The sequence below is a fragment of the Camelina sativa genome, chromosome 5 (assembly GCF_030686135.1).
Source record: "Camelina sativa cultivar CO46 ecotype springtype chromosome 5, ASM3068613v1".
NCBI classification, from domain to species: domain Eukaryota; kingdom Viridiplantae; phylum Streptophyta; class Magnoliopsida; order Brassicales; family Brassicaceae; genus Camelina; species Camelina sativa.
Window position 1 is genome coordinate 33,853,693 of NC_141884.1, and position 257,656 is coordinate 34,111,348.

A 257,656-nucleotide genomic window follows, 5' to 3' on the forward strand; every position below is an offset into this window, starting at 1 on the left:
ATACAGATAATGTATGGAATGAATCGGCTTCAGGTATGGAGAATATTGCTACAAAATATTTTGAGGACCTTTTTAGGAATTCAGATGCTCAAGGTGTGTCAGAGATGTTACAGGAGGTTACCCCTTTAATATCGGATACTATGAATAGAGATCTAATTCGGGATATTTCTGAAGCCGAAGTTCGGAAAGCTCTGTTTGCTATGCACCCGGAGAAGACACCAGGACCTGATGGTATGACGGCCTTGTTTTTTCAACGATTCTGGTCTTCCTTAAAAGGGGATTTAGTGGCTCTAGTCAGAGAGTTTTTCCGTTCAGGACGTTTTGACCCGTGTTTAAATGAGACGAATATTTGTCTTATTCCTAAAGTTGATCGTCCGCAGCGGATGGCGGAGTTTAGGCCGATAAGTCTTTGTAATGTGAGCTATAAAATTATTTCTAAGATCCTGTGTTTTCGGCTTAAGCGGTTTCTCCCATCTTTGGTTTCCGAAACTCAGTCGGCTTTTGTTTCGGGTCGTTTAATAACGGATAATATATTGGTTGCGCAGGAGATGTTTCATGGGTTAAATACTAATAATAGGTGCAAGTCGGAATTTCTGGCTTTCAAAACGGATATGAGTAAGGCTTATGACCGTGTAGAATGGGCTTTTTTAGAGGCAGTCATGGTTAAGTTAGGGTTTGATCGGAATTGGATCTCTTGGATCATGTGGTGTGTATCTTCGGTGTCGTATCAAGTTCTTCTTAATGGTCAACCCCGGGGTTTTATTAAACCACAGCGGGGTCTTCGTCAGGGGGACCCGTTGTCACCGTACTTGTTTATACTCTGTACAGAGGTTCTGATAGCGAATATCAAAAAGGCAGAACGGGAGAAAAAGGTAACGGGTATCACAATCGCCCGGGATAGTCCTACCATTTCGCATTTGTTGTTTGCTGATGACAGTCTTTTCTTCTGTAAAGCAGAGGCGACAGAATGTCAGACGGTCATGGAAATTATCAGGAATTACGGCAAAGCCTCAGGACAAGAGGTTAATTTAGAGAAATCATCTATAATGTTTGGCAAGAAGGTTCCTACTGAGATAAGGGATCAGTTGAAGTCAGTTATTGGTATTACTAAAGAGGGAGGTATGGGATCTTATTTGGGCATTCCTGAAAGCCTCCAGGGTTCAAAAAATAAGGTTTTTGGATATGTCAAGGATCGATTGGATGATCGTGTCAATGGTTGGAATGCAAAGCTTTTATCAAAAGGTGGTAAGGAGATTATGATTAAATCGGTGGCTTTGGCACTTCCCACGCATGTGATGTCCTGCTACAAATTGCCGCAAGAGTTGACATCTAAATTAACGAGTGCTATTTCCACTTTTTGGTGGAAATCCAACGATAAGGCTCATGGTTTACATTGGGTGGCTTGGGATAAACTATGTAAGGATAAGTGTGATGGGGGTCTAGGTTTCAGAGCCTTGGAACAATTTAATGATGCTATGTTAGCAAAACAGTATTGGCGTTTAATTCAACACCCGACGTCATTAATGGCGAGGGTTTTGAAAGGCCGATATTTTAGCAATAAACACCCGCTTATGGCCAAAAAACCTTCTAATCCCTCCTTTGCCTGGAGGAGTATTTTTTCAACGAAAGATTTAGTGGAATATGGAGCGCGATGGGCGGTAGGTTCGGGTAGTTCTATTTCGGTTTGGAGAGATCCATGGATTCCGGATATTAGACCACGTCCTGCCAATGGTCGGGGACGACTCTGGTTACCGAGCTTGATGGTGAACCACTTAATTAATCCTGTCACGAAGGATTGGCACTTGCCTACTCTAGAAGAGTTTCTGGATCCGGGGGATATACCGATTATTCGGCGTATGTCGGTCAGTAAGGTCCAGCAACGGGATCGGTTAGTATGGCATTTTACCAAGTCAGGGAAGTATACGGTTAAATCAGGTTATAGATTAGCCAGAGAACTGATGACGGAAGTCGAATACGGACCAACATGTATGGCCCTCAGGGCCCAGGTGTGGAAGCTGGATGTTCCCCCAAAGGTCCAACATTTTTTCTGGCAGATTGCGTCGGGCACCCTCCCAGTGCTCGAACGACTTGCGTATAGGGGTATCCGGTGTGATACACTCTGCAAACGGTGTGGGGCTGCACCAGAAACTATCAATCATGCTCTCTTTGAGTGCCCTCGCTCGCTCGATGTTTGGGAGTTGTCCCTAGTTTCGTTAGTCCCCGATGGCTTTCCATTTGCTTCAATTTATGCAAATTTAGACTTTATTTTTTGGCGGGCAGCCTCTCAGTCGGGGGATTCGGATGTAGCTAATCGTCTTCCTTGGATACTTTGGACATTATGGAAAGATAGGAATAAAAAAGTTTTTCAGGGGTTACAGGCCGAGCCGACGGAAATTCTACACCAGGCGAATAATGATAAATTACTATGGGAAGAAGCAAAATCCTATTCGGATAGGTATTTGCATACTACGCCTCTGGTGGAGGATAGGGGAGCGTTTCCTCGATGTCAGATTGATGGTTCTTGGAAAGGGTCAGATGCTATGCAGGGTCTAGGATGGTGGTGTTGTAGTGATGATGATGCGACTCTCCTTTTGGGAGCACGGAGTCAGAGATGCGGTCCTACATCCTTACATGCAGAGCTACAAGCCTTGATTTGGGCTATGGAGTCACTCTTGGCGGCTGGAGTTGGATGTCAAAGCTTTGAGACAGACTGTGCAGAATTGGTGGCGATGGTGCAGACGCCTGACGATTGGCCATCTTTTTCGAACCTGTTAGAGGAGTTTCTTGTGCTCAGACCATGCTTTTCCTCGTTCTCCCTGATCAGGATCTCTAGAGAGCTCAATGTAAGGGCAGATTGTCTAGCCCGTTCTTCAAGATTGCTTTCCTCTGAAATTTCCTTTGTAAACTCTTTTCCTCCGGTTTGGGCAACCTATCTTGGAGTTATTTTTTAATTTGATTAATGTTTGGTTGGAAAAAAAAAAAAAAAAAAAAGAAGTTTTTATTTCCCCAAAAGGTCTATTGACTTTGGGAAAACTTAGGGAAGTCTTTCATAGTCAACTTAAGCAATTGGATGAAATAAGCTCTTTGTCTTTGTAAAAATGATACCTTGACTTCGTATACTCCTCTCCTCCCAACACAAACCAAACCTAGAAGACATACTGTAAACAGTTCTCAAACAAATCATGTACTATCTCCCCACTTCTTGTCTGGTCTTGTTCTTCCTCTTCTTTTTATTCCACCCTCTTCCTTGTGTTCTAAGTAAAGAAGACCTTGGGTGGTGTGAGGCTCTGTTCCAATATGGTAATCTCACTGCTGGGTTCCCCTTCTGGGGTGGGAATCGTCCCAAATCTTGCGGTCATCCCTTGCTGGAGCTTCACTGCCTCAAAAACATCACCTCTCTAAGCATCTCGAACCATGAGTACAACGTTTTTCATATAGATCAAACATATAATACCCTTAGACTTGCTAGAACAGACCATCTAGGTTCTTTTTGTTCGGCTGGATTCAATACCACAACCTTCCCCCGCGAGATCTTTAAGCTTTTCCCAACATATAAGAGCCTCACTGTCTTATACCATTGTGATCCTAAGCTATCTTACCGCTCAAGTTATACATGTCCAGATCTAGGTCTTTTCTCAATGTCCCAAAGCCTTGATTACAAGTACTCCTGCCAAGATAGTTTCATAGTTAACGTTCCAACGAGTTTTGTTCCCGAGGAGAAAGAGTTAAATTTGACCAATTTGGAAAGTGCTCTACGAGAAGGGTTTGAGATGAAGCTGGTGATCAATGAGATACCATGTCAAGAATGTTCATCCACTCATGGAATCTGTGGTTACAGCAGTACCACACAGATTTGCTGCAACGTAACCTCACCATCTGGTGGAGTTAGTTGCCTACCACAACCTCAACCTAGTGGTAAGTTTTTAACATAATCCTTCTTCACTATTTACCTATTGAGTGTAGTTCAAGAAATAAAACAGAGCAGTTCCCAAAATCTAGCTATCTCTGTTTTCAAGAAAACCTCTGTCCTAAAAATCATAGGATGGTCTTTGTGATCCCATTTTTTGTTCTACTTTTCAGCTGATGAGCTTAGGCGACGTTGCAGTGAAAGGTTTAGCTGCGGAAATCTGCGAGATCTCTACTACCCCTTTTGGATACCTGGCAGAGAATACTGTGGTCACCCTGACTTCAAACTCGACTGTAGAGGAGAATTGGCAGAGCTTAATATCGCCTCAGTGAAGTTCAGAATCTTAAATATGAGCTATGACTCTTCTATCATAAGGCTAGCCAGATCAGATTATATCGGCGATCTTTGTCCCTCAAACCCACTAAATGAGCCACTCATCGAAAATGTCCTTCCCTTCAGTGCTGACACAGAGCTGCTAACATTATATTACGAATGCCAACTAAACTCATCTGTTATTTCTACTACTAGCTTCATTGGAGAGTTTGTCTGTGATGGCGGAAGAAGCTACTATGTAACGAGAAACCTCTCGTCACCTTTACTTGACAGGTTTCGAGGCGTTTTAAACAACTTAAGGGGAATGTGCAAAAAAAAAGTCAGTGTTCCTGCATCTGGACCAGCGTTAAACACCCTTCAGAGAAGTCCAAATTCAAATAATCTCAAGATGGCTCTTGAACAAGGTTTCGAGCTTGAAGTTAACTCGAATTGTTCCATGTGTGTATTTTCCGGCGGTTCTTGTGTATATAATCAGAACTCAAGCGTGTTTGTTTGCTATTGTAAAAATGGACCTCAAGACTACCAATGCGATGATTTTTCATTGAATGGTAAGTTATCTTCAACCTATAGTTTCAAAGCTCTGTCTTAAACTCCAACTGACTTTGTTTCTGGTTGTTGTAGGACCCATGTTTCGGTTGTTCCGGTATCCAATAGGTGCTTAACTCTTTCTTGGTGTGACTGATTTTATTATATTTAAGTCAATGTTTGTTTCGTTTCAAAATGTATTTATATATATGCTGATAAAATTTTCCTTTTCAATTGTTCTACAGTTTTTTTGATCATTGGCCTTCTCATAGGTAAGTTTGGTGCCCAGAGATATTCCAAATTGCTTCGGTCAAAAAGAGTTACTAATCAAAGATTTCCTCTGTTTTTTTCTTTTGTTACAGTTTTGTGTACAGTAGTAGGAATAATTGCATGCCTGGTGTTATTGTGTCCGTGTTGCAAAGTCCAAATATTCAGAAAAATAAAAACGTCAGATGATCGGAGACAAGAGAAGCTAAAGGCTCTAATTCCACTGAAACATTATACTTACGCGCAAGTGAAGAAAATTACAAAGTCATTTGCTGAAGTGATTGGGAGAGGCGGATTTGGAATTGTTTATAAAGGAACCCTTTGTGATGGTCGTATGGTTGCGGTGAAAGTTTTGAAAGAATCAAAGGGTAATAATAGTGAAGACTTCATCAATGAAGTTTCTAGCATGAGCCAAACATCTCATGTTAACATTGTTTCCCTTCTTGGATTCTGCTCTGAAGGTTCAAGAAGAGCAATTATATATGAGTTTTTGGAGAATGGGTCGTTGGATAAGTTCATATCGGAAAAAGCGTTAATGACTTTGGATTTAACGACATTGTATGAGATCGCGCTAGGAGTAGCTCGTGGTCTAGAATATTTGCATTATGGCTGTAAAACAAGGATTGTGCATTTCGACATTAAACCTCAGAATGTGCTGTTGGATGATAATCCTTCCCCCAAAGTTTCTGATTTCGGACTTGCTAAACTGTGTGAGAAGAAGGAGAGCATCTTGTCAATGGTAGAAACAAGAGGTACAATAGGATACATTGCACCAGAGATGATCTCTCGAGCTTACGGGAGTGTTTCTCACAAGTCTGATGTGTATAGCTATGGGATGTTGGTCTTTGAAATGATGGGTGCAAGGAAGAAAGAAAGATTTGGTCACACCTCTGCCTCTAATGCAAGCTCCATGTACTTTCCAGAATGGATCTATAAGGATCTTGAAAAGGCAGACAATAAGGATCTTGATAAGGGAGACATTGGAAAGTATATCGAGGTTGGAATCGGCAACGAAGAAGAGGAGCTAGCAAAGAAGATGACATTGGTGGGTTTGTGGTGTATTCAGTCTTCCCCATCAAACCGTCCACCGATGAATAGAGTAGTAGAGATGATGGAAGGAAGCTTGGATACTCTTGAAGTGCCACCTAGACCTGTTTTGCAGCAAATTCCTACAGTACCTCTTATTGAATCTTCTTGGAACTCAGAGGAAAGTTCAAGCCCCTGGGAGATTGATGATAGAAATATATTGTTGTGAAGGTCATATATACTTTACAGAAGAGATCTATACAGTTGTGTCTGTAAATGTTAGAAGTCACAAGTTAAGCCAATTCAAAAAGAGTGTTTTTCTAACAATCCTAGGATGGTCAAAATACAAAACGAAAATGAGTCACAGAAACATAAACAAAAATGTATGACAAGAAGCAAGGAAGAATAAGCGAAACCGAAAACGATTCTAAGCATGAACAAATGAAACAGTCTTGGGAATGTAATATCAATCAAAAAGATAAAAGTCCTAAGGATGGAGTAATTGATGTTGATGGAGTATCCTAGTCTACAGAGTGTTTAACATACCACAAGCAAATTATCCATAAACAATGAACATCACAACCTAGCTAATCCAATCTCTTGGCAAAAGCTACTCAGACTCAACCACTTCCATACCTAGCTCTCGCTAGAGGAACATGGTCGAGCAGGCAAGACAAACAAGTTCATTCACGTAAACAAACATCCTAGACAACTAATCTCTTAGGCTAGGAACGTAAGTCTCTGGCACTAGTTGGTCAGACATTTCATCAAACACCTTTTGGGTGTGAAAATGTCTCGAACATAGTCCCAATTGATCAGAGAGAAACTAGTATTTCTCACTCTAGTCCAGAAGGGAATCATGCAATCAACGCTTAAACACTCTACATCCTAAGATCCTCCACCAAATCTATCCCATCCTCAAGAACTAACACACTACTCAGATCCGAAAATCATCATCAACAATACAAATTCAGAAAACATTGAAACAAGCATTCTTAGATAGGTAAAAATGAGATGAACAACTTTGCAGAAGAAATCAAATACAAAAACTCAATTTATTAAAAGATATCTGGATACAAAGTCTCAGAACAGTTTTGGAGGCTAGGTGAAACCTTCAGAACAAAATGCGATAAAAGATAAAATGATGTCCGCCAAGACTTAACAAAACGTATTTATAGTAAAAACATGTAAATCCCTAAAACTTAAAACGACAAGATGAAGAGTCGGTTTGGGAATCTCCTGAAGCGTGTAAGACGGAACGTCTTCCTGACATGTGCGAACGATTAATGGCTCAAGTGGGTGATGGTGTTGGCTCGAGTGGAAGGGGGTCGAGTCGACGGGCAGCGGCTCGAGCTGGAGGGTCGAGTCGACGGGTGGCGACTCGAGCTGGAGGGTCGAGTCGACGGGTGGCGACTCGAGCTGGATGTATACGCTTCCACTAAAACGATGATAAAGTTTGAACCACACCTTAGATTGGCTTGAAATAAACGGAATTGGAAAGATGACTCAAATCTCTACAACTTTGATGAAGACGTCAAAAGCTAAATCCCACTCGGGTGGAATGACTCAAACGAGGTGTCTCGAGTGGAGTGACTCAAACGACTAAAGTGGTGCGACTCGAACGACGTCTTGGATGATGGCTCGAACGACGACTCGAACGGCGACTCAAACGACGCCTTAGAGGATGGCTCGAACGGCGACTCGAACGAAGCCTTGGAGGATGGCTCGAACGGCTACTCAAACAGCGACTCGAACGACGATGCTGAGCGATGTGTTCCCAACGTATCCTAGATACCTGAAATACTCCAAAATGCACAATGTATGCAAGAATGATGCAAGACTACCTAGACATACAAAGTGTATAGAAAAGACTAGAAAATGTTGCAAAACAATCGGTTGTCCTAGCTAAATGCACGATAAATATATGCTAAAGGGAGGCAAAATATAGACATATCAACTCCCCAAACTTATTATTTCCTTGCCCTTAAGCAAACAATCAAGAATAGAGTATGGAAGAGATGTGTGAAGATGGGGTCTCAGAACCTAAAACATGCTAAATAAAATAGTTAGAATCAAGGTCCTTGTTTTTAGTTCTATGATGCATGGTGAAGGAACTCTATATATTTTTTTTCCTACACATGCAATCCTATCAATTATTCCCTTTAACATTCATTAATAGAGAACCGTGAATCGAGCTAAGCAATGTCGTTGAACTCATTTGGCTAGGGTAAAAGGTTAGAGACTTAGATGGTCTCCTTCTCAAGTGGTTTCATCAATTCAGAACAAGGTTCTCTCACAAAAAGGAGTTGAGCTTAAGAGAAGGCTAAAGGTTGAAATAAACTGGTATATACAAGAGCAGCGCCCTGTCTACCCAAAGAACATTCCAAACCGAAGTTGGTTCTACCCTTCATCACAAACGTTGTCTCAAACCCATTCTTTCATTCTTTACACTTGGTCTTAGGAGGAGTTCACTTCTTATCATTCTAGCGGATTGGGAAATCTTTATTATCAGTAAGGTTCTTTTTCTTTCCTTCTAAGGAATCTAGACATCTTAAATATTTTACTTTCTTTTCTTTGTCTAATGTTTTCGTTTTATGCCCAGAACCAATAACTCATTATTTTGCTCAACCCAAATCCTTTACTAGACTTGTAAACCTTGAAAACATATCCCCCTCCTAAAGACTTTCTACCCTTTACTTTCTTTTTACACTTCACTTTTCTGCACAAATCCATACCCAATACCCAAAATCGAGTTCTCACCTAGTCCTACTAGTCCGGATAACGCGAACTAGAACTACACAGAATCCTACTCTTGTCGGTTAGAACCTAACACTTTCTAACAAGCTCAACTCGGAAAAAGGCCTGACACTCAGGAATACAATTGGCTTGAAAGAACGGTTGGTTAAGGGTGTGGGGAACTGTTCCAAAGATGGGAATCAACTACTTGGATTGAAAAGGGTGGTAAAAATGTGAAAGACAATCCAAGTATGTATATGGTATCCATGAGTTCAACTTCAATGCATAACAGGATAATTGCAAGTCAGGATTAGGTTCAGGTAGATAGTGAATGATATCAATTCAAAACATGCTTCAATCTTAAATTTACAAGTTCAATCAACAAGCATCAAAGAATTAAGAACAAGGGCCTTGATCCTATCCTATTGAATCCAACATGCTAACAAGGTTACAATCATCATCAACCCCTATGCTAAATGCAACATTCCTAAATGAACAACACTAGACTCAATCCTAATATGCAAATGCAAACTACATGAACATTCTGTTTTTGTGAAAATTTTTATGGCTTTTCTATGCAAATAGATGAATGTAGACTCAATCATGATATGATGCAAAAATTTGAAATAAAAATCACAGAAAGCATCATCAGAAACATCATCTCAAACCCTTCCCCAAACTTAAATTACACAGCCCCTGTGTAAGAAAAATTTGAAGTAGGATTTGAGAATCATAATAGAAACAAATGCAAGGATGATATGGTATATACAAAGGAAATGTTGGAGTACCTCAGTAGTAGAAGAAGGAGTCGGTGCTCGCGACGGCGGATCGAGTGAGATGATGGTTGATTCCGAGAGCAGCTCCGCTTCGTCGTCGATCGAGTAGGGGTACTGGTTGGTTCCGGGAGCAGCTCCGCTTTGTCGTCGATCGAGTGGGGGTACTGGTTGGTTCCGAGAGCAGCTCTGCTTCATCGTCGATTGAGTGGGGGTGAGGTCGAGTCGTCGGAAAGAGTTTCACGAGAGCTCCTCTTCTATTGCTTCATTCTATGTCTGCAAAACCCAACACTCTGCTATTTGTATTTTTTTCTTTTTCCACTTTAGTTGGCCATACTCCCTTTTGTGGGTTCCTGAACAGGAGAAAATGAAAACAAAAATTAAAAACACAAGATCCTAAATTGTATTTACAGAGATACCTTTGGGACTTCCTCCCAAGTGAGCTTGTTTAAAGTCCCTAGCTTGACTTTTCAGCTTTTTAGGCTTTTGGGGGTTCATAGAGGAGCACAGAAGACCCCTCTGGTTGGACTTGATCAGCTAAATATTTCTTGACTCTCCGACCATTTACAGTGAATTCACTACCATCCTTGTTCAGAAGAGTGATGGCTCCGAATGGCAGAACTTCCTTGACGTCAAAAGGCCTAGACCACCTAGACTTAAGCTTCCCAGGAAATAACTTAAGTTTAGAGTTGAAAAGCAGAACCTGATCTCCAGCCTTGAGCTCCTTGACAACAATTTTCTTATCATGAAAATTCTTGGTTCTCTCTTTGTAAATCTTTGAGCTCTCATAAGCATCAAGTCTGATTTCTTCCAATTCATGTAGGTCGAGAGTCCTCTTAGCCTGAGCTGTATCAATATCCAACTTCAGCAACTTGATAGCCCAAAGCGCCTTGTACTCAACCTCTACAGGGAGATGACATGCTTTACCATATATCAACTGAAATTGTGTTCTTCCTATTGACGTTTTGAAAGCCGTCCTATACGCCCAGAGAGTCTCGTCGAACTTGACAGACCAATCTTTCTTCGAAACCCGAACAATCCTTGACAAGATACCCTTGATATGCTTATTCGAGACTTCAACCTGTCCGCTAGTCTGAAGGTGATACACGGTAGACACCTTGTGCTTGACCCCATACTTCTTCAGCATACCTTCAAACACCTTGTTGACGAAGTGAGTTCCACCATCACTGATCACTGCTCTGGGTATCCCATACCTTGGAAAGATTATACTCTTGAACAACTTCAAAACGACCTTGTGAGCATTGGTATGACTGGCAATGGCTTCAACCCACTTAGAAACATAATCAACTGCCACCAGAATATAGACATTACCATTTGATGGGGGGGGGGGGGGTTGAAAGGTCCCATGAAGTCTATCCCCCAAACGTTAAATATCTCTACTTCCAGGATCGGATTCTGGGGCATCTCGTTCCTCCTTGTGATGTTGCCCATTCTTTGACAAGCATCACACATAGTGATGAAACTGTGAGCGTCCTTGAACAAGGTTGGCCACCAGAGACCTGCTTGAAAAACCTTCTGAGCTGTCTTGAGCGTGGCAAAGTGACCTCCATAGGTGGAGCCATGATAGTGCTCAAGCACTCCCTGTACTTCCCCTTCTGCTATGCATCTTTTGAACAGACCGTTAGAACCTCTCTTGTATAGATAGGGTTCATCCCTGAAGTAGTGATTGACCTCTCTGAAAAACTTCTTCTTCCTGTAGGGATCCATGTCATCAGGAACTTTTCCACAGACCTTGTAATTCACGAAATCAGCATACAATGGTGCAATATCCGAAGTGATCGCCATACAGTTGATTTTTAGGTTCTCAACCCCGGTGTCATGCATCTGCTCGCAAACCTGGGCGACCAGAAGTTGTTCCTCAGGCATTGAGTCACCTATTGGAATAGTATCTTCAGTCCTCATCCTTGACAAGTGGTCTGCAACTCCATTTTCTATTCCTTTCTTGTCAACTATCTCCATGTCAAACTCCTGAAGAAGCATGATCCATCTCAACAGTCTCGGTTTGGTATCCTTCTTCGAGTAGATGTGTCTCAAAGCAGCATGATCGGTATACACAATGACCTTCAAACCCACAAGATAACTCCTGAATTTTTCGAATGCAAACACAACTGCTAGGAGTTCCTTCTCTGTGGTAGCATACCTTCCCTGAGTCTCGTCCAAGGTGCGACTCGCGTAGTAGATGACATGAAGCTTCTTGTCAATACGCTGTCCCAGAACAGCTCCAACTGCAAAGTCTGAAGCGTCACACATAATCTCAAACGGATGATCCCAATTCGGAGCTTGAACTGTGGGTGCCGAAACCAAGGCCTCCTTGATCTTGCTGAAAGCTTCCAAGCACGCTGCATCAAATTCGAACTCAACTTCCTTGCACATCAACCTTGTCAAAGGTCTTGCAATTTTTGAGAAGTCCTTAATGAATCTCCTGTAAAACCCAGCATGTCCCAGAAAACTTCTGATGTCCTTCACTTTCTTAGGCGGTTGAAGTTGAACCATGACCTCAATCTTACCTTTGTCAACCTCAATTCATTTCTCAGAAATCTTGTGTCCGAGAACGATACCTTCTTCAACCATGAAGTGGCATTTCTCCCAGTTCAGCACCAGGTTCGTCTCCTCACATCGCGTCAATATCCTGCATAGATTCAACAAACAGGAGGAGAAAGTGGAACCGTATACAGAGAAGTCGTCCATAAACACTTCCACTGACTCCTCAATTAAATCCGAGAAAATTGAAGTCATGCACCTCTTAAAGGTGGCAGGAGCATTGCACAAACCAAATAGCATGCGTCTATAGGCAAAAGTGCCATAGGGACAAGTAAAAGTTGTCTTTTCCTGATCATTTGGGTGGATAGGGATTTGGAAGAATCCAATATACCCATCAAGGAAACAGTAATAAGGATGACTAGCTAGTCTTTCCAACATTTGATCAATGAAAGGTAGAGGAAAATACTCCTTCCTAGAAACAGCATTCAACTTCATATAATCAATGCACATCCTATGTCCTGTGATGGTCCTAGTTGGGATTAGCTCATTTTTTTCATTTTTGATGACAGTGATTCCTCCTTTTTTAGGTACACAGTGCACTGGAGATACCCAAGTACTATCAGAGATAGGATAGATAACTCCAACATCAAGTAGTTTTCGGATTTCTTTCTTAACTACCTCTTTCAGATTAGGGTTCAATCTTCTTTGGGGTTCAATACTAGCATAAGACTCATTTTCAAGATTGATCCTATGTGTGCAAAGACTAGGTGAGATTCCTTTGATATCATCTAAACAATAACCTATAGCCTTTCTAAACTTTTTTAGCTCAGTTACTAGCAACCCCAATTCATCATCACTCAACCTAGCATTCACTATGACAGGATAAGTAGAATTGGTTCCCAGAAAAACGTACCTGAGCCCGGAAGGAAGAGTTTTGAGTTCTACCTTTGGAGCTTTCAGTTCCGACCAGTCGTCAGCATGGGAGTCTGGAATGATCGCGGTCGAGTGAGAGGGGTGCGACTCGATCGATCGGGACATCGGTGTCTCAAGTCGGGTCTTGACGTCGGTCGAGTGGGAGATATCACGTTCTAAACTCTCTGTCTCAACTGCAGATTTTTGTAATCTGTTTCTTTGTGGGAATCTAGCAGATTTTTGTAACAAGTGGTCTCCCCATGCAGGAACCCTTCTTCTCCACCCTTGGTCAAAGCAGTCTTGAGATGATCCTCCTCAGCTAGTTCCTCCAACAACTCATCAGCCAATTTATCCATCTCTTCAATGTAGAAGACTTGTCCTCCTATCGTTGGCTTCTTCAAGGTATCCTTGATGTCAAACTTCATAGTGAAGTCGTCGCCCAGATTGATGTCAATCTTGCCATTTCTGACATCAATGATGGCTCCAGCAGTCGCTAGGAACGGTCTTCCTAAGATCAGAGGATCTTTTGGTTCTTCATCCATCTCCAGAACCACAAAGTCGGTTGGCACTTCCACATCTCTGATCCTGACAGATAAGTCCTCTAAGATACCATGTGGAAGTCTCACTGATCTATCTGCAAGGATGAGGGAGATGTCGCATCCCTTAAACCTTGTGAAACCCAACCTCTTAGCCATAGAGAATGGCATCAGATTCACTGAAGCGCCAAGATCACATAAGCACCTCTCAAAAGACATAGGTCCAATGGAGCAGGGTAGAGTGAATGATCCAGGATTTTTGAGCTTCTTGGGTACAACCTTCTTCTGGATGATTTCACTGCACTCAAGACTCAGTACCACCATGCCTTGAACCTCTTTTGATCTCTCCATTACTAGGTCCTTGAGAAATTTCTGGTAGTGAGGAAGAAGTGCGAATGCATCTAGCAATGGCATCTTCAACTCAATCTCCTTGACTTGTTGTTCGAACATAGCTTTGTATTTCTCAGTAAGTTGCTTCTTAAAACTCACCGGAAATGGTAGAGGAGGCTTGTACGGTGGAGGTATGAATCTCGCGGGTTTGTCATCAGGAACAACGGGTTCCTTAACAGCTTCAGGTTCGGACTGCTTCACTGGCTCGATTGGATCTTTGACTGCCACAATGGGGTTCTCCATCTGAACATCATCCTGAACAAAATCCTCCCCATCTAATCCCTCACTGACCCCAGTGACGTCTGGAACTCCTTGCCTGGGAGGCAATGTTTCCCCACTTCGTAGCGTAATGGCATTGGCAAACTCCTTGGGGTTCTGAACAGCCTTTCTTGGGAATTGGCCAGGCTTTGGGGCAGAAGTAGAAGCGGATTGGCCTTCCATGTACCTTATCATCGAATTCAGAGCTTTGAATTTGACGTTCAGATCATTGTAGGAGCATTCCATCCTCTGACTAAGGTCAGCGAACTTCTTTGTAGTATCCATGGAACCGCTAGCTTGGCCCTGAAGAAGTTGTTGCATCATCTGCTTCATTTCTTGATCTGGGGTTGGAGTAGGCTGAACTGGTTAAGGGTGGAATCCTGAAGGTGGTCCTGAGGGAGCTTGGTAACCCTGCTGGAACTGTTGTTTTGGAGCAAATCCGGATTGTAAGGCACAAAAGGTTTTTGTTGACCTTGCTGTTGTTGTTGAGGCGGGTACACCTGATCTTGTGGATTAGCAACATTGGTACTTTGGTAAGACAAATTGGGGTTCGTCTTGTAGGGGGTGTAACCTTTGTTGTATCCACCCTGATTCTGAACATAGCTGATCTCCTCAGTCTGCTCGCCCTCTCCATCTGGAACTTGGAAAGGGTCATCCTCAGATACAAAGTGGACGCTCCTCTGCTGGCTTAACAAGATACAGTCAAGCTTCTCATTGACATTCTTGAGGTCTTTCTTATACTTCTCCTCAGACCCAACGTCGCAGCGAACTGTGCAGTCATAGTCCTCATTGTAGTTGCCGTCTGACTGGGCGAGATTCTCATCCAATTGCCATCCTTCATCAACGTCTTTGTTCAAGAAATTACCGTTAGAAGCAGTGTCAAGCAGCATGCGGATTTTTGGAAGTACACCACGGTATAGAGTGCTTAGCAACGACTCGTTGCTGAAACCATGGTGTGGACACTGGCTATGGTAACCCTTGAAACGCTCCCATGCTTCACAGAATGATTCTGAGCTCTTTTGAGTGAAGCTGGAAATCTCATTCCTGAGACGTGCTGTTCTGGAGTTTGAGAAAAACTTGACCAAGAATGCTTTCTTGCAACCATCCCAGGTGGTGATTGATCCCTTGGAAAGGTTTTTCTCCCATTGATGAGCCTTGTCTCCCAGGGAGAAAGGGAAGAGGCACAACTTGTAACCATCCTCACTCACGCCGTTGATCTTGGTGAAACTGCAAAGACGGTCGAACTCGTCCAAGTGGTCGAGTGGATCCTCCATAGGCAACTCGTGAAACTTGTTTCCTTAGATCATGGTGATCAGACCACTTTTGATCTCGAAGTTGTTGTTCTGCACGGCGGGAGGGACGATTCCAGCATGCTGAGTATGAGTGTTTGGTGCATCCCCAACAGCAATGTTTTGCGGTCCTGAATGTGGTTCATTCTGTTGTTCCATAGTGACTGGTACGGGATGATCAGTGGGAGTACGAGTTTGTCGTGGGCGTTGTAACCGATTGATTTCGTCGATAACAAGAAGGAGATTCTGAAGCCCTCTTGATCTGGTGTGCATGCAAGGTTGCAATCAACAGGTACCTGAGATGCAAAACAAACAAGCAGACAACCAAAGCAAGTCAATACCCAGAATGATAAGTGTAACAGAACTTAATCTTGCAAAACTTGAAATCTGAAATGTAGCAAAACGAATCCCAAATGGCAACGGCGCTAAATTGATACTAGGATTTTTGTGTGTCTCCTAGTAGGTTCAATTAACCTTATGTAGTTGTAGTACTTAAGGTGTCAATCCAAATGGGATGATGCTAGTCACTCAAGATTCAATAAAGAAGTCACAAGTTAAGCCAATTCAAAAAGAGTGTTTTCCTAACAATCCTAGGATGATCAAAATACAAAACGGAAATGAATCACAGAAACAGAAATGAAAATGTATGACAAGAAGCAAGCAAGAATAAGCGTAACTGAAAAAGATTCTAAGCATGAACAAATGAAACAGTCTCAGGAATGTAATATCAATCAAAAAGATAAAAGTCCTAAGGATGGGAGTAATTGATGTCGGTGGAGTATCCTAGTCTACAGAGTGTTTAACATACCACAAGCAAACTATCCCTAAACAATGAACATCACAACCTAGCTAATCAAATCTCTTGGCAAAAGCTACTCGGACTCAACCACTTCCATTCCTAGCTCTCGCTAGAGGAACATGGTCAAGCAGGCAAGACAAATAAGTTCATTCACATCAGCAAACATCCTAGACAACTAATCTCTTAGGCTAGGAACGTAAGTCTCTGGCTCTAGTTGGTCAGACATTTCATCAAACACCTTTTGGGTGTGGAAATGTCTCGAACCTAGTCCCAATTGGTCAGAGAGAAACTAGTATTTCTTACTCTAGTCCAGAAGGGAATCATGCAATCAACGCTTAAACACTCTACATCCTAAGATCCTCCACCTAATCTATCCCATCCTCAAGAACTAACACACTACTCAGATCCGAAAATCATCATCAACAATACAAATTCAGAAAACATTGAAACAAGCATTCTTAGATAGGTAAAAATGAGATGAACAACTTTGCAGAAGAAATCAAATGCAAAAACTCAATGTATTAAAAGATATCTAGAAACAAAGTCTCAGAACAGTTTTGGAGGCTAGGTGACCTTCAGAACAAAATGCGATAAAAGATAAGATGATGTCCGCCAAGACTTAACAAAACGTATTTATAGTAAAAACATGTAAATCCCTAAAACTTAAAACGACAAGATGAAGAGTCAGTTTCGGAATCTCCTGAAGCGTGTAAGACAGAACGTCTTCCTGACATGTGCGAACGAGTAGTGGCTCGAGTGGGTGATGGTGTTGGCTCGAGCGGAGGGGGGTCGAGTCGACGGGCAGCGGCTCGAGCTGGAGGGTCGAGTCGACGGGTGGCGACTCGAGCTGGAGGGTCGAGTCGACGGGTGGCGACTAGAGTTGGATGTATACGCTTCAACTAAAACAATGATAATTTTTGAACCACACCTCAGATTGGCTTGAAATAAACGGCATTGGAAAGATGACTCAATTCTCTACACATTTGATGAAGACGTCAAAAGCTAAATCCCACTCGGGTGGAAGGAATCGAACGAGGTGTCTCGAGTGGAGTGACTCAAATGACTAGAGTAGTGCGACTCGAACGACGTCTTGGAGGATGGCTCAAATGACAACTTGAACGGCAACTCGAACGACGCCTTGGAGGATGGCTCGAATGGCGACCTGAACGACGCTTTGGAGGATGGCTCGAACGGCGACTCGAACGGCGACTCGAACGACGATGTTGAGCGATGTGTTCCCAACGTCTCCTAGATACCTGAAATACTCTAAAATGCACAATGTATGCAAGGATGATGCAAGAACTACCTAGACATGCAAAGTTGTCCTAGCTAAATGCACAATAAATATATGCTAAAGGGAGAGAAAATATAGACATATCAATTAAATAATCATGTCAAGAAGCTGGAGAATCAAGTTATTTAGACTGCTGGGTCTGTTAAAAGACAAGAGGAACTTCTTTCTAGAAGAACAGAGTCGAACCCCAAGCATGCTTGTAATGCAATTTTGGTGAAGGAAGAAGACAATGATACTATGGTTGCAGAGCTTGCATCGACTGATATACAGATTCATCGACCGACACAATCACCACCAAGCATTGATCGATGCACCATCAGCATCGATCGACACACCCCACAAACAGCTCCGGTTTCTCTTCGAGTTCCAGCATCTGATTCAGAGCAAGCTTATAAACCGAAGGTTCCTTTTCCTAAGCCGAGGAGATCCAAACAGGAGATTGAAGAAGCTAGATGCAAGGATTTGATGGACAAAGTAATGATTGAGATGCCTTTCTCCTGGGATTAAGCGGTATGCCAAGAGAATGGTCACCAATGGTTTGAGTCTGAGGAAGGAGCACTGCTTACAAAGGATGTCAGCTCAACTCTGTTGAAGCAGCCTCCACAGAGGAAGAAGGATAAGAAGCAGGAGGTGGTTGTCTCTAAGGAAGTAAGTGTAGTGATTCAGAGTAGGATTGGAGAGAAGTTACCAGATCCTGGAAGTTTTGTGTTAGATTGCTCTATCTCCACAGGAAGGTTTCCTCACTCACTTTGTGATATTGACTCTAGTATTAACTTGATGCCCCATTCTGTTGCTGTGAGACTTGGGATGACAGATTTCAAATCAACTAAGAACTCTCTTATCTTAGCTGATCGATCTAGAAGGATTCCTGAAGGTGTCTTGGAAGATATTTCGATTCAGATTGGAGATTGCATGATTCCTACTGACTTTGTGGTGTTGAAGTATGGCAAAGAGCCTAGTGATCCTCTCATTTTAGGACGCTCTTTCTTGGCTACAGCTGGTGCCATCATTGATGTTAAGAAGGGACACATAGCTCTGAATATAGATGATTTGGTTATGAAATTTGAGATGGACAAGCTGAGAAGGGTTCCCACTATTGATGGTCAGACATTTTCTGTGAAAATTGCTTCTGATGATGATATGCTCATAGAACTTCATTAAGACATTACTGTTGGGTATGACAAAGAGTTGCAGACTGTTGAGAAAGTGAGTAAGCAAGCTGTTAAGCTTGAAGATTGGAGTGGAGATCATCTAATCAGTACTAGAGACCATGATGAGGTTATGATACATGACAAGTTTCTGGTAGATGATGTTTTTGTAATGGAAACACGGATTGCTGAGGAAAGCTGCAGAATCGTTAATGAAACACGAGTTGCAGGCAATGCAGCTGTTGCATCGCTCGACACACCTTCCAGAATCGGCTCAGACTTGTCCAAAACCGAAGATTCTCGAGTTGATTCCTTAGCTGCAAGTCCTAGACCAATTATAAAGCTGAAATCTCACCATTCCACAGTCCATAACCCACAGGTAAGGCCAAGGTATGCATGTCCTTCTCCTAAACCTTCTCCTATCATCAATAAGAATTTAAAAGGTACAAACACAGTTTTGCAGTTAACCAAGCCACGAGATTATCGTAGAACGCTTGTTTCTTCTGTTGATGATTTTGTAGGACTTAAAAGAAAGCCAACCATACCTCAGTCCCGCCCTGGTCATGTTCCTCACATCCTTGGCAGATCTTATGCACATACTGCCTACACACCCCCTTAGATGAAGAGGACATTCTCTCGGAAGCATTCACTGCCATGTTCTGATCCACCGGATGCCTGAGATCCGACACAGTCAAGCTAATGACTGAAAACAAGCACTTAGTAGGAGGCAACCCACTGGTAGGTTTTTCTTTTTCCTTTTTCTTTTGAATTATTTTGGCAGTTACTAACTACGTTTTTGTTTTTGAGCGTCAATCCAAAAAAAAATGGTTTTATTGAGTCAAAATTTTGTTGGGAACTATGATTTTTGTTTTTAGTGTACTGCCTTGCTTGATTAATGCTGCAGATTGAATGTACAAATCCGACTAATGAAAAATCCAATGGCTGACCAGTGAACCAGAGACATCCGAATTTCCAATAGAATCCATAAAAGCTTGAGGTAATTTCTTTACTTTTTTTTTATCTCATCAAGGAGATTGATGTTCATAGAGCTTGACTCCTTGTTCATACCTGACAAGTAAGGTTACAAAAGAAAATGGTACTCCTCTCCCTTATTCATGTTAAAACAAAAAAAAATCCTGAGAGCTTTGTTAAAAAAAGAAAAGAATAAAAGATGAGATGATTTTGATCAGTTTAGAGAGGTAGGTAAATTACATGTGACCTCATTATTCTACTCTTGAGTCAAATGATCATACAAAGCTTGGAAGCGAGGGGTAAGTAAATTACCGATGATTCCATTATTCGCCTACAACTTTGAGAAAAAAAAAAAACAAAGCAAAGCTCTAAGGAAGATAAAATAGAATAAGTCTGGGGGAGAGAAAGAGTACCACATGTGGTAAAAGATATGTCTTGCTTGTTATAGTATTGTACGGGAATGAGTCTAGAAGGTTCTTGATATTGATCAAATTAATGAGACCCACCGATGAAGGCTTAATGGAGGAAGTAGTGGAATTTGGTTGGAATTTGGGATGCTATGAAAGTCAACGGAGAAGTACATGGTGGTTCGATTTGGATTTATGTGACAACCCGTCCCGCAGACCCCACTAGCCCCCCGCTAGCTGCCCCAACGGACCATCCGTGGACCCTGCTAGCCTCCCGCTAGCCGTCCCAACAGACTCCAAGATGGCCCTGCAGGGCATCGATCCTAACTCATCACTGTGGATATCCAAATCCACCAATAGGTTATTGGTGCGCCAGACGAGCCTCGAACCCTGGTCCTCACCCTTTAACAACCTTCCCACAAGACAAGTTGCCACCAATTGATCTGCAGGTGAATTTTTGATGGGAAACTTTTTTGTAAATTTTTTTTTGGCGGAAAAATTTTTGGTGGGAAACTTTTTTGTCAAATTTTCTTGTGGGAAATTTTTTTCGAAAATATATATTGCCATAAATTTTAACATTTTATAAATATTTTCTTTACCATGTTCAAATATTTCACGGGTAAAATGTATTTTTACACGAATACGTTGATTTTGAAATTTCATTAATTTTTCATAATGTTTTTTTTGTAATAATCCGTCATTTATAGAAAATATTAACAAACCGAGTAACTCAAATGATTTAAACAGCCTAATCAAAAATATTAAATTAATAAATTAGATTATCTACAGAAATTTTTTTTTTGTCGCCGCCAGAGAGCTCAGGACACTTTTTAGCAAAATACCTCTTAATTGTTTTAATTAATTACTTCTCTATGTCATTGTATTTATTTTTAAAACAATTAACAGAATAATAATTAGATATGTTATCATTTCTCACACAAATTTAATAGTAAGGCAAAATTTCACTAAAATTTACTTACAAATATATAAGCCAAAATTATATTAATTTCTTAAAATTAATATAAATATTGATTTCTTGAAATCAATATAAGTAAAATATTCTAAAAGGGCTATAAAACATATCAATTAATATAAAGTTAATAAAAATAAAGAAAATATAATTTATTAACAAAATGATATTTTTATGTTAATATTATTATCATAATAATTTAAATAACTATATTTCATTAGTTATTATAATTGATTATAAAAAGAATTATATTACCCCTGAATTATCTCCAACTCATTGAAAGAAACTTAATTCCCAATAAATATAGATGTATATATATTCATAAATAAATATGAAAATGACAACAAAATAGGGGATATCATGATGTGTGATTATTATATATATCTAAATATGTAAACTAATTAATCTCAACATTTAGTGTGATTATTTATTAAAAATGGAAATATTGATAACTGAATAGGAATATATGTTCTAATTGTATATTCATCTATGTGCTATTAAAAAGGAATGAGACAATAACCGTTATCATTATAAATAAACTTAGTAACCAAAAAAATCATAATATATTTAAAATAAGTGATTAGTAGATTATGCAAAATTGTTATAGTTACTCGATAAATCATAAATATAAATTTGATTTTTAAAACACACAAAAATATATATTGCCATAAATTTTAACATTTTATAAATATTTTCTTTACCATGTTCAAATATTTCACGGGTAAAATGTATTTTTACACGAATACGTTGATTTTGGAATTTCATTTATTTTTCATAATGTTTTTTTGTAATAATCCGTCATTTATAGAAAATATTAACAAACCGACTAACTCAAATGATTTAAACAGCCTAATCAAAAATATTAAATTAATAAATTAGATTATCTACAGAAAATTTAGTTTAGAATCCGGTTGTTACTAACATATAATAAAATTAAATAATTAAATTATAGAGTAATTTAGTATATGTTGTTATGGTTACATAAGAAACATGCAAAATTATTGTGATTAAAAGATAAAACATAAGAAGATATGAATTTGATTTTTAAACCACACAAGACATATTGCAATAAATAGTAACATTTTATCAATATTTTCTCTACCATAAAACCTCATACACATTCAAAGATTTCACGGATAAAACGTATTTTTTATACGAAAAATACAGTTTTAAGTAAATAAATAAAAAACTTTAGTTACATATTATGTTTGATACAAACAGATATTGATTCTAAGATAATAATTTTACTTATAATAATTTTCTTTAAATCGATTTATCTTGCACATAGTGCGGGTTGTTACCTGTTACATAATTATTAGACCACATAAAGTTACGTTGAATATGATAATATTAAACTCACAAGAAATATTACTATAAATAGGAATAGAGACGTCCATGAATTATCACTACACTCATCACAAACCAAAGCATCAAACAAGAGAAGAAGAGTGAGAAAAAAAAAAGAGAGACACTATGACTACCACACCAGATTGGATCATGATTGGAGGAGATGGTCCTGAGAGTTACAACCAACAGTCTTCGTATCAGGTTTTAATACATATATTTTGTATTCCTTTGTTAGCTAGGTTCTGTATTCCTAACTCATAAGATGTATGTATTTAACCGTCTCCTCTATATACAGAGAGCGTTGTTGGAAGCGGCAAAGGACAAGATGACCGAGGCAATCTAAGCCAACCTCAGCCTCGATTTGATATCCAATCGGTTCAATGTAGCAGACTTTGGTTGTGCGAGTGGACCTAACACTTTTGTGGCAGTCCAAAATATAATAGATGCGGTAGAAGAAATGTACCAAAGAGAAACCGGACAAAGCCCGGTGGATAACATCGAGTTTCAAGTCTTGTTCAACGACTTTACCCTCAATGATTTCAACACTCTCTTCAAGACACTTCCTCCAGGGAGAAGATACTATAGCGCCGGAGTTCCTGGTTCCTTCTTCGACCGTGTTCTCCCTAAGGAGAGTTTCCACATTGGAGTCATGAGTTACGCCTTCCATTTCACCTCCAAGATTCCCAAAGGGATCATTGACCGTGACTCTTCCTTATGGAACAAAGACATGCAGTGCACCGGGTTTAACCAAGCTGTCAAGAAAGCGTATCTTGACCAATACTCTATCGACACCAAGAAACTATTGGATGTTAGAGCTGAAGAGCTCGTTCCTGGGGGTTTGATGTTGCTTTTAGGTTCGTGTCTAAGAGACGGAGTTAAGATGTCCGAGACACCTAAAGGAACAGTAATGGATTTTATCGGAGAATTTCTTAGTGATCTTGCTAAACAGGTAGAGATAACATAGTTTTATCTTCAAAGTATTACCTACAATTACAAAAGTACTTAACTAACTTATCTTCTTCTCTTTTTGGTTTAAAAAAGGGTGTGACCGAGCAAGAAAAGGTGGACACTTTCAGAACCTCAATTTACTTTGCGGAACAAGGCGAGATAAGGCAAATCATTGAGGAGAATGGGAAGTTCACAATCGAGGCCCTTTAGACCCCAAGATATTGGCCATCTCCTTCAAAGCCTTTTATGGAGCGTTCATTACCGCACATTTTGGGACCAAGATCATGAGGAAAGCTTTTAAGCTTGTCGAGGTCAAGGCGCGCGAACAGATGTCTCGTCTCCAGAATTGCAAACCTGGAATGCATTACCTCATCGTGCTTCGCAAGAACTGATCTGTGATCTAAATATATTAATATACTAATGCGTTTTACTCCATTGTTACTTCATCTTGTTCAAAACAACGTCATTTTAATCGAATAAAAATAAACAAATAATGTCACATACTAGGCTCTAACCCGCAAAATCTAAGCCCCCATTAACATTTCATTTACCACTCGGACATATAGATTTATTGTAATATTGTAATATATCTTCTTTAACCACTCTTTTTTTTTAGTCAAAGCAACAAGACAAACCGTAGAATCGTAGCTGAAGATCTGATCGATTTTGGGAATTAGGTGTAAGATGGTCTGGTAAACGTCGAGTGTTGGGAAGATCTTCTCTACAGTTTTTTTTGGATTTCTCTATGGTTAATGAGAAGATGAAGAGGTTCAACGCGCTCTGTACCGTAATCACAACTGTTTCATCTCCCATCTTCAAAAGCTGTAAATAACAAATCATAAAAATTAGGGTTTTACTCAATTTATAGGTTCAATTATTGGGTTTTGGTCAACTTAAACATCACAACAAATCTCGAATCTATTCTTCTACAAATTGGGTGGATATATACTCAATTCGGATCCAATTTTAGCAAGATCTATAAAAATATTGGAGGAAATAAAGAAGCTTTTGATTGAATTTGGAGAAAGAGAGAGAGAGAAGAGGATATAATAAATCTTTGTTCATTAAAATATAATAGATTTGTGTGTCCGAGTGGTTACAGAAAAGTTTTTAGAGTGTTTGACTTTGCATGTGACCTTATTTTTTACTTTTGTTTGAATGACTAAAACGATGTCGTTCTGATGCACACGTGGATTCCACGTCAGATTGACTTAACGGAAACTAAATAGAGTTAAGCAAAAAACATGTTTTGGTATGCTAAGGTACAAAAATTGAAGTTAAGGTTTGAAATTCAAATTATTTAAAAGTTAATGTATTTGGAAACTAAATAGAGTTAAGCAAAAAACATGTTTTGGTATGCTAAGGTACAAAAATTGAAGTTAAGGTTTGAAATTCAAATTATTTAAAAGTTAATGTATTTTTAAGCACAGTGGATAGTTTGATGTATGAATTGAACATAGTGTAGTTGTGCAGGTATGAAAAAACCGTTTTTTATGTTGCTTGTGACTTGCGTTGATGGATTTTGAGTCAACCAAATTCTTGGCTCATCCTAGTAAATACAATTAATATATCAAGAACATGTACAATCAAACCACAAGTAAATCCATACAAAATATAATCTCACATTTAATTCATAATATCGGTAACAACAAAGCTAACTAACCAAAACACTAACAAAGAATATTATTAAAAAGATGGAAACTAACCGCACACCTTTTAGCCTCCTCAATTACAAAATTTTCATCAGATTTCTTGCAAGTCTCAATGAAGAATTCTGCTCTGCATGGTGTTTTTTCAGATCACATCTAAAATCATCAAACAATGTTAGTTCCTACTGTTTACACATACGATACAATCACATGCACCATTTATTTTTCAAGATGAAAGGGTGACCAAGACGAAGAAAACAACTAACTAACACTTACATAACAAGTAGTTAAAAGCAGAAGAGAACTCAAGAAACATATAGCAAACAACTGACATATCCAAATTAGTTAAACAATACAATTAATGATTGGTTACTCACAATTTCACTTATTTTCCTACACTACAAGAAAACCTGCGTTTAGAGACTACCACTTGTGACTCTTTTTTCAGTCGCAAAAAATAGCGATCACTTAGCGATTCATTTAAGACTGTTTCCCGACCAAAGTTACGGTAGAAGAAAAACAGTCACACATTTACGACGAACAATATATAGTCGCAAAAACATTGCAATTTGAGACTGTTCAGTGACAGTAATTTATCAAAAACAAAGAGTCACAAATTAGCAACTATTTTGCAACGTATACTAGAGTCACAAGTTTATTTATCGATAACTTGTTACGAATTTGCAACTCCTATTTTTGTGACAAAGTTGCTACCGCATGTGCGACAACTTTGCAACTACTTTTGCAACTGTTAAGTGTCTAACACCTGAATTATATACTGTTTTGAGACTCTTTAGCAACTCTTGATTTTTTGAATTTGAAATTTCACATTAGAGAAATGTTAACATGATTCTATACACATTTCCACTTTAAATTGATCAATATCAGTCATATAAACTTTGTCAAAGCTTTCCATTTTAGTATTTAGAGACAAAAATTTCATAATATCTAAATCATTCTAGAGAGTTATATGTTATTTCATAAGATGGTTTGTAATTGTATGAAAATTTCAAAACAAAGATATAAAAACAATATTTTAAGCTCATAAACTATTTCATATACTCTATAAGAAAATCATGAGTCTATATTGTTAATTGATATCAATAGAACTGGTCAACAATTATAGATTCCAAAAATTTGTATTGTGGCTAAAGTCTGAGAGTCACAATAGAGTAACAATTTGCGACTAACTTGTTACTAACTTTGCGACTCTTGTTTTTTTGCGACTATCTTGGTACGGTGTTGCAACGATTTTGCTACTCCTCTGTGACCATTGTGTTACTCTATTTGATAGTTTTCTAATTTTTAGTATTTTTTGCCAAGGTTTAGGCGCGTAATATCCCCCCCCCCCATATTTTTAGTATGTGTCTCTTTTGCGACTGCTTTGCGACTCCTCTTCGTTAATTACTTGGCAAAGAATCCATTTAGGGTTTCTTTATCTCTTTCTAATTTTTGACCATGTGTCGAAAACCTCTCAAATCTCTCTTCTTCTCCTCTCGAATCTCTCCTCTCAAATAGCTCAAATCTCTCCTCTTTCTCTACTATCTCTTATGGCTGGTAATAGAAAGCCGAGTAGGGGTCACAGAGGCAGATCTGTTGGAGGTGTTAGGGTTTACAATGGTGCGATTACAGGGGAACCCAGTTATGGCACAGGTAATTGGGCCTCCAATGGTGCGACTTCACGTGGAGGACACAACCATCGCCTCCATCGAAGTGGTGACGGAACGTCATCTCACTCCTCGAATCCATCAAGCCCTTAGTCTGTGACTAATTCAAATAGAATTATGCCGTCCCAGTTTCCGCTGAGAACACAACCATCGCTTCCTGCTTCTCAACCACCGCCTCCTGCTTCTCAACCACCGGTTCATGTTCCTCCACTCATACCAGAATAAACCATACCTAAATATGGAAGAGGATTACGACGAAGAAAACCCTAATCTCAATCCTTCCGAAGAAGAAACCCTAATCCTAATCCAGCCCAACAAGACTACCAAGATTTGTTAGATGTTATGCTAGCTCTTCCAGGCTGACAACATCTACCAGTTCTGTCTGTCAAACCCAGTCCCGGCGTTGAGACTCTATGATAATTTCTCTTTGCTCTTTGTGTTAGGTTGATAATGATTGTTACATCCGCTTAGTGGTACGTTGAGATTGATTGTTTTGTTGATTAATTTTTTGGTTGTGTTTGATTGTTTGGTTGAGACTAATTGTGTTTGATTGTTTGGTTGAGACTAATACTCTGTTTTTGTTTGATTAAGTTTAGTGAAGGACTGCTTTGTTTGATTAAGTTTTCTTTACTTTGTTTGCTTAGTTGTCTTTAAGTTACATCCGCTTATTGTTACAAAGTTCTTATATAGACTAATACTCTGTTTTTGTTTTGTGACAGGGTTAACAGGCACAAAGGAAAAATTTCTCGGGTGATTGCTAGAATATTTACCGGGAAATTTGATGGTCCTTACTACAGTTGGGAGGTTACTCCTACACCCATTCAAGAGAGATATTTTAGGACATTTGCGGTAATGTCTTATAGCATTCAAAGTTTTATTATCTCTCATAACTGACTTAGTATCATTATTAACTTAATTCAATTGTAATATGTAGCGGAACTTCTATTGGGATACTAGGATTACTGAGCTTGTTAGAGAGGGGTTCTTAAAGATAGCCAAGAAACGAATGAAAGACATTGTTAGTCAAGCTAAAAGCAGTGGTAAACCATCTGTTTGTATTTGTGGAGAACTGTGGGCTGAGATGTGTGGTCATTGGAACGAACCTGATGTAATGGAAAGGAGTTCAAATGCTTCACAGTGCAGAAACTCCGATCGTGGTGGTCTTGGATACCACAATCACCTTGCCGGTCAGAAATCATATGTGCAAATTCATCAAGAAATGGTAATTTAGCATTGCTTCCATGATTTTAACACCTTAAACACCTTGCTTCCATGATTTTAACACCCTAAACATCTTGCTTCCATGATTTTAACATTTTACAATTTTTTTGTAGGAGGAAGAATTGGGCCGTCCGATATCATTTGGCGAAATGTTCATGAAGACACATACTCGAGCTGACGGATCGTTTGTTGATCAAAAAGCTAAACAAGTAGCTGAGACTTATGAGAAAACATTAGAGAAGAGACTGTGTGAAGTGGACGATGATGGTCCAGAAAATTCAGGGAATTCTTCTAATCGTTCAACTCATCGTACTCTTAACATTGATGTAAAGAATGAAATCTTTCTTAAGGTAACTCCTTAGTTTCTTTATTTTGATGAGTGTGTATGATTATTCTTAAAGTAACTCCTTAGTTTCTATATTTTGATGAAAAGAATGAGTATTTTGATTTCTTAATCCGCATGGTTTCTTTATTTGTTGAGCATTTTGGTTTCTTAATACTTGTTTCTAGCCTTGACTAACGAAATGCTTTTGTTTTTCTTTGTCTTAGTGTACTCAAACAGATGAGAAGGGAAACCTTTTTGGCCTTGGATCTCTTTTTCAGACATTTAGGAAAGGGAAAAGGAAAGAAAGTTATGCAAAATCTTCTCCATCAACACCAACACTTCTCGAGGTTCAAGAACAACTTCGCCGCAAGATAGCTCATCTAGATGCTGAGAATGCCCGACGTGATAAGGAGCATCAAGAATCTCAAATGAAGACCGATGACCTTCTCATCTACATGAAAGAGAAAGATCCAGTATTTGCAACTTTTATGGCTTCCTTGCGACCAACTGTACCAGCAACAACACCAGCAACCGCACCTGAAGACTCCACACCTGAATACATCATACCACCAGTCACCGTGTCAGGTACTCACCAGCCACCGCGTTAGACACAACACCAGCCACCACATCTCCACTTATTCCAAGTTCTAAACATTGTCTTTTCTAAAAAAACATGAATTGCTTGTTTGATTTTACTACTTATTTTGCTTTAGGACGATCTTTTTGGTTAATACAATCATTATGCTAATCTTTTTGTTTAATGAATGATTATGATATCTTTCTTAATGATTTGGTTTTCAATTTAAATTTATTGTGATTTATTCCAAATTTGATAGATAAAACAGGTTTATTATATGCCAAAATGTCACCAAATTGCGACCAAATTTATTATATGTGAAACTATCAGATTAATGGCAAAATGGTTAGTAATATATGAGGACTACTTTGCGACAATAGCTAAGGAGTCTTAAAATGGTCACACAATTTAATCACTAACTTGCGACTGACTTGTAACTATGTTCATGACCGAAGGTTCCTAATATAAAGAGTCTGTAAAGAATCGTTTATTGGTGACTATATAACGGCATCATAACTTAATCGTAAATTTGCGACCATTTTGAGACACGTAAATTTTGCTACCATTTTTTAGCGACCATCTGAAATAGTCGTTTATTTGTCGTAAAGTAGGTGTTTGCGACTCTTTAGCGACTATTATTGGAGTTGCTAAACACAGTTTTCCTCGTAGTGTTAGCAAAACTCTTTCTCGCACATAAATGAGGCATAGTATGGGTGCTTCGGCTTTCGATGTTTCAATCTCTGTTGATAAAAATGTTACTTTAAGCTATAAAAGAAGTTTTAAAATATAAATAATCAGTATAAAAACTATACCCTCCACTTATCTGTGAACCTCATGCAAACAAAGTCACGCCATTGGTCTTCAGGTATATCACTGGGACGATTCTCCAATGTTTCAGCTCGATCATTTCGTTTATAATCTCTCCAAAGACGCAATTTTAAATATTTGCACCTGTTTCCTAGTACACCAATCACATAATCCTTTCTTGTCTCAGGATCATCAAACCAAAACTTGTTCTACAAAAATTACGAGAAGTTCTTGGTTAGCTATACTTCAAATGTTTAAACAAAAATAATCCTAAAATTTTATCAAACAAAAAAAGAAATTTACAAAATGAAAGTGTATACTTCCCCAGCCTGTTCTTTTCTGTAAGGACCGAACAAATCTCCCATCACTGTAGTTAATGGGTAACAAGTTCACATCAGTACTCAACTGACCTAACCATAATCCAAGTAAGCCTCCAGAATCTTCATCAGGTTGACCGCTATCTTCATCGAAGTGAACAATCTCTTTACGATCTTGTAACTTCCAAACATCTTTGGTTGTCAGCATTTGGTCTTCTATGTTGTCATCATCATCTATTTGATAACAAGTAGAACCCATACGTTAAATTTTTATTTACATTTGATATACGTAGTAATTTAGTGAAATTCCCTATTAATTTATAAAGAATCTAACCAGGTTAAAACCTCATCCAAAGAGATATACTATAGTCTGTACTCTATGAAATAAATTCGAAATTCAGTCTCTTTTTAAATGTCAACACGATAACTGGCTCACATCTTAGATCGTGGAGTTTAATACCATATCAAAATGAAAAACTTGAGAGTCATTTTTTACAAAATTTATGAATATAACTAAGTACTATATTTGGAGTTACCTATCAATTCAGTTTTCCATTTGTAACTATTGCATTCCTGAGCAAGTTGCGGAGGAGAACTGTAAACCCTCTCCAAGTACTGCAAATATTCTGGTGCTTGTGTCTCTGATTTTGTGAAATGCACTGAATCACTCATCCTGAAAAAAATAAAGAAACATATAAGTAACTGATGGAAAGAAAAGGTTCATAATGTGAAAGTTCTCTTCCCTTTCAATCTCATCACAAAAGAATCAGTAAATTAAAAACACAAGTGTATTGTAGTAGTTACCTGTTTGCAGTTGGATTTCAGAATTTTTTCTCTCCTTCTCCCAGTAAGCTGTAGAAACCTTAGTGAAAATAATTTTCTGAACAAATCATGACCAACTAATAAGTCCTCCGATTCCTGCTTTAGAAGACCCAAAAAAATTCATAGCGGGAATATGAATAGATTAGGGAAAAGATTAATGTTTTTCAAAAAAAAAAGGGATTTCGTCATTAATCATTATATATATGTTTGTTTAAACAGCATACACAGTTGAAAATATCCAATGTAAATGAATAAATAAAATTTATTGTAGGAACCAAAATATATTTAAGTAATTGATATAAGTTGAAACGGAAAAAATATGATGAACGTGGCCGCATCTGTGGGGATTATGCGCTCGAAAACACACTCATCTGGGCAGCTGTTATGTGTGTTTGTGACACTACAGCTCTGAAATTTATTCAAAGCATAGGACAATTGAATAATTTATTGATATAAAATGCATAAAAATTGGAGGCTGCAAGATTTTTTTAAGGATAAGAGGAGTTGCAGACAGGTTAATGAGGGTGGTGACGAGGAGATGACAGTTTTCTCCCTCACTAGAGTAAACTGGAAATTATGATATCTGTTTAAGGATATAGAACTGAATCTACCAATTAAACTTTATATAACGTTATCGTCACCATAGTATATGTCTACAGAATTAAAATTGGAAAACTGCACATTTAGTACTCCAACCAGACCCCATGAGGTACTAAAAATAAACTTCACCACTGTACTAAAGGAATTTTTTTTTTTTGTTAAATGATGTCCTTAAATTGTTCATATAATTTTGATGCCTAAAGCATCTGCTTATTGGACTTTAGCCCCGGGCCGGTTCTGTATCTACTTGTGATGAAACTTCTTATATAAATATTTAAATAAATTACATTACATGTTTGTTTGACAAAAAAAAAAAAAAAAATTACATTACATGTCTATGAGTAACCAATTTTCGTTAATATGTATCAGTTGACGACTAAGTGGCATCAAATATGTATCAGTTTTAAAAATTGAAACTATGTTCACATCGTTTTTCTATTGATGTTAAAAAGTAAATGATTACATCAGTTTTATGTAAGTGAGGTTAATGTTGGAAGTTGATCATTTGCTCAATAAGGAACAAGAGATATTGGAGGAAGAAAGTGCTGAGGTGATTAGGAGAAGAGAGATCCACAATCAGATGTAGAGGGAGAAAGAAGAAGAAGAGGGGATCGTGTAGAAGACAAAAGAAGAAGACGAAGAAGAAGAAGGGTCACGACGAAGAAACAAAGTTGTGTTTATGTAATAAGAAAAACAAGTAAAAAGACTATTGGACCATAAACCTAATTAAGGCTTTAAGTGTATTATGGGCTTCTGTTTTGGGTTTGAGAAACAAGTAGGTTAAGATAAATAAGTGTAATATAAATATACTTATGTGGTTGTAAGGATAAGATAAGATAAGGAAGTAAGAAGTAAAAGTAAAAGTGGCTGCTTCTAGATCTATTTCAAACAGTTAAATCAGCCGCTGCTTACCTAAATTATTTTAAACGACACTAAATGTAACATCCACGAACCAAACTGTGGGTTATTGGAATCAGTGTCGATCGACACCAGTAATTTTTGGTTCAACATGATTGATTTAAATCGTCGAATTCGAGTGGTTTAGTTTAATGGAATCCTAAACCGGGGTATTTATCTGAGAAGTCGACCTCAGGGTTTCGGAAAGGCCACTTTTAGCCATTCTAGAGAGAAAAGGGAGAAGAGAGTGTCTTCTCGGGAGATCTTGGAGATTCTTGATTTGTTTGGTGAGATATGTTCCTGTGGAGTGGAGATCTGGTGCTAGGAACGACGTAGAACCCTTCCAAGGTGTTGGATTCGTTGTTGTGGGTCAGAAATTTCCAACAAAGAAGTGAGTGAATGACCATGGCTGATCTAAGCCTGAGATCTCTTTTGTTTTGCTTGTTTTGTGTTGTTGTGGTGTATTCCTTGTTTGTTTTGGATGCTATAGGGTTCCTATAGTTTCATGTGGCCTTTGGGCAAGTTTTGGGACGGATTGGAGGTGGTTAACGGAGATTCGACGATCAGCTTCAAGCAGAACGTGTCTGCGGAATCGGTGTCGATCGAAACCAGGTGTGTGTCGGTCGACACCAAGTAGGTGTGTCGATCGACACTTAGGGTCAGTGTCGGTCGACACCAGCAGTCAGTGTCGGTCGACACCAACTTGTCTGACGCATGCTTCCCTGGTTTGTTGTGTTGTTTGTGTTGCTTCACATTGGAATCTCAGTTGCTTGTGTGTATAGCCTAGTAGATAGGAGGATTGACTCACTAAGTATTTATGATAATACTTACGCATCTCAACTGTTGTTTGTGGTGTGCAGGTATGTGGTGTGGAATCATGGCGATGAGGAGGAGGATGATCTAGGATCTCGTTTGTGTGTTGATGGTTATGTATGGTTATGTTATTGGAACCTTGGATAGAGTTATGCTAGGTTGTTGGATAGAATGGTTTGGAATGTTATTGTGTTTATGTTATATATTTGAGATGATTAATGCTTTATGTTCCGCTGTGCATGTTGTTGGGTTGTTGGTTAATTAAGTAGTATGGAATGCTTAATTATATATTTAAAAAAAAAATGTGTCGGGTTGTTTCAGTTTGGTATCAGAGCCATTACGGTTCTAGGGCAGGTTGATGGATGGTCTAGAGTGGTTTAGGAATTTAATTGGTTGAATTATTTTCCTGTTGGGTGATGCGTGATGTTGTGTGATGGAATTGATTATGAGTAGTTAGTCAATTTGCATGTGGTATGGAGTCCTAGTATCATCCTCTTCGAGCCTTCAATGAGATTCCACGGTAAGTTGTTTTATGTGTTGTTAGCTGTGTACTGTTTTTAGCTTCTGTGCGGAAAGTGCAGTTGGCTATTGACAAGGTTTTGGAAAGTAGTGGATCACGGCAGTATCGGGAAATACCGTTGACAGTGATTTGTGAAAGTTGATGTGTTGGAAATGGATTTCCGAGAATTTAAGTTGGAGACTTACTTCGTCTAGGGTGGCTGGAGTGCCACTGTTTAGCAAGTTAGTAATTCGCATGCTGGTCAGATGGGGGTCTGAGGGTGTGGCCGGTGTGCTTACTGGTGTTGCTGGAAGTCCAACGGGTGTTGTGAGTGTGGCAACAGGTTTTGCTTAGACTGAGATGACCGTATTGCGGGTTTACTGAAAATGTTGCTGGGGAGGATTTAATAAGATGATTAGTTCTTATGGAATCTTGATGTGTAATGGGTTAAGGGATTATGCGATTCTGGAAATGAAAAGTTTTCATAAATAGAAAGTTTCTAAAAATGGAAAGTTTTATGAGAGTTAGAGCTTTGCTATTTTTGGAAAGTGCGGTTGCAAGGAAATAGGAAAATCTATGAATAGTTAGAACTTTTCTATTTTTGGAAAGGGCATGTGGAATGCCCGGAGTGGCAGGAATGCTTAGAGGATGACCTGAAGAGTGGTCACAGTTGAGATGATCAGTTCTCAAAGATTTTTGTTTGGTGATGTCACGGTGCTAAGAGAATATGCAGGTTCTAAAAATGGAAAGTCTATGAATAGTTAAAACTTATTTTTGGGAAGTGGGTGGATAAACAGCTTTAGTGGCAGGGATGTTTTAGAGTTGGCCTGAAGAGTGGTCATGGGGGTGGTGATATTCCAGTGAGGGAATATGGTGGTTGGTAGGACATTGCGATGTATTATGCAAACCACGGGAGGTAGTTCCGGTTGGGAGATGCTTATAGACGTTATGACTTGTTTGCTCATGACGAGATGAGTAGTTCTCCGGAGGAGATGATTAGTTCTCCAGAGGAGATGATTAGTTCTCCTGAGGGGTGATTGCTCGAGTATTTACCCGATACACTTAACTGCAAGGCAGTATATGTTGGGTCGAATCCACAAGGACCAATGGTACACTAAAGATTTGCGAGACTTGTAAATAGCTAAAGCGAACGAATGCTTGTTTGTTTGGTTTCAGAAATTGTAAATAAAAATGCAATAAATAAAACGATTTAACTTATGGGATTAAGATATTGGGCTATAGGGTATTTCAGAGATCAATGATCAATGGGGAAATGAAACAAGGAATTTAATAGTTAAGAACCATTCTAGAACATGAACACAAGATTTGACTAACCCTCTTTCAAGGTATTAATCACTAAAATTGACTACTCAATTACTAAACTTTCATTTGTAATCTCCTAATCAAATTATCATTATCAAACAAGTTCACTAAGTTCACAATATCCCCTAACATCAACTTTCGCAGGTTAGAGAAATATTGCTCAATTCGTATTGGTTCAGGCATTCTATTGAACACTTGTGATGCATAGAAAAACCTAAAATCTAGAACAAGGTGATCAGTCCTATTCTAGCATTAAGAGCATATGAAACAAAAAACCACAAAGAAAATAGAATTCTCAAGCAACAATTAAACCATTAAATCATTTGATACCCTACTTAGAACCCTAAAACCCAAGTAGGTGATTACTCACACATATTGAAAGCAACAACACAAAGATATGAAGAAGACATAATTAAATTGATGAAATAAAATGAGGAAAGAGTTTAGAAATCTTCTTCAAATTGTCAAAGAGGATAAATATCTAATCTCCAGAAATGTCTAATCTCCAGGTGCAGAAAAACTCAGAAAAAAATAGAATATATCCTACTAATTAGGTTTTTGGGGGTATATCTACCCCTATTAAAAGAAAAAATGAGAATAGAAAAATTTAGAAAAAGGAAATAAGTGTTTGGATTGTAATCAAAATGACAACAGACTTGTCTAGACTTCAGTAGACTTGCGCATAAATTTCACCAGACTTCACCAGAATTGTGTACAAACTTCACTAGACTTGTCTACAAACTTCACCAGACCTCTCTACACTTCTCCAGACTTGTCTACAGACTTCACTAGACTTCTCCAGACTTCATGATTCAGTTCAACTTGGAGATGTCCAAAAGTCACTTCCTGCTTCTTTATTCCAGTTAAGCTCGAATCCAACCAAAAGACTCCAAATCTAGCACATTGTCTTCACACCTAATCACAACTCAAGAAAAGACCAAAAAAGATACAAAAGACGGACAAAGATGCGACAAATGACTCAAAACGAATACTAAATAAAGGACAAAAGACATCAAAAACACAATACATCAAGGGGATGATTAGTTCCCCTGATGCACCACATGTTTTAGGGTTGCGACCCTGAGAGCGGCAGAGGAGATGATTAGTTCTCCTAGAGGATGATTAGTTCCTCGGTAAGGATGAGTAGTTCCCTTGGTACCGAGATCTCGAGGGTGACGATCCGAGAGTGAGACGGTATGGCTTGAGGACGATGGTTTGAGAGTGCAGGCGGTGCAGTTTGAAGGTTGCAACCTCATAATGGATGAGTGAGGGATCAAACAATGTCGAGGACGTGGTTATAATCATAGCGACTGGATGTAAACCTCGGAGGTCGGGAGTGATCTCGGGTTTTGGGTTATGCTGACCAGTGGGGTCAGGGTTATGTGGACCGTTGGGCCACGTGGATTTGCAGACTGTTGGAGTACTTGCACGGAATGCCTTGGTTGACGGTGTTCCGTCCGGTCGGAGGATGTGCGGGCTGTAGTGACGGTTGCACGGAGGTCCTTGGCGGATAGACTGTGTTGCGGGATTCGAGGACAAATCGTTGTTGGTGGGGGAGAATTGTAACATCCGTAAACCAAATTGTGGGTTTTGGGGATGGGTGTCGATCGACACCAGCAATTTCTGGTTTGACCTGATTGATTTTTAAAATCGTCGAATTTAAGCGGTTTGGTTTAAGTGGAATCCCAAATCGGGGTATTCATATGAGAAGTCGACCTCTAGGTTTCGGGAATGCCACTTTTAGCCGTTCGAGAGAGAAAAGGGAGAAGAGAGTATGTTCTTAGGAGATTTTGGAGATTCTTGGTTTGTTTGGTGAGATTTGTCCCTGTGGAGTAGAGATCTGGTGCTAGGAATGAAGTAGAAGCCTTCTAAGATGTTAGATTAGTTGCTGTGGGTCAGAAACTTCCTGCAAAGAGGTGAGTGCATGACCATGGCAGATCTAAGCCTGAGATCTCTTTTGATTGCTTGTTTTGTGTTGTTGTGGTGTTTTCCTTGTTTGTTTTGGATGCTATAGGGTTCCTATAGTTTCCTGTGGCCTTTGGGCAAGTTTTGGGACGGATTGGAGGTGGTTAGAAACGGAGATTAGACGATCGGCTTCAAGCAGAATATGTGTGTGGAGTCTGTGTCGATCGACACTAGGTGAGTGTCGGTCGACACCAAGTAGGTGTGTCGATCGACACTTAGGGTCAGTGTGGGTCGACACCAACTTGTTTGACGCTTGTTTCTCTGGTTTGTTGTGTTGTTTGTGTTGCTTCACATTTGAATCTCAGTTGCTTGTGTCTATAGCCTAGTAGATGAGAGGATTGCCTCACTAAGTATTTATGATAATACTTACGCATCACAATTGTTGTTTGTGGTGTGCAGGTATGTGGCATGGAATCATGACGATGAGGAAGAGGATGATCTAGGGTCTCGTTTGTGTGTTTATGGTTATGTATGGTTCTGTTATTGTAACCTTTGATAGAGTTATGCTAGGTTGTTGGATAGAATAGTTTGGAATGTTATTGTGTTGATGTTATATATTTGAGATGATTAATGCTTTATGTTTTCGGCTATGTATGTTGTTGGGTTGTTGGGTTGTTGGTTTAAGTAATATGGGATGCTTAATTATATATTTAAAAAAAACTGGGTTGGGTTGTTTTACTAAACCACATATAACAATCACTTTTTATTAAGTGATTCAAAATGAAGTCGTTTAAATTTTTGACATAATCATATATATATAAAAGTAAGGTTTTGGTCTCTCCTTACTGGTTGATTTTCATTTAATACTTTCTATTTTTTTTTTGCTTTCTAATTTTTTAATTGCTTTAAATAATATTTAAGACCCAATTAACACAATACATTTATTTCATACATTAAAATAAAATTATAACTGAAAATTTTTTTTGCATTAATCATATTCCACCACTCAATTTTATTCAAACACAATAAATAATATTTGTAACTCCAATAATTCTAAATGTAACCTCCGTCAATTCTTATCATATAAATAAGCATTGTCTCATTCTCTCATGTTAATATTTTTTACTTTCTCATTTTCACATTCTCTCATTCTCTTCCACTTCTCTCATTCTCTTCCACAATATCTCAAATCATTTTTTTTTTATGTTTTCAATTTCTTATTTTTGTTGTATGGGTTACAAAAAACTAAATGAAATATCATAGTAAAATTTTAATGCTAAATTTTAATTTTAGATACTATATATATATTTTACATTGTTTTATATTTAAAGATTCATCTCCATTATCTAATTTGGATTATCATCTTATAAGTACTCATTCTCTCCTCTCTCACCAATATCAAATGTTGTTATATCTAATATGTGTTGTAAGATTTTGATTCTATATTTTAATTTAGAAAGTATTATATATAATTAACATTGTTTTAAATTTTTCTATAATTAAAATATTTCTTTTATATTTCTTGTCTTTCTAATCTGTTCATATTTATTTTTAAAACTTCCATAGCTGAATTTCAATTCACATATGTTGGTTTTAACAAAAAAATCAAGTTTATTTGAGAATCTGTTTTAAAAAGTTTATCTTCATTATCTATTTTAGATTAGCATCTTATTTTTCATACTCATACAATATTCACCACACAATAAGGTCATGTTGAAAAGATCCATCTCTAATTCTCTATTATGTAATTTAGATATCTCACATATTCATATATCATTTTTAATAATTTAGAATGATCAATATAATTATCCATTTATAAAGTCTATTTTATTTTGTAAAGTCTATTTTGTTTTGTGATCCAATAGATAAATATGTAAAGATCAATATAATATTTATATTATTTAAGATTTGAGGTTTTTGAAAACAAAAAGAACTTAATTATAAATAAAAAATTCTTGATTTAAGCAAAATGAAAAAAATGATTCCAAAAAGAAATCATGTTTAACTGGAAGTGAAATATATAAAATAATATAATTATTAAAATACCATTTAACTAAATCCTCTAAAGATGAAACCATTAGTATGAAATCTAGCACTATAAATTAAATTGATGAGTGAAAACCAAAAGGATTGAAGTTAGTCTTGGGGTTTTAAAAAATCTTTAGATTGAACTTCATATATATTTTTTAAAAAACTAATTTAGTTTGTCACTTCAAAAGTAATATTTTCAATTTGGAATATTATGTGTGAGTGTTGAGTTTATATCAACAAAATAATCAAAAACTGTAAGTTTAAATTTTGATTGAGCCACTTGGTATTCCTTATCTTTTAAGTCAAAAATAAATTAAAATATTTATTTATAATTAACCCACTTTTAAAGGCATTTAACTCCGTTTAACTCTACATTTAACTCAAATGTAACTCCTATCCAATAATTTTACATTCATTCCTCCAACTAATATATTTCTCTTTCAAGAAAAAATATTTTTGGTAAAATTTTAATATTTTTAATTATTTTAATTGCTTTAAACTTTGAAATGAGGAATATTCTATATACAATAATTTTATACATAGTTATTAACTTTTTGATAATTTTATTTTATTCAATTTTACTATACTACAGTCTTGTGTTTACAATGTCATTAAGAAAAATCTTTAAATCAATGTTTAACCTCTATAAAACATGGTCATAAACATAGATTCTCTCATATTAGGAAAATGTTTAAATTTCTATATTATTATTTATATTAATATAATTAATCAATTTGTAATATTTTTTTGTAGTATTGGCTAATTTTTGATTTATAGAAAAGTTTATGTATTTTAAATTTTGTATAATAAATAACCATACCAAAAAAATGTTGATAGGAGTGTTATTTTGAGAAATTTCTATAAATTTTTTTGAGATTCATACAGTAGTATAATTCTTTCAAGATTATACATTAGTAAAATAATATTTTAGTTTAAGAAATATAATCAAAACTATTATGCATACAACCACGCATTGCGTAGACTAATTACCTAGTATTAGTGATAGTAGAAGATAGTCCTGGGCAGATTAACCGAACCTAATGGACTGAACCGAAACTGAACCAAAATTTCAGTTTTGAGTTCGGTTAGAGGACAATAACCGAATGGATAGTGTTTCAGGTATCCATATATATCGGTTAGTAACCGAACCGATATCCATTCGGTTATCCAAATATACCCGAATAAAACCAAAATCATATTAAAACTGTTATTTACAGGATTCAAACCGAAGACCTATCGGCCTTTAAGGAGCAAATGCAACCACTGTACCACCAAGATATTTTAATAAGTCAATGCATTTTGTAGTTAATAAGGTAATAACATTAAAAATAAAAAACTGAAACCAGAACTGAACCGATATCATATAAATTTAAACAAAAATATTAAAATATATTATATAACCAAAATATCCAAAAGATATTAGATATATTTGTCAAAAAAATTTCACATTTTTGTTCAAATTGAACAATTTTTTTTAAAATAATTATGTTATTGCAGATATCCGCAACCTAACCAAAAATAACCAAAACTGAACCGAATCCGAACCGAAATAGTAAATTTAATTGAATGTATCCTAAACTCCTATATCTAAAATATCCAGAACTTAATGGATATATCCAGAACTTAATGGATATATCCAGAATCGAACCGAATACCCGAACACCCAAGACTAGTAGAAAACTCTTTTCCTGAAGCGGTACACCAATGAAACAAAAATACCTGATAGTAAACAACGATGTGACAGAGAAAATGTTTGATTAGCCAATTTGTAGTATAATATATAATCTGTTGGCAATGAGAATCAATATCATAATCTCTGGGCAGCAAACTAACCTATGAGACACAAGAGCGACACACCCACTGTGGAAACATTAAATAAGTAAATTTTGGTAGCATAGAACCAAAGTAAATCATTGATACAAAAAATCATAAGGAAAAAAGGTAACTCAGAGAAGAATGATTAAGTACCTAGTATCCAACGAATAGATACGTCTGCATCAATCAAATGGCACGAAAAGAAAAAAAAAAGTCAACTAGAGCTGAATACAGAACTTTGGAAACAAAAACGAGAAGATTATTTTTTGTTGGTAAAATGATCCAATTAAAGAAACTTACTCTTAGTCGAACCGCATGATAGGCTATAGGGGTCTTTACAATAGCAGAGGAACGCACGTGAGGTCTGATTATATCCACAAGTACCCTCAGCGTCTATGAACATTGAATAATCCAAATATATTTATAGAAATTTTGTAAATATATAGACACCAACTAAAATCCAAATTCAAACATACCTTTTGGTGGATGACATTTAACTCCTGATGTTAAGATTTCGTTGAAGCCATGACATTTACCATGAGAGGATAAACATTCTTGACACGCATTCTCATTGATCACTACCTTCACCTCAAACCCTTTTTTTAAAACACTTTCCAAATTGGTCACATTCAACTCTTTCTCTTTTGTAACGAAACTTGTAGGAACCATCAAGGTGAAACTGGAACGGCAGTTCTCAGGTTTTATACCAGGGTTTTCAGACACTGAGATCGGACCTATATCAGGACATGTATAGCTAGAAAGGCTAGGAGGCAAAGAGGAACATTGGTAGAATACGGTGATGGTCTTGTAGGTCGGTGAAAGCTCGAAAGTTTCGGGAGGTAAGGTTGTGTTGGTGAATACAGAGGAGCAAAAAGAACCTAGAAGGTCTTGTTTAGCAAGTGTAAGAGTATTAGATGTCTGATCTAAATGAAGAACAGAGTATTTTTGGTTTGAGATGAATAGAGAGGTGATGTTGTTTTTGTTGCAGTGAAGTTGCAACAATGGGTGACCGCAATCTTTGCGACGGTTCTCTCCCGAGAAGGGGAACCCAGCGGTGATGTTACCACACTGAAACGGAGTCTCACACCAGCCAAGTCGTTGATTACTTGAAGCACAAGGAAGAGGGTGAATTGAGGAGAAGATGAAGAATATGATCAGACAAAAAGTGGGAAGATGGTACATGATTTGTTTGGTTTATGAACAATATGTCTTGGTAGTTTGATTTGTGTTGAGAGAAGCAGAGAAAATGTATTAATGAGGTAGAGAGAGTTAAGCAGCCTCAGGACCATGTCAAGTGGGGAGAGTGGCCTGAGGACCATATCAAGTGGGGGGACATAAGCATAGACTAGGGTCACATGTCACGTTTATTTTTTTGTTTTCTTCTCTATGTTATTTTTTTTTTTTAAATATCTCTCTTAGCATTGTTATCATTCTTTATTTAAAGAAATTGCGGATACCTCGGCAATGGCGGATCCAGAAACGTATTTAACATAGGGCACAAAATAAAAATAAGATAATTAATTAAAATATAATAACAATAATATTAAAAACTCCAAAACCAAAATACAAAATGTTAAAAAATTGTCATAACAAAAACATATTAAGAAGTCGAGTTAATTAAAAAAAAAGGCATTAATAAGCCAATACCCTTCCAGACAAGATATTCTCGAAGTAGTCTTCGTAAATAGGCACTCAATCCGGGCAAAATTACCTAAGAACCCTTCATCCATATGACATCATCTTTTCACCTGTTCATTATTCTCCCTTTTTCGACGAGTTTGAAACTGAAATTGGGAATTTACTGTTAGAGGAAATATCACAAACAATATTTGGGTTCCCTATTTACTATCCATTAGGATTTAGTTTTCTCCTTTTAAATCTGCTTTTTGTATAGTCCATTAAATATTTGAGAGAGAAGCCGCTCAACCACCACGGAGAAGCCACCGGAAAACCTTCGAGAGAGAAGCTGCTCTAAAAACCGTCGGCCACTAATCTCTACGCCATCCAGACCCAAACACAACCACTCTTCAGACAGCTCTACGAGCCACCGTCGCCGTCTTCATCTGCCGTCTTCTAATGCCTGTGATTATGGAGATAACACGCTAGAGGAACCTTGCCATAAATCAGAAAGTTACCACTGTTTCAGTCCCTCTCCTCTCGTCATATCAATTTGACAACATTGAGCTTCCAGATTACCTCGCTCCCCTGACGTCATCACCAAGCGCGTGAATAACAATCCATCGTTTACACCCAGGGCAAATTGGTCAGGAACAAGAACCTTAACACCAACCCTAATGCCTTTCACTGTATGGATCCCTAAATCCGAATCTCTCACCCAAAAAATGCCTGTTTTTACAAATTTCCCTAAGAAGTCCTAAAAACTATTTTACGATATTCCATATCTTGAAATCTTTTTATCACTACTTCATTTGTCACTTTATCTATGTACTCTTTTTCAATAAAATAAATTATACAATCATTTAAAAAATTGATCACTCATTCGGTTTCGTAAGGTAGTCTTCACAATATTCATCGCAGAAAAGCATCTCTTGATTGTAGCAGTGGCAACATGTAAAATCAAAACCAACTTCAAAAGTCGATAAATAAGAGGATGCGAAAGATGTTTTTTGTCCCCATCATCACACGTGCAAGATCTCCAAGACTCTCCAAATCAGCAAACCTTTTATCTTCACGGATATTGTCGATGTAAATACCAAGTTGATGCTCAAGAGATATCCACTCCATAGAACAAAAATCTTCTGGATAAAACTCAGATAATCTCACAAATTTCGATTGGTCAAACTCTTGGAATGAACCAAAAGGGCTCAAAGACGCAGTGCAACCAAGCAATTCAGTGTTTATCTTGTCAAAACGATCATTAAACTCTTAAATTTGCATATCCAATAGAGTGTAAAAACATTCCACCTGATTATGATGCAAGTTTGTTATGTTGGTTCTTCTTCTTGGCTTCTTTGGATCAACAAATAATTCTTCCATGATGATCAACTCAGTTTTATGACTCTCACAAAAAGAATTAACTTTTTCAAACACATAACACATCCATTATCCCTGAGATTGTACAATTGTTGCTTGGTAGATTTCACCAGAGACATAGCATTCAAAATGTCTTGATCTTTCCCTTGAAGAGCCACCGATAAAGTACTTGTGATCCCGAGAAGAAGTAACATCAACTGTAGGTAGAACACAAAATCAAAGGTGTGCAAATATTTGATGAGACCATGATATGTCTATATTTTGTCTCCCTTTAGCATATATTTATCGTGCATTTAGCTAGGACAACTGATTGTTTTGCAACATTTTCTAGCCTTTTCTATACATTTTGCATGTCTAGGTAGTTCTTGAATCATCCTTGCATACATTGTGCATTTTGGAGTATTTCAGGTATCTAGGGGACGTTGGAAACACATCACTCAGCATCGTCGTTCGAGTCGCCGTTCGAGCCATCCTCCAAGGCATCGTTCGAGTCGTCGTTCGAGCCATCCTCCAAAGCATCGTTCGAGTCGCCGTTCGAGTCGTCGTTCGAGCCATCCTTCAAGATGTTGTTCGAGTCGCACCACTCTAGTCGTTTGAGTCACTCCACTCGAGACACCTCATTCGAGTCGTTCCACCCGAGTGGGATTTAGCTTTCGACGTCTTCATCAAAGTTGTAGAGAATTGAATCATCTTTCCAATGCCGTTTATTTCAAGCCAATATGAGGTGTGTTTCAAACGTTATCATCGTTTTAGTGGAAGCATATACATCTAGCTCGAGTCGCCACCCGTCGACTCGACCCCCCTCCACTCGAGCCAACACCATTACCCACTCGAGCCACTACTCGTTCGCACATGTCAGGAAGACGTTCCGTCTTACATGCTTCAGGAGATTCCCAAACCGACTCTTCATCTTGTCGTTTTAAGTTTTAGGGATTTACATGTTTTTACTATAAATACGTTTTGTTAAGTCTTGGCGGACATCATCTTATCTTTTATCGCATTTTGTTCTGAAGGTTTCACCTAGCCTCCAAAACCGTTCTGAGACTTTGTATCCAGATATCTTTTAATACATTGAGTTTTTGCATTTGATTTCTTCTGCAAAGTTGTTCATCTCATTTTTACCTATCAAAGAATGCTTGTTTCAATGTTTTCTGAGTTTGTATGGTTGATGATGATTTTCGGATCTGAGTAGTGTGTTAGTTCTTGAGGATGGGAGAGATTAGGTGGAGGATCTTAGGATGTAGAGTGTTTAAGGGTTGATTGCATGATTTCCTTCTGGACTAGAGTAAGAAATACTAGTTTCTCTCTGATCAATTGGGACTAGGTTCGAGACATTTCCACACCCAAAAGGTGTTTGATGAAATGTCTGACCAACTAGTGCCACAGACTTACGTTCCTAGCCTAAGAGATTAGTTGTCTAGGATGTTTGTTGACGTGAATGAACTTGTTTGTCTTGCCTGCTCGACCATGTTCCTCTAGCGAGAGCTAGGTATGGAAGTGGTTGAGTCTGAGTAGCTTTTGCCAAGAGATTGGATTAGCTAGGTTGTGATGTTCATTGTTTAGGGATAGTAAGACATGTCAAAATGGGTCAAAATTAATGGATTAACTCAAACCAAACCAATCCAAAAACTTATTGAGTTGATAATTTGAGTATTAATGGGTTAATGAGTTAAATTGGTTTATGAGTTTAGTGGATTGAGTTGAAATGGATTGGATTAAAATGAGTTTATGGGTTAACTCAAACCAAACCATTGAATTAATTTTGAATACCTTCTTTCCAAAATATCTTCTTCTTCTTCTTCTTTCGATTTCGCTCTCTCTCCCACTTCTTCTTCGATCTGTTCATATTTATTGGTTTAGTAGTTATATTTTTACGTAGTTGTCTGAGTTTTTATGGGTTCTAGCTGTGATTTGATTAACCGACCTCATGCTCTTATGATTCTACACGACATAATTGGCTAATTCCAGGTCGTTGATGAAAACCTTCCTTTTCTTCAAAGTGTATGCTTAGATTCTCTGTTTTTGTTTGTCAGATTGTGATTAACGGTTCTTTAACAAAAAAGATTGTGATTAACGGTTATGATGAGTATTGATCTTCAAATCGATTTCATTAGATCAATTTGGTGTCTGATGAGATTATGTGAACTGGGTTTGTTTCGGTCAGGTGTTTACAAATCGGTTATGACTTAAGATGTTGTTGAGTTAAGACTTTTTGAGTAATGAGTTTTGATGAGTGATTGAGTATGGATCTTAAGATTTCTAGATTATTATTGTTTAAAATTTCTGGTTTTCAAAATTTGAATAATTGGAGACATATATCATGTTTATCATAAACAGTTTATGTATAAAAAAATACACAAGCTTTGATGATTTTATAAAATTACACAAGGTCTAAATTTCTGATTATGATATAAATGGATCAACTCATTTAACCCATTAATCCATTAAACTAAATGAGTTGTGGGTTAATCCAAACCATTTGTTTAATGAGTTGAATTGACTCATTATCCATTAAAACTAAATCTTTATGGTTATGGGTTGGTTTGGGTTAGTTTACCCAACTTGACATCCCTAGGGATAGTTTGCTTGTGGTATGTTAAACACTCTGTAGACTAGGATACTCCACCGACATCAATTACTCCCATCCTTAGGACTTTTATCTTTTTGATTGATATTACATTCCCGAGACTGTTTCATTTGTTCATGCTTAGAATCGTTTTCGGTTTCGCTTATTTTTGCTTGCTTCTTGTCATACATTTTCGTTTCTGTTTCTGTGACTCATTTCCGTTTTGTATTTTGACCATCCTAAGATTGTTAGAAAAACACTCTTGTTGAATTGGCTTAACTTGTGACTTCTTGATTGCATCTTGAGTGACTAGCATCATCCCATTTAGAGGTGTCAAGCGGGCTCCATGCCCGCGGGCCTAGCCCAAATAGTACCTCTGCGGGGCGGGTATGGACACTAAATATTAGGCCCATTAAAAAGCGGGCCTTGCGGGCCTAGCCCAAGCGGATTGCAGGTTATAGCGGGTTATGTCCGCGGGTAGGCGGGTCGGCCCGCGGTTTTCAATTATTAAATAAAAATAAATATTTAATATAGATATATAACTATTTTTATATTATTTTAAACATATATCTTTTAAAATTATGTGACAATACAAATAAATTTAATATAAAAAAATTAAAACATCTATAAATAATTAATATAAACATTAATTTTATTTAAAATTATTTTTAAAATTATAATTTATTAATTTTATTTTATTTTGATAATATATTATTTAGGCCCGCGGGCTGGCCTGTTAACCCGCTGGGCTTAGCGGGGCGGGCTTGGACATAACTTTTATGTCCGCGGGCTTAGCAGGCCGGCCCGTCGCGGTCCAAAAAATTGAAACTGCCCGCCGCAAACGGCTCAGATGGACGCGGGCCAGCCCGTTTGACACCTCTAATCCCATTTGAATTGACACCTTAAGTACTACAATTACATAAGGTTAATTGAACCTACTAGGAGACACACAAAAATCCTAGTATCGGCCATTAGCTTGACATCTTTTTATACCATCACTCCCTTCGCTTTGGACATACTCCAATACTTTCACAATAGAAGGGAATTAAAATGAGAACCCCATCGAGTATTACCAGGTCTCTGAAGTGAAAGCTCCTGATTCAGTCCCTTTCATGTCTTAATTTCACCTTGACTAATTCCTTCTTTGATGATCCTTCGTTGGTCTTCTCGAACCATATCTTTCCTCTTACAAGAGGCTCCAACCACATTTAACAAGACCGAAATCAAGGAATATAATGAAAGTATCTTAAAACAAATTTTATTCTTAATTTTGGAAAAAGTGAAACTAAGAACTTCTTAAGAAACTTTAATATTTCATAGGTCCATTGAAGGTCGTTAAATTTGAGGTTCTTAAAAATATTTTTTGATTGTAATTGTAAATTATTATGGTATTTTGTTTAAATTTAACACATTTATACTTTTAATAACTTTAAAATATTGCATTCAATAAATGACAAAAACAAACAAAAAGAGTTGAGTGTAGTATACAAGCCGATACAAGAACTCAGACAAAACACAAATTTGTAAACAGACAGAGAACTATATTCATCGAGGGATATATAGACATAAGAACAAAAAGAGAATAACCTGTTTGAGAGAATTGGGCAAAGAGTGACTTGAGCTTTGGTACTACGCTCACCAGAAGGCCTTGAAGGCCTTGAAGCACAAGATCAGTAACTGCGGCTCCGTAGTGACCAAGAACAGCAAGAGACATACCAGTTACGTTCAGCATCTGAACTTTCACTTTCGTCAAGTACGAACCAGCTTGGGCCAAAAGGAAGGCAACACCTTGATAACAAAGACATCTCCACAAAACGCATGAAACTCACATAACATAGAGAAAGCAATCAGACCATACCATAACACAAGTAACAACAAAAACAGAGAGACAACCATTGATCACAGACCATAACACATAAACACAAACATTGATAACTGATCACAGACCATAACCATCAATCTCATAAACATTAGAACAAAACAAAAACACTGATAATTGATCACAGACCATAATGCAAACCCATAACCGCTTTGAAAGAACATAACACAAACTTGATCATTGATAACAGAAGATAACACAAACTGATTCAAGCTTTTAGAAGAACATAAATACAAACATTGATCAAGAACAGAAACACAGTATCTCTATTTCAATATATCTACCATCTGTTGCAAGTTTTCTAATTAATCTCACAAAAAAACAGAGAAAAAAATGGATCAATATCAATCAAACTAATTTTACTAATATCAATTCCCAAATCATAAAACCCTAAATTTGCTAAACATCAAATCCTAATTCAAAAGACATCAATATAACCCTAAATTAACACGATCTACACTTCGAACTTCAGAGTGATACGTACCATGGGAACAAAATTAGAGCATCCTTGAACCAAACACAGAGAATTGGTTAACTTCCCGATTTGGGGAACCAGAAAACGTCGATGGTCACCGGCGTCGCTGGAATGATGATAGCGACAGATCCAAAACTCATTTCCGACTCATATTGTCTCTCAATTCGACGGATCGAATCTTCAGCATAGATTTCACGTTTTTGAGAAACGGAGAAACGAAGAAGAAAGAGGGGAAAAAAATAACTGTTTTTTTTTTGGTTAATTAGTCCAATTAATCATAAACCGACACATAAACGATTCTTAACAATCCCAGAGTCACTAAGCTTAGGATCGATTGTTAAGTTTATTATGTATTTTGATTTAATTTTAATAGTTTTATTGTTAAGATATTTGGTAACATACTCTTAAGATTCCTCAATGGAGATACTCTAAGAAGTAAGAATAGTCAATAGACTTAGTCTCTAGTGGTGTCACATATCAAATTTATTATTATTATTATTATTATTATTATTGTTATTATTATTATTATTATTTCTCTATGATATTTTATTGAAACGTCTCTCTTAGCATTGTGATAGTTCATAATTGTTTAGTTAAGGAAATGGCGGGAAAACTATATAGTAAAATTTCTATAAATTAATAAATATTATAAATTAACAAAATTGTCTCATTCCAAATTAAGTCGGAATAATAATTAGTAAAATTTAATAAAAATAATAAAATAATAATTTTTTGAAATCTTAAACATATGGTCTTATTAATATCATAAATTAATAATCATACAAAATTACATATATATATATATATATTGATATCTAATATGTATGCTTTAAAAAAATTGAATTTTATTCGAGAACTTATTTCTATAAAATAATTATTATATATTATTTTTAAACTATAATGTTATAAAAAAAACTCTATAACATGACATAAAAATGAAACGATCGTACTCGGATTCCCAATCCCCGCATAGAATCTACAGGATCTCACCGGAACCCTATAATTCCGACGAGACAACCGGCGTAGAAATCGCTCCTTACAAAAACTTCCACAAATACACCAAACATCACCTCATCTAGTTACTGAGTCGCACAACCAACCACCCCTAGTGACCAAGTAACAAGAGAGGTGGGCTGGAATATTTGATTCCGTCCAGCCACAGACAACACTTCCCCACAAATATTCCAATTCACTATCAACTCCTCTAGTGTCAAACAGCACCTCCAACTAGTGTCAAACGTCACCCATCGCACCACTTGCGAACCAACACACATAGTGTCGATCGACACTCTCCTAGTGTCGGTCGACACCGACGCCCACGACATCACTTCCGTCGATATCCCCTCACTCAATCCTAACTCCAGCTGTTCTCCTATGACCCACACACACAACAACAGCTGGTATCGACCGACACCACCTTTCTGTAGCTCGACACCCCAACCTTACCACAAAACCATATATGCCATACCACAATAGAGACACTTGAACAAAACACAAACCAACCGTCTATTTCACAAACCCACATTTGGATATGAAGCTTATAGCATCACGAATCTCCTCACCAAATATCAGCCAAATCGGACTTCGTTTCATCCTCCAAACGTTGCTCTAAAGTAGTCATCCCGGACCAGTTCTCGATGTTTGTCCGTAGGTGTTGGTGTCGAGGGACACCAACCCAGAAATCATGAACAGAGCCTCCGTTCAAGCTTTCTTTCGCGACAAACCCCTAAACCTTCAAAACCATTGATTCTCTAATCAAATAAACACCAAAACAACACGACTTACCTGGATAATAGCTAGGAGAGGGCCTCTTTCTCTATCTCGATCCACAACCAAGTAATCACATCCTTCTCCACACATATATAGATGATGGATCTCCATTCTCCTTCTCTTAACCCTCCTCAAGGCTCTCTTTGCTCTCAGCATTAAATTCACCACCTTTCTCCTTCTCTCCCAGAAGCGACGAAACCAACCCCGAAGAAAAGAGGCTGTCGAGTCTTTAAATCCAAACCAAACCAAATTAACTGCAGGAGTTAGATGTCATCCACCAAAAGGTAACTTTCATATCCAAATCCAAACCAAATTAAACCGAGTGATTTCAAAACAGACCGAACAACCAGCAATTTAGTGGTGTCGACTGATACTATCATTGGTGTCGATAGACACCCATTCTAAATTGGGTTCGGGATGTTACAAAAAAGTAACTAATTTTTTTCTAAAAAACTCAATTTCTAAATGTGCATCATTTCATTTTGATAGTTTTATAAGCTAATAAAATACGATAATTTAAATTCTTATTGATAAATTTAAATTTATGTATATCATGTGTGTAAGTGAATTTATCTATATTATTTGTAATATATTTTAAATATTTTCTTTTTAATATTAAAATTTTAATTCTAAAACCATAAAGTTTATAAAATTCAAAAATCTAATCTTAATTTTGTAAAATTGTCTAAATTTCATACTTTATAAGAATTTAAACAATTAAAAGAAAAATCTATAAATTTATAATTATTGTTAATTTATACAATAAAATGATAAATATTAACTTATAAATTAATAAAATGAAATGGTCCCAATATTATTAATTTATAGAGATTTTATTGTATATTGCAAGAATTATGATACTGTATTAATTATGCAAAACTTCTATGTGGTTAATAAGCTCTCAGCAAGGTTCAAACTGCAAATGATTATGGGAACACTATTATGCACTGTGCATGAATCATGAATTCATGATGTCGTATACAAAGGGGGTATTCTCAAAAATGCCCCTTTTTCCATACCCCTTTTTAAAAATAGCCCTTCAGATCATTTTTAAAACTACCCCTCTTTATATATAAAATGACCAAATTACCTTTTTTAAGTAACAGCAAGAATGTACAGTCATCAAAATCGAAAATATTTTCCCGCTAAAAAAATTTCCCGCCAAAATCAAAAAATCTTTTCGCCAAAAAAAAATTTTTCCGCCAAAATCGAAAATTTTTTCCGCCAAAAATATTGAAATTTATGCCTTTTAAAAACATTGTAAATGCTTTTAAAAAACTTTTAAAAGCGTTTACAAGGTTTTTAAAAGATTTTTAAACACATTGTAAACGCTTTTAAAAACCTTGTAAATGCTTTTAAAAAGCTTTTAAAAGCTTTAAAAGCATTTACAAGGTGTTTAAAAACCTTTTAAAACCCTTTTAAAAATCTTATAAAAACTTTTACAAGGTTTTTAAAAATATTGTAAAAGTGTTTACAATGTGTTTAAAAACCTTTTAAAAATCTTTTTAAAAACCATTTGAAAACTTTTTAAAAACATTTTAAAAACCTTTTAAAAACCTTGTAAAAATCTTGTAAAAGCGTTTACAAGTTGTTTAAAAAACATTTTAAAACTCTTTAAAAGATCTTGTAAAAGACTTTACAAGGTGTTTATAAGGCTTTTATAAGGTAGAAACTTTATAAAACTTTTTAAAAACCTTGTAAATTTTTTTTGGCGGGAAATTTTTTTTTGTCGAAAATTTTTATCAAACTTTTTTGACAAAAAAAATTTTGGTGGGAAAATTTTTTCGAAAAATTTTTGGCGGGAAAATATGTCGGAAATTTTTTGACGGAAAAATTTTGTTTTTCTTTTTATTGAATAAAATAATTTTCATATAAGGGTAAAATAATCATTAAAAATTAAAGGAGGGCAAAAAAAATAGCCAGAAAAGAGGGTATTTTTGAAAAGAGGTATATCAAAAGAGTTATTTTTAACAAATTCTCTATATAAAGTAAGGTACATCTAAGTGTTTTGAAACTGAGAGAATATTTGAAGAAAACCGAGAATTAATTGTCGCTTTTCCGGATGTCAAATTTTTCCAATTTGCTAGTTTGAGAGTATTCAAAAGAAAGAGTACAATCATTAATGAATTATTTAGGAAACCCAAAAAGCCTGTAGTATATTTTTCTCGAACTTAATATTTAGTTTAGTGTACTTTTTGAATAAAATTTAAAGATTTTTGGGTAACATTTTTTATATGAATAAAAATTAATTTGAGTTAATATATGTGGAACACAAAAACGAAATACAAAAGTAAAATTCTGCGGCATAGTAAATTTTGTGAGTTGAACAGCTGCTTAGTTTTGCGTTCGTTTAACACCAATGAAACTAATTTCTTCAAGTTTGGATCTCCAAGTCTGAATCTTTTTGAGCCAAATGTATATGTCTACATACCAATGTTGATTCTTTTACCAATTAGTAAATTGGCCAACTCTTGGCAATATCCTTTAAAGATAACACATCTATATGCCTATGTTCAGCAAAGTCCAGTCTTTAAAAAAAAAAAATCTATAATGGGGCCTTTTGCAAAATCCAGAAAAATCTAAAATCCCTTAATAATTTTTTTTTTTCTAAAAGAAATTAGGCCTTCTTATTTTAAGATTGTTTCCAGCATTTATAATGGACCCATGTCATTTGCCTATCTTGCCAGGCAGAAACAGGCCAGCAATGTTACATCGTTTCAATTAACTTTTTTTTTTTGTCAAACTGCTTGAATTAACTTTGGCATCACTTCCTAATGCATTTTATACTATTTTGAAAGTTTTATTATTCACAAGTTTATGAACTTAACATAGTTTATAAGCTTACGTTTATCGGGTTAACTTAAAAGTTTCAAATTTGTTAGTCTAAATAACAATAGAAAAAATCAATTGGTGGCCAATATTTTAAAGATTTCTACCCAAATATCTAGAAGTTGATTCCTAGAAAATGCATTTTCGTAGCAGATTAAAAGTGCAATGCCAATCAAAAGTTCCAAAGTGTCGTAGGTGTATGTAACATTCCATTTTCAAGAAATATGATAGTACATGCAGAAGATCTTAAAAGAATTTGGTCATTTATGTCGTTAAATTACACTTATCATTTTGATCAACTATACCAAAAAACAATTATAGTTAAGCGTGGTTGAATTGGAGTAATTTCAAAATGGTTGATATTCTAAAAACTAATTATAAAAACTGCGTGAGTGTGGACAAAACACGACAAAAAAACGGATAGATGTAAAAATAGTAAATAAGTCTATAAAATTTTTCGGATTAACCGAACCGACCGTCAAATAAAAATAAACCAACATATCAAAAAAGAATGTAGGGTTTATAAAAAAAAAGATGACGGTCGAAACATTACAGTATGTAGAGTAGTCCGTCATGGTCTCAAAAGTTAAGGATAAGATTATTCATCGTTGGTATGGTGAAGGTTTGTGAGTAAAAGATCCGAGCGTGTGAACAAAGAGAAATCTAAGTGTGATGGAGAACAAAGAAAAATCTAAGTGTGATGGAGAAAGTTGCACGTCATGGAAGTGTTCATGATCTTATTTATCATAATTGCACATGTTGCATTTAAGTCCGAAAAATCGACAAAGGAAAAACCAGAAATAATTTTTTTTTTTCTCATTATCCATCTATATCTTCTTTAGATAGGTTTGGTCAAATATTTTTATAATAACTAAAATTTATTATACTCTTAATTATGGAATAAAAAAATGGAATCTAACTAAAACCCTTTAATTGAAATTATCGACCATTAATAAAAAAATTAACATCAAATCCAAGTATCATTTGGTATAAATTAAAAATTAGAAAATATGAGATTATAAATTGACACGAAGGTATTTAAATTACATAAAAGATATATTACTGAGAAAGTTACAACAAAAAAATGTTTTTAATAAGAAAATTGGAAATAAAAAGGTTATTTTTCTTAAATTTTTGCAATTGACTCATTTTCTAGTTTTTCGTAAAATCTTCAACGAATAATCTTGGATTCAAAAGAAGATAAAAGTGTTCTACTAAATGCGTTAAACCAATAATTAAATTATTTTTTATCTACGTATTCTATATTTCTATGACTAAATTTGTTAACTATTCCTAAATTACCTTTACATGAGGATCCTCATAACATCACAGATATATATATATATATATATATATATATATATATATATATATATATATATTTTGTATTTTTGGATGGATAAAATATGATCTACAAAGTTATAAATACACATTATGGATTTAAAATATGTATTCTATACATTGTGCAAGTCTTACAAAATTTAGATAATGTACTCTCACTGTACATGTTTTATGAAATTTAGTAGTTTATTTATGTTCTACGGGTATTAGAATACTAATGTCTTCAAAATTTAGAATACATATTCTATTGATATCCTATATATTCTACAAAAAATAGATAAAAATCTGTGGAATTTAGAATTTTTTTTTATTTTTTTTTGGCAAAGGGGTTTTTTTTTTCATTAAAAACTATAGATCAGATACAAGATTGCGAAGAGAGGATTTTGCAAGGGCGTCGGCCTCTTGGTTATTCCATTCCCCTTTGGAATAAACTTAAAGGAAATTTTTCTGAATTTAGATAATAGAGTCAGGATATCATGAAGAATCCCGTGGAGCTCCGTCGATGGTTGCTCCTAATTGATGGCTTCGATTACCTGTATGGAATCTGAAGCGATTGAGAGGTTTGTGATCCATAAGACGAGGGCTTGTTGGAGTGCTTTATAGATCACTATTGCTTCCGCCGTAAGCGGTGATCTGATATTAAGGTCCGCGTCAACTCCTTTGTGGCGGTATCCTGCGCCTCGATTGGCGATTACCCACCCATACCCGCTGCTTTGTGTTCCGCTTGCCACGCCGCATCCGTACAGCATGTGTCTCCTTGCTCTGTCTCACCGATCTGTCTGGCTGAACTCGCCTTTCGTTTTTGTTCGATTGGGGGCACTTCTTGTGCTACATGCCATTCCCGGGCCATGGTAATAGCACGTACAAGTGTATTCGTCGCGGTTTCTGATTGATTGTTGAAGATTTTTTGGTTGTGGGCTACCCAAATTGCCCAAAGAATCCATGGCATTAAGGGGCCTTCAGATATTCCACTTGGCGGTAAGCAAGTCAGGAGGTTGGAAGTCTCCAGACCTGATCTAATATTGGGTATTTGATCTCCTGAGAAGATGCTTTTGAAGGGTGCCAGATTCCATATATGACCAGCAAAGTTACAGTGGAAATAAAGGTGGAGGAAAGTTTTGATACCTCCGCAGAAAGGACAATTTGCTGTGGAGTTTATTCCTCTTGATCTAAGTAAGTCCCCCACTGATAATGCTCCTCTCATTAATTTCCAAAGAAAGAATTTGATTTTCGGTGAGCTTTTCGTATTCCAGTTTTCCTTTGTCCATTTGAACTCTCGGGTTTCTGCTGGGATTGACTCCTCTTCTAAACTTGCTTCAGGTTTTAAGCCTTCATAGTAAATCGACTTGACAGTGTATACGCCTGTTTTTGTAGGAAGCCAAGCATAGGAATCTTCTGCCCCCATGGAGCTGATTTTAATCTGCAGGATTTCCTCTTCCAATTCTGGTAAAGTTTGTAATTTTCTCCCTATCCCAATCTCGGGTTGCAGGGGAAATAAGCTGATCAACCATAAGTAAATGGCTAGTTTCAGGTGGGGGTCCCATAGGTTGTTGGGGTGAGCTGATTGAAAACAAGGATCATGCCAGATACTTGTTGTTCTCCCATTACTTATTACTTTTCCCATCTTGATCTTTAAGAGGTCAAAATTTCTTTTTAAAAATGGAAATTAAATCTTAAAATAGTGAAATTTAAATAGGCATTTTAGACACTCGTTTTCCATGTCTAGATAAAAGCAATAGACAATTTTAAATTATGTAAAATATCAACAGTCATGAAAACTAACGATACACAATATTACACATGACAAAACTAAGCCATCAATGACATTACCAAGTCAACTATTTTAAACTACTAGGACTCGGACCTCCGCGATATTGCGAGGGAAGTATTTTAGAAAAAAAATAATATTAAATTTAAAATTATACATTATGAAATTATTTGAATATAATAGAATACTTTGAATACATAAACTGTTACTAAAAACACAACCATCAAAATGAAAATTATAACAAAAAATTTTATGTAGAATAGACCCAACTTTGCAAAACATATTTTTTAAAGTATTATAAATATAAGATATTTTTATGAAAAATTAAAGTAAAGAGTAGAATTAAAAAAATCATTATGACAAAATGATCCTAACTGAGAATATTGAACTAATGGTTGTAATGAGTAAATGTAATTTTTTATTAAATAACTATAATTAAAAATATATTTAATAATGAGTGAAATTGTATCAACGAAAAATTAAAATTAAAACACATAACTCTTAAAAACAAAATAAAATTAATTTTAAATATTAAAATAGTTTTTTAACAAAAATATACGATAAATAGACTCAACCGTAAATTTTATATTAAGTTTTATTAAATTTATATATTACTATAATCATTTCTAAAATTTTAGTTAGATTATAGAATAACATTGAATATTAGATACTAATATTCAAATGATTTAGATTCAACATAAAACAAAAAAATTGTTTCAACAAACAATGATTTGTTAGTTATTGATGAAGAGACAAATATATAGAGAGTTCAAAAGATATGACTATTTAAAGAGACACACCTATTAGACCGAAAAGTTGTGATAAAAAATATGAATAAAATATAGTGAAAAGATACAACTCTACAATTAACAAATGCAACTGTTTGAGTTTAAAAAAAGAAAAAACCAAATTTTTTCAAAAAGTACTACTACGAGTCGCAACTGTTGTTCTTATTTATTCAGATTGTTATTATTATTTTTAAATATTAAAATATATTTTTTAACGAAAAGGTACGATAACACAAAACTGTAAATTCTATATTAATTTGTATTAAATTTCTCTATTGCTATAATCATTTCTAAACTTTTAGTTAGATTATATAATAACGTTGAATATTAGATATTAACATTCAATTATTTAGATTCAACATAAAATAGAAATTTTGTTTCAACGAACTTGTTAGTTAGTGATGAAGAGACAAATATAAAGAGAGTTCAAAAAGCATGACTATTTAAATATACACACCTATTAGAATGAAAAGTTGTGATGAAAAAATATAAATAAAATATAGTGAAAAGACACAACTCTACAATGAACAAATACAACCGTTTGAATTTAAAAGAAAAACAATTTTTTTACGAAAAGGTACTATGAAATATCACAACTGTTGTGTCTACATTTGATTGTACCTACAAATTCATATAAACTGCTTTTAAATAGAAGGCATCTTTATTACCATATTCAAAAGTCAAATCCAAAAGCTCACTATATAATCTATCTTTTTTTTTTGTCATCAGATAGAACCAAGAAAATAGAGTTTTAACAAAAGCAGAAAAGAAAGCAAAAAGAAAGGCAAAAACTACAACCAACTATAACGCCTCACTTCTCACTTGATCATGAAGCCAAGAAGGCCCTCCAAGTGAAATGTAAGACTTAAACTGACCATCCTTTGTGACACTCGATGCAATTGCCATCGCAACCTTGTTGGCAGAACTCGTAACTGAATAGCATCTCCACGAAGAGAACTTAGACAAGGTCAGTAGAATCTCAGTTAAGACCAAATGGAACCGTGGCCACCCTGTGGGGTTGTTAATAGCCTCAACAGCCAATGCATTATCCATGACAAACTCCACTTTAGGTATCTGCAAGATCAAAAGCGCCTCTATTGCCCACAAAAAGGTGCGTAGTACCGCAAGAAAACGTGATTCAGAGGCCGTCAGGGCATGCCTAGCATGGTATAAAACCTGGCCGTGGTGGTCTCGCACTATATAATCTATCTAACTCTTAGAAAAAAACTCTAGGTATTTTCATTAAATTTTTATATATAAAATTAACTAAAAGTTGGAAATTAGATTCATCATTCCAAAAATCTTTTGTTAAATCAAGAATTAGAGGAATTTCTTTACTTTTAAAAGAATGAATGCTAGAGAATAAATTAGAGAGCTGTAAAAACCGTTGAGATTGAAATATTTTTATTATTTTGTGTCATGACAAAAAAAATAAAAGCAGTTCAAATAGACAAATATATATAGATTTTAAAAGATACTAATATTCGAATATACACAACTCTACAATGAACAGTTGCAACTTTACAAAAAAACCATTACAATAAACAATCGCAACTTTTTATAAAACACACAATTTATTTTTTCTACAGATTTTTTTGGAAAATTATCCAAAAAGTACGATTGAAAAACACAACATTTGGTGGCATTTATTCGGATTGCTATTATATATAGATTAGTTTTCAAATTAAAGTATTAGTTTTCAAATTCACACGGTACAAGGAGAGTGATCCAAGCTTGGCAACAGAGCAAAAGACAAAAATTCAGGTATTATTAAAACAGGTAATTTGTACGGTAGCAAAACGTAGGTTCGTAAAGAAAACGTCATTCGAATTGGAGCAAACCATCACACATTTATTCTTATTGATGACCCATCCAACAATAAACTAAAGTTGAATGAAGAATCAAAGAAACAAGAGTTTTAACAAGAGTTTTAACAAGAGTTTTACTACAAATCAACAATCCAACTCATGCAAGGAAATCCAGAATTTTACCAGACGCTTAGGTTATAAAACTGAAATCGAATGGGGGGGGGGGGGGGAGAGAGATATATTGAACAATAATATAAAAATTTATATTCTTGAAAGCTCTACTTTTGTGAACAAGAGAATCATAGAAGAAGAAAAAAACTTTGCTTTTGGAGTTATCTACGGCAACAAAAAATATAATGAGAAAGTGAATAAATGTTGTATTTTTCCCTATATATTCTCCAAACTGTTTGAGAAATAGATCAAAATTGTTTTGGTAAATTTTAATAGTTTTGTAACATTTTTAAAATACGAGAATATAATGGGATTTTAATTATATAAAAGTATATATGACCAAACATAAATATAGAATGCTGACAATAATTTAATTATTTATCATTTCTTTTCAATTTCTCCTTTTTTTTTACGCGTATTTGATTAAAAAACGAGAAGGATAGTCCAAGTACAGAGAAAACCAATGACAACAACATGAACAAAATACAAAACAGAACAAACCATTAACGGACTATGTTCCCATGCCTCACCGTTCTTGCTACTTACACGTTTTTGTTTTTCTTCTTTTTGGTGTTTCAAGTGCATGCCTCCTATACCTCACACAAAGAGCAACAAGTCTGGTCCTACTGTGAATTTTTCAAACAAAGAGTTGGGAAAACTTGAGCGTGAGAACAGAAAAGCAGCCAAATCTCTGAAGATGGTTAATCCGATCATTCTGATGCGTGAGGAGGCTGGTGTTTTGAGGGATCAAGAGGGCCACTTGCACAATGAGCTTGGCCAAAAGCTTGATGTAGAGGGCAATGTGATTGCCGAACCTGTTGTCAACGAGCAGGCTGTCGTGAATCAGCAAGCTGGTGTCGTTGATGAGAGATATATTGAACAATAATATAAAAATTTATATTCTTGAAAGCTCTACTTTTGTGAACAAGAGAATCATAGAAGAAGAAAAAAACTTTGCTTTTGGAGTTATCTACGGCAACAAAAAATATAATGAGAAAGTGAATAAATGTTGTATTTTTCCCTATATATTCTCCAAACTGTTTGAGAAATAGATCAAAATTGTTTTGGTAAATTTTAATAGTTTTGTAACATTTTTAAAATACGAGAATATAATGGGATTTTAATTATATAAAAGTATATATGACCAAACATAAATATAGAATGCTGACAATAATTTAATTATTTATCATTTCTTTTCAATTTCTCCTTTTTTTTTACGCGTATTTGATTAAAAAACGAGAAGGATAGTCCAAGTACAGAGAAAACCAATGACAACAACATGAACAAAATACAAAACAGAACAAACCATTAACGGACTATGTTCCCATGCCTCACCGTTCTTGCTACTTACACGTTTTTGTTTTTCTTCTTTTTGGTGTTTCAAGTGCATGCCTCCTATACCTCACACAAAGAGCAACAAGTCTGGTCCTACTGTGAATTTTTCAAACAAAGAGTTGGGAAAACTTGAGCGTGAGAACAGAAAAGCAGCCAAATCTCTGAAGATGGTTAATCCGATCATTCTGATGCGTGAGGAGGCTGGTGTTTTGAGGGATCAAGAGGGCCACTTGCACAATGAGCTTGGCCAAAAGCTTGATGTAGAGGGCAATGTGATTGCCGAACCTGTTGTCAACGAGCAGGCTGTCGTGAATCAGCAAGCTGGTGTCGTTGATGAGAGATATATTGAACAATAATATAAAAATTTATATTCTTGAAAGCTCTACTTTTGTGAATAAGAGAATCATAGAAGAAGAAAAAAACTTTGCTTTTGGAGTTATCTACGGCAACAAAAAATATAATGAGAAAGTGAATAAATGTTGTATTTTTCCCTATATATTCTCCAAACTGTTTGAGAAATAGATCAAAATTGTTTTGGTAAATTTTAATAGTTTTGTAACATTTTTAAAATACGAGAATATAATGGGATTTTAATTATATAAAAGTATATATGACCAAACATAAATATAGAATGCTGACAATAATTTAATTATTTATCATTTCTTTTCAATTTCTCCTTTTTTTTTACGCGTATTTGATTAAAAAACGAGAAGGATAGTCCAAGTACAGAGAAAACCAATGACAACAACATGAACAAAATACAAAACAGAACAAACCATTAACGGACTATGTTCCCATGCCTCACCGTTCTTGCTACTTACACGTTTTTGTTTTTCTTCTTTTTGGTGTTTCAAGTGCATGCCTCCTATACCTCACACAAAGAGCAACAAGTCTGGTCCTACTGTGAATTTTTCAAACAAAGAGTTGGGAAAACTTGAGCGTGAGAACAGAAAAGCAGCCAAATCTCTGAAGATGGTTAATCCGATCATTCTGATGCGTGAGGAGGCTGGTGTTTTGAGGGATCAAGAGGGCCACTTGCACAATGAGCTTGGCCAAAAGCTTGATGTAGAGGGCAATGTGATTGCCGAACCTGTTGTCAACGAGCAGGCTGTCGTGAATCAGCAAGCTGGTGTCGTTGATGAGCCAAACCTTGGTGTCGATCGACACTAACCAGGTGGTATTGATCGACACCAACCAGCAGCAGACGTACGTGGAACTGTCAACCACGTACAGAACCTAGTTCGAAGATAGGATCAAACCGGGATCTGATCAGGACCATTGCTGACTACAACCGGGCTGATCTGGTGTATGAGAACCGGTCTGCTATTGTTCCTCCTCCATTCCAAAGGAATGATTTTGAGTTAAAACCTGCGTACTTTCAACTAGTTGGGCAGAGACATTTCTCTGCTTTGCCCAATGAGAAGCCCTTGGACCACATTGAGCATTTTGAGGATCTTGTGACTAGTATCAAAGCTAATGGGGTGACTGAGGACTACATCTTCTGCAAACTCTTCCCCTACTCACTTGCAGGAAAGGCATCTCAGTGGTTGAAGCAGTTGCCAGCTGGATCATTGACAAGTTGGTGTGATGTCAAGGTGGCTTTCCTCAACTATTTCTATGATGATGTAATGTCAGATGAGTTGAGAATCAAGCTGTCTTCTTCAAGCAAAGACCAGATGAAGCTTTCAAGGCAGCTTGGGTGAGATTCAAGGCTTACCAAAGGGACTCTCCACACCATGGTTTCTCAAAGGTTCAATTGCTAAGTATCTTCTTTAGAGGGTGTGACTGGGAGTATCAGTTGGCTTTAAATGCTGCAAGTCATTGGAATTTCAAGACAAGACTTCCAGAAGATGCTGAATGTTTGATTGAGAATTTAGCTGCTAGCAATAGTACTAAGAGAGCAGATGCTGAAAGGAAAAGACTACATGGAGGATATGATTCAAACCAGTTAGCTTCTGTTAATGCTAAGTTGGATTCGGTGCATAATCTCCTTGTGGGTAAGAAATCTGTTCATTTTGCTGCTGAAGTTGAGACATATGAGCCAAAACCTGATCAAGGAAATCATGAGGAAGAGGAGGTGAACTATGTCTATGGGAACCAAGGACAGCGGTTTGGAAATCAGCAAGGTAGTAGACCTTACAGTGGAAACAGCCAGCGCAATAACTTTCAGGGCAACTCTTCTGGTTTCACACCCAAACCTGAATATCAGAAGCAGCAACAAAACAGTGGATACACAAGGACTTATGGCAACAATTCATATCAGTCCCCACCTCCTAAGTCAGCTGAGACTAGTAAGATGGAAGCTATGCTTGAGCAGCTTTTGCAAGGTCTGGAACAATTGACAGTAACTTTTAATGGGAAGCTGGATAATGTCTATACAGAGCTTAATGGCAAGTTTGAAGCTTTGAACATTCATGTCAAGAAGCTGGAGAATCAGGTTGCGAAGACTGCTGGGTCTGTGAAAAGGCAAGAAGGTTATCTCACTTCAAGAATTGAATCAAATCCTAAACATTCTTGCAATGCAGTCACATTGAGAAGTGGCAAACAACTCCATTCTATATCCCAGAAGAATCAAACTGATGATCTACAGGAGCTGATTGATATAGAAGAAGAAGAAGATGTTTCTGCTGAGCCAGTATCGACCGATACACAGGAGCATCGGTCGATACCAAAGTCACCCGAAGTCGCGAGCAAAACACAAAACGATGGTGTCGATCGACACCAACAAGGTGGCATCGATCGACACCCTTCATGGACTGAACCTAAACTCGTGAAATCTCCTACTCCAATTGCAGAAAGAGTCTACATACCTAAGGTTCCACTCCCCAAGAATCCAAGGAAGTCTAAACAAGAGCTAGATGATGTTAAATGCAAGGCCATGATGGATAAGCTTATTATTGAGTTGCCTTTGGTTGATGCTGTTAAGAATTCTCCAATGCTTAGGAGATATGTCAAGAGGATGGTTACCAAGGATTTTAATGCTGAGCAAGGAGTTATGATGATATCAGCCCAAGTCAGTGCCATCATTCAGAACAAGATCCCAGAAAAACTTCCTGATCCAGGGAGCTTTGTTCTTGATTGCACTATCTTCACTGACAGATTTGCTAGATCTTTGTGTTATCTTGGTTCTAGTGTCAACCTCATGCCAAGATCAGTAGCACTCAGCCTGGGAATGACAGATTTCCAGCCTACTAAGCTCACTCTCATCCTTGCTGACCGATCTGTTCGTATTCCAGATGGTGTTCTTGAAGATGTTCCAATTAAGATTGGTGAATGCTTGATACGTACTGATTTTGTGGTATTAAAGTATGAAGAGGAACCCAAGGACCCTCTTATTCTGGGAAGATCATTCTTAGCCACTGCTGGAGCTATAATTGATGTCAAGAAGGGTCAAATTAGTCTCAATATTGGTGATCTACAAATGCGTTTTGACATGGACAAGCTAGTTAAGAGGCCAGCCATTGATGGACAGACATTCTATGTAGACACATTGTCTAATCTGGCTGAAGAGATATTCCAGGAGCTGCATCCTGAGGATCCATTAGAGAGAGCATTGGTTGCTTCTGCTGAAGAAGCTGAGCATCTAGATGACATTGCTGCTGGGTATGTCAAACTGCTTGATGCTAATGAACAAGTGAAGAAGCTGGTTGCTAAAGAGGAATTGGTTAGTACTTCTTCACAAGCTGCAACGGTTTCTGATTGGAGTCTTGAAAAAGCTCCAAAGCTTGATCTCAAGCCACTTCCTGCAGGTTTAAGGTATGCATTTCTAGGTGAGAACTCTTCTTATCATGTTATTGTTAGTGCTTCCTTGAACAATGCAGAGCTCACTTTACTGCTAAGCAAGCTGCGCAAGTTTTGCAAAGCTCTTGGCTATTCTCTTGATGATATTACAGGAATCTCTCCAGACTTGTGTATGCATAGGATTCATCTTGAGGAAGGAGCTAAGACATCCATTGAGCATCAGAGGAGACTGAACCCGAATTTGCAAGATGTTGTCAAGAAGGAGATCATGAAGCTGCTGAATGCTGGGATCATCTATCTGATATCTGACTGCAATTGGGTTAGTCCGGTACATGTTGTTCCTAAGAAGAGTGGAGTCACAGTGGTGAACTATGACAAGAATGAGCTGATCCCTACAAGGACAATTACTGGTCATCGGATGTGCATAGACTATAGGAAGTTGATTGCCTCAACAAGGAAAGATCACTTCCCACTTTCTTTCATTGACCAGATGTTGGAGAGGTTAGTTAATCATCCATACTACTGCTTTTTGGATGGTTACTCAGGCTTTTTCCAGATTCCTATTCATCCTGATGACCAAGAGAAGACCACTTTCACTTGTCCCTATGGTACCTTCTCTTACCGCAGAATGACCTTTGGTCTCTGTAATGCTCCTGCAACATTTCAAAGATGCATGATGTCTATCTTCACTGATATGATTGAAGATTATATGGAGGTTTTCATGGATGATTTTTCAGTTTATGGATCCTCATTCAAAAGCTGTTTGGATAATCTCTGTAAGGTGCTAGCAAGGTGTGAAGAGAAACATATGGTGCTTAATTGGGAAAAATGTCATTTTATGGTTAGAGATGGCATAGTGCTTGGCCACAGGGTTTCAGAAGCTGGAATAGAAGTTGACCCCGCTAAGATAGAGGTGATGACGGGTCTTCAACTACCAGAGAATGTGAAGGAAGTGAGGAGCTTTCTTGGGCATGCAGAGTTCTATAGGCGTTTTATCAAGGATTTCAGCAAGATAGCAATACCACTTTCTGCTTTGTTGTGCAAAGATGTCAAGTTTGAATTTACTGATGAATGCCGCATAGTCTTTGAGAGGATCAAGCAGGAGCTTGTGAGTGCACCTATTGTTCAGCCACCAGATTGGGATCTTCCATTTGAAGTAATGTGTGATGCTAGTGACTTTGCAGTAGGAGCAATGCTGGGACAAAGAAAAGATAAGAAGCTTCATGCAATCTACTATGCAAGCAGGACACTTGATGAGGCACAAAGAAATTATGCAACAACAGAGAAGGAGTTGTTGGCTGTGGTGTTTGCTTTTGAGAAGTTTAGGTCTTATCTGGTTGGTTCAAAAGTCATTGTTCATACTGATCATGCTGCATTAAGGTACTTGATGCAGAAGAAGGATGCTAAGCCTAGACTTTTGAGATGGATTCTTCTTCTACAAGAGTTTGACATTGAAGTAAGGGATAAGAAGGGGATAGAGAATGGTGTTGCTGATCACTTGTCCAGGATTAGGATTGATGATGATGTCCCAATTCGTGATTGTCTACCTGAGGAGCATGTATACCTTGTTGAAACTGGGTTTCGGACTGATGACTTGAAGGATTTGTCTTCGGATGCATGTGGTGTTGATCGACACCATACTAGCATCGATCAACACCCTTTGTTTCCCTAAACAGATTGGTCGAATGATGGAGATTTAGCAGCTGTGGCTAGCTCCAATCAACCTTGGTATGCTGATATTCCCAATTATCTTGCTGCAGAGGTAGAACCAGACAAATTTGGCTATCATAAGAAGAGGTTCTTGAGAGAGCTAAGGAGATATTATTGGGATGAGCCTTATTTGTATAAGCATTGCAGTGATGGTGTTTATAGAAGATGTCTAGCTGAGACAGAGGTTCATGATGTTCTATTTCACTACCATGGATCAGATTATGCTGGACATTTTGCTACTTTCAAGACAGTGTCTAAGGTTCTACAAGCTGGGTTTTGGTGGCCAACAATGTTCAAGGATGTTAATGAGTTTGTCTCTAGATGTGATGCTTGTCAACGGAAAGGTCAGATTAGTAAGAGGGATGAGATGCCACAAAACTTTATCCTTGAGGTTGAAGTTTTTGATTGCTGGGGCATTGACTTTATGAGACCATTCCCTTCCTCTTACAAGAATCAATACATCTTAGTGGCTGTTGACTATGTCTCCAAGTGGGTTGAAGCAATTGCAAGTCCAAAGAATGATTCTGTTGTAGTTCTTATGCTGTTTAAGACCATTATCTTTCCACGGTTTGGAGTTCCTAGAATTTTCATCAGTGATGGAGGTAAGCACTTTATCAATAAAGTGTTTGAGAAGCTGCTGAAAAAGTATGGTGTTCAACATAGAGCGGCTAGTCCATATCATCCTCAGACCAGTGGACAAGTTGAGGTCTCCAACAGGTAGATTAAAGAAATTCTAGAGAAAATAGTGGGTGTTACAAGGAAAGATCGGGCTATGAAACTTGATGATTCACTTTGGGCATATAGAACTACTTATAAAACACCACTTGGCACCACTTCTTTCCATTTGCTTTATGGGAAAGCATGTCATCTACCAGTGGAGTTAGAGCACAAAGCAGTCTGGACAGTTAAGTTGATGAATTTTGATGCCAAGACAACATCAGAGAGAAGGTTAGTGCAGTTGAATGAATTGGATGAGCTGAGATTTCATGCATTTGAGAATTCCAAGCTGTACAAGGAGAGGACCAAGGCTTATCATGATAAGAAGATCATCTCCAGACAATTTGAGCCTAATGACCAGGTACTCCTTTACAACTCTCGCTTGAAGTTGTTTCCTGGAAAGCTGCGTTCCCGCTGGTCTGGTCCTTTTACTGTTCAAGAGATTAGACCATATGGAGCTATTGTGCTGTTGAACTCCAAAGGAGAGAAATTTACTGTTAATGGCCAAAGGGTGAAACACTATTGGGCGAAAGCTGAGATACCAGACGGACACATTGTGCGTTTGGATGATGCACCCTCTGCCTATTCCGCTGCCAAGTCAAGCTAATGACTTAAAACAAGCGCTGAGTGGGAGGCAACCCACTGGTAGGAATTGATTATTTTGAATTTTTGCTTTTTAGGATCACTAACATATTAATTTTTGGTTTTGAGTTTTCATTGTTTCAGGAAAAACATTTAAAAAAAAAAATGATGGAAAAAGTTTCGATTATCATTGATTAGAGCTAGCATCGACCGATACCACATAAATGGGCATCGGTCGACACTATTATGGACCAGAGACGAGAAAACGGGCCATCGGGTTTGATTTGCTGGGTTTCAAGCTTACTGGGCTTTGAATGAAGTTGGGCCGGACCAAATAAAAGCAGCATCGATCGATACCACTTAATGGACATCGGTCGGCACCGTTATAACCGCGGCACTCCCGACTTAAACCCTCGAGCCGTCCATCTTCTTCTTTATTTCTCAAACCCGACGAGATTCTTCAAGACACCATAACTCTCTCGATACAGCTCCGTTTTGAGTGATTCAAAGCTCTAATCCACTCGATTTTCTCTCCTCTACCTGGATCCAGGTCAATTTTGGCTTTTGGAGTGATGGTATCCAATAAGAAGGCTCGAACCAACGACGGCGAAGCTTCCTCTTCAACTCGCCCACCTCGCCAATCCAGCCGCCGTCCGCCTCCGTCAGCTCCGGCGAATGCTCCTCAGCCTCCACGACGTCCGACGACAGCATCGACCACTTTACCTGACCTCTCTCTTCCATCTCCCATCCAATCTCGGTTCCCATGGCCAAAAGAAGAGCATCAACAAATTCCAACTGAGAGAGAATGGCCCAAAACCAAGCTTGCTGAGCTTGGAAAGCCTGAATTCATCAATAGGCCAGTGGGTGTGTGGGGAGATTATGAGACAATGCTCTACAATGCATGGCTGGAAGTTGAGATTGAGCCTACAAGGTTTGTTGATCTTGCTATTCTTCGTAGGATGGGAATTTATGATGAGGTCTTGGCTGTGCTTGATAAAATGAGTTTAGGACCCATCTGTACTAGGCAGTGTTATTTGTATCCGGACCTAGTGCGACAATTCATGGCAACTGTTAGGGTTACTTATCATAATGTGCAGGCACCAGATGCGTTTGGGGGTGGGTTGCATTTCTTCATTAACGGAGTGCCTTATGATATCAGTTTTGCTCATCTTTGTGATGTATTTGGTTGGGTCCGTTGGTATCAAAAAGTTGCTTTGCCCAAGCATTATGAGGATCTCTCTCCTTTGTGGTCTTACATAGGACTTGTGTGGATAATTCCAAGAAGATGTTTCCATCAGAGGTCCGCCATCCTGTACTCAGATATGTCCTTATAGCTGTTGCTACCATTTTTCAGTGTAAGATGGAGCCTAACAAGATGAGAGCAGCAGAGCTATACTTTTTGAGTTGTGGTGTTGGCAGCTTGATTCCTTCTATGTCTATTGATGAGCGTCGCGACCCTATGCACCTCAACTTTGGAGCTGTTTTTGCACACTACTTGGTTGATCTGCAGACCAAGCCATTTCTGGGTACTAGCACTAAGAAAGAGGCTGTGGGGAGCCTTATTACTGCCATTCTTCAGTTCAAGAGAGTCCCTTTGGATGGTTACAGTGTTTTCACTAAGAGACGTCTTATTGATGAGCAGTATTTGAGGAGTGCACATTGGTTGAAACCGGGTTTGGTGTGGAGGTTTGTTGATGACACAGAAGAGCACTTTGTTCCCCTTCCTCGACCTGATCTTACTACCATTGGTAGTGATCCTGAGCAGCTACGTTTTCTCCCTTCTGCAGATGATTATGTTACTTTTGCTCCTTCCCGTCGCCATCGCACTCCACGGACTGCTTCTGCTGCTGCAGCAGCTCCTAACCCTGCTGGGGGTTTTGAGTTTGGTTCTTCTTCTGCGACCGTGACATTTGAGTTTCCAGAGCCACCGCAGGATCCTGCTATTATGGACCAGGGCGCTCATCAGACTTATGTGGTTTCTGCTTTGCGTGCCATCTGGAATGGCATGGCTCGACTTTCTCAGTGTGGCTGCATTCGTCCTACCAGGCGTACTAGGCGCAGGTCCCCTTTGCCATCTTCACCATCTACTGATCCTGTTTCTGATGATGATGCTGATGATGATGGTGATGACGATGTTTCTGCTGAATTTTAGCTTCTGATCATGGTTTTCTTTTTCTTTTTCTCTTTTTAGGATTGAGTCATTTTTATTCTTGCTTTGAGTCAGTTTGTGTTTGAAATTTCTTTGAAATTTGTTTGAAATTTGTTTGAACTTATGAACTATCTATCTATCATGTTGCTTTTAACCTGTGTTTGTGTTTAAGTGCTTCTTAACAGAATTAACATCAAAGGATTGATCCAACAACACATGAACACAACTAACTGCAACTAACAAGGAGATTCGGCCAAGAATTCACCATTCGCCGAGGGTGTCGATCGATGCCGCCTTGAATGGTGTCGGTTGACACCGATGGTAACCCGAGACTCTGTTCATTTTTCATTACAATTTTTCAACAGATTGTTGTTTTTTTAACTTTTCCCTTACTTGATAACACTGGGGACAATGTTGTTTAAGTATGGGGGAGGTTAGTACTAACTACTAACTTTGTTTTTGTTTTATTGTGTCAAAACCCTATTTTTGTTTTTATTGAGTCAAATTTTTCAAAAATTTTCTGTTTGGAATTATGATCTCTAACTAATGGTTTTTGTTCTTTGGCTAACACTCTAATGATTCTTGACTAAGCTTGACCTCAGAACTGAAGTGTGGAAAAGACTATGTGATATATCACGGTTTTTACGGTTTTTAACCATGATATAAGTGTGCTTTTTGAGTCTTTTGATTTGTTTCTAGGTTGTTTTAGAGTCTTTACAGGTTATCTAGGATTTTGGCACGGATGGAGCAATATGGAACAATTTGGATCATTTTGGAGCATTTTACCGAAGGAAATCAAGTTGGAGTCGGATCAGAGTCAGAGCATCGATCGACACCACCTAAAAGGGCATCGATCGACACTCATGTTTACCCGACGAGAGAACAAGAAATTGGAAGTTTTACAAATTTACCCGAAGTCTTCTATAATTGCAACATAAGCCCCTGGACGTGTTTTAGGATGTATATATATTGTTTTTGGGTTTTAGAAACCCTTAAGTTATCTTCTAGCAGTTTTTGAGAGAAAGGAATATTAAGAGCTTTTGGGAGAGATAGATCTGAATTCTTTGTAGAGAGAAGATTTCTTGAACTCCCTCTTTTACTTTTCAATATCTATTAAATGTTATTCAGAATTATGATTTGTTCTTTATTTAACATGTCTGAGTAATTTGCTTGTTAGGTTTAGGGTTTTTCATAGGGTTTTTATGATTTATTAGATCTGTGATTTTTAGGGTTCTTAATCTTTTATGATCTTCATCCTTGGTTGTTCTTCACAATAATTCTTGATTGATCACCTAGAATTGTTATCTTAGGGAAATAAATTGATATGAGAATATAATTGTTTTCCTGATTAAACCATTGATGAACAGAATTGTTTCTTACAAAGAGATTTGAATTAATAATTCTCTGAACTTATCTAAACATGTTCTTAAAGCTGATTTTTAACTTGGAATTTTACAAAGAGATTTGGATTTTATGGTTTTAAATTTAGATATTATTTGTAGTGAGAACTGATTTAATTTACCAAAAGTTTAGAGTTCTAGATCTGATCTTTATTGCTTGAATCTTAATTATTTATTTGATTTAATAATTCATAATTTCCTGAGAAATTCCCTAGGCTTAACTCTTTTGATTTTCTGAATTTACAACACTTTCATTTAAATATTTGCATTGCTATTATTTTAATTCAATTTAACTTGTTTAGCGTAATTTACAAAACTCTATAATCTATTGTGTTTGATCTTGAGTCTTTGTGGATTTGACCCCTAAGTACTGCAGTGATCTCTTGTTTGAGAGAGTAGCTCTAGGGATTAATTTGAGCCTACCAAATTTTGGCGCCGTTGCCGGGGACTCTCTGATATACCATTAGATTTGAGTTTTTAATTTCGTATAAACTTTTCTTTTTATTTTCTACTTACACGTTTTTGTTTTTCTTCTCTTTGGTGTTTCAGGTGCATGCCTCCTAGACCTCACACAAGGAGCAACAAATCTGGTCCTACTGTGAATCTTTCAAACCAAGAGTTGGGAAAACTTGAACGTGAGAACAGAAAAGCAGCCAAATCTCTGAAGATGGTTAATCCGATCATTCTGATGTGTGATGAGGCTGGTGTTTTGAGGGATCAAGAGGCCCACTTGCGCAATGAGCAGGGCCAAAAGCTTGATGCAGAAGGAACATGATTGCTGAACCTGTTGTCAACGAGCACGCTATCGTGAACCAGCAAGCTGGTGTCGTTGATGATCCGAATCTTGGTGTCGATCGACACCAACCAGATGGCATCGATCGACACCCACCTGCTGCAGACGGACGTGGAGCTGCCAACCACGTACAGAACCCAGTTTGAAGACAGGAGCAGAACCGGGATCTGATTAGGACCATTGCTGACTACAACCGAGCTGATTTAGTGTATGAGAACCGGTCCGCTATTGCTCCTCCTCCATATCAGAGGAACGATTTTGAGTTGAAACCTGTGTACTTTCAACTAGTTGGGCAGAGACCTTTCTCTGCTTTCCCAATGAGAAGCCCTTAGACCATATTGAGGATTTTGAGGATCTGGTGACTAGCATCAAGGCTAATGGGGTGACTGAGGACTACATCTTCTGCAAACTCTTCCCTTACTCACTTGCAGGAGAGGCATCTCAGTGGTTGAAACAGCTGCCTGCTGGATCATTGACAAGTTGGCGTGATGTCAATGTGGCCTTCCTCAACTACTTCTATGATGATGCAATGTCAGATGAGTTGAGAATCAAACTGTCTTCTTTCAAGCAAAGACCAGATAAAGCTTTCAAAGCAGCTTGGGTGAGATTCAAGGCTTACCAAAGAGACTGTCCACACCATGGTTTCTCCAAGGTTCAACTACTAAGTATCTTCTTCAGAGGGTGTGACTGGGAGTATCAGTTGGCTTTAGATGCTGCAAGTCATGGGAATTTCAAGACAAGATTGCCAGTAGATGCTGAATTGTTGATTGAGAACTTAGCTGCTAGCAATAGTACTAAGAGAGCAGATGCTGAAAGGAAGAGATTAGATGGAGGATATGACTCAAACTAGTTAGCTTCTGTTAATGCTAAGCTGGATTCAGTGCATAGTCTCCTTGTGGGTAAGAAATCTGTTTATTTTGCTGCTGAGGTTGAGACATATGAGCCAGAACCTGATCAAGGAAATCATGAAGAAGAAGAGGTGAACTATATCTATGGGAATCAAGGACAACGGTTTGGAAATCAGCAAGGTAGCAGGCCTTACAGCGGAAACAGCCAGCGCAGTAACTTTCAGGGCAACTCTTCTGGTTTCACACCCAAACCTGAATATCAAAAGCAGCAACAAAACAGTGGATTCACAAGGACTTATGGCAACAATTCATATCAATCTCCACCTCCTAAGTCAGCTGAAACTAGTAAGATGGAAGCTATGCTTGAGCAGCTTTTGCAAGGTCAAGAGCAAATGATAGTGACTTTCAATGGGAAGCTGGATAATGTCTACACTGATCTTAATGGGAAGTTTGAAGCTTTGAACATCCATGTCAAGATGCTGGAAAGTCAGGTTGTGCAGACTGTTGGGTCTGTAAAAAGGCAAGAAGGTTATCTCCCTTCAAGAACTGAATCAAATCCTAAACATTTTTGCAATGCAGTGACTTTGAGAAGTGGCAAACAACTCCATCCTATACCCCAGAAGAATCAAACTGATGATCTACAGGAGTTGATTGATATAGACGATGAAGAGGATGTTTCTGCTGAGCCAGTATCGACCGACACACATGGGCATCGGTCGGCACCCAAATCATGCGAAGTTTCGGACAAAATCCCAGAACAAAGCATCGATCAACACCAACCAGGTGGCATCGATCGACGCCAACCACAGATAGAAACTCCGAATGTGAAATCTCCTGTTCCAGTTGCAGAAAGAGTCTACACACCTAAGGTTCCATTTCCCAAGAATCCAAGGAAGTCTAATAAAGACCTAGATGATGCTAAGTGCAAAGCCATGATGGATAAGCTTATTCTTGAGTTGCCTTTGGTTGATGCTGTTAAGACTTCTCCAATGCTTAGGAGATATGTCAAGAGGATGGTAATCAAGGATTTTAATGCTGAGCAAGGAGTTATGATGATATCAGCCCAAGTCAGTGCCATCATTCAGAACAAGATCCCAGAAAAACTTCCTGATCGAGGGAGTTTTGTTCTTGATTGCACTATCTTCACTGACAGATTTGCTAGATCTTTGTGTGATCTTGGTTCTAGTGTCAACCTCATGCCAAGATCAGTAGCACTCAGCCTGGGAATGACAGACTTCCAGCCTACTAAGCTCACTCTCATCTTTGCTGACCGGTCCGTTCGTATTCCAGATGGTGTTCTTGAAGATGTTCCAATTAAGATTGGTGAATGCTTGATACCTACTGATTTTGTGGTGTTAAAGTATGAGGAGGAACCCAAGGACCCTCTTATTCTGGAAAGATCATTTTTAGCCACTGCTGGAGCTATAATTGATCTCAATATTGGTGATTTACAAATGCGCTTTGACATGGAGAAGCTGGTTAAGAGGCCAACCATTGATGGCCAGACATTCTATGTAGACACATTGTCTAATCTGGCTGAAGAGATATTCCAGGAGCTGCATCCTGAGGATCCATTAGAGAGAGCATTGGTTTCTTCTGCTGAAGAAGCTGAGCATCTAGATGACATTGCTGCTGGGTATGTCAAACTGTTTGATGCTAATGAACAAGTGAAGAAGCTGGTTGCACAAGAGGAATTGGTTAGTACTTCTTCACAAGCTGCAAAGGTTTCTGATTGGAGTCTTGAAAAAGCTCCAAAGCTTGATCTCAAGCCACTTCCTGCAGGTTTAAGGTATGCATTTCTAGGTGAGAACTCTTCTTATCCTGTTATTGTTAGTGCTTCCTTAAACAATGCAGAGCTCACTTTATTGCTAAGCAAGCTGCGCAAGTTTCGTAAGGCTCTTGGCTATTCTCTTGATGATATTGCAGGAATCTCTCCAGACTTGTGTTTGCATAGAATTCATCTTGAGGAAGGAGCTAAGACATCTATTGAGCATCACAGGAGGCTGAATCCGAATTTGCAAGATGTTGTCCAGAAGGAGATCATGAAGCTGCTAAATGCTGGGATCATCTATCCAATATCTGACAGCAATTGGGTTAGTCCGGTACATGTTGTTCCTAAGAAGGATGGAGTCACAGTGGTAAAGAATGACAAGAATGAGCTGATCCCTACAAGGACAATTACTGGTCATAGAATGTGCATAGACTACAGGAAGCTGAATGCTGCAACAAGGAAAGATCACTTCCCACTTCCTTTCATTGACCAGATGTTGGAGAAGTTAGCTAATCATCCATACTACTGCTTTTTGGATGGTTACTCAGGCTTTTTCCAGATTCCTATTCATCCTGATGACCAAGAGAAGACCACTTTCACTTGTCCCTATGGTACCTTCGCATACCGCAGAATGCCTTTTGGTCTCTGTAATGCTCCTGCAACATTTCAGAGATGCATGATGTCAATCTTCACTGATATGATTGAAGATTATATGGACGTGTTCATAGATGATTTTTCAGTTTATGGATCTTCATTCAAAAGCTGTTTGGATAATCTCTGTAAGGTGCTAGCAAGGTGTGAAGAGAAGCATTTGGTGCTTAACTGGGAAAAATGTCATTTTATGGTTAGAGATGGCATAGTACTTGGCCACAGGGTTTCAGAAGCTGGAATAGAAGTTGACCGCGCTAAGATAGAGGTGATGACCAGTCTTCAACTACCAGAGAATGTGAAGGCAGTGAGGAGCTTTCTTGGACATGCAGGGTTCTATAGGCGTTTTATCAAAGACTTCAGCAAGATAGCAAGACCACTTTCTACTTTGTTGTGCAAAGATGTCAAGTTTGAATTCACTGATGAATGTCGCATAGCCTTTGAGAGGATTAAGCAGGAGCTTGTGAGTGCACCTATTGTTCAGCCACCAGATTGGGATATTCCTTTTGAAGTAATGTGTGATGCTAGTGACTTTGCAGTGGGAGCAGTGCTGGGACAAAGAAAATATAAGAAGTTTCATGTAATCTACTATGCAAGCAGGACACTTGATGAGGCACAAAGAAATTATGCAACAACAGAGAAAGAGTTGTTGGCTGTGATGTTTGCTTTTGAGAAGTTTAGATCTTATCTGGTTTGTTCAAAAGTCATTGTTCATACTGATCATGCTGCATTAAGGTACTTAATGCAGAAGAAGGATGCTAAGCCTAGACTTTTGAGATGGATTCTTCTTCTACAAGAGTTTGACATTGAAGTGAGGGATAAGAAGGGAATAGAGAATGGTGTTGTTGATCACTTATCCAGGATTAGGATTGATGATGATGTCCCAATTCGTGATTGTCTACCTGAAGAGCATGTTTATTTTGTTGATATTGGGTTTCGGACTGAAGAATCGAAGGTTTTGTCTTCGGATGCGTATGGTATCGATCTACACCAACTAGGTTGCATCGATCGACACCCTTTAAATCCCAAATCAGATTGGTCAAATGATGGAGATTTAGCTGCTGTGGCTAGCTCCAATCAACCCTGGTATGCTGATATTGCCAATTATCTTGCTGCAGAGGTGGAACCGGACAAATTCACAGGCTATCATAAGAAGAGGTTCTTGAGAGAGCTAATGAGATATTATTGGGATGAGCCTTATTTGTATAAGCATTGCAGTGATGGTGTTTACAGAAGATGTCTAGCTGAGACAGAAGTTCCTAATGTTCTTTTTCACTGTCATGGATCAGATTATGCTGGACACTTTGCTACTTTCAAGACAGTGTCTAAGGTTCTACAAGCTGGGTTTTGGTGGCCAACAATGTTCAAGGATGCTAATGAGTTTGTCTCTAGATGTGATGCTTGTCAGTGGAAAGGTCAGATTAGTAAGAGGCATGAGATGCCTCAAAACTTTATCCTTGAGGTTGAAGTTTTTGATTGCTGGGGCATTGACTTTATGGGACTATTCCCATCTTCTTACAAGAATCAATACATCTTAGTGGCTGTTGACTATGTCTCCAAGTGGGTTGAAGCAATTGCAAGTCCAACGAATGATTTTGCTGTGGTTCTTAAGCTGTTTAAGACCATTATCTTTCCGCGGTTTGGAGTTCCTAGAATTGTCATCCGTGATGGAGGTAAGCACTTTATCAATAAAGTGTTTGAGAAGCTACTGAAAAAGTATGGTGTTGAACATAGAGTGGCTAGTCAATATCATCCTCAGACCAGTGGACAAGTTGAGGTTTCCAATAGGCAGATTAAGGAGATTCTAGAGAAAACAGTGGGTGTTACAAGGAAAGATTGGGCTATGAAGCTTGATGATGCACTTTGGGCATATAGAACTGCTTATAAGTCACCACTTGGCACAACTCCTTTCCATCTGCTTTATGGGAAAGCCTGTCATCTACCAGTGGAGTTAGAGCACAAAGCAGCCTAGACAGTTAAGTTGATGAATTTTGATGCCAAGACAGCTTCAGAGAGAAGGTTAGTGCAGTTGAATGAGTTGGATGAGCTGAGATTTCATGCATTTGAGAATTCCAAGCTGTACAAGGAGAGGACCAAGGCTTATCATGATAAGAATATCATCTCCAGACAATTTGAGCCAAATGACCAGGTTCTCCTTTACAATTCCCGCTTGAAACTGTTTTCTGGAAAGCTGCGTTCCCGCTTGTCTGGTCCTTTTACTGTTCAAGAAGTCATACCATATGGAGCTATTGTGTTGTTGAACACCAAAGGAGAGAAATTCACTGTTAATGGCCAAAGGGTGAAACACTATTGGTCGAAAGCTGAGATACCAGACGGACACATTGTGCGTTTGGATGATGCACCCTCTGCCTAATGGGCTGCCAAGTCAAGCTAATGACTTAAAACAAGCGCTGAGTGGGAGGCAACCCACTGGTAGTATTTAATTATTTTTGAATTTTTGCTTTTAGGATTACTAACATATTGATTTTTGGTTTTGAGTTTTCATTGTTTAGGAAAAGTTTTGATTATCATTGATCAGAGCTAACATCGACCGATACCATGTAAATGGGCATCGGTCGACACTATTGTGGACAGAGACGAGAAAATTGGCCAATCGGGTTTGATTTTGATGGGTTTTACGCTTACTGGGCTTGGAAGACAATGGGCCGGGTCCGACAGAAGGAGAATCGATCGATGCTGCCTTGGATGGGCATCGGTCGATACCACTTAATCCCGAGAAAGGATGATTAAAATCGCGAGACTTCGTCTTCTTCCTCCATTCAACCCAAAATCGATTAAACCCTAGAATCCTCATAACTCTCTCGATACAGCTCCGTTTTGAGTGATTCAAAGCTCTAATCCACTCGATTTTCTCTCCTCTACCTGGATCTAGTGTCAATTTCGTGTTTTGGAGTGATGGAATCCAACAAGAGGACTCGAAAACACGACGGCGAAGCTTCCTCTTCAACTCGACGACCTCGTCAATCCGGCCGCTGTTCGCCTCCGCCAGCTCCGGCGAGCCTTCCCCAGCCTCCACGACGTTCGACGACGGTCCCCACCATCTTACCTGACCCCTCTCTTCCATCTCCCATTCCATCAAGGTTCCCATGGCCAAAAGAAGAAGGTCAACCAATTCCAACTGAGAGAGAATGGCCTAAACACAAGCTTCCTGAGCTTAGCAAGCCTGAATTTATCAATAGACCAGTGGGTGTTTGGGGAGATTATGAGACAATACTCTACAATGCATGGTTGGGAGTTGAGATTGAGCCTACAAGGTTTGTTGATCCTGTTATTCTTCATAGGTTAGGAATTCATGATGAGGTCTTGGCTTTGCTTGATAAAATGGATTTGGGAACTATCTGTACTAGACAGTATGATTTGTATCCGGATTTAGTGCGACAATTCATGGCATCTGTTAGGATCACTTATGAGAATGAGCAGGCACCAATGGCAAGAGACGGTCAATTGCATTTCTTCATTAACGGAATGCCTCATAGTATCACTTTTGCTCATATTTGTGATGTATTTCGTTGGACCCGTTTTTATTAGAAGGTTGCTTTGCCCAAGCACTATGAGGATCTCTCTCTTTTGTGGTCTTACATAGGACTTGGTGTGTACAATTCCAAGAAGATGCTTCAATCAGAGGTCCGCCATCCTGTACTCAGATATGTCCTTAGAGCTGTTGCTACCACTTTTCAGTGTAAGATGGAGCCTAACAAGATGAGAGCTGCAGAGTTTTACTTTTTGAGTTGTGGTGTTGGCAACATGATTCCTTCTATGTCTATTGGTGAGCGTCGTGATCCTATGAACCTTAACTTTGGAGCTGTTTTTGCACACTACTTGGTTGATCTGCAGACCAAGCCGTTTCTGGGTACTAGCGCTAAGAAAGAGGCTGTGGGGAGCCTTATTACTGCCATTCTTTAGTTCAAGAAAATTCCTACTGATGGTTATAGTGTTGTCACTAAGAGACAGCTTATGGATGAGCAGTATTTGAGGAGTGCACACTGGCTGAAACTGGGTTTGTTGTGGAGGTTTATTGATGACACAGGAGAGCACTTTGTTCGCCTTCCACGACCTGATCTTACCACCATTGGTAGTGATCATGAGCAGTTGCGTTTTCACCCTTCTGTTCATGATTACGTTGCTTTTGCTCCTTCTCGTCGCCATCGCACTCCGCAGACTACTATTGATGCTGCAGCTGCTCCTAACCCTGCTGGGGGTTTTGAGTTTGGTTCTTCTTCTGGGACCGCAACATTTGAGTTTCCAGAGCCACAGCAGGATCCCGCCACTATGGACCAGGGAGCTCATCAGACTTATGTGGTTTCTGCTTTGCGTGCCATCTGGAATGACATGGCTCGACTTTCCTAGTGTGGCTGCATTCGTCCTACCAGGCGTACTAGGCGCAGGTCCCCTTCGCCATCTTCACCATCTGCTGATCCTGTTTCTGATGAGGATGCTGAGGATGCTAACGATACTGATGATGGTGATGATGATGTTTCTGTTACATTCTAGCTTCTGATCATGGTTTTTCTTTATCTTTTTTCCTTTTTAGGATTGAGTCATTTTTATTTTTGCTTTGAGTCAGTTTGTGTTTGAAATTTGTTTGAACTTATGAACTATTTATCTATCATGTTGCTTTTAACTTGTTTTTGCGTTTGAGTGCTTCTTAACAGAATTAACATCAATGGATTGATCCAACTACACATGAACACAACTAACTGCAACTAACAAGGAGATTCGGCCAAATTCACCATTCGCCGAAAGCGTTGATCGATGCTGCCTTGAATGGGTAACCCGAGAATCTGTTCAATTTATCATTCAACTTTTCAACACAGTTTTTGTTTTTTGACTTTTCCCTTGCTTGATAACACTGGGGACAGTGTTGTTTAAGTCTGGGGGAGGTTAGTACTAACTACTTACTTGGTTTTTGTGTCTTGTGTAAAAACTGTATTTTTGTTTTTATTGAGTCAAATTTTTCAAACATTTCTGTTGAATTATGATCTCTAACTGATGGTTCTTGTTCTTTGGCTAACACTCTAATGATTCTTGACTAAGCTTGACCTCAGAACTGAAGTGTGGAAAGACTATGAGCTGTATCAACAATCCTGAAAGCCCTTATTCAAAGGATATCTAGTTCAACCAGTGCTGTCTCAACTTTTATCAGGATTTTAACCGGACTTAATCTCTTACTTTGGGGTTGGAAATCAGTGGACTAGACTTCTTCTTCAGGCCATACAAGACAGTGCAATTTTTCAAAGTATGTCTCCCCTCTCTCTTCCCTTCAGTGCTAAAAAAAAAGAAAAAAATCAGAAAAAAAAGAAAGAATAAAAGATGAGATGATTTTGATCGGTTTAGAGAGGTAGGTAAATTACGAGTGACCTCATTATTCTACTCTTGAGTCAAAATGATCACACAAAGCTTGGAAGCGAGGGGTAGGTAAATTACCGATGACCCCGGTATTCGCTTACACCTTTGCTAAAAAAAGAATAAGAAAAGAAGAAAATTGGAAGTGAGAAAAGGGAGAAGAAATGAGATGTAAGAAGAATGTCTTGGCTTGAAGGGAGTCCATATGCCACTGTTCGATACACCAAGGTAAGAACTCACCTGTACTTGCTTTAATTTATGTAATGAGATGGCAATGGTGAGACTAGAGATTCCAGAGGATTGTGGGATTTGAGTAAGGAATGTTGATGCTTTTTAATTGACAAAGTATATGAAGTAAGTTCTTGAGAGTCAAGGCGATGAAGAGTGCGAAGATCAGTTACCAGCAGTTGAGTGAATTCTATGTTGTCAAACCTCTTTCACAGTTCTAAGTTTCTGTTTTGCTTGAGGGCAAGCAAAGGCTAAGTCTGGGGGAGTTGATATATCATGGTTTTTAGGGTTTTTAACCATGATATAAGTGTGCTTTTTGAGTCTTTTGATTTGTTTCTAGGTTGTTTTTGAGTCTTTAAAGGTTATCTAGGATTTTGGCACGGATGGAGCAATATGGAACAATTTGGATCATTTTGGAGCATTTTACCGAAGGAAATCAAGTTGGAGTCGGATCAGAGTCAGAGCATCGATCGACACCACCTAAAAGGGCATCGATCGACACTCATGTTTACCCGACGAGAGAACAAGAAATTGGAAGTTTTACAAATTTGCCCGAAGTCTTCTATAATTGCAACATAAGCCCCTGGACGTGTTTTAGGATGTATATATATTGTTTTTGGGTTTTAGAAACCCTTAAGTTATCTTCTAGCAGTTTTTGAGAGAAAGGAATATTGAGAGCTTTTGGGAGAGATAGATCTGAATTCTTTGTAGAGAGAAGATTTCTTGAACTCCCTCTTTTACTTTTCAATATCTATTGCATGTTATTCAGAATTATGATTTGTTCTTTATTTAACATGTCTGATTAATTTGCTTGTTAGGTTTAGAGTTTTTCATAGGGTTTTTATGGTTTATTAGATCTGTGATTTTTAGGGTACTTAATCTTTTATGATCTTCATCCTTGGTTGTTCTTCACAATAATTCTTGATTGATCACCTAGAATTGTTATCTTAGGGAAATAAATTGATATGGGAATATAATTGTTTTCCTGATTAAACCATTGATGAACATAATTGTTTCTTACAAAGAGATTTGAATTAATAATTCTGTGAACTTATCTAAACCTGTTCTTAAAGCTGATTTTTAACTTGGAATTTTACAAAGAGATTTGGATTTTCTGGTTTTAAATTTAGATATTATTTGCAGTGAGAACTGATTTAATTTAACAAAAGTTTAGAGTTCTAGATCTGATCTTTATTGCTTGAACCTTAATTATTTATTTGATTTAATATTTCATAATTTCATGAGAAATTCCCTAGGCTTAACTCTTTTGATTTTCTGAATTTACAACACTTTCATTTAAATATTTGCATTGCTTTTATTTTAATTCAATTTAACTTGTTTAGCATAATTTACAAAACTCTATAATCTATTGTGTTTGATCTTGAGTCTCTGTGAATTCGACCCCTAAGTACTGCAGTGATCTCTTGTTTGAGAGAGTAGCTCTAGGGATTAATTTGAGCCTATCACTATGAGCTGTATCAACAATCCTGAAAACCCTTATTCAAAGGATATCTAGTTCAACCAACGTTGTCTCAACTTTTATCAGGATTTTAACCGGATTTAATCTCTTACTTTGGAGGTGGAAAACAGTGGACTAGACTTCTTCTTCAGGCCATACAAGACAGTGCAATTTTTCAAAGTATGTCTCTCCTCTCTCTTCCCTTCAGTGCTTAGAAAAAAAAAAGAGAATAAATGATGAGATGATTTTGATCAGTTTAGAGAGGTAGGTAAATTACCAATGACCTCATTATTCTACTCTTGAGTCAGATGATCACACAAAGCTTGGAAGTGAGGGGTAGGTAAATTACCGATGACCACGGTATTCGCTTACACCTTTGATTTTTGAATAAGAAAAGAAAAAAATTGGAAGTGAGAAAAGGGAGAGGAAAGGAGATGTAAGAAGAATGTCTTGGCCTGAAGAGAGTCCATATGCCACTGTTTGATACACCAAGGTAAGAACTCGCCTGTACTTGCTTTAATTTATGTAAAGAGATGACAATGGTGAGACTAGAGATTCCAGAGGATTGTGGGATTTGAGTAAGGAATGTTGATGCTTTTCAATTGACAAAGTATAAGAAGTAAGTTCTTGAGTCAGGTAAATGAAGAGTGTGAATAAAGAATCATCATGCAGTTGAGTGAGTTCCCTGTTTTCAAACCTCTTTCACAGGTCTAAGTTTCTGTTTTGCTTGAGGGCAAGCAAAGGCTAAGTCTGGGGGAGTTGATATATCATGGTTTTTACGGTTTATAACCATGATATAAGTGTGCTTTTTGAGTCTTATGATTTGTTTCTAGGTTTTTTTTGAGTCTTTACAGGTTATCTAGGAATTTGGCACGGATGGAGCAATGTGGAGCAATTTGGATCATTTGGGAGCATTTTACCGAAGGAAACCAACTTGGAGTCGGATCAGAGTGATGGTGTCGATCGACACCACTTAAATGGGCATCGACCGACACTCCTGCTTACCCGACGAAAGAACAAGATTTGGAAGTTTTACAAATTTGCCCAAAGTCTTCTCTAATTGCAACATAAGTCCCTGGACGTGTTTTAGGATGTATATATAGTATTTTTAGGTTTTTACAAATCATTAAGTTATTTTCTAGCAAGTTTTATTTTTCTGCAATCCTGTGAGATTTGGAGAGCTTTTGGGAGAGAGAGGGATCTGCTTTGTAGAGAAGAATTCTTGAACTCCTTCTTACTCTTTTTAATTTCAATTGCTTATTATTCAGAAAGATGTTTTGTTCTTAATTGATTATGTCTGAGTAGTTTGCTTGTTAGGTTTAGGGTTTTTCACAGGGATTTTATGAATTTTTAGATTTGTTTATTTAGGATTCAATATCTTTCTAGATCTTCATCATAGGTTGTTCTTCATTATTAATCCTTGATTGGCCATCTAGAATTAATAACCTAGGAAAATAAATTGATATGAGAATATAATTGATTTTCCTGATCAAACCTTTTCATGAGCAAAATTATTTTCTGCAAAAAGATTTGATTTAGTGATTTTGTGAACAATCTAAACTTGTTTTTAAAGCTGATTTATTACCTAAAATTTTGGAAAGAGATTTGGATTTTCTGGTTTTAAATTTAGATAATATTTGGAGTGAGAACTGATTTGTTTTACAAAAGTGTTTAGAGTTCTAGATCTGTTCTTAATTGCTTGAATCCTATTTATTTCCTGATTTAATAATCTGTAATTTCTTGAGAAATTCCCTAGGCCTAGCTTTTTGATCATCTGAATTTACACAGCTTTTATTTAATATTTTGAATTGTTTATTTTAAATTCAAATTATTCTGTTTAGCATAATCATAAAACTCTACAATTTATTGTGTAAGTCTTGAGTCTCCGTGGAATTCGACCCCTAAGTACTGCAGTGATCTCTTAATTTGAGAGAGTAGCTCTAGGGTTTAATTTGAGCATATCATTACCGTCTCTACAAATCACCACATGATCTTTTCCTGTGTTTTGTCCTCACTCGCACAGTTCCGACAGTCAATTCCCGGAAGGTCACCCGTCCTGAGACTACTCCAGCTCAAGCACGCTTAACTCTGAAGTTCTCTCAGAACCCTTGACCGAAAAGATAAATGCACTTTTTTGATATAAATGGCCAAATCAGTTCTTTTAAACCTCTCCGCAAGTCTCTGAAACCGGGGTGTCACATTATGGATCAAAACCCATACATTCTCTCAGACCCAAAACCAAAAATTATATGTTCCCGTCCCAAGCCTCACTCGAACCAGCAATCTCTACACTTTTGCCAGAGATCTTTAACGGTTGAGCTATTAACTCTTGGTCATTTAACAACATTTAAATTTGGATATTTCATGACCATTACGTAGGATGAAGACTATCATCACAACTATAAATTAACAACTTTTTCTATCCAACTTTTATCGAATCATTAGCTTTCTCTCTTCATTTTCCTTTGTAATTCAGCTCGGTCGAGTATCTTCCACAAAAAGACATTATCAGAACTATTAATGATTATAGTTGGGGAAACCATCAGAACGTGATCAATAGTATCCTATATCTATACCGTGCAATGAAAGTTTTGAAGTTTAGACAGGTCAAATCTGAAAAATGTGCATGGTTTGAGTTTTAACGTACGAAGTGAAGTGATCCAACCGTTTCATTTTTATATAAATGTCGAAAGTAAATGACACTCTTCACTCTACGCCTTAATACGTAGAGCGAAGTAATAAAAAGTACTTCTTCAATTTGATCAAATTAAAAAAGAAAAAAGTACTTCGTCGTATGTGCCGCTATACATACATCATACATGTGATAAAATAAAATAAATACAGAGGTAAAATTTCTAATTTCCTGCCGTGATTTGGTTTAGTATAATTCTTTCAAAAATAAGGTTGTGACTTGTGAGTTTTTCAAAATCTGTTCGATGACTTTAGTGCATGACAACACGATTAACCGATTTAAGACAAGACAAGAAAAGTAATGATACCAAATTTGTCGTACGTGCACATGGCTGTTCTGCTGCAATTTTTCTTATTTTGGGGACTCAATATATTCTTGTAATGCTTTGAGTTCGATGATTAGTAGTACTAAGTACATACTAGTATTAATGATTATGGTTATGATGGTACTCATCATTACTGTTGTATTAATTGATTGGCATGGGAATAGCCAAATGCTTTGAAGTTTGAATAGTCCATGTGATGAAACTCCCTTGCTTGGGCTGCGTTATCTATTACTATTGCTTCTAATTATTATTAGAATAACTATATGGAGTAACTAAATTATATCGAAGTCGATAATTTTACGCTTAAGAAACTGTTATGGCACCCTTTAAAACAAGTTAAAATTATCCTGCATAGATTTTTTTTCAATCTCGTCTGAAACCACAATCTCACACTTTTTTCTTCTAAAATTTGCAATTTTTTTTGATATATTAGACCTTTTTGTAATTTTATATACATAATTTATTATATTGTTCTATTCTACGTACGTGTGTATTCATTGTTCAAAAGACTTTTTATCCCGCCTCTTCTCTCACCTCCAAGTTTCACTCTTTCTTTAAATGATAGCGGACTATCAAAAATCTCCACTTGCATATCCGTCTCCTTCTTTGTAATTCAAACCGGACGACTTCTTGGCAGTGGCGGCGATGATAGGACGAGATGAAGATCCGGTCGGAACAATGAGCGGGAGAGTGAGTTTGGCCTCGACCAGTCGCCGGAGTTCGGTAGGAGCTTCCAAAAGCTTTAGAGATGTTTTTGTATCTCAGGGGGACGAGGTGTTTGGGAAGAGCGAACGACGTGAGGAAGATGACGTTGAACTCCGGTGGGCCGCGATTGAGCGATTGCCAACCTTTGATCGGCTACGTAAAGGCATGTTGCCACAAACGACGGTCAATGGTGAGATTGAGGTGGAGGATGTTGACCTCATGAGGCTCGGACCTAAGGAGAAGAAACAACTTATGGAAATGATTTTGAGTGTTGTTGAAGAAGACAATGAAAAGTTTCTACGTGGATTGAGAGAAAGAATAGACAGGTACGTATGATAACAAAAAATAACAAAAAAGTTAGACAAACCTTTTATTTATAATTTTTTGGCTACAAAAAATATAACTAAAAAATTAGACAAACCTTTTATTTATAATTTTTTGGCTGAAAAATTTGGATTTTTTTTTGTCGAAAACAGAGTTGGAATCCAGGTTCCGAAAATTGAAGTGAGGTATGAGAATCTTTCAGTGGAAGGAGATGTGTGTAGTGCTAGTAGAGCGCTTCCAACTCTCTTCAACGTCACCTTAAATACAATGGAGGTTCGACTTGTTTTATATCCATTGGGTTGTGTTGTTTTGTTTTTGTTGAGAAAATAAGATCTAAGTTTCACTAATAAGATCTCTCAACTTCCGAGGTCCAAATTGAATTATGAAACTTATGATGTTATTTTCAAGCTCTTATTTATATGAAAAATGATGTTATTTAAAATTCTTCGGTTTTAATTTATGTATTTAGAGCATTCTAGGATTCTTCCACTTCATTCCATCTAAAAAGAAGAAGATTCAGATACTTAAAGACATCAGTGGCATTATCAAACCATCAAGGTAACAAAACCAAAGTGTGAATGTCTTTCTTTGCTATATTTGAGTTTGAGATACAGTAGTATTGTTGAACATTTCCAGGATGGCCTTATTACTTGGTCCACCAAGTTCAGGGAAAACAACTTTGTTACAAGCTTTGGCTGGGAAGCTCGATGATATCCTCCAGGTTTGTACCTAGAACTCCTGACTGAGATGAACCTTTCCGATTCTTATTATCGTCTAACCTGGAAATGGCAAACAGATGTCCGGAAGGATAACTTATTGCGGTCATGAGTTCCACGAGTTTGTTCCTCAAAAGACGTGTGCCTACATTAGTCAACATGACCTTCACTTTGGGGAAATGACGGTGAGAGAGACACTGGATTTTTCGGGACGATGTCTAGGTGTTGGGACACGGTACCAGTTGATGGCTGAGCTCTCAAGGAGGGAGAGAGAAGAGGGAATAAAGCCAGACCCCAAAATTGATGCATTTATGAAATCTATTGCGATATCAGGGCAAGAAACTAGTTTGGTTACAGATTATGTACTTAAGGTACTTTACTTGTGCTTTCTATAACAAAGTGAATGAAATATATTTTGAGCTTATAACTGGTTATTGTCACTTGACAGATACTTGGTCTAGACATATGTGCTGACATACTTGTCGGAGACGTAATGAGACGAGGTGTTTCTGGTGGACAGCGAAAGCGTCTAACAACAGGTAAAACTTTAATTATAATTACAAACGTTCACATTGATATATTCTTGATTCAGTACAGTAACATCGTAGACGTGTTCATAAAATTGGATGACACTTAATCTTAATTGAGCAGGAGAAATGTTGGTAGGACCGGCAAAAGCTCTTTTCATGGATGAAATATCAACAGGATTGGACAGTTCAACAACATTCCAAATCTGCAAGTTCATGAGGCAACTAGTACATATATCGGATGTCACAATGATTATTTCACTTCTACAACCTGCACCAGAGACTTTTGAGCTTTTCGACGACATTATCTTACTCTCCGAGGGACAAATTGTCTACCAGGGCTCACGGGACAACGTTCTTGAGTTCTTTGAGTACATGGGTTTCCAATGTCCTGAAAGGAAAGGGGTTGCAGATTTCTTGCAAGAAGTTACATCTAAGAAGGACCAAGAACAATATTGGAACAGGAAAGAACAACCTTACAGCTATGTCTCCGTGAGTGATTTCTCAAGCGGTTTTAACTCTTTTCACACCGGGCAACAACTCACTTCAGAATTCAGGGTTCCCTATGATAAAGCTAAAACCCATTCTGCTGCACTAGTCACACAAAAGTATGGTATATCAAACTGGGAGCTATTCAAAGCATGCTTTGATAGAGAATGGCTACTTATGAAACGCAACTCATTTGTGTACGTGTTTAAGACTGTCCAGATAACCATCATGTCTTTGATTACCATGACGGTCTATCTCAGGACAGAAATGCATGTAGGCACGGTGCGAGATGGTCAAAATTTTTACGGTGCTCTTTTTTTCAGCTTGGTTAATGTAATGTTTAATGGACTAGCTGAACTAGCATTTACTGTGATGAGGCTCCCAGTTTTTTACAAGCAGAGGGACTTCTTGTTCTATCCTCCATGGGCTTTCGCCTTACCAGCTTGGCTTCTAAAGATTCCCTTATCTCTTATCGAATCAGGAATATGGATCGGTCTTACATATTATACCATTGGTTTTGCTCCTTCTGCTGCAAGGTACATTAATTAGATTTTGCTTCTAGTGATCATGAAGATCACTAAAGAACTTTTCTTTATATGCTTCTTATTTTCATTTTCTTGAACTAACCAAACTTTGCAATTAGGTTTTTTCGGCAGTTGTTGGCATACTTCTGTGTGAATCAGATGGCTCTTTCTTTATTTAGATTCCTTGGAGCCATTGGAAGAACAGAAGTAATCTCTAACTCAATCGCGACCTTCACATTGCTAATTGTATTTACTCTTGGAGGCTTCATTATTGCTAAAGGTATTGACCCCATTATATACTCCAAAGATTTAAAAAGAAAAAAATTAGTAAAATATTTGGAAGCATACGTTAAACATGTCCCATAACTTATGATGGACCATATAAAATATGCTTGAGCTATATAATCAAACTAGTCCCATTTCCTAATGAGGTAGTGTCTTTTAGTATCATTTTGCGGAAACTGTCTATGAGATTATGAAGTGAAAACATGATTTATATACTTTGATTCACAGATGATATCCAGCCGTGGATGACTTGGGCCTATTATTTGTCCCCTATGATGTATGGACAAACCGCTATTGTTATGAATGAATTTCTTGATGAGCGATGGAGCAGTGTAAGATTTTACAAAATCCTTCTCTTGTTGACTACTCTTTGCCAATTTTGATTAAAAAATCTGTTCTGTTACATGATGCAGCCAAACTATGATACAAGCATTAACGCGAAAACTGTTGGAGAGGTCCTACTTAAGAGCCGGGGCTTCTTCACGGAGCCGTATTGGTTTTGGATCAGTATTGTGGCGCTACTTGGGTTTTCTTTGTTGTTCAATCTCTTTTATATACTAGCCTTGATGTATTTGAACCGTAAGTGCTCTTATTTATAGTTTTCAGGTTATTTTAGTCTTTGGAATAGAATCATTTATCTAGCTGACATGGTCTTGAAATAAATAATATCTTCAGCTCTTGGTAACTCCAAAGCTACAGTTGAGGAAGAAGTTAAAGACAAACAAAAAGGAACAGAAGGTGATCTTTGCCTTCTTTAATTTTCAGCTTCTTTTTTCGATTATTCTGTCTGCTTCAGACTAGATTATGTTTCTTGTTTCTTCTTACTATACTGAGAAATTGCAGGTTCTGTAATGGAACTCAACAATAGTTCTTCAAGTCATGGTCCAAAGAGAGGAATGGTTTTACCTTTCCAACCGCTTTCTCTAGCATTCAACAATGTGAACTACTACGTGGATATGCCTGCAGTAAGTAACTGTGTCTCATAGAATTTAGATATCACAAGTTACGTTACAAATGCGCCTTAAGTTTCATTGGTTTTTCCTTATTGCATGCAGGAAATGAAGGCTCAAGGAGTTGACAGCGATCGACTTCAATTACTAAGAGACGTTGGTGGAGCTTTCAGGCCAGGCATATTGACAGCATTGGTCGGTGTTAGTGGTGCAGGTAAGACAACATTAATGGATGTCTTGGCTGGTAGGAAAACAGGTGGCTACATCGAAGGGAGTATTAGCATATCTGGTTATCGTAAGAACCAAGAAACATTTGCTCGAGTCAGCGGTTACTGTGAACAAAATGATATCCATTCTCCAAATGTTACTGTTTATGAATCCCTCATCTATTCAGCTTGGCTTCGTCTTTCAGCTGATATAGATGCCAAAACACGAGAGGTAAGTATATTACTATACATAAAATTTCACTGTTTTCTCATAATCACTCGCAAGGCTTAATTAATAACCAAGTAAGCTTTTTTTTTTTTTTGCTAATTATTGTGATTGATAGATGTTTGTTGAAGAAGTGATGGAGCTGGTTGAGCTCAAACCCATTAGAAACTGTATAGTTGGCCTTCCTGGAGTTGATGGCCTTTCAACTGAACAGAGGAAAAGGCTTACTATTGCAGTTGAATTGGTAGCTAACCCGTCTATAATCTTCATGGACGAGCCAACTTCTGGTCTTGATGCAAGAGCTGCCGCCATTGTTATGCGTACTGTTAGGAATACCGTAGATACAGGGAGAACTGTTGTTTGTACAATTCACCAGCCTCGCATCGACATTTTTGAATCCTTCGATGAGGTTTGCCTCCAAAAATATCCACTTTTTGTCCAAGAAACATAATAATTTTAACAAATAATCTTTGGTTAATGTAGCTTCTGTTGATGAAAAGAGGAGGCCAAGTTATATATGCTGGAAGTTTAGGGCATCACTCACATAAACTTGTTGAATACTTTGAGGTGAATGAAAAAAAAAAAAAATTACATATCTTGATCGTAGATATATATCATTGAAGTAACTGTATCGAGAACATTACTTGCAGGCTATTGAAGGGGTTCCAAAGATTGAAAACGGATACAATCCCGCAACGTGGATGCTTGACGTTACAACTCCTTCAATGGAGTCACAAATGAGATTGGACTTTTCTCAAATATTCGCCAACTCCTCTCTTTATCGGTATGTTCAAGAAAAATGCTACTAGTAAACAAGAGTATTACACTGTATTTTTATATATAAACTCTTATGCTTACCTCAGGAGAAATCAAGAACTCATCAAAGAGCTCAGTACACCACCACATGGATCAAAGGATCTCTACTTCCGAACCAAGTATGCGCAACCGTTTTCTACTCAAACCAAAGCTTGCTTCTGGAAACAGTACTGGTCCTATTGGAGACATCCTCACTACAATGCTATCCGGTTTCTCATGACAGTAGTCATTGGTGTTTTGTTTGGTCAAATTTTCTGGCAAATAGGAACAAAAATGTAAGACTTCTTTTTTCTTTCCTTTTCTCTATTACATTATTAAATCATCATTTTATCGAAACGTGACGTATTCATCCAAAAAAAACAAAACCAAAACAGAGAGAACGAACAAGACTTGAATAATTTCTTTGGAGCCATGTACGCTGCTGTATTGTTTCTTGGTGCCACCAACGCTGCAACAGTCCAACCCGCAATTGCCATTGAGCGAACGGTGTTTTACCGCGAAAAAGCAGCTGGAATGTACTCTGCCATTCCCTATGCAATATCACAGGTTAAAATAGTTATAATACTTTTCTTCAATATAGTTTGACAACAATCAGAAATCAAACCAAAATGAATTTTAAAATGGTGTAGGTAGCAGTGGAGATCATGTACAACACGATACAAACCGGAGTTTACACGCTAATCCTTTACTCAATGATCGGATGTGATTGGACTGTGACCAAATTCTTGTGGTTCTACTACTATATGTTGACAAGCTTCATCTACTTTACGCTATACGGTATGATGCTTATGGCCTTGACACCAAACTATCAGATTGCTGGAATCTGCATGTCCTTCTTCCTTAGTCTCTGGAATCTCTTCTCCGGTTTCCTCATCCCCAGACCGGTAAATTAATTAAGCAACTTACATTTGATAATATCAACAAAAAAATTTTAAGAGTTTAAAGTTTTTGTTTGGATTAATATGTAGCAAATACCATTATGGTGGAGATGGTACTACTGGGCAACACCTGTGGCTTGGACATTGTACGGACTCATCACATCTCAAGTAGGAGACAAGGATTCAGTGGTGCACATCACTGGAATAGGAGACATAGATCTCAAAATATTGCTCAAAGAAGGATTCGGGTTCGAACATGACTTCTTACCAGTTGTTGCCGTAGTCCACATCGCCTGGATTCTGCTCTTTGTCTTTGTTTTCGCCTATGGTATTAAGTTCCTCAACTTCCAAAGAAGATAAAGACCTTAAAAAGAATAGTGTTGAAAATTATGAACTTAAAACAAAAAGAAAGCCTAGTCTGGTTACGTGATAGCTAAGTCAATGTTGAATATAAACAATGTATTTCGCTGTTTTCATGCTTAATAGTTTCCAAGGAGGGTTTCTTTATTTATGCAACAATCATGGATCATACTTTCGTGTAAAACGAAATATCTTCTGAGAAGACTGATACCAAAAGTACTACATCAGCTCTGTTACAAAGAATAAAAAGAGAGAATTGTAACTCACTTTCTTATCAGATTCCTGTTCTGCAAACTATTCTAAAGAATACATGGATTTACATTCCCTAGATTACTCTGCAGCTTCTTATCTTCCATGACATTCAACAAGAAGGTTATATATTATCAGTTCTCAAGAATTCCGGTGTAGGAGTAGAAAACATATATAGAAGGTTTTTCTCAACTTTTGCTAAGAAGATGACACTTGGCCTATTATCTATCTAACACCTGTACATTTTTGTTGTTTGGACCTAATTAACTAAATTCATTTATACTTTGGACCTAATTCACTAAAACCCCATAAAACAAAAAAAATTAAAAACTCTTAACATTTCCTTCTTCCCTTCTTCAATTAGACTCTTCTAATCTAAACCCACCATTTATCAGTTTGTGGTTTCATCCTAGGAACAATCTGATTATAGGTTATTTTGACATTATAAAAATATGTTTCAATCTTATGTAGATTCACGGCAAGAACGGATTCTAAATTATGTAAAAAAATTATTTATGGGTTTCAATCTTATAAATGATTCATAAGCAAGAAAGGAATCTAAATTATGTTAGATTGTAGATGTTTACGTGTTCTCAAAATTCTCTTATAAATTCATAAATTTTTGAGTCAAATTTTAATTTCTGAGTATCCATTACTGGGTTTAGTTTCTGGAGTTTAATCCTATATATTCTAATGGTGGGATGTTTTATGTAAGTAATTTGATAATTGTTTACTTATTTATTCCCCATTAGATATTACCAATTTGTTTTCCATAATATTAGAATTCAATCAGTTTTCCATAAAATTAAATTTGAGTCCCTAATTGCTCTCATTTTAAGAGATTTTTTCAGTTATGATTATTTAATTTCAGTCATTAGGTTCCTATGAAGAATTATATTATTTTTATATATTTTCCATTTTTCAATAGGTATTCTTGAATAATTTTAAATATTTTTTTGCAGGTTATCATGTTTATTGTTTGCATTAAAAATACATCAGAAAAATATAATGTTAGAATGTTTGACAAATTTACTTATTCATTAGAGTGTTTATGTATGTATTTCCTAATCTCCATGGACCGGTCCGGCAATTTTGGATGACCTATGCCAATTTGTTTTTAAGAAACCATTTTCATTATCGTAATAAAATAATAAGAATAGTAATATAAAAAATTATTTTCATAAGATAGTTTCTAAGTCCATGAACCGAAATATGTTCGTTTTGCTTGCTCACATTTTTTTGTCTTTTCAATGTTTTCATATTCATTTAAATATTTATACAAATTGGATATATCTACATGAAAATATATGTTTTCTTATATAAAAATTGAACTTATAAAAAAAATCTAATAATAACTGAACTTATAATTTTGTTTTTTTCTACATAAAAGAAAAAAAAAACTTTTGGTCTAAAGTATGCTCCAAAAAATTTGATGTCATAATGCTTGGCTTCATTTTCTTACCCTATGGGTTGGGCCTCGGTCCGGGCCTTGAACCATATTTTATATTTACTCTAGGGTTGTCGTGTTTGTTGGTTATATTAATACTACATCATGAAAAAATGAACTATCATGATTTAATATGTTCAACATCACTACAAGATATATGCGTATTTTTAGCACACGAAAAAATGCTATCATTTCGTTTCGATAGCGATTTAGTAAATGTTGTCTTTGTCGGTGCCATCTTAGAGGGTGCACATACAATAGCATTTTTTCCTTTGCTATTATTTGTCTCTCTATAATAGTGCATTATTATCGCTATATTAACATTATTAGTAGCATTTTAATTTTGCTATATTATAATTAAAAGTGTATAAAGTAGACTAAAACTTCCTCTTATAAGACGATGCATATGAGTCTCTCCATTGTAAATTTAGTTTGTGATGTTACTATCATATGCTTAAAAAATCATGTTGTTAAGATTGTGATGTCTTTTTATATCATAGCATGATATGAGTTGCATTTTTCTATATTAACTAATTTGACTTCTATAGTTGTGACTTGTGAGTAATATATGCTAATTGTATATTGGTATCATTTTTTAGGAATCTTAGTATCAAATAGCTTTAGATTAACCATCTAAAAAATAAAAGATCAACAAACATTCTCATAACATTTTCCACTTTCACATATAATATTTTACTTCCTAAGACACTTTCTTATTATGACATTTGATATTATAATATTCTGTGGTTTTTCTTCTAAGTAGCTACGAGAAAATAAATATTTGTTTAATTCAATTTCATTTATGATAAAGCTAAAAAGACAGATCTAAAAAATCATTTCCGCGATGGAACAAAACTATTGCATTTTTATACTACACCAAAACTTAGAGTAATTTTTTATAACTTTATTTACTTGGATTCATTTTGTTTCGATAGCGATTTAGTAAATGTTGTCTTTGTCGGTGCCATCTTAGAGGGTGCACATACAATAGCATTTTTTCCTTTGCTATTATTTGTCTCTCTATAATAGTGCATTATTATCGCTATATTAACATTATTAGTAGCATTTTAATTTTGCTATATTATAATTAAAAGTGTATAAAGTAGACTAAAACTTCTTCTTATAAGACGATGCATATGAGTCTCTCCATTGTAAATTTAGTTTGTGATGTTACTATCATATGCTTAAAAAATCATGTTGTTAAGATTGTGATGTCTTTTTATATCATAGTATGATATGAGTTGCATTTTTCTATATTAATTAATTTGACTTCTATAGTTGTGACTTGTGAGTAATATATGCTAATTGTATATTGGTATCATTTTTTAGGAATCTTAGTATCAAATAGCTTTAGATTAACCATCTAAAAAATAAAAGATCAACAAACATTCTCATAACATTTTCCACTTTCACATATAATATTTTACTTCCTAAGACACTTTCTTATTATGACATTTGATATTATAATATTATGTGGTTTTTCTTCTAAGTAGCTACGAGAAAATAAATATTTGTTTTATTCAATTGCATTTATGATAAAGCTAAAAAGACAGATCTAAAAAATCATTTCGGCGATGGAACAAAACTATTGCATTTTTATACTACACCAAAACTTAGGGTAATTTTTTATAACTTTATTTACTTGGATTCATTTTGTTTCGATAGCGATTTAGTAAATGTTGTCTTTGTCGGTGCCATCTTAGAGGGTGCACATACAATAGAATTTTTTCCTTTGCTATTATTTGTCTCTCTATAATAGTGCATTATTATCGCTATATTAAGATTATTAGTAGCATTTTAATTTTGCTATATTATAATTAAAAGTGTATAAAGTAGACTAAAACTTCTTCTTATAAGATGATGCATATGAGTCTCTCCATTGTAAATTTAGTTTGTGATGTTACTATCATATGCTTAAAAAATCATGTTGTTAAGATTGTGATGTCTTTTTATATCATAGCATGATATGAGTTGCATTTTTCTATATTAATTAATTTGACTTCTATAGTTGTGACTTGTGAGTAATATATGCTAATTGTATATTGGTATCATTTTTTAGGAATCTTAGTATCAAATAGCTTTAGATTAACCATCTAAAAAATAAAAGATCAACAAACATTCTCATAACATTTTCCACTTTCACATATAATATTTTACTTCCTAAGACACTTTCTTATTATGACATTTGATATTATAATATTCTGTGGTTTTTTTTTCTAAGTAGCTACGAGAAAATAAATATTTGTTTTATTCAATTGCATTTATGATAAAGCTAAAAAGACAGATCTAAAAAATCATTTCGGCGATGGAACAAAACTATTGCATTTTTATACTACACCAAAACTTAGAGTAATTTTTTATAACTTTATTTACTTGGATTCATTTTCATTATTAAAATTTCGTAAAAACAATTTTAATTTGTATTAGAATGTATAAAGAATAAATTATATTGAGGGATGTGATTGAATTTTTTACCTCACCAAAAATTAGCTGGTAAAATATATATATTAAGTTCATTGTTGTTTACCTAAATTTCATATTTAGATTGTATTCATGTAAGTTATTTTCCAAAATTTTCATGTTTTTGTAGATGTCAGTGGTAATATAATTTGTGCAAACGCAAGAAAGAAAATAAAAAGATGGAGAATGCTTAATATGTCTTGAAAGTCTAAAGGGAGAAAAAACCATAAACACACTACTATGTAATCAAAAATTTCTCTACATGTTGAAATACTCTAATACTACATATAAAAGAAAAATTTAAGTAACACTAAACAAAAGAACCCAACAAATATTGAAATGATCAGTATGTTTTAAAAATCATTAAAATAACAATTGCTGACTAAACAAATAAAAGAACTATAATATCCAAATTACTAAAATTCAAAAAAAATGTAAGGTAAATCCGTGCGTAGCACGGAATGACTTCTAGTATATATATATCTTATATAATAAGGGAAGGTTTTCTCCAACTTCTTCTAAAAACATGACACCTGGCTAACTATATATCTGACACTTGTACTCATATGTTTTAAAAAAAAACCATCCATTTTCCTTCCAACTCTGGGCCCAAACCAATAACTTAAAATTCAAACCCAAATTCAACCTTCCACCTCAGATCAGTGACAACGCTTCAAACCGCAGTCGACAAAAGGTCCGTCAGTGTTTACCTCTCTAACAGGTTCATGTTTATCTCTCTAACAAGTTCGTTTCTAAATCCAATTGGGTCTCCTCATTGCTTACGCATCATTCCCAGTAAATCTCTAATTCACCATCATCTCGGTGTTCTCCTTGTGCTTTTATTTACAATTCTCCTAAACTTTGGTGTATTTGGTAAAAATCTCCCGTGCACCATAAAATTCTAATCCATTACAGACCCACCACCTATTTCAATCGTATGTAACATTAATTTGTATGCATCAACGTTTTCAAAAAGTTTGAAATCGAGTTTCTAAATTTTGTTTAAATAAATGTGTTAAGTTCCGAACCATACATATTTTTGAATTTATTTTTCAAAAATTTGCTAAGATCCTCCCCATAAATTAGAATAATATGAAGCATTACTACCATTGGAATATTGGTATTGCTTACTACAATCTTTAAGGATATCTCAGAATCCCATTATAAGAAAATCCTGCTTTTCCTTCTTACGTTTTGCTCTGTTTGATAACGTAATAAAAATAACAAACGCCTATGATTTTATGGTCATTAACATTTGATTATAATCCCTGATTTCTCTCCCTAAAACATTGCATTAAGTTTCTTTTTAAATAACAACATTTCACGACAGCAACCTTCTCTGTTACACCATGGGCAAAACTAAATTATAATAACAACATTTTTAATATACTTTATTTTATTTATATCTTATATGGTGTATAGTTTGCTTTTAAAAAAAAAATCACATTGTTACAAAATATATTTCTTCGAAATTTTTAGTTTTAACATATAATATATTTCCAAATGAAAGCATATACCATATAACTTAAAAAATACTAATAAAACCAATTAAAACAAAAAAAGTTTTCATACTTTTAAAGTAAACATTGAAACCAAGTTCATTTATGATAGACTACTTTCAAAATATAATAAGGGAAGGTTTTCTCCAACTTCTTCTAAAAACATGACACCTGGCTAACTATATATCTGACACTTGTACTCATATGTTTTAAAAAAAAACCATCCATTTTCCTTCCAACTCTGGGCCCAAACCAATAACTTAAAATTCAAACCCAAATTCAACCTTCCACCTCAGATCAGTGACAACGCTTCAAACCGCAGTCGACAAAAGGTCCGTCAGTGTTTACCTCTCTAACAGGTTCATGTTTATCTCTCTAACAAGTTCGTTTCTAAATCCAATTGGGTCTCCTCATTGCTTACGCATCATTCCCAGTAAATCTCTAATTCACCATCATCTCGGTGTTCTCCTTGTGCTTTTATTTACAATTCTCCTAAACTTTGGTGTATTTGGTAAAAATCTCCCGTGCACCATAAAATTCTAATCCATTACAGACCCACCACCTATTTCAATCGTATGTAACATTAATTTGTATGCATCAACGTTTTCAAAAAGTTTGAAATCGAGTTTCTAAATTTTGTTTAAATAAATGTGTTAAGTTCCGAACCATACATATTTTTGAATTTATTTTTCAAAAATTTGCTAAGATCCTCCCCATAAATTAGAATAATATGAAGCATTACTACCATTGGAATATTGGTATTGCTTACTACAATCTTTAAGGATATCTCAGAATCCCATTATAAGAAAATCCTGCTTTTCCTTCTTACGTTTTGCTCTGTTTGATAACGTAATAAAAATAACAAACGCCTATGATTTTATGGTCATTAACATTTGATTATAATCCCTGATTTCTCTCCCTAAAACATTGCATTAAGTTTCTTTTTAAATAACAACATTTCACGACAGCAACCTTCTCTGTTACACCATGGGCAAAACTAAATTATAATAACAACATTTTTAATATACTTTATTTTATTTATATCTTATATGGTGTATAGTTTGCTTTTAAAAAAAAAATCACATTGTTACAAAATATATTTCTTCGAAATTTTTAGTTTTAACATATAATATATTTCCAAATGAAAGCATATACCATATAACTTAAAAAATACTAATAAAACCAATTAAAACAAAAAAAGTTTTCATACTTTTAAAGTAAACATTGAAACCAAGTTCATTTATGATAGACTACTTTTAAAATATAGAATATGTACTAATAATTTTTAAAAAATACATTGTATACAATAATCATATATATTGTATTAAAAACAAAACTCAGATAAAAATAAAACTACTGATCAAACCAATTAAAACAAAAAAGTTTTCATACTTTTAATGTAAAATTTAAACCAAGCTAATTTATAATAAAATAATTTAAAAATATAGAATATATACTACTATATTTAAAAATTCACATTGTATTCAATAATCATATATATTATATTAAAGACAAAACTCAGATAAAATTAAATTGTATTTAATATTGCATAAGTTACCATTTGACTATTTTTAAAACGTATGTACTAAAAGAAAAGAAAAATAGCATAATGGTATCATAACATAACCTTTAGTTTTAACATATAATATATTTCCTAATGGAAGAAGCATATACAATATAATCTAAAAATAAAACTACTGATCAAACCAATTAAAACAAAAAAAAAAGTTTTTATACTTTTAAAATAAAAATTGAAGCCAAATTAATTTATGACAGACTAATTTAAAAATATAAAATATGTTCTAATATATTTAAAAAATCACGTTGTATCCAATAATCATATATATTATATTAAAGACAAAACTCAGATAAAATTAAATTATATCTAATATTCTATAAGTTACAGTTTGACTGTTTTTAAAACGTTTGTACTAAAAGAAAGTTAAAATAACATAATTGATTAATCACCCCATGAAATAATAGAAAACAATAGTTTCACAAAATAATTTAATGGTATTATAGTATTTATTTTAAAATGATTAGAAAATAGAGATAATATATTGAATCTAAAAAAACATTAAATTTGACACACTTTTCTTTTCATAAATTTTATTCAAAATTTAATGCGAGATATAGTATAAGATATTTCATAAATTTTTATGACATGAGCCATATTTTAATATGCATTATTCCAATTTTTTATGTTAAGGGTGATTACAAGATTAGAGAGTAAACATTGGAGCATATGATAAATCCTTGGTGATTCTTCTGTTACCTTGTAAAACATATTGTCTAGATTCATAATTTCATTACTATAGTACAAAATTCAGGTTTTAGAAGTTTAGTTTATTGATTGGATGAATTTGAGCTGGTCTGATTCTTTTCTCGCAAATATCTTATTTTAAAATCATCAAAATCTGATGAAAAAGTCAACATATATATATTATAAGTTTAAATATAGTTAATTAAAAAAAACATTTAGATGTAAGTTAAAATAATTTAGAAATGTAGTTATGTCAGAAAGATAATTGGAATGTATATATTGTTGATATCAATTTTTCTAATTGTGTATTCCCTTCCATCTACACTAATTGACATGTTGGAGAGTTCATTTTTTGACAATTAAAAGAACATAATGAATAAGAATAGAGACAAGGACTGAAAAATAACCCATCATCATAGAAGTATAACACATTTTAAGCATTCATATAGAGTCTCTAATTCACAAGATATTTGTTAGGAGGCACCGAAGAAAATCAAACCGTAGCAACATATTGTGGAGTCGAAAAGAAAATCAAATATTAAGATTGAGTTAAAAAAATATAAAGTTGTAAAACCACTCGCAAAAAGATAAATATTTATCAATTATTTTTCTTTAATGAATGTGAAAGAGATGTTCTTTTTCTTTACGGTTGAGACTAAAACATAAATTTTTTAATTTATTTTCATGGTTACTGAGTTTCGCTAATAATTTTGTGATTATAGAGATCTAGCATTTCATATAAGTCTTGATCACATCCATATATTACAGTTTTGGAAAAGATGTAGGGAAATATAAGATTTATCTTGTAATATTTGTAAACAATTTTCAATACTCAAGTTTCGTTTCGAATATCTGATATATGATCTATACACAAACCTCATGTATGTTAAGACTATCTCCAATATATTTTACTATAAAATAGAGCATAGTTTTTTCAATGTATCAATCTATTTTATACTAAAAAATGGAGTGTAAAAAATTAAAGCTGCATACAGAGTAATCCCACCATTTACTCTATTTTAGAATAAGATATATAGTAGGGTTAGAGCAAATGTTACGCTATAACAGAGTATTGACTTCAACATAGAGTGGTGTTGGATATGCTCTAAGAACCTAACAATTTATCACAAATTAATAAAATTCAAAACAACAAAACTTTGAAGGATTTAATTACTTCAATCAAAAAAGTTTCCTATATGTTTTGTTTATTTTATTTTGCATCCAAACATTAAGAACCATATATAAAGGAATAAATATTAAACAATTTTTTTTTAAAAATCATATAAAAACAGACATTTCAAAAATATATTTATAAATTTAAAATATATCATAATTAATAAAAATAAGATTAGATATATCTCACGCATCGCGCGAGCCTATTTCTAGTATATATATATACTAGAAGTCATTCCGTGCTACGCACGGATTTAGCTTACATTGTTTTTGAATTTTAGTAATTTGGATATTATAGTTCTTTTATTTGTTTACTCAGCAATTGTTATTTTAATGATTTTTAAAATATACTGATCATTTCAATATTTTTTGGGTTCTTTTGTTTAGTGTTACTTAAATTTTCCTTTTATATGTAGTATTAGAGTATTTCAACATGTAGAGAAATTTTTGATTACATAGTAGTGTGTTTATGGTTTTTTCTCCCTTTAGACTTTCAAGACATATTAAGCATTCTCCATCTTTTTATTTTCTTTCTTGCGTTTGCACAAATTATATTACCACTGACATCTACAAAAACATGAAAATTTTGGAAAATAACTTACATGAATACAATCTAAATATGAAATTTAGGTAAACAACAATGAACTTAATAAATATATTTTACCAGCTAATTTTTGGTGAGGTAAAAAATGCAATCACATCCCTCAATATAATTTATTCTTTATACATTCTAATACAAATTAAAATTTTTTTACGAAATTTTAATAATGAAAATGAATCCAAGTAAATAAAGTTATAAAAAATTACTCTAAGTTTTGGTGTAGTATAAAAATGCAATAGTTTTGTTCCATCGCCGAAATGATTGTTTAGATCTGTCTTTTTAGCTTTTATCATAAATGCAATTGAATAAAACAAATATTTATTTTCTCGTAGGTACTTAGAAGAAAAACCGCATAATATTATAATATCACTGTCATAATAAAAAAGTGTCTTAGGAAGTAAAATATTATATGTGAAAGTGGAAAATGTTATGAGAATATTTGTTGATCTTTTATTTTTAAGATGGTTAATCTAAAGCTATTTGATACTAAGATTCCTAAAAAATGATACCAATATACAATTAGCATATATTACTCACAAGTCACAACTATAGAAGTCAAATTAATTAATATAGAAAAATGCAACTCATATCATGCTATGATATAAAAAGACATCACAATCTTAACAACATGATTTTTTTAAGCATATGATAGTAACATCACAAACTAAATTTACAATGGAGAGACTCATATGCATCGTCTTATAAGAAGAAGTTTTAGTCTACTTTATACACTGTTAATTATAATATAGCAAATTTAAAATGCTACTAATAATCTTAATATAGCGATAATAATGCACTATTATAGAGAGACAAATAATAGCAAAGGAAAAAATGATATTGTATGGACTTAGAAACTATCTTATGAAAATAATTTTTTATACTACTATTCTTATTATTTTATATACGATAACAAAAATGGTTTCTTGAAAACAAATTGACATAGGTCATCCAAAATTACCGGACCGGTCCATGGAGATTAGGAAATACATACATAAACACTCTAAAGAATAAGTAAATTTGTCAAACATTCTCACATTATATTTTTCTGATGCATTTTTAATGCAAACAATAAACATGATAAGCTGCAAAAAAATATTTAAAATTATTCAAGAGTACCTATTGAAATATGGAAAAATAAATAAAAATAATATAATTCTTCATAGGAACCTAATGACTGAAATTAAATAATCATGACTGAAAAAATCTCTTAAAATGAGAGCAATTAGGGACTCAAATTTAATTTTATGGAAAACTGATTGAATTATAATATTATGAAAACAAATTGGTAATATCTAATGGGGAATAAATAAGTAAGCAATTATCAAATTACTTACATAAAACATCCCACCATTAGATTATATAGGATTAAACTCCAGAAACTAAACCCAGTAATGGATACTCAGAAATTAAAATTTGACTCAAAAATTTATGAATTTATAAGAGAAATTTGAGAATACGTAAACATCTACAATCTAACATAATTTAGATTCCTTTCTTGCTTATGAATTATTTATAAGATGGAAACCCATAAATAATTTTTTTACATAATTTAGAATCCATTCTTGCTGTGAATCATACATAAGATTGAAACATATTTTTATAATGTCAAAATAACCTGTAATCAGATTGTTCCTAGGATGAAACCACAAACTGATAAATGGTGGGTTTAGATTGGAAGGATCTAGTTGAATAAGGGAAGAAGGAAATGTTATGAGTTTTTTTTTTTTTTTTTATGGGCTTTTAGTGAATTAGGTCCAAAGTATAAATGAATTTAGTTAGGTCCAAACAACAAAAATGTATAGGTGTTAGATAGATAATAGGGTAAGTGTCATTTTCTTAGCAAAAGTTGAGAAAAACCTTCTCATATTATATAAGATATATTTTCTGTAGAGGAAAATATAATTTTAAACCATATTTATAAACGTAGTATAGTGACACACATATAGATTCCAAAGCAATTTCAGGGAAATAAATCATGGAGTCTTTTTTTTTTACGTTAATTAGTAAATTGTGGAATTAAATCTTCAAGCGACTATACTATACTAGCTCCTATCTAGCTCCTTAATTTGTCTGTATTCATTTTTCTTAAGCTGACCAAAGAGAATTTTGGAAACTGGAAGAGTCATCATTTAATAAGTCAAAGACTTAGCTTGACACTTCTAATTATATATCAAACGTTTTAGCTTCTCCTCAAACCAAATTATGCGTTTAGATATATGGATGTATGAACAAGAAACGACATTCAGGTCATGGAGTGTCATGGAGACAAAAATCAGGGGGTTTATGTATTAATGTATTCATGCTTCCATTGCTATCTCCTAAATACCTGCAACTGCAACATATTTTTTCCTCTATTCTTATTTCCTACTATCTCCCGAGAATTGAGAGATTTAACTCTAAACGCTAGATGATAGAGCCTTGAGAAAATATAATATAAGTTGCATGCTTTGTATTTTGGTGGTACAACTGACCAAAGCATTTACAAAACATGTTATTCGCAGATGAAACTTAAATCTTGATCTCATGTTGGGTGTAACACTTCGAGCAGTTTGTAAAACTGTATAATTAACATAAATATACCCTAGTTAATATGCAATGTCGACAGTGTACGACAATTCATAGATAAATATTTTGTTGCTTTTCTGCTCTGATAGGTTCCAAGGACGTTTATCTTGTTTATCATACTTCTGTGTACACCGATATTTCCTCGGAAAGCGTAGACGAATCTTGAAGAGGTTCTGCCGGAAAATGCAAAACAGGCTTAGGAGGGACTTCAAGAGCATCCAAGGTTCCCTCCATCATCTCCACAACTCTGTTCATTGATCTTGAGTAAAGTCAATAACCCAAAGCACACTCAACCACGATCTAGTGGTGTCGTCGTAGCACTTCAGGGTCGAATCCACAGAGACCAAACGATACACTATGAAATTATATAGACCGAGTATAGCTAAAGCAAAGAGGAAGTTTGATTTGCAAGTAACAGAATTAAAACAGAAAATAAATAAGAGCTTGTAAATTTAAGAGAAAGTATTGGGCGCAGGGAATCAATCAAGGGTTACGATCACGAAATTGGGTGATGGATTGGGATAGCTTTAGGAACCGCTCTTGAACTCAAATCTCAAATATAAAACTAACCTACTGTCGCAGCATTAGTTTTCTATGCAAGGAATTGAATGAATCCTAAACCGTCGTTTGAATCTAAACAATCCTAGCAAGCAATAGGTTCAAGTTTGATTTGTTCACAAGGTGCCCCAACTTCAACTGTCGTTGGCTGAGGATCACCTTGCTCACCTATGTTCTTTCAAGTAATTCAACAACACTTTTGATGCCTAGATGGATTGAACCTAAGATCATAAACTAGGTAGCTAATCTAGTTTAAGCAATAAGAACAACAATAGATGAAGAACACAACAGATCAATCCCAAATCTAACAACCTAAATCAATGAATCATAAAGCCCCCTTTGAAACCCGAAACCCAACAGTAAGACTACTCAGACATCGAACAGAAACAATTACAAATCAAATATGAAGAAAACATGTTTGAATTGCAATAAGAGATAATAGGGTTCAGAATTCTTCTCCAAAGGGTTAGAAAGGATAAGAGGTCTTCTCCCAAGCTTACAAGTGCTCAAAAACGGCGTAGAGTAAAAGTTATCTCCCTAGGGGTCGAGCCCCGTGGTTAAATAGTAAAATAAATCCCTAAAAAGTCGGTTTAAAACAAATAAGGAAAAGTTGCGTCGGGGACGGGAATGGTCGATCTCGAAAGGATCAGTCGATCCGGAACGTTTTTCTGCTCTCATTCCATCTGCTTACTAGCCCGAATCAGTCTTCAACCAATTAGCTCCAGATGCATGTTTTCATCCCCAAAACGCTCAGATTCCTTCCAAAGTCACCTAGAACCTGTAAAGACTCACAAAAGACTAAAAAGACTCTAAAAGCACACTTGGACCTAGGAAAAGACTCAAAACAATCCTAAAAACTACAATTAAAACCCTATAAAATACAGACACATCAATTCCCCCGGACTTGAATCTTTGCTTGTCCTCAAGCAAGAACGGACAGAAACTCAAGAACAGAGAAAAGGTTTGAAAGTGGAAACTCACATATTCTTGGGAACTTCTTCTTTGCACTCTTCATCACATCAAACTGAGAACTACTTTTTGTACTCTGCCCATGATTAGGATCAACACTCCCTACTCTGAACTCCACAGCCTTAGAGAACCTTCAGTCTCCCCATCGTTGTCTCTCTACATCAGATTAGTAAAATAGGTGCAGTCTTAAAAAGGGAGTATCGATCATCGAACTGTTGACTCCTTCAACCTCTTATCACCTAAGACCTCCTCTTATGCTCCCTTTCCTCTCTCTTTTCTCACTTCCAAAGGATTGATTTCTCCCTAATTTTCTAGGGTATCATTTTATTTTTTTTATCAATCCTTTGCTCTTTTCTTGCGGACAGGTTTCCATGAGTTCCGAAAGATGCACGGGTTTACGCACAACCCTCGGTTCACTTCTTTTATTACCTATATCCTCTTCTTCTTATATTTTTCTTTTCTCTTTTTTTTTATTGAGTACTGAAGGGAAGAGAGAGGGGGTGCATACTTTGTGAGGAGATGCACGTCTTGTAAGGCTTGAAGGGAGGAGTCTTGTCCGATGTATACCAAACCCCAAGGTAAGAAATTAAATCCGGTTAAGTCTTGTTAAAGCTAGAGACAACTTCTGGTTCAACTTAGTGTTCTCCTTGGCGAGTGTCTTTTGGGGCGTGTTGAGACTGCTCATGTTCATTCCAAGCTTCATTCCAAATTAGAGGTACAAAAGCAATCATAAGAGTGTTAGTTCAAAGCAAAAGTTTCCTAGAAATGATCATAGTTTCCCAACTTTTTTCGTTTTTTTTTTAGACACGACAAACTGACTCAAATAAAAGAAAAATCAAAAGAAACAACCAAAGAAAACGTCATTAGTAACTAGGAGATATTCCTCCCCCGGACTTACTTCACACCGTCCCGGTGTGAAAGCAATTCTAAGAGAAAGAAACCTCCGACAAGAAAAGCAAAAGATAAAAAAAAGAAAAAAATCCTAGAAAAGAAAACAGAGTAACCCGGAAAGAGGTAGCTACTGGTCATACTACTGAGATGGTGAGGACGTCGCGGAATGGTCAGACCCAAGTGGTTCAGTAGCTGCATCCTCCTCATCTTCGGTATCATTGTGAGCTGCAGGGGGTGGTGCGAAACAGGATGGTGCGAGGCTTTGGAGCCAAGTAGCCAATCGAGTGAGCAACATGTTGTTCTTCCGCTGAGTGTCGTAGACCCATCTCTCAAACTCGGTGCGAGCTGGCTCCTTAGGTGATGCAGCAGTAAACTGGCTCACATCAAACGGAGGAAACGGTGGAAGCGGATGAGACGGCTGCGAAGAGGTAGATGCGCTGGCGGGTTGTGGGCGGCTACGGGAACGGAGGGCTGCAGGCTCACGCTCCTCTCCCAAAAGAACATCGTCAATATCAGCAAGGATTTCAACAGGAGGATCAAAATCGATGTTCTGAGCCTTGCGGAGTGAAGTATGAAAGGGCATAGGGATCAGCATGTAACGAAGTTGACCGGTCTTGGTCTGGTAGCGGTAACAGAAGTTATGACGCACCAAAATTTCACTAGTAAACATGTACTTGAGGTCAAGCAACTTCCGCTGGGACACCTTAGCGTGCGGTGGTAAAACAACACCGCAATACTCAATGATAGGGGTCACCAAACTGCCGATAAGAACTCTCTTGTTCTTAGCATGAGCCATGCTCCTCCGAACCTGCTCAAACTCCTTCGAAAGCAGGAATCCAAAGTTGACATCATGAGTTTGCTGATAAAGGGGTGAATCCGGAGTGTGAAGGAACCTGCGAAGACCATGGAAAAACATCCACAACTCAGGCAGCTGCAATGTGCTAGTCTCAGCCCTAGCATAGATTGTGTTACTTAGGAACTTCGCCGTGATTCGGAGGACAGGGTTGCGGATGCGAGACTGTCTTGCGCTTCGAGAAGCATATTGCCCAGCAGCAATAAGCTTCCAAAGTTCTGTCCTACTGTCAAGCTTCTCCATCGTGCATAATGTGTTTCTGGGGAAACCGAAGATGTCACATAGATCAAACATGGAGATGACATAGTGTTGCCTGAGGAGGAAGAAGCTGATCGAACACTGCTCGGCCATCATATCAGAACCACCCGGCGAATCGACTTGCACAGTGGCGAGGAATTCTCGTGCGAGCCGATCATGCAAGTCCCATGCTTGCTCAGCGAAAGTACCAAAGCCCATATTTTTCACCAACTCGTCAAAATCAGATAGCATACCCATCTTCTCAAAGAGCTCCCGATCGACAAAACGAGTTGGTTCCATCTTGCATTGTCCAAGTAGCTTCAGACCCTTAGTATCCTCATCGCGCCAAACTCTCGTCGGCGGTTCTGCGGAAGGAGTGGCAGTCTCCTTACCGCTACGGCTTCGTTTAGGCATTGTCGTGTGTGAATGATTGAGACAAAAAGTGGGTTGGGTAAATGATGAAAAATCAAGTTGAAGAAACCCAAAATTCGAATCAAACAAGAGAGGATTTGAGAGGAGAGGGAAATTGAGTTTGTGGACGGCGAGGGAAGAAGGAAGAAGAAAAGAAATTAGATTTTATGGGGTGTGAACACGAAGCCGGTTTAACCCGGTTCAATTTAAGTTCATAAACCCGAAAACCAATTTTCTTCCTTCCTTCTTTTGCAAACCCCCCCCCTTTTTTTTTATCGTCCCTCGATTTTACTTACCTGGAACGGGGATCGGTCAGTCCAGAAGTGGATTAGCCGATCCTGACCACCACAGAACTTTCTTTGAAAAGGGTTTCGCATATTCTGCGTTTAGAACCTGTTCCTGAAAACCAAACTCACTACCAAACGTGATTCTCGAATGACTCTGTAAAGAATACAAAAAAATAGCAAATTTCCTAAGAAAAGAAAAACAAAACTAAAAAGAGAAGGGTAAGCAAATGCAAACCCTTTGGGTTGCCTCCCATTAGCGCTTGTTTATAGTCTCGAGCCTGACTTTACTTGTTGCTTAAGCATCTTGTGGTTCCGCCAGAGGGAGGGAAGTCTCAATTGGGTCATACTCCGCTAGGTACGGTTTAAGACGCTGGCCATTGACAGTGAATTCTTTGCCCTCTTGGTCCCAAAGTACAACAGCACCATAAGGCATGACCTCCTTGATTCGAAAAGGTCCGGACCAACGGGAACGCAGCTTCCCAGGAAATATCTTCAGCCTTGAGTTGAAAAGAAGGACCAAATCGTTCGCAGCAAAATCCCTGGGGATAATCTTCTTGTCGTGTAAGGCCTTGGTCCTTTCCTTGTATATCTTGGTGTTCTCATAAGCACCCATGCGGATCTTATCAAGCTCATTCAGCTGAATAAGGCGTCTTTCTGCGGCGGTCTTGACGTTGAAGTTCATCTGCTTGGTCGCCCATAAGGAATGATACTCAAACTCGACAGGCAAGTGACATGATTTCCCATAAACAAGCCGAAAAGGGGTAGTGCCGATGGGTGTTTTGTAAGCAGTCCGATATGCCCATAATGCTTCATCGAGTTTCAAGGACCAATCCTTTCTGGTTGAGTTGACTGTTTTCTCCAAGATTCTCTTGATTTCTCGATTAGAAATCTCGACTTGTCCACTGGTCTGTGGGTGGTAAGGGGTAGAGACCTTGTGTGTCACGCCATGTTTTCGCAAAAGGGTTGCAAAAAGCTTGTTGATAAAGTGAGTGCCCCCATCGCTTATTACCACTCTAGGAACACCAAATCGTGGAAAAATTATGTGCTTGAACATCTTGAGAACCACCTTCGAATCATTAGTAGGGCTTGCGACAGCTTCAACCCATTTGGAAACGTAATCCACTGCAACAAGTATGTAGAGATTGCCATAAGAGGGTGGAAAAGGCCCCATGAAGTCGATTCCCCAACAATCGAACACCTCGATTTCCAAGATAAAGTTTTGTGGCATCTCGTTCCGTTTGCTGATGTTCCCACGTCGTTGGCAAGAGTCGCAGCGGGAGATAAAGTCGTGTGCATCACGGAATAAAGTAGGCCACCAGAGGCCTGCTTGAAGCACTTTTGTCGCGGTTTTGAAGGTTGCAAAGTGTCCCGCGTAGGTTGAACCGTGGCAGTGAAAAAGAATTCCTTGTACCTCTGATTCTGGAACACATCTCCTGTAGAGGCCATCAGTACAATGTTTGTAGAGAAAGGGCTCATCCCAGAAGTAGCGTTGCACATCTCTAAGGAACTTTTTCTTAGCATACCCATTGAAGTTTGGAGGTTCTTCTGCAGCACACAAATAGTTTGCGATATCGGCATACCATGGCGAATCATTAACTGTTTGTTGAAGTACCTTAACATCGGCTTTCTCCTTGTAGCAGTCGAGGAAGGCCGCAACCACATACACATTCTCCTCAGGTAGTCGGTCATCTATGGGGATTTCTTCATCGATTCTTAACCTAGAAAGGTGGTCTGCAACCCCATTCTCAACCCCCTTCTTATCTCTTATCTCAAGATCGAACTCCTGCAGTAGTAGTATCCATCGCAGCAGTCTCGGTTTAGCATCTTTCTTAGTTAACAAGTAGCGCAATGCGGCGTGATCTGTGTGCACAATAACCTTGGATCCAACCAGATAGGATCTGAATTTCTCAAAAGCAAAGACTATGGCGAGTAATTCCTTTTCTGTTGTGGCGTACTTGGTTTGCGCTCCATCAAGTGTCCTGCTAGCGTAATAAACAACATGCAACTTACCATCCTTACGTTGTCCCAGGACTGCTCCCACAGCAAAATCACTTGCATCGCACATAACTTCGAATGGCAGATCCCAATCGGGTGGTTGTACTATTGGAGCCGAGATCAGTGCTTGTTTGATTGTTAGGAAAGCCTCCAAACAATCTGCAGTAAACTCAAAAGGGATGTCCTTGCACAGCAGCTGGGTGAGTGGTCTGGCAATCTTGGAGAAATCTTTTATGAACCTTCGATAAAACCCCGCGTGGCCAAGGAAACTGCGTATGTCTTTAACGGTTTTTGGAGGTTGTAGACTGGACATGACCTCTATCTTGGCTTTGTCGACTTCTATCCCTCTCTCAGAAATTCGATGGCCAAGAACAATCCCATTGGTGACCATGAAATGGCATTTTTCCCAATTCAGCACAAGGTGTTTATCCACACAGCGTTCAAGCACTTTGCACAAATTGGATAAACAGGAGGAGAAGGATGAGCCATACACCGAAAAATCATCCATAAAGACTTCCATAATTTCCTCAATCAAGTCGGAGAAGATTGACATCATGCAGCGCTGGAAGGTGGCGGGGGCATTGCACAACCCAAAAGGCATTCGTCGGTAAGCGAATGTGCCATATGGACAAGTGAAAGTGGTCTTCTCCTGATTATCCGGGTGAATCGGAATTTGGAAGAAACCAGAGTAACCGTCCAAGAAGCAGTAGTAAGGGTGGTTCGCTAGACGCTCAAGCATTTGGTCAATGAATGGAAGAGGGAAGTGGTCCTTCCTTGTGGCTGCATTGAGTTTGCGGTAGTCGATACACATGCGATGCCCTGTTACTGTCCTGGTGGGAATCAACTCGTTTTTCTCGTTTGCAACTACTGTCACCCCTCCTTTCTTTGGCACTACATGGACTGGGCTCACCCAAGTGCTGTCAGAGATTGGGAAAATAACTCCGGCTCCCAACAGTTTGAGGATCTCTTTCTTCACCACTTCCTTGAGGTTCGGATTCAGCCTCCTTTGGTGTTCAATGGAAGATTTAGATGGATCTTCGAGGTGAATCCGATGTGAGCATAACTCCGGTGATATACCTGAAATGTCATCTAGGGAATAGCCCAAAGCCTTCCTATATTTTCTTAACTCGCAGAGCAAAAGTGCGGTTTCAACATTGTTTAGGTTAGAGTTAATGATAACTGGGTATGTGGAATTAGGTCCGAGATACGCGTACCTTAGCCCTTCTGGGAGTGGCTTTAAGTCCAACTTTGGAGCTTTGAGTTCACTCCAATCCTCCTGATTTGATTTTGTCCCAGGGCAAAGTTCGGGATCAGCTGATCTGTCGCTCGGAATGGTCAATCCGTCGTCTTTATCGGATGCTTCCACAGGAGAAGTTGGATCGGTCAGTCCACTTTCGGGATCAGTCAGTCCAGGTTGCAGATTGATGAATAGAACCTCATGTTTTAGGATTGCTGCAGCATCGAGTGTTCTGGCCAAGTTCTCAGTCTCCTCAGAGAGATATCCCAGCTCTGGTGCCGTCTTGGTGAGTGCTACAGCCAGATGATCACTTGTACACACTTCATCATAGATCTCATCAGCTATTTCGCCTATTGTGTCAACCCAGAAGGTTTGACCGTCAATCGTAGGTTTCTTAGCTGCTTTCTCCAAGTTGAATCTCAAAATCAGATCATCCATGTGTAGATCAATCTTCCCTTCCTTGACGTTTATCATCGCACCGGCCGTGGCCAAGAAAGGTCTTCCAAGTAGGATCGGTTCTTGGGATTCCTCGTCAAGCTTAAGAACTATGAAATCAGTAGGGATGTAGCAGTTCCCAATTTGCACTGGTAGGTTTTCCAGCACTCCTTCTGGGCGTCGAGTGGAACGATCAGCTAGTACAAGAGTGACTTGGGTCGGTTTGAAGGTGTAGAGGCCAAGTCGCGTCGCAACGCTGAGTGGCATCAGGCTCACACTTGCTCCTAGATCGCATAGGCATTTGCTGAACTTGAGGTCTCCTATCGTGCAAGGCAAGGTAAATGGTCCAGGATCCCCACACTTTTCAGGCATTCGATTTTGGAGCATAGAACTACACTCTTGTGTGAGGTACATCACTCCTTTCTCCAGACTGAGCTTGTCGGTTAGAATTTCTTTCATATACTTCTTAAGAGATGGAACCATCCTTACTGCTTCGATGAAAGGGAGTCTAACCTGAAGCTCTCCTACCACTGATTTCAGCTTCTCATATTCTCGCTCCTGAATTTTTGACTTGCGGCGAGTAGGGAAAGGTAGCCTGGGTGCATAGGGTTGTTGGGATATGCTGGGTTGCTCTTTTTTCGGTAATCGTTGAATCTTGTATCGCAGCATCTTCGGGGGTGTTGTTGAGAACGGTGTCAGGGTTGTTTTCTTGATTTCGAATTTCGGATCGGCTGGTCCCGACATTGGATCGGTCATTCCCTGCTCTCCGTTGCGGTTCAGGAAGCTCTTTTCCGCTTCGAAGGGTGATGACATTTACATATTCCTTCGGATTAGCCTCGTTCTTCACTGGAAGTGTCCCTGGAGGCGCCTTGACCCTTGCTGCGGACTGTGCCACCTGATTCTCCAACACTCTCATGTGAGAATTCAAGGACTCGATCCTCCCATTTAGCTCAAAGTACATACTGTCCATCTTGCCAGTCACGTCAGTAGCGTTTTTCTTCTGGTTCTCCATCAGAGCATGCATCATTTGTTCCAGTTTGCTCTCCTGCGAGACTGCTGCCTGCGGTGCGACTGGTTGATACCCTTGAGCGAAGTTGTTGACTTGAGGTTTTTGTTGGAAATTCGACCCTCCAAATCCTGTCCCCTTGTTCTGGAAGCCCTGTGCAACGTTGCTCTGCTGAGGACGCGGTGGGTAGACCTGATCCTGAGGATTCTCGACATTATTGCTCCTGTAGGACAGATTAGGGTGGTTCCTAAAATTTTGGTTAAAACCTCGATTTTGGAAGTTTCCTTGTCCTCCTATATAGTTCACCTCCTCCGCAAATTCTTGGTATGTCTCAGCTCCGAAGTCTGCATACCCCCCAGTTTGTTCCTCACACGAGTTAACACCTTGGTGATCCCTTTTCAGTAGGAGATTTACCTTCGCTGTGAGGTCTTTAATGGCATCAGTATCGACAGAATTTACCCTAACTGTACGGTCATAGTCTGTGCCGTGATTGCTGTTGCTGGCTGCGAGGTTTTCTATCAGTGCATTGGCTTCGTTTGCAGTGTTGGTAGAGAAATCTCCCTTGCTGGCCGTATCTAAAGCCATCTGGTACTTTTGTTCAATTCCCCCATAGAAGATGTTCATTAAATTCTCTTGTGTGTATCCATGATGGGGACAGTCTCGGAGATACTCCTTGAACCTTTCCCATGCTTCACAGAACGACTCCATGCCTCCTTGCGAGAATGTAGTGATCTTGCTTCGCAGTTTGGCTGATCGTGACTTGGTGTAGAAGTGATTCAGGAAGGCTGCTCTACATTGCGCCCAAGTGGTGAGTGATCCAGCATCTAAAAGGTTCAGCCACCTAAGTGCTTTATCCGCCAAGGAAAACTGGAACAGAGTCAGCATCAGATAGTCGTATGGTACACCATTGGACCTCGTCGTACTGGTCAGTCTTTCGAAAGCTTCAATGTGATCAAGAGGGCTCTCCGATGGCAACCCGTGGAAAACGCGGTTCTGAACCAGATTGATTAGACTATGCTTAATCTCATAGTCTTGCCTAGCAGGAGCGGGAGGTTGAATCGCTGATCGATTCGCAAACAGCCTGTTCTGGGCATCTTCATCCCTCAAGGTGGCTGGTCTCGCTGGTGGGTTTGGCACAACATGCTCTTGCTGGGTCTGCCTCTGCTGTTGTTGGACGATACCAAGCTGCGGGTTGGGTGGATTAACCCCTGTGTTTTCTCCGTCAGCCATAGAATTGGTCTGTGCTTTCGCTTTCCGGTTCTCGCGTTCGAGCTGTGCTAATTCCTTGTTCCCTAGTATGCGTAGATCAGTTTTCTTGCTGCTCCTTGTATGCATACACCTGAAACCAAGAAATAAAATTGCAAGAACTCGTTAGTAACTAAAAATAGAGAAACCTTAGACTAAACGTGAATCTAAAATTTCAAAGGCAACGTTTTGGTCCCCGGCAACGGCGCCAAATTGATCTTGAGTAAAGTCAATAACCCAAAGCACACTCAACCACGATCTAGTGGTGTCGTCGTAGCACTTCAGGGTCGAATCCACAGAGACCAAACGATACACTATGAAATTATATAGACCGAGTATAGCTAAAGCAAAGAGGAAGTTTGATTTGCAAGTAACAGAATTAAAACAGAAAATAAATAAGAGCTTGTAAATTTAAGAGAAAGTATTGGGCGCAGGGAATCAATCAAGGGTTAAGATCACGAAATTGGGTGATGGATTGGGATAGCTTTAGGAACCGCTCTTGAACTCAAATCTCAAATATAAAACTAACCTACTGTCGCAGCATTAGTTTTCTATGCAAGGAATTGAATGAATCCTAAACCGTCGTTTGAATCTAAACAATCCTAGCAAGCAATAGGTTCAAGTTTGATTTGTTCACAAGGTGCCCCAACTTCAACTGTCGTTGGCTGAGGATCACCTTGCTCACCTATGTTCTTTCAAGTAATTCAACAACACTTTTGATGCCTAGATGGATTGAACCTAAGATCATAAACTAGGTAGCTAATCTAGTTTAAGCAATAAGAACAACAATAGATGAAGAACACAACAGATCAATCCCAAATCTAACAACCTAAATCAATGAATCATAAAGCCCCCTTTGAAACCCGAAACCCAACAGTAAGACTACTCAGACATCGAACAGAAACAATTACAAATCAAATATGAAGAAAACATGTTTGAATTGCAATAAGAGATAATAGGGTTCAGAATTCTTCTCCAAAGGGTTAGAAAGGATAAGAGGTCTTCTCCCAAGCTTACAAGTGCTCAAAAACAGCGTAGAGTAAAAGTTATCTCCCTAGGGGTCGAGCCCCGTGGTTAAATAGTAAAATAAATCCCTAAAAAGTCGGTTTAAAACAAATAAGGAAAAGTTGCGTCGGGGACGGGAATGGTCGATCTCGAAAGGATCAGTCGATCCGGAACGTTTTTCTGCTCTCATTCCATCTGCTTACTAGCCCGAATCAGTCTTCAACCAATTAGCTCCAGATGCATGTTTTCATCCCCAAAACGCTCAGATTCCTTCCAAAGTCACCTAGAACCTGTAAAGACTCACAAAAGACTAAAAGGACTCTAAAAGCACACTTGGACCTAGGAAAAGACTCAAAACAATCCTAAAAACTACAATTAAAACCCTATAAAATACAGACACATCATTCATGGATGGTCGATTTGATGGAGACGGCTGAATACACCACAGAGCTACCAAGGTCATCTTCTTTGTTATTTCTTCTTCTTCCTTGGTTAGTTCATCCCCAAGAAGCTTACATTGCTTTCCATTCTCAAGATCTTTATAGATCCAGTCTGGAAAGTAAATCGAGCTTGCATTAGAAGCATCCTTTTCGACTCTATCTTTATTTGTTGCACCGATCATTCCAAGAACTAACATTCCATAGCTATATACATCAGACTTCTGAGACACACTTCCATAAGCTCGTGAGATCATCTCTGGTGCAATGTACCCTATTGCCCCTCTTGTATCCAGTAGTGACATGATGCTCTCTTTCTTCTCACAGAGCTTAGCAAGGCCAAAGTCAGAAACTTTTGGGCAAAGATTGCAATCCAACAGCACGTTCTGAGGTTTAATGTCGAAATGCACAATCCTTTTTTTGCAACCATAGTGCAAGTATTCTAGACCTCGAGCAACTCCTAGTGCAATCTCGTAAAGCCTGCTTCTCCATTCAGCAGTTGATGCAGCGTTCATTGAGATAAACTGATCCAAAGACCCATTCTCTAGAAATTCATAAACAATCATTCTTTTGGATCCTTCATAGCAGAATCCAATCAAAGAAACAATGTTAACATGAGTTGTTTGGCTCATACTGGCAACTTCATTGATGAAGTCTTCGCCATTACTCTTGGAGTCTTTTAAAACCTTCACCGCGATCTTACGACCATCAGGAAGGTTTCCTTTGTAAACAGTTCCAAATCCTCCTCTCCCAACTACACATGCAAATGACTCTGTAAACCTCTTCACTTCAGTGTAATGATAATGTTTCAGAGGAATAAGAACCTTGAGCTTCTTTCTTGAATTTGATGTTTTCCTCTTTTTTATGAAAAACGCTAAGACCCCCAAGACCATGAGTATACTTACTATCAAACCCGCAGCTAAGAAAACAGAACATAGGTTTTCCATTAGTTACTTTCTATCAAGAAATCTTAAGATTTGTTGGCTAAGTAAGTATCTGACCTATGAGAATATTTCTGGTCAAGGATTGATTATCTAGAGAGCCTTCAAGAGAGTATATGTATCTTGTCAGTATACAAACAAACTAGACTGAGGCACGGTTTAAAAGTACAGAGAATTTCAAATAATTTGTAACCTTTCTTGAGCTGTGGAAGAGGAAGATCCGAGAGTGCGAGCCGGGCTGCAACTAGAGGGTCTCCATCGCTGAAAAAACTCCAACCCATCACGTAGTGAGCACTAGAAAGATTTTTCCCAGTAGCTGCGGTGAATCCAATATACATTTCTTCTTGCACAATCTCTGACAGTTTTGGAATATGTTGCGAGATCAACGGCTTTCTTGGGGGAAACACCTCCGGGTAAATGGTCAAATACAACAATTGGCTAGGACCATCGTAATCCAGAATGACTCGGATCGGCTCACCGCTCCCAAGGTGGAAATCCTCTTTTCGGTCGTTGAACTCGTAATACACAACCGGTTCCTGAAAATCCGAGCGGACACTATTAAAATCCAGACCGATGTGATTGCCTGGACTATAAGCACCGTCATGGAATCCTTGTACAGTGTCGAATTCAACGGCGAAGACATGATTGTTTGGATCCCCGTCGTTCGTTCGGTTGAGAAGTCCGAAATATTGTTCGGATTCGGCGCCTAGACGGTAGGGGGTGGGAGAAAGTGTGAAGGTAAAGCCGTAACCTCCGTTGCTCGGGCCGGAATGGATTATGGAGAAGACAAAAGAAGTGCTGAAAGAACGAACGGCTTTGGTAGTGAGATTTTTATGGTCAAGCAGCCTTACTGGTTTGTTGTAGAAGGCTGTTCCGGTGACGTTTAACTTTTGATCAGTGAGTCTCAATATTCCATTGGGTTCTATGGTTGAAGCTCCTTCTGTTTGAATCTCCGATTTGTAATCCTTAAAACCTCGGAAAACGAACTCTGTTGTTGTCTCCGTTGATGTGCTCTGAGCTCTAACAGAGACGCTCGAAAACTGGAAGAACACGAATAAGAACGTGACCATGGCTCGAGACATTGGAAATCAAGAAATCAAGAGAACAGGAGATTTGAAGTTTACATGAGAGTTTTGTTTTTTTTTAGATATTCTATTATCAAGGAAGCTGTAAGAGCATCCACATGATTCTATAGGACTCAAGTTTTGTCGAGGGTTACAACTTACAACAAATCTTGATCATTGTGTTTATGATCAATAGGAAAATGGTGAAGAAGAGATAAAGTGATAGGTGAATGGTTTGGTTTTGTAAGAGGTAATGCATGAACGTTTAGTCTCTTTGACCAACCTTCTTTTTTTTTTTTTCTGTACGACGACTTCAAAGCCATGTGCTTTGACTATAATTCTCAAAAATTATGGAAATTATCCCAAAGATGAGGCTTTTGTAGGTTGGCGATGGCTCAAATCCGGTTAGTAATGATTTTCTCACCAGTATTTTAGTATTAAAGTTTATCATAGAGCTGTTTGATTACAATATATACAATTTTACTTTCGTTGAGACTAGCAATGGGCCTTCATCTTTTCTCCAGAGTGTTACGTACAAGAGGATAATTTTATGTCGTCACAGGATTTGGCCATGTGTAATTTTACATTATCCTTGAACTTGTTTCGATAAAAAAATTATTTTCATGGATACAAAAGAAATGAAAAGAACAGCTGATAAAAGTTGACATTACAAAGTTTTAAGTACTCTTTGGTCAAAAGAAGAATAGTCAGACACGGCACTAGACCTGGCAAACAATGGACCTATAAGTCACATCATTCCTTACGAAGATTTTAATTTTAGTTTCCGAGAAAATTCTTATAAAGTTGATTTTCAGGAGATCTCAACAGTTTCATCATCATGTTAAGAAAAAAAAATTAAAAAAAAAAAACCGTTCATCAAGAAAAAAGACTTCAATAAACTTAGATTGGAAGACACTGTATGGGATATTAGACAAACAGAGACATCGTCCTCTGCTTTTGAGTCCAAGGCCTCAAACGACATGGACCGTAATCACAAACACAAGCCCAGCAACACTTTGTCTTCATCCTGCAACGGTAACAAAGAGACTGAGACAAATCGAAACAAAGAGATAGAGACAAGTCGAAAGAAAGAGAGTGAGACAAACCGTACCCTTTTACCTACTCACCAGCGTACGGGATTCACAGCTCAATAGCTCCCTGTGCATAACAGATTTGATACCCTTGATTCCCTCTCAATGATGTGTGTGCAGTGACGTGTACCCTAGGCTTCTCTATTTGTCTCCCTCTATATAAACTTTATTCTCTCATTGTAAAGAACTTAAGATGAAATAATAATAGCAAAAGATTTCTCTTCATATCTTATCAAACTTTCATGGTATCAGAGCTCACTCGCCATGGCTGAAAACTCTGATCCTTCTTCCGCTCTTTGTTTTTCACATTGTGTAACCTTGAAACTCAATTCCACTAACTACATGTTGTGGAAGATTCAGTTCGAAACATGGCTCAACAATCAAAGGCTACTGGGTCATGTCATTGGAAATACTCCGTGTCCTCCGGCTACAAGATCTGTCAAGAAGGGAGAAACGGTATCAGAGGCTCCAAATCCAGACTTTCTCGCTTGGGTCAACAATGACCAGAAGATTATGGGTTGGTTGATAGGCTCGCTGACTGAAGAGGCTCTCAGATCTGTTTATGGACTCTACACTTCTGGTGAGGTATGGTTCTCTCTCGCTAAAAAGTACAATCACATCTCTGCATCTAGGAAGAGTGATTTGCAACGCCGCTTACATTCCACCGAGAAAGAAGGGAAAACTTTAGCTGAGTATCTGAACACTATTAAGCAGATTTGTGACCAACTTCACTCCATAGGGTACACTGTCCCAGAAAATGAGAATTTGTTTGGAGTTTTACATGGTTTGGGTCAGGAATATGAGGCTATTGCCACAGTGATTGAGAGTCAGATGGATACATTTCATATGAGCTAGTGATACAAGACTCGGTGGTGAGACTCGTATGAGATAGATATGGCGGCTTCACAAGCTGGCGGCCGCTTCTCTCTTGTGAAGAAATAATGGTCGAAGATGGAGATCTGACACACTGGCGGTTGCTTCTCTCGTGTGGGATCAAATGAGGGGTATGATGGCGGAATGAAGTGCACCACAGAGTTGTGATAAGACTCTGATACAACACAAGCTCTATGCCTTGATGACTCGCTCAAAAAGACATAAGAACAAACGTTTACTAAGTAAAGGAATCCACCTAACTTAGATAAACAAAAACAAAGCCTAAGCTTCAAAGTGAGAAAACTCTCTCTTTTATTTTCCAAAAATCTTCTATATTTTTACAATGAAACAAATGAGCCTTTTTATAGCTCTTACATGATATAATCTACATTAATTACAAATATGTCTAAATTAATTACAAATCAATCACCATAATGGAGAAATCATAATCAATGGTGATGGTGAGGAATAAATGGTGGATCTAGGATTTCTAGCAAGATATCTGCTTTGACAATCAATATTTCCTTGTTTGGCTCGTCAGAGAGTAGTTCATGAAGTCCATCAGGAAATCCGTCTTGAAGTAGTTCAGCTACTCGTTCAGCATATGTGATGACCGCATCAGCTATGATGATTTTTATAAAACTAACCAACTTCGACGATAAGATACAAAAGTATGCTGGTTCTTCTGTTTCTCATCACTTAGCCTTCACAACGGGTAGAGACTTTTCCAATCGTGGTTGAGACCAGTCTTGTGGTCGCTCTGGTGGTTACCGTGGTCGTGGAAACTATTTAACCAGGGGTAGGGGTTTTCATCAACAGATTTCCAATGGTCAGTCCCCGGATTCTAGTACACGACCTACCTGTCAAATCTGCAACAAGTATGGACATTCTGCTCACAGGTGTTACAAGAGGTTTGATCATTCTTACCAAGGTGAAGAGCTCCCTAATGCGCTGGCTGCGATGCGTATTACTGGTCCACCTGGCCATGAATGGACTGTTGACTCAAGTGCTACCTCACATATCACGAACTCCACTGCTCAACTTCAAACTGTTCAACCTTATAGCGGTGAAGACTCTGTGATTGTGGGCAATGGTGATTTTTTCCCCATAACACACATTGGCTCCTCTGTTCTTCCCAGTACTCAAGGTAATCTTCCGTTACAGGATGTTCTAGTTTGTCCACAGATTACACAGTCTTTACTATCAGTTTCCAAACTTACCTCTGATTATCCTTGTGCTATTGAGTTTGATTCTGATGGTGTTATTATTAAGGACAAGTGGACAAAACAGCTCCTCACCAAAGGACCCCACCGTAGAGACCTGTATCTGTTGGAGAACCCACGATTCATGGCTTGTTACTCTTCTAGGCAACAAGCAACAAGTGATGAGGTGTGCCACATGAGGCTAGGTCATCCTCATCACGATATTCTCCAACGGTTATCCAAGAATAAAGCCATAGTTATTAATAAGTTAAGCGATCAGTTGTGTGATGCTTGTCAAATGGGAAAAATGTGCAATCTTCCCTTTGCTTCTTCTGCTTTTGTTTCGAGTAGGCCCTTAGAACCTGTTCACTGTGACTTATGGGGGCCTTCTCCTATTGTTTCCTCTCAAGGTTTTCGATATTATGTAATCTTCATTGACCATTATTCTCGTTTTACTTGGTTCTACCCTCTACGTTTCAAGTTAGATTTCTTCACTGTGTTTGTGCAATTTCAAAGATTGGTAGAAAATCAGTTTCAATAGAGGATTGGTATGTTTCAATGTGATGGAGGGGGTGAATTTATAAGCACCAGATTTGTTGATCACCTTGTTCAGTGTGGCATTAGACAACAAGTCTTTTGTCCCTATACTCCACAACAAAATGGTCTTGCTGAAAGAAAACACAGACATATCACTGAATTGGGGCTTTCTATGTTGTTTCAAGGAAAAGTTTCTCACAATCTATGGGTTGAAGCTTTCTTTACCGCAAACTTTCTTGGTAAACTTCTTCCCTCCTCTGTGCATGATGATCACAAGAGTCCTTATGAATTGCTTATGGGAAAAGCTCCAATTTACACTGCTCTACGCATCTTTGGTTGTGCCTGTTATCCTAATCTGAGACCGTATTCACACAACAAGTTTGATCCTAAGTCTCTTTTGTGTGTTTTTGTTGGATACAATGAGAAGTACAAAGGCTATAAGTGTTATCATCCACCTACTAAGAGAGTGTTTATCAATCGGCATGTTTTGTTTGATGAATCTACGCTTCCTTTTACAGATGTTTACAAAAGAAATTTATCTTCTGTTCAAACACCTTTACTTTCAGCCTGGCAGGAGAGTTTTCAACATGAAGATGCTTCAGTTTTAGTCACCTTGCCTCTAGAATGTACCACCGATGCCTCTGCAATTAGTTCACAAGGTGGTAACGTCTCCAATGATGATGGAGAGGTAAGTTATGGGTGTACGACAGACTTTGATTCTGTTCCTATAGGCAACAACTTACCTTCTCCACCACATTCGAGTCTGTCACCTTCCTCAAGTCAAGACACGACAGTTCCAACAGAGGTCTTAACCGCACCTGCTTCTCCTGCTGAATCTGCTGAATCTCCTCTGTCCAGTCCTCGCTCTCCTGCCGCTGATTTTCCCAACAATCCTATGCCTCATCCTATGATCACACGAGCCAAAGCTTGTGTAGTAAAGCCTAATCCCATATATGCTCTGTTTACAGTCAAAGGTAACTATCCAGAACCCGAAACAGTGAAGACAGCTCTCAAGGATCCAGGTTGGACTAACGCCATCGGAGATGAAGTCGGTTCTTTTCATGAGACTCATTCATGGGATTTAGCTCCTCCTGATGAGTGTCCGAATCCACTTGGTTGCAAGTGGGTTTTTAAAACAAAATTGAAAGCTGATGGATCTCTTGATAGACTAAAGGCAAGGTTAGTCGCAAAGGGTTATGAACAAAAAGAGGGTGTTGATTATATGGAAACTTATAACCCCGTGATACGCACAGCAACAGTACATTCAATTCTACACACTGCAACAGTTCACAAATGGTCTATTAAACAGCTTGATGTTAAAAATGCCTTTTTACATGGAGACTTAAAAGAGACAGTATACATGCATCAACCGCCAGGCTTTGAGGATAAAGACAAGCCTGACTATATATGCAAGCTCAACAAGGCAATATATGGTTTAAAACAAGCTCCTATAGTTTGGTTTGACAAGTTTAGTACTTTTCTCATCGACTATGGCTTCACTTGCACCTATGCTGATGCTTCCTTATTTACATATCACAAAGGCAATGATAAAATGTTTCTTCTCCTATACGTTGATGATATGCTCTTGACAGGCAACAATGCTCAGCTTGTCGATCAGTTGCTTGCAAGCCTCAACGAAGAATTTCGAATTGGGTGGTCTACAATACTTCTTGGGAATTCAAGCTCATCACCACTCTGAAGGTCTCTTTCTTAATCAAGAGAAGTATGCTATTGATCTCTTGATTGCTGCTGGAATGGCAGACTTTGCTCCTATGCCGACGCCTCTGCCTCTGCAACTTGATAAGGTTCATGGACAACAAGTTCCTTTCTCTGATCCAACTTATTTTCGAAGTTTAGCCGATAAGCTTCAGTATCTCACCTTAACCAGACCAGACATTCAGTTTGCTGTGAATCTTGTATGTCAGAAGATGCATTCTCCATCTATGGCTGACTTCTATCTTCTGAAAAGAGTCCTACGCTATTTAAATGGAACAGTTAGTATGGGGCTCAACATTTTCTCCAACACAGATTCCACTCTCCGAGCTTATGGTGACAGTGATTGGGCCAATTGTAAGGAAACGAGAAGATCTGTTGGTGGTTTATGTACTTTTCTTGGTTCAAACATCATTAGTTGGTCTGCAAAATGCCATCCCACTGTATCAAGATCCTCGACTGAAGCCGAGTACCAAACCTTGTCCATTGATGCGTCTGAACTCAAAAGTATCTCTCTGCTTCTTCGAGAAACTGGTGTGCCTCAACCTATAACGCCAGAGCTCTACTGTGACAACTTATCTGCTGTTTACTTGACTGCGAATCCGCAATGCATAATCGTTCCAAGTCCTTCGATGTGGATTTTCATTTCGTGCGAGAACGAGTGGCTTTAGGTGCATTGGTCGTGAAACATGTTCCTGCTGAGTATCAACTATCTGACATCTTTACAAAGCCTCTCACTCAGCAGCCATTCTTTGATCTTCGGTACAAACTCGGAGTTGTCTTGCCTCCCACTCCAAGTTTGAGGGGGTGTATTGGACAAACAGAGACATCGTCCTCTGCTTTTGGGTCCAAGGCCTCAAACGACATGGACCGTAATCACAAACACAAGCCCAGCAACATTTTGTCTTCATCCTGCAACGGTAACAAAGAGATTGAGACAAATCGAAACAAAGAGATAGAGACAAGTCGAAAGAAAGAGAGTGAGACAAACCATACGCTCTTACCTACTCACCAGCGTACGGGATTCACAGCTCAACAGCTCCTTGTGCATAACAGATTTGATACCCTTGGTTCCCTTTTAATGATGTGTGTGCAGTGACGTGTACCCTAGGCTCCTCTATTTGTCTCCCTCTATATAAACTCTATTCTCTCATTGTAAAGAACTTAAAATGAAATAATAATAGCAAAAGATTTCTCTTCATATCTTATCAAACTTTCATGGTATTGCACTAGGCGTTCGTGGTCTAGAATACTTGCATTATGGCTGCAAAACAAGGATAGTGCATTTTGATATTAAACCTCAAAAATTTGCCAGAAGAAAGAAAGCATCTTATCATTGCTAAACACAAGAGAGACAATTGGGTACATTTCCCGAGAGATGATATTGTGGTACGCAACTATCTCCTCCTGGTGGTTAGGTTACGTTACGTTGCATGGTACTGTTAAAACCACAGATTCAACTAGCGGATGAACATTCTTGACACGGTATCTTACCGATCACCAGCTTCACCTCAAACCGATTGCGTAGAGCACTTTTCAAATGTGCAGAGTCGGCCAAGAGGCCAAGCAAGCCAAGTATTGGTTTGCGGCCGTACGTAATAAAATGAAAATTTCGGCCGTTTTCTACAAATGTTTCCTTAGGCCAGTGGTTTAGTTGTAATGTCATTGACACCAGTACTCATGTTCGAATCCCAGAAGCTGCATTTAGTGTGACTCTGCAAATGTGTCAAATTCAAATTTCTCTTGTTGGGGAAGAAAGTCAACGGAACGTTAACTGTGAAGTTGTCATTGCAGGAATCCTGGTAATCAAGGCTTTTAGACATTGAAAAATGACCTAAAGCAGGGCATGTATAACTTGAGCGGTAAGAAATCTTAGGATCACAGTTGTATAAATCGGTGAGGCTCCTGTAGGTTGGGGAAATCTCAAAGATTTGAGATGGCAAGGTTGTGGTATTGAATTTAACAGATCATAAAGAGCCTAAAAAGTCTGATCTGGCAAGTCTCAGAGTATCACAGATGTTTGATCTATATCAAAAACATTGTACTCGTAGTTTGAGATGTTTAGAGAGGTGTTGTTTTTTTTCGCAGTGAAGCTTGACCAACGGATGACCGCAAGGTTTGGAACGACTCCCGGCCGCCCCAGAAGGGGAAACCAGCTACTGTCAAGTGTCAACGACTTAGCTTGAAACATTAAATGTTCTCTATTACTAGCTGCAGTATACATTGTTATGTGTGACAATTGTAAGATTGAAGAAATTTATTTATTTAACATATTTATTCATGATAATGAACATTAAGTTCAAGAAATAAAATTCTGTTACAGAAAGAAATAGTTTTTTTTAAATGTACAAACAGCCAAATTATAAACTGGTAATGATAAACAAGTACAATAACCAAATGGACATTAGACAAAAGTATAAATATGCACACAAGAAATATTTTTACGAGGGTGGAAGACATTATAAACAGAGAGGAGTATGTGATCAGAGAAGTGGAAGAGAGAAGAAAAAAACAGAGAGGAGAAGAGATAGTGTGAGTCGGGTTTGTCCGCTAGGTGGTTGTGCAATGGTTGATGGGGTTCCAGGGGTTGAGGTTGGGGCTTTTGGAATAACCGGAGGTAGCGGTGGCTCAGTGACATCACCATCTGTGAAAACTGGGCTTGGAGCTTGGGTTGGAGGTAAGGACAGAGGACTCACAAGATTTTTTAAGAGGATACCGGCTTGAATAGGTGACATGTAAGGTGGTATTACTTTTCTGCCCAAACATCGATTCCCTGAAGAAGATGAACAAAGTTAGGCATTGATGTTAACATTTTGTTGTTGTCAGACCTTTTGGTGTAAATTTTGAACCACTTACTTTTGTATCTTGCAGCTGTGAAAGGGAACTCTGTAATGGTTCCATTGATACCAAATCCATAGGTATATGTGTTTATCTCAACAGTGGCATCTGAAAAGAAGTCAAATGGTTGTGATACAAACTCATTCTGAAACAGTTCCACATAAACTGGGAGCTTAGACTTCTGCAGTTTCTCCACAACATTTGTTTGCCCCGACAGGAAATTATCAGCAATAGGAAAGACTGAATCTTTTCCAATAACAACAGCGTTAGCGAATTTCTTCATGTCTTCGATGGCAGAGTCACCGATATCGCTAATGGTTTCTTCGATTTTGTAGACAGTCTCATACTTGCTCTGGCTTTTGAAGTCAACTAGAACCGAGCTGTTCGTAGACTGAACCATGACCTTTAATGTTGTATTTCCATTGCTGTAACCAGCTTCTGTGAGGGTATCGATAACCGCTTTAACCACGTCGAGCCCTTGCTTCTCTCTCAAGTATGCCGCATTCTGAGGGACACAAAAAAAAAACACATAGTTACTGGCCATATAGAAGATATCACCGTCCCATTGATAGAATCTCAAGACTAAGAGGTACACGAGAACGCACCTCTACTCTGATCAAAACACCGGAGAGAGAAGTGGATTTTTTTGCTAATTCTAGGAACTCAGAAAGCGAAATAAGCTTCCCTGAATTTTTCTCATTCGGATTCCTAAACATATTGTAAGAACTCTGGTAAGGGTTTGAAATAGCAGCTGCACAAAAACATGGGAGAATAGTTATTTTAACTCTCAATCTAGAAGAATGTGAAATTGTTAAGACAACAGATATTTTTGCATCTAATATGTAACCTTTTTAAGTTAAGTAAGAGTAGAAACAGAAGCTCTCTTACAATAAATAGAGTGAGCAGAACAGACTAGCATTCATCTGACACAAGTGCCAGGCAATATTTAAGGCAGAAACTTACTAGTCAAGTTTTGGATCTCAGGCCATGTGAGACTAAATGTGTATATTCCAGGAACTGTGCTAATCTCAGGAACAGTAGTTGAACGGTCACTAAACTGACTTTGGGCAACCAGTGTGCTGTCCTTGAGATCTGCCGTACTTAAGCAAAAGGATTTACCGTCGCTGGACATTTGGACAGAGCAATCGATGACATCAGCACCATCTTTAATTGCCTTCTCATATGCAAAGTTTGTACATCCAGGATAGTCACCACTCGCACCATCTTTTGATATAACAAGAAAATCCACTGAACCATTTGGTACATGCTAATGTCAGTTACAAGTTTAGTTTGTAACTTTGTTCTATTAGTAAGAACAGGGGTAAAAATTGAAATAATAAAAAAAAAACCTCATCTCATTACCTTGTTTTGTAGCGTTTCTGCCAATGTGGGCGAAGCAGTCTGAGATAAATGAAGATGTTTGATTTTGAGTATTTCCAGCTTAAGGAATGAATTGTGTACGTAGAAGAATTTTCACTTACCGATGGAAGCAGATGCAGTTAAGGGAAAATCAGAGAGCATGCCATCAACAGAGAAATCTCCATTGTCCACAAAAGATAGATACTCTGACACTGGATCGAAACTGTAGTTATGAGCAATATCAACATCATTTGCGAAACCTGACACATATACTTCTAATCCTGCTTTGTGAGCATCTTGAACTAAGGATGTATGAGGAATCAAGTACTGCTTGTCATCGAGTTGAAATATATATGACTTGGGAACAAGAATCCCTGAAGCAAACGTCTTGACAAACGTTAGGTTACTCAAGATAAAACCGTATGTTTGGTTTGTTGTCGGCTCGAAATCTTCTTTCCCGAGAAACTGAAACACGAAACTCGGTCCATTACGCTTGAAACGGCCAGCAATTTTCTTAAAGAAATTCACTTCAGGGGAAGAGATGAAATCCATGGAAACAGTTCTTGAAGCTGATAATATAAAACTGCTCATGCTTAAATTATGTTGTTCGTAGAACGCATCGTGCTGAACATTTAACCAAAAACCTCCTTCTGGCTTCATCTGCTCAGTTACATTTTGAATCGTGGGAATCGTATATCCATTTCCATCGAACTTATTTGATCGCGATAGTATTCCTCGAGTCACTGTGGTGAAAAGTAACGTGTAAGAAATTACAAGAAATACCAAACTTTTTTTTTTTTTTGTAACACACTCAACAAAAGCACTAACTAAGTCATAAACACTTACAGATTACATTCTGGAGATCTCTCAAGGTGGAATCAATGGCGAACCAACCCTGAGTAGTGACTCCATTTACCGGGTACGATTTTTGACCATTTGGGTAAACAAAATCAATATTCGAAGCATTGGCCATATTTAATTCAGGGAAACAAATCCCAGCCCCGTCTTTGGTTAGCTGAACATCACACCATAGAACAACTTCGGCTACACTTGTCTGAATTGCAAGATTGTAAGCATCAAGACTCGAATCTGGTAACAATCCAGAAAACCCACCACGAGCAATCACAAGTGGAGCATCACCTGGTAAATAAATAAAGAAAACGTGATCCTAAGTTACTTTTAATACGTGGAACAGTATTATGTTCCCATTATCAAAGTAATTATTTGACTTTTAATATTTGGGAACTATCTATTATTAATCCCAACTCTAATACACATATATGGATAAAGCAAGAAAGTTACTTGAGTACTACTAAATCAAAAGTTTCTTGAAAACAATGCACCAAAGAAGGAGAGTAAACGAGAACAACTCTTACCACTGAGCGTCTGCCATCGGCTTCTTGATCTTTGAGCATCAATTTGAGCAGCAAACAGCTGAATCAGAACAACGCTACAGAATAAAAGCGTTGAACATACGAGCTTTGTCTGATTGCCTGGCTTGGAATTCATCGGTCACTTACATAAATGGAAAAAAAAAACAAAAATTCTAGATTTATCGTTAACGCATTGAACCCATAGAGGAGATCACACACAAGAGTTTTCTTATACATAAATCAATTGGCTTTATTAGTTGACTCATTGACTCATAGTGAACAAAATACAGAGAGACTCAAGAGCGTTAAAACATGTGGCTTAATTTATCAGTTGACTCAAAGTGGACCAATAGAGAGAGACTAGACTTAAAAAAAAAGATTTATTAGTTGACTCATAAAAACTTGTCTCTTCATTGGGTTAAGCCAAAAGCCACAAAATTGAGACAGAGGAATATTGGTTATGATAAAGATAGTGGCCATTTGAATAGCATTGGTCATTTGCTTGATCAACAATGATAAATAATATCTACCCTTCAACAATGATAAACCTTTGTGTATTCCACACCTAAACGTTTTTATTCTCCGAAAATGAGGTATAACATTGGAAAAGAATCTTCAGTGGGCCCCTGGGAATTTGTCCTCTCTGCTAAACATGAAATCAAATCTGTAGTGGGACTGAGATAGGGGACTTGCCGGTAAACCAATACCATACTATCTTTATCCTTTAAAGCTGACCAAAGAGGGTTTAGCCGTTTAGGAGACTTGAAAAGTCAATATAACTAACTTTATTAGCTCTTCACCGCTTCAAACTTTCAATTTCAAGTATACATGCATCAAACTAAATCAAGTTTTCTAAAAATAGATGTTTGAGCAAGCATTTAGGTTTAGCAATTCTGAGGAACATTGTTTATATATAAATGTAACAACGATTTGTTATGTACTTTCGTGCCAAATTATCCACTGTAACAATAGTATGATGTGAGCGGTGAAACCAAAGATAAAGAAAAATAAGAGAAATTCTCCTTAGTTGCTATGTATCTCTCTTATAAGGTATGAAGAAAATGTTTGTTGGTTGGAAAGACACCATCTTTACTAGATATGAGCATTATGTACTGAAGACACTTCTCGCTTGCATGCACCATTCATGTATAAAATTTATCACCAAAACAAGTGCTTCCACCCCGTGGCGGACCTGCATGCATGAAAGGGGGGTCAGCTGACCTCCTCAAATTTTAAATTTTCCCTCATTGTTATGAGCACAATATATTTAATCCATAAAAAAATATTTACTTGTGATTAACCTAGATAAAATAAAATCATGGCTCCGCTATTACTTCCATCTCTATGTGTACGGAAGTCATGCTTCATCGGGGGTTGGTAGCTCTCATAATTGGTAACGCGTCGTTTGAGTGTATACAATATCATCCTATTCCAAAAAAGTTGTAAGTAGTAGTTTATTTTGATGGTCTTTTTTAAAAAAGTCTAGTCTGATGATAGCTTGGGTTACTAGTAGATGAAACTCGAAATCTTGTTCTCATGTTTTGGTGTAATGTCTCAAACTTTCAACGCAATAGATATATGTATTACCTAGCTTAACATAGTTAATAACTCGACTGATCAGTTTTGTTTTTTTTTTTCAAGCCGAGTGAAATTAAACTAGTAAAACAAACGCTAATTAACTAGCTTTACATAGTAAGGATATCTAGTTTAACATAGTACGGATAATATATGACATTTCCAAATATTTTCGTACTTTGATAGGTTACATGGAGACTTCTTGGATCATCCTTCTCTGTAAACAGAGATATCCTCTGAAAAAGTTGAAGATTCTTGTAGAGGCAGTGTGGGAATTTGAAAAACAGGCCTAGGAGGGATTTCTAGAGCATCCAAACTTCCTTCCATCATCTCTACAACTCTATTCATCGGTGGACGATCTGTTGGGGAAGGCTGAATACACCACAAACCCACCAATGTCATCTTCTTTGCTACCTCTTCTTCTTCGTTAGTGATTCCAATCTCAATATGCCTTTTGGACTTGCCTAACTCCAGATCCTTATATACCCATTCAGGAAAGTAGATCGAACTTGGGTTAGAAGCAGCGGGAACTTGATTAAAATTTTCTTTGTTCCTTGCACCGATCATATCGAGAACCAACATTCCATAGCTATAGACATCTGATTTGTGCGACACATTCCCATAAACTCTGGAGATCATCTCTGGTGCAATGTACCCTACGGTACCTCTTGTATCCAGCAATGACAAGATGCTCTCTTTTTTCTCACATAGCTTAGCAAGGCCAAAGTCTGAAACCTTGGGGCAAAAATTGTCATCTAAGAGCACATTTTGTGGTTTAATGTCAAAATGTACAATCCTTGTTTTGCAGCTATGGTGCAAATACTCTAGACCATGAGCAACTCCTAGAGCAATTTTATATAGTGTCGTCCAATCCATATTATTCGAGGACTTGCCTGAGATGAACTTGTCAAGTGACCCATTTTCCAAAAACTCGTATATAATTGCTCTTTTAGAACCTTCAGCGCAGAAACCAAGCAAGGAGACAATGTTGAGATGAGAAGTTCTGCTCATGCTAGCAACTTCATTGATGAAGTCTTCACCATTGCCCTTTGAGTCTTTCAAGACCTTCACCGCAACCATACGGCCGTCACTAAGTGTTCCACGATAAACTATTCCAAATCCGGCTGTTCCAACCACTTCAGCAAATGACTTTGTAATTCTTTTCACTTGCGCATAAGTGTAGTGTTTGAGTGGAATAAGAGCTTTAAAGTTCGGTTGTCTTGGTCGTGTTTTCCTCTTCCGAAGATAACATTGAAACAATATTAACAATACCAAGAACAAAACAACTCCAGCTACTGTACCGGCAACTAGAAAACAGAAAAATGGTTAAGTACGTTATGTACTCTTTTTTTAATCTTAGAAACGGAAACATTTTGAAAATTCTCTCGCCATGAAAACTCACCTATGCGAATTGTTTTGACCAAAGTCCCTGTACAACAATTGAAAAGGTTGAATATGTCAGAACAAAAAGAATCTCATCTCGAATTAGAAAAAGGAAAAAAAGTAAAGAACAAACTCTGAGGTTGTGCAATAGTTGATGGTACTCCATACGCTTTTGGAATAACCGGTGGTAGTGGTGACTCAGTGACATCACCATCTGTGAAAACTGGACTTGGAGCTTGGGCTGGAGGTAAGGAATTAGAACGACTCACAAGTTTTAAGACGCCACCAGGTTCAAAAGGGGACATGTAAGGTGGAATATCTTGTCTCCTCAAACATCGATTCTCTGCAGGGGATAAATAAGTGTAGGCTTTGGTATTAATACTTTTGTGTCTTATCTTGCAAATTTTGGATCACTTACTTTTGTATCTTGCAGCTGTTTAAGGGAACTCGGTGATGGTTCCATTGATACCGGCTCCAGAGATATATGAGTTTATCTCAACAGTGGCATCAGTGAAGAAGTCAAATGGTTGAGAGACAAACTCATTCTGAAACAGTTCTACATAAACCGGGAGCTGAGACTTCTGCAGTTTCTCCACAACATTTGTTTGCCCCGACAGGAAATTATCAGCAATAGGAAAGACTGATGCTTTGTTGATCACAACAGCGTTAGCGAATTTCTTTATGACTTCGATGGCAGAGTCACGGATATCACTAATGGTCTCTTCGATTTTGTAGACAGTTGTGTACTTGCTCTCGCTTTTGAAGTCGACTAGAACCGAGCTGTTCGTAGACTGAATCATGACCTTAATTGTTGTATTTCCATCATTGTAACCAGCTTTTGTGAGGGTACCGAGAACCGCTTTAACCACGTCGAGCCCTTGCTTCTCTCTCAAGTATGCCGCATTCTGAGGGACACACAAAAAAAAACACATAGTTACAGGCCATATAGAAGATATTACGGTCCCATTGATATAATCTCAAGACTAAGAGGTACACGAGAACCCACCTCTACTCTGATCAAAACACCGGAGATAGAAGTGGATTTTTTTGCTAATTCTAGGAACTCAGAAAGCGAAATAAGCTTCCCTGAATTTTTCTCATTCGGATTCCTAAACATATTGTAAAAACTCTGGTAAGGGTTTGAAATAGCAGCTGCACAAAAACATGGGAGAATAGTTATTGCAACTCTCAATCTAAAGAATGTGAAATTGTTAAGAAAACAGATACGTTTGCATCTTATATGTAAGTAAGAGTGGAAACAGAAGATCGCACTAAAAGTTGTTAAGTTTATGTTCTAAAACTTTTATCTCCTAAGGCTCAAAGCTAGTTGTTGTACTAGAATAGAAAAAAAATTATTTTCTTTTGAATCTAATTTAACATTTTATTCAAAAAAAAAAAAAAAAATAGAAACAGAAGATCTCTTACGATAAATAGAGTGAGCAGAACACTTACGAGTCAAGTTTTGGATCTCAGGCCATGTGAGACTAAAAGTGTATATTCCAGGAACTGAGCTAATCTCAGGAACAGTAGTTAAACGGTTGCTAAACTGACTTTGGGCAATCAGTGTGCTGTCCTTGAGATCTGCCGTACTTAAGCAAAAGGATTTACCGTCGCTGGACATTTGGACAGAGCAATCGATAACATCGGCACCATCTTTTATTGCCTTCACATATGCCAAGTTTGTACATCTAGGATAATCCCCACTCGCACCATCTTTTGATATAACAAGAAACTCCACTGAGGCATGAACCGGATTAGTCCTCTGGTTGATCAGAGGTTTTGTAGGGTTTCTGCCAATGTAGGAGAAGCAGTCTGTGGAAAACATTGAAAAAATAAAAATGTTGATTTTGACTAGTTCCAGTAATGCAGAAGAAATTATGCTTACCAATGGATGCAGATGCAGTTAAGGGAAAATCAGAGAGCACACCATCGACAGAAAAATCGCCATTGTCCACAAAAGATAGATACTCAGACACTGGATCGTAACTATAGTTATAAGCAATATCAACATCATTTGCGAAACCTGACACATATACTTCTAATCCTGCTTTGTGAGCATCTTGAACTAATGATGTATGAGGAATCAAGTACTGCTTGTCATCGAGTTGAAATATATATGACTTGGGAACAAGAATCCCTGAAGCATACGTCTTGACAAACGTTAGGTTACTCAAGATAAAACCGTATGTTTGGTTTGTTGTCGGCTCGAAATCTTCTTTCCCGAGAAACTGAAACACGAAACTCGGTCCATTACGCTTGAAACGGCCAGCAATTTTCTTAAAGAAATTCACTTCAGGGGAAGAGATGAAATCCATGGAAACAGTTCTTGAAGCTTATAATATAAAACTGCTCATGCTTAAATTATGTTGCTTGTAGAACGCATCGTGCTGAACATTTAACCAAAAACCTCCTTCTGGCTTCATCTGCTCAGTTACACTTTGAATCGTGGAAATCGGATATAAATTTCCATCGAATTTATCTGATCTCGAAAATATTCCTCGGGACACTGAAGTAAAAAGTAACGTGTAAGAAATGACAAGAAACACCAAACTTTTTTTGTAACACTCTACAAAAGCACCAACTGAGTCAAAAACACTTACAGGTTACATTCTGGAGATCTCTCAAGGTGGAATCAATGGTGAACCAACCCTGAGTAGTGACTCCATTAACCGGGTAAGATTTTTGACCATTTGGGTAAACATCTTCAATATTTGAAGCATTGAACAAATTTAAATCAGGGAAGCAAATCCCAACTCCATCTTTGGTTAACTGAACATCACACCATAAAACAACATCGGCTACACTTGTCTGAATTGCAAGATTGTAGGCATCAAGACTCGAATCTGGTAACAATCCAGAAAACCCACCACGAGCAATCACAAGTGGAGCTTCGCCTTGTGTAATTAATAAAGAAATAAGAAGTGATCCGAAAAGTTACTTTAGTACGAAAAAGTATATATGCTACCACAATCAAAGTAGTTATTGGAACTACTTAAGTTCTCTTGTTTCAACATAATTTATTGAAAACCATGCGGAAAAGAAAGAAAGAGAGAAAAGTGAGAGCAACTCTCACCACTGAGTGTCTGCCATCGACTTCTTGATCTTTGAGCATCGATTTGAGGAGCGAACAGCTGAATCAGAACTACACCACATAACAAAAGCGTGGAAAATCGTAACAGTAGCATTTTTGGATAACCTAGCCGGTAACCAGAACTACACCACATAATAATATGGTGTAAGAGGAGCTCTTAATCAGTTGGCCTCATTAGTTGACTCATAATGAACAAATAAATCGGTAGACTCAAGACATAAGAGCTGATAAAATGGCTTTATTAGTTTATTTGTAGTGGACTTACAAAAAAAAAGTTTACTTATGTGGACCAACCGGAGCTCTTTTAAAAATCAACTACATATTAACCCGCGGAAAATCGCGGGCTAAAGTTTTTCTAAATAAAATTTAGTAACAATTTATTTGACATTATGTTATTATTCATTTTTAAAATCTAAGCTGTTAATTGAAATTAATATAAACTTTTCAATTAAATTTTTGATAAAAATTTTAATCTGTGCTGGTAAAAAATGTTGATAAAATATGTAATTGTAAATTTTCTTAGAATAGATTTTTAAAATCTTAGCTGTTAATTTTTTAATAATATTTTTTTCTTATTAATTACGAATTAGTTTAGGTTTGAATAGATTTTGTTTATTTTGTAGATTTGATTTAATTTGATCTGTCATCAATGGTTTTTTTTGTTTATTAATAATTAACAAAGATTATTAATTTAAGAAAAGAAAAAAAAATTAAGTTTTTCTAATGGCAAGTGCATGTAATTTTTACATATTTTAAAGTTAGTTTCATATTTGTAATTCTCAATAAATATAGTAGGATGGCTAGTGGATAGAGACACTTTCAAATATAAAATTTAATAATTATAATTTAATTTATTAATTATTTTAATTTAAAATAAAAAACTTCTTCAAATAGTGTTTTCTTTCTTTTCTTTCTCTGTAAACAACAAATTAGGCTGCTGCCAAAGCCTAGGTCGACTTCCCTTCCTTATATACGTTGGTTTAATCTTAACTTAAACCAAACCGCATCAAATCGTTGATTAAAACAAACTGAACAATCTCAAAATTAAATTGTTGATACACCTACTGTGTCGATCAACACACCTCCTTAAACCGACCAAATCGGTTCGCAGATGTTACAGGTGCTCTAGATCGGGAGGATGTCCTGGCGGGCTTGATGGCTCAGTTGTTGGCACGGCTTCCAGCTGTGGTGCCGCCAGTGGTTGGCGTACCGGCTCCTGCGGTGCCGCCAATGGTTGGTGGGCAAGTTCCGATGGTGCCACCAGTGGTTGGTGGGCAGGGTCCAGCGGTGCAGGCTGTAGTTGGGTTGCGAGCAGGCCTGCAGCCGGGAGCCGAGGTGGTTGATTCTCATTATGTTCAGATGCTTGTGTAGCTACGGCATGTTGGTATGGGGTACTTCCCTGGGATTATGGACCCGAGTGTGGTGGATAAGTTGAGGGAGCGGATGGAGGACATCTTCCAGTCGCTTTGGTGTCTAGACCAATATCAGGTGGACTTAGCAGTAAACTTCCTGTCATGCCCCCGAACCGTCCCACCGGCTGGACAAACCGCGGACCGGCCCAGAGGTCATCACAGAGGAGGTCTGCCCGCGATCCGGCTGAGGTTCCACTAACAAAATAGGTTCTCCAGCCAGTTCACCGGCATCCGCCTACCCGCTACGTACGCACCTCAGGCTTTGCAACCCACAGTACGCACGAGGCGTTGTGCTGGTCCGGACTAGACCGTACCAATTCCACTTGTCCGAATATATATATATGAAAATATCATGATTTATTACTTAAGTAAGATTGTTTACAAATCAACAAAAATACTTAAGCAAAAACAGTAGGATCAAATCAGATAAAACAACATGCAGGAAAAGCATAGGGTTTGCAACACAGCACGAAAACACCCTATCCGGTTCCTTAAGTCCAACTCTACCCACTTACTTTCCCTGCAAGAAAAACAATTGTGGAGAAGGGTGAGTAATCTAAGATTACTCAGTGAGTTGGACAACCTCTAACATGCTATTACCTCTAACATGCTATCTTATCTCATCCAACTACCCCTAAATAATCACACAATCAAAGCACGCAATGCAGAAGCGTAAACAAGCAAGCAAACAAGCAAACAAACAAGCAAACAAACAATCACACACAATCAAGTCTAGGAACAATCAAGACACAACTTGTCTAGACCTTGACTCTAACTTGGCCTACACGCCACGTCACCCGCAATCTCTGCCAGGTTGGATCATGCTAGCGGTGCGTCAAGATAACTTGACCACCCTAGACTTCACCTAGTCTGGCCTTCTCGCCAAGACTTGCACATCACACAACTACTCAACCTAGGGAACACATTCACCCTAGGGAACACTCCACAATCCTAGGGCCCTTCGATCCTCTGTTCCGTCCCAAACACCCACTCCGCGTTGATACCACAAAGGAAACCAACCGGACACACCCATTTCTTCCCCGTTGTTACCCCATGTAAACAACCGGGTATTCAAGGCCGCATCGTCATGCAGCGGTTCGGGCTAGTAGCTAGCTAGGCACCAAAATGTCCTACCCTCTGGATTAGCTCACCGGACTTTCACGCAACTTATTGGGAACAGAGATCGACTACTAGCTAAGAACCGAGACGTTTAACTTGAGGACTAGCTAGGACAAGTACTTAACTCTAAGTCTAACGACCCCAAAGAATTAAGCACACAAATCACACACAATCAAGCAAGAAAACAAGCAAAACAAGCAAGCAATCAAGCAAGAATAACACATCACACATAATCACTTAAGCAGCAAGAAAACAATCATGCAACTTAAGAAAACATAAACATGCATGCAACCCTATTCATGCATCCTACCCAAATATTTATCCCCCCATGGATAATATTCTTACCAAATAAATTTTGGTTTAATTTTCATACTTTAATTTATGCATGCAAGCATTTTCTCCTCATTTCACACATTCATGCAGCTCTTTCCTCCCTGGAGATTTTTGGACACACATGCGGCTCTTTCCACCCTTGGAAATTCTCGCATGGTCTCACCAAAAATAACCCAACATGTAGACTAATCTTTAAATCAAATTCATGAGGTATTTCTCTAGATTTTGGGGCCCTCATGCGACTCTTTCCACACTTGGAGATTCTCGCATGGCCTCTCCAAAAATCAACCCTCTCATGAATCGATTTTTCACCAAGTCTACAAGGTTCAAACCTCCTCAAAAATTCATGCAAAATTAATCAAGTAATTTTTCTTAACATGCATGGCTCCCCATGACCCATACTAAGTAAGATAAAGTTTTACTAATTTTTCCATCGATCCCTATGACCGAGAAAAATTCTAAATCGAACATGCAAGGCATTTCACACTTGCAGTTGATTCTTAAAAATATTTTCAACCATCAAAAATCTCCATAAACTAGCATGCAAGGCGTTTCACACTTGCAACCATTTTTAAAAAATGCAATTCTTCCCCAAGAATGCATAAAAACCCCAAAAATCTCTCTTGACTACATGTAATCATCTAAATCTACATGCAACAAGGAAACCATGCATCACTCAAAGGTCAATGCAAGAGCTAATGCACCTCCCACAAGCAAGATCCACTACTTGCTTAAAACCAAACCACATCCACAACTCACAACAAATCCACAACCACAACTCACCTTAGTTTTGTAGATCTTGGACGATTGGACTTCACCACACCACGCCGATCTGACAACACCTCCCCTTGACCTTTAGCTTCTTCCTCTGGCGAGATCTCCTCTTCTCCTTCTCTCTTGCTTGAAATCTCTTGGTTTTCTTCTTCAAGAGTTTGAGAGAAACTTTTGGGCAGATGTTTGGTGTTTTTAGAGAGGTTTGGTCGCAAATGAAGAGCTAAAGGGGCTATTTATAAGCTCTTTGGTTGACTCCTTGGCTGGGCATGTGGCAAAAATCGTGTGACAAGTGTCACATTTTTTGCATGTAAAACACTCTCATTGTAATGACCAGTATCAAGGGATACGTACCGGACGGAAGAACGTGTCCAAAAGGACCAGAGAGGACTGGGGAAGAAGAGGAAAGAAAAAAATTGGGCAAACGACTGAGTAACTTGAGGAGAACGTTACCCAGACGCGGGATGAGTAATAGCCGAAGAATGTCTGTGAGCCACGAAACCAAGAAAGGAAAAGTCGAGAAGACGGACTACAGACGGAAAGACCGTATGTCACGGACGAGAGGTTCGGAGATGGACAAGTGAATTCGATTCCACAGAAGAGAGGTCCAAAGACGGACGAGAGGTCCAAAGACGGACAAGTGAATTCGATTCCACGGACAAGAGGTCCGGAGACGGACGAGAGAATTCTATGTCTCGGACAAGGGGTCCGGAGAGAGTCGAGAGTATCAAAGGCCATGGACGGAAGGATCCGGACGCGGACGAGGACATAAAGCCATGGACATGTGAGCTTTGAACTGTGGTCAAGCGCGGGAGCTTGGGACGCAAGAGAGACGCGGGAAGGTTGGAGGAAGTGGAAAAGTCTCTCATAAGCCGTAAGATGCCACGTGTTCGGCAGATTAAGCTCTCTCGCCAGCACTTCTGATGCACGCGCGTGTGAGTGAGAGTGAGAGTGAATTACATGCAAATTTTCTGCCACTTGTCAAAAGGAAATTGTCACCTACCCAGCCAAGGAGTCGAGAGAATGAGCCTATAAATAGCTCTCATTTCTCTCATTTTCGACATAGAACTCTCTTAAATACCAAACCCTTGCCAAAATATTTCTCTCAAAATTCTTAAGAGAAACCAAGAGATTTCCAAGCAAGGAAGAAGGAGGAAGCTCGTCGGAGCTAGGAAGTGGAAAAAGAGGCGAAGTGCTGTCGGATCAGCGGTGTGGTGGTGTTTGACTCAATCAAACCTCTGCCAAAATCACTGAGAGTTGCGGTTGGACTTTGTTTGTGAGTTGCAGTTGGACTTTGTTTGTGAGTCGCGGTTGGACTTGTTTGTGAATTGCGGTTTGATTTTGTTTGTGAGTTTGAGGATGCATGAGGGTGGTAGCTCATGTATCTCTCTTTGTTTGGGTGTTGCATGTTTTTCTTGTTAGATCTACATGTCAATAAACAAAAATCTAAAGGTTAGACTATCATGCATTCATTCATTGTTGCATGTAGTCTTGAATGGGTTTAAATGGTCATGCATGCATAAAGAGAAGGGTGTTTTGGTTGCTTGCAAGATCAGATCCAAAATGGCTGATTATGCATGCATCCTACTATGAATTTTTCAACCGGTTGGGGGAAAAAAATGAAATGGTGTGACGATGATACTAAGATTTTTTTGTCTCCTAGTAGGTCTCAATTAACCTTATGCGTTGTAATACTTAAGGTGTCAATCCAAATGGGATGATGCTAGTCACTCAAGATGCAATCAAGCAATCACAAGTTAAGCCAATTCAAGAGAGAGTTTTTCTAACAATCCTAGAATGGTCAAAATACAAAATGAAATGAATTACAGAAACAGAAACGAAAATGTATGACAAGAAGCAAGCAAGAATGAGAGAAACTGAGAACGATTCTAAGCATGAACAAACGAAACAGTTCCGGGAATGTAATAAAAATCAGAAAGAAAGAAGTCCTAAGGATGGGAGTAATTGATGTCGGTGGAGTATCCTAGTCTATAGCGTGTTTAACATGTCACAAGCAAACCATCCCTAAATAATGAGCATCACTTCTTAGCTAATCCAATCTCTTGACAAAAGCTACTCAAACTCAACCACTTCCAAACCTAGCTCTCGCTAGAGAAACATGATCAAGCATGGCATGAAAAACAAGTTCATTCACGTCAACAAACATCCTAGACAACTAATCTCTTAGGCTAGGAACGTAAGTCTCTGGCACTAGTTGGTCAGACATTTCATCGAACACCTTTTGGGTGCGGAGATGTCTAAAACCTAGTTCCAATTGATCAGAGAGAAACTAGTATTTCTAATTCTAGTCCAGAAGGGAGTCATACAATCAAAGCTTAAACACTCTACATCCTAAGATCCTCCACCTAATCTATCCCATCCTCAAGAACTACTACACTACTCAGATCCGAAATTCATCATCAAGCATGCAAACACATAAATCATTGAATCAAGCATCATTAGGTGGATAAAAATAAGGTGAACAACTTTGTAAAAGGAATCAAATGCAAAATCTCAATAATCTCAAAGATATTGGAAATACAAGTCTCAGAACGTTTTTTTTGGAGGCTCCGTAAACCTTAAGAACAAAACGAGATAAAAACTAAGATATCCAAAACAAGACTTAACAAAATGTATTTATAGTAAAAAACATGTAAATCCCTAAAACTTAAAACGACAAGGTGAAGCGTCGGTTTGGGAATCTCCTGAAGCGCATAAGACGGAACGTCTTCCTGACATGTGCGGTCGAGTCGTGTGTCGTCTCTCCCTAGAGTGAGGTCGAGTGGAATGAGTAGGAGTGGCTCCAGTGGTGTGAGTGAAAATGGCTCGAGCATGGTCTATGAAAGTGGCTCGAGCTGGGTGTATACGTATCCACTAAATTGATGATAACTCTTGAACCACACCTCCGATTGGCTTGAAATAAACGGCATTGGAAAGATGACTCAATTCTCTACAACTTTCACGAAGACGTCAAAAGCTGAATCCCTAGACCGGTGGCTCGAGTGATGGCTCGATTGTGGAAGCGAGGAGTAGCCCGATTGTAGAACTGAGGAGGGCTCGACTGTAGAAGTGAGGAGCATGGCTCGGTTGTAGAAGTGAGGAGCGCTCGATTGTGTGCGCTTCCAACGTCTCCTAAACACCTGAAAAACTCCGAAATGCGCAATGTATGCAAGAATGATGCAGAAACTTCCTAAACATGCAAAATGTACGAAAGAGGTTCTAAAATGATGCAAAACAACTAGTTTTCCTAGCTAAAGGCATGACAAATACAGGCTAAGGAGATGCAAAATACAGACATATCAACTCCCCCAAACTTATTCTTTGCTTGCCCTCAAGCAAACTATCAAGAACAGAGTATGGAAGAGAGGTGTGAAGATGGGGTCTCAGAACCTAAAACATGCTGAATAGAGTAGTTAGAATCAAGGTCCTTGTTTTTAGTTCTATGATGCATGGTGAAGGAACTTTATTTCAAATCTACACATGCTATCCTATCAATCATCCCCTTTAACATTCATTAACAGAGAACCGTGAATCAAGCTAAACAATGTCATTGAACTCATTTGGCTAGGGTAAAGGTTTGAGACATAGATGGTCTCCTCATCACGTGGTTTTATCAATACAGAACAAGGTTCTCTCACGAAAAGGAGTTGAGCTTAAGAGAAGGCTAAAGGTTGAAACCAACTGATACATACAAGAGCAGCGCCCTGTCTACCCAAAGAACACTCCAAACCGAAGTTGGTCCTATCTCTACCCTTCATCAGAAACTTCATCTCAAACTTTTTACACTTAGTCTTAGGAAGAGTTCACTTCTTTTCATTCTAGCGGATTGGGAGATCTTTATTATCACTATGGTTCGTTTTCTTTCCTTCTAGGGACTCTAGACATCTTAAGTATTTTTTTTATTTTTTTTCTTTTCTTTTCTTTGTCTAATCTTTTTATTTTATGCCCAGAACCAATAACTCTTTTTACTTTGCTCACCCCAAATCCTTTACTAGACTTGTAAACTATGTAAACACATCCCCCTCCTAAAGACTTTCCACTTCTTTACTTTTCTGCACAAATCCATACCCAATACCCAAAATTCGAGTTCTCACCTAGTCCTACTAGTCCGGATAACGCGAACTAGAACTACACAGGATCCTACTCTTGTCGGTTAGAACCTAACACTTTCTAACAAGCTCAACTCGGAAAAGGCCTGACACTCAAGAAAACAATTGGCTTGAAAGAACGGTTGGTTAAGGGTGCGGGGAACTGTTCCAAAGATGGGAATCAGCTACTTGGATTGACAAGGGTGGTAAAAATGTGAAAGACAATCCAAGTATGTGTATGGTATCCATGAGTTCAACTTCAATGCATCACATGATAATTGCAAGTCAAGATTAGGTTCAAGTAGATAGGGAATGATATCAATTCAAAACATGCTTCAATTTTACATTTTCAAGTTCAATCAATAAGCATCAAAGAACTAATAACAAGGGCCTTGATCCTATCCTATTGAATCCAGCATGCTAACAAGGTTACAATCATCATCAACCCCTATGCTAAATGCAACAACCCTACATGCACAACACTAGACTCAATCCTAAAATGCGAATGCAAACTACATGAACACTCTGTTTTTGTGGAGATTTTCGATTTTTTTCTGTTTTTTTTTTTTTTGTTTTTTTTTTTTATGCAATAGATATGATGCAAACTCAAATATGATATGGTGTAAAAATTAAAATAAGAATCACAGAACACAACATCAGATACATCATCTCAAACCCTCCCCCAAACTTAAATTACACAGTCTCCTGTGTAAGAAAAATTTGCAGGAGGATTTAAGAATCACAACAGAAACAATGCAGGAATGAAATGGTATGTACAAATGGAGGGTCGGAGTACCTCAGTAGTAGAAGAAGGAGTCTGAGCTCGCCCAAGGAGTTGGTGTGTGAAAATGACTCTGCCCTTCGCCTTGTGCAGGATCCGCGGGTGTGACGTCAGCCGGTTGGTCGACTTGCTGCTCAACAGCTTGCGTGTTCTGATATATGTTCGGCTGCTCGTCACACTGCATGTCGTCGACCCTGGACTCACCATGGTCCGAGACTAATACTACCACATCCGTAGGCTGATAATCGTCTTGCTGCTCAACTTGTTGCTCAACCTCTTGCTCAGCTTGAGCTGCAGAACGACGCGCTGATCGACGACTTGAGGAGGCTCTTGAACCACGCGAACCGTGTCCTTTTCTCTCCCTAGATTCATGTGACGAGTGGCGTGAAGGGACGGGAGAAGGTTGGCGCTGCCGTGGCACATATGAGGATTGACGTGCTGGAGATGGAATCGGAGTAGGTGTTCGCTCTAGGTTCGCGGAAGGGCGTCCTGGCATTGGTCTGGTATCCTCGGGGATAGACCTAGGGACCGCGGTTGTGGAAGTGGAACAGCTAAACTTACGCATGAAGTTCATGACAGTCTTGGTGAAACGGCTCACCGTTTTGTCTCTGGCTTTCCCCCATTGTTGAAGCAGGTTGAGTCTGTGATGAGCTGCTCTGACCCCCTTTGACATTCTCGGATCCGAGTACTCCTCGAAGTGGAACTGCTCTGGGTGGTACTCCTCTGGGCGATATTCCGCTGTGTCCTCTTCCATTGGCTCGGCGCACGTTTCCCCTTCAGCGTCAGAATTGTATAAGAGATCCGTGGGAGGGATGAACTCGATATGCTCTCCCCCTAAGATTGAAGTCAACTCGACGCAAGGGAGGAGTAATCTCGAGGGACCGACCGCAGGATGCACAAACTTGTAGATCAACCGTCCCTGTCTCAGACCCCGCTCCAGAGTGCGCAACTGTCGCAGGTTGTTGATGTCAATCCAACGTGGTGGGTGCGGCTCAGAGTTTAGGGGAACACCAGCAGCCTCAAGGAAGCAAGTCACTACGCCTCCCATGCACATCACTCCAGGAGTGCTGTTGTTGCTGACTCGCGATACCCAATTCTTGTATGTCATCATGTAGTTGATAAGGTAGAGGGAGACGGAAGTGTTGGATATGTCACCTTGCAGCGCGGTGCAATCCATGGCAGTGAATGAGAGTCCCTTAATCGCCAGATCGATCATCTCAAGCTCGCCATTTGTCATGTACCCCTTAATCTCTTTGGCATAAAATGCATTGGTGACCGCCTTTTGGAAGTAGCGCAACACTGGGCTTCGCACGTTCAGCGCTTTTGTCTTCGATGAAGTGAATGAGGGCGTGCCCCCAATCGTTGCCCAGAGTGCGGACATCTCATCCCGATCAAACTGCGGTGTAGTCCCCGTTCCGCTTGGAAATCCAAACCTCTCTTCAACGGTTCTGAAGGTGAGATTGTAGAACTGGCCGTGAACGCGAAATGTAATATAGCCCAGACCTCCATCAGACATCATTCCCAGCTCATCCGCATACAGGTGCGTCTCCAGAGTACAAAGGAACTGAATTGTCTCCTCCCTATATCCGTTTTTGGGTGTGTTCATGATTCTCTCCAGATGGCACCGCCTAAACAGATATTAAACATCCTCCAAAATCCCGAGTTGCTGCATAGTCTCGACATGGGGATATCTTGTTCCAGCGAACTCCACCTGCTGGAACAACTCATAGTATTCCTTGGGAGTTAGTTTCGTCTCAGCGCTCCTCCGTTTTACAGATTTCCTGGGAGCTTGTTCGGAGCGCAACTTAGGTTCCTCCTGTTCGTAATCACTTCCCTCCTCTCTTGAGTTTGAAGCTTGCGCCGGTCTCTTCCCGCGACTCTTGCTTTTAGTAAACGGATTTGCTGGTCTGCTTGACCCCGCTGCTTGGCCTGAACCCCCAACAACCTCGTCAACCATGTTCTTCATTTCCATGAAACGCCTCGCCATGGATTCGGGGGATGAACGTTCTCCAGCAACACAACCGTATGCTTCTCTCATCTCGTGTATAAGCTCTGTACTTTTTCTGTTTCTCTGAAACATGTAAACTCAAAATTAAGCGTTAATAGGTTAGTGAGCCAATAACAAAACTAATTACCGAGTTGAAAATGAAGAGTGCTAAGAGAGAGATAACCGATCGATTCGTGCGCGGGTCGTGGCTCGATTGAGAGCTTGAGGGACTGCTCGAATCGTGCGTGGAGGAGAGAATCGAGCGTGGCTCGATTGAAGACGTTCGACCGTGGCTCGATTGATGGTATGAGGACGGCTCGATTGATATGTGCGAACGGTTCAGGCGTGTCGATGTGCGGTAGCTCGAGCAAGGGTCTGCAGCGAGAACGACGGGTTGAGCAGGATTCCAAGAGCGTTGTGCGGTGGTTGCTCGAGCGGAGTTGAACGGTGGATGGCGGACGCGGCTCGATTGACGCTCCCTGGACACAGCTCGATTGTGATGTGCAGCTTTGCCGGAGCAGGTGAAGACAACGGCTCGATTGGTGCTTCTCGGACACGGCTCGATTGACGGTATGTGGATGTGACGCGATGCTTCACGGAATGGGGAATCGACAGTGTTGTTGAAGCTGGTCTCAGATGGAACAATGGCTTCGAGTCGGTGATGAACAAGAGGAATGAGGATGTTCGTCGAATCGAGTCAATCTTGATAACGTCAGGCGAGTGGGGCTGAAAGGCGAGAGCTCTAGCAGCGTGGAAGCTGGTGTGGTTGAGTGTGATGTGCAGCGACGGCGAGGGGAGAAATTTGGGAGGAGGGGTTGCAGGAAAAAGATATGATAATGGTGAAGGTGAAGGTGAGCGTAAGTGAAGAAGAGAAAGGAGAGTTAATTTAAAGAGGAGGAAAGTTGTAAGAGTGAGGAGAGGTGGTGGGTGATGGGACAGAAAGTTTGGGTGTTTGGTGTGAGGGAACAAGAGAGGGGGGAGTGAGGTGATGGGAGATAATAGAGGTTCACGTGGGAGGGGAAGCCAACAAAGTAGGTCGATATATATTTTTTTTTTATTTTTTTTTTATTTTTTTTTTATTTTTTTTTTTATTTTTTATTTTTTGAATCACTCCCTCTCCTTTTCACTCTGCTTTTCTCTGTATCCTCTATCTTTGTTGCACCCACTCCCTTCTGTAGATTCCTGAACACAGAAAACCAAAAACAAAAATTAAAAACACAAGGATCCTAAAAATATTTACAGTAATACCTTTGGGACTTCCTCCCAAATGAGCTTGTTTAAAGTCCCTAGCTTGACTTTTCAGCTTTTTATGCTTTTTGGGGTTCATGGAGGAGCACAGAAAACCCCTCTGGTCGGACCTGATCAGCTAAATATTTCTTGACTCTCTGACCATTTACAGTGAATTCAGTACCATCCTTGTTCAGAAGAGTGATGGCTCCGAATGGCAGAACTTCCTTGATGTCAAACGGTCCAGACCACCTAGACTTAAGCTTTCCAGGAAATAACTTAAGTTTGGAGTTGAAAAGCAAAATTTGATCCCCAGCCTTGAGATCCTTGACAATAATCTTCTTGTCATGAAAATTCTTTGTCCTTTCCTTGTAAATCTTAGAGCTCTCATAAGCATCAAGTCGTATTTCTTCCAGCTCATGGATGTGTAGAGTTCTCTTAGCTTGAGCTGTGTCAATGTCCAAGTTCAACAACTTAATAGCCCAAAGCGCCTTGTACTCAACTTCTACAGGGAGATGACATGCTTTACCATAAACCAGCTGAAATGGTGTTCTGCCTATTGGCGTCTTGAATGCTGTTCTGTACGCCCAGAGAGTCTCGTCCAGCTTCACAGACCAATCTTTCTTTGAAAACCCAACGATCCTTGACAAGATACCTTTAATCTGCTTATTCGAGACTTCTACCTGTCCGCTGGTCTGAGGGTGGTATGCAGTAGACACCTTGTGCTTGACCCCGTATTTTCGCAGCATACTCTCAAACACTATGTTGACAAAATGAGTACCACCATCGCTGATCACTGCTCTGGGTATCCCGTACCTTGGAAAGATTATACTTTTGAACAGCTTAGAACTACCTTGTGATCATTGGTAGGACTGGCAATGGCTTCAACCCATTTGGAAACGTAATCAACTGCTACCAGAATGTAGACGTTACCATTAGATGGAGGGTTGAAAGGTCCCATGAAGTCTATACCCCAAACATCAAATATTTCTACTTCCAGGATCGGATTCTGGGGCATCTCATTCCTTCTTGTGATGTTGCCCATCCTCTGACAAGCGTCACACTTGGTGATGAAGTTGTGAGCGTCTTTGAACAAGGTTGGCCACCAGAGACCTGCTTGGAGAACCTTCTGAGCTGTCTTGAATGTGGCGAAATGACCTCCATAGACGGAACCATGACAATGCTCAAGCACTCCCTGCACTTCCCCTTCTGCTATGCACCTCCTGAACAGACCGTCAGAACCTCTCTTGTACAGATAGGGTTCATGCCAGAAGTAGTGGTTGACCTCTCTAAAAAGTTTTTTCTTCCTGTATGGATCCATGTCATCAGGAACTTCTCCACATACCTTGTAATTCACAACATCTGCATACCAGGGTGCAGTCTCAGAAGTGATCGCCATGCATCTGATTTTTAGGTTCTCAACCCCTGTGTCATGCATCCGCTCACAAACCTGGGCGACGAGAAGTTGTTCCTCAGGCATTGAGTCATCAATTGGAACAGCATCTTCAATCCTCATCCTTGACAAGTTGTCTGCAACTCCATTTTCTATTCCTTTCTTGTCTACTATCTCCATGTCAAACTCTTGGAGAAGCAGGATCCATCTCAACAGTCTCGGTTTGGTATCCTTCTTCGAGTAGATGTGTCTCAGAGCGGCATGATCGGTATACACAATGACTTTCGAACCCACAAGATAACTCCTGAATTTTTCGAATGCAAACACAACTGCTAGGAGTTCCTTCTCCGTGGTAGCATACCTTCCCTGGGTCTCGTCCAAGGTGCGACTGGCGTAGTAGATGACATGAAGCTTCTTGTCAATTCGCTGTCCCAGAACTGCTCCAACTGCGAAGTCTGAAGCATCACACATGATCTCAAAAGGATGATCCCAATTCGGAGCTTGAACTATGGGTGCCGAAACCAAGGCCTCCTTGATCTTGCTGAAAGCTTCCAAACATGCTGAATCAAATTCGAACTCAACCTCCTTGCACAGCAACCTTGTCAAAGGTCTTGCAATTTTTGAGAAGTCCTTGATGAATCTCCTATAAAACCCAGCATGTCCCAGAAAACTCCTGATGTCCTTCACTGTCTTAGGCGGTTGAAGCTGAACCATGACCTCTATCTTAGCTTTGTCAACCTCAATCCCTTTCTCAGAAATTTTGTGTCCCAGAACAATCCCTTCTTCAACCATGAAATGGCACTTCTCCCAGTTCAGCACCAGGTTCGTCTCCTCACATCGCGTCAATACCCTGCACAAATTTAACAAACAGGAGGAGAAAGTGGAACCGTATACAGAGAAGTCGTCCATAAACACTTCCACTGACTCCTCAATTAAATCCGAGAAAATTGAAGTCATGCACCTCTGAAAGGTGGCAGGAGCATTGCACAAACCAAATGGCATGCGTCTGTAGGCAAAAGTGCCATAGGGACAAGTAAAGGTTGTCTTTTCCTGATCATTTGGGTGAATAGGGATTTGGAAGAATCCACTATACCCATCAAGGAAACAATAATAGGGATGACTAGCTAGTCTTTCCAACATTTGATCAATGAAAGACAAAGGAAAATGATCTTTCCTAGATACAACATTCAACTTCCTATAATCTATACACATCCTATGTCCTGTGATGGTTCTAGTTGGGATTAACTCATTTTTGTCGTTTTTGATCACAGTTATGCCTCCCTTCTTAGGTACACAGTGCACTGGAGATACCCAAGTACTATCAGAGATAGGATAGATAACTCCAGCATCAAGCAGTTTTAGGATTTCTTTCTTTACTACTTCTTTCAGATTAGGGTTCAATCTTCTTTGGGGTTCAATACTAGCATAAGACTCATTTTCAAGATTGATCCTATGTGTGCAAAGACTAGGTGAGATTCCTTTGATATCATCTAAAGAATAACCTATGGCCTTTCTAAACTTTTTTAGCTCAGTTACTAGCAACCCCAATTCATCATCACTCAACCTAGCATTCACTATGACAGGATAAGTAGAATTGGTTCCCAGAAAAATGTACCTGAGTCCGGAATGGAGAGTTTTGAGTTCTACCTTCGGAGCTTTCAGTTCCGACCAGTCGTCAGCACGGGAGTCTGGAATGATCGCGGTCGAGTGGGAGATATCACGTTCTGAACTCTCTGTCTCAACTGCACGTACCTCCTTTGCGTCAGATAGCTGCTCGAATTCCTCTGATCCATCCGTTTCTCTGTGGGAATCTAGCATATTCTTGTAACAAGTGGTCTCCCCATGCAGGAACCCTTCTTCTCCATCCTTGGTTAGAGCAGTTTTGAGATGATCCTCCTCAGCTAGTTCCTCCAACAGCTCATCAGCCAACTTATCCATCTCTTCAATATAGAAGACTTGTCCTCCTATTGTTGGCTTCTTCAGAGTATCCTTGATATCAAACTTCATGATGAAGTCATCGCCCAGATTAAGATCAATCTTGCCATTTCTGACATCAATGATGGCTCCAGCAGTCGCTAGGAACGGTCTTCCTAAAATCAGAGGATCTTTAGGTTCTTCATCCATCTCCAGAACCACGAAGTCAGTTGGTACTTCCACGTCCCTGATCCTGACAGGTAAGTCCTCTAAGATACCATGTGGAAGTCTCACTGATCTATCTGCAAGGATGAGGGAGATGTCGCATCCCTTAAACCTTGTGAAACCCAACCTCTTAGCCACAGAGAATGGCATCAGATTCACTGAAGCGCCAAGACCACATAAGCACCTCTCAAAAGACATGGGCCCAATGGAGCAGGGAAGAGTGAATGATCCAGGATCTTTGAGCTTCTTGGGTACAACCTTCTTCTGGATGATTGCACTGCACTCAAGACTTAGTACCACCATGCCTTGAACTTCTTTTGATCCCTCCATCACTAAGTCCTTGAGGAATTTCTGGTAGTGAGGAACAAGTGCGAATGCATCTAGCAATGGCATTCTCAACTCAATCTCCTTGACTTGCTTTTCGAACAAGGCTTTGTACTTCTCAGTAAGCTGCTTCTTGAACCTCACTGGAAATGGTAGAGGAGGCTTGTACGGTGGAGGGATGAACCTCACAGGTCTGTCTTCAGGAACAGCAGGCTCCTTAACAGCTTCAGGCTCGGATTGCTTCACTGGCTCGATTGGATCTTTGACTGCCTCGACGGGGTTCTCCATCTGAGTGTCATCCTGACTAAAATCCTCTCCATCTAGTTCCGCACTGTCCTCAGTGACGTCTGGAACTCCTTGCCTGGGAGGCAATGTTTTCCCACTTCTCAGTGTAATGGCATTGGCAAATTCCTTGGGGTTCTGAACAGCTTTACCTGGGAATTGGCCAGGCTTTGGTGCAGAAGTAGAAGCCGATTGGCCCTCCATGTACCTTATCTTCGAATTCAGAGTTTCGAATTTGATGTTCAGATCATTGTAGGAACATTCCATCCTCTGACTTAGGTCAGCGAACTTCTTCGCAGTATCCATGGAACCGCTAGCTTGACCCTGAAGAATTTGTTGCATCATCTGCTTCAGTTCTTGATCTGTGGTTGGTGTAGGCTGAACTGGTTGAGGGCGGAATCCTAGCGGTGGTCCCGAGGGAGCTTGGTAACCCTGCTGGAACTGTTGTTTTGGAGCGAATCCCGGATTGTAAGGCACAAAAGGTTTTTGTTGCCCTTGCTGTTGTTGTTGAGGAGGGTACACCTGATCTTGTGGATTAGCAACATTGGTACTTCGGTAAGACAAATTGGGATTCGTCTTGTAGGGGTTGTAACCTTTGTTGTAGCCACCCTGATTCTGAACATAGCTGATCTCTTCACTCTGCTCACCCTCCCCATCTGGAACTTGGAAAGGGTCGTCCTCAGAGACGAAGTGGACGCTCCTCTGCTGGCTCAGCAAGATACGGTCAAGCTTCTCATTTACATTCTTGCGGTCCTTCTTGTACTTCTCTTCAGACCCAGCGTCGCCGCGAAATGTGCGGTCATAATCCTCGTTGTAGTTGCCGTCGGACTGAGCGAGATTCTCCACCAGTTGCCAACCTTCATCGACGTCCTTGTTCAGGAAGTTACCGTTAGAAGCGGTGTCAAGCAGCATACGTATTTTGGGAAGGACACCACGGTAGAGAGTACTCAGTAATGACTCGTTGCTGAAACCATGGTGTGGGCACTGACTGTGGTAACCCTTGAAACGCTCCCATGCTTCACAGAATGATTCTGAGCTCTTCTGAGTGAAGCTGGAAATCTCATTCCTGAGACGTGCTGTTCGAGAGTTGGAGAAAAACTTGGCCAAGAATGCCTTCTTGCAGCCATCCCAGGTGGTGATTGATCCCTTGGGAAGGTTTTTCTCCCATTGATGAGCCTTGTCTCCCGGGGAGAATGGGAAGAGGCGCAACTTGTAACCGTCCTCACTCACGCCGTTGATCTTGGTGAGACCACAAAGACGGTCGAACTCGTCCAAGTGGTCGAGTGGATCCTCCATAGGCAACCCGTGAAACTTGTTTCCTTGGATCATGGTGATCAGACCACTTTTGATCTCAAAGTTGTTGTTCGGCACTGCGGGAGGGACGATTCCAGCACGCTGAGTATGAGTGTTCGGGGCATCCCCAGCACCAATGTTTCGCGGTCCCTGATGTGGTTCATGCTGTTGTTCCATAGTGACTTGTGCGGGATGATCAGTGGGTTGACGAGCCTGTCGTGGGCGTTGCAACCGATTGATTTCGTCAATAACAGGAACGAGATTTTGATGCCCTCTTGATCTGGTGTGCATGCAAGGTTGCAATCAACAGGTACCTGAGATGCAAAACAAACAAGCAGAAAACCAAAGCAAGTCAGTATTCGGAATGATAATTGTAACAGAACTTAATCTTGCAAAACTTGAAATCTTAAATGTAGCAAAAAGAATCCCAAATGGCAACGGCGCCAAATTGATACTAAGATTTTTTTGTCTCCTAGTAGGTCTCAATTAACCTTATGCGTTGTAATACTTAAGGTGTCAATCCAAATGGGATGATGCTAGTCACTCAAGATGCAATCAAGCAATCACAAGTTAAGCCAATTCAAGAGAGAGTTTTTCTAACAATCCTAGAATGGTCAAAATACAAAATGAAATGAATTACAGAAACAGAAACGAAAATGTATGACAAGAAGCAAGCAAGAATGAGAGAAACTGAGAACGATTCTAAGCATGAACAAACGAAACAGTTCCGGGAATGTAATAAAAATCAGAAAGAAAGAAGTCCTAAGGATGGGAGTAATTGATGTCGGTGGAGTATCCTAGTCTATAGCGTGTTTAACATGTCACAAGCAAACCATCCCTAAATAATGAGCATCACTTCTTAGCTAATACAATCTCTTGACAAAAGCTACTCAAACTCAACCACTTCCAAACCTAGCTCTCGCTAGAGAAACATGATCAAGCATGGCATGAAAAACAAGTTCATTCACGTCAACAAACATCCTAGACAACTAATCTCTTAGGCTAGGAACGTAAGTCTCTAGCACTAGTTGGTCAGACATTTCATCGAACACCTTTTGGGTGCGGAGATGTCTAAAACCTAGTTCCAATTGATCAGAGAGAAACTAGTATTTCTAATTCTAGTCCAGAAGGGAGTCATACAATCAAAGCTTAAACACTCTACATCCTAAGATCCTCCACCTAATCTATCCCATCCTCAAGAACTACTACACTACTCAGATCCGAAATTCATCATCAAGCATGCAAACACATAAATCATTGAATCAAGCATCATTAGGTGGATAAAAATAAGGTGAACAACTTTGTAAAAGGAATCAAATGCAAAATCTCAATAATCTCAAAGATATTGGAAATACAAGTCTCAGAACGTTTTTTTTGGAGGCTCCGTAAACCTTAAGAACAAAACGAGATAAAAACTAAGATATCCAAAACAAGACTTAACAAAATGTATTTATAGTAAAAAACATGTAAATCCCTAAAACTTAAAACGACAAGGTGAAGCGTCGGTTTGGGAATCTCCTGAAGCGCATAAGACGGAACGTCTTCCTGACATGTGCGGTCGAGTCGTGTGTCGTCTCTCCCTAGAGTGAGGTCGAGTGGAATGAGTAGGAGTGGCTCCAGTGGTGTGAGTGAAAATGGCTCGAGCATGGTCTGTGAAAGTGGCTCGAGCTGGGTGTATACGTATCCACTAAAACAATGATAACTCTTGAACCACACCTCCGATTGGCTTGAAATAAACGGCATTGGAAAGATGACTCAATTCTCTACAACTTTCATGAAGACGTCAAAAGCTGAATCCCTAGACCGGTGGCTCGAGTGATGGCTCGATTGTGGAAGCGAGGAGTAGCCTGATTGTAGAACTGAGGAGGGCTCGACTGTAGAAGTGAGGAGCATGGCTCGGTTGTAGAAGTGAGGAGCATGGCTCGTTTTAGGAAGTGAGGAGGGCTCGGTTTAGGAAGTGAGGAGCGCTCGATTGTGTGCGCTTCCAACGTCTCCTAAACACCTGAAAAACTCCGAAATGCGCAATGTATGCAAGAATGATGCAGAAACTTCCTAAACATGCAAAATGTACGAAAGAGGTTCTAAAATGATGCAAAACAACTAGTTGTCCTAGCTAAAGGCATGACAAATACAGGCTAAGGAGATGCAAAATACAGACATATCAGACGAGTTGAAAATGCAATAATTTTTGGCCTAGTCCGGCTTTCATGACCTCCCATGTAGCAATCGGTCGGTCATGGTTGCGGCGTTGTTCGGCCACCAATCGATCCCACCATGTAAGTGCGTAGTCAGTGAACTGGGCCATGGCATAAGTGATCTTGCGAAGCTCTGGATAGTTGTACCAGGAGTAAAGGTGGTCCATTCGTCTCTCCCAGTCAAGGTAGGCCTCCGGGTCAGATTTGCCGGCAAAGGTTGGTGCCGTCATTTTATGACCAGGTTCGTTAGGCCGCGGTGCATCCTCGTACTGATCGTCGCGTCGATGTCGTCGCCTCAGACGCGGTTCATAGTCCTCGTCACATTGATCTCTTCGTTCCAGCTCTTGTCGTTGGCGCCGCATGGGCCGTCAAGGTGTCATTCGCTCGGCCAAGCGCTCTATGCTGTTGCGAAGGGCCGTCAAGGTGGCGCCAATCTCCAGTGGAGGTAAAGGGATCTCCGGTGGATGTTGTTCGGCCATGGTGCTTGTACGGACGGTCAATGGTGACGTGGCTCGTTCCGTACACGATGCGCTGTCCGATTGATTTTAAACCTCGTTGAAACAAAAGAACAAATATTTGTGAGTATATTACGTTTCAATGGAAAACGACTAGATATTTTCTTTGGCCAAGAAAATGATGGATGACAGCGTTGCAAAAGTAAACCTATGACTAATCAAAAGCAAAAGCAAAAGCGATACACGACAAACTTTTGGGACCACAACACAAACGCAAAAGCAAATACTAAACATTTTTGATCTATTGGCTTCTAAACAAGAACACGGATGAACAATTCTAAGAACACGATGAACAAACAACAACCTAAACAATCTACCAACAACACTACGCATGCACCAATTTAAACCAACAATCTAACGAAACAAGGGAAAGCAAACGAGACTACTAGAAACGCTCAAAATTCAAACTTTAAACAAATGGAAATGAGTTTCTGGGTTCAGAAAGACACAACCTTCGGTTAGGAACATTGAGCTCTGATACCAGCTGATGTGAGCACCGGTCTTCTCGCGGTACAGACTGAAAATATCGTCTTCGGGTCGCTTAGGCTAGAGACAACTTTCCTCGGGCCAAACTTTGTAGAATGGTTGTAGAGGATAAACAAACAGTGGAAACAAGTTTTGGTGGAAAACAAACGAGTGGAACGCGAGATCGACGATAGTCACGTCGTCGGTCGTACAGACGGTCTGTTGCGGTAGCGGTACAGATCGGCCGTCGAAATTGGAAAGCGGCTAGTAAACTAAATGATGGGTCTACTAGGAGGAATAGAAGCGAGGGTGGATTGAATGACGACACACGAGTGTTGGCTCTACTCGCGATACGGTCTAGACGATGGCGAACCCGAATCGAGATCGGCTAGGGTTTCTCGATAGTTAATCCCAGACTAGGTCTAAAGAGAGGAGTGAGACAAGAAACAAAGATTCGCTATTTGGAAAAGTTTATATTTCATTCAAGTCTGCGTTTTACAAAGTAAGAGAGGGTTTAAATAGTGTGAGAGTTTAGAGGATACTAGGGACACGCGGACTCGCTATGGTCCGCACACGTTTGCCCTTGACGTGTTTCCTTTGATGGAGAACACGTCGCCCTTCTAAGTGGTTTAAACAGAACCACACATGTCACCCTACTTAACGTTACAAAGAAAGTTCTAGACAAAGTTCAAAATGCAAAGCTTTAAGTAAAAGATAACACGCCTTAGGCTTTGACGCGGGAACCACGTCATTGGCTTCAAGACGTGGAGGTTTACGTTAGGACTCGTCGCCAAAACCTTCTCCTGTAAACCTTGTGGGACAAACCCGGAGTACGAGTCATGATCCTAACGACTTGGTCGCCTTCATCCTTGGGTAAGGATGAAGGCTGTGCGAACCGTCTCCACTAGAACTGCTTTGGCCGGGTTGACTTCTTGAACGAATGCTTGCACGAACCGGTTGTTCTTCTATATTGTGGCCTTGGACGAGCACTTGGATCGTGTCGTAGCTCCCGGAGTAATCTCTGGTGCGCCGGCCAGCTGTTTTCCCGCGAGTGGTGCAAGCATCTCGGTCGCGTCCTGGGCGTCTTGGTCCGGTACGAGCGTTCCTGGCTACGTGTCCGGTCCTGTGCTTACATCAGGGCCGGTCTGCGGTTAGTCCGGCCGTAGGGACGGTTCGGGGGCGTTACACTCATTCTCTCTCTTGCTCGCGTGCATGTCAAATGTTGGCGGAGGAGGCTTAATCTGGCAACACGTGGCGTTGAGCTCCCATGTAGGGACTCTTCCTCTTCTTCGTCCTTCCCGCGTCTCTCCTGCATCCCAAGCTCCCGCGCCTCTCCTGCATCCCAAGCTCCCGCGCTTGTCCGCAGTTCAAAGTTCTCATGTCTGTGGTTTTATTTCCTCATCCGTGTCCTGGTCCTTCCGTCTATGGCCTTCGATTCTCTCGTCTATGTCCGGTCCTTCTGTTTGCGACATTCGATTATCTTGTCAATATCTGGTCTTTCCGTACCTTATGTACGATCCGCCCATGGTCCTGCGGTACTTTGATTGTTTGGCTGGTACGTGGCCATTCCGTTCCCATGGTCCGTTTTACGTCCTTCTCACCATTTTCCACGACCATCTTCCTCTTAGGCCATCTTTTAGTCTTTTCACCATCGTCCTCAATCATCCATCGTACAAATCTCCGGATTTCCTGACGGCTCACGTCTGTTCTTTGGTCTGTGACCTTTCCGCGACTTAGTAACTTCTTTCTCAAGTCACTTGTTCGTTCTTCGAGATTTTTTTTTCTCCATTTTTCTGAGATATCTCCACATCCTTTAGGCATGTTTTCTCCGTCCAGTCCGTACTTATTGATACGGGTCATTACACTCTACCCCTCTTAAAAGAATTCATCCTCAAATTCTAGCGTCTCGATCACCTTTCCGTGATGTCCATGACTTCTCGTCAGTTACGTCTTCCTCTGGATATCTCCATGACCACCGTTGTAACTTTTATCATGATACCACCGTTATAGTTACTACCAGCATAACAATAGCTCGAATGATTTGTATTATCAAAGCTTCTTCATCTCCAGCATTTCCTTGGTTCTTCTGAATCCCTACCTCTCTCGGTTATGAGTTTCTTCTCCACCATAGTTCTACTTAACATAACACTCACATTCGCTTTCTTATTTTCTGGTACGCTTTGCTCTCACCAATTATCTTAGAGCTTTTTCTTAGTCGTCACTACGACCTAGTGCGAATTCTTCCATTCTCCTCCTCAAGTTAGTTTGTCGAAACTTTTCTTGGTACTTAATTCTTTGCATAGAGTTTAATTGCTTAACTCATTATCTTCTTGCACTCTCTTTCTTTGCCATATTATTTTCTTGCACCCTCTTTCTTGACTTAGTCGATTTTTTTTTTTGCATCAGACTAATACGCCATTTGGATTTCTAAACCACTCCCTTGGTTTAGTTCCACCCTTGCCTTTGTTTGCCTCAGGATTTCCTCTCTTTCATTGCTTGATTGAACCTCCCGAATCAATCGTTCGACCTTTTCACATTTTGCCCTTGCAAAAATGTCTTCTCTCGTTTCTCTTTCCAAACTGATTGTCCCTCCCGGATCAATCGCTTTGTCCTCTAGAGATTGCCTTCGCGACAATTCTCTTCTCTCCCTTTTTATATCACCATTCTCTCTTCTCGCCTCAACTACTTCGAGTGTCTTCCCGATCACTCTTGTGTTGTCTTGCTTGTCAGATCGCGTTCGTACGGTGTTTAGGTGAATCCTCAATCAATCATGCCAAGACAACACTAGCTCAAACATTTGGTTAGTTATGCAACATATATGCAATCTATACTAACATGCAAGCTACCACACAATCAAACAATCAATCACGCAAGGGGTTTTGCTTGCTACCGGGTTCAATATCTAGTCTTCAAGACCTAGATAGAATATTACAAACCAAAAGTAAGTTCTAACCTTTCCCAAAAGGTTTACACAACACCCTATAACATGCCTAACAGGTGCCTAGGGTTCTCTCAAGAAATTACACATCCTATAGTTGCATTCACATCGTTCAGGCGGCTGGTCGGCACTTGGTTAAGCAGGCGGGTTCACAGAGGTCGAGGCCGCAGGCTCTGGAGCTTCACTTCCACTCGGTCCACCTTCATCCGTCCTCACGGGTCTGGTCGGATAGTTTTGTAATTGGCGCCCAAATGCACCACACTCCCAAGATACGACAACATATCCCGGTCCTGGAGTGCACAAGGCTACTCTCCAGCAATACGGAACTCGGTGTCCGCTCTCACTACATACTGCACAATGGACTGTGTTCCTTATTTGCACTCGGGAAGGGTTGGACACTCGCTTTCTGGCTTGTGCTCGAGTTCTTGGCATCCCCCTCATCGATCGCATCTCCACACGTTCTGATGGTTCGATAATATCACTCATGAGTCTGGTCCACTTCCCACCTCCTTGTTCATGCTCCAGATGTACGATTTCTTTCCTCAACCTTCCTTCTTCGGCCAGCTTCTCCACTAGCTCCATCATAGAGTCTCTCAACCTTCGACTCGCTTCCTCTACTTCCTCACAACTTGGTTCTTGTTAAAGGTCCTTCTCTGGGTCTCCTCTAGATTCACTTTTGGTGATCTATTGTTACTCTACAGGTTCACCCCCGACTTCTCTTGTTTCACCTTCCGCATTCAGGTTCTCCACCACATGATCTTGACCCACTCTTGGTTCAGTTTTGGTCATTGGCACTGGAACATTCTCGGGTTCCGCCTCAGCCTCACCCTCATGTTCGTGCACTAGCTCCATCTCAGCTAGTCTCAACAGCCTCATCAAAGCCTCGTTGTTGATCTCCACCTCAAGCAACATTGGATCCCACTGACCCATCCTCCTGGCCGCATCTCTTTGGTTCTCTACTTCTTGTGCCTCCACACTCTGGTCTTGATCAAGTTCGAACTTGGCTCATCCATGCCACTGGGTCAGCCACTGGCTCCTCACGGTTTGATAATGGTACTGGTACCGCTACCGGCTCCGGTTGAGTTTCCTCTCTAGCCGCTTCCCTTGGCCTCCTTTTTGTTTCGACAATACGGGTTAGTATTCCTTCCTTGTCGCTAGACAACATCTCCACCACCTCCAGGTACTCTTCCTGGTCATCATCATTCGGGCTAGGGTTCCCATCACCCTCAGCTCCATCTGTTCTCGCGTTGGTTCCACCTCCAACATTGATCTCAGGTTCACCGTTGGTTTCAACTCCAATCGGCTCCTCATCGTCAGTCTCCCTCATTATCTCAGCCAACATATCCCAGACTCGGTTCCTAATTTCTTCTCTCTCATCCTCTGGTACTGTATCCGGAACCGTCACGGTCAGGCCACGTCCATCTATAGTGATCTGGACCTGGATTGGCATCTCGGCCCATATTGCCGATGCTTGATCATTCCATCCATCATTGACATCCTTGTCATCTCCCAAGCACTCGGAAGGATCGGTCTCAACAGACTGGTTCACTTCCTCACCATTCTCTACACCCACATTCTTGGTAAGGTCGGACCTAACATGTTGGTCCACCTCCTCCTGATATCCATCTAGCAACCCATCGAAACTCCAATTATCAGGGTCGTAGTCGCATGGGTACTCTCGGACTCCGTCGAGAGAAAGCCATTATGATAACTTAGCTCCTTCTGCCCTCGACTCTGTCCCCTGAACCATTGCCACCATCCACACTACCTGAAGACATCTGCAACACCACCACAACAACAAGGTATTTTCTAGTTAGTCTAAGGCTCACTTAATCACTAAACAAGCAAAAACCGGTTTCTAAGTGTTGTGTGCGACTCATTTACTCGATAAAACTTTTTGAAAAGTCCAAGTGTACACGAGTTTTGCAACTCGCTCTGATACCACCATTGTCACGCCCCTGAATCGTCCCCCTGGCCGGACAAACCGCGGACCAGACCAGAGGTCGTCACAGAGGAGGTCTGCCAGTGATCCGGCCGATGTTCCACCAACAAATTAGGTTCCCCAGCCAGTCCACCGGCAGCCTCCTACCCGCTATGTACGCACCTCATGCTTTACAACCCACAGTACGCACGCGGCGTTGTGCTGGTCCGGACTAGACCGTACCATTTTCACTTGTCCGAATATATATATGAAAATATCACGATTTATTACTTAAGTAAGATTGTTTACAAATCAACAAAAATACTCAAGCAAAAACAGTTGGATCCAATCGGATAAAACAACATGCAAGAAAAACATAGGGTTTGCAACACAACATGAAAACACCCTATCTGGTTCCTTAAGTCCAACTCTACCCACTTACTTTCCCTGCAAGAAAAACAATTGTGGAGAAGGGTGAGTAATCTAAGATTACTCAGTGAGTTGGGGACCCTCTAATATGTTATCACCTCTAACATGCTATCTTATCCCATCCAACTACCCCCAAACAATCACACAATCAAAGCACGCAATGCGGAAGCGTAAACAAGCAAGAAAACAAGATAACAAACAATCACACGCAATGAAGTCTAGGAACAATCAAGACACAACTCGTCTAGACCTTGACTCTAACTTGGCCTCCACACCACGTCACCCACAATCACTGCCAGGGTGGATCATGCTAGCGGTGCGTTAAGATAACTTGACCACCCTAGACTTCACCTAGTTTGGCCATCTCGCCAAGACTTGCACATCACACAACTACTCAACCTAGGGAACACATTCAACCTAGGGAAAACTCCACAATCCTAGGGCCTTTTGATCCTTTGTTTCGTCCCAAACACCCACTCCGCGTTGATACCACAAAGGCAACCAACCGGACACACCCATTTCCTCCGCGTTGTTACCCCATGTAAACAACCGGGTATTCAAGGCCGCATCGTCATGCAGCGGTTCGGGCTAGTAGCTAGCTAGGCACAAAAATATCCTGCCATGAGATCCCTCTGGATTAGCTCACCGGACTTCCACACAACTTGTTGGGAACAGAGATCGACTACTAGCTAAGAACCAAGACGTTTAACTCGAGGACTAGCTAGGACAAGTACTTAACTCTAATTCTAACGACCCCAAAGAATTAAGCACACAAATCACACACAATCAAGCAAGAAAACAAGCAAAACAAGCAAGCAATCAAGCAAGAATCACACATCACACATAATCACTTAAGCAGCAAGAAAACAATCATGCAACTTAAGAAAACATAAAACATGCATGCAACCCTATTCATGCATCCTACCCAAATATTTATCCCCCCATAGATAATATTCTTACCAAATAATTTTTGGTTTAATTTTCATATTTTAATTTATGCATGCAGGGATTTTCTCCTCATTTCACACATGCATGCGGCTCTTTCCTCCCTTGAGATTCTCGCATGACTTGTAGAAGTATTTCTCCAATGCACCGACCATCCATCAAGCTCATGAGAAATAATTTCTAGATTTTTGGACACACATGCGGCTCTTTCCACCCTTGGAGATTCTCCCATGGTCTCACCAAAAATAATCCAATATGTAGACTAATCTTTAAATCAAATTCATGAGGTATTTCTCAAGATTTTAGGGCTCTCATGCGGCTTTTTCCATCCTTGGAGATTCTCGCATGGCCTCTCCAAAAATCAACCCTCTCATGAATCGATTTTCAACCAAGTCTACAAGGTTCTAACCTCCTCAAAAATTCATGCAAAATTAATCAAGTAATTTTTCTTAACATGCATGACCCCAATGACCCATACTAAGTAAGATAAATTCTTACTAATTTTTCCATCGATCCCCATGACCGAGAAAATTTCTAAATCGAACATGCAAGACATTTCACACTTGCAGTTGATTTTTAAATTATTTTTAACCATCAAAAATCCCCATAAACTAGCATGCAAGACGTTTCACACTTGTAGCCATTTTTTAAAAAAGTAATTCTTCCCCAAGAATGCATAAAAACCCCAAAAATCCTTCTTGACTACATGCAATCATCTAGATCTACATGCAACAAGGAAATCATACATCACTCAAAGGTTAATACAAGAGCTAGAGAGCTAATGCACCTCCCACAAGCAAGATCCACTACTTGCTTAAAACCAAACCACATCCACAACTCACAACAAATCCACACCCACAACTCCCCTTAGCTTTGTAGATCTTGGCCGATTGGACTTCCCCACACCACGCCGATCTGAAAGCACCTCCCCTTGACCTTTGGCTTCTTCCTCCGGCGAGATCTCCTCTTCTCCTTCTCCCTTGCTCGAAATTTCTTGGTTTTCTTCTTCATGAGTTTGAGAGAAAATTTTGGGTATAGATTTGGTGTTTTTAGAGAGGTTTGGTCGCAAATGAAGAGCCAACGGGTCTATTTATAAGCTCTTTGGTCGACTCATTGGCTGGACATGTGGAAAAAATCGAGTGACAAGTGTCACATTTTTTGCATGTAAAACACTCTCATTCTCTCTCACGCGCGCGTGCATCTCAAACGCTGGCGGAGGAGGCTTAATCTGGCGACACGTGGCGTTGAGCTCCCATGCAGGGACTTTTCTGCTTCCTCGTCCTTCCTGCGTCTCTCCTCCGTCCCAAGCTCCCACGCTTGTCCGCAGTTCAAGGTTCTCATGTCCGTGGTTTTATTTCCTCATCCGTGTTCTGGTCCTTCCGTCCATGGCCTTTGATTCTCTTTTCTATGTCCGGTCCTTCCGTCCGCGACATTCAATTCTCTCGTCCATCTCCGGTCCTTCCGTACCTCAAGTACGATCCGTCCATGGTCCAGCGGTACTTCGACCGTTCGGCTGGTACGTGGCCATTCTGTTCTCACCATTTTGCACGACCATCTTCCTCTTAGGCCAAATTTTAGTCTTTTCACCATTGTCCTCAATCATCCATTGTACAAATCTCCGGATGTCCTGACGGCTCACGTTTGTTCTTTGGTGTTGCACCATTCCGCGACTTAGTAACTTCTTTCTCAAGTCACTAGTTCGTTCTTCGAGATTTTCTTTTCTCCGTTTTTCCGAGATATCTCCACATCCTTTAGGCATGTTTTCTCCGTCCGGTCCGTACTTCTTGATACGGATCATTACACTACCAGTCGGGAGATGTGTGTGTGTGTGGTGGAGGTCAATGATGGCCCAGAGAGTGCAGCGGGAGTCACCTGATCGTATGGAGACGCGATTCTTGGGGTTGACCCAGGGGAACCATACTATGCGGGAGTTGGATGCAGAGTTCAGTCGACTTGTGGTGTATGCAGGCCGGTCGATAGAGCGGGAGTCGGCTCAGGTGCAGAGATACCTGTTGGCTCTCCGCCATGGCCTGAGGACTCAGTGCCGGGTGAGGAGTTAAGCTACGAGAGCGGAGCTGGTGGAGACTGCAGTTGGTTTAGAGGATGAATTGAGATCACAGGTGGTGGCCATCAGTCCTTCGGTGCAGCCGAAGCATTGATATGATCATGAGACCATCAAAGAAGATCCTTGAGTCTTGTTCAACACAAACAAAGTCAAAGATAAATTTTTACAGCCAAACGACTATTTGGGATACATTCTTACCTCATCTAGAGCATATCTTGAAGTGGAATCATTCCAATCAGAGTTCGGATGAAGGAGTTATTCATTTTACAAATCATGCGAACTTATGGCAACGCGATTTAGACCTATGAGCATTCAACGGAGGAGTCCGACCAAGTCAGAAGGATTCAAGTTATGAACTAAACTGTTCTGGTACCTTATCCACTCCAGAACCACTAAGATTTGGAAGCACATTAAGATCAGTTCATATGTGAAAGGTATGGATATTTCAAGTCAGTGGATCTATCCCTGTACCAGTTTCACGTCTGAGCCAAAGATCATGTTACACAGAGAAACTCAAGATCAATTTCGACACAAAACCATTTGGAGGATGTTAATGAACCTCTTATGTTTCCAACAAGATAAGGAACAGAAGATTTGGCCCACAGAATACAAGGATACACTTCATTTACCAAAAGAGGTCAATCTAGTTTTTCAACTGAAGAGCTTTAGGTAATTGGTTTAAGAGCTTCCAGAATTATGTTTGCTAACCAGGAGTTGTTTCTACTAAGCCCAAGGTAAAGAAATAGTACATTCCATGTTGTTTCTCATAAGCAAATTGGACCAAGGAGTCAAACAGAGAGAGAAGTTCAAGGATGCACTTAATGGGTCACTTCAAGAGTTTATGGCCAAATAAAGCATGAGAAATTCTATTGGGGATGTTGTTTATCAAGTCCAGTCCATTTTGAGCCTATTACAAGTTCAAGAAAGCCCAAAATAATCACTTTATTTTGTGGTCAAAGAGGAGTGACGAAAATGGAGTTCAACTCACATTGGGAAGGACACCGTGAGAATGACACATTGGGAAGACAAACTTCAAGAGTTGGGTCTTCATTCAACTATCTATATTTATTGTCTTTTTGTTTCAAGAATAATCAATACTTGGATTTGTTACCAAGTTTCTAATCCCTATATAAACTCATGTAATCTCATTTGAGAATAATCAATCAATTCCTTTTCGTTTTATGAGTCTATCTCTTTGTTCTTTGTCTATAACACTTCTTTGTTTTTTGGTGAGTAATATCCAAGCAACAGCCTCCTCTTGCTGGACTAGTGTGTCATATCTAGCAGTGATTGGAGTTGGGAATATCAGCAGCCTTCCGCAACTGCTGTGCGACCCCTCAATCCATCAAATCTTCCTTGTTGCACCTTGCACCTTGGCGAGTTTCTCTCCTTTCTAATCCGGCTGAGTGATCCTTGAATTTGTGCGATCAAGCATGCTCAGCCGCATTATATTCTTAACAAGGGCGGCAAGCCTGTGCAAGGGCAGAAGCGAAAGTTCGATACCATGCAGAGGTTAGGATCCAGCAGTGCGAGATGTTACGGGTGTAGGAGCTTGGATCACAGGGTGGCGAGTTGTCCATATAAGGGAAATCGATGACTCGAGTGTGATACCACTGCAAGGAGGTGGGATATCTCAGATCAGTGTGTCCTAAGCTGAATCTGATGGCGGTGGCGGCGATGCAGCCAGGAATGCAGCGGGTGGGGCAAACAGCGTTGCCATTACTAGCAGTGCCGTGTGTGTACACAACAATGGAGATGGGAGAAACTAGTGGTAACGCCATCACGGTATAATTTCTAAACTTGACTTTGAGGTTTATATGTCATTTTTGGATATTATGGTTGTCTGTCATGAATGCTAGGGTTCTTAGTGCATAAGGTTTGTGTAGGGACCTTGTTGGTGGGAGGATTTCCATCTCACGTGTTGTTTGACTATGGAGCTACTCATTGCTTCGTTACCCCGGAGTATGCTAAGAGGAGTAACATTCGTGGAGATCCCATAGAGTGGTTCAAGACCGTTATTGTTGCTGGAGGCGGGATGATCCAACTCCACGGATGGGCGAGAGGTGTGGATATCCAGATGGCTAGAGAGTCGAGGCCGACAGATTTGGTTGTCAGTCAAGTGGAGTTGTATGATGTAATATTGGACATGGATTGGTTGCACCGGTATAGAGTACATCTGGATTGTCATCAGGGTATAGTTGTATTTGAGAGGCCTGGAACTAAGAGTTTTGTGTATAAGGGAGTAAGACCGACCTCAGGGAGTCTAGTTATCTTGGCTGTGCAGGCAGAGAAGATGATCAGGAAGGGTCGGGAGGCATACTTGGCTATTATTATTATGCCGGAGTCTTTAGGGCAGGTTGCAGTGGGCGAATCCCTGTGGTGCGGGAGTTTGAGGATGGTTTATAGTTGTTGCAAGGATTACCATGATTGAGTTGGAACCAGGAAGGACGCCATTGTCTAAGGCACCATACAGGATAGCTCCAGCAGAGACGGCAAAGCTGAAGAGGCAGTTGGAGGATTTGTTGGGCAAGGGATTCATACGTCCGAGTACTTCATTGTGGGGAGCGCCGATAATGTTTGTTAATAAGAAGGACAGAAGTTTTCGCTTGTGTATAGATTATTGGGGTCTGAACCGAGTCACTGTGAATAATAAGTACCCTCTTCCGCGGATTTATGAGTTGTTGGATCAGTTGAGGGGTGCTACTTAGTTCTCCAAGATTGACTTGGCATCGGGTTACCATCATATTCTGATAGATAAGTTGGACGTTAGGAAGACAGCTTTCAGGACGAGTTATGAGCACTACGATTTTGTGGTGATGCCCTTTGGTTAGACCAATGCGCTAGTTACGTTTATGAGGTTGATGAACGGTGTGTTCCAAGAGTTTCTAGATGAGTTTGTCATCATCTTCATCGACAACATCCTAGTATATTCCAAGAGTCTTGAGGAGCATGAGATCCATCTGAGGGCAGTTCTGAAGAAGCTGCACGAGCTGCAGGAGCATAAACTTTTTGCTCAGCTGAGCAAGTGCAGTTCTGGCAAAGAGAGATGGGTTTCCTCGGTCACTTTGTTTCGACAGAGGGAGTCTCTTTTGACTCGGAGAAGATTCAGGCCATCGAGGATTGGCATAGACCGCAGAAAGCCATAGAGATCAAGAGTTTCCTTAGTTTGGGGGGTTACTACAAGACGTTTGTGAGGGATTTTGCGAGTATGACAGGGAAAGATGTTTTTTTGTGTGGTCATCGGAGTGTGAGACGTCTTTCACAAGCTTGACGCAGATGTTGCCTAGTACACCAGTATTGGCCTTGCCTGAGCAGGATAAGCCATATGAGGTGTATACAGATGCTTCCAGAGTTAGTTTAGGGTGTGCTTATGTAGAAGAGGAAGGTTATTGCCTATGCTTTGCGATAGTTTTGGAAGCATGAGGGCAACTACCGTACCCATGACTTGGAGATGGCAACTTTTGTTTTCGCTTTGAAGATTTCGAGACATTATCTTTATGGTGAAAAGGTATAGGTGTACACAGATCATTAGAGTCTGAAGTATATCTTCACTCAGACTAAGCTGAACTTGAGGCAGAGGCGGTGGATGGAGCTAGTGGTGGATTATGATATGGATATAGCTTACCACCCCGATAAAGCTAACTTGGTGGCGGATGCTCTATGCAGGAAGCTGGTGGCTTCTCCTTAGGAGCAGGATATGAAGTCCTTCATGAGTGAGATTAGTATGTTGAGGTTTGTGTGCTATATCACAAGAGCCATTGGGACTGGAGGTAGCTGATAGAGCGGATCTTCTGAGTAGAGTGTGGTTTGCTCAGGGGAGTGATGTGGTTCTGGTGAACGGCTCTAAGGCTGCGGGTTTGGAGTATCAGGTCTCTGCTAATAGGACTATCCTAGTGCATGGTTGGGTTTGTGTGCCCAAGGATGAGGTCTGAGGAAAGAGATACTGAGAGAGGCTCATTCGAGCAAGTTTTCTGTTCATCCAAGAGCGACCAAGATGAACCGCGACCTCAAGCGGTATTATCACTGAGTCGGGATAAAAAGGGATGTCGTTAGTTAGGTTGTGAGGTGTGATACCTTCCAGCTAGTGAAGGCTGAGCATCAGGTGTCAGGTGGCCTATTGTAGAGTTTACTCGGTCCATAGTGGAAGTGGGATATGATCACGATGGACTAAGTGGTTGGTTTGCCTGTGTCACGTACTACGGATGCTATCTGGGTGATTGTGGATCGATTGACCAAGTCTGCACATTTTCTGGCCATTAAGAAGTTTGATGGAGCAGCAGTCTTGGCTAAGAAATATGTGAGGGAGGTAATGAGGTTGCATGGTGTGCCTTTTAGTTTCAGGAAGAGTTGGGCATGAAAGTGTATATGAGTACAGCTTACCATCCTTAGACAGATGGGCAGTCAGAGAGGACGATTCAGACTATTGAGGACTTGTTGAGGATGTGTGTGCTGGACTGGGGTGGTCACTAGGCCAATCACATGAACCTAGTAGAGTTTGCTTACAACAACAACTATCAGGCGAGTATTGGTATTGCTTTTTACGAGGCGTTGTATGGGAGGCCATGTCGCACACCTCTATGTTGGACTCAGGTGTTGGAGAAGAGCATATTAGATGCAAGTTTTGTTCAGGAGACAACAAAGAAGATCCGGGAGCTCAAGCTGAACATGAGGGAGGCTCAGGATCGGTAGAGGACTTATACTGATCAGAGAAGGAAGGACATTGAGTTCCAGGTGGATGACATAGTGTACCTCAAGATAGCCATGTTGCGGGTCCGCACAATTCTATCTTAGAGACTAAGTTGAGTCTCAGGTACATGGGTTCTTCAAGGATTGTGGAGCGGGTGGGACCGGTTGCACACAGACTGGAGTTGTCTGAGTTTATGCATGCGTTCCACAAGCTCTTCCATGTGTCGTTGCTGAGGAAGTGTCTTCACAAGGATGACGAGTTGTTGGCTAAGATTCCTGTAGATCTTCAGCCCAACATGACTCTTGAGCCGAGGTAGATGAGGGTTCTCGATATTCACTGATTCATTATGTGTTATACAGGACCGCACTTCGAAGATGCTGATTAGCGCAGGTTAAGAGAGAGATGGGGTTTATCACTTTCGTGGAGCGGTTTCGGCTCGAGCTAACAATGTCAAGAAATCCACAAGAACTCTTTGGAATGAACGTTTGGGGCATCCATCTGCAAAGATCTTATCTAGTTTTTTATCTACTTTACCAGATTTTGCACACCTTAGTAGTGCTAATAATGATTTTTGCGAAGTTTGTATTCAAGCTAAACAAATGCGGTCGGTTTTTCCTGAAAGTATTAATAAAGCGGATACATCTTTTTCTTTGATACACTGGGATATCTGGGGACCATACAAAATTGCTTCTACGAGTGGAGCACATTATTTTCTTACTATTGTGGATGACTACTCTTGGGCCGTGTGGACATATCTTCTTCTGGCCAAAAGCGAAGTTGCTATTCACCTCAAACAGTTTGTCGCCATGGCTCATCAACAATTTGGAAAAAGATCAAAGTTATCCGTAGTGACAAAGGGAGTGAGTTTCTCGGACTTCGACACTTCTTTAAAGACCATGGAATTCTCCATCAAACTTCTTTTGTTTATACTCCACAACAAAATGGGAGAGTTGAGCGTAAACATCGCCATATTCTCAACATGGCACGTTCTTTGCTCTTTCAAGCCAACCTACCCATTGAGTTTTGGGGCGAGAGTGTCCTCACGGCTGCGCATTTAATCAATCGCACTCCTACTCTGCTTCTGCAAGGCAAGACTCCGCATGAGCTTCTTCATTCTACTCCTCCGTCTTATGCCCAGCTTCGCGTATTTGGTTGTTTGTGCTTTGCCAAACGACATTCCTCTCGTCGTGATAAATTTTAAGAACGTGGACGTAAATGTATTTTTCTTGGTTATCCTCATAATCAAAAGGGCTGGCGTGTTTATGACATGGAGACTCAAGATATCTTCGTTTTTCGTGATGTTATCTTTAACGAAGATATTTTTCCATCCAGTTCATCTACTGTCCCCGATCAGCTTGTTGCATCTCCGGTTCTACCACTGCCGCTTGTCTCACTGAATGAATCAGTTGATGACACTACACCTGAAGCTCCACAGATTCAAGATGCTTTGTTTCACTTGGCCGTTAATAGTGATAATCCGAAAATAAGAAGCGAGGCAGAGTCTCTTGCAATGAGCGAAACCCATGGAATTGGGAGTTTTGAGTTTTTGTTTGGGATGATTATTTGGTATGAACTCTTGTTTGTTGTTAACAAGGTAAGCAAGCTCCTCCAGTCAGAAGATATGGATATTGATATTGCTATTGCTCAGCTGAAAGGTCTTATTTGTTTTTTTAGAAACTATAGAGATACAGGGTTTCAAGCAGCAAAAATAGAAGCTGAACGGATTGCCGTAGATATGAATATTGATCCTGTATTTTTGGGGAAGGTAAAGCGTTCGAGCAAAAAGAAAAGGTATCATGATGAAGAGCCTGAAAAAAATGGGGAAAATGTGATATTGACACTAGAAGAAGATTTCAGAATCAATTACTTCATCAAAATCGTTGATCAGGGTTTGGTTTCTTTTGAAACAAGGTTTGATCAGCTTCAAAGTTATGAAAAGACTTTTGGATTTTTATTTGACTTAAAGAAGCTGAAGTTAGCGGATGATGATAAGTTGAAGGCTTCTTGTGCTAACCTTGAAGTTTTCCTGAAGCATGACACTCATTATGATATTGATGGTAATGATCTATTTCTGGAGCTGAAGCTTTTAAAAGGATCTTTACCTAAAGATATTAAAAAGGTTGTTGAGGTCTTGGATTTTCTAAAACAGATGGAAAGTTGTTATCCCAATACATGGACTGCATATCGCATAATGATGACGATTCCCGTTTCTGTTGCTTCTGCGGAAAGAAGTTTTTCAAAATTGAAGCTCATTAAATCTTATTTAAGGTCGACTATGTCACAAGATAGGCTGAATGGATTAGCGATGATGTCCATTGAAAGGAGTTTGGCGGCAAAACTTGACTATGAAACCTTGATTGATGAGTTTGCAAGTAAAAATGCAAGGAGAATCATTTTCACACAAAAAAAAATATTGATCTGTGATGCTTTAGAATTTTTTGTGCTTTTGTTAAAACTATCAAGATTTATTATTTAGTTTGATCAAAAAATTTTTTTTATTTTAAATATGTGCAAATCAGCCTTTTTTTCAGTTCGCTTGTAGCCACACAAAACATATGCCCGGCTCTGCTTGTATCTATATATTCTCTTTAGCTATCAATAAGAAATCCAACGGTTTCTCTGAGATTTACATAAATTATCTTGACAGAATCTTTGATAAATAGGGTTTTGATACGCTGAGACAACACCTCTCCCAGGACATGTATAATTCGAAATGTAATGAAGATGAGGGTTCTTGTAGTTTGGAAGCTCAGAGATTTCGGGAGAGAAGATCGTGGTTTTGAATGAAGCAGAGCAAAAAGAACCTAAAAAATCAGCTCTGACAAGTCTAAGAGTATTATTAGATGTTTGATTCATATGAAAAACATTGTACTCATGGTTTATGATGTTTAAAGAGGTGATGTTTTTACTGTTGCAGCAAAGCTCCAGCGACGCATGACCGCAAGGTTCAGGACGGTTCCCACCCCAGAAGGGGAAACCCGCGGTAATGTTCCCACACTGAAACTGAATAGTCTCACACCACGCAAGCCCTTCTTTGCTTGAAGCACAAGGAAGATCGTAGAATAAGGAGGAGAGAAAGAAAAATACCAAACAAGAATTGGGGACGTGGTACATGATTTTGGTTGAGATTTGAGAATTTGTGTTCAGAGGTATCAAAGAAAGAGAGACCAAGAGTATATGTGGAATAGTGGAGATTGGTTAATCATATTATATTTAAAACGTCTGGTCGTGAGACAATAATGAGGCAAAACATGGAAAATTTTATCTTGATTAGAGATGAGAGGGACTAGTTGGAAAAAATATCTATTCGTCTTAATCCTCTGAATATATCGACCACGAGATTGGTCGGAAACTTCTTTAACCTATCAATATACGTATCGACGACCATAGAGAATTTATAAGTCAACCTGTTTTAAAGTTTACCGTGACAGTGAACAAAAATTGATATCCCTTCTACTGTGGTATAAACCAGTTTTAGATTATTATTTTTCTCGAATCTTGCTCTGAGAAGTATATAGACTGAATGTTTCTTATTTATTAAAAGGAATGAGTTACACATATTTATACAATAGAGGAGGAGACTAGGGTTAAGATGTTAAGATATTTACATTCAGATCCTTAAACTTATATCTACATTCATTTGTGTCCTATAAGAAGAAAGTAGCTGGTGAAGTTACAAAATGAGTTCATCCTCTCAAGGCAATAAAAAAATTGTAGGGTTACAAGCTTCATGGCGTTTATGTTGTGGTATTGTTCTGATTCTGCTGTTCGCTGCTCAAATCGATGCTCAGAGATCTACAACACTTTGGCAGACACTCAGTGGTGAGAGCGCTCTCACTTCTTTCTCTCTTTTTTTCTTCTTTTTTTCTTTTCTATATGCGCATGCTTGGCTTCCAAGAAATTAGTATTCAGAGTCAGTGATCTCTTTTATGATGTATGGTAACGAATATGGGATAATCATAGATGCGAACTTCACTTTAATATCTTCATTGAAATTTTCAGGAAATAAATAGTAATGCAAATTTGTATTTCTTTGGTCATTAAAGGGCGCTTGCTATAAGTATCGATAGAAGTCCAGTTTTAACTTTTTGTGGTAAGGTAAATTATGATTACTTCTTTTTTTATAACCTGGTGATGCTCCACGTGTGATTGCTCGTGATGGATTTTCTGGAATGTTTCCAGATTCGAGTCTGGATGCATACAAACTTGCAATCCAGACAAGTGTAGCCGATGTTGTTCTATGGTTTGATGTTCAGCTAACCAAAGATGGGGTTGGGATTTGCTTCCCCGATTTAAATATGGCCAATGCTTCATTTATTCAATATGTTTACCCAAATGGTCAAACATCCTAACCGTTTAATGGAGTCATTACTCAGGGTTGGTTCACCATTGATTTCACATTGAGAGATCTCGAGAATGTAACATGTAAGTGTTTTTGACTCATTTGGTGCTTTTGTAGAGTGTTACAAAGAAAGTTTGGTGTTTCTTATAATTTCTTACACGTTACTTTTTTATCTCTGTGTCCCGAGGAATATTATCGCGAACAGATAGATTCGGTGGAAATGGATATACGATTCTCACGATTCAAAATGTAACCGAGCAAATTAAGCCACAAGGAGGTTTTTGGTTGCATGTTCAGCACGATGCATTCTACGAGCAACACAATTTAAGCATGAGCAGTTTTCTAGTATCAGTTTCAAGAACTGTTTCCATTGACTTCATCTCTTCTCCTGAAGTGAATTTCTTTAAGAAAATTACTGGCCGTTTCAAGCGTAATGGGCCGAGTTTTGTGTTTCAGTTTCTTGGGAAAGAAGATTTCGAGCCGACAACAAACCGAACCTACGGTTCTATCTTGAGTAACTTAGGTTTTGTCAAGACGTTTGCTTCAAAGATTCTTGTTCCCAAGTCGTACATATTTCCACTCGATGACAAGCAGTACTTGCTTCCTCCTACATCATTAGTTCAAGATGCTCACAAAGCAGGATTAGAAGTATATGTGTCAGGTTTCGCAAATGATAATGATCTCGCTTATAACTATAGTTACGATCCAGTGTCTGAGTATCTATCTTTTGTGGACAATGGTGATTTCTCTGTGGATGGTGTGATCTCTGATTTTCCCATGACTGCATCTGCATCAATTGGTAAGCAAAATCTCTTCTACAGACCATTTTGTCCTTAAAACGTTGTTGGAAATACTTAAAAGTTTCCTTTTTAAATTGTCCTCAGACTGCTTCTCCCACATTGGCAGAAACGCTACAAAACAAGGTATTGAACGTAATTACTTAACAAACATTATAATTGACTTTTATCATCATCTTTTAAATGGTTCATGCTGCAGTGGATTTTCTTGTTATATCAAAAAATGGTGCGAGTGGGGACTTTCCTGGATGTACAAACTTGGCATATGAGAAAGCAATCAAAGATGGTTCTGATGTTATTGATTGCTCGGTCCAAATGTCCAGCGATGGTACACCCTTTTGCTTAAGTTCAATAAATCTCGAGGACAGCACAATGGTCACGCTATCTCCCTTTATGAACCGTGCCACAATTATTCCTGAGTTTAGTTCAGTTGATGGAATATGCACTTTTAGTCTCACTTGGCCTGAGATCAAGAATTTGACTCGTAAGTTTCCCTTCTAATTTTCACAAATGCTAGTCTGTTACTACTAATCACAGAGCTTTCTTTCTCCCATCTTTTTGTGCTGCTTCTATTTCAAACCGTTACCAGAGTCCTTACAATATGTTTAGGAATCCGAATGAGAGAAATTCAGGGAAGCTTATTTCGCTTTCTGAGTTCCTAGAATTAGCAAAAAACTCCACTTCTCTCTCCGGTGTTTTGATCAGAGTAGAGGTGAGTTCTCGTGTACCTCTTAGTCCTGAGTTTTTATTTTATTTTATTTATCAATCGGACAGCTCGGTTCTACTTGATTTCAAGAAGCAGAGCAAGTACAAGACTGTTTACAAAATTCAAGAATTCATCCGTGATATAAGCGATTATGGTATCGAAGAAATAAAAGAATTCGCTAATGCTGTTGTCATCAACAAAGATTCTGTCTTTCATTACTCTGGTTCGTTTCCCAATGGGCAAACCAATGTTGTGGAGAGACTACAGAAATCTCAGCTCCCGGTTTATGTGGAACTGTTTCAGAATGAGTTTGTCTCTCAACCATATGACTTCTTCAGTGATGCAACTATTGAGATAAACACATATATCTCTTTAGCCGGTATCAATGGAATCATCACCGAGTTCCCTTTCACAGCTGCAAGATACAAAAGTAAGTTTCCTACAATATTTGTCACCAAATGCTTCACAAATGATTACCATTAGCATCAATGTGTAAACATTTTTTTTGTCTCTTCTGCAGGGAATCGATGTATGGGCAGAAAAGAAACGCCACCTTACATGGAACCTGTTAAACCCGGAGCCCTCTTAGCCTATATGAGTCCTCAGTCCTTACCTCCAGCCGAAGCTCCAAACCTAATTATCACAGATGCTGATGTCATTGAGCCACCACTGCCTCCGGTTACAGAAAAAGTCCCAACCTTACTTCCAGGAGCTTCAACCTTGGCTCCAGGAGCCCCATCAACCAATGCACAAGCACCTAGCGGACAAATACGACTCGCTATATCTCTTGTCCTCTTTGTCTTTTTCCCTTTCTCTTCTACTTATTTGATCTCATCTCCTCTCTGTTCATAATTCTTCAGCCCTCGTAAATATATTCCTGTGTGACTCAGTCAAATCTTAACAGTCACAGCCATAATGAGATTTCTCTATGTATTATCAATTCCAAATTTAAAAGCAACCAGACGAAGAACTGTTGTAGAAAAACATATCATATTCTAACAAAACATAAGAATCCCGTATCCCACAAGTTAAGAATATTTGACAACTTTTGGAAATTAGAGATTATTTTTTTGTATGAATCCACACTATCACCAATTTATTGTTGTCTTCTTCTTCCTCTCATATTTTCAAAAACGTGTTTCTTCCACCAATCTAAGCTGTTGGGCGATACTTCTCAAACTATCAAAATTACCAAACTCGTACAACAAATACAAAAATGTGGCTTAATCATAAAAATTATCGTGATATTTACTAGTTATACAGTTATACACTTTCTAAATAATTAGCTAGACCACACTTATAGATGTGTAATTTTTTCATATAAAACTCACAATTTTGAGAAGAAAAATCTAGTTTTTGTTTTCTATTGTTTGGACGACCTCAAAGTGAGGCACTTAGCATTTTCTCAGACGGACCTACTAAAATCCCAAAAAAACATTCCAAGTTAAAAAGACCCGTCCGTAATGAACTTGTTTTTCCTATGTTTCAGTTTCAGAGAGAATGTAATATATTACAGAGAGATATAGAGTGCAGAACAAGTCAAAGACCATTCCGTTTATATAGAGTGTGGAACAAGTCAAAGACCATTCCGCGTATCTGTCAGTCACTTATACTTCCTTAACTTTGTCCCAACACTGGTGCCCTGTTTTTCATTCTACAAAAAGAGAGAAAGATTTGTTAAGGATACAATCATATCTCTCAAGGATACAGTCGTATCACGTCCTCACCCCTGTCATATCTGTCAACGATACAATCGTATCACGTCTTCACTACCTCAATATTCACATTCCTTGTTTCTGTTTCATTCCATATGTTGTATAGCCTAGAATCGTCCATGTCTCAGTATATATATGAGTCTGTAATCATCTCTGTAAATCACACTCAATAACACAACATTCACAACATTCTCATGGTATCAGAGCTAAGCCGATACTCATAAATTTTTTTTTTTTTTTTTTTTTTCAGCCATCCCAGTTTCTTCCTCTTCGATCTCCTTTCTCATTCTCTTGTTCTCAGATCTTATTCCCAGATCTCATTCTTTTCTTCTTTCCTCCATTCTCTACAATGGCTGCTGCAGAAATCGTTGACTCAACTCAAGGACTTCTTAACATCAATATGATGAACATCGCCAAGCTCACCTCTACAAACTATCTCACATGGAGCCTTCAAGTTCATTCTCTCCTCGACGGCTACGATCTTGTTGGGTACATCGATGGCACCTCCGCCCCACAAGAACAAACAATCGGCTCCACCACTCCGCCAACTCCAAATCCATCGTACGCAAAGTGGAGACGCCAAGACAAGCTGATCTATAGTGGGCTTCTTGGCACACTCTCTCCAGCGATCCAACCATTGGTCTCCAAAACCAAGTCCTCTGCCGAGATGTGGAAACAAATCTCCTCCACTTATGCAAATCCAAGCTGGGGTCACATTCAACAACTCCGTCTGCAACTTAAGCAAGCGTCAAAAGGTGAGAAGACTATTGATGAGTACATGCAGGTGCTCACCACGCGGTTCGACCAACTCGCGCTTCTTGGCAAACCTCTTGCTATTGAGGACCAACTTGAGTTCATCCTTGGTGGCTTACCCGAAGACTACAAATCTGTTGTTGATCAAGTGGAAGGGCGTGACACTCCTCCATCCGTTGTTGAAGTTCATGAAAAACTCATCAGCAAAGAAGCCAAACTTCTATCTCTCTCCTTGCCTACCGCTTCAACCGGACCAATCTCTGCTCATGCTGCGACCTATCGTCCAAAGTTTAACTCCGGGAAACAATCATTCCAGTCACACCAACCATGGCACAACAACAACAACAAGAATTACTATCAACAACCACGACAAGAGAACCGCATGCTCAAGGGGTACCAAGGCAAGTGTCAAATCTGTGGGGTGTTTGGTCACAGCACCAAACGCTGCTCCCACCTTCAACAGCCCTCCTATGGCTCTCAAAGCGGTATTCTACCCTCTCCGTTCCGCCCCTGGCAGCCGCGTGCCAACCTTGCTCTTGGACACCAACAAATTACAAATCCATGGATACTTGACATCGGCGCCACTCATCACATGACCAGCGATCTTGGTAATTTGGCGTCACACCAACCGTACCAGGGCGATGATGCAGTCCTCATCGGTGACGGTTCGGGTCTTTCAATTTCCCATACTGGTTCACTGTCCCTCCCTTCAAACTCTAAACCTTTATCTCTTACCAATGTCCATTGTGTACCTAACATCCACAAAAATCTAGTTTCCGTATACCGCCTATGTAACTCTAACAATGTCTCTGTTCATTTTTTCCCTGCTCACTTTCAGGTGAAGGATCTGATCTTGGGGGTCCTATTACTCCAAGGAAAAACTAATGGTGAACTTTACGAGTGGCCGGTCTCCATCTCCACCATCAAATCCTTCTTCGCCTCACCCTCATCAAAACCATCTCTCAAAGACTGGCATTCACGTCTAGGCCACCCTTCTCACTCAATCCTCAAAACAATTGTTTCAAAATTCTCTCTTTCGTTTTCTCAATCAGATTCACAAACAATGTTGTGTGCTGATTGTGCAATTAATAAGAGCCATAAACTCCCTTTTTCACAAACCTCCATTGTCTCTTCTTCCCCTCTTGAAATAATCTTCTCTGATGTTTGGACCTCCCCAATCCTCTCAATCGAAAACTTCAAATATTACCTTATACTCGTTGATCACTACACCCGATACACATGGATTTACCCGCTCAAGACTAAATCTCAAGTCCGTGACACATTCATCACATTCAAGTCCAATGTTGAAAACCGCTTCAACAAACGCATAGGTACCTTATACTCTGACAATGGCGGTGAGTTCGTTGCTCTACGATCATTCCTATCCAGCTCCGGGATCTCGCATCTCACCTCACCTCCACACACTCCCGAACACAGTGGGATCTCCGAAAGAAAGCATCGTCACATCGTCGAAACCGGGTTATCGCTTCTCACTCATGCCGGTATGCCACACAAATATTGGACCTACGCCTTTGCTACGGCTGTTTACCTCATAAACCGCCTTCCCACGCCAGTCCTCACCATGGAGAATCCACAACATAAGCTGTTTGGCGCGGAACCCAACTACGACAAACTTCGTGTGTTTGGGTGTCTATGTTTTCCGTGGCTGCGTCCGTACACCAATCATAAGCTCGAAAACCGCTCAACTCCATGTGTCTTTTTGGGCTATTCTCTCACGCAAAGCGCTTATCTATGTCTTCAACCAAGTTCCGGTCGAATATATGTGTCACGCCATGTTAAGTTTGATGAGAGCAGCTTCCCGTTTCAACAGTTCTCCCCACCATCATCTGCAACTCTACCATCTTCTCCGGAACCTCAACTACATCCCTCGGCTATACTCATACCACCTCCTCCATCTCTAACTCCCCCAACCCAGCCTCCTCCACCGTCACCGTCACCACTCGTAACGCCACCGCTGCCAAGACCACCGAGCTCAGATCGTCACCAGCCAGTGATCACGGAATCAATCGTCAACCCCGAACGAGACACTGTTACGAACACTGTTGATGACTCTCACAATCGCCCTCACCACGCTCCAACAACTCAACCTGAACAACAACCTCCTCTCAAACAATATGTTAGACGATCCATCACCACAGGCCCATCAAAACAAGCCCACACCAATCCACAAACATCAAACCAAATTACCAAATCACCAAACCCAAACACTCAACCTCCAAAACCGACACTCAACCCTCCAAACCCAACTCCACAAACCACATCCCCAAATCCATCACCACCGACCGTCAACCCGTTACCAGCCCCACCTGCACCACAACCCGTTGTCACCGATAACCAACATTCAATGAAAACTCGCCGGAAAAATAACATCTCCAAACCCAAACAAAAATTCAACCTCTCTGTCGCTTTATCCCCCTACATACCACCCGAACCCTCGACAGTGACTCAGGCCTTGAAAGACCCAAACTGGCGTGGAGCCATGTCTACCGAAATTGATGCCTTTGCTCGGAACCGTACTCTTGATCTTGTTCCTAGACAGCCTCACCATAATGTTGTTGGTTGCAAATGGCTTTATAAAAACAAATTTAATCCTAATGGCTCACTTGGCAGGTGTAAAGCAAGGCTCGTTGCAAAAGGATACACTCAACAGCTTGGTCGTGACTATACCGAAACGTTCAGCCCAGTGATCAAATCAACCACGATCAGGCTGGTTCTTGATGTTGCTGTCTCTAAGTCCTGGCCTATCAAACAGCTCGACGTCAATAACGCATTCCTACGAGGAACACTGGATGAAGAGGTCTATATGGAGCAACCACCAGGCTTTGTCAACACCGACTTCCCGAACCATGTCTGTCGTCTACATAAGGCGATCTACGGCTTAAAACAGGCACCTCGCGCATGATACACCGAACTAAAGAACTACCTGGTTGGTCTTGGTTTAGTGAACTCCCTCGCCGACACATCACTGTTCGTGCTTCAAAATGGGAAGGCCTTTCTCTACCTCCTTGTTTACGTCGATGATATTCTTATTACTGGGAGCAATGCTGCTCACATACAACAAGTTCTTACCTTACTCGCTGAACGCTTCTCTGTTAAGGATCCTGAAGATCTTAATTACTTCCTTGGCATCGAAGCACATCGCACTCCTCACGGGCTCCATTTATCCCAGCGGAAGTACATTGTTGACCTTCTCCATCAATATAACATGACCGATGCCAACGCAGTCCTCACACCGATGGCATCCTCACCAAAGCTCACACTTACATCTGGACACACTCTCTCGGACTCGACACCTTATCGAAAGCTCGTAGGCAGTCTCCAATATCTAGCTTTCACTCGGCTTGACATTGCTTACGCGGTAAACCGCCTCTCACAGTTCATGCACCGCCCCACCGATGCTCATTGGCAGGCTGCGAAGAGAATACTACGCTATCTGGCCGGTACACCTACACATGGTCTCTTTCTCTCTGCCAAAACACCACTATCACTACATGCTTTTTCCGATGCAGATTGGGCAGGAGATTCCCATGACTATGTATCAACCAATGCATACATCGTTTATTTAGGTAGAAATCCTATATCTTGGTAGCAAAGAAACAGAATGGCGTGGCACGATCCTCCACCGAGGCTGAATACAGGTCGGAAGCCAACACAGCATCTGAAATAAGATGGATATGTAATCTCCTCTCCGAGCTTGGGATACGACAAACTGCTCCTCCGGTGATATATTGTGACAATGTTGGTGCCACATTCCTCTGTGCCAACCCCGTCTTCCATTCCCGAATGAAGCACATTGCGATAGACTACCACTTCATAAGGGGACAAGTTCAAAATGGCCTTCTTCGTGTTGCTCATGTCCACACCACCGACCAACTTGCTGATGCACTTACCAAACCATTGGGTCGTCAACGGTTCCTTGAACTACGTCACAGGATTGGAGTAACCAAAACTCCTCCATCTTGAGGGGGGATGTTAAGGATACAATCATATCTCTCAAGGATACAGTCGTATCACGTCCTCACCACTGTCATATCTGTCAACGATACGATCGTATCATGTCTTAACTACCTCAATATTCACATTCCTTGTTTCTGTTTCATTCCATATGTTGTATAGCCTAGAATCGTCCATGTCTCAGTATATATATGAGTCTGTAATCATCTCTGTAAATCACACTCAATAACACAACATTCACAACATTCTCAAGATTCATGGAAGAAACGAATTAGATTTTACAAATGTGTTTTATTTTTCTTATGAAAATAACATTTACGAACATAACTGTCTAGAATCTCTCCTCTAAACATATGACCTTCACACGATTTTCTATTCACAAACTTGAAGATTCCGGCTCGGAATTTGTTGAGCATAACAGTATCTCGGAGGAGCTTGAATTCTCCTCTGAAATTCTAAAAGATTCAGAAAGCAGCGCGGCTGGAATTCGCTGCAAGACAGGCCTCGGAGGCACTTCAAGTGGTTCAAGGCTGCCTTCCATCATCTCTACTACTCTGTTCATTGGTGGGCAGTTTGATGGGGAAGACTGAATACACCACAAACCCACTATTGTCATTTTTTTTGCTATCTCCTCTTCTTCGCTTTTGATTCCATTCTCGATAAGCCCTCCAGTGTCTGCCTTCTCAAGATCCTTATAGATCCATTCTGGAAAATACATTGAGCTTGTCTCGGATGCAGAGTTTTGATCAAATCTTTCTTTCTTCCTTGCACCTATCATTTCAAGGACCAGCATCCTGTAGCTATACACATCGGACTTGTGAGAAACACTCCCATAAAGTCGAGAGATCATCTCTGGTGCAATGTATCCAACTGTACCTCTTGTTTCTAAAAATGATAAGATGCTCTCCTTCTTCTCGCAGAGTTTAGCAAGTCCGAAATCAGAAACTTTGGGGCAAAGGTTGTCATCCAAAAGCACGTTCTGAGGTTTAATGTCGATATGCACTATCCTTGTTTTGCATGCGTAGTGCAAGTACTCTAGACCACGCGCAACTCCTAGCGCGATCCCATATAGTGCCGATAAGTCCAAATTTGTTGAGTTCTTGTCTGAGATGAACTTATCGAGTGACCCATTCCCCAAAAATTCATACATAACTGCTCTTTTTGAACCTTCACAGCAGAATCCAAGTAGTGAAACAATGTTGACATGAGATGTTTGGCTCATGCTGGCAACTTCATTGATAAAATCTTCACCATCACTACCCTTTGATTCTTTCAGAACTTTCACCGCAACCATACGACCATCAGAAAGGGTTCCGCTATAAACAATTCCAAAGCCTCCTCTCCCAACCTCTTCAGCGAACGACTTTGTTATTTTCTTCACTTCGGCATAAGTATAGTGTTTGAGTGGAATAAGAGCCTTCATTTTCTGTAGTCTCAGATCATATGATGTTTTTCTCTTTCGGAAAATTTGGACTCTGAAGAAAGGGCATAGTAGCACCAGGAAAATAGTAACAACACCTGTTAATAAACCTAGAGCTGTAAAAGAGCAGAGAAAATCTTTTCAATTATTAACTTTTTAACACCAAGGAAGATGGAAAACAATTTGAAATATCTTTGAGCACCACACTAACCTAGCAAACTATAAAATATGACCGCCGTCGCTGCGAAACCATGAAATAAGTAAAAATTGTCAGCGTAGGACCAAATTTGATTTAATTTCGAAACAAAAAAAAAACAGAAAGACAATGGTTTTAGGAAGATAAAAACAGTCATTCCAAGAAAGTTAAAGCACCTATCTGGTGCCCAATATTCGTTCTTGCAACCATCAAATAGCACCAATAAGAAAGTTGGAATCGAAGACAGCAACTTTGAATTTGCTGTAAATAATCAAAAGAAATCTTACCATTGTGTCGGCATGTACTGTTATGCGTTCCATCTTTACAATAACAGACGAAGCTACTTGAGGTCTGATTATATCCACAAGCACCAGAAGATTGGATGCACATCAAACAATCTAAGTTGACATTAAGCTCAACACCTTGTTCAAGAGCCATCACTAGATTATGAAAAAATTAGAATACATACCTCAATCTTAATAGGTAATTTGAACTCTATACTAAATCTTTTAAGTCTTTGAAATGTACTCTTATGGGCTGAACTAAATGACTATTTTGTCCTTGGTTACAAATTAAATTAAACTAAATACAATATAATTAAATTAATTTATTTGAAAATTTTATTTTTAAAAATAATATGTAAACTAGATATTCGGAATTTTCTGTATTGTTTTTTAAAAATTATGAATTAATTTATTATATATAATATTAATCAATAACTAAAAAATTAAATTAAGATAAAATAAATAACATATACCCTTAATTAACAATTAATTAAACATTAAAAATTAAACATAAAATAATTAAACTCATCATTGTTAGAAAATTATTTTTAAAAATAACTGTTTATATTTTAGATATTGAAATTTTTTTGATAATGATGAATGTAGTTTATTATGGAAAATATTAATCAATAAAAAAAATTAAAAAAGTCTTTTTTGATAATGATCATGAAGTAGTTTATTATGGAAAATAAATTAAAATTTTTAAAATTAAAATTATGGAAAATATTTTAGATATTAAAATTTTTTTTTGATAATGCTGATGAAGTAGTTTAAAAAATAAATTAATTTTTTTTGATAATGATGAAATAGTTTATTATGGAAAAAATTAATCAATAAAGAAAATTAAAAAAGAAAATTAAAGAAAATTAATCAATAGATAATATTATTTTTCATTTAATAAAAAAGTTTTGAAAAATAATTACATATTTTAATTTATTTTGAAAATTGTTAACTTTAATAAAATAATAATAAATTGTGAGATTTTAGAAAATAAATCAACAGTTCAAAAAAATCGACTATGTAACAAATCAATTAATAAAAAAATAAATCGACTTTTTAATATAAGTCAACAAAGAAAAAAACATAAATCAGCAGGAATAAAATATAAGTCGACAGTTAAAAAAGTCAATCATATTAATAAGTCAACTTAAAATAAAATAAGTCTACTAAGACCAAACAAATCAACGGGAAAAAATATAAATCAACAAACAAAACAAATAAGTCAACATCATCAAAAATCGACTTTGTAAAAAAACAATCAAACAAAAAAAAAAGTCGACAATTTTATAATAAATCGATGGAAAAATAAATAAGTCGACAAAAATTAAACTTAAGTCAACCATTCAAAATATCTTCCTTATTAATAAATCAATGTAGAATATAATAAGTCAACAATAAATAAACAAATCAACAGAAAACAAATATAAATCGATGAACAAAAAAATAAGTCAACAGTTAAAAAAATCGACTATGTTATAAATCCACTAGCCATAACATAAGTCAACTGTTCTAATATAAGTCGATGACACAGATAATTAAGTCAACAGAAGTAAAAAAACAAAACGATTGTTCAAAAAATCGACATTATAAAGAAATCAACCTTGATTAAAATAAGTCTAAAACATTTATATATATATATATATATATATTATAAATTGTATAATCTTGAATTATTTATTTTTAAAGAAAAATAAATCTAAATAATATCAACAAAAATATTTAAATTCTTTTTCTTTAACCAAAATTTTAAGATAAAAAATTTATTCATGTAATCATTATTTAAAATACAATAAATAATTTTCGTTATAATTTTAAATTATTAAATAATTAATTCCGAATTTAACAATTTTAAAAAGTAATTTATTTTTAAAGTTGATTTATTTTGAAATATAAGTTAAGTTTTTATTGTTTTTATTTAATTGTTAAAATTATTTAGTAATAAGGGTATTTCTGTCCATTTTCATTCCAAAATGTGTAGTTTTCAAATAACTATAAGATTAAGTGTAATTTTCAAATTTCTTTTCAAATATAGTATAGTTTTCAAATTGTCCCTTAGATTATCTAGAGTGGGACGTCTTTGCAATGTCTCCAATGCCGACCCAGACACTGGAATACTGACGTTTCTTTTACACATTAACATTACCTTGAAGTTGTTAAAAAGGCCTCTAAACCCATAAAGTAAAGTAGAAGAGAGGTTTCTCGTCACATAGTAACTTCTTCCCCCATCACAACCCAACTCTCCACCGTAAATAGTAGAAGAAAGAGCCGACGAATGGAACTGGCAGTTGTAGTATAATGTTAACAGCTCTGTCTCAGCAGCGCAGCGAGTTGAAAGAATGGAAGGATGATATTGATAATTGGGACATTTATTGGGTTTGAGGGACAAAGATCGCCGATATAGTCTGATTTAGCAATTCTTATAGTAGAATAATATTCACGAGATAAAATTCTCAACTTTATAGAGGCGATGTTAAACTCCGCGAATCCTCTGCTACAGTCGAGCTTGAAGTCCGGGTGGCCACAGTTTTCCCTGCCTGGTATCCAAAAGGGGTAATCTAGATATATCTGATCCCTGTTGGATAAGTTTTGAACCTTAAGGCCCAAGTTATTCTTACAATGGACTGTTAAGAATAAGAAAGAAGATAAGCTCAAAAAATATTTAGGAGTAATCTAAATATTGGTGTTTTCCTAATAGGTTTAGGATTTGTGTTTTGATATAAAGGCTATGTTGAGTTGTGACATAAGCCATGAGATTAAGAGAGAGCTTTGAGAGTGTTTAGTTTTGAGAGGATATTTTCTAAACACATTAATAAAGATAGTTGTTCTTTATATTTGAAGTTTCTCTTAATCCTTTTATTTGGTATCAGAGCTTGATATGTTTGATCAATCCAAAGGATAGGACTTGATACAAACCATGAGTGAATTAGCAACCAGAACTCGTCAGAAGGATATGGACAAGTCGGTCTCCATTCAGTGCCCTCAGCTCACTGCTACAAACTATACCGTATGGTCTATGAAGAAGAAGGTGATTTTGAGAATACAGAAGGTTTGGGAGACAATAGAAACAGGTTCAACAGATGATGAGAAGAACGATGTTGCGATTGCGTTGTTATTTTAGTCGATCCCATAATCTCTAATACTACAAGTTGGTGATTTGCCTCACCAAAAGAGATTTGGGACTCGATAAAGTCTAGGAACATGGGAGCCGATCGTGTCAAGGAGGCACGTTTGCAGACCCTAATGTCTGATTTCGAGAAGCTAAGGATGGGAGAATCAGATAAGATAGATAGCTTTGCAGGGAAGTTATCTGAAATCGCGACACAAGCAACGTCACTTGGACAGACGATCGATGAACCTAGAATGGTGAAGAAACTATTAAACAGTGTGCCAAGGAATAAGTTTATTCACCTTGTTGCCTCTCTAGAACAAGTATTGAATCTCAATACTACTAGCTTCCAAGAGATAGTTGGAAGACTCAAGGCTTATGAAGAGAGAATACAAGGAGAAGATAAGCAAGAAGACACACAAGGGAAATTGTTGTTCAGTAACTCCAACGACTATCAGCAGCAGTCAACCTACAACTCGAACTCTAACAACTTTCGAGGTCGAGGACATGGTCGAGGAGGATGAGGCTACAGAGGTCGCGGTAGAGGACGAGGCAGAGGAAGGTATAATGGACAAGATCGAACTGATTGCCACACAAATCAAAACCAAACTCAAGAGAAGAAAGAAAAGTCTATAACCTGTTTTAGATGCGACAAGGTCGGACATTATACTTCTGCTTGTCCCGAGAAATTTCAAAAGTTGCAGGAAGCAAATAAGGTCGAAACATATGAAACAGAGAAGGCTGATCAGACTCTGTATATGCATGAAGTTGTCTTCTTGAATGAAGATAAACTTATCCCTAAGAACTATAGTAAAGAAGAAGTTATGTGGTATTTAGACAACAGAGCGTCTAACCACATGACCGGACATGAAACGTATTTCTCTGAACTTAACAAGAACATAAAAGGAAAAGTTAAATTCGGTGATGGATCGTGTGTGGAGATTAAAGGAAAAGGGTCAATATTATTTGAAAGCAAGAATGGAGAACAGATTCTGGTATCTGATATATATTTTATCCCTGACCTCAAGAGCAACATACTAAGCCTAGGACAAGCAACTGAGGTGTGTTGCGACGTTCGAATGAGAATAGACTATCTGACAGTTCATGATCCAAGTGATAGACTTCTGGTGAGAGTTATGTGTTTTGCAAATCGGTTGTATAAGATCAGTCTCAAGATAGGAAGACCGACATCACTGCTATCTCGTCTTGAAGACAACACCTGGAAGTGGCACGCAAGACTTGGTCACATTAGTTTCAAAACGATTAAGGCAATGTATCTGCAGAAAATGGTTCTTGGTTTAACTGATGTGAGAGATGAAAAGTTGCTATGTGAATCCTGTTTAGTTGGCAAGCAGACACGACATGTATTTCCGAAAGCCACACAATTTCGAGCCTCAAAACCACTTGAACTACTACATGCTGATCTGTGCGGTCCAATTTCTCCTGCAACACTCGCAAATAACAGGTATGTTTTTGTGATTATTGATGACTACTCAAGGTACATGTGGTCTATTTTGATAAAGGAGAAGAGTGAAGCTTTTGGAAGTTTCAAAGGTTTTAAGAATGTAGTAGAGAAAGAGCTTGGAAATCTTATCAAGACCCTGAGAACTGATAGAGGGGGAGAGTTTACATCAAGTGAGTTTAATGATTTCTGTATATCTGCTGGGATTACAAGACATTTAACAGCTCCTTACACCCCTCAACAAAATGGTGTGGTAGAGAGGAGAAACAGAACTCTAATGGAGATGACAAGAAGTCTTCTTAAAGGTATGGAGGTTCCTAACTATCTGTGGGGAGAAGGAGTTCGTCACGCTACATATTTGATAAACAGGGTGCCTACTAAAGCTCTTGACAACATGACACCATATGAGAAATTGCGAGGAAGAAAGCCAAATATCGAGCACTTAAGGGTATTTGGTTGTGTGTCGTTTGCAAAGATTGATAATGCACTCCTAAAGAAGCTTGATGACAGGTCACAACCACTGCTACATCTCGGGATTGAACCAGGATCGAAGGCTTACAGATTGTTTAATCCTTCTACTCGAAGAATTATTGTTAGCCGTGATGTAGTCTTTAGTGAAAAGGATAAGTGGTCTTGGAGTTCATCAAAAGATGAAACTAATAGGGAACCTTGAATGTTTCACATGCGATGGGGCAATGTTGAGGATGCTGGAGAAGGTCTTGTTATGACTGAAAATAATGCAGAAAATGTAGAGGAAGATGAAACAGAGAGTGTTACATCACAAGAAAATGCAGAAGATAATGAGGGTATAGCTACACAAGACATTCAACCGCAGCAGCCATTAAGAAGATCTACTCGTGAGATTCATAAGCCGAAGCGATATGAAGACTATGTGCTTTTAGCTACAATTGAGAGTGAAACTCTTTTGTTACTAATAAATAATGAACCACGGTTTTACGAGGAAGCTAAGAATCAGCTAGTATGGAGACTTGCGTGCAGAGGGGAGATAGAATCTATCAATAAAAACAAGACATGGGATCTTGTTGATAGACCAAGAGGTGTGAAGGTAATTGGTCTTAAGTGGGTTTTTAAAATAAAAAGGAATGCTGATGGCTCTATAAATAAGTACAAAGCCAGACTTGTGGCAAAGGGTTATGTACAAGAGAGTGGTGTAGAATTTGGTGAAGCATTCGCTCCAGTGGCACGCCTGGAAACCATTCGACTATTGATTGCTTTAGCTACAGCAGATGGATGGGAAATCCATCACTTGGATGTGAAGACAGCCTTCTTACACGGTGAGTTAAAGGAGGCCGTGTACGTAGATTTTGAAAGAGATGGGTTTTAAAAGATGCGTTAAAGAAGCTTCTGTGTATCGGAGATCAAATGATAAAGAGTTGCTCTTAGTTGCGGTTTATGTTGATGATTTATTGGTAACTGGGAGCAATCTTATGATGATACTAGGTTTTTGTGTGTCTTATCCTAGCAGGTTCAATTAACCTTAAGTGTTGTAGTATTTAAGGTGTCAATCCAAATGGGATGTTGCTAGCAATCAAGATGCAATCAAGGAATCACAAGTCAAGCCAATTCAAAAAGAGTGTTTTTTCTAACAATCCTAGAATGACAAAAATGCAAACAGAAATGTGTTCTGGAACTAGAAACGAGAATGCAAGACAAAAAATGAAAATTAATAAAAACAGTAACGAGTCTACGCATGAATTAAAAAGCAAGAAGCGAAACAATCTCAGGAATGTAATATCAATCAAAAGGATAAAAGTCCTAAGGATGGGAGTAATTGATGTCGGTTGAGTATCCTAGTCTACAGAGTGTTTAACATGCCACAAGCAATCTATCCCTAAACAATGAACATCACAAATTAGCTAATCCAATCTCTTGGTAAAAGCTACTCAGACTCAATCACTTCCATACCTAGCTCTCGCTAGAGAAACGTGGTCGAGCAGGCATGACAAACAAGTTCATTCACGTCAACAAACATCCTAGACAACTAATCTCTTAGGCTAGGAACGTAAGTCTCTGGCACTAGTTGGTCAGACATTTCATCGAACATCTTTTGGGTGTGGAAATGTCTCGAACCTAGTTCCAATTGATCAGAGAGAAACTAGTAATTCTAACTCTAGTCCAGAAGGGAATCATACAAATCAAGCTTAAACACACTACATCCTAAGATCCTCCCCCTAATCTATCACATCCTCAAGAACTAACGCACTACTCAGATCCGGAAATCATCATCAACAATACAAACTCAGAAAACATTGAAACAAGCATTCTTAGATAGATAAAAATGAGATAAACAAGTTTGTAGAAGAAATCAAATGCAAATACTCAATGTATCAAAAGATATCTGAATACAAAGTCTGGGAACGGTTCTTGGTGGCTAGGGAAACCTTACAAAATAAAAACGAGATAAAGACTAAGATGTTGTCGCGGAGACTTAACAAAACGTATTTATAGTAAAGACATAAAATCCCTAAAACTTAAAACGACAAGATGAAGAGTCGGTTTGGGAATCTCCTGAAGCGTGTAAGATGGAACGTCTATCCTGACATGTGCGAACGAGAAGTGGCTCGAGTGAGTGATGGCGTCGGCTCAAACAGTAGTCGACAACGGAGTGATGGCGCGACTCGAGCGGATGTGTGATGACGGAGTGACGGCGCGACCCGAGCGGATGTGTGATGACGGAGTGATGGCGCGACCCGAGCGGATGTGTGATGATGGAGTGATGGCGCGACTCGAGCGGATGTGTGATGACGGAGTGATGGCGCGACTCGAGACAGCCTGGCTCCAAAGTCTCCTAAATACCTGAAATACTCCAAAATGCACGATGTATGCGAAGATAATGCAAGAACTACCTAAATATGAAAAGTGTACAAAAGAGAGTAGAAATTCATGCAAAACAATTAGTTATCCTACCTAGATGCGTGACAAAAACATGCTTAGCAGAGACAAAATATAGACATATCAACTCCCCCAAACTTATTCTTTGCTTGCCCTCAAGCAAACAAGGTATGGAGAAGAGGTGTGAAGATGGGGTCTCAGAACCTAAAACATACTGAATAGAGTAGTTAGAATCAAGGTCCTTGTTTTTAGTTCTATGATGCATGGTGAAGGAATTTCATTCGCTTGATCTACACATGCAATCCTATCAATCACCCCCTTTAACATTTATTAACAAAGAACCATGAATCAAGTTATGCAGTGTCATTGAACTCATTTGGCTAGGGTGAAAGGTTAGAGACAAGGTTCTCTCATGAAAAGAGTTGAGCTTAAGAGAAGGCTAAAGGTTGAAACCAACTGATGCATACAAGAGCAGCGCCCTGTCTACCCAAAGAACATTCCAAACCGAAGTTGGACCTATCTCTAACCTTCATCAGAAACTTCATCTCAAACTCATTCTTTCATTCTTTAGATTTGGTCTTAGGAAGAGTTCACTTCTTATCACTCTAGCGGATTGGGAAAGCTCTAATATCACTATGGTTCATTCTCTTTTCTTCTAGACATCTTCAGCATTTTTAGTTTCTTTTGTGTTTAATTTTTTTTTTTTTAATTTTATGCCCAGAACCAATTATTCTTTTTACTTTGCTCACCCCAAATCCTTTACTAGACGTGTAAACTTTGAAAACACATCCCCTTCCTTAAGACTTCCTACCCTTTATTTTTCTGCACAAATCCAAACCCAATACCCAATGTCAAGTTCTCACCTAGTCCTACTAGCCCGGATAACGCGAACTAGACCTACATAGGATCCTACTCTTGTCGGTTGAAACCTAACACTTTCTAACAAGCTCAACTCGGAAAAAGACCTGACACTCAAGAATACAATTGGCTTGAAAGAACGGTTGGTTAAGGGTGCGGGAAACTGTTCCAAAGATGGGAATCAGCTACTTGGATTGACAAAAGTGGTAAAAATGTGAAAGACAATCCAAGTATGTATATGGTATCCATGAGTTCAACTTCAATGAATAACAAGATAATTGCAAGTCAGGATTAGGTTCAGATAGATAGGGAATGACGTCAATTCAGAACATGCTTCAATTTTACATTTTCAAATTCAATCAACATGCATCAAAGAACTAATAACAAGGGCCTTGATCCTATCCTATTGAATTCAGCATGCTACCAAGGTTACAATCATCATCAACCCCTATGCTAAATGCAACAACCCTATATGAATGACACTAGACTCAATCCTAATATGCAAGTGCAAGCTACATAAACACTCTGTTTTTGTGGAAATTTTCAAAAATTTTCAATTTTTTTTGGTTTTTCTATGCAAATAAATGGATGCTATCTCAAACATGATATGATGCAAAAAATTGAAATAAGAATCACAGAACACAACATCAGATACATCATCTCAAACCCTCCCCCAAACTTAAATTACACAGTCTCCTGTGTAAGAAAAATTTGCAGGAGGATTTAAGAATCACAACAGAAACAATGCAGAAATGGAATGGTATATACAATGGAAAGTAGGAGTACCTCAGTAGTAGAAGAAGGAGTCTGAGCTCGCCCAAGGAGTTGGTGTGTGGTATTGGCTCTGTCCTTCACCGTGTTCGGGATCCGCAGGAGTGGTCTCACCGGGTTGGTCGACTTGTTGCTCAACCGCTTGCGTGTTCTGATAAGTGCTCGGCTGCTCGTCGCACTGCATGTCGTCGACTCTGGAGTCGCCATGGTCGGAGACTAATACTACCACATCCGTAGGCTGATAATCACCTTGCTGCCCAACTTGTTGCTCAACCTCTTGCTCAGCATGAGCTGCAGAACGATGCGCTGATCGACGACTTGAGGAGGCTCCTGAACCACGCGAACCTTGTCCCCTTCTCTCCCTAGATTCATGTGACAAATGGCGTGAAGGGACGGGTGTAGGCTGACGCTGCCGTGGCACATATGAAGATTGACGCGCTGGAGAGGGATTCGGAGAAGGTGTTCGCGCTAGGTTCACGGAAGGGCGTCCTGGCATTGGTCTGTTATCCTCGGGGACAAACCTGGGGACGGCGGTTGTAGAAGTCGAGCAGCTAAACAAACGCACGAGGTTCTTGACAGTCTTGGAAAGGCTGCTAAGCGCCTTGTCTCTGGCTTTCTCCCATTGTTGAAGCTTGTTGAGGCGGTCATGAGCTGCTTTGACCCCTCTGCTCATTCTCGGTTCGGTGTACTCGTCAAAGTAGAATTGTTCAGGGCGGTACTCAACTGCGTCTTCTTCCATTGGATCTTCTCCTGGTTCTGCGACGTCGACATGTTGCTCTTCCACATCAGAGTGGTATAATGCATCCGCAGGGGGAATGAACTCTACATGCTCACCCCTCAAGATTGTAGTCAGGTCGACGCAAGGGAGGAGTAATCTCGAGGGTCCGACCGCAGGATGCACAAACTTGTATAGCAATCATCCATTCCTCAAACCCGAGTCCAAAGTGCGTAGCTGCCGCAAGTTGTTTACGTCTATCCAGCGTGGTGGGTACGGCTCGGATTGTAGAGCAACGCCTGCAGCCTCAAGAAACCAAGTCACTATACCTGATACTAGGTTTTTGTGTGTCTTATCCTAGCAGGTTCAATTAACCTTAAGTGTTGTAGTATTTAAGGTGTCAATCCAAATGGGATGTTGCTAGCAATCAAGATGCAATCAAGGAATCACAAGTCAAACCAATTCAAAAAGAGTGTTTTTTCTAACAATCCTAGAATGACAAAAATGCAAACGGAAATGTGTTCTGGAACTAGAAACGAGAATGCAAGACAAGAAATAAAAATTAATAAAAACAGAAACGAGTCTAAGCATGAACTAAAAAGCAAGAAGCGAAACAATCTCAGGAATGTAATATCAATCATAAAGATAAAAGTCCTAAGGATGAGAGTAATTGATGTCGGTGGAGTATCCTAGTCTATAGAGTGTTTAACATGCCACAAGCAATCTATCCCTAAACAATGAACATCACAACTTAGCTAATCCAATCTCTTGGTAAAAGCTACTCAGACTCAACCACTTCCATACCTACCTCTCGCTAGAGAAACGTGGTCGAGCAGGCATGACAAACAAGTTCATTCACGTCAACAAACATTCTAGACAACTAATCTCTTAGGCTAGGAACGTAAGTCTCTGGCACTAGTTGGTCAGACATTTCATTGAACACCTTTTGGGTGTGGAATTGTCTCGAACCTAGTTCCAATTGATCAGAGAGAAACTAGTAATTCTAACTCTAGTCCAGAAGGGAATCATACAAATCAAGCTTAAACACCCTACATCCTAAGATCCTCCCTCTAATCTATCCCATCCTCAAGAACTAACGCACTACTCAGATCCGGAAATCATCATCAACAATACAAACTCAGAAAACATTGAAACAAGCATTCTTAGATAGGTAAAAATGAGATAAACAAGTTTGTAGAAGAAATCAAATGCAAATACTCAATGTATCAAAAGATATCTGAATACAAAGTCTGGGAACGGTTCTTGGTGGCTAGGGAAACCTTACAAAATAAAAACGAGATAAAAACTAAGATGTTGTCGCGGAGACTTAACAAAACGTATTTATAGTAAAGACATAAAACCCCTAACACTTAAAATGACAAGATGAAGAGTTGGTTTAGAATCTCCTGAAGCGTGTAAGATGGAACGTCTATCCTGACATGTGCGAACGAGAAGTGGCTCGAGTGAGTGATGGCGTCGGCTCAAACGGTAGTCGACGATGGAGTGATGGCGCGACTCGAGCGGATGTGTGATGATGGAGTGATGGCGCGACCCAAGCGGATGTGTGATGACGGAGTGATGGCGCGACCCGAGCGGATGTGTGATGACGGAGTGATGGCGCGACTCGAGACAGCCTAGCTCCAAACTCTCCTAAATACCTGAAATACTCCAAAATGCACGAGGTATGCGAAGATAATGCAAGAACTACCTAAATATGAAAAGTGTACAAAAGAGAGTAGAAATTCATGCAAAACAATTAGTTATCCTAACTAGATGCGTGACAAAAACATGCTTAGCAGAGACAAAATATAGACATATCAACTCCCCCAAAATTATTCTTTGCTTGCCCTCAAGGAAACAAGGTATGGAGAAGAGGTGTGAAGATGGGGTCTCAGAACCTAAAACATACTAAATAGAGTAGTTAGAATCAAGGTCCTTGTTTTTAGTTCTATGATGCATGGTGAAGGAATTTTCATTCGCTTGATCTACACATGCAATCCTATCAATCATCCCCTTTAACATTTATTAACAAAGAACCATGAATCAAGCTATGCAGTGTCATTGAACTCATTTGGCTAGGGTGAAAGGTTAGAGACAAATGTGGTCTCTTTCTCAAGTGGTTCCATCGATACATAACAAGGTTCTCTCATGAAAAGAGTTGAGCTTAAGAGAAGGCTAAAGGTTGAAACCAACTGATGCATACAAGAGCAGCGCCCTGTCTACCCAAAGAACATTCCAAACCGAAGTTGGACCTATCTCTAACCTTCATCAGAAACTTCATCTCAAACTCATTATTTCATTCTTTAGATTTGGTCTTAGGAAGAGTTCACTTCTTATCACTCTAGCGGATTGGGAAAGCTCTAATATCACTATGGTTCATTCTCTTTTCTTCTAGACATCTTAAACATTTTTACTTTCTTTTCTTTGTCTAATTTTTTTTTTTTTTTTTTTTTATTTCATGCCAGAACCAATTATTCTTTTTACTTTGCTCACTCCAAATCCTTTACTAGACGTGTAAACTTTGAAAACACATCCCCTTCCTTAAGACTTCCTACCCTTTACTTTTCTGCACAAATCCAAACCCAATAACCAATGTCAAGTTCTCACCTAGTCCTACTAGTCCGGATAATGCGAACTAGAGCTACACAGGATCCTACTCTTGTCGGTTAGAACCTAACACTTTCTAACAAGCTCAACTCGGAAAAGACCTGACACTCAAGAATACAATTGGCTTGAAAGAACGGTTGGTTAAGGGTGCGGGAAACTGTTCCAAAGATGAGAATCAGCTACTTGGATTGACAAAGGTGGTAAAAATGTGAAAGACAATCCAAGTATGTATATGGTATCCATGAGTTCAACTTCAATGCATAACAAGATAATTGCAAGTCAGGATTAGGTTCAGATAGATAGGGAATGACGTCAATTCAGAACATGCTTCAATCTTACATTTTCAAATTCAATCAACATGCATCAAAGAACTAATAACAAGGGCCTTGATCCTATCCTATTGAACTCAGCATGCTACCAAGGTTACCGATCATCATCAACCCCTATGCTAAATGCAACAACCCTATATGAATGACACTAGACTCAATCCTAATATGCAAGTGCAAGCTGCATGAACACTCTGTTTTTGTGGAAATTTTCAAAAATGTTCAATTTTTTTGGTTTTTCTATGCAAATAAATGGATGCTATCTCAAACATGATATGATGCAAAAAATTGAAATAAGAATCACAGAACACAACATCAGATACATCATCTCAAACCCTCCCCCAAACTTAAAATGCACAGTCTCCTGTGTAAGAAAATTTTGCAGGAGGATTTAAGAATCACAACAGAAACAATGCAGAAATGGAATGGTATATACAATGGAAGGTAGGAGTACCTCAGTAGTAGAAGAAGGAGTCGGAGCTCGCCCAAGGAGTTGGTGCGTGGTACTGGCTCTGTCCTTCACCGTGTTCGGGATCCGCAGTATTGGTCTCACCTGGTTGGTCGATGTGGGTCGAGTGTACGCACGTTGACTCGAGCGAGGTGGATGATTTGGTAGTCGAGTCGTTCAGCTCGTGTTGTGTAACAACAAGGGTCCAGTCGAAGGGTGAGAAATGCGTGTTTGTTCTCCGGGACTGCAACTAAAGCTTCGGAAGGATCAAGTCAGAACTGGTCGTGGGTGACAAACATCAGCGATGACGGGATGTGTGTTGAGCTTGTCGGTCGAGTGGGATATGGTCGACTCGAGCGGGATACTTTGGAACAGAGGATTGAGTTGTGTCGGTTGAGTCGTGTAACGAGCTGGGATCGCCGGATGGGTAGAGTCACACGATGCCGACTCGAGTGGTGGTGAACGGTAGCGATGGAAGTGATACTTGCGTTGAGCTCTTACTCCCTTCTGTAGATTCCTGAACACAATAAAACTAAAAACGAAAATCAAAAATACAAGGATCCTAAAAAAATATTTACAGTAATACCTTTGGGACTTCCTCCCAAGTGAGCTTGTTTAAAGTCCCTAGCTTGACTTTGCATACTCCTTATGCTTTGGGAGGGTCATAGAGAGGTGGTGAGCTCCCCTCTGGTATGTCTTGTCTAGCCAGATACTCTTTGACATTATGCCCAGGTTCAACAATAAATGAACTTCTCTTCTTCATTATCCCAAACCTCCACCTTAATTTCCTTACAGGAGAACTTCTCATTGTACCTTGGAGCTTCTTGATTTGCCCACTCATCTCCTTCACCATAGCTGTTAACTCTCTCACTGAATTCCCTAGAATCTTGGTAGTTTGGAGTTCAGACAAACTGTCAAGCGCGGGAGGACTTGTCTCTTGCGGTTGGTGAAGTTTAGGAAACAGGTCATGACGCTTAGGGAGAGCAACAACTGCACTCGGGTTGGAACACGGTTGAGTGCCCCTTCGAGTTTTTTCTTTGGTTACCCAAACTCTTGTTTCTGCCTCATTGACACCCTCAAAGATGTCAAACCCAGCTTTCTGATCTTTCTCTTCAATCACGAAGGTCTGCCCATCAATAGTTGGCTTCTTCTTAGCATCCTTGATATCAAATTTCATCTTGAAATTCTTACCCAGATTGAGATCAATCACCCCCTTCTTGACATCAATGACTGCTCCAGCTGTAGCTAAGAAAGGCCTTCCCATGATTAGTGGATCTTTAGGCTCTTCATCCATTCCCAGCACCACAAAGTCAGTAGGAATCTCTGCTTGTCCAATTTTGATGGGCAGATTCTCTAATAGACCATGAGGCAATCTAGTCGTCCTATCAGCCAATATTAAGCGGAGGTTACATGACTTGTATTCGTTGAATCCTAGCCTCTGAGCTACAGAGAGTGGCAAGAGGCTTACTGAAGCACCAAGGTCGCATAGGCACTTTTTGAAGGCCAATGGACCTAGAGAACAAGGCAAGGTGAAAGAACCAGGGTCCTCTAGCTTCTTTTGGATAATCATCTTCTGAATAACAGCCTTGCATTCATGAATAACCCCACCTACGTCATGCACTGCCCTCTCATCTTCCAGAGCCTTAGCTTGAGCTCCTTTAGCTATCTCCTCCTTCTTTTTGGTCTTTTCGGTTACCAAGTCAGTTAAAAACTTTTGATATTGAGGCACAAGTGCAAATGCATCAAGCAAAGGCATCCTAAGTTCAATCTCCTTCACTTTTTTTTCGAACAGAGCTTTATATTTCTCAGTAAGCTGCTTCTTAAACCTTACTGGAAATGGTAAAGGTGGCTTGTATGGTGGAGGAATGAATCTCACAGGTTTATCCTTGGGAGCAGCGGGTTCTTTAGTAGCTTGAGGATCAGATTGCTTGGCTGACTCAATTGGATCCTTGAGCACCTTGACGGGATCTTTTATCTGAACTTCATCTTGAAGAAAATCCTCCCCATCTAAACTCTCATTGTCCTTAGTGAGCCGTACAGCTACAGCTTGGGTGGTGATAGCATGAATAGTAGCATAGTCCTTGGGATTTTGAACTTCTTTTCCATGTAGTTGGCCAGGTGTTGGGGTAGAAGCAGTCTTGCCTTCCATGTACTTCAGCTTCGAGTTAAGAGCTTCAAACTTGACATTAAGATCATTGTATGAACACTCCATTCGCTGATTGAGTTCAGCAAACTTCTTAGCAGTATCCAAAGATCCGCTAGCTTGACCCTGAAGAAGTTGTTGCATCATTTGCTTCATTTCTTGATCTGGGGTTGGAGTAGGCTGAACTGGTTGAGGGCGGAATCCTGGTGGTGGTCCTGAGGGAGCTTGGTATCCTTGCTTGAACTGTTGTTTAGGGACAAATCCCTGATTGTAAGGCACAAAAGGTTTTTGTTGACCTTGTTGTTGCTGCTGAGGAGGGTACACCTGATCCTGTGGATTTGCAACGTTTGTGCTCCGGTAAGACAAATTGGGGTTTGTCTGATAGGGATTGTAACCCTTGTTGTATCCACCTTGATTCTGGACGTAGCTGATCTCCTCAGACTGCTCACCCTCCCCATCTTGGACGTGAAAATGTTCACCCTCAGATACGAAGTGGATGCTCTTTTGTTGGTTGAGCAAGAGGCGATCAAGCTTCTCATTGACATTCTTGAGGTCTCTCTTGTACTTCTCCTCAGAGCCAGCATCTCCTCTAACTGTGCGATCATAGTCGTCATGGTAGTTGCCATCAGACTGGGCGAGATTTTCGACGAGTTGCCAACCTTCATCTACGTCTTTGTTCAAGAAGTTGCCATTTGAAGTAGTGTCAAGCAGCATGCGTATCTTCGGAAGTACACCATGGTAGAGACTGCTCAGCAGTGACTCGTTACTGAATCCATAAAGTGGGCATTGGCTGTGGTAACCCTTGAAACGCTGCCATGCTTCACAGAATGATTCTGAGCTCTTCTGAGTGAAGCTGGAAATCTCATTCCTGAGACGTGTTGTTCTAGAGTTGGAGAAAAACTTTGCCAAGAATGCCTTCTTGCAACCATCCCAGGTGGTGATTGATCCCTTGGGAAGGTTTTTCTCCCATTGATGAGCCTTGTCTCCCAAGGAGAATGGGAAGAGGCGCAACTTGTAACCGTCCTCACTCACGCCGTTGATCTTGGTGAGACTGCTAAGACGGTCGAACTCGTCCAAGTGGTCGAGTGGATCCTCCATAGGCAACCCGTGAAAGTTGTTTCCTTGGATCATGGTGATCAGACCACTTTTGATCTCGAAGTTGTTGTTCTGCACGGCGGGAGGGACGATTCCAGCATGTTGAGTGTGAGTGTTCGGTGCATCCCCAGCACCAATGTTTTGCGGTCCCTGATGTGTTTCATGCTGTTGTTCAATAGTGACGTGTGTGGGATGATTAGTGGGTTGACGAGCTTGTCGTGGGCGTTGCAACCGATTGATTTCGTCGATAACAGGAACGAGATTCTGATGCCCTCTTGATCTGGTGTGCATGCAAGGTTGCAATCAACAGGTACCTGAGATGCAAAACAAACAAGCAGACAACCAAAACAAGTTAGTACTCAGATTGATTGTGTAATAGAACTTAATCTTGCAAAACTTGAAATCTTAAATGTAGCAAAAAGAATCCCTGGCAACGGTGCCAAATTGATACTAGATTTTCTTGTGTCTTATCCTAGCAGGTTCAATTAACCTTAAGTGTTGTAGTATTTAAGGTTTCAATCCAAATAGGATGTTGCTAGCAATCAAGATGCAATCAAGGAATCACAAGTCAAGCCAATTCAAAAAGAGTGTTTTTTCTAACAATCCTAGAATGACCAAAATGCAAACGGAAATGTGTTCTGGAACTAGAAACGAGAATGCAAGACAAGAAATGAAAATTAATAAAAACAGAAACGAGTCTAAGCATGAACTAAAAAGCAAGAAGCGAAACAATCTCAAGAATGTAATATCAATCAAAAGGATAAAAGTCCTAAGGATGGGAGTAATTGATGTCGGTGGAGTATCCTAGTCTACAGAGTGTTTAACATGCCACAAGCAATCTATCCCTAAACAATGAACATCACAACTTAGCTAATCCAATCTCTTGGTAAAAGCTACTCAGACTCAACCACTTCCATACCTACCTCTCGCTAGAGAAACGTGGTCGAGCCGGCATGACAAACAAGTTCATTCACGTCAACAAACATCCTAGACAACTAATCTCTTAGGCTAGGAACGTAAGTCTCTAGCACTAGTTGGTCAGACATTTCATCGAACACCTTTTGGGTGTGGAAATGTCTCGAACCTAGTTCCAATTGATCAGAGAGAAACTAGTAATTCTAACTCTAGTCCAGAAGGGAATCATACAAATCAAGCTTAAACACCCTACATCCTAAGATCCTCCCCCTAATCTATCCCATCCTCAAGAACTAGCGCACTACTCAGATCCGGAAATCATCATCAACAATACAAACTCAGAAAACATTGAAACAAGCATTCTTAGATAGGTAAAAATGAGATAAACAAGTTTGTAGAAGAAATCAAATGCAAATACTCAATGTATCAAAAGATATCTGAATACAAAGTCTGGGAACGGTTCTTGGTGGCTAGGGAAACCTTACAAAATAAAAACGAGATAAAAAATAAGATGTTGTCGCGGACACTTAACAAAACGTATTTATAGTAAAGACATAAAATCCCTAAAACTTAAAACGACAAGTTGAAGAGTCGGTTTAGAATCTCCTGAAGCGTGTAAGATGGAACGTCTTCCTGACATGTGCGAACAAGAAGTGGCTCGAGTGAGTGATGGTGTCGGCTCAAATGGTAGTCGACGACGGAGTGATGGCGCGACTCGAGCGGATGTGTGATGACAGAGTGACGGCGCGACCCGAGCGGATGTGTGATGACGGAGTGATGGCGCGACCCGAGCGGATGTGTGATGACGGAGTGATGCCGCGACCCGAGCGGATGTGTGATGACGGAGTGATGGCGCGACTCGAGCGGATGTGTGATGACGGAGTGATGGCGCGACTCGAGAGAGCCTGGCTCCAAAGTCTCCTAAATACCTGAAATACTCGAAAATGCAAGAGGTATGCGAAGATAATGCAAGAACTACCTAAATATGAAAAGTATACAAAAGAGAGTAGAAATTCATGCAAAAAAATTAGTTATCCTAACTAGATGCGTGACAAAAACATGCTTAGCAGAGACAAAATATAGACATATCAATACCTCCCATACACATTACTCCTGGAGTGCGGTTGCTGGTGAGTCTCGAGACCCAAGTCTTGTATGACATGATGTAGTTGAGAAGGTAGAGCGAGACGGAGGTGTTGGACATATCGCCTTGCAGCGCAGTACAATCCATGGAAGTGAACGAGAGTCCTTTAAGTGCCAGATCGATCATCTCAAGCTCGCCATAAGTAATATATCCCTTAATCTCCTTGGCATAAAAGGCATTTGCGACCGCTTTCTGGAAGTAACGCAACACTGGGCTTCTCAGGTTCGTCGCCTTTGTTTTTGATGTAGTAAATGTTGGCGTGCTTCCGATCGTTGCCCAGAGAGCAGATATCTCATTCCTGTCAAACTGCGGCGTGGTGCCTGTTCTGCTGGGAAAACCGAATATCTCTCGATGGCTCGGAATGGAAGATTGCAGAACTGGCCATGAACGCGGAAGGTAATGTAGCCCAATCCTCCATCAGACATCATGCCTGGCTCATCCGCGTACCAGTGCATCTCCAAGGTAGAAAGGAACTGAATTGTCTCCTCTCTGTATCCACTCTTGGGGGTGTTCATAATTCTCTCCAGATGACATCGCCGAAACAAGTACTGAACATCCTCCCCAATCCCTAGTAGCTCCATCGTCTCAGGATGTGGATATCTTGTTCCACTGAACTCGCACTATTGGAACAGCTCATAGTACTCTTTGGGAGTCAGCTTCGTCTCATATTGTCGTCGTCGTACAGATTTCCTTGGCTCTTGTGCTGGACGCGACGCAGGTTCTTCCTGTTTGTAATCACTGCCTTCGTCTCTGGAGAGGGAAACTCGTGCCGGTCTTTTCCCGCGACTCTTGCTCTTGGAGAGCGGTTTATCTGGTCTGCTTGAACTCGCTGGTTGTTCTGAACCCCCAACAACCTCGTCAACCATGTTTCTCATTTTCATGAAACGCTTCGCCATGGATTCTGGGGATGAACGTTCTCCAGCAACACAACCATATGCCTCTCTCATCTCGTGTATAAGCTCAGTACTTTTTCTGTTCCTCTGAAACATGTAAACTCAAAGCTAAACGTTAATACGTTAGTGAGCTAATAATAAGAGCAATTAACAACATTGATATTTAGAATGCTAAGAGAGGAGTGTATCAAACCGCAAAGACAAGTATGGTTCGCGTCGGTGAATCAAACGAGCTGGATCGAGTGGACGGTGCTTTGATGGCGTGACTCGATCGAAATTTTAACGGCGAGGGTCGAGTGGATGGTGACGGGAGAGACGTGGATCGACTCGAGCGAGATGGTCCGGCGATGGCGTGACTCGATCGGATGTGGGTCGAGTCGTGATGGCGCGACTCGATCGAGAGCTTGACGGCGAGGGTCGAGTGGAGAGCGTGACGGGAGAGACGTGGGTCTGGTGAGGGTCGAGTCGTGATTCTGACGGTGACTCGAGCAGAGTCGGATTCGGTCGACTCGAACGGTGGTGACTTCGGTGGAACGATTGGTGACGACAGAGCGAGAAAACCGATCGAGTGAAGTGGTGATGGCGCGACTCGAGTGAGGTGAGTCCGGAGATGGTCGAGTGGAACGTGAGCAGTACACCGGGGGTCGAGTCACAACAGATGTGGCTCGATCGAATTAACAGCACGGCGGCTCGAGCAGGGTAACTCCGGTGGTCCGTCGATGATGGTTGTGTGCAATAGTTTCGAGCAAAAGGGAGATGGGAGAGTGATGATTGTTGTGGGTTGGTGAGTTGAGAGTGAAGAAAAGAGATAAGAGGTGGTTTAAAAAGAGAAGGAGAATTGTGAGGATAGGGGTGATGGAGAGAAATGTCGTGCAAGTGGAGAGAAAAAGATAGTGGTAGTGGGATGATTTGAGAGGATGAGACATACAGGATGTTTGTCTAGTGGGGGGAAACAAGGGTGAGAGGAGGTGAAATGATGGGCACGTGGGTGAGAGGAGGAAATTGATAAAACCAATAATTAAGATTCCTTCTCCATATTGTCTTCTGTTCCCGCATTAAACCAACAGTCTCTCCTTGAATCTGCTTCTCCCTTATATATATTTTTTTATTCCCAATCTCTTCTGTTGAACTCATCATACTCGACTTCACTCTAAATTCACTCTTCTAACCGCATTTTTTATTGTTGCTTAGACTCCCTTCTGTAAATTCCTGAATACAAGAAAACCAAAAACAAAAATTAAAAACACAAGAATCCTAAAAATTATTTACAGTGATACCTTTGGGACTTCCTCCCAAGTGAGCTTGTTTACAGTCACTAGCTTGACTTTTCAGCTTTTTAGGCTTTTGGTGGTTCATAGAGGGGCACAGAGATCCCCTCTGGTCGGACTTGATCAGCTAAATATTTCTTGACTCTCTGACCATTTACAGTGAATTCACTACCATCCTTGTTCAGAAGAGTGATAGCTCCGAATGGCAGAACTTCCTTGACGTCAAAAGGTCCAGACCACCTAGACTTAAGCTTTCCACGAAATAACTTAAGTTTGGAGTTGAAAAGCAAAATTTGATCCCCAGTCTTGAGCTCCTTGACAACGATTTTCTTGTCATGAAAATTTTTGGTCCTTTCTTTGTAGATCTTTGAGCTCTCATAGGCGTCAAGTCTGATTTCTTCCAACTCATGTAGATCAAGAGTCCTCTTAGCCTGAGCTGCGTCAATATCCAAGTTCAGCAACTTGATAGCCCAAAGTGCCTTATACTCAACCTCTACAGGGAGATGACATGCTTTACCATAGATCAACTGAAAAGGTGTTCGTCCTATTGGCTTCTTGAACGCTGTTCTGTATGCCCAGAGAGTCTCGTCCAGCTTGACAGACCAATCTTTCTTCGAAACTCCAACGATCCTTGACAAGATTCCCTTGATCTGCTTATTCGAAACTTCGACCTGCCCGCTGGTCTGAGGGTGATACGCAGTAGATACCTTGTGCTTGACCCCATACTTTCTCAGCATACTCTCAAACACTTTGTTGATGAAATGAGTTCCGCCATCGCTGATCACTGCTCTAGGTATCCCTGCCTTGGAAAAATTATACTTTTGAACAACTTCAGAACAACCTTGTGATCATTGGTAGGACTGGCAATGGCTTCGACCCACTTAGAAACATAATCAACTGCCACCAGAATATAGACGTTGCCATTCGATGGCAGGTTGAAAGGACCCATGAAGTCGATACCCCAAACATCAAATATCTCAACTTCTAAGATCGGGTTCTGGGGCATCTCGTTCCTCCTTGTGATGTTGCCCATCCTCTGGCAAGCATCACACTTGGTGATGAAACTGTGAGCGTCCTTGAACAAGGTTGGCCACCAGAGACCTGCTTGGAGAACCTTCTGAGCTGTCTTGAATGTGGCGAAGTGACCTCCATAGGTGGAGCCGTGACAGTGCTCAAGCACTCCTTGTACTTCCCCTTCTGCTATGCATCTTCTGAACAGACCGTCAGAACCTCTTTTGTACAAATAGGGTTCATCCCAGAATTAGTGGTTGACTTCTCTGAAAAACTTCTTCTTCACGTAGGGATCCACTTCTCCACAGACCTTTTAATTCACGAAATCAGCATACCATGGCACAGTATCCGAGGTGATCGCCATACAGTTGATTTTTAGGTTCTCAACCCCGGCGTCATGCATTTGCTCACAAACCTGGGCGACCAGAACTTGTTCCTCAGGCATTGAGTCATCTATTGGAACAGCATCTTCAATCCTCATCCTTGACAAGTGGTATGCAACTCCATTTTCTATTCCTTTCTTGTCAACTATCTCCATGTCAAACTCCTGGAGAAGCAGGATCCATCTCAACAGTCTCGGTTTGGTATCCTTCTTCGAGTAGATGTGTCTCAGAGCGGCATGATCGGTATACATAATGACCTTCGAACCCACAAGATAACTCCTGAATTTCTCGAATGCAAACACAACTGCCAGGAGTTCCTTCTCTGTGGTAGCATACCTTCCCTGGGTCTCGTCCAAGGTGCGACTCGCATAGTAGATGACATGAAGCTTCTTGTCAATACTCTGTCCCAGAACTGCTCCAACTGCGAAGTCTGAAGCATCACACATGATTTCAAAAGGATGATCCCAATTCGGAGCTTGCACTATGGGTGCTGATACCAAGGCTTCCTTGATCTTGCTGAAGGCTTCCAAACATGCTGCATCAAATTCGAACTCAACCTCCTTGCACAGCAACCTTATCAAAGGTCTTGCAATTTTTGAGAAGTCCTTGATGAATCTCCTGTAAAACCCAGCATGTCCCAGAAAACTCCTGATGTCCTTCACTGTCTTAGGCGGTTGAAGCTGAACCATGACCTCAATCTTTGCCTTGTTGACCTCAATTCCCCTTTCAGAAATCTTGTGTCCCAGAATGATCCCTTCTTCAACCATGAAATGGCACTTCTCCCAGTTCAGCACCAGGTTCGTCTCCTCACATCGCATCAATACCCTGCACAGATTCAACAAACAGGAGGAGAAAGTGGAACCGTATACAGAGAAGTCGTCCATAAACACTTCCACTGACTCCTCAATTAAATCCGAGAAAATTGAAGTCATGCACCTCTGAAAGGTGGCCGGAGCATTGCACAAACCAAATGGCATGCGTCTGTAGGCGAAAGTGCCATAAGGACAAGTAAATGTTGTCTTTTCCTGGTCATTTGGGTGGATAGGGATTTGGAAGAATCCACTATACCCATCAAGGAAACAATAATAGGGATGACTAGCTAGTCTTTCCAACATTTGATCAATGAAAGGCAGAGGAAAATGATCTTTCCTAGATACAGCATTCAACTTCCTATAATCTATACACATCCTATGTCATGTGATGGTTCTAGTTGGGATTAACTCATTTTTGTCGTTTTTGATCACAGTTATGCCTCCCTTTTTAGGTACAAAGTGTACTGGAGATACCCAAGTACTATCAGAGATAGGGTAGATAACTCCAGCATCAAGTAGTTTCAGGATTTCTTTCTTAACTACCTCTTTCAGATTAGGATTCAATCTTCTTTGGGGTTCAATTAGGCCTGGGCATTCGGTTAACCATTCGGTTTCGGTTCGGTTGTATTCGGTTTCGGTTATTTTGGATATAGTAATATAGTAACCATTTGGATATTTATGAAATTTCGGTTTAGTTCGGTTCGGTTTCTTTCGGTTCGGTTTCGGTTTGGTTATTTAAATAAATAACCATAACTAACATAAATTATATTAACATTAACCAAATAAACCAAATATAACCAAAACTAACCGAATATAACCAAAATTAACCAAATATACAATAACAAAAATACAAAGTAGGGAAAAATATTGATTCAATTTTACAAAATAGTATTTAACTTTGTAAATTCAAAATAATAACATTTACATATATTGATTATTTAAAATATTTAATTGTTTTGAATCTAGAAATAATTTATATTTTAAGTTTATTTTATAGTTTTGCATAATATTAAGTATATAATATTTGATATCTTCTAGGTTTTCGGATATTTCGGTTAACCATTTAATTGTCGGTTCGGTTCGGTTCGGTTTCGGTTAGTTTGGATATAGATTTTTACTAACCATTCGGGTATTTGAAGAATTTCGGTTAGGTTCGGTTTAGTTTTTTTCGGTTCGGTTTCGGTCGGTTATTTGGTTATCGGTTATTTTGCCCAGCCCTAGGTTCAATACTAGCATATGATTCATTTTCAAGATTGATCCTATGGGTGCAAAGACTAGGTGAAATTCCCTTGATGTCATCTAAAGAATAACCAATAGCCTTTCTATACTTTTTTAGCTCAGTTACTAGCATCCCCAATTCATCATCACTCAACCTAGCATTCACTATAACAGGATAAGTAGAATTGGTTCCCAGAAAGACGTACCTGAGCCCGGAAGGAAGAGTTTTGAGTTCTACCTTTGGAGCTTTCAGTTCCGACCAGTCGTCAGCACGGGAGTCTGGAATGATCGCGGTCGAGTGAGAGGGGTGCGACTCGATCGAACGGGACAATGGTGTCTCGAGTCGGGTCTTGACGTCGGTCGAACGGCAGATATCACGTTCTGAACTCTCTGTCTCAACTGCACATACCTCCTCTGCGTCAGATATCTGCTCGAATTCCTCTGATCCATCCGTTTCTTTGTGGGAATCTAGTAGATTCTTGTAACAAGTGGTCTCCCCATGTAGAAACCCTTCTTCTCCATCCTTGGTTAGAGCGGTTTTGAGATGATCTTCTTCAGCTAGTTCCTCCAACAACTCGTCAGCCAATTTATCCATCTCTTCAATGTAGAAGACTTGTCCTCCTATCGTTGGCTTCTTCAAGGTATCCTTGATGTCAAACTTCATAGTGAAGTCGTCGCCCAGATTGAGGTCAATCTTGCCATTTCTGACATCAATGATGGCTCCAGCAGTCGCTAGGAAGGGTCTTCCTAAAATCAGAGGATCTTTAGGTTCTTCATCCATCTCCAGAACCACGAAGTCGGTTGGCACTTCCACGTCTCTGATCCTGACAGGTAAGTCCTCTAAGATACCATGTGGAAGTCTCACTGATCTATCTGCCAGGATGAGGGAGATATCGCATCCCTTAAACCTTGTGAAACCCAACCTCTTAGCCACAGAGAATGGCATCAGATTCACTGAAGCGCCAAGATCACATAAGCACCTCTCAAAAGACATAGGTCCAATTGAGCAGGGTAGAGTAAATGATCCAGGATCTTTGAGTTTCTTGGGTACAACCTTCTTCTGGATGATTGCACTGCACTCAAGACTTAGTACAACCATGCCTTGAACTTCTTTTGATCTCTCCATCACCAAGACCTTGAGGAATTTCTGGTAGTGAGGAACAAGTGCGAATGCATCCATCAATGGCATTCTCAACTCAATCTCCTCGACTTGCTTTTCGAACAAGGCTTTGTACTTCTCAGTAAGCTGTTTCTTGAACCTCACTAGAAAAGGTAGAGGAGGCTTGTACGGTGGAGGGATGAACCTTGCAGGTCTGTCTTCAGAAACAACAGGCTCCTTAACTGCTTCATGTTCGGACAGCGTCACTGGTTCAACCGAGTCTTTGACTGCTTCGTCTGGGTTCTCCGTCTGAGCGTCATCCTGACCAAAATCCTCCCCAGCTAATTCCTCACTGTCCTCAGTGACATCTGGAACTCCTTGCCTTGGAGGCAATGTTTTCCCACTTCTCAGTGTGATGGCATTGGCGAACTCCTTGGGGTTCTGAACAGCTTTACCTGGGAATTGGCCAGGCTTTGGGGCAGAAGTAGAAGCCGATTGGCCCTCCATGTACCTTATCTTTGAATTCAGAGTTTCGAATTTGACGTTCAGATCATTGTAGGAACATTCCATCCTCTGACTAAGGTCAGCGAACTTCTTTGCAGTATCCATGGAACCGCTAGCTTGGCCTTGAAGAATTTGTTGCATCATCTGCTTCATTTCTTGATCTGGGGTTGGTGTAGGCTGAACTGGTTGAGGGCGGAATCCTGGCGGTGGTGCTGTGGGAGGTTGGTAACCGTGCTGGAACTGTTGTTTTGGAATGAATCCCAGATTATAAGGCACAAAAGGTTTTTGTTGCCCTTGCTGTTGTTGTTGCGGCGGGTACACCTGATCTTGTAGATTAGCAACATTGGTACTTCGGTACGACAAATTGGGGTTCGTCTTGTAGGGGTTGTAACCTTTGTTGTATCCACCCTGATTCTGAACATAGCTGATCTCCTCACTCTGCTCACCCTCCCCATCTGGAACTTGGAAAGGGTCGTCCTCAAAGACGAAGTGGACGCTCCTCTGCTGGCTCAGCAAGATACGGTCAAGCTTCTTATTGACATTCTTGAGGTCCTTCTTGTACTTCTCTTCAGATCCAGCGTCGCCGTGAAATGTGCGGTCATAATCCTCGTTGTAGTTGCCGTCGGACTGAGCGAGATTCTCCACCAGTTACCAACCTTCATCGACATCCTTGTTCAGGAAGTTACCATTAGAAGCGGTATCAAGCAGCATACGTATTTTGGGAAGGACACCACGGTAGAGGGTACTCAGTAATGACTCGTTGCTGAAACCATGGTGTGGGCACTGGCTGTGGTAACCCTTGAAACGCTCCCATGCTTCACAGAATGATTCTGAGCTCTTCTGAGTGAAGCTGGAAATCTCATTCCTGAGACGTGCTGTTCTGGAGTTGGAGAAAAACTTGGCCAAGAATGCTTTCTTTCAACCATCCCAGGTGGTGATGGATCCCTTGGGAAGGTTTTTCTCCCATTGATGAGCCTTGTCTCCCAGGGAGAAAGGGAAGAGGCGCAACTTGTAACCATCCTCACTCACGCCGTTGATCTTGGTGAGACCACAAAGACGGTCGAACTCGTCCAAGTGGTCGAGTGGATCCTCCATAGGCAACCCGTGAAACTTGTTTCCTTGGATCATGGTAATCAGACTACTTTTGATCTCGAAGTTGTTCTTCGGCACGGCGGGAGGGACGATTCCAGCACGTTGAGTGTGAGTGTTCGGTGCATCCCCAGCACCAATGTTTCGCGGTCCCTAATGTGGTTCATGCTGTTGTTCCATAGTGACGTGTGCGGGATGCTCAACGGGTTGACGAGCTTGTCGTGGGCGTTGCAACCGAATGATTTCATCGATAACAGGAACGAGATTCTGATGCCCTCTTGATCTGGTGTGCATGCAAGGTTGCAATCAACAGGTACCTGAGATGCAAAACAAACAAGCAGAAAACCAAAGCAAGTCAGTACTCGGAATGATAAGTGTAAGGGAACTTAATCTTGCAAAATTTGAAATCTTAAATGTAGCCAAACGAATCCCAAATGGCAACGGCGCCAAATTGATACTAGGATTTTTGTGTGTCTTATCCTAGTAGGTTCAATTAACCTTAAGTGTTGTAGTATTTAAGGTGTCAATCCAAATGGGATGTTGCTAGCAATCAAGATGCAATCAAGGAATCACAAGTCAAGCCAATTCAAAAAGAGTGTTTTTTCTAACAATCCTAGAATGACAAAAATGCAAACGGAAATGTGTTATGGAACTAGAAACGAGAATGCAAGACAAGAAATGAAAATTAATAAAAACAGAAACGAGTCTAAGCATGAACTAAAAAGCAAGAAGCAAAACAATCTCAGGAATGTAATATCAATCAAAAGGATAAAAGTCCTAAGGATGGTAGTAATTGATGTCGGTGGAGTATCCTAGTCTACAGAGTGTTTAACATGCCACAAGCAATCTTTCCCTAAACAATAAACATCACAACTTAGCCAATCCAATCTCTTGGTAAAAGCTACTCAGACTCAACCACTTCCATACCTAGCTCTCGCTAGAGAAACGTGGTCGAGCAGGCATGACAAACAAGTTCATTCACGTCAACAAACATCCTAGACAACTAATCTCTTAGGCTAGGAACGTAAGTCTCTGGCACTAGTTGGTCAGACATTTCATTGAACACCTTTTGGGTGTGGAAATGTCTCAAACCTAGTTCCAATTGATCAGAGAGAAACTAGTAATTCTAACTCTAGTCTAGAAGGGAATCATACAAATCAAGCTTAAACACCCTACATCCTAAGATCCTCCCCCTAATCTATCCCATCCTCAAGAACTAACGCACTACTCAGATCCGGAAATCATCATCAACAATACAAACTCAGAAAACATTGAAACAAGCATTCTTAGATAGGTAAAAATGAGATAAACAAGTTTGTAGAAGAAATCAAATGCAAATACTCAATGTATCAAAAGATATCTGAATACAAAGTCTGGGAACGGTTCTTGGTGGCTAGGGAAACCTTACAAAATAAAAACGAGATAAAAACTAAGATGTTGTCGCGGAGACTTAACAAAACGTATTTATAGTAAAGACATAAAATCCCTAAAACTTAAAACGACAAGATGAAGAGTCGGTTTGGGAATCTCCTGAAGCGTGTAAGATGGAACGTCTATCCTGACATGTGCGAACGAGAAGTGGCTCAAGTGAGTGATGGCGTCGGCTCAAACGGTAGTCGACGACGGAGTGATGGCGCGACTCGAGCGGATGTGTGATGACGGAGTGACGGCGCGACCCGAGCGGATGTGTGATGACGGAGTGATGGCGCGACCCGAGCGGATGTGTGATGACGGAGTGATGGCACGACTCGAGCGGATGTGTGATGACGGAGTGATGGCGCAAATCGAGACAGCCTGGCTCCAAAGTCTCCTAAATACCTAAAATACTCCAAAATGCACGATGTATGCGAAGATAATGCAAGAACTACCTAAATATGAAAAGTGTACAAAAGAGAGTAGAAATTCATGCAAAACAATTAGTTATCCTAACTAGATGCGTGACAAAAACATGCTTAGCAGAGACAAAATATAGACATATCATATGGCTATACTCGAGTTCAAGAAAGGAATGTCTGCAAAGTTCGAGATGACAGACCTTGGTAAACTCACATACTATCTCGGTATTGAAGTGAAGCAAGAGATAGATGGGATCACAATTAAGCAAGAAGGATATGCGAGAAGGCTATTAGTTGAGGCTGGACTAGCAAGCTGCAATCCGACGTTGATACCAATGGAGTTCGGATTGTAGGTGTCGAAAGCACTTGATGAAGCTGAAATTGATTCCACTCGTTATAGGAGATTTGTTGGCTGCTTAAGGTATTTGGTACATACTCGCCCCGACCTTGCGTTTGCTGTTGGAATTATTAGCAGGTATATGCAGAGTCCACGCAAGTCGCATGGTGAAGTCATGAAGCAAATCTTGCGTTATCTGAGAGGAACTGCTTCATACGGACTGAAGTACAAGCGAGGAGGATCAAAGGAGCTTGTAGGATTCACTGACAGTAGTCACAACGTTGATCAGGATGATGGGAGGAGCACAACTGGTCATGTGTTCTTCTTTGGAAGCACCCCTGTTACTTAGTGTTCGTAGAAACAAGACACTGTTGCGATGTCATCATGTGAGGCCGAGTTTATGGCTGCAACAAAGGGAGCTAAGCAAGCGATTTGGCTTCAGGATCTCTTATGTGAAGCTACAGGATGGAGAAGCAAGCAGATCATGTTGTATGTCGACAACAAAGCTGCTATTGGTCTCGCGAGGAACCCTGTATTTCACGGTAAGAGTAAACACATTCACAAGAGATTTCACTTCATTCGTGAATGTGTTGAGAGGGAGCTCATCTATATTGATCACATTCCTGGAGCTGATCAGAAGGCAGACATTTTGACAAAGGCTTTGGCAAGAATTCAGTTTATTGAAATGAGAAGGTTGCTAGGAGTTCAAGATGTTGCGGAAGAATATTCAAAACTTAAGAGGGAGATTGTTGGATAAGCTTTGAACCTTAAGGCCCAAGTTATTCTTACAATGGACTATTAAGAATAAGAAAGAAGATAAGCTCAAGAAATATTTAGGAGTAATCTAAATATTGGTGTTTTCCTAATAGGTTTAGGATTTGTGTTTTGATATAAAGGCTATGTTGAGTTGTGACATAAGCCATGAGATTAAGAGAGAGCTTTGAGAGTGTTTAGTTTTGAGAGGATATTTTCTAAACACATTAATAAAGATAGTTGTTCTTTATATTTGAAGTTTCTCTTTAATCCTTTTAATCCCAACAATTAAAACTTCCACTGCAGCGTTTATACATCTCATCAGCTGACAAAAAAACAAAAGAAATGGGATCACAAAGAGCATGATCGTTTAGGACAAAGATTTTTTCAGTGACAGAGACATATCTATACTATTAATTGGGGAGCACACTTAAGGATACAAAAAAAATACAAAAAAACATGACATATATCCATGTTGCCAAACATGTTCAATTACTTATATAATTAAAAAAAAATAAACAATATATGGTAAACAAAAACTGTTAGTCAAAAATCTAATATTTATGGAAACAATAATTACAAAATTAATTATAAAATAAAAATTACCCTATATTTTTGGAAGTGGTTTAAAGTTTAAAGTTTGCTTCCATAAAAATCAAAGAATTTAAATAGAAAATTATATATATGTAAAGATATTTGATTTGATTTTAAATTGTGAGTATTTACAGAAATAACAAATCAATTTAATATAATTAGATAGAAACAAATAATCATATAACTATAATATTAATTAGGGAGAACACTTAGGGATACAAAAAACAAAAAAACATGACATATATCCACCATTTAAACAAACAATCATAAAGTTTCATTAAAAATAATTAATTACAAAGTTATATTTTGAATCTGTAATTTTTATGAATGCAACCTTTACAACTTTGAAAAAGTTTTTTTTATTACTTCTACATGATCAAATTGAATTGCATATACTGTTTTGACTCATTATTTTTTATTTTTCTTTTCTTTTTATTAGTTTTTAAATATTTTTAACTGTTGTAAAACACTTGATGGACTCTATCTGACCGGCCCATCCATTAGCCTTAGTAGTTTACAGTCCATTGTACTAAGGCCCATCGGCCATTACTTAAGCCCATTCGGCTATGTCCTTTACTTATGTTGGTTTGTACTTGGTCCCTATGGGAACCTATATATATGTAATCTCGGATTCATTATCAATAATAAGAACAAGAGCTTTAACCTAAACCTCTATTTACAACACGTTATCAGCACGATAGCCTCTAAACCCTAAAAACCCTAAAGGCAGCCGCCGATCTCTTCTTCTTCCCTAAAACCCTAAACCGCCTTCTTCTTCTTCTTCTTCGAGATTCATCTTCTTTATCTCGAAGATCTCTTACTGATCCACGAGCATCCTTAGCTCGTGATCAAGTTTCTATCGATAACTTGATCGAGGTTCGTTGGTGCGCGGTTCGGGGGTGAGTTCGAGCGGAGCAAGAAGCTGATCGAGGGAAGCTGTTTGAGGAAGAGAGGAATTACCGAGGTCTTTAGCTCCCGGTTCATAACCAGTCAGAGATCCAATTCGGTGAAGGTAAACAAAAGTTCTAAACCTTCTTAAAACCCTATGAACGAATTTGGACTTAAGATTTATTAAAACCCTAAAAGAAAAACAAGTAAGCAACCAACATAGATTAAGATCTCTAAAGCCTAAAACTTAAAAGTTGAATCATGTTTAGGTTGTTAGATTTCTTGAGAATTAAAACCAATTATCCCTTAAGATTAAAATTTGGTTGATTGCTTGTTGTGATGCATAAGAACCTAGAAATATTTGTTGAATTAAACTGTTCTAGGAAATTAAAAATTGATCATTCATGCATCATAAGGATTCGAGTAGGGTGTTAGAAAACAAATTGAACCATAGATTGTTCTTGTTAATTTCGGCTGCATAAAACCCTATAATCTCGAACATGAAACCCTAAAATCCGAAAATAAAACTTAAGCTTTTGCTAAGGAATTAAAATTTAAAATTTCGGAATTAAAACTTGATTAGGATAAATTCCTAATCTAAAATATAGTAATTATCCTAAAGCCTAAGATATTTCCTAAAACATAAATTTAGTAAATCTTAAACTAAAAGGAAACTTTAAGAAAAAGGAAATACTATCTAGGATTGTTGCATGCATTTGATTTTGTTGTCTTGCATGCATGTTGATTAAACCAAACGAAAATATACATAAAGGCATGGCATAGACGGTCTCATTACCGCATGACCTAAGGCATGGTCGGTCTCATTACCGCATGACCTAAATAAATGTTGCATGGCTCGGTCTCATATACCGCATGCTAACTATCGGTTGTCTATCTTTGCAGATGGCAAACCTCAAAAGCCTTGAATACCCAATCCTGCAAGCTTCTGGAAATAACTACTTGCAATGGGCAAATGACACTGAGATTTATCTCTGAGTCAAACGGATTGGAAGAATGCCTTGACGAAACATTGGAGTGCGCTAAAAAGAAAAAGAGTAAGTGCCTCCAGCACATACATCATCACATTGCTGAGCCTCTTAAGAGCCAGTACCTCTTCCTAAAAGATCCTCTTGACCTTTGGACACAGCTTAAACGCCGTTATGGGCACCAAAAGACGGTGCTCCTTCCAAAGGCAGAGTATGATTGGAAACACCTAAGGATCCAGGATTACAAATCCGTGGAAGAGTATAACTCTGAGCTTTTTAGGATTGTCTCACTCCTTAGGCTGTGTGGAAAAGAGGTGACTGAGAAGGAGCTGATTGAGAAGACTTTGTCTACCTTCAGCCCTAATAACCGAGTACTCCAGCAGCAATATCGGCACCAAAAGCTTGCCGATTATGGGGCACTCATTGAGTGTTTACTGCTCGCTGAGCAGAATGATGAATTGCTGATGATGAACAGTGCTATGAGACCTCCTGGTACAGCCCCATTACCGGAGGCAAACAAGGTTGATTTGGGTAAGAAAGTTGCTGCAGAGGCCAAAGAGCCTAAAGAACCTCTAGAGGCCAACTACGTCCACAGAGAAAGACACTACGGCCAAGGCCGTGGTGGCAGAGGACGTGGTGGCCGAGGAGGCCGAGGAGGCCGCGGACGTGGTGGTAGAGGCCGTGGGTCTTTTAAACCACACGCCAAGGCCAAATCGGCATGTAACCGATGTGGTATGACAAACCACTGGTACAAGAACTGCAGAACTGCCAAACACCTGGTTGAGGCATACCAAGAAATTTTAAAGAAGAAACCCGAGGCTAATCTAGTGCACCTCGATGATGAAGGAGACTTTGATCATGAGAAGGACGACTTGCTAGATTATGAGACTTCCGATTGCCTTAAAGATTTAGATTGAATTTCGTTTTTATTTTGGTTTAATTTCTATGCTTTCTATGATTTAAATTTCTTGTAATGGATAATTGCTTTGATTTATGCAATGGATTTTATTTTATAAAACTTGTCTCGTAAAATACAAATTATTGTCCTCTTAATAGAAATGGTCGAGGACTTGAGTGAACTAGTGGTGGACAGTGGATCCAGCCACACTATACTAAGAGACAAAAGATATTTCATAAACCTTAAAATGAAAAGTGCAAATGTTAGTACAATTGCGGGTATAGCAAACATGATAGAAGGCTACGGCCAGGCTCACATTTTGTTACCTAAGGGTACACATATTGAAATAAGTGATGCCTTATTCTCACCCAGCTCTAAGAGAAACTTATTGAGCTTTAAAGATATAAGACTAAATGGTTTCCATGTTGAAACCAAGGGTGAAGGATCTAAAGAGTTCCTATACATTACAGAAAATGTAAATGGACAAAAGAAGATCCTAGAGACTATACCTGCACTAGCCACTGGTTTATACCATGCTAAGATCAATATGATAGAAGCTAACCTAGCAAAGCACAAAATGTTCAATGAACAATTCACTCTATGGCATGACCGGCTTGGCCACCCGGGTCAGAACATGATGCGTAAATTAATCCAGAGTTCAAAAGGGCACAACCTCAAAGAAAGAACAGTTTTCCCTAAAAATGCAACTTGTGTAGCATGTGCACAAGGGAAACTTATTGTAAGACCCTCACCAGTAAAAGTCACAAGAGAAACTTTAAATTTTCTGGAAAGGATACAAGGTGACATATGTGGACCAATACACCCACCAAGTGGGACTTTTAGATATTTCATGGTGATGATAGATGCATCAACCAGATGGTCTCATGTATGCTTGTTATCCACAAGAAACTTAGCCTTTGCTAAGATGTTGGCTCAAATCATCAGATTAAGAGCACATTTTCCGGACTTTCCACTTAAGACTATACGTCTAGATAATGCTGGTGAATTTACATCCCAAGCGTTTAATGATTACTGTATGTCCATGGGGGTGAGTGTGGAACATCCTGTGGCACATGTCCATACACAAAACGGATTAGCTGAATCCTTCATTAAACGTATACAAATGATAGCTCGACCATTATTAATGCGATCGAAGCTTCCCGTGTCAGCTTGGGGACACGCGGTCTTACATGCAGCAGAACTCATACGCATTAGGCCATCTAGTGAACACAAATATTCACCATCCCAACTATTAACGGGTCAAGAGCCAGACTTGTCCCATCTCAAAACATTTGGTTGTGCCGTATATATACCAATTGCTCCACCACAGAGAACAAAAATGGGACCTCAAAGGAGGATGGGAATATATGTTGGATATGACTCTCCCACAATCATAAGGTATCTCGAGCCACTCACAGGAGATTTATTTAAGGCCAGATACGCGGACTGTCAGTTCATTGAGTCCGAGTTCCCTACATTAGGGGGAGAGTCTAACAAGCTGGTCAAGGAAATCACATGGAATCAAACATCCTTAAATTGGCAAGATCCTCGCACACACGCATGTGATGCAGAAGTACAGAAAATAATTCATTTACAGCAGCTAGCTAATCAATTGCCAGATTCCTTTGCTGACCCAAAGAGAGTAACAAAATCGTACATACCAGCTTGTAATGCACCAGTACGTATTGATGTTCACAAGGAACACAATAACCAAGTTGCTATAGAGTCAAAGCCACGTTTAAAACAGGGTAGACCAGTAGGTTCCAAAGATAAGAATCCTCGGAAGAGTAAAAGAGGTGCAAATCAGACCGAGGCTATAGGGATTATAGAACAACCAGACGTTGTCACAGAAACTCCTAAGGTATCAAATGAGGCTCAAGACGCTGAGACCCAAGAACCTGAAGGAATTGACAACAATGAGATCTCGATAAACTATATTATGTCTGGTATACAATGGAACCGAAAAGATGTCGACATTGATGATATATTTGCATACAAGGTAGCACTTGAAATAAATGAGGATCTAGAACCCACATCTATATTAGAGTGCACTCAAAGTAAAGATTGGCTTAAATGGAAAGAAGCCATTGATGTGGAGTTAAACTCTTTAAAGAAGAGAAGTGTGTTTGGTCCGATCATAAGGACAACACCTAAAATCAAACCAGTTGGACACAAGTGGGTCTTTGTAAGGAAAAGAAATGAGAAGAATGAAATTGTGAGATACAAAGCACGGCTTGTAGCACAAGGATTCTCTCAAAGACCCGGCATAGATTATGAGGAGACATACTCCCCTGTGATGGATGCAACGACTTTTAGGTATCTAATAAGTCTGGCTGTAAGAGAAAAACTGGATTTGCGGTTAATGGATGTTGTAACTGCATACTTGTATGGTCCACTGGATAATGAGATTTATATGAGATTACCAGAGGGTATAGAACACAAGAAAAGTGGTTCTAGAGACCAATACTGCATAAGGCTAGACAAATCGCTTTATGGACTGAAACAGAGTGGTCGAATGTGGTACAATAGACTTAGTGACTATTTGACCAAGGAAGGTTATAAGAATGACCCGATCAGTCCATGTATATTCATAAAGAAGCTTGCAAACAAAGGATTTGTGATAATAGCAGTATATGTGGATGACTTGAACATCCTTGGAACCTCTGGGGAAATCGCCCAAACAGTCGAATATCTTAAGAAAGAATTCGAAATGAAAGACCTAGGCAAAACAAAATTCTGTTTGGGGTTACAGCTTGAGTACAGAAATAATGGAATCCTTGTGCATCAAAAGGCATATACAGAAAAGGTACTCAAGAGATTTAATATGGAGCAAGTTCACTCATTGACTAGCCCAATGGTTGTGAGAAGTACAAAAGTGGATAAAGATCCATTTGCTCCTAAGAAGGACAATGAAGAAATTCTTGGTCCTGAAGTGCCTTACCTCAGTGCTATAGGAGCGTTAATGTTCTTGGCTAGTCACACTAGGCCAGATATCAGCTTTGCCGTGAACCTCCTAGCAAGATATAGTTCTTGTCCGACCAAAAGGCACTGGAATGGTATTAAACATGTTCTGCGTTACCTTCAGGGAACGACAGACTTTGGTCTTTACTATACTAACTATAACAAAGATGGTTTAGTTGGTTTTGCTGATGCAGGTTATCTATCCGATCCACACAATGGTAAGTCACAAACAGGTTATGTGTTTACGCACGGCGGTACAGCGATCTCTTGGTGTTCCATGAAGCAGACTTTGGTAGCCACATCCTCAAATCACGCGGAGATCCTTGCCATACATGAAGCCGGCCGTGAGTGTGTTTGGTTGCGGTCTATGACTCAGCATATACGGACGGATAGCGGATTAGAAGACAACAAGGAAGCCACGGTCATCTATGAAGACAATACAGCCTGCATCGCACAACTCAAAGATGGTTACATCAAGGGAGATCGGACGAAGCACATACTGCCAAAGTTCTTTCACACACATGAACTACAAAAAGCCGGAGAAGTTCAAGTGGTACAAGTCCAATCATGCGACAACTCAGCCGATCTCTTCACCAAGGCACTACCGACTACAACTTTCAGGAAGCTCACGCACCAGATTGGAATGCGGAGGCTCAAGGACTTAGAGTGATGCTTGGAACAGGGGGAGCAATGTGTGCTGTACTCTTTTTCCTTCACCAAGGTTTTGTCCCAATGGGTTTTTCCTGGTAAGGTTTTAATGAGGCAGCATCCCCTTAACACATTGCAGCGATCCCATCCTCGCATAGGCACGGTCATCTCGTCCAAGGGGGAATGTTGTAAAACACTTGATGGACTCTATCTGACCGGCCCATCTATTAGCCTTAGTAGTTTACAGTCCATTGTACTAAGGCCCATCGGCCATTACTTAAGCCCATTCGGCTATGTCCTTTACTTATGTCGGTTTGTACTTGGTCCCTATGGGAACCTATATATATGTAATCTCGGATTCATTATCAATAATAAGAACAAGAGCTTTAACCTAAACCTCTATTTACAACATTAACTTCATTTTTTATTTTATCAATACTTATTATAATGGACTTCTATAATTATGGCTCCTAAAGACTTTGGGTTGAATTAAATTAGACATATTTATGTTTTCTGTCAAAATGTATATATTATAGGTCTTCTCACTATTTTTTATAAATTATCTAATATAAACAATTTAAACAAATTTTTAAAAATTAAAAACCCTGCGCAAAAGTGCGGGTTGGTCCATAGGTTTACTTCACAGAAATTAACCCCAAATAATTTTAGTTTTAATAATACATAACTAATTAAAAAAAACTAATGTAGAGGGAAAATTAGATACGAGACGCGAACGGGTAATTTAAATTAAATTTTATGTGAATCCAAAATTTATGGTGAAGCGGTTATTATTTCAAACGTTTAGAAATTTGATGAAGGTAAACCAATATAAGTTTATGTTATAAATGTTATACCAAAAAAATATATTTACAAATAAAATGTTATGTGGATGTGAATCTTTTACCTACTTTCTTATTTGTTGGACTAAAATATACAATCTCAAATTGATAAAATATTATTAAAACTATGGTAATAAGATTAAAAAAAAAAAGACATAAAGTATATGGGATGGGACGGGTTCCAGAAACACATAAACAGATATACTATCTTTCTCTTACTATTTTTTAATGTACTTAAATCTATTCATCTTCTTTCAAAACCAAACTGAAAATAAATTGGTACAAAGTTAGATTATGAATGGTAATAACATTTTTAACATTCATAATTACAAATGTAACTCCACATAATCCAAACCTAATTACAAACTTAATTCTTTTAAAATTAACCCCGCACGTATGTGCGGGTCCAATCTCTAGTTATTATTAAAATGTTGAACAAGAAAACAATATCTAGCTTATATTTCTATTTTAATATAAGAAAAAAAAATCATGTGTAAAAATGGTGAAAAAACAGAGATGAAGGAAACTCACCACTGGGTTGATATGGTACGCACTTAACTCCTCCTGACGGTGAAGATCCGTTGCAGCAAATTTGTGTGGTACTGTTGAAACCACAGATTCCACGAGTGGATGAACATTCTTGACACGGTACCTCATCGATCACCAGCTTCATCTCAAACCCTTTTCTTAAAACGCTTTCCAAGTGAGTCAAATTTAATTATCTCTCTTCTGGAACGAAACTCATTCGAACGTTAACTGTGAAACTGCCTTTGCAAAAATGCTGGTAATCAAGGCTTTTAGACATTGTAAAAAGACAGAAAGCAGGACATGTATAACTCGATAGGTATGAATGCTTGGGATCACAATGGTATGAAACGGTGAGGTTCTTGTAATTATTTAGGGAAAGCTCAAAGATTTCGGGAGGCAAGGTTATAGTATTGAATGCAGAGGAACAAAATGAACCTAAATGGTCTGATCTCGCTAGGGTAAGAGTTTTAGATCTTTGGTTTACTTGTAGAGCATAGAACTCTTGATCTGAGATGAATAAAGAAGTGATGTTATTGTTGCAGTGAAGCTCCAACAACGGATGACCGCAAGGTTTGTGCCGATTCCCTCCCCAAAAGGGGAATCCAGCAGTGATATTCCCACACTGAAACAGAGTCTCACACCACCCGAGTCCTTGCTGGTTACTTGAAGCACAAGGAAGCTGGTAGAATAAGGAGAAGAGGAAGAACAAGATCAAACTAGTACTGAGGGGATGGTACATGATTTATTAGATTAATGAACAGTGTGTTTTCTTGTTTTGGTTTTTATAAATTAAATAAGAGCAGAGCAAGCAACTTAATTAGTAAGAGAGAAAAAGAGAAGCATAAAGACCAAGTCAAGGTGAAAATAGTGGACATATACATATTGACTGAAACAAGGTTTTTCTTATGGTGGTGAATGATGATGAATGTATGCAATGATGAGATATGAATGAATGGATGGTAAGGTGTTTCAATTCCCCTTATGCAGTTGCAGTATAAGAGGTGTCAATCCTATCTGAGTGTTTGTGAACAATTAAGACATGCATATGAGACTAAGTCAAGCCAAATTATAAAGGATGTTTTTCACTAACAATCCTATGATGGAAATGCAAAGTGCATAAAGTAAAACTACAAGAACTAGATGCTAAATGTAAATGGAACAGAATGATTATGACTAATATGAAGCTAGAACAGAAATAGAAACTACAATAATGAACTAATGCAAAACAATAATGAACAGGACAATAAGTAAATGCAACAGAAATGCTAATAGAATGAGACTAGAGATAAGACAGGACAACTACAAATCATAAACCAAAGTTTTGGGGAAGAACTCGAGCAAGCACTCGATCGAGTGTAGATCGAGTGCAGGGTCGAGCTGGACTAAACGCAAAAACAGAGCAACACAATAAAAACAGAGCAATGCAGAAACGAATCAAACAACAAGCAAGCAACAAGATTAAGACTTAAAAATCAATAAACAAAGAAGGTCCTGAGGAGGGATTCATGGGCTGAACTAATCATTGTGGTTATCTAACTTGGTCAACAAATCTCAAGCAAACTTTGAGCTAATCTCTAGACATATAAATCTAAGACAAGTTTCATCCACTCTCATGGCAAGAAACAATCAAACCTATGCATCTCTAGACTTGTTCTCACATAGTAAAGAGTCTACACAAGCAGGCATTAAGCAATACATCTCAAACCAAACAATACCTCTAATCTCTTAGCAAGCTCTAGATCTAGCCTTATCTATGCTTCTTAAACATTGGTGTGATGCTAAGATGCTTGAAATCAAACCCTACCTTCTCAGATATAGGATCATCATTAAGAACATCTAGCCTAGAAGAGATCTACAACAATCAAGCTTGACCAAATCAAACAAACCACAAGATCAATCCAGCCTAACCCATCTTCAAGATCCTAGAGAACTACTCACAAGAACACATGATGAACAAAGTCAAAAACCCAGAAAAATATGAAACTTGCATCATTAGAAAGATGAAACAAAGATCTATAATATTGGAGAAAGAATCAAACTCGAATTTTCAATATTAAGAAAGTTATGGAACCAACAATATTGAAGAATTTAGTCTTTTCTCCTTAAAAACAAGTACAAGATCTAAGAAAAATAAAAGTGCAAAAGGAATAATTTCCAAAAGGGTAAAAACTAGGTTTAGAGAATATCTAAAAAGCTAGACTCTTTTGGTGGCTGCAGGTACAAGGCTTTATATAGGAGAGGGAGTGGAAGCCCTAAAAGTACTAAAAGACAAAATAGTCAACGGCTCGGTCAACTCGACCTGTGCTCGGTCGAGTGGCAGGTCGAGCTGGCTTCTCTCGTGCATCCTCCACTCGGTCGAGTCCTCCTTAGCACACGGTCGAGTGTGTGGTCGAGTTGGACTCTGGACCTTGGTTTTTCAGCCTTAACTCTCTTGCTTTCCCTTCATGATTGCTTTACTTCTCCTCAGCATTGCTTCCATGCTCCTTAAGCTCCAAAATCACATGATTATGCATGAAAAGATGCAAATTCAATGCAACTAAACTCTAATGCATGATTAGTCCTAAAGCTATGCAATAATGGTGAAAATGGCTAGCAAAAGATGCAAAAGATGTGAATAAACTAAGGGAAAATATGGTAAAATCTATGAACATCAATGACTTCTCTATGTTTATATTCTAAGCTAGAAAACAAAATTAATATAAAGAATCTTGTGTGGGAATGAGAGGGACTTGTTGGTAAACTTGTACCAAGCTTATACCATATTTTCTCCTATATCTGTTTTTCAGTTATTCATCCTTTAGAGTTTAAAGTTGCCATAAAAGCTTCGGAAGATTTGAAAAGTCAAATGTTTAGAATTTTCTCATCACTACGGAGACTGATTTGATAGCGAAGAAGAAAAATGTAACAAGAGAACAAACATTGTTTTCTTTTATTTTCCAGCTTTTAAAAGCTTTCGGCGCATCAACCTCATAATCTATCTACACTTCGAAAGAGAGGAATGAGAGTGATTTGCCGATAAACCTAAACCATAATAACTCTAATGTATTGTGTTTTTGATATCTTTTGTCCTTCATTTAGTATTTGTTTTGAATCATTTGTCCGTTTTTGTGTCATTTTGATATTTTCTTGAATATGTGATTAGGTGTGGAGACGATGTGCTAGATTTGGAGTCTTTTGGTTGGATTCAAACTTAACTAGAATAAAGAAGCCGGAAGTGACTTTTGGACATCTCCAAGTTGAACTGAATCATGAAGTCTGGACAAGTCTAGAGAAGTCTAGTGAAGTCTGTTGACAAGTCTGGGGAAGTGTAAAGAAATCTGGTGAACTTTGTAGACAAGTCTGCTGAAGTCTAGAGAATTTTAGAGCAGTCTGGTGAAGTTTGTAGACAAGTTTGGTGAAGGCTGGTGAAGACTGTAGATAAATCTGCTGAAGTCCGGAGAAGTCTGCCTTTCTGCCTGTGTTCCAGATACTTATTTTCTTTTTCTGAATTTTTCTATTTTAACTTTTATTTTATTTCTTTTATTTTAACAAAGGTATAAATACTCCAAAGACTTAATTAGCAACATATTCTATTTTCTGAGTTTTTGGCTACACTTGAGACTGTTTGTGAGACACATTTTTTTATTCTAAAGATCCATCCTCTTTTACAATTTGGAGAAGATTTAAACCCTTTTCTTGTTTATTTTATTAATCTATTATGTCTTTTTCATCTCTTTGTGTTGTTCAATTCAATATGTGTGAGTAGTCTCTTTATTGGGGTTTAGGGTTTTAAATAGGGGATTCAATGTATTGATGTTTTGATTGTTATTTGGAGTTCTTAATCTTTCATATTCTCTTATTGCTAGAATAAGACTGATCACCTTGTTCTAGATTTTAGGTTTTTCTATGCTTTAAAAGTGTTCGATAGAATGCCTGAACTAATATGAATTGAGCAATGTATTTCTAGCCTGTGAAAGTTGATGTTAGGACGCATTGTGAACTTAATAAACTTGATTGTAATGCAAATTTGGCTAGGAGGTTGCAAATGAAAGTTTAGCAAACTAATAGTCAAATTAGTTTCTAAAGCCTTGAAAGAGGGTTAGTCTATTATTGTGTTCATGTTCTAGAATGGTTCTTAATTATTGAATTCCATATTTTATTTTCTCATTAGTCATTGATCTCTGAAATACCCTATGACCCAATGTTTTAATCTCATAATGACGTTTATTTTATTTGCATTTTTATTTACAAACCTGAAACCAAACAAACATTTGTTCGCTTTATCTATATACAAGACTTGCAAATTTTTAGTGTACCCGTTCTTGTGGAGTCGATCCTGCATATACTGCCTCACGGTTAAGTGTATTGGGTAATTACTTGAGCAATCAAGTTGGTGCCATTGCTGGGGACCAATTGCGTTACCTAGAGATTTAGGATTAGTTTATAGTCTAGAGAATTTTTATTTACAGTTGTTAACTAATACTTTTTTCTTTCTTTTTGGTGTTTTTCAGGTGTATGACCAACAGTGCATGTTCTTCACACGTAGAAGAATATCATGAGGACTTGGGTAAGTTTGAGAGAGAGAATAGGAGAAATAAAAGACTTGCTGAGTACAGCTAGCAAGCGAGAGTGTCCTCACCATGGCTTTGCTCTAGAATCACTCATGAGCACGTTCTACAGAGGAGTTGATGAGAGGTATAAAATGGCTTTGGATACAGCTAGCAATGGAAATTTCATGACCAAAACCAAAGGAGAGGCTCAGATTTTAATCGAGAACCTAGCTGTTAGTAACAGTAATCATTGTGTTGATAGGACAGTGAGAAGCAGTGGAGGAGGAGAATAAAAGCAGATTGCTGAGTGCAAAAGTGGAGCAGCTTTTAGAAAGAGATCAGAGAAGTGTGAATTATTGTGATGATTCAAGAGAGGGTCAAGTTTATTAAGGGGATGCTGGGGACAGTTCTGAGGAGCTCCGAGCTGAGTTGAACTACGTGAACGTTCAAAGTAATTATTAGAACAATGGTTTCAACCAGGACTATAAGAACCACCCCAACCTCTCTTACTGGAGTACTAATGTCCTACAGGATAAGGTATATCCACCACAACAGTTTCAACAAAAGAAGTTTATACCAGGGCATGAAAACTACAATAAGCCATTCGTGCCTCAGGGCCAAGGATAGGGAAATGGGTATGGTCAAGGAGATTTTCAGCAAAACCCTCAGTTTAACAACTTCCAAAGAAGTTATCAAGCACCAGTTCAAGCTCATGTGAGCACCACTTCTATGTCTTCTTCTCGGGACAATGAGATGAAGTTGATGATGTGGCAGATTCTTGAAGGTCATGTAAAGAATACCGCTGACATCAATTTTAAGGTGGATAACATGTATCACAATCTCAATGGGAAGTTAACGATGTTATCTTCACATGTTAAAACTCTTGAAAACCAAGTAGCTCAGATTTCTTCTGTCTCTACGCGACCTGCAGCTGTTTTACCTGGAAAAACTGAACCCAAAAAAGAAGGAGCATTGTTATACTAGCTGTAATGATTCAAGAAGAACCTGAAGAAGTTGCTGACAGATGCTTTAAGAAAGTTGTGAATGCTAACATTATTGTTGAGAGAAAAGTTATAACTGTTGATGTAGCCAAAGATGAAGATGAGCCACCATATGTTACCCCACCACCATATGTTCCTAGGCTCCCATTTCCAGGTCGTCTAAGGGAAGCTTAAAGACATGCTGAAAAGGAGAAAGCTCGCCTTGATGAAATTATGAAAGAGTTTCACATCAAACTTCAATTCCTGGAGTCAATAAAGAATACAAAAACATAAAAGAAATGTTTGAAGGATGTCTTGTCTAACAAGAAGAGCATTGAAGAAGGACTCATGATGATTTCAACTAGGAAGGCATATGTGCATTTTGAGGAGCAGGAAAAATATCAAAAGAACAAGGAGAAAATTCTTGCAATCGCACACTTGAAAGAGGAGACAGAGATGGTTGGTTATGAATGCAATGCCATCATCCCGATTGAGATTCTTAAGAAGTTTGGAGATCTAGGGAGTTTTGTACTACCTTGCCAAATTGGGAGATTCATGTTTGAGAGATGTTTATGTGACTTGGGAGTATCAACTTGATGCCGCTTTCTGTGTCAGAGCGTTTGGGAGTCACCAATTGTAAACCGTCAAGGATCTTCTTATTGCTTGCTGATCGTTCTGTGTGATGGGTTGGTGGAGGATGTGCATGCTAGAGTTGAGAACTTCTACATTTCAACTGACTTCACGGTCATGGAGTTTGATAAAGAACCACATGATATCCTCTCATTCTTGGTCGCCCATTCTTACATACCTTGGGGCTATGATTGATGTCAAAACGCAGCAAATTTACTTGCAGATTGGTGATCATACTCAGGAGTTTGACATGAAAAAGTTGTTGAAAAAACCTACTGTTGGAGGACATGCCTTTTCAATTGAAAGCATTGATGATCCAGAGGATAAGTATCTGAAGACATGCATTGGTTGGAGTGAGGTCAAGGAAGTCCTGGATGGAGACCCTCAAATTCCAATAAAAAAGGTTGGTGCTACATGCAATGTTAAGCCCAAAAGGATCAAGGGATATCTTCATGTAACATTGAAACCCATGAAGTGGGTTGGAGATACCATTAAGTATAAAGTGCAGTGTAAGGGAACCTCGAAATTTTTTTCAAAAGCTAGGGGTATTGTAACTTCAGAATTGAAAGAAAAAGGTCGAAAAGCTGTGAAAAGGTTATGAGTAGAGTTCTGAAGCTGAATATGAATGATTGGGACCTTGTTTTTGGAGCAAGTCCTCTTGCTCATACCCATTAGTTCACAAGAATCTGGTCAAGCTAGTGACATGAAACAAGCGCTTTGTGAGGGCAACCCACCAGGTATTTCTCTCTTTTACGAATTATTTTTCTTTTAAATATCTTTTGAGTCTGTTGGTAATCTTTCCTTGTATTTGTTTCACACCGAGACGGTGTGAAGCGAGTCTGGCTGAGGGTGTCATGTGTCCACTAATCTTCCTTATGTGTTTTTCTTTTGTTGCTATCTTTTGAGTCAGTCAATTTATTTTTTGAAGCAAAAGTGTGTTTTATTGAGTCAAAATAATTTATGAGAACTATGAGATTTTCTTAGGGAATTGAACCATGCTTGGTTCATTGCTTAGGGACCATTTAGCCTTGTTTCAGGATGACTTGGCAGTTTAGAAAAATCATGACTAGATCGCTTTATATAATCCTGTCACTTTGAAATTTGGATGATTTGAGCTTGACCTTGTCTATTTAGACTTAATATAGACTTATTATATCTCTCGTAGTGGATTGGTAATCATGTAATGGATCATACATTCAGAGTTTAATACACATTATTTTTTCCACTCTTTGTAAACTCTGAATGGCTAGACTCATTTTTCATCTAGTACCACACCTTTAACCCTATCCATGCTTCATACCACTTGCATTCTTATATCATCATCATCATGTGCATTCATATGCAAAAACTACAGAGTATACAGACCGACATAGCTTTCCTCTAGTTAAGATTGTGGTTGTAGATTTTTTGGGTAGTTGATATTGAGTTGTGGCTGTATAGTTATGTTCATAAGCATGTATTGAGCTTTCATGATCAGTTCTTTTGATGCAGTCTTTTTAAGACGAGAACCGGTTCCACTCCCCAATTTTAAAAAAAATAAAAATAAAAGAAAGCATAAAATGGGAATGGAGAAAGAACGGAACCGGAAAAGTCAGTGTAGTATTGGTTATAAAAGCATTTAAGACACTTATAATTTGTTAGGGGTTTTGTATTAGTTGGTTTGATCCGAGTTAGAGGGAAGTTGTGTACTTCCCAGTTGGTCTGTGTCTCACTGTGATTTTGCATAATGGCATGCATCTGTTTTTGTTGCTGGAAACCTTTAAACACTTGAGCCACCTTGAAATTTCCCTACGACCTAGACCATAGCGTGTTCGATACCTCCTTTGTGAGAGTGCACGCATTTACTAATGAATGTTAAAAGGTTAAGTTATCTGACTCTGAAAATCTTTGTGTTCTTGGGATCCAATGAAGTTGATATGGTCATGGCGAAGTACGCGTTAGTAGTCTTTTGGTTGGATTCGAACTTAACCAGAATAAAGAAGTAGGAAGTGACTTTTGGACTTCTCCAAGTTGAACTGAATCATGAAGTCTGGACAAGACTAAATAAGTCTAGTGAAGTATGTAGACAAGTCTGGGGAAGTGTAGAGAAGTCTGATGAAGTCTGTAGACAAGTCTGGTGAAGTTTATGGACAAGTCTGCTGAAGTCTAGAGAATTCTAGAGAAGTGTGGTGAAGTCTGTAGACAAATCTGCTGAACTCTGGAGAAGTCTGGTGAAGTCTGCTGTCTTTCTGCCTGTGTTCCAGATACTTATTTTCTTTTTCTGAATTTTTCTATTTTCACTTTTAATTTAATAAACGAATAAATACCCCAAAGACCTAATTAGCAACATATTCTATTTTCTAAGTTTTTGGCTGCAGTTGAGACTGTTTGTGAGACACATTTTAGGAGTTTAGAGATCCATCTTCTTTCACAATTTGGAGAAATTTCTAAACCATTTTCTTGGTTATTTCATTAATCTATTATGTCTTTTTCATCTCTTTCTGTTGTTCAATTCAATATGTGTGAGTAGTCTCTTTATTGAGTTTTAGGGTTTTAATTAGGGGATTCAATATATTGATGTTTTGATTGGTATTTGGAGTTCTTAATCTTTAGGTTCTTGGTTTGATATCTTGTGTTTTTATTAGTTTTTAAAGCTTATTTCCTCATTGTTTTGTGCATATTCATGAGCATTTAGGTTGTTTAGGCTGCATTGTACATCAAGTCAGGTATTTCAGGTGTTGGAGTGGAGATATACGAGGAAAGTGTGCTTTGGAGCCAAATAAGTCAAGAATTTGCAAGGAAATGAAATAAGGACAAGGAGGCCGAACAATCGACCAGCCAATCGACCAAATGGTCGATCACCGCATCACCAGATTCTCGGACTTCAAGCAATCGAGCAACCGATCGACCATTTGGTTGATCAAAACTCTATCGGATCCTTCGGACATGACACAGGACAAAACAATCGACCAATGCATCGACCAAATGGTCGATCGTGACGCGAGCCGAAACTTCGGAGACCAGAACGATCGATCTAGCGATCGACCAAATGGTCGATCGAGACGCATGCGAGACTTCAGACGTCAAGGTGAGAGACTTCGGAGACTTGAGCGATCGACCAACCGATCGACCAAATGGTCGATCACGAAGGAGGACCAATCGACCAAATGGTCGATCATGTGGTCGATCGTGTGCCATTTTGAGACCAAAACCCGGTTTGTTCTGGTTTTCTCTGAATTGTTTAATTTTAATCCGGTTTGTTCCGGTTTAGTTTATGCTTTCCTATAAATACTTTGACCCTAATTGTGGAGACTTATCTCTTATCTCTTATCTTATCATTTATCTCTTGTATTAGTTTTTGTTAAGCAGCCACCTAGGGTTCTTAAGCATTTCCATACTTGGGTTTGTTGAATCTTTGGTAGATTTTCCAGTTTTAATAGCAATTTGTCTTTCTAATCTATTAATCTACAAGCTTTTATTATGATTTCACAAAGAAAAACCTCTTTCCTTTGTGTGATCATGATAATTAGTGAGTAGATCTTTTAAGAACTTTGGGCTTGGTAGATTAGGGAGATAGATGGTTGATCTTTGATGTCTAGGGTTTATTTTATGCATTTCCTATTTTGATTAGTGATAATATTGCTAGATAGCCTTGATCAAGCTTAAATCTAGACTTTAGGATTTCCATGCCCACAAGGTGTTTGATGAAATTCCTGAACCAAACTTTTCAAGAGCTTTGCATTCCTAGCCAATGGAAATTGATGATTAGGGTGCTTAGTGGTATTTGAACTTGTTCTTAATGCATGCTTGTCTTATGATTACCTTTGAAAATTGTTGATTATCATTTGACTAGCATAGGATCTCTATCATGGAAGTGCATTGATTTGCATTAGTGTTCTAGCCATAGGATTGTTCTTGATTGTTACTTAGACATATAGGATTGATTAGCTATCTCCCAAGTCAATTACCTTACTCGAGGTTCTCTTGTTAATTCTTAAATTTCAGTATTATTGCTATTTGTGTTTTGTTTGCCTTGAGTTTGCATTTTCTTGTTTGCTATATTTGAGTCATTTTGATAGATAAGTAGTGACATAAGAACTTTTACTTGATAAAGAATAGATTAAGCATTTTGTGTATTCTTGGTGTGTTGATTGATTGCAAATTGTGGATTGATAATAATTGATACTAAAAGTTACTACATCAATTTGGCGCCGTTGCCCGTTTGCATTCTTATTGACCATTAGGATTTCATCTTTGCTTGAGACCATTCATTTACTTTACACTGTTTGTTACTTGGGTTGCATTGGTTGTTTTGTTTTCTCTTTTGCAGGGAGAAAGGAGATGTCTTCCTACATGAAAGGTTCAAGAGTTATTGAGACAACACATGTGGAGTCTATCCAAACCAAGCCAACACAATGGATTAAGGAACAAGAAGTAGAATCCTTCCCTCTTTGCGAATTCACGACAAAAGTGGTAAGTCCCAATTATATTGGAGGAATTTTTGAGGAGAATGTTCAAATCAAGGATGTATTCCTCCAACAAGCCGAAGAGTCTATAAAAGAATTTGAATTACTTCTTGGATGCACGGTTGATGAGAAGCTTGTGGTAAGATATGACGACCAATTTGAACCCATGGAAATCATCATAGGCTATTCAACCAAGAGCAATGAAGATATAATAGGTGTTGTTGGGAAAAAATTTGAAGATCATTGTGATTTGGTTGTTGAATATATGGTCAAACAACATCTTAGTATACTCTCCACCAAAGATGTGAGCTTTGATGAACCGAGGAAGATACTCTTTGGGGAGATTAGGATGAGAGAGTTTAGGGGTTAGTTCTACGATGAGTATGATCCAGGTGATACATGGATTCATCTCACTCATTCCGATACACTCTTTAGGCCTCCTTCATTACTACGGGTATCACTCCTTCCTTATACTTATCATTTCGTTTTTGTTTTGTTGGTCTTTCTATTCCACCTTTCTCACACCGAGACGGTGTGAATTAAGTTTGGGGGAGTGACTAACCATCTAACATTGTGTTCTGTTTTGATTTTCATGTTTTCTGTGATGCATTGTTAATAGCTATGTTTTGAGAAAAATCAAAAAAAATTTGAAAATTTTGAAAAACCAAAAACAAATGCATGTAGCTTTGCATATTCATTCTTGTGTTTAAGATTGAGTCTAGAAGCATTTAGTATGCATTTTCATTTGCATTTGGGATAATAATGAAATTGCCTTGTAAAGGTAGAGTTTTAGGATTGAACCCACAGCCCTCATTTATAGTTTATTGGTGCTTGTTTAATCTTTGGGAAAAAATGAAGAATCTAAGCTTAAAGCATTGTATCACTTGAAAGCATTTTCTTCTAGTGTAAAGCTTGCTTGATAATTGCTACATCTCTATATTATTTGAACTTTAATTTGATCTTTAAATTATCTTGCATATGGACTATGAATGCTAGCTCATGGAACTTTCATTTGGGTTAACTATCTCTATTTGCCACTCTATTTTGTTTAACCCAATCTCTTGCCACACCTTTGAACCCCAGCCTTTTCTTTCAAGCCTTGTATTGATTTGTTGAGTGAGGCCTTTTCTTGATAATGCTATAGGTTGTGAAATCTTGAGAGTATTGAGAATGACAAAGAACTGGCTCTTGTTTTAGCTAGGCTTGGAATCTTTATAGCTAGCTAATAGGACTGGTTTTGAAAGAAATAGGTGGTTAGAATGTTGATTTGGGTTCAAGTTTGGGAACAAGAGAGAATAAGAAGGGAAATAAAGGTTTACTTGGTCAAAAGAAAAGAAAAATCTCTAAGTTTAAGTTAATTATAAGCTCTAAGTCTCAAAGAAAAAGGAATGAAAGTATTGTTATAGTCTCCTAGAATCAAAATGAAAAGAGTAAAGAAGAATCAAACAAGATTGGGAGTATAGCAAAAAAATGAATAAGAAAGAAAATGAGCTAGTGTTTAAAGCAAGAACAGCCTTAGAGATTCAATAATAATAAAGGTATAAGACCATAAGTAAAGAAGAAAAAGGGGTTGAGTTGAATAAGGTTGAATTTTTGGGTTTAAAAGGAAGATAAGAAAGATGAGAATAAGGGGTAGAAAAGCTTTTAGGTGGGTAGAACATCAAGAGCTAAGCTTTGTATGCCCAAATTATTCTTGGTCTTAGATAGATTTCATGACTGTCTAGCATTCCTCTTTGTTTGAGAGTTAACCACCCAAAAACACCATTATCCAACCACTTTGTAAACAGCCTTTACCTTAAACCAATTGAGCTTGATTTATTTTCCATTTGCAAGATCACACCAAACACTTTAATGAATGTGAAAGAGGTGTTCAATAGGATTGCAAGTCTTTGCCAATAGATAGAAGATGAACTAGAGTGATGCATTATGTTTTAAGCATTAAAAAATATTTGTAAGGACTTTGATTGATCTTAGCACCATTGAACTACATCTTAGGACTTTGGTTTGAATCCTTTGTCTCATGCCTTTAGGTTCTGAGTCCCATCTTTAAACCTCTCTCCCTTGTTTTTCACTTGGTTTTTGCTAAAGGACTAGCAAAGTATAAGTTTGGGGGAGTTGATATCTTGTGTTTTTATTAGTTTTTAAAGCTTATTTCCTCATTGTTTTGTGCATATTAATGAGCATTTAGGTTGTTTAGGCTGCATTGTGCATCAAGTCTGGTATTTCAGGTGTTGGAGTGGAGATATGCGAGGAAAGTGTGCTTTGGAGCCAAATAAGTCAAGAATTTGCAAGGAAATGAAATGAGGACAAGGAGGCCGAACAATCGACCAGCCAATCGACCAAATGGTCGATCACCGCATCACCAGATTCTCGGACTTCAAGCAATCGAGCAACCGATCGACCATTTGGTCGATCAAAACTCTATCGGATCCTTCGGACATGACACAGGACAAAACGATCGACAAATGCGATCGACCAAATGGTCGATCGTGACACGAGCCGAAACTTCGGAGACTAGAACGATCGATCGAGATGCATGCGAGACTTCAGACTTCAAGGTGCGAGACTTCGGAGACTTGAGCGATCGACCAACCGATCGATCAAATGGTCGATCATGTGCCATTTTGAGACCAAAACCCGGTTTGTTCCGGTTTTCTCTGAATTGTTTAATTTTAATCCGGTTTGTTCCGGTTTAGTTTATGCTTTCCTATAAATACTCCAACCCTAATTGTGGAGACTTATTTCTTATCTCTTATATTATCATTTATCTCTTGTATTAGTTTTTGTTAAGCAGCCACCTAGGGTTCTTAAGCATTTCCATACTTGGTTTTGTTGAATCTTTAGTGGATTTTCCAGTTTTAATAGCAATTTGTCTTTCTAATCTCTTAATCTACAAGCTTTTATTATGATTTCACAAAGACAAACCTCTTTCCTTTGTGTGATCATGATAATTAGTGAGTAGATCTTTTAAGAACTTTGGGCTTGGTAGATTAGGGAGATAGATGGTTGATCTTCTAGGGTTTATTTTATGCATTTCCTATCTTGATTAGTGATAATATTGCTAGATAGCCTTGATCAAGCTTAAATCTAGACTTTAGGATTTCCATGCCCACAAGGTGTTTGATGAAATTCCTGAACCAAACTTTTCAAGAGCTTTGCATTCCTAGCCAATGGAAATTGATGATTAGGGTGCTTAGTGGTATTTGAACTTGTTCTTAATACATGCTTGCCTTATGATTACCTTTGAAAATTGTTGATTATCATTTGACTAGTATAGAATCTCTATCATGGAAGTGAATTGATTTGCATTAGTGTTCTAGCCATAGGATTGTTCTTGATTGTTACTTAGACATCTAGGATTGATTAGCTATCTCCCAAGTCAATTACCTTGCTCAAGGTTCTCTTGTTAATTCTTAAATTTCAGTATTATTGCTATTTACAAGTCTTGCAAAATTTTAGTGTACCATTGGTCCTCGTGGAGTCGACCCCGCATATACTATCTCACGGTTAAGTGTGTCGGGTAATTACTTGAGCAATCAAGTTAACGCCGTTGCCGGGGACCAATTGTGTTACCTAGAGATTTAGGATGAGTGCTGAAAAAACACATATAGTAAATTTAGAAATACCATGAAAAAATTAATAGGGAAAACAAAGGTAGTTGTAAACAATCAATAGTATTGCAGGTGTAAAGGAAAGATATTGATTTAGGTTAATTCAATTGTCAACTAAAAACAAAACTCGCAAACTGTGAAGAGCACAAAGATGTGACAAGTAAAGTTTCCAAATATTCTAAAAGCAAAGGTCATGCATGAGTTCAGGGGGGTAAGGAAGTATATATAGGCTTAGTTAATTAATCAACTATTTTACTTAATTTGAAAGGGTTTAATCAAATGTAAACTATTTTTTTTTGGTAGGACCTCAATTTTAACCTGATTTTTTTTTATAACCTGATTTTAATCATTTATAAATTCATTGATCATTGTATTAATTAAGAGGAAAATTATATATAAAAGATATTTTAAAATTCTTTTGTTCATCTATATCATCTCATTATTTGAAAAGTTTGGCCATGTAGGTTTTATAATAATCAAAACCCCAATTATACCCTCAAATTTACATAAAATTAAATCTTAATATTATTAAAAGTGAAATACTTTTTTAAAATCTCAAAATTACACAAGGTATTTACGAATTGCACCACTAAAATATTTATCGTAATTCTCAATTAACGATAATTTGGTCTTAAAACTACTAAACTTTTTGCCAAACATTAGTAATTCGGGAATTCAATATTAGGGACGTGGATCCTTAGTTAGATCTTTTCTAATTAAATCAGAAATTATTATGAAATAGAATTGTGATTAATCCATCACAAGACACATGTTGGGACACTTGTTTTTGTAATATTACACCAATTTCCACTTGTCATTACCACAACTAATAAGTAGTGACTTATGTGTTTTGTAGTACACTATAAATAAGAGGTGTTGTGTAAGAGTGTAAGACATATAAGTTCTTTGATCAAAAGCTTCTCAAAATCTCTCTCTCTCTCGTGGCTCCTCTCTCCCTCTCTCTCTCTTTGTTAGTTTATTGTTCTCTTTACAAAGTGTTACAAAACATAAACCTTATAAGTGTTTTGTAGTCATAGTTCACAACACTTCTCTTCTACTACTCTTTGTTTTTTTTGTCTCATACAATATTATATAGTGGTTTCTCAACACGTTATCAGCACGAACGACTCTCGATCCGTTACAAGTTTGAGCATAAGAGATTTGTGATACATCATCAATTTGAGGCTCTGCCTCCTTGATCATTTAGATCTACATTCTTGATCATTATGGTAGGCTCTGCCTCCTTGATCATATGTTCAGATCTATATATTTGAATTATATGGAAGGCTATGCCTCCTAAATTGATTGTTTCAATTTATAAATATATTATATAGCTTATAATTTTGTTGTATAGTCTATATTTATTGCTAAAATCAAGATTTTACAAAACTGTTTCATAAAATTTTATATTTAACAAATTGTCTTATTATTTATATAGTAATCATGTCAAACTTGGCAAAGCTCGAATTCGCCGCCCTTGATGTCTCTGGGAAAAATTATATGACATGGGCACTAGATGTAAAATTCTATCTGAAAGAGAATGGGCTTCTCAAAACTTTTGATCCGTCATAAACGGGGTTAGAAGAGGAAAAAGCAAGAACCATGCTGTTCTTGCGTCACCATCTCCACGACGGTTTAAAAAATGAATACATCACGAGAGAAAATCCTGCAGATCTTTGGATCGCGCTCAAGGATAGGTTTGATCACCAAAAGTATGTGATCTTACCAAAAGCCAAACATGAATGGCTAAACCTGAGGTTTCAGGATTACAAAAGTGTAAGTGAGTACAATTCCGCTTTGTTCGGAATCACTTCAAGGATGGCTCTCTGCGGAGAAGAAGTTTCCGATTATGATATGATCGAGAAACCATTCCAAACTTTCCATCCTTCAAATGTACTCCTACAGCAACAATATCGAGAAAGAGGGTATACTCGATATTCTGAATTAAGGCAAATTTTGCATGTTGTTGAACAAAATAATGAGCTCGGGATGATAAACCATCAAACCCGTCCAACTGGATCAGCTCCACTTTCAGAAGTGAATGTTGCTACATCCAGCTATAATAATTCGCAAGGACGAGGACGTGGACGCGGACGCAGTCAAGGCCGTGGTCATGGTCGTGGAGGAGGTCGTGGAGAAGGTCGTGGACAAGAAAGAGGAAGAGGTTTCTCTCCTAATGACTTCAACGCAAGAAAAACCAACAAGCATCTTCAAATCAATAATGTTGGTCGCGTTATAAAGAAACAAGATGAAAGTACTTGTTACAGATGTGGCATGAAAGGACATTGGTATCATACCTGTCGTATTCCAAAACATTTGGCCGAACTTTATCAAGCATCTCAACAGGCAAAAGAAAGGAATGTTGAGACCAACCTCATCTCTGATGAAGCTGGACCTTCTTACCATGGCCTAAACGATGAATCCCATCTTGATATAGCAGATTTTCTCGTTGATAATGAAAACGGAAAATCATGCGAATAAGGCCTATATGCCATGATATGCTTTGTCATAGTTTTATATGTACTTTATGTTTATAAAATGTCTTTTTGGATAATAGTTTTATTGTAATATATGATAAGCTTTTTTGTAAGATTTTATGTTATTTTATTAATGTTTATTTTATAAATATTTTATCTCAGAAAATGTCAAATTTTGAGATTGAGGATGGAGATATGTGTCTAGCAGACAGTGCTACAACGCACTCAATACTTAAAGAGAAAAAATATTTCTCCTCTCTCAAAATAAAAGACTCCGCTAGAAGTGTGAGCACTATATGTGGTAATGCAAAGATTATTATAGGCTCTGGAAAAGCCAGTTTTTCAATGCCAAGGGGAACAAAATTTGAAATTGATGCATTATATTGCCCCAAGTCTCATAGAAACTTGATTAGTTTCAGAGATATCCGAAGAAATGGATATCATATAGAGACTCTGAATAAGAATGGCATTGAATATCTTTGCATAACATCTGAGGAGAAACATATATTGGAAGAATTACCAATGTTATCTTCTGGATTGTATTGCACAAAAATAAATAATTTTGCATCTTATGTTACAGTAAACTCTAAGTTTACTAGTACATTTAAGATATGGCATGAAAGACTTGGACATCTTGGTTCAATCATGATGCGAAAAATTGTGCAAAATTCCAATGGTCATCCATTGAAGAACGAAAAGATTTTTAGATCTGATGAGTTTTCATGTGATGCATGTTCTCAAGGAAAACTCATAATTCGGCCATCGCCAGCCAAAATTGGGAATGAATCACCATTATTTCTTAGAGAGAATACATGGTGATATATGTGGACCTATTCACCCTTCATGCGGACCGTTTCATTATTTTATGGTAATGATTGACGCATCTAGTAGATGGTCAAATGTGTGTCTATTGACAACAAGAAACACGGCCTTCGCAAAATTCATTGCCCAAATAATCAGGTTGAAAGTTCAATTCCCTTATTATGCCATAAAGAAAGTCATGCTTGATAACGCCGGTGAATTCACTTCACAAGCTTTCAATGACTATTGTATGTCAATAGGAATCGATGTGGAGCATCCGGTTCCTCATGTTCATACACAAAATGGCATGGCTGAATCTTTGATTAAACGGCTACAACTCATTGCTAGACCGTTAATATTGAGAACAAAAATCCCAATTTCTATATGGGGTCATGCTATATTGCATGTTGCGGCATTGGTCCAAATACGACCAAGCGCATACAATAAATATTCTCCTTTACAATTAGCATATGGCCAAGAGCCAAACATATCCTATCTCCGTATTTTTGGATGTGCGGTTTATGTTCCTATAGCCCCACCGCAAAGAACAAAAATGGGACCACAAAGGAGATTGGGCATATATGTCGGTTATGCATCACCGAGTATAATTCGATATCTTGAACCGCAAACTGGTGATATGTTTGCGGCACGTTTTGCCGATTGCTATTTTAATGAAGATGAATTTCCAGCGTTAGGGGGAGGAATTAAACAAGTACCAAAAGATATTACATGGTATACACCATCTTTGATATATCTTGATCCCCCTACAAATCAACGTGAACTGGAAGTTCAAAAAATTGTACAGTTACAAAGTTTGGCAAATCAATTACCAGATACGTTCATAGATACAAAAAGAGTGACAAAGTCATATATCCCGCTGCAAATGCACCATCAAGAGTTGAAATTCCTAGAGAGGAACTTGATGGAAGCAAAGCTAATGAACCTAAGGTTCAATTGAAAAGGGGGAGGCCAATGGGCTCTAAAGATAAAAATCCCCGAAAGAAAAAGAAAATGGGAGATGAAAAGGTTCAGGAAGAACCAAATAAAGAGAAAAGTCCTCAGGATGATACAGAAAAATATGAGGTTTCTATTAACTATGCCTAAAATGGAATGTTATGGTATAGAGATGAAATCGATGATGATAATGGAATATTCTCTTTTTCTGTATCTAAAGAGATCGATCATGAAAAAGATGATCCAGATCCAAGGTCCGTATCAGAATGCCAACATAGGCCTGACTGGGAGAAATGGAAAAAGGCTATGCAACTTGAGTTGTTCTCCCTCAATAAAAGAAATGTCTTTGGACCTCTTGTCACTGCATCTAAAGATGTAAAACCTGTTGGTTGCAAGTGGGTATTTGTGCGAAAAAGAAATGAGAAAGATGAAATCACAAGATATAAAGCCCGACTTGTTGCACAAGGTTTTTCTCAAAGACCTGGAGTTGATTATGAAGAAACATATTCTCCAGTCATGGATGCAATTACATTCAGGTACTTAATGAGTCTAACGGCTTCTACAAATTTAGAAATGTACCTTATGGATGTAGTGACAGCATATTTATATGGATCATTGGATAATGATATATACATGAAAATTCCATAAGGATTTAAGATTCCTGAGGCATTAGACTTTAAGTCTAATGAAATTTGTGCGATCAAATTACAGCGATCACTTTACGGATTAAAACAATCTGGGCGCATGTGGTATAATCGCTTAAGCGAATATCTATTGAAGAAAGGGTATGTTAATAATGAAATATGCCCATGCGTCTTCATAAAGAAATCTCCATCGGGATTTGTGATCATTGCTGTATATGTTGATGATCTGAATATAATTTGAACTCAAAAGGAGATTGATGATGCGAGAACTCATTTGAAGGAAGAGTTTGAAATGAAAGATCATGGAAAGACTAAATTCTGTCTCGGGCTTCAAATAGAGCATTTCCAAGATGGAATATTTGTGCATCAATCAAATTATATGAAAAAGATTTTAAAGCGCTTTAATATGGACAAAGCGACTCCTTTGAGTACTCCAATGGTCAATAGATCTCTGAATGTCGATAGTGATCCATTCAGACCTTGTGAAAATAACGAGAAAATACTTGGTCCCGAAGTATCTTATATGAGTGCTATCGGTGGACTCATGTATCTTGCAAATTGCACTAGACCAGATATTGCATTTGCTACCAATCTACTTGCAAGATACAATTCATCCCCTACGCGCAGGCATTGGAATGGGATAAAACATATTCTCCGTTATCTTCAAGGTACGATTGACTTGGGATTATTCTATCCTAGAAACTCTTCAGTTGGTCTTGTTGGTTTTGCAGATGCAGGATATTTATCAGATCCACATAAATCCCGATCCCAAACTGGATATGTTTTCACAATTGGAGGAACTGCAATCTCATGGCGCTCACAGAAACAGACTTTGGTCGCCACTTCCTCAAATCATGCAGAAATAATTGCTCTTCATGAAGCATCGAGGGAATGTGTATGACTCGGATCAATGACTAACCACATACAAGAATCAAGTGGAATAATCACCAAGAAAGAGCCAACAACATTATTCGAAGACAATGCTGCTTGTGTCGCCCAAATCAAAGAAGGTTACATCAAGAGCGATAGAATAAAGCATATACCTCCAAGATTTTTCTCCTACACTCAAGAACTCGAGCAAAAGAAGGAAGTTGATATCCAACATATCCGCTCAAGTGACAATGCAGCAGACCTATTCACAAAGGCGCTTCCGACTACTACATTCAGAAAGCATATTCACAGTATTGGAATGCGTCATCTACGAGATTTATGAAGAAGGATCATACATATCTTTGCGAGGGGGAGATTACGTTACTATACTCTTTTTCCCTTGTCATGGTTTTTATCCCAATGGGTTTTTCCGTGACAAAGTTTTTAATGAGGTAGTACGTAACTCGTCAATGGTGATGGATAATCAAGGGGGAGTATTATGAAATAGAATTGTGATTAATCCATCACAAGACACATGTTGGGACACTTGTTTTTGTAATATTACACCAACTTCCACTTGTCATTACCACAACTAATAGGTAGTGACTCATGTGTTTTGTAGTATACTATAAATAAGAGGTGTTGTGTAAGAGTGTAAGACACATAAGTTCTTTGATCAAAAGCTTCTCAAAATCTCTCTCTCTCTCTCTCTCGTGGCTCCTCTCTCCCTCTCTCTCTCTCTTTATTAGTTTTTTGTTCTCTTTACAAAGTGTTACAAAACATAAACCTTATAAGTGTTTTGTAGTCATAGTTCACAACACTTCTCTTCTACAACTCTTTGTTTTCTCTTGTCTCATACACCATTATATAGTGGTTTCTCAACAGAAATATATTAATTGCATTGCGTAATCAATAGTAATCAGATCTGTATCAGATTTGTATACTGGAAATTAGTGATATTCCACTAATTTTGTGATTTTTTTTTTTTGACAACAGCTTACAAGATTGACTCAAACAAGCCAATGCGATAGAAAATTGTTTACATATTTGTGATTTGTTTTTAGCGATCAATTAGTTGTGAAAATTTAGCTATCATTACGCAAACTAATTACATGTTTTTACCTAATTTTCCTACTTTTTTGTATAATCGGTTACACATAGAACTAAGTTTTCAATGACAATTGTTCCTATAGCAAAAATGCTCTCTTCTCTCTCCTAAGTTTCTCCTTCAGATCTAGATCCTCTTTTTCGTTTTTGGCCATATCATCATCGTGAGTTTGGTTTTCAAGTCGCGTGAGGTAAGCTTTCTTCTTTGTCATCGGAGCGGTGTGGTATTTTTCGGCAGGCGTTGCGGCTGTTGTGGCCCTTTCTCGGCAGATGAAAGGCTTTGGTACTTGTTCCTTCTGGTTTGAAGACGCCGTTGGAGATGCAGTGAAGTTTTTCACGGCTCAATCATCTGGTTGGAGGCTGAAGCAGCAGCGGAAGACGCTTGCGGATTGGTCGATTTTCTGGTGAGTGTTTTATTGGTTAACGGTAGATTCTTCGTAGGATCTTAGATGGCTAACAGGGGTTCTGGCTTTTGAGAGGTTGTTGAGCCTCTTCCTTTCTCTAGTCACCGTGTTTTTGTTTCCACTGGACCAGATCTGAAGTTTGATTTACCTCAGGAATTCTTTCCGTTTCACGGCTTCGGAGAGAAAGGGCTTGGAGCTGAGTATGTCGATTTGCAAGAAAGGAGATTCAGCATTCATTGGGTGGTAGAGTGTGGGAGAGTTGATCTATTCCGGAGGGATTTTGGCAAGTTAAATTTGTTGATGGTGATGGTTTAGAGACTGGATCTGAATACTCGAGTCAAAGATCCCATATACGTAGTCACAAAGCTGTCGGCCTTTTATTTGCTGGAACTAGTAGATCTGGCTCTTTTCCTCTGCTTTTTTTTTTGGACAAACATATGTTATCATTCATAACTGAAAGAGTAACATACAGAAGGAGTAGGGTAGTTGATAACAGGATTTTCACCCAGAGTATCAATTCCCTATGGAGTTGTAGTACAAAGGGTTATCAATCCAAATGGTTGTATGCTAGCAGATAGGATGCAATCAGAAGCAAGCAAGTCAAGCCAAGCAATAAAAGGGGTTTTATCTAACAATCTTACAATAATAAAAGAAAGAATATAAACAAGAAACCACACGACCTAAGCACTCGATGCAAGCATTCGAGTACACGATCGGGTGGGGTGATCAAGTAAGCAGAGGAAGTATGAACAGCTCGAAGGCATACTCGAAGCAGGTGATCGTGTACCTGTTCGGGTAAGGGATCGAGTAAAGAATAAAAATGCAAAACAATTAAAATGCGAAAGCTTCTAAGGATGGGGTAATCGACTCCTAAGTGTTCCTGACCAGTATGGATGTCGTACATGCCTCAAGCAAATATTTCTTAGACAATGAATCTCTAAAATCTTGTTAAACACTCTCGTGATAGAAACAATCAACCTTGATCACTTCCCTACCCAACTCTCGTTGGAGAAACATGACCAAGCAGGTAATATAAACCGATTCATTATTGTCAATAAACTCCTTACACATCTAATCTCTTAGGCTAAGTGAGTAAATCTCTAGCATTGATTGATTCAAGTATTTCATCTACACCTCTTGATGGTAAAATACCTTAGATCTAATCTCACCCTCTTGGTTTATTGATAACATTAAGAACACCAATCTAGAGAGGAATTTATAAAATATAAACAATTAAGCTAAGACATCCTAACCGATCAAGAACACAAAATCGTCTACCCCATCCCTAGAAACTTTACTTCACTACTCGGAATTCATTGCAGAAAACATAGAAGCATAGACAAACGAAAATTGCATTGTATTGAAAATAATAGAGAAATAGAAGAGTACAGAGTCGAAATCTAAAAAGGTAGCAAAAAGAAGTAAAATAAATCCTAACAAAAGTGGAAAAGTGTTTATGAGTCGCTCAAGATCTCTCTTAGAAGCTTTCGCTCTCTGGTTTGAGTGTCTGCGGCGTGCAAGGGCGAGAGGAAGAAGAGGGGGGGTTTATATATGGAAACCCCTTTGACCTAGCTTCCCAGTCCTGCCCGAGGGTCTGCTCGATGGGTTGCACGAGGATGAGGTCGGGTTACTCCTCGGGTTGTTCTTCCTTCTCTCGGATCCTCCTCGATCGGGTTGGGGTTCGGACTGTTCTTCCAGCTCGAGAGCTCCTTTGGGTACATGCTCGGATTTGTCCTTTTTCTCCCCGTTTTAGGCTCTAAAGCACCTGTTTTCATCCAAAGTATGCAAATGCAATAATGAAACACCCTAAATGCAAATTCCTACAGTTAATGACCTAAAAATGCTAAGGTAAGGGTATAAACAACGCAAAATATGGACAAAAAAGATGCTTAAAACATGTAAATTAGAGAGTTATCAGACCCCCAAACTTAAATCTTACTAGTCCGCTAGCAAGGAAGTAGGAGGATGAGTTTTAAAAACGGCGACTCATAACCTTTTTGTGCTAAGCGAAGGATTCAAGCTATAGTCCTTAAAGATAGTTTAATGGTGCTAAGATCAATCAACATAATTACAAATTTATTTCTATGCTTGTTACCATGTATCGATCTAGTTCAACCTCCAACTAAAAGTAAAGGCTTGCAATTCCAAAGAACATCTCTTTTACATTCATTTAAGTGTTTGGCGAATTCTTGCAGATGGAAGGTGAATCAAGCTCAATCGGTTTCAAGGATAAGGTTTTTTTTTTTTGGTAAGGTGGTTTCAAACAAACTCTTTAGGTGGTTTTCTCTCAAAAGAAGGAATGCTAGACAGTTGTGAAAACTATCTAAGATTGAGAACAATTCGAGCATAGAAAGCTTAACTCTTGATAATCTACCTTTTTCTCATTCATCTCTCTCTTTTTTTTTTATTCAAATCCCCTATAATGAAACTACCCACAACCTTAATTTTAACTCTTTTTTCTTTTATAATCCCTAAGGTTTAAACTTTAAACATCTAGCTCCTTTTTTTTCTTTTTTTTTTCTTTGTTAAACTCCTAATATGTATATATTTTTTCTTTCTTTCTTTCTTTCTAGCAGACTATAGCAAAATCTTTTTTTTTTTAATAGCTACTTGATTCTAACTTTAGGGACTTTTTTTTTTTTTGAAATCTCAACCCAACCCAAAATAAACATGCTAACCACCTATCTTTCAGAACCGATTCTATTAGCTAGTCCAAATGATACTAACTTAGCTAAATCAAGAGCCAGTTCTTTGTCGTTCTCAATACTCTCAAGGTTTCACAACCTATAGCACAATGAAAAGGCCTCACTCAACAATTCACAACAAGGTTTGAAAGAAAGGTTCGGGTTCAAGGGTAGGGAAAAACAGATCGGGTTAAACGAAAAGATTGGCAAAAATGGAGTGCTAACCCGAGTTTAGAGTTACCATGAGCAAGTAATCAAATTCCATAAGCAAGACAATTTAAGTTTAGGTTAAGTCCAATAATATAGAGATGATTCAATGTTCAAGAAAGTGGAGGAAGCATTCAAAAGACACAAGGTTCTAAACAAAGATTTTTCATTTTTTCCAAAGATTGATCTAGCAACAATGAACTGTGTATAAGGGCTATAACTTCAATCCTAAGGTTTAACTTTAAACAAGGTGGTTTTAATCATTGTCCCCTAAAATGCATATGCAACAATCCTATATGAAGCAAACTAGACTCAATCCTAATATGTAAATGCAACTACATGAACACTCTTCTTTTTTTTTTTTTTAAGATTTTTCAACTTTTTTGGATTTTTTATATGCAAATAGATGCAGACTCAAATGATTAAAACTAGCATGCAAAAATTTGAAATAAGAAAATAAATAAAAAAACACAATGTTAAATACATTCTAGGACCCTTCTTCAAACTTAAATTACACAGTCCCTGTGTAAATAAAAGTCTGAAAAAAAATCCAAGAATCACACAAAATGAAATAAAACTAAATGCAATGTTATTTACAAATGTTGGATGAATGTAGTACCTCATGGGTTGGTGAAGAAGGAGGTTGTAGTAGCCTCCATGCTCGCCAACGTGTAGCCAGGATCGTCACTGGCTTCAGCAGGTGCCGGGATTCGCTCATTAGAGAGCTCGGTTATATGCACGGTCGACATGCTCAAACCAGCATCCGAGGGGTTGATCAGGTATGGCATCGCAAAGCTCATCGGATAGGGCATTGGGTAGTATGATGGGTATGGCGGAAGAGGTCCAGAATGATCACCCGTATAGCCACTCGCAGGGTGCATCGACATTGGATACGACATCTGATATGTCGGTGAGAATGGTCCCGAGTACTCACCCGAATGTGTGTTCGATGGGTGCATCGGATAAGGCATCGTGTACCCCATCGGGTTAGGCGTCAGATAGGCATCTGAGTGGCTTCTCTGCGATCTGTTGGGTCTGGTGACACCCTCCTCTGGTTGGGGCTCGTAAGATGATGCTCTGTGAGGCTCTGGAGGTGTCAATCCTGTATTCCTCCTAGCGGTCCGCTCCTCCCCATCCATGTTGGTGCATATGCCGAGGTGGGAGCTGAGGCACAGCTTGCCTTGTCTTGCGGCTCCTTTATCTGACCTGCCATTACCTTCACTGATCCGGTAAGGTTCTTCACTTTCCTAGCTAGGAACATGTTCATCCTCTTCAGCCATCCGATCCTCTTGTGAGCTTCCTTCACCCCAACTGGTTGCTTTTGAGAGCAAACATACTCCTCAAAATCGTAATCGTCTGAGTTGTCTCCCTGTCCTTACCCAGTCGGCTCTCTCTCTTCTGCCTCGGAATCCTCTTCCGGGTTGTACAGCTCCTCCAAAGGTGGTGTGAAGTCTATGTTGTCTCCTAGCCGGATTTTGGTGCACACGACTTTAGGCAGGATCAGTTGGGTGGCTCCGGCAGCTGGATGGACAAACTTGAAGAGCAACATGTTGTTTGGCCTCTTATAGGCCAAGAATCTCGCCAGTGTTAGGTACTCTATGTCCAGCCATCTCGGGTCATGTACCACTCCCTTCAAAGGCACATCGCAAGCCACCAAAATTGGTGTAACCAGTCCTCCTATGGAGATCTCTCCAGCTCCCTCTCTTCTCTCAGTTTTCATTGCCCATGACTTGAGGTAAAGGAACTGATCGAGTATCACAAAGAACATACTAGTGTCTGCAGCATCTCCAACTAGCGGTGTACCATCCCTAGCATTGTCTAACACTCCACACAAGGCAATGTCTAGCAGCTGGAGCTCATGGTCATTCACATTCCCAGTCTCCTTTCTAGCGAACAAGGTGTAAGCTAGGGACTTGTGGAAAATACCTCAAAACATGGCTCCTTATTTGAGCAGACTTGAAGCTTGTAGACTTGTAAGGGAGCTTGTCGCCTATTATCAGCCATAGGGACTTAATCTCCTCCTTGCTCACCTCCATGCCTTCTCCACTCCCAGCCTTGAAACCATATAACTTGTCCATCTCTTTGAAGGTAAGCCGGTACTCCTTGTTTCGCACGGGGAATGTGATGAACCCGATCGGGTAGTAGGGTCGGGTGGTCTTCGAAATAATGTAACCACAGCGATGAGAGGAAGGGAACCGTCTCCTCCTCATAAGCCTGGAGGTTGGCTCGCATCATCTGGCCCAGGTGGCACATGTCGAACAGGAACTCGACATCTCTAGCGATGCCCAACTGCTTCATCGTTTCTCGGTGAGGGTAGCGGGTACCAACAAATTTCATCATGCAGAAGACCTTGAAGAGCTTGGCCGGAGTCTCCACCTCTTTCTGCTTCAGCCTCCACGAAGCCTCGCGTGTGCGTTCTCTCTGCTCCTCCTCTAGGTCACGGCTCTCCTCCTCTGTGTCTCGATCTTCTTCCTCAGCTGCTCTCTCGGCCACCTTCTCAGCCCTTTCAGAGGCTTGTCTCTTCCCTCTTGCAACCACAGCTCTGCTCCTTAACCGCGAGGTTTGGATCTCCTCTAGTTTTCCTCCACCGGCATCAGAATCGATCTCCATAGGATCAGTAACAGTTCTCTCGGATGTAGACAGGTCCATACGTCGAGGAGATCGGCAAACAGCACTCGCCATCGGGCTTGGTGAGCGAAGTCGGAGGTCTGCACGATCGGTTGCTCGAGCACCGGATCGGGTTGAGCATCCGGTTGGAGATGCGAAACGTCCAGCCAACGGTTGGGAATGCGGAACGTCTCCTCTTCCTTGGGATTCGTGAGGATCGACGGCATCACCTCCGGTTCTAGCAGCAGCGGAGGTTGATCTGCTCCCCTTCTTTTGGTAGGTCTTCATCTTTGGTGCCATTGATAAAATCTTTAAAAAGAAAGAAAAGCTAAACTCGAGATCAATAGGGTTAGTTCCCGAAAATCTTAGAACACTCGAGTTTGAGAGAGAAGAGATAAGAAGACAAAGAGTTTTAGGGTTTAGAGAGAACTTATGGAGTTGTGAGGGTTAGGCTCCTTAAAGAGAGAGGGTTGGCTTCTTGGGCTTCTTCGAGAGTGGGCTAGGGTTTGTGGAATTCGGACTCCACTCGCCACCCGAGTAGGAACACGATCAGGCGCGTCGGGTATGGATTCGGGTAAAGCCTCGGGTTCCCCAAAATTTCCTTTTTCACTTTTTCTCCTTTTTTTTATAAATGTAAATATGCAAAAATAGAAAACAAAATAAAATAAATTAAAATAAAATAAAGGATACTTTTAGGACTTCCTCCCAAGTGAGTTTGTTTTAAGTCACTAAGCTTGACTCTTCATGCTCTTTAAGCATGGGATTAGGAGGGAGAAGTTCTGGAATCCTCTCCACTGGAATAGACTGGCTCAACCAATCTTCCTGGTCTTGTCTTGGTTCCACAGCAAATGTAGTGTTGACTTCTTTAAGATGCTTGACTCTTCTTTGCTTTGTCTTGGTGGAAAAAACTTGACCAACAATAGTTGGCCTTTTAATTCCTTTCTTGATGCCAAACTCCATCTTGAAATGCTCCCCATGCTCAATTCTGATCTTGCCTTGTTTCACATCGATCACTGCTCCTACTGTTGCCAAGAATAGTCTCCCTAGGATCAGTGGATCGTCCGGCTCCTTATCCATATCAAGGATCATAAAATCAGTAGGAACTTCCACTCTTCCAATCCTGAGAGGCAAATTTTCCAGGATACCAATCGGATGTCTGATTGTTCTATCAGCTAGAACCAAATACAGACTACTCGGTTTAAAACTGCTGAAACCCATCTTGTTGGCAACTGACAGTGGCATGATGCTGACTGAAGCTCCCATATCGCACAAGCAATTGTTGAAAATCCTAAGACCTATTGAACACGTCAGAGTAAAAGAGCCGGGATCCTCCAATTTCTCCTCGATTCGCAGCTCAGGATCTAAGAACACTCGACTCCTCAATATTGCATTCCCAATTTCCTTGACAGCTTCCTTAACCTCAATCTCCAGTTGAGCTGCTTCCTTGGTGATTTCCTCTTGAAGTTCGTGTGGTGGCAAGAGCTTAGGAGGTGGAGCTTTTCGCTTGGCCATACGCTCTGCAAGCGCTTCTAATTGGATGTCAAGAGCAGCATTGAAAATTTCTTCTAGTTCCCCTTCTGCTGCTACAGGCAGTTGAGGGTGATCTGTCATCTGAACATCTACTCGATGTATCATCCGATCACCATCGGGTGAGTCATCGGGTTCTGCCTTGGGTGGTTCTTTGATTTGTGATTCTCGAACTATTGCTCGATCATCAACTCGATCAGTCTCCTCGGGTGAAGGCTCGGGTTCATACTCGGATATGTAGTACTAGGACTCATTCATCCCATAATGATCCATGTCCTCCCCATCTTGAACATCACTGTCCTCAGTGAGGTAGTCCTCATAATCATCATCAAGGAAGATGGCTTGGACAGTGGCATAATCCTTTGGGTTCTCAACAGCTTTACATGGAAGCTGGTTGATCTTTGGAGGTGGTTGGTTGTTGTGGTGGCCCTCTAGGTACCTCAGCTTAGTGTTGAGTGAATCATACTCTGCAGTCAAGTCATTATATCGAGAATTGATCTTGTTACTAATCTCCGCAAACTGTTTTGCATTGTCCATAGCAGCTGATGCCTGATTTTGAATCATCTGCTGAATTAAGCCGCGTAGGTCAGCTTCTTGTGATTGGTTCTGTGGGCCTTGTTGTTGTTGGAATCCAGGTGGTGCAATGGGTTGGTGGTAATTGCCAGAGTACTGCTGCTTAGGAGCATAGCCTTGATTGTATTGGACAAAAGGCTTTTGCTGGACCTGGTTCCCTTGAACTGTTGATGGGTAGAGTTGGCAACATTCGGGTTACGGTAAGACAGAATCGGATTCGGCTTGTAGTTGTTGTACCATTTGTTGTAACCTCCTTGGTTGTTGATGTAGTTCACATCCTCTAGCTGAGCATTCTCCCCATCTTGTTGCAAAAACTGCTCTTCCTCTGAGATTGCATGAACATGCTGCTGCTGGTTGAGGAGCTTATCTAGCTTGTCATTGAGGGCTTTCATGTCCCTCTTGTACTTGGCATCTTCATCTCCAGTAGATCGTACATTGCGATCGTATTCTTCATTGTAATGCCCATCAGATTGAGCCAAGTTCTCCACTAGATCCCAATCTTCATCAACATTGAGGAAGTTGCCATTGCTTGCGGTGTCCAGCAACATCCGTATCTTAGGGACTACTCCTCTGTATAGTGTACTTAGTAATGAAGCATTGTTGAAGCCATGATGAGGGCATCTGGTAGTGCAGCCTTGCGGTTCTGGAGTTGGAAAAGAATTTGGCTAGAAACACCTTCTTGCACGCTTCCCAAGTGGTGATGGACTCCTTGGGGAGTGATTTCTCCCAGATGTGTGCTTTGTCTCTCAAAGAGAATGGGAAAAGCCGGAGTTTGAATCCATCCTCACTAACTCCATTTATCTTGGTGGGGCTACAGAGCCTATCAAACTCATCCAGATGGTCCAATGGGTCCTTCATTGGCAAACCATGAAACTTGTTGCTTTGTATCATCTGGATGAGACTACTCTTTATCTCAAAGTTGTTGTTCTGAACAGCAAGTGGCACAATGTCATGTCTTTGAGTGTGAGTAGATGGGGCATCTCCTGCTCCTATGTTGGTCCTCTCTTGAGGAGCTGGTGGACCATTCTGATTGTTCATTGTCTCCTCAATTGTTGGTGGTTGTGGTTGCTGAACTTGTTGTTGTCGGAGTAACCTTGGTCTGTCGATGTTGTCGATGAAAGGACACAAGTGTTGGCTATCCTTGGATCGTGTTTGCATGCACAAACAAGTGACCTGGGTACACTAAGGTCAATCCGAACCAGGGGATCGAGTAACGGGTCGGGTGGGTGCTCGGGTTGTACCTGAAATGCAAAACAAAAAAACATGAAAGTAAACAAGTCAGTATTGAACCAAAGTGTATAATAGAACTTGATCTAACTAGTTCTGAAATCCTAAACGTAGCAATTAAATTCAACCAAATGGCAACGGCGCCAAATTGATAACAGGATTTTCACCCAGGGTATCAATTCCCTATGCAGTTGTAGTACAAAGGGTTAACAATCCAAATGGTTGTTATGTTAGCAGATAGGATGCAATCAGAAGCAAGCAAGTCAAGCCAAGCAATAATAGGGGTTTTATCTAACAATCCTAGAATAATAAAAGAAATAATATAAACAAGAAACCACACGACCTAAGCACTCGATGCAAGCTTTCGAGTACAGGATCGGGTGGGGTGATCGAGTAAGCAGAGGAAGTATGAACAGATCAAAGGCATACTCGAATCAGGTGATTGTGTATCTGTTCGGGTAAGGGATCGAGTATAGAATAAAAATGCAAACAATTAAAATGTGAAAGCTTCTAAGGATGGGGTAATCGACTCCTAAGTGTTCCTGACCAGTATGGATGTCCTACATGCCTCAAGCAAATATTCCTTAGACAATGAATCTCTAAAGTCTTGTTAAAACACTCTCGTGATAGAAACAATCAACCTAGATCACTTCCCTACCCAAATCTCGTTGGAGAAACATGACCAAGCAGGCAATACAAACCAATTCATTATTGTCAATAAACTCCTTACACATCTAATCTCTTAGGCTAAGTGAGTAAATCTCTAGCATTGATTGATTCAAACATTTCACCTACACCTCTCGATGGTAAAACACCTTAGATCTAATCTCACCCTCTCGGTTTATTGATAGCATTAAGAACACCAATCTAGAAAGGAATTTATAAAACATAAACAATCAAGCTAAGATATCCTAACCGATCAAGAACACAAAATCGTCTATCCCATCCCTAGAAACTTTACTTCATTACTCGGAATTCATTGCAGAAAACATAGAAGCATAGACAAACGAAAATTGCATTGTATTGAAAATAATAGAGAAATAAAATAGTACAGAGTCGAAATCTAAAAAGGTAGCATAAAGAAGTGAAATAAATCCTAATAAAAGTAAAAAAGTGTTTGAGTCGCTCAAGATCTCTCTCAGAAGCTCTCGCTCTCTGGTTTGAGTGTCTACGGCGTGCTAGGGCGTGAGGAAGAAGAGAGTGGGTTTATATATGGAAACCCCTTTGACCTAGCTTCCCGGTCCTGCCCGAGGGTCTGCTCGATGGGTTGCACGAGGATGAGGTCGGGTTACTCCTTGGGTTGTTCTTCCTTCTCTCGGATACTCCTTGATCGGGTTGGGGTTCGGACTGTTCTTCCAGCTTGATAGCTCCTTCGGGTACATGCTCGGATTTGTCTTTTTTTCGCCCCATTTTAGGCTCTAAAGCACCTGTTTTCATCCAAAGTATGCAAATGCAATAATGCAACACTTTAAAAGGCCTAAATGCAAATTCCTACAGTTAATGACCTGAAAATGCTAAGGTAAGAGTATAAACAATGCAAAATATGGACAAAAAAAGATGTTTAAAACATGTAAATTAGAGAGTTATGAGTAGCTTAAAAGACAACATAGGAGGATAAACCCCAGACTTTAACACAACAAAGCAACAAAGAGAGATAGACGCACATGATATTAGGGGCTTGAGAGCTATGGACCACAAGCTAGATGGCTTTTGGGAACCTGTGAGATCAAGACATATCAGAGCTACTTCCAAGAGAAAGCCAATGGAAAGGAAGGTGGCCACTTTCTTCATTCGAAGATTGGGAGGCAAAAGGACGGACAAAGCTGGCGTTCTCATCGGGGTGGGAAGGACTACTCTAGGTAGAGCTTTGTCAGGGGTTCGAGCAAGGTTTAGAATGCTCAGGAAACCGGTCACTGCTAGATTGGTGGCGGTTCTGAGGATAGGGTATAGGTGCTTGAAGAGATTGCGATAACTTGTACTTCTTTGAGTAGAGGTCATAATGCCACGAATCTTCAGGCTGGACTGAGTGGACTTCAAGAAGTTGATGAATTGCAGATTGGAGAGCATAATCAATAGGCAAGGTAGGGGGAGGAGGCAGATAAAACAGAGGTAATCCTCACCCCGTGGTGTTGGGATCATAATGCCAATTTTCATCAAAATATCTCCTTACAAAAGTTCAACCCTAAGTGTTGCTGGTAACCTGGTTTTTAGAGGACTCTTAAGCCAATCTACCAACAAAAACGACTTAAGATTCACTAGCAGTCTTCGAACTAATGGAAGCCTTAAGCTAAGTAGCTGTTGACCAGAATGGGGAAGAGTGGAATGCAGACCAGACCTAGTTACACTTTGACACTAAGGTAGTCGAATTGTTGGTGATAGGTAGGTTAAGGTGCAAGGGATGCAGGCAATAACATAAGTCCGGCTAGCGGTTCAGGAATACTAATAGAGAGCAGCCAAACAATCCTCCAAACCAAACCAAACAACTGGCCTTGACACAAGAATTATTTCAAGACAATTAGGTGCATTAATTGTTCTGCTACCGAGGGATACTCAACTTGACCAAGCAGGGTAAATTGATACTAAACTACTTCAGCTTGGTATGAAGTTATACTTGGGTCTAAGGGAAATCCAAGACAGATGTGAATCATAGTTTATCCAAAGGAAACTAACTTCCAGGGTTCCAAGATAAGAGCGAGAAATAAACCTAGGCCAAAGGGATAATAAGAGAGCAAAGGAGGATGTCGAGGATAAAGGTTGCTTTACCAAAATCTTCGTCGTTTCCGGATTCAAAACAGAGCTCCCGTCCAACTGCAGCCAAGTAAACGCCTTGGTGAGGGGATCAAAATCCAAGGAGCAGTGAGATGTTGCGGTTGACAGCGAGATAAGACGGTAAGAAAGATAGAAACCGAGGATAATGGGGCAATCATAGCTCTCAGAGACAGAGACAGGTGGCTGGGATCTCGATGGAGCAAGCTCACCGAGGAGAGACACCGGATGTGGAGGAGAGGGAGGGGGTTGAATCTGGGGCATGGTCGGAGATGAGATCTGGAATCTCAAGGGGTCTCCGATGAAGCCAAACGAGGACTAAACAGACTAAAGAGAACAAGGGAGCAACAGAGATGAATAAACGATGACCCAGCGACGCTGATCGGACTTTACGCCGCAGGGAGAGGATGCCTCGGTGGTTGTGCCAGAGAGAGGGTGGCTAGGACAAACTCCTATATACTCGTAGATACATTATCGATTAGGTACGTTTTTACTCTTCCGATTTCAACTTTGCTTTCTATTTCAGTTTGCCTGAAAAGTTTGTTTTCCATTTTGTAACTATTGTCGATTTGTTTCCCAGGCCTCAAGCCCGTTAGGGATGAAGGCCTAGTTAATAAAATAGTTTTTATAAAAACAAAAAAAAACTACATTAACAGTTTCTTAAACAGTTCTTGTGCGCTTGTTGTAAACACAAAACATTGTATTGTTCCCAGAATATCCCATAAACAGACCTTCGTCACTCTTTGAATCAAACTTTCCCAAGTGATCTTTGTCGTTCAGAATGTAGCAGACGCATCCAAAGACATGAAAATAACCAACTAAAGGGGTTTTTCCTTTTCACATTTCATAAGGTGTCTTAGTCATGCCAGGATGAACATACACTCGATTGATGACATAGCACGTTGTGTTGACAGCTTCATCCAAAAAATGTTGTGAGATCTGGTTGCCATGTAGCATTGCTGGAGCCATCTCCTGCAAAGTTATGTTCTTACATTCAACAACACCATTCTGCTCAGGTGTCCATGGGGCCGAGAACTAATGAACAATGCCCTGAGTTGCATAGAGCTGGTCAAACAAATCATTTTGTAATTCATCTCCGTGATCAGTGCGAATTGTCTTGATGACCAATTTCTCACCCTCGATCTGTAGTGCAAGTATCCTGAAACATTCAAGCATATCAGAATTCTCTCGAAGAAACCTTACCTATGTGTAGCGAGTATAGTCATCCTCCATAACAAAGATGAAGCGCTTTCCAGTCAGACTTTGAAAAAAATGGGACCCATCAGATCCATATGGACCGACTGCAATGCATGACTCATTCAAACATCTGAAACAAGATTTTGTGAAATCTTAACTTGTTTCCCTTTGTTGCATGGTCCACACACAAAGTGAGGATCAACCTTTAGCTTTGGTATTCCTCGAAAAACATCCGGATGAGCCAATTTAAGCATTGTGCGAACATGCAGGTGCCCTAACTTCTGGTGCAACAGTTTTGTGTCCATTTCCGTATACACATGTAGACATTGACTTGTTGCCTTCCACATCTAGAAATTATTACCAGATAATTTTTGTTCAAGTCTTACAAACCCTTATCGATCCACTGCATTGCAATCACGTTTAGTGAATGTAACATGCATACCTTCATCACACAGCTGGCTGACACTGATGAGATTAGCCATCAACCCATCAACAAGAAATACATCTTTCTGACTAGGCTCTGTTTCCCCACCAGTAACACCTTTACCTCTGACCTTACCTTTCGCTTCATCTCTAAAAGTAATTATTTCTGCTGTGACATCATCAAAATCAGATAGATTCATCTGAGCACCAGACATGTGTCTTGAGCAACCACTGTCGAAGTACCATTTCTTCTGTTCAGGACTATACTTCTCATTAGTATACGCCACATTGCAGTAAAAGTTATCCTTCTTGATATACACACGATTGGCCTGTCTTATGTCAGTATGATACATCTCATGCTGGATGAGCCTAGACACTTGGTTGAGATAGCCATAACACTGAGCCTTGTAGTGATTAATATTACCGCAGTACCAACATCCGGTTTTCCTAGTACGTTGTACATTGAATACAGGCCCATAAGCATATTGTGATGAATGAGGGTTACCGGCTGAACCATATGCAGCATGTGATTGGTTATGAGGGGTGACACCATACCAAGCTTTGTATGATGATTGAGACCAGTTTCGAGGATATACACCTTTGATCATCCTATTGTTAGCCCTAGAGATCACAAGTGCTTGTTTCCTTTATGACTGTCTTTTTATTTGAGCAGCTCTGTCCTCTGATGTTGTGCTTTTGAAAAACTTAGTAGACTCAGCCTCTTTCTTGATTGCCAAGACCCCACGATCTTCCATTGCTCAGAATTGTGTCAAGATCCTTTATTCCTTTACTTAGCATCTTGATGTTCTTCAGCTGATCTTCCAATTGCTTCTCAAGTCCTAGAGACTTAGTTCTTTCATCTTCGAGCTCTGTTGTTAGTACTAAAATCTTCATTAGAAGAGTTTCTTTTTCAGCTACAAGATCAGAGAATTGATTCTTTTGGATCAAACTTCTGATGAGTAAGGCGACTTGATCTTCAGCAGACAAATCTGCTTCATCGTCTGATGATTCAGACTAGCAGTCTGTTTTACTTCCTTTGTTGCTTCAAGATCATCTTTTTCTTCATCTTCTTTGATAACACCTAGTAGAGCAACAAAATTATTTAGTATTTCACCGTCTGATTCTTCATCATCTGACTCACTATCACTCCTGATTACAAACGACTTGGGTTTATTCTCTCTTGTAGGACACTCATATTTGGTTTTTCTGTAACCCTTGCAACCATAACATTGTAGTGATCCCCTGTGTTTATGTTAGGACATTTCGCCCTAAGATGTCTGAAACCTTCATACTCAATACATTGTCGCTCTTGCTTATCACCTTTTTTGTAGTCCTTCTCTGAGTCCGGTCTAGAAAATGATGATGCTCCTCTTTGCTGACTTTGTTCCATTTTTCGAAAGAATTTTCGAACTAGCAGCCTTACTTTTTCTTCATCTGTAGCAATTTGTGACTCTGCAACCTTCTGAGTCTCAACAGCTTTCAAAGCAAATGACCTTTCAGTTGTCTGTTCTTTCTTTTTCATTTGCAGCTCATACGCCTGCATCATCCCAACCACCTGATCAAACTTAAGCTCATCTGAATTTAATGAGACATCAATAGCAGACCTCTGCGGCTGAAACTTGTCTAGCAAACTCATGAGAAATCTCCTCACTAATTTCTTGTCTTTGTAACGTTTTCCTAGTACGATAGCTTCTTGTGCAATAGCACTCAGACGACTAACAACTGACTCACTTTCCCCCATGGATAGGTTCTCAAAATTTGAGGCCAGATTGTCATGTCTCGTTCGCTTAACATTGCGTGTTCCTTCGTAAGTAAGTTGAAGGATATCCCATGCCTCTTTTGCTAACACACATCCTTGTACTCTGTTGAACTGAGTCATTGTTAGGGCATTGAAGATAACAGACAAAGCTTGTGAATTATTGAAAGGACTGACCTTTTTTAATAATTAATAATAAATAATAATATACATAAATAAACTACAACTAGTGGTCCCATATCCACTAGCCACCTAACCACATTCACAATCAACAGCGGAATAACAATACCAATAACAATATCCAATAATATCCTATAATAAAACCAATACTATAGCATAAGCAATATTCAATAACAAGATAACCAATAATCCAATAACCAATCACCAGAAAACATGAAACCAGCAACCTAACAATGTTTCTAATGACTCAACTCTAGCAACCTAACAATGCCAGACAACATCCAATCGAGTCCCTAGAACATCCTTCTTCATCCCGACCCAGTGATAGTACCTCTTGAGATCACGGTACATCTTAGTCTCTCCTGGATGAATAGAAAACCTGCTCTTATGAGCCTCTCTCAGAATCTCCTGTCTCAACTCCTCATTCTTGGGCACACAAACCCGACCGTGCACCAAGATAGTACCATTATCTGAGACCTGATACTCTGAATCCACATCCTTAGAGACATTCACCAGCCCCAAATCCTTCTCCTGAGCCAACCGCACCCTACTCAGAAGATCTGCTCAATCAACTGCTTCCAAATCCAACGGTTCCTGTGAAACAGCACACAAGCTCAAAGTACTGATCTCTCCTACCAGAGACTCCATCTCTTGCTCCTGAGCCGAAGCTACCCTCTTCCGACTCAGAGCGTCTGCAACCGTGTTAGCCTTACCGGGGTGATATGCTATCTCCAAACCATAATCCGCCACAAGGTCCATCCACCGCCTCTGTCTCAAATTCAGCTCAGGCTGAGTGAATATATACTTCAAGCTCTTATGATCTGTAAACACCTGTACCTTTGCACCATAAAGATAAGATCTCCAAATCTTCAGGGCAAAAACTACAGCAGCCATCTCCAAATCATGAGTAGGATAGTTGCCCTCATTCTTCCGCAACTGCCGCGAA

General features: G+C 39.1%; 13 protein-coding genes, 2 long non-coding RNA genes, 5 other non-coding genes and 4 pseudogenes across 37 annotated transcripts; 12 read left to right on the forward strand and 12 right to left on the reverse strand.

Moving 5' to 3' along the window:
- Positions 1-3,017: 3,017 nt before the first annotated feature.
- LOC147944704 (LEAF RUST 10 DISEASE-RESISTANCE LOCUS RECEPTOR-LIKE PROTEIN KINASE-like 2.7) lies at positions 3,018-6,385 on the forward strand. The gene is made up of 5 exons (XM_087451030.1): positions 3,018-3,915; positions 4,081-4,788; positions 4,862-4,894; positions 5,011-5,037; positions 5,128-6,385. Exons 1-5 carry the CDS (start codon positions 3,183-3,185, stop codon positions 6,285-6,287), a joined length of 2,661 nt encoding a protein of 886 aa, XP_087307156.1. The 5' UTR covers positions 3,018-3,182; the 3' UTR covers positions 6,288-6,385.
- Positions 6,386-15,110: 8,725 nt separating this feature from the next.
- On the forward strand, positions 15,111-15,217 carry LOC147944705 (small nucleolar RNA R71). Its single transcript, XR_015558652.1, has one exon. It is a non-coding gene; the product is annotated as a small nucleolar RNA R71 (small nucleolar RNA).
- A 7,284-nt stretch (positions 15,218-22,501) lies between these two features.
- Positions 22,502-23,731, forward strand: LOC104787695 (paraxanthine methyltransferase 1-like; annotated as a pseudogene). Its single transcript, XR_015557692.1, has 3 exons — positions 22,502-22,592; positions 22,687-23,340; positions 23,433-23,731. The product of XR_015557692.1 is annotated as a paraxanthine methyltransferase 1-like (transcript).
- A 4,634-nt stretch (positions 23,732-28,365) lies between these two features.
- LOC147944706 (uncharacterized) lies at positions 28,366-30,846 on the reverse strand. 2 transcript variants are annotated; one of them, XM_087451040.1, is made up of 5 exons: positions 30,707-30,846; positions 30,439-30,575; positions 29,889-30,136; positions 29,591-29,794; positions 28,366-28,753 (listed from the first exon to the last, which is right to left on the reverse strand). In XM_087451040.1, exons 2-5 carry the CDS (start codon positions 30,572-30,574, stop codon positions 28,688-28,690), a joined length of 654 nt encoding a protein of 217 aa, XP_087307166.1. In that variant the 5' UTR covers position 30,575; positions 30,707-30,846; the 3' UTR covers positions 28,366-28,687. The 2 variants fall into 2 exon arrangements, with proteins under 2 accessions (XP_087307166.1, XP_087307167.1); XM_087451041.1 differs by lacking the exon at positions 28,366-28,753 and having other exon boundaries at positions 29,741-29,794; positions 29,996-30,136.
- Positions 30,724-41,912, reverse strand: LOC147944707 (LEAF RUST 10 DISEASE-RESISTANCE LOCUS RECEPTOR-LIKE PROTEIN KINASE-like 2.8). Of its 4 annotated transcripts, none has more exons than XR_015557693.1 (5): positions 41,084-41,903; positions 40,908-40,971; positions 40,761-40,784; positions 40,626-40,652; positions 40,199-40,511 (listed from the first exon to the last, which is right to left on the reverse strand). XR_015557693.1 is itself a non-coding variant. In XM_087451033.1 (5 exons), the coding sequence occupies exons 1-5, from the start codon at positions 41,787-41,789 to the stop codon at positions 40,462-40,464; spliced, it is 900 nt and encodes a 299-aa protein (XP_087307159.1). In that variant the 5' UTR covers positions 41,790-41,912; the 3' UTR covers positions 40,199-40,461. The 4 variants fall into 4 exon arrangements, 2 of the variants coding, with proteins under 2 accessions (XP_087307159.1, XP_087307160.1); XM_087451033.1 differs by having other exon boundaries at positions 40,908-41,000; positions 41,084-41,912; XR_015557694.1 differs by lacking the exons at positions 40,199-40,511; positions 40,626-40,652 and adding an exon at positions 30,724-30,820.
- A 5,673-nt stretch (positions 41,913-47,585) lies between these two features.
- Positions 47,586-48,964, reverse strand: LOC104787698 (uncharacterized). 2 transcript variants are annotated; one of them, XR_768017.3, is made up of 2 exons: positions 48,531-48,964; positions 47,586-47,955 (listed from the first exon to the last, which is right to left on the reverse strand). It is a non-coding gene; the product is annotated as an uncharacterized LOC104787698 (long non-coding RNA). The 2 variants fall into 2 exon arrangements; XR_015557698.1 differs by having other exon boundaries at positions 47,586-47,991; positions 48,531-48,938.
- Positions 48,965-54,578: 5,614 nt separating this feature from the next.
- Positions 54,579-60,068, forward strand: LOC147944708 (uncharacterized). 9 transcript variants are annotated; one of them, XR_015557681.1, is made up of 5 exons: positions 55,495-55,634; positions 55,836-55,907; positions 55,987-56,100; positions 57,747-58,781; positions 59,577-60,068. XR_015557681.1 is itself a non-coding variant. In XM_087451025.1 (5 exons), exons 4-5 carry the CDS (start codon positions 58,069-58,071, stop codon positions 59,880-59,882), a joined length of 366 nt encoding a protein of 121 aa, XP_087307151.1. In that variant the 5' UTR covers positions 55,568-55,634; positions 55,836-55,907; positions 55,987-56,016; positions 57,747-58,068; the 3' UTR covers positions 59,883-60,068. The 9 variants fall into 9 exon arrangements, 3 of the variants coding, with proteins under 3 accessions (XP_087307150.1, XP_087307151.1, XP_087307149.1); XR_015557683.1 differs by having other exon boundaries at positions 57,747-57,875; positions 59,577-60,020; XR_015557685.1 differs by having other exon boundaries at positions 55,993-56,100; positions 57,747-57,875; positions 59,577-60,020.
- Positions 60,069-71,967: 11,899 nt separating this feature from the next.
- On the reverse strand, positions 71,968-72,068 carry LOC147944709 (small nucleolar RNA R71; annotated as a pseudogene).
- A 12,942-nt stretch (positions 72,069-85,010) lies between these two features.
- Positions 85,011-91,920, forward strand: LOC104787700 (ABC transporter G family member 39-like). Its single transcript, XM_010513307.3, has 20 exons — positions 85,011-85,789; positions 85,940-86,060; positions 86,257-86,345; positions 86,424-86,508; positions 86,584-86,874; positions 86,952-87,042; positions 87,155-88,055; positions 88,163-88,323; positions 88,557-88,660; positions 88,742-88,907; positions 89,004-89,066; positions 89,172-89,293; positions 89,384-89,716; positions 89,829-90,119; positions 90,194-90,277; positions 90,361-90,494; positions 90,574-90,801; positions 90,901-91,072; positions 91,156-91,410; positions 91,495-91,920. Exons 1-20 carry the CDS (start codon positions 85,404-85,406, stop codon positions 91,762-91,764), a joined length of 4,347 nt encoding a protein of 1,448 aa, XP_010511609.1. The 5' UTR covers positions 85,011-85,403; the 3' UTR covers positions 91,765-91,920.
- On the reverse strand, positions 90,789-92,156 carry LOC147944710 (uncharacterized). Its single transcript, XR_015557680.1, has 3 exons — positions 92,032-92,156; positions 91,673-91,768; positions 90,789-91,603 (listed from the first exon to the last, which is right to left on the reverse strand). It is a non-coding gene; the product is annotated as an uncharacterized LOC147944710 (long non-coding RNA).
- Positions 92,157-113,540: 21,384 nt separating this feature from the next.
- On the forward strand, positions 113,541-113,647 carry LOC147944711 (small nucleolar RNA R71). The gene has a single exon (XR_015558766.1). It is a non-coding gene; the product is annotated as a small nucleolar RNA R71 (small nucleolar RNA).
- A 1,417-nt stretch (positions 113,648-115,064) lies between these two features.
- On the reverse strand, positions 115,065-117,944 carry LOC104789646 (lectin-domain containing receptor kinase VI.3). The gene is made up of 3 exons (XM_087451031.1): positions 116,722-117,944; positions 116,589-116,630; positions 115,065-116,506 (listed from the first exon to the last, which is right to left on the reverse strand). The coding sequence occupies exons 1-3, from the start codon at positions 117,608-117,610 to the stop codon at positions 115,461-115,463; spliced, it is 1,977 nt and encodes a 658-aa protein (XP_087307157.1). The 5' UTR covers positions 117,611-117,944; the 3' UTR covers positions 115,065-115,460.
- Positions 117,945-125,264: 7,320 nt separating this feature from the next.
- On the reverse strand, positions 125,265-128,779 carry LOC104787701 (glycerophosphodiester phosphodiesterase GDPDL1-like). Its single transcript, XM_010513308.3, has 8 exons — positions 128,582-128,779; positions 128,052-128,345; positions 127,328-127,948; positions 127,209-127,247; positions 126,810-127,094; positions 126,452-126,597; positions 125,865-126,351; positions 125,265-125,781 (listed from the first exon to the last, which is right to left on the reverse strand). Exons 1-8 carry the CDS (start codon positions 128,712-128,714, stop codon positions 125,492-125,494), a joined length of 2,295 nt encoding a protein of 764 aa, XP_010511610.2. The 5' UTR covers positions 128,715-128,779; the 3' UTR covers positions 125,265-125,491.
- A 1,359-nt stretch (positions 128,780-130,138) lies between these two features.
- Positions 130,139-131,599, reverse strand: LOC147944712 (protein SUPPRESSOR OF NPR1-1 CONSTITUTIVE 4-like). The gene is made up of 2 exons (XM_087451029.1): positions 131,556-131,599; positions 130,139-131,460 (listed from the first exon to the last, which is right to left on the reverse strand). The coding sequence occupies exon 2, from the start codon at positions 131,231-131,233 to the stop codon at positions 130,361-130,363; it is 873 nt and encodes a 290-aa protein (XP_087307155.1). The 5' UTR covers positions 131,234-131,460; positions 131,556-131,599; the 3' UTR covers positions 130,139-130,360.
- On the reverse strand, positions 131,376-134,846 carry LOC104787702 (glycerophosphodiester phosphodiesterase GDPDL1-like; annotated as a pseudogene). Its single transcript, XR_015557690.1, has 8 exons — positions 134,610-134,846; positions 134,137-134,430; positions 133,422-134,042; positions 132,989-133,348; positions 132,543-132,688; positions 131,955-132,441; positions 131,670-131,879; positions 131,376-131,582 (listed from the first exon to the last, which is right to left on the reverse strand). The product of XR_015557690.1 is annotated as a glycerophosphodiester phosphodiesterase GDPDL1-like (transcript).
- A 9,924-nt stretch (positions 134,847-144,770) lies between these two features.
- On the reverse strand, positions 144,771-150,789 carry LOC147944713 (uncharacterized). The gene is made up of 6 exons (XM_087512695.1): positions 149,460-150,789; positions 147,796-149,426; positions 147,262-147,311; positions 146,625-147,161; positions 146,246-146,300; positions 144,771-145,202 (listed from the first exon to the last, which is right to left on the reverse strand). The coding sequence occupies exons 1-6, from the start codon at positions 150,787-150,789 to the stop codon at positions 144,771-144,773; spliced, it is 4,035 nt and encodes a 1,344-aa protein (XP_087368821.1).
- A 7-nt stretch (positions 150,790-150,796) lies between these two features.
- Positions 150,797-151,847, reverse strand: LOC147944714 (uncharacterized). Its single transcript, XM_087512696.1, has 2 exons — positions 151,131-151,847; positions 150,797-150,807 (listed from the first exon to the last, which is right to left on the reverse strand). The coding sequence occupies exons 1-2, from the start codon at positions 151,810-151,812 to the stop codon at positions 150,797-150,799; spliced, it is 693 nt and encodes a 230-aa protein (XP_087368822.1). The 5' UTR covers positions 151,813-151,847.
- On the forward strand, positions 151,451-151,557 carry LOC147944715 (small nucleolar RNA R71). The gene has a single exon (XR_015558629.1). It is a non-coding gene; the product is annotated as a small nucleolar RNA R71 (small nucleolar RNA).
- Positions 151,848-169,557: 17,710 nt separating the features above from the next.
- On the forward strand, positions 169,558-170,978 carry LOC104789647 (uncharacterized). Its single transcript, XM_010515315.2, has 2 exons — positions 169,558-170,308; positions 170,854-170,978. Exons 1-2 carry the CDS (start codon positions 169,558-169,560, stop codon positions 170,976-170,978), a joined length of 876 nt encoding a protein of 291 aa, XP_010513617.2.
- Positions 170,979-172,271: 1,293 nt separating this feature from the next.
- On the forward strand, positions 172,272-174,742 carry LOC147944716 (glycerophosphodiester phosphodiesterase GDPDL1-like). 3 transcript variants are annotated; one of them, XR_015557695.1, is made up of 5 exons: positions 172,272-173,077; positions 173,163-173,201; positions 173,275-173,559; positions 173,685-174,211; positions 174,302-174,742. XR_015557695.1 is itself a non-coding variant. In XM_087451035.1 (5 exons), exons 1-5 carry the CDS (start codon positions 172,609-172,611, stop codon positions 174,631-174,633), a joined length of 1,722 nt encoding a protein of 573 aa, XP_087307161.1. In that variant the 5' UTR covers positions 172,457-172,608; the 3' UTR covers positions 174,634-174,728. The 3 variants fall into 3 exon arrangements, 1 of the variants encoding a protein (XP_087307161.1); XM_087451035.1 differs by having other exon boundaries at positions 172,457-173,077; positions 173,615-174,211; positions 174,302-174,728; XR_015557696.1 differs by lacking the exon at positions 173,163-173,201 and having other exon boundaries at positions 172,353-173,077.
- Positions 174,743-180,600: 5,858 nt separating this feature from the next.
- Positions 180,601-220,850, reverse strand: LOC104789649 (LEAF RUST 10 DISEASE-RESISTANCE LOCUS RECEPTOR-LIKE PROTEIN KINASE-like 2.8; annotated as a pseudogene).
- LOC147944717 (small nucleolar RNA R71) lies at positions 198,183-198,289 on the forward strand. The gene has a single exon (XR_015558658.1). It is a non-coding gene; the product is annotated as a small nucleolar RNA R71 (small nucleolar RNA).
- On the forward strand, positions 208,522-208,628 carry LOC147944718 (small nucleolar RNA R71). The gene has a single exon (XR_015558616.1). It is a non-coding gene; the product is annotated as a small nucleolar RNA R71 (small nucleolar RNA).
- A 15,058-nt stretch (positions 220,851-235,908) lies between the features above and the next one.
- LOC147944719 (uncharacterized) lies at positions 235,909-236,787 on the forward strand. Its single transcript, XM_087512697.1, has one exon. It carries the CDS (start codon positions 235,909-235,911, stop codon positions 236,785-236,787), a length of 879 nt encoding a protein of 292 aa, XP_087368823.1.
- Positions 236,788-257,656: the final 20,869 nt, after the last annotated feature.

Coding starts and splice junctions, on each gene's coding strand:
- LOC147944719 (XM_087512697.1), top strand. CDS start 235,909: ATGCTGTTCTTGCGTCACCATCTCCACGACGGTTTAAAAAATGAATAC.
- LOC147944704 (XM_087451030.1), top strand. CDS start 3,183: ATGTACTATCTCCCCACTTCTTGTCTGGTCTTGTTCTTCCTCTTCTTT. Junction 4,895..5,010: donor GTTGTTCCGGTATCCAATAG/GTGCTTAACTCT, acceptor ATTGTTCTACAG/TTTTTTTGATCATTGGCCTT. Junction 5,038..5,127: donor GATCATTGGCCTTCTCATAG/GTAAGTTTGGTG, acceptor CTTTTGTTACAG/TTTTGTGTACAGTAGTAGGA.
- LOC147944707 (XM_087451033.1), bottom strand. CDS start 41,789: ATGTACCATCTTCCCACTTTTTGTCTGATCATATTCTTCATCTTCTCC. Junction 41,001..41,083: donor TAAATGTCATCCACCAAAAG/GTATGTTTGAAT, acceptor CAATGTTCATAG/ACGCTGAGGGTACTTGTGGA. Junction 40,512..40,625: donor GTCGCTCTTGTGTCTCATAG/GTTAGTTTGCTG, acceptor GTTTACTATCAG/GTATTTTTGTTTCATTGGTG.
- LOC104789647 (XM_010515315.2), top strand. CDS start 169,558: ATGGATATTGATATTGCTATTGCTCAGCTGAAAGGTCTTATTTGTTTT. Junction 170,309..170,853: donor CTTGATTGATGAGTTTGCAA/GTAAAAATGCAA, acceptor TTACTGTTGCAG/CAAAGCTCCAGCGACGCATG.
- LOC147944706 (XM_087451040.1), bottom strand. CDS start 30,574: ATGAGTGATTCAGTGCATTTCACAAAATCAGAGACACAAGCACCAGAA. Junction 30,137..30,438: donor ATGGAAAACTGAATTGATAG/GTAACTCCAAAT, acceptor GTTATCAAATAG/ATGATGATGACAACATAGAA. Junction 28,754..29,590: donor GGTTCACAGATAAGTGGAGG/GTATAGTTTTTA, acceptor TGATGTATTCAG/GTGTGGAGTCTTCAGGTGCG.
- LOC147944714 (XM_087512696.1), bottom strand. CDS start 151,812: ATGATCCAAGGAAACAAGTTTCACGGGTTGCCTATGGAGGATCCACTC.
- LOC147944708 (XM_087451024.1), top strand. CDS start 58,069: ATGACAAACTCCACTTTAGGTATCTGCAAGATCAAAAGCGCCTCTATT. Junction 58,129..59,576: donor CCTCTATTGCCCACAAAAAG/GTGCGTAGTACC, acceptor TGGTGTTTCAAG/TGCATGCCTCCTATACCTCA.
- LOC104789646 (XM_087451031.1), bottom strand. CDS start 117,610: ATGTCTCGAGCCATGGTCACGTTCTTATTCGTGTTCTTCCAGTTTTCG. Junction 116,631..116,721: donor TCTTCCACAGCTCAAGAAAG/GTTACAAATTAT, acceptor ACTCTCTTGAAG/GCTCTCTAGATAATCAATCC. Junction 116,507..116,588: donor GACCAGAAATATTCTCATAG/GTCAGATACTTA, acceptor CTGTTTTCTTAG/CTGCGGGTTTGATAGTAAGT.
- LOC104787700 (XM_010513307.3), top strand. CDS start 85,404: ATGATAGGACGAGATGAAGATCCGGTCGGAACAATGAGCGGGAGAGTG. Junction 85,790..85,939: donor TTGAGAGAAAGAATAGACAG/GTACGTATGATA, acceptor TGTCGAAAACAG/AGTTGGAATCCAGGTTCCGA. Junction 90,120..90,193: donor TTTTTGAATCCTTCGATGAG/GTTTGCCTCCAA, acceptor TGGTTAATGTAG/CTTCTGTTGATGAAAAGAGG.
- LOC147944716 (XM_087451035.1), top strand. CDS start 172,609: ATGAGCAGTTTTCTAGTATCAGTTTCAAGAACTGTTTCCATTGACTTC. Junction 173,202..173,274: donor CAGAAACGCTACAAAACAAG/GTATTGAACGTA, acceptor TTCATGCTGCAG/TGGATTTTCTTGTTATATCA. Junction 173,560..173,614: donor TGAGATCAAGAATTTGACTC/GTAAGTTTCCCT, acceptor CTAATCACAGAG/CTTTCTTTCTCCCATCTTTT.
- LOC147944712 (XM_087451029.1), bottom strand. CDS start 131,233: ATGGTTGCGGTGAAGGTCTTGAAAGACTCAAAGGGCAATGGTGAAGAC.
- LOC147944713 (XM_087512695.1), bottom strand. CDS start 150,789: ATGGATACTGCGAAGAAGTTCGCTGACCTAAGTCAGAGGATGGAATGT. Junction 147,162..147,261: donor ATGGTAACGTCTACATTCTG/GTAGCAGTTGAT, acceptor AATCTTTCCAAG/GTACGGGATACCCAGAGCAG. Junction 145,203..146,245: donor AGGATACAGAGAAAAGCAGA/GTGAAAAGGAGA, acceptor TACATGTTTCAG/AGAAACAGAAAAAGTACAGA.
- LOC104787701 (XM_010513308.3), bottom strand. CDS start 128,714: ATGAATTCCAAGCCAGGCAATCAGACAAAGCTCGTATGTTCAACGCTT. Junction 127,248..127,327: donor AACTGCATCTGCTTCCATCG/GTAAGTGAAAAT, acceptor CATTTATCTCAG/ACTGCTTCGCCCACATTGGC. Junction 126,352..126,451: donor GTGTTTTGATCAGAGTAGAG/GTGCGTTCTCGT, acceptor TGTGTCCCTCAG/AATGCGGCATACTTGAGAGA.